This window comes from Fundulus heteroclitus, chromosome 3 (assembly GCF_011125445.2).
Source record: "Fundulus heteroclitus isolate FHET01 chromosome 3, MU-UCD_Fhet_4.1, whole genome shotgun sequence".
In the NCBI taxonomy this organism is placed as follows: domain Eukaryota; kingdom Metazoa; phylum Chordata; class Actinopteri; order Cyprinodontiformes; family Fundulidae; genus Fundulus; species Fundulus heteroclitus.
The window spans coordinates 20,460,490-20,748,847 of NC_046363.1; the positions used below are offsets into that span (position 1 = coordinate 20,460,490).

Below are 288,358 nucleotides of genomic sequence, written 5' to 3' on the forward strand. Positions count from 1 at the left end.
TAGAACTGGGGACAAGTAAAAGTGAAATACAAGAATATTCTACAAAATGGTAGCCTTAATTATAACTTTTTTTAAAAAGCCACTTGTTATGTCAAGAGATCCAAATGTCAGTGTCAATTCCTTAGAGACGGGAAGTAAAGGACACGTGCAAATGGTAATTTAACAAAAAAAATTCTTATCCATAAAAATAAATTCTTCCTTTTCCAAGTCATCCACAGTTTACACGGTTTAAACTGTATTGCTCTGTGTCTAGATAATCCATCCATAGTTTTTCTAATACAATATATGGCTCGACAGGAAAGAAGCCTTTCAAAGTAAACTAAGCTTCACAATAAAATGGCCTGAACAATTTTAGACTGAATATGATAAAAATAAAAAAGCAAACCATCATACAAATAACTTAAATATTCTATTCAGGGCTCTAACACAAACTTTTTCCTCTTTAAAAGCCACTGTTAAATGATGTGTGTTTGTCTGTTTAAACAACCACCAAAAAAAATCTCTCTACAATTACATGTTGCGTTGCGCTAAAGGATCCTGTCTATTGTGCAATACGCGATTAATTTGAAAAAACTCTGCAAATTATTCTTGCACCTTCCGCAACAGGTTGCAGTCGTAGAAATGGACATGCTGCGGACAGACTTCCCTATCTCCTCCGCTTATAAAGCTGCGATCAAATCCTGTTTACATGAAATAAGCCTGCTCTCGAGCAGGCTAAGCTGGCGCACATGGTGCTATGACAGCAGTCCAGATGAGTTTCGAAGAAGAACCAAACGATCCCATCCAACCAAATCGTCAAACAATCAAATCCAGCTACTGAGTTAGCGACGTACGAAAAGGGCCCAGTTATAATTGACCAGCATGTAGTGGTAAATAACTGGAAATGGTACAGAAAATGATAAATGTTTTTCAATGTTTTTATTAGTAAAAATCTAAAAGGTTTCACATACATTTGTATTCTGCCACCCTTGCTCAATATTGTATAGAGGCACCTTTCACTGAACTCACAACTGCAAGTGTTTTGGGGTATGTTTTGACCAGTGTTAAACATCCAGGGACTTACATTTTGGCTTTTTATTTCCTGGCATTCTATCATATTGGAGGCAGAATGTTAGGGAACATCCCTTTTCTAGTCTTGGATACATTTTAACTAGATTTGAGTCTAGTCTTTTCTAACATTTTGATTTAAACCATTCCACTCTCTGGCTGTAGCTGTAAGTTTATGCTTGTTGTGCTAATGGATGGTAAACTTCTGCCCCGGTCTCAAGTCTTTCATATCCTCTAACAGGTTTTCTTGCGGGATTGCCCTGCATTTCACTTCATCCGTTTTCCTATAAGCTCAGGTAAGTTTCACTTTCCCTCCTCTGCATCTCCACAGCATGATGCTGCCACCACCATGCATCATAGCGGGAATTGTGTGTTCTGTGATTCACTACTAAAACTGTGTCCACTGCATCTGGTTGTGACCAAATGCTGATGGGACTATTTATGACTTTTGTTCAATAATGGTTTTCTTCTTGTAACTCTTCCATAATGACAATTAATCTGACCTCTGCAGCTCCTCCAGAGTTACATGATTTTATCTTTGCAAATGTTTTAAAAAAAATGGAACCTTGTATTTCCACTTCACAATCATGCACTACTTTGTGCTGGTCCATCAGATAAAATCCCAAATCAAACGTGGCGATTGTGGCTGTTACGTCACAAAATGTGGAACAATTTAAAGGACTAGATACTTTTGCAAGACACTCCATTTGGTTAGTGACTGTTGCATGTCTCCTTTTAATCGAATTTCATTTCTTAACATTATGTTTTGCTTTTTGTCAAGTTATAGGTATCTATGTATTTTTCTGCCCTACCTCATTGACATTTCCCTTGATCTTCTTGTTTCCTTTAACACCCTTGGTGCTTAAAATACTTGCATCCAATTTTAGACTCAGCTGACTTGGAACATCTGACATGCCCTACTACTCAATGTTGAATTACCTTCTTCAGGGAGTTTTATAATCCCCTCTTTTGTTTTAGGTGACAGCACTCCAGTTGGAGTCATGCTTTGTGTCAATCACCTAGGTGCAACAGCATATTAACATCTCCATTATCACCCACCCTTCATATCTAAGTGATTCAGCTTCTTATTCTAGGTCTCAAAATGTTTCATTATGTAACAAAGCAGTAATGTTAAGCTATTACAAGTAAGAAATCTGTTGCTTTGCTTTTGCTTTTTTTCTTGGTTTTAGTGAAACAGTGAGAGGGCCTGACAATCCAATACATACATGAAGCAGCATTTAGTTTCTTAGCTTCACTTATCTGGAAAAATCTTCCAGAAAACTGTAAAACTGCTGAAAGCCTGAGTTTTTTTTATTAAGATTAAAAACACAATTGTTTAGGATTGCCTTTGACTTTTCTAGTTAAACTGTTTGTAGTCCAACTGTTTTTAAAATCATTAATATTTGCATTAGTTTCCATTTCCATGTTTTTTGTTTCAATTCGTCTACATTTTATTCCAACTTGCTTTTATTCTGTTTTTATTTTCCTATATGATAGTAATCATGTAAAGCATTTTGTGGTGTCCTTGTACTGAAATGTGCTATACAAATAAATTTGCCTTGCCTTGTTGTCCCTAATTTTGTCATATTACCACCACACATTGTAAGGTAAGGATTGAAGGGTTGTATATTTGTATACCTAAAGGAAAATAATTACTGTTTTTGTTTTTTGTTTTTCTGGTAAAAGCCTGAAAGGTTTGGTTTGCATTTGCATTAAGCTATTACGTTACCTCCTTAACAAAACCTCTATTTATTTAGTCATTTAATTTCATTATAAATACAGCTGTTATGAGAAGGCCTTTGAAGTTCATTAGAGAACATTAGTGAACAAACAGAATCATGAATACAAGGGCAGACAGGAGACAGGTGAGTTGTGGAGCTAAGCAAACCTACCAAGACTTGTCCATCCACCTACAATGACAGGCTACCATTAGTTGTGTACTACTCAAAATCCACATATCTTGCCCTAATAAAAATGCATAAGAAGAAATACATTGTTTAAAGGAAGCCATTAAAAGTAAACATTGTTACATGTCGTACAGGGTACACAGCAACATGTCGAAGAAGGCGCTCTGGCCAGATGAGAGGAAAACTAAGCTTTTTTGGGCTTAGATGCAAAACTCTCTTTGTGGCAGAAACTTAACACTGCACATCACCCTGAATACACAATCTCTACAGTGAAATATGGTGGCAGCAGAAGTATGCTGTGTAGATGCTTTTTATCAACAGGGACATGAAATATGGTCAAATGGGAAAATGGATTGAGCTTAATACAAGTCGATGCTTAAAGCAGCACCGAGTAACTTTTGACCCAAGTATTAGCTTAATTTGAGATATATTAATTGATTCTCCCTTGGCTCTGCTTTGTCCTCTCCATCCCCGTTTCAATGGGAGACTGAGTATAATCTAGAGGGGTGAATGTGCCCTTTTCTTTATCAAATAACTTGATTTCTCAATCTGCTGGTCCAAAGTGGTCTGCTATCAGATTCCAAAACACAGAGACTGTTTAATTTAGCAACAGCGGAGTGATGCCAGTGGCCTTCAACAGCGCTCAACTTGAAAATTACAGGTCTGGTGCCCCCTAAAGGCTAAAAGTTACACAGTGCTGTTTTTTTTAAAAAAAAACTGTTAGAGGCTGGAAAAAAAAAACTTGAAACTGGGTAGAACATTTGCCTTCCAGGAGGGAAACAGCCCTAAACATACAGATGGAGCTATTAGGGAATGGTTCAAGCATATTCATGTGTTGTTATTTCCCAGGGAATATCCAGAATTTAAATTTAAAATATAATTTTAAATTGCTCCAATCCTACTGAACACGAGGCATCATAATTAAATAGGCATTCTAATTCTAAATAATAAAAAAATTCACAAAACTATACATTTTTAGATATGGAAAGCTTGTAGAGACATGGCCTTAAAAATTTGGACCTGTTATAGGGGCATTCTATAAAATGTTGGCTCATGGGAATTGAAAGCATGTCACACTTTTAAGATTTTTATTTGAAAAAACGCATTGTTTTTTCAATGTAGACTTGTGCCTTACCTGTTGATCCAAAAACACTTTTTAAAATATACTAAAGATTATGGTTTAGATGTGACTAAATGTGAAAGAATCAAGAGATATATATTGTTTCGTACTGTTGAAGTGCTGTGATTAACAAAGATACATCGTGCTGTTTTCCTCCCATATTTCTTCGGGTCATAATAAAATATCTCTAATGTCTCAGTACTTTGTCATTACATGTCATTATTACACCTAGTTTTAGGATGCTGCATGAGATACCATTTCCAACTATCTTTTTTGTTCGACATGCGCCTTCCAAGACTAGCTTGAAAATTTGCACAGAAATCATCCTCAAAAAGCCTTAAGTCACAATGTGTCACACATGGTAGTGCTTAAAACCAACCCTAAGAGCTCACGGTATGCATACAAAAGTATTAAAACACTTGACTGACAATTCATCCTTCACATAGCTTACAAAAGTCAAAAATTGAGGTTCAAATTTGAACCAAGGCTTTTTTTTTTCCAAAAAGCTTTTGCACTTTACATAGCAGAGCTTGCAAATCCCAGGATGAATAGAAATTTAAAGGTGAAAAGCTGATGCTGCTACAAGATGCAAGGTTAAGTGAGTTTTGACATCAAGGTCCATGAATTTCATAGCCCACACCAAGGAAACAAATGTGTAAAGTCTTTTGTTAAAGCACACAGTTGAGTATATTGTGCTTTTGATTTTAAAGACAGTGAATAAATGAAATAAAAAATCAGTCTGTAAAACCCAGTCTCTAAGCTTATTTTCTCAAAACCCTATCCATCTCCAAAGCTCTTGTGTATCTGTTGGTTCAGCTGCTTACTGATGCACCCGTATGCCCCCCATCTTTGTTGTCAACAAAACTGAAAAATCTTGTTCAGAAATAAAAATAGTGATAGATGCATACAAATTTAATAGAGCTTTCTAGCACAGACTTAAAGGTAAAAGCCTAAATTTTTGTGTTTAAGTCCTAGATAGATAGATAGTGTTGTTGAGGATGGTGATGAGAGGCAGAGTAGGGCAATCTCCACAGTCCAGGTGAACACCAGAGACTTGTTCAAGATAACCAGAAATGTCCATAATTAACTGTTTCCCCCCATTTTCCCAATTTTTTGCCTGACTTACTATAATTGATAGCAGATGTAAAGTCAACAATGTTTAATGCACATTCATTCAACTGGGTTTTTGCAGCTTTTTTAATATATGTTTTGTTCTCAGATAAATGTGTTTTTTATTTGAACTATACAGCATAAATATCCTATTATATGTGAAAAGAAATAGTATCAAGCTTTCACGATATATAAACAAAATGACATATTGACAGTGTTTCTTAATTACAAGGAAATAATAATGTTGACTGTATATTAAGAGAATTGCCCAAGTATTGTGTCTGGATGGTGATTGGATAGCGATTGTGTTTTGGAGCAAGCACACGATGAACAATACAAGAGTTTGTTTGAAGTTATAAAATAATCTTTTTTTATTGACTTTGTTTCCCATTCAGTTTACCAATCATAAGCTCCCCACAAGTTTAACTCAAACTGAAAATAATAAAGAATAAATTTAACAAAATAACATTTTAATGTCTATTACAAAATTGTGCAATATTTGATGTCTTTTTTTGGGAGCATTTTTCTCTTTGTTTTTCTTCATTTATTCAGGAGCCAGGGATCAGCTGAGCAGATGGGCAAGCTTTGTAAAGATAAATAGATGATACACTTATTAAAAAAATATAATATTTTTTTTTCTTCTAAATTTAGCTAGTTTTAAATGTCTTTGTGAATACCGTGACTGGATTGCTAATGACTGCTCAAATAATATGTTTTTGTCAGTCATGTCTTTCTGTATGAAGATAAGAAGAGCATAGTCCTCAGTATATTCAGAGTACTGTCATCATCACTGTGGCAATTATTTATTTTATTCCTAAACATGTTGCTGTTGAGCTTTTCAGATTCCACTCATGCATTTAGTATAACAGACTAATCACAGGCATGATCTGAAGGAAACATTAATGTAGGCATCTCAAGTAAGCAGAAAAGTTTTGTTATTGTGTTGGTAGAACTATGCTTGTGTGCACATGTGTATGCTTCTCTGTGTGTGTGTGTGTGTGTGTGTGTGTGTGTGTGTGTGTGTGTGTGTGTGTGTGTGTGTGTGTGTGTGTGTGTGTGTGTGTGTGTGTGTGTGTGTGTGTGTGCATTTGTGCGTGCGTGTTTTGGTCTGCATAATGGCAACTCAAGCTATTCCCAAAGAAGTTGCATTTAATTAAATTGTGCTGATTCAGACGGAGAAAATAAGGGTGAATTTCACTCTAGAGCTTTGGTTTTAGGGATATGGAGTTTATCCACAGCTGACAATGAGGGATCTTGTGTATTTCAGCACATATTAGCATAGTCTCCTTAAGGTTTTCTCCAGTCACATATATTGATTCAAAAAAATGTCATCACCTACTTGAATGTTGCATCACTTGCACTCTGGTAAGTTTCTGATCAATCTTTACTGCTTTTGCTGCCTCTCCGGGTTTTATGCCAACTGATCCATAAGGGAAAAAAACATGTTTACAGTCCGACTGTTTTTTTTAATCTTTTTTTTTTTGGATCATATGTTCTTAAACCAATATTGCATCAATTTCCTTTTTACCTATTCCCTTTCTTCTATGTGATGATAGCTGCCCGTTGGCTCCCCTCAATCAAAAACAGAATGTTCGAACATCTTCTGACAAAAGCAGAAAACTGTTTTTGTCATCCTGTGTGCTTTGTGATCATCAAAGCATCAATCAAAATGGAAAACATTTGGAAAATTCAAGCATCAAAGATTGGACAACAAGGGAGACCACACACATACTCAATGATATACAGCTCTTTGCAAAAGTATCAATTCCCCTTGATCTTTGTCACACTTACAATTTTCAAATTAAACCAACAACTTCCATCAATTTTCAAGTTCTTTTGTCGTCTCTACCATAGTTGCACATCTAGATAGTATAGCCCCTTTTGCACTATGTAGCACAAATCCGATTTGATGGGGGACTATCTGTGAACATCATTTTTTTGGCACATATTCTTGTTTAGATGTCTGGACTTTGACTAGGTCATTTTAATACATGGATGTGCGTTGGTATAATCCATGCCATTCAACAGAGAACCCCCCAGCCTAGTTTTGGTGGTGTTTTACAACTAGGATGAAATTATTAATTTTGTCTCATCCTACCAGAGCATCGTTTTAAAAATGTTTCATGCGTTTCATGTTTCTGTGGACAACCTTTAATAGGATTTCCCCTAAACAATAGAACCTGAGAACAACTACTTCTTCCATTCAATAATTTACTTCACATTCACCTGCCTGTCCACCCTCTCACCCTGACACTTCACCACATGCTCCTTGCTCGAAACAACAAAGAGATCCTCAATACCAGCAAGCTACTAAAAAGTACCAGCTGTCAATCCACAGAAACTGTCGACCTCTCCCAGGAAACTCCACTTCTCCCACAAAATGTCCAGACAGACCCCAACAAAAAACCCAAAAGTCCAACTTATTCAACTTATGTCTTTTATGAACCTAAACTGTATTCAGTGTCCTGCTCCAAAGTCCATTATTTAACATACATTAAATAGTCTTCCAGGTAATGTTGTTTGAGCCTGTGGAACGTTTACCTCAGCTGGGCATCCTTCAGAATTCAATTCCATTCAGTTTTATTTATATAGCGCCAATTCGCAACACATGTCACCTCAAGGCACTTGACAAAGTCAAATTCAATCAAATCATACAGATAGATTGGTCAAAAAGATTTCTATCTAAAGAAAACCCAGCAGATTGCATCGATTCTTGACAAACAGCATTCACTCCTCATTAAAGAGCGTAGAGCCACAGTGGATAGTCGTCTGTATTGTCAATGGCTTTGCAGCAATCCCTCATACTGATCATGCATGACGCAATAGTGGAGAGGAGCGTACCTGTGCAAATTCTCAGTTATCCAGGTAATCGCAACTGCAAACAGGCTTAAATAGGAGGCAACAAGACTTTCGTTCAGTTCTTTCTGAAGATGTTTCGACACCTATCCAGGAGTCTTTTTCAATGTAGAGTGCATCAAGAGTGAGATGAACCTGTCTCATTCATTCACTCAGAAGCTGGCTTTGTGTCCTCAGAATGATCTGTTCCGCTCTGTCTCCTTTGATGGAGGGCCTGAGGCGTATGCTGTTAGGGACCAGTTTTTGGTGTCTGCATCTCAGACTGAAACTCCACCGAATGAGGATTTTGAAATCAGCAAGCTTTCTGGAAATACGCTCATACTCTTGCACCAACTTGAGGGTATCTTTTCCAAATTGTAATGCAACATCCATCCATCCATTTTCTAACACATTTATCCCTTGTGGGGTTGCGAGGGTTGCTGGTGCCAATCTCCAGCGGTCAAGGGGCGAGAGGCCGGGTACACCCTGGACACGTCGCCAGTGTATCGCAGGGCGAAATTGTAACGCAACATGCCTGTGCAATTTCTCAATTATTCAGGTCATTGCAACAACAAAAAGGAAACGAACGAAAACAAACGAAAGTCTGGTTGTCTTCAATTTAAGCCTCTTTGCATTGGAAAGGGGAAAACTCCCCTTTAAAATGAAAGAAAACCTCCAGCAGAACCAGGCACGGTGTGAACAGTCATCTGTCGACTGAACATTGTATCAACATTTTCCCAGCCTTTTATTTGGTCTTGCTGGGTGTTGGACATACATTTATTTGTGGCCCACTCCAAAAGCCACCACAAAGCTAGAGTTGGAGGGCCCATGTGATATTTACCACAAAAAGTCCCATGGAAGCTGCTCTCTCAATTATTTCTAGGATGATTGGCTTGTAATTTGCCCAATTAATGACGGAAATTGGAAGACACCACTTGCTTCCATCTTGTTGTGCTTCCTGCCATCATAAAAACACATTAATGTGTTGCTGCTCTCCTCTATGCCCAAGCAATGTCACATCCAAAAAGCCTCGCCCATCCCCAGGTGCAGATCCACGCATTTCCTCCTGAGTTAAGACACCTGGTTCCGGCTCAATGTGTTGCAGTCTTTGCTGGTTTCTGATGACATGGAGAGAAAGACTCATATCCTGCAGAAGCTTGTAGCCTGTTGAGCACGCTGAAAAACAAATTTGTCTGTTTCATTTTTATTTGCATTTGCTCCATCCAATCTTTATGCCAGTGGCCTTCATCTGATGTTTGGTAAAAATATGACAAAATCATTTTTTCATAGTCAACTTTCGTAGGACTGGATACATTTTTTTATGTGTTAAGTTCTCCTTCAATGCTTTTTAATGTGATCTTTTTTGGTTATTTAAAATTACTTTTTTAAAATAATTTAGATCACTTCTATCATTCAGTTGATTTTCCTTCTGACACCAGATAAAACAGACTGATATCTGCTAAAAATGTTTTTTTTGTTGTTGTTTTTTTTTTGGAAATATAAGAGTAAGTCCTGAAAACAGTGATATTCATGCTTTGTTAAACGATGCAGAACTGAAGGTGAGCTGGAGCAGGATAAAGCTGGAGGACACGGTCTAGCATTCCCGCTGACTGGAAAAAAGCTATATGAGTTCAGTCCATTTACCATTCCCACGTTAACATGCAGAGAAGAACTGAAAGAGCTTTAAAACTGGTAATATTACTGCTGTTTGGTTTGCTTTACACACAAAACTTTATTATAAACCATTCTATTATAAATATACTTTAATGAAATGCAGTCAGTGAAGTAATCAGAGCACATTACTGGTCAATAATTACGAGGAGGAAAGAGAAATTAGTCGTTTTTTGCTCTGTCCTGGCAGAAGCCGCTCAAACTTATTGACAGCGCTGAGAGGTTTGGAACTATTGAGAGCTACATGTACTACGTGGCCAGGTGTCGGCGAGTTCAAAGTCTATTGTAACTCTCTCTCTCTATACAGCACTGCTCTTACCGCGGCAAGAAAAAGTAAACCGTGTGAAACGCAAGGAGTTCCCAAAAAGTGAAGTGCAGGAACAGAGAATGTATTTTAAACGTGCTTATGTGTTAGAAACAGAGAAATGTCACAGGAAACAGATTTAAGATAAAAATCGAGAGTCTGTAACACCAAACCACAATTCACATCAGTGTTTATATGTGAGGACCATCTCAGGTTTAGAGAAAGGGTGGTTTGACACCGCTACTTTTCAACCCTGCAGTAGAAGCTGTTAAGGTCTGGCGGACAAGGATTCTGCTCAGGGTGCATGGATGGGGTCCTGTAGGCATTGATCACTGATTACCAGAGAAGCCGTTTTTTAGGTTCTCTCTGTAGCTACTCTTAGCTGCCCTGATCTCCTTGGTCAGTTTGTTTCTGCCATGCTTATACAGGGCCTGGTCACCACAGCTGTTAGCCTCTGCCTTGTTCCTACGCAGCTCCCTCAGCAGTGACGTGGACCATTATTCAACCTGTTGTTGTTGCATATGCAAAAGGTATTCACTGCACACACATGATTTCACATATGATGTCACAGTATCAATAAAATTGTTCAGGTCAGCGTCTGAAGCTTCAAAACTATTTCAATCTGTGCAATCAAAGCAGGCCTGTAACATCTGCTTTGGCTGCTTCGTCCCCAACAGACTGTGGCCTCAACAGAACCACAGGCTTGAAGGCTTTGGATTTCTGCCTGATTTCAATGGTTGTGCCACCACTTCTCTGCAAGGTGTTACAGGTAGGGGCGGTCCAGCAGTTGTTGCTCATGCAGACTAATCAGGAGGAGCTTAAATGGAGCAGAGAACCAGTGAAGAGACGTCAGGTTCTTAGCTCTTCTAGTGTCATAATCAGGCCAGCATTGTCAAGCGTTATTTACTTTTGTTATACTTATTCTTACTGGAGTCTTTTTCTCCTTCATCAGGATCCTGGGCTGGCTCAAGATTCAGTCCTTTTGCCCTGGTATGGATCCAAGGGGGTTAATTTCCATGAAATGTTTTGGAACATCATTGGGACATTTATTTATTTATTTTTAAACACTGCTGATTCAAACATCTCCATAATCAATCTGGTCTGTTCCTTAAATTATGTTTTCTTAATCAGTGCTCTCTAACTAACCTTTGAGGTCTTCAATAGCTGGATTTATTCTGAGAATAAATCACATGCAGCCACCTATGTGTAATTACATTTCTTATGCATTTCAAGTTAAAGTTCTGCCTCTGTCTCAAATATTATGGTGCCTTTGGCAAGTAGCTGTCCAGGATTGCTATCAGTGTACATGAATCCATGTCTTTTCCAGTCCCTGGTGAAGAAAAACATCCAAAAGCATGATGCTACCACCATAATTGAATCACTCATTCAAGGTGGGGATGGTTAGTTCAGACCATGAATACTTCTGCATTTCACTGTATATATGTGGGGGCTCCAACTTTCCCAATCTGCAATGTAAAGTGCTGGTCAGCTATCCCGTTGCTGCGTTGGATCTTTCTTCGTTTTGGTTTCTAAAGCTGTTGGCATCTTGCTAGTTTGCCTCTCAGCAGAATTATTACAGTTTTGCATTCATGGGTTTGTGAGAGTATTCTTGGGTTTGACTACTTGTCCTCATGCCTTTGCACTAGTTTTCTGCAGGATTTTGGCTGTAAATGTGATTAGGACAGAACTGCACGCTGGCTTCCCAACTCACTGGCAGAGTATAAATGAGAGCCAAATGAAAAGGAGGGCAGGGACAGAAGTTGGGCAGGATTGAAGACTGAGAAAAAAGATAAAAGGTTTACATAAACACAGAGAACGCCAGTTCTCTGCGTGTATCTGTGTCCACCCTGAGCTTTTTCAGGTGTCACAGTTTATCCCATCCCCTTTCATGCACCTGCCATTTTCAAACGCTTTGCAGTCTCCTCTCCCTTGCTCGATGTGTGTGCGTGTCTGTGTGTCTCCCTGCTGTATTGTCTCTGTTTCCTCTGGCCTTAGTAAATGTCAACGCAAGCTGCTGCTCTTCCCAGACCACGCCGTGTGAGACGGACCAACCTCATCGCCGTGGCAACTCTCTGTTCTGGCTCAAAGAAAGAGGCAAGGGAGGAGAAGAAAGGGACTTTTATTCCTCTGAACACCCACAACTTTCCTCTTTCTCCCTTGCCCTTGTGCATTGCAGCTCAGGCCCAAACCATGTGGTCAATCTCCCAGGCTTCACCATTCTATTGTGAGACGGGAGCAGGGTTAAAGGACGACTGAAATGACTAAGTAGGTCAGGAGCCATTTCTTTTCTTTTTTTTTTATTAGTTTTTGAAATTAAATGTTATAGGAATGATGTAAGATGCCTATGTGTTGACTGATCTTTGATCTTCAAAATGTGATGGACTGCAAAAAAAATATGTTCTTCTAATCTGAAGGGGGAAAAAAAGACATTTCTCAACAAAAGGTAAAGAAAACTTCACCCGAATTATCAGCAAAGCAAAGGAAATGGCACTATTAGATTTCCCAGAGTAACTACTTTGCTTGCAGCCATTGTATTTGGTTTCAATCTATACCGGCAGGAGGCTGTCAGATACCTTTCTTCTCGGGTAATGGCTTTCTTTTCCAAGCTGACTTGTCACCTCTAACAAGAAGTGCACCTTAAGGGATTTCGGTGGTCATAAGTAGTAGTTGTAGTAGCCTGGCCAAAGACTGTCACTCATTTCCCAGAAAAAAATTATATTTTTCTCTTTTATGTGACCGCAGAATTGGTTAAGGCACAAAGTTGAGTTTCTTAAATGACAGCGCTTAGCTATTACCCAACCTGAGGGGGACGTGGGAGGCTGTTGGAGGGAGAAAGATTTGAGCGAGAAATAGGAGGATGGTGGTCAGAAGTGAGGGACCATCTGGTTGTAGGGGAGCGACCATATTTTACACTGGCACAAATCCAGTATTGTGTTTGTGGTGCATCCTGGTCATAACAAATGCAATTTTACCCTTGGGCTCTAAGGATTTTGTGTTTTGTTCCTGAAAATTTCTCTATAAACCTAATAGTATCCCATATTGAAATAATTCTAGTTCTCCCATCAACAAACTAAAATATGCATTGACCTTTATTTCAAATTGTTTATGATTGTGTTTAATCAATTAGTATCTTTCATGTTCCTGCTTTGGAAACAACTGCCTTTCATACAAGGGCAATTTATTTTTCTTCATAGGACCGTTTCAGCCACACTGACTTCACTGCAGGTTATTACATCAAATTTAAGTTGTATCTACTGAGAGGAAACAATGCAGACAGCCCAGTGGCCATAGAAAATCACAAATGTTCTTGGAAACGAGAGATTGGAGAACAATTTACTCCCTTGGCTAAACCTTAATGTGTGGACACTTGCCCTGTTATGGTTTAGAACCCATTCAAGACACTGTATTAAAATAAAAAAGATATGATTGTGTTTGCATAATCTTACAATTTATCTTAGAAGTCGAAAATTTATGGATTTGATATCAGGGAGATATATGAGTCAGGGTTCTTTTTTTCTGCACTATGTAACTTACTTTTTGTAATTCTTAGAGCAAATCTAATTTTCTTAGCTCACTGCATAGTAAAATGAGTCCTACAAACTTCAAAATCTCAACATGTGGAACATCCGGTTACTATTATTCCTTCTATCTGTGTCAACTAATAAGGGTGTGTGATGCCAAACCGTGAATCTCAGCTGTATTGGCGTCTGAATAATAAAGCTGTTCAAGCTGTGGGATGTTACAGAAAGGCCTGTCGACATTTTAATGAACAGGTTATTGTTCAGCTGACAGCCCAATCCATGATGTTCTGTGTGTGAATTTGCATGTAAAATGGGTAACTGTGATCTGATCACTCAGGTGGGATTTTAATGGTCATCCTCTGAGCCACCAAGTAAGGTCATAACAGCACCGTATTGTTCAACTTAAGAATGGGTTACCTGACTTTAAAGCTTATTGGGTGTAGTGATGATGCAAAAGTCTGTCAGAGGGGTTTAAGGCATAAAATACACCAGTACTGCCTTGGTGTGGTGCTCATTTGACGGGCTGCTATTCTCACCTTCAGCGCAGATTGGGCCGGTTGCACCAAAGAGCACCAAGTGAGATAGATCCCTGGACTTCAGAGGACGTTTCAGGATGGAACAAAACTGAGAGCCACTGCTTTGTGGAGCGGTGGATAAATACCCACTATTATAATGAAGAATATAAGGCGTGTTTTCTTTGAGTTGGGCTCTATTTCAGCTCTGCTGGGTTCCACGTAGTGTCTGCAGTGTCGCAGTGCCAATTTCATTTAGGAAAGCTTAGTTGTGTGTGAGCGTGTCTATTAATTTCTTTTCCCTCAAATTCCATTTTTTTTTGTCTCTACTTGGCTTTTATTTTTCTGTGGCTGTGTCAAAAATGAACAATTCAATTACAGAGTATTCAAAAGTGTATTAATTCTCAATAGATTTCTATGAAAATACAACTAAAAATGTTTCAGTATAACAGACCACATGTCGACTTAATAAAGTTGTGCTTAGAAACATACCTGCCTGTTATCTAAAAATTGTTTTGATGCTAAATGCTCGTCCAGGAGGAGTGAATTCTCCTCAATGACTCGATAACAGTCAGCAGTCAGCGACGCAATGCAATTTGCTGCGTGTCCTTAGAAAGATTTTAACCAGTCTGTCTCTATAATTTAATTGTAATGACTTTGAAAAGTGCCTTGAGATAGCATATGTTGGATCCATATGAATAAACTCAATTGAATTGTAATAAACATGTTTCAGATCAATGTGAAGAAATAAAAACAGTTCCAGCTGTAAGCTTAAAATTCTCACTACATTTTATGAGTTCAGCATGCCCTACATTATTAGGACTGTGTCCTATGCTGGCTTACTCAACAATAAACATCAAGATGCTGTTGTTCAAAACATTTAGTTGCCTTGGCTCTTCTTCAGTGCAGCATTCTCTACTCCCATATAGGGTTATCTAGGTTTTGAGAAAGCTGCTATAATTACCTAACAACGCTTCCCTGACATCTTCTCAACTCTGCTTACAATCTTTGCATAGAGACTAGTTTGTTAAAATAGCAGGCTCTGGCTAGTTCGCTTCCTATCTGTATTGAAATGAGACTGGTAATTCTGCTCATTCTGGGGGTTAAACTTCACTCAATGTGGATTCAACTTACAAAAAATGTTTCTCCAGCTTTATAAATTGCCGTTTTACCAATCAGTATTTCATCTGTGCTTTTTTTTTTGCAGGGATCTCTGATACAATCTGCCTGTCTGAATCAATGTGAGGGAGACATGGGTTTCAGTTTAGCGGGTCACGATGGTAAGTTTCAACAACAGTCTTTCAGCCACTGCTTTTGCTTTTTAAAAAAATATATATTTTCAATAAAAAATGCCAATAAAATCACAATTCTATATTTCTGAAAAATACTCAACAATGCCAGGTGCCTCATCATGAATCAGAATGGAATTTCTTGCTGTAAATAATATTTAGGACAGTCTTCATACTTCAGTGTTGGAAATATTCCATCCTGTACGTCTATGTAGGCATCCTTATGTGTTCCCTTATTGAAATGCATTGACTGTGTATGCATACATAAAAATAGGCCTGTCATAGGAGCTGTGAGAAGTGTGTCTAACAGAATTTGGATGTGGAACACCTTTTTTTTATTTCCATAAGTGAGAAAGATAGCATGGAAGAATGCAGGCATTATTGTAAACATGTGATCTGTATGTCTGTGTGAATTGTGTGCATGCCTAATAGTGTTATCTGCTCGACCGGCCGTGCCGGTGTGCTTCTCTGCTCAGGTTGCATATGACCCCAGCTCCGCAGGGAGGTCTACGTCTCTTATGTCCCCTGTTCATTTTTTGCCTCAAATCTGGGTCAAAGGATGAAAGAATCACCCCTACTCGCTATGACTCTAACACACACTGACGCTCGCCCAGCCTGCTCTGAAAAACGGCTTCCTGGAGATTTGAGTAGTAACAAGGTGCCATTGTGAAGGACACTGTCAAGAATTACAACAGCAGCCTCGTTGTCCTAAATCTAGACCTCGCCATCGCTTTTTGTGGAGGACAGCTCTTCACTGCACTGGTTACTCATTCAGCCCTCCCATGTCTGACATCACAACTTGGTTTGTTTCAGTTCATCTCACAGTTACTAAGGGTTCCAACGCTGTCTGGAAATGGCTGGAATTTTGTCTAACTTTATCAGGACTGGGAAAGTATAGAAAAATAAAGCAAAACAAGAAAACATATTTACATTTCCAGACTTTATTTCCTGTCACATTGTGTAAATGTTGTAGTTTTTGTCTATAAATGCATCTGTTTGCCCATTAAGCACATTTACTGATTTATCCTTCCATCCGTTTCCCATAATTCATTGTATACCTTTTCCATCTGTCCATCTTACAGTCTCTTAATTTTGCAGAGTCCATGCCTAAAACACAAAGTTTTGACATGTAAATTGAGCAGTAACCCTGGTTACCTTTGTCCAGAAAAGATGACAGAAACAGATTAGAGCGGAGTATTATCGAGTTGGCAGCACTTTGATTACGAAAGCTCTAAATTATTGTGTTCTGGTCTCTCTTTGTTTCTCCATGTCATTCCTAAACACAAGACCTCCTCATTCGACAGTGATTTTTACTCTCTTCCTCTGTAAGCCCCTCCGATACTGCTGATGCTTTGGACCAGCTTCAGTCCACAAAGGAGGAAGAAGCCATGCCGGGGAATTAGTGCATATCAGAGTGTGGAAGGATTCCTGGATATGTGTGAGAGGGAGTTACTGGTAAAATGCTTGCCAAGAGAACATAGTGAGAATGACAGCTGCCTACATGTCAGTGAGGTCTTTTCTTTTCATTTGCAGAAAAAAAAAAAAAAAGACTGACGAGAGGCATGGAATAGTTCCTGCCCTGGGACAGTCTGCTGTTTCTTTTCTGGAAACTTCAACCCAGAGGGCCCCGGGCTTGGAGCAAGACTCTGCAGATAATATTAAGACCTAACGTCTGCTATAGATAAAGGCTGTAGCCCTCCCACCAGCCATGGGGCAATCGACCATCTGGGACGACCAATTGTAGTGCTTTACATCCATGCAACCTCCTGCTGCACACTGTCCTACTCGAACATGCGCTGGCTCTTTAAATGCTTCACGCTGCTTTTGGAAAAACCCTGTCAGGTTGATGGAGAACTTTCTGTGGCACACCTTCTGTCTCCAGCACCGTTTTTAAATAATTGTTAAAATTAGTGACACTGCAGTCTGCGGAAAACTATTGTCACCTTGTTGCTGTCGTGAGCTGCAAGAGTGTGTGTGTGTGTGTGTGTGTGGGGGGGGGGGGGTCGCTTCTTATTAATAGGAAATAGGGTGTAGCTTATGTGTCACTGTGTGAACAGTCATCAGTGCCTGGCAGGGGGTTGTGATGGCTAAAATGGAGTTTTTCCTCTGTCAGCCGGCATACGGAAGTAAAGGCTACTGTTTGCCCTGGGTAATGCTCCGGTGCATGTGTGCCAGTGGGAACATCCAATTTGTTTCATTACAGCTAAATGTTGTTCAAAATTTTAAACGTCCAAGTTTTATCCACCTCCCCTTCCCTCTATTCTGAAAAAACAACCAGCTCTTCACCACATGTGCAACGGGATTTTCATTTTGTTTACGATGACCCAGATTGTGTAGATATGTAAATATCAAGACAAAGTCTCTCTGTGGTGCACTCAAGCCTGATTATTTAATCAGGGGGAAATTATCAGCTCGTCCCCGAGCAATCCGAAAGAGACCATTCCATCATTCAAATTGAGCATAGTTTGAAATGCTCTTATTTTACACACATAACAGGATTTTTCGCATTTTGCCACATTGCAACCGCAAACTAAATAACGCAATGCACCAATGTGAAGTGGAAGAAATCCTGTTTTTTTTATTTAAAAATAAAAATCTGAAAAATGTTGCCTCCATTTATATTCATCCCCTTTTACTTTGATACCCCTTATTAAAAGCTATGGTTTCCAGCTACATTAAGTACAGGTCATGGACATTAATCATGAACTCCACTAATCTGGGCTTTATGGAAGGAGAGCAAGAAGAAAGTCGACCCTTTCCCTAAAAATGTCCAACAAGCCATTTAGGGATACTGTAAACACAGGTAAAAATTACTCCAGTCATATTAAACTAAAATACACCTTATGGCTGACATGAAAAAGGTTGTGTGTTAAATAGTATAAACACACCATCTTCAAAGTGAAACATGGTGGCAGCAGCAATTGGCTGTGGGAATGTTTTCCTACAGTGGCCTTAGAAAGCTGGGCAGAATTGATGGAAGGATGATTGGCACTAATTACAGAGTAGTACAGCAAAATACTTTAGACTTGGTGGCTCACGTTCAAGCTGGACAACAATGATAAACATACAGCCAGAGCTACAATTTAAGGTTTTGGATCAAAGCATATTGTAGCATACACATCTTCTAGTTAGTAGATGTCCAGCGATCCTTTAGGGCTGATTACCTTGTCAAGACCTTATTTCGTGTTTCTTGGATTTCCCAGTCAGACTCCTACTAACTTTCTAATTTGTGGACCTTACCTAGACTCTGGATTTGCCTGCCGTTTTCTTTTTTCTTTTCTGCAGCCTTTGTTTCAAAGTGGACAAACAGAAAATAGGTTTATGAGAGAGAAGGGGAAGATATGTGACAGAGGTTCGACGAAGCAGGAGTTGATCCCGGGTTGGCCACGTCAAGGAGGGAGGCCTCCGTAAATGAGTCGCGCGCACTACCCCTGTGCCACCACCTTGCTCCTGTCTGCCCTGTTTCTGAACAACCATGTATGACCCAAGCCTGTTCCCTGGACTGTGATCTAGCCATCATGCCTGACACCTCCGCAGTGAGTAGCCAGCTCTCAGTATCACCTGAACCCAGCTTGCTCCTGCAGAGGATTTCTGTCATTATTAAGGAAACTTTAAAATGCAACACCATGTCGAGCTTGAATTTTGTGTCCTCGGTCTGATTCTGCATAACAGATGCTTCGCATCCAATCTGACTGAGCTTGAGCTATTTTGCAAAGAAGAATGGGTAAAAAGTTGTATTTGCAGCAAAAAGTTGTTTTTTAAATTATTAACACATTCAGAATGTCACACTTTTCAGATTTGTACTGGCTTAAACTGCAAACCCCTTTCCTTCTACTTTGCAGTTAGGTACTATTTTGTGGTTTCAATGAAAAATTTTGTATACACCATACACGGTGGTTAAAATGGAATCACTAGTACTGCTATGATCATGTGAGCATCACTTTAACCACCCTATTAAAATGATATTTAACATAACTTCAGTTATTCTTTGTTCCATGTGTAAACAAGGAAACAAATAGTTTACATTAGCATTCAGTACAAGTTTCAGATTCTCCTTGTTAGTAACTCATAACGATTAAGGGTCCATCAGGATGGACATATTGATGGCCCTATAATGCTCAGACACCCACAGAACAGCTTGTGAGTAATCTAGGGAAGTTGATGTGGGCTGAAGGACATCCGTCTATTTAGGTGTTGATCTTCTGTCTTTTCCGGCAGAACCAGAAGGAGTAAGGCAAAAAGCCATCTAGGGAAATTACCCCACATGCAGGCAGCACATTGAGACTTCATTAGCTCATCCACAGCCTGATTGAACAGAGCAGCTTTTCGTGACTGAGAAAACAAAACAAAATCACACAGTTGGTTGAGGAAAAGAGGGTTTGTTTTCATGTGATTCCAATGTTCCCAAAAGGTGGAGTGGAGTATTAATTATATTAACACCTGTGGGTGAGCTAATGTCGTTTTCTTTTTAGTTTTAACACTTCTTTCTTTATTCTCTGTGAGTAATTTAAATGCATTCTGTACCCACATACTAATTATACACTAATCAGGCATAGCAATATAACCACTGTAAAGTATAAAATACTGTTTATATATTAGGCAATTTAATAAGTATTTTGTCCTCACTGTGGCTCTTCTAGACCTGCGGTGGGTAATGCCCATGAAAAGCATGAGCGACCACACCAGTCACAGGGCTCAAGATGACCCTGTTCCACTGATGAAAGTACCAACAATGGAGATATAGGCATCAAAACCTCCTAATAGAAGTATAGTAAGCAAAGCTTTTTTTTTTTTTTTTGGAACAAAGTTGTTTTCACAAACAGAAGATAAGACTAATATGAAATGAGGGAAATGGTAAGGAACCCAAATACAGTAAATAAATAAATATATAAAAATACATCCACCCTAGTGTTTAAGTAAAGACTATTCCATAACTCTGGTCCCACACAAAGCACCAATCTAATGAGATTGGTGCCATAAGAACACCTTGATTGGAAAAGCTCTGGGATCTAAGAAGATTGTTTGGAGTACCAACAATATTGATCAAAGGGCTCAAAGTAGACAGAAGACTTGGCTCAGTGACAATGCTTGATTTTTTTTGAAAATCCTTGGTACAGTTTTAAACAGGAGGAAGGACCATTATGCTTCATAGAATGAATCACCTCCTTCAGAGAGAGGACAAAGAAAATAGCCAATGGGGACAAACTGAGCATGGGATAGTTGTAGCCAGCAATAGAACTATGAAACTTATACTGCAAAAAAGGTTGGTAACATTTTCTTGAAATTAGTTTATTTGTCCTTGATTAGAGCAGGTAAATAAGATTATCTGGCAATGGAATGAGTATTCTTACCCATAAAATAAGATAATTAGATATACTGCACTTGAAATAACAGTGCAGATCAATTGTTCCTATTTTAATTGCAAAAATCTTATTCCATTGACAGATAATCTTATTTACCTGCTCAAATCAAGGACAAATACACTCATTGCAAGAACATTTTGTAGTCTTCTGGATCACATATTCCTTAATGTCATGTGAACGCCTGTGCGCCTTAGCATTGCTTACCGTGGGAACCCATGGCACTTGGATGCACTATGGGAAGCAGCTTGCGGAGGCAGTGTGAGGGCTCGTGCAAGGTTCTGCTGGGATTTATGTGGATTCTAGGCACCTACCTAAACTGTATTCCAGAATATTTATACACTTATGTGGAAATTATATTTCCTGATGGTTGTGGCCTCTTTCAGCCGGACAATGCAGATTGTCACAAAGCAAAAATGGTTAATGAAGTACAGCAATGATGTTATGGCGGTGACGCTGACCTCCAGAATCCCATGATCTCAATCAAATCAATAAAAAGTCAAATCCCAGGAAGCATTTTGCATGATGTAGGAGCTCTTATGCTAACATTTTGGAGCCAGACACCACAGCGCATCTTTGGGGATCTAATGAGATCCATGCCTCTATGTGTTGGGGCTTACTTGGCAGCAAAATGTTTACTGACAGTATTAAGCAGGTGTTGATAAGGTGGTGCCTCATTTGCCATATATGCCTACTTTCAAATTCATTAATAATTTCAGTAATTTTTAAAATAAGTAGTATATAGTGTCTTTAATTGTGATTTTCTCAACATTGTTTGTGTTAAGGTGAGAGAGACGATGAAGTATAAGTCCCTGACAGCAAGTAAACAGGCTCTTCCTCTTTTTTTCGTGTTCCCTTTCTTTCTCTTTTTGCATTTCAGCACACTCAGGGATTGTGATTCTAAGACACTGAAGGACTCAGCACTCCATAGTTTTGCATCCCTGCTAAGCCTTCTGTGTCTAAATTGATAATTGAATTGACTATCGCCATGTAATCAATTAGGGTGTTCATCCTCGGCTCTGAATCAAACAGTTAATTGGCTTGTGCCACAGAGAGGCTGGCGCTGGAAGCACGCTGGTGCAGGAGGGACTGCTGGATCACTACAGATGGGCTTCTGCACCTATTTACAATGTGTGCCTGGCTTTAAGTCTTTGATTGCCTTTCTGGTTCGGAAATTGCTTGGGTGTTGAGAATAGCTCGGGTTGAGATTGGACCGTAGAGACACATTTTGGCTGTTTTAGGCAGCAATAGATATAGCGCGCTCTCGGCTGCTTATCTCCTCTGCTTTGATCGCAATCTTTTAGACAGATGCATGGAGGTTTTGCTTCCATTACTCAGTTTTTATTGTTTTTTTTTTGTTTTTTTTGTTGTTTTTTTTTTTAGCCAAACGAACAGAAAAAGTCATTGCCACAGCACTGCTTTGTTTGAATATATAGAGTAAAGCATTTCAAGTCCAAACAACACAGTAGTATTGATCCACCCCACACCTTATTCCATTTTGTCTTCTAAAACATGCCTTTTCACTCTGTTGACTTCTATTCAAAGCTATCTAAAGGCGCGTGTCAATGGAGAAGCTTGACTTCATTCCGCAGCTCTGGAAGCCCCCTGGGGCCTAAGCATAGGTTGCTAGACCATGACAGACAGGGGGGCTAATAGGCCGGATAGGATTGGATAAAAGAGGAAAGAGGGCTCTTACTAAAAAGGGAGAAAAAGAAAGAAAACAGTTTTAAGAGCAGGACGCTGCCATCTGCTTTTGTGGTAGGGATCATCAAAGCCTGAAGGAGCTCTGTTGGGTCCCTCTTTCAGATGGCCGTCCCACATATGGGCTTCATATTTCACCACGACAGACAGACAGTCAGGCCCATTGGGCCACGGCCGGGGCCACTATTCTCCCTCCCCTCGTGTGGTTTTCCAGCCTTTGAAAAGACCAGCAAGACTACTTTTATTTCTCTGGAGAAACGTGGCTAATAAATGACCATGTTTGACCCAGAGGATTCGGGCCTGCACCCCCACTTTTCTGAGGAAAGGTGCATATGGAGAAGGGGGGCTCTGGTGGTCATGTTACTATAGAGGAAAATGGTAGAGAAATAGGTCAACAAATGGCTCCAACAACATGCTCCCAGGGAGATTAATTATTAAAGTGACTAATACTGCATATGCCTGGGAGCACCAGGGGCTTCAGTTCACATTTATGGCACCAAAACAATAATCATCTCTGTTGCATTTTTTATATCTATCTACTCCTCTTCACTTTTCCCTCTTTTCCTTCTAATTTTTCCCAAACTGCCAAACTGATGTTATTTTGGCCTTGCAGGTTTCTTTCCTTTTCTTCTTCTCTCGCATAATAAACATGGGCCTCGTTATCTAATTAAGCCTTTTCACTCATCCCTGCAATCTCTGTTCCTTTCTTTTACCGCCTTCATCTTTTCACACCGTCTGCTATATCATTTCTGATATCATCATAGCCTCTATCTATAAGGGGGAGACTTGGGAATAAGTGAAAACCTTGATGAGAAATGTGAAGGCCGGACACATATAATATCAGCACTGATGGAAACCAGCCCATCTTGTCTGACTTCATGTCTCTCTCGTCTTTTTGCTAAGATTTCGCATGCCTCAAGGTAGCATATGGCATTCTCTCAGACTGCTGGACTTGTTGGCCTCCCACACAACAGTGTGCATCCATCTCTCCCTCACTCACAGCTCCTTTATGGGCTCTCCAACAGTTATTTTCTCCCTTTCCCCTCATCCCCCGGTGCTGTGCACAGCCCCATCCTTCCACATTCTATTTCACACAGCCACACTTCAGTGGCGCTTGCTGCAGAGACGGCCGAGGTCTGGCAGTTGGTGAGAGGAGGGCGGTCGAGTCTGGAAGGCACAGTCATTAGTTAAATATTAGCCAGACTGTGCTCTATTCCCCCAACATCCACGGGAGGGGTGGAAGAGCAGTATACTTCCAAAACAATGGGCCATAAGGGGATGCTTATGTGCCCTTGTTCTTTATACAGTATGTGTCGGCACACAGAATTCAAATCCTTTAAAACTCCTCTACTTATCATACCTTCCGAGCTTTTCTAACCTTACAAAAAAAAAGTTATTTTGGAAGATTTTTTTTACACAGTGTTACATGTGTTGCGCTTTACAGATGTATCTGATGTGAGTTGCAAATGAGTGCTAGACAGGCACATACGATGTTGGTCTGCAGACGGTCATCATGAACGTTGACTTTTTTATTATTATTTCTCAAGGAGGGAGCGATGGCACAAAACTTCATTAAAATTTCAAAACAATAGTTGGATGTGTAAGCTTTCCTTTGTTGCAGATTATCTCCAATCCACCCTGTCTTAACATTAGCCATGCAGGCTAAATTATGTCCATACAGCCCTGCTAACATTTGCCTAAACTTGCATCGGCAAGGCGCATCTGGGTATACAAGCTTGCACAGCCGTCACCAGGATCCTGGCATAAATCTGGCTAGATATTTGATCACCCTTCTTGTCATGAATGGTACAGTCAAAGCCAACTTTGGGATGTTTTATCCACTCCAAAGCACTTCTGATGTTTGGGAACATTGTCCAGTTGGAGCACCCAACTGTGACAAGTTTCACGCATCTTACCCAAACTGTCCCTTCTGATAAAAGTTTTTATTTGTCAGGCTGTTTAGGAATAACCTATAAACCTAAAAGGCTCAAGTCTTTCATAGACTGGAAATGATGTACCAATGGTGTCACTGTCCTCCAGTTAAACGAGTTTAACAGCAACATGAATGACGAGCAATGACAAAGTGCCTGCTTCAAAATCGACACCTTCACACTTGAACGATAAGCCAAATGCCTTTTTGAGAGAAATTGTATGATCACAGGAGAGAAAGATCGAGCTACTTGGGCACAATGACAAGGCCAATGTGCTGGGGAATCAAAGTTAATGTCAAAGCTAAGAAGATTGTACCAATGTTCAAGCATGGTGGTAGGAGCATAATGCTCAGACTCTGTCTGCTTCATACAAAGTGGATGGAATAATGAAGATTCCTGAAATTCCCTTCAAATCAATAAATGGTTGAAACTTGAACACAATAAAGTGTTCCAGCAAGATGATGATTCCAAACCCCCATTGAACCTGGATGTGGCCTGGATAAAGTATCATTAAGCTTCTACAAAAGCCCTGACTTCAACCTTTGGTGGTGCACAAACTGGGTCTGTGCCAGATTATCAATCAATTTAAATGAGTTGTCTAATATTCAGGCAAGATTATGTTAGGATGTTGATGAGGACTTCAAAAACTTTTTTTTACCCCACTTTTAAAAGAGAAACTTAAACAAAATATTAGTAGAGGAAAATCTGTACATTTAAGTATGATTTTAGAGCTGAAGGTTTTGAAAAAAGCCTCCTGAAAAAAAGAGTGATTCAAATGCAGCAATAAAAGCTAAAATATTATTAAATACATGTCGATGATGGGTGTATGTAAGCTTTTGACTGCTACTGTATGTATCATAATTTCAAATGTCAAATGAAGATAAAGCGAAATCTGATGGTCCTGCATAACTCAGTGTTCCTCATCTCAAAACGTCTGATAAATACACTGAGGCAGATATTGCTTCCTTCGGTTGTTCTTACACGGGTGACAGCATTTTTAAATATAACTTTTCTAACTGTGTTATGGGTTTAAATTGAACCTTCTGATAAAACATGAGCAGCAGCATCATATTCCAAAGGATAGTCTCACTAGAGAGAGTTGAGAAGATAAAGAGGATATTCGTGTATCTTAGTTTTGCCTCCAGATGAAGACAGATCTGGTGGTTATAATGAGAACACTGTGGATACCATATCGGTCAGAGTTTCATATCTTGCTCGGAGTGATGATTTGTACATGTGTTTTCCTCAATCTGTGTGTGTGTGTGTGTGTGTGTGTGTGTGTGTGTGTGTGTGTGTGTGTGTGTGTGTGTGTGTGTGTGTGTGGGAGCCAAGCGTGCAGAGCGCAGGGTTCATGCTGTTTGTGTGGTGGTGGGTGTGTGGAATCCATGCTGTGAAACTCAGAGATCATCTCTTCTCTGCCCGGGAAGCTTCTGGTCAGACACCAGATATCTCGACGCACTCTTTGTTCTTCTTATGTTCTGTGATCGTAACTTTCCGTTAAAGCACTTTTTTTTTCTGGAACATTTATTTGCTATTTTGTGTAATTACACTGTCCATGATCAATGCAAAATCTGCTAAAATAGCCTTCTGTTGTGACATCCGTACGTTTGCAGCCTAGTTCTTTCTCTGTCGGTGGAATCCCCTTCTGAGCGAACTCAGAAGGCACAGGTGTGAGCAATTAGTTGAGTTCAGCGACGTACTCGTATACTCTCACAATTTTTTTTCCCTCCCGAGCCCCAGACAGGGTCCATTGGGCAGGCAACAGTGCAATTAGTTTAATTTGGTCGCCTTGATTCATCTAACATCAGCCCACAATGCATGTTCTCGCTCCCATAAAACACTGCCAAGTACCTCAGTTCAATGCAGCAGTTCAGTGTAACACTGAATCACTCCATAGAGCTCAAACAGAGCCACAAATGTCCTCATATCACATCAGTGTGGTCATTAACTTTGCATGTTTAAATACATCTTAAAGCTAGTTTTTATTTAATTTGATGTTTACTGCATTTGGAAAAAAAAATCCTATTGGGTCATGTTTTGAGTGTGTAATGATGCTCCCCATTCACATTGCATGTTAATTTGGATAAAGAATGGAAAATGTACAGTACAGTACTGGGTGAAACACTAATATAGGATACTTTTGATTCTTTTGTTTTCATGCATAATAATAATAATAATAATAATAATAATAATAATAATAATAATAATAATAATAATAATAATAATTATTATTATTATTATTATTATTATTATTATTATTATTATTATTATTATTATTATTATTATTATTTCCAGACCCCCTTGGGCTAAAAGTTCTATATAAAACTTCTATATAAAATCTAAATTGCTCCAAAATGGTGACAATACCAGTAGCTTTATTGATTGGAAAATACCTTCAACTCCTCTCCTCCACCAGTCCAAGCATGCTAAAAAACAGAACTTTTCAAGATTTCCAAAAGAGTCTTTGACTGGAAAACCCTTTACTCATGCAATTTACTTATTGTGAGTGGGGTATAGGCATTTAATACTGTGGTTGCATAGTACTATGAATTATGCAACTTTTGGTTCTAAATAGTGTTTTAATGCTTTTCTAAAAGATGTTTTCTATGAGTTTATTTATATATCCATTATCCACATCATTTTCTTCTTGTTGTTTCTTGAAAAAGAAACAACTCTGCTGAAACAAATAATAAAAAAACAGCTCCCTGTCACTAATTATCGAAATCTGAACATTCCCTGCCAGTCTAAAGAGTTTCAAAATTAACGATTGTTAGTCCAATGTTTCAGTTTTTTGCTACATTTAACATCCACTTTATTATCAGTAACCTCCACAAATGGTATGGTAACTGGAAAACAGAACACAAAAAATAACAATAAGGTATTATTTTCAATATCAAAATAACTGTTTTATGGCGGAGAGAAAAACACAAATAATGCTGTAAGCTGGTATGTACGTTTGACTTACATTAAGTGCTGTTCTTGTTCGCAAGAAAGGCAATGCATGGAACTTCTCCCACACATTGATTGCACCAACCTAGTTCAAACACAAGTTAAATGAGCAAAATCTGTCGTGGATACATTTGCACAAAACAGATCCAATGAAAATCCAGAGGCCTATTTCACAAAAGCCGAATTTGAAAATCCAGGATAAGCGCTAAAACAAGGCTTGACATATCGTGATCTGCGCATCATGGCTTTATCAGTTTCAATCCCAAACCAGGCTCAAGAAAACGAGGCTATGTCAAGCCAGGTGTGAGTAATCCAGCTAAATGCACATCCCCAGCTGTCTACAAAAGACCATGAGGTTGTCGATCACAGATTTGATGATGCTACAATGGATAGGTTGCGTGTGCCAATCTTCAAACCAAACAAGCAACATCTTTTGGTGGAGCCTTTTGAGGAACAGAAGCACTTCAGACTCAAGAATGGAAGCAATGTTGGTTTTATGAAAGAAAACACATTTGTTTGGAGCTACTTATATCGCAAAAAAGTATTCAACCATTTTCTCTGATCCATCTGATTCTGTTTCTAGAGGGCGCTGTTTCACTGACCCTTCCATAACCCCTGAGGCAGTAGAGCAGCATAGACGGATGAAACTTTTTCAGCAGACAGCCTTTTTAAAACAATGTTCACTTCATATCAGATTTTTATAGTGGCATTAATTATTAATACAAATTTTGTTTGCATTCAATCACTAAGGATTGACTTAAACAAATTAAAATAAGTTAATGTAGGATATCTAATATGCAATGAAATTACCTATTCATGATAAACTATCAAATAACATAATATTCATTCCATTAACAGTTGTTAAGACACTGAGCCTTATGATTTGTATGTTTTTTTTTCTCTTCCTTTTAGGGCTGTGGGATTGCATGTATTGTGCACTTGAGGGGAATTATGTTGTTTTCTGGAGGAGTCAGCAAACAGCGCCCCCTAGAGTGGCAGAATGTTATGGAAAATGGTGTATCACCGGACTGTATTGACTACACCTTTGCTTCTTCATTAGCCATTCTAATTCCCTCAACACATGCAATAGTCTATTAAAGGCCTTGCTGCTCTCTTTATAGTTAAGTTCACTATGGTTTTCTGTCTATCTGAAAATACTTTCTAACAGTCATCCAACATTTATGATATTACAATGGGGAACTTATGACTCCTTCTGAATATAAACTTGTGTATTGATTTTACAAGTAATTCCATTGAAAAAAAAACTATAGTTAGTATTAATGCTATTCAGTGTTAGAGCTTTAAAGTAGGAGTACCAGGAGAAAACCCATGGCTTCACAGGACAACCTCCGCTCAGAAAACACCAAGCAAAAAAAAAGAAAATCAGAAAATCTGAGCAAACAGTTTTAAACAGAAATATCTGTAAAATGGTGAAAAATATCAGAAAATCACAATTAAAAAAAGAAATTTAATGCCATAACTTCACGTTGTAGATTTCATGATTAAACCTGGACTCCTTGAGCCTTAAGGGTAAAGCCACCATTTCTGGCTTGTGGAAACAATTTAGTTTGATTGTTTTAAAAGGTCTGGCCAACTCAACAATGTTTCAAAACCCTAATTTGATGCCATAATAACAATAAAGAATGAATATGTCTTGACTAACTGCTTTGATTTCTACACTTCCTTCCTGGTGCTGATTATCTTCTCGACTAGTTTAGGATGCAAGATGATTTATGAATGGTAAAGGTTGATTAAAATTACAGCGGCACACATTCCGACTTGAGTATGTAGTCCTAATGAGTACATTAGTTGAATTACTTGGAATGTGCCTTTTGGAGTCAACAATTTCCAAGCCCTTCCAGACTTAAGCATCTAGCGATTGTGCCAAAGAGGTGGGGCTGATAAATAGCACCTCATTCAGTGTAATTGAGGTGCAATCCTTTGCCCATATGGCGTGTATTTGCCATGCACACACACGCTCAAGAGCATCTCCACACACACACACACACATGTTCATAACCCTTTAATCAATTAGTTTTTGAATTGCATGGGAATGTCAGCTGGTAGCACTCAGGAACCCCTCCAGTTATTCATGCATTTACACAAGTCGCTCATTCTAAATCTCCACTGCTGCCGCCGACATCAGCAGATGCCTGTGTCTCCTCAGCTTCTCTGTCAAGCTCATGGATTGGGGACAAACTGTGCTGAGCAAGACACTTTAATGATGTTGTACAGTTTAAGCAAGGTTTAGAGCTCGCAAGTTTATATTGTTTGACTAGGAAGCTGATAAAAATGTACCCGTTCCATCTCTTGTGTGGTCCCCTGAAGTGTATGTACTCTCACTTGTCTGAAAGCGGACCCTGATCACCGACCCGGCAAACCCTCCTCCAACCACCGTGGGAGATCAGAAATGCATGGACACGTTCAGCCCATAATGTTCTTACCGTTTGCACTGTTTATGCAGCCTGCACGCTCATTTACATAACCTTGATTATTTTACTTCACAGTGTGTGTTTGTGTGAGGGAAAAAGTGAAAAAGATAGGGAGAGACAGGTTAGGTAGGTAATATAGAGGTTCTTGGCATTTTTAATTTCAGCTCATTATGATGGTTTGTGCTGCCCGGTCTGTTTGTTATTATATGACGAGGTCTGTATGTGTTTATTTTAATAAGGATTATAATGAATGGAGCCATTAAAGTGCCAAATTCAGGAATGTGAAGCTCTGATTGCCCATTCAGGTTTTCCACCTTGTTTTCTTAAAGGGGGGGCTGGCTGTGAGGGGTGCATTGCAGAATGGTGGTGCCTGTTCACACAATAATTAGAAAAATCCAGCCATCCGTGCACTGTTTATTTCTTTACACGGCTGGCGAATGGAAGAGAAACGTTGCAGGTCTGTGTTTGTTTTCCTTTTTGAAAGACTTCACAGTGGTGTGCTTTAACAGTTAACAGCAGCAGAAAGGCACAGATCAAAAGTTATTCCATCCAGAAATTGATTTTGTTTGGGCCATTTTAATCCTTGAGGGATTTCGCAGCCTGTGCTGAGAACCTTTCAAGATAAAATCCAAAAATGTACACAAAGTTTTTTTTTTTTTTTTTTTTTTTCTTTATGGTATTATTTAGAAGGGAAATACCTTTAAAATGAGTTCAGATTCCTCTCATTGTACGCCCGCAGTTTTCATTCACCTCATTCTTCTTTGTCCTCACTAGTTTTCTCACACTTTTGCAATCAAGCAAGAAGTTCTTTTGAAGTTGATTGCCCCGTCTCTCTCATTGCTTCTGACTGCGTTTATTTAAATGAGTGCTTGGTGACCAAGCATACCACTCACTATTGTGCCTGCTGAATTTATACCCCCGCCACAGAGCGTAAACAAAGACTGTTTAATTAGGTGCCTTGCACTTTATTAGTCCTTAACTCATACTTAACACAAATGCACACAATCAAACGCACAAATACACACTCCCGCACACACATACATCACTGTCCCAAATGAATACACGCAGCATTTTCCAAGCTATATTCTATTGAGCTTGAATAAAGAACGTTTAAACTCCGATGACAACCAACTTGAGAGTGTGCATGGACTTCTGTTTATGTGATTATGCACAGAGTTTTTTGAAAGCTGACAAGGCAGAGAAGCTTGTTAGGAAAAAGGTTTTCTTGGCCGGAAATCAGTTGCAGCTTTTTGCTAACCGGATCCTTTTTTTTTTTTTGTCTGGATAACAAAGCAAAAGATAAACATGCAATTTAAAGCTCAAACTTAAACTTTTATAAGCACCTGTGATTTAAAACATATGCAGGCACATACAGCGGGAGAAATAAGCTCCAAATAAGCCAAAATATTTCCGCTAGATGCATGGCTAATAGGGCAATTGATATAAAATTAACAAGTCAAGTTTTGGAGATAGACTAAGCTATCAAAACTATTTTGTCCTTAAATGATCTACAATGAAGAAGTTAGCAATGTATACTGAACACTTCAGAAAAGAAGCTGCAAAAAGCCAGTTAATATCTGTTGGTTCGGTTTAATTTACAGCCTTTAAATAGGTCTCACTTTACACAAGAAGCACCTCGTGATGGGTAACAGCAAAGAGCTCTTTCAACAACTTTGCCCCCCTTATTGATGCAAAACTGATGAAATTAGATACACATCTATTCCTAAACTTCTGCAGTTCCAATGAGCATGGCATCGTAATTTGTAAGTGGAATGAACATTATTTCACAGGAAACTACCCTAAACCAGGTGCTCTTTGCAAAATGTCTGACAAAGGAGTGAATATTCAAATAAGTTTTCCCAAGAGCTACAGACTACTCGTGTAGAGCTTCAGAAAGACCTGGAATAAGCAGAAACTGTTTTTTCATGATAACAACAAATAATGCACTCAACACAGAACGCACACTACGCACGCTCACTCCATAAGACTATAAGACCTCATTGATGAAGAAAAAGCATGTTGAAGGTTGTTTATTGTTTGCTGCAGCTGCTGAGATGAGGCCAATACTGAAGTCTTTGAATGTCATTTCACACACATTTAGAGCGGAAATGGCACTACATTTCACGGAAAAACTACCACCCCGGCTATGAGATCAGGGGATGGGAACATGGTTTGCGGGTGTCCTTCAGCTTATGGTACTGGTAGATTTCATGTGTTAAAAGTCAGGATGAATTGAGAACTGTATAGGGCGATTCTGGACAAAATCCTGAAGGTGCTGACCAAGGAAACACAGCCAATGAAACAGAGAACAAAACTAAAGCTGGTGAATGGTTCTGTCAATTACTGGACTCAAATCCAATGGCCGAGCGATGGAAAGGACTGAAAATCAGAATGCATAGAAGAGACACCTAGATACTTCAAGATTCAAGGACAGTTTATAAAAATTAAGCAAAATCAACCTCAGCAATAGATGTGATTAGTTGCTCCATGCAACAGTTGACATGTTGCATACGTCCCCCACCACCCCCACCACCACAACCACCACCACCCCTCTGTGTGTTGGGATTTCTTTTGTCCTTTTGATAAGTTTGCCTCTCCGGCTCTCTAGGCCACTCACCATGGAGACCTCCTCTCAAGTGGCGCAGAGGGGCACGGGTCAGGGAAGGTCAATTCAAAAGATTGTTTAGGCGAAGCGCGCACACTTCATTAGGCCTTTTGGCTTGGGGTTCATTAAAACCGCAGGAAAGGACATTCCAGGAGTCTCTGTTCACAAAGCAGTCTTGTGACCATCAGGCCAACAACTTTCAAACATCTTGTGTTTAAAAGCAGTGCCCCCCCCCCCTCCCTTCCCTTCTTGTCCTTCCCGATGACCCGCTATTGCACAAACACAAAGAAGTCACAAACGAATGCGCGAGCATAAGCAAAAGTACACGTCAGACACAAATGCACAAGCACACTTTGAATTGCACACACAATTTCTCAGATCTGTGTGTCTGGCTCTGATGCCACTCTGCCCCACACCCTTTGTCACAAGATGGCCTCCATCTGTTGGCCCAGACAACTTTCCCCGGTGGACATTTTTGTGGGTGGCGGGGAGGGCGTGCATGCAGAGGTTGATTTACATGCGCAGGGAACCTGACTTCAAAATGTTGAGGGTGTGTTTAAGTTAAGTAACTACAAAAGAAGTCAAGTACCTACTTTTGTTGGGGATGTGGTGTAATACTTGGGGGTGGGGGGGTGCAATTCTAGTCAAATATCAAGTGCAGACTAACTGCACTGGAGTTTCTTGTATGGGTGGAAGTTAAGTGATGGATATCTTAGAAGACAAATAATGGCAGCCTTATTTCTCCATGTAACATTAGCAGTTGCATTACCAGTAGCATTTCATATATTTATTTCATTATATAACCTTAAGTGGACCGTGTGGTATCATATCAATCCTACCGAGCCACTTGTTTTAAGTAAATCAAAAAAAACTTTGCTCAAATCAAAATGCATACTCTGGCACTTCTGTGGGTGAGATCAGTGCTTTTAGCTGTGCTCTGTATAAGCAGGTATAACTGGATTATCCTTGTGTTTCAGTTGGCAAGCCTTGCTATGCGGGGCTCTATGGCTGGTCAGTTCAAACTGGGAAGATTACAGTTTGCAGAGACGGAGGTTTAGCCTCCTTTCTGGTTCTGATATGCTAATTAAAGTGGATTTTCTGAAAATGGGACGGCTGCAATGGTAAACTCCACCTCAAAAAAGCATTAAGCCCATCTGTTGGCAGAGGTGTGTTGGGCTTGGATGTGTGCTTTTGTGTGTCTGTGGGTTGTTGTTTTTTTTTTTCATGTCTGCTGGCTCTTGTACTTCTGTTATGAGAACCCATTTAGGAATTTTTAAAATGAGGGCACTCTGTATTTCTAAGATGGGTTCTGTGTGGTTTGTGAAAAGTTTCAATAGGCAAATTCAAATATTTATAGTGTTGCACAAAATATGGAGAACATGCGCTTGCGCTGTAATTGTTGAACATCGCAAAACTGATATTCTGAGATGAACTCATATTCTGCTCGGTCATCTCTTATTCTGAGCTTCAGCGTTTCAAACACAAAAACGTGTACCAGGAGATAGGAATGTGAGAAATCAACCACCTGGCCAATTGCAGTATTAGTGTATAAAGCTTGAATGCATGGTACTTAAAAGATAGGCTGTTAGTCTACTAAATATTGCATCCGAGCATTTCTTTTTTATTTTGCAATTGTGAAACTGCATACATCAATGCGGAGACGAAAGGTACGATTTGATGTATTGTGCAGCTCCAACTGCAAAAATAAATTATGTAGTTTCAAGAAGTGGTGACTAAATTCTCCTTTGCTCTACTGTCCTATTTGCTCTAGTTGCCACCAAAAGACCATGGGCAATTTTGGGAGATATTGAAAGCAGAATCACAGAAAAATCGTCTGTTTCATTTTCTATTTACATACTTTTTTGTATTAGACCTACTCAGGCTGACACTGACATTACCATGGCAACTAATGAAAGCAAGAAGTGTATATAATACCCAGTGTGTCGCAAGTTAACAAAAAAAAACAAATTAATTCCTCATGTTAGAGCCTGAATACATTTATGGTCATAGTTCAGGACCTAAACGATCTGAACTGAATTCACATTATCCTCATGAACATCATTCAGCATTTATTCAAAATAAAATAAAGTTTGAAAATACACAGTATGTGTCATTTGCCAATTAACACTTCAGGATCAATGCCATTATGTACAAGTTACAGCCCTGCCTTTGCCAGCTTAGGTGTATTTTGGTCCTGTTTCCTGCTATGGTTGTTAGCAAAATGAGAAAATAATTTGGAGTGCTTTATGGTGAACTAGGAAAGATATATGCTGTTACTTTGGGCATTGTTACCTGCACGATGGTTGCAACTGACAGAATAACTTGTGGTAACATCCAAATGATCATAATCTAACACTCCTGATAGTAAAGGTATAGTACATCAAATTAAAATTGGGTTTATAGCAAAGAGAAAAGGGCTAAAGTCAGGTCTCGCAAAGCGAGGAAAGATACCTTAGAAATACGGGTCACACAGATGCAAAGCACTCACCAACTTCTTCCGTTCAAGAGGAAATGTTGCAGCTCTTTATTCTACATAAAATTGTTAAATATCTGCCACGCAAAATTGCAGTTTCTTTTACCTGCCTTCTAAAGAGTGTCGTTTCATATCACCACAATGAGCTCAGTTCAAGTTTGGCATGTAGCAACTACATAACTAAGTTTAAAGTTAACACTAATTAAATGCAGCACACAGCATTGAGAAAACCGCACCAAGATCACGTCTGAAAAGAGTACAAAATCAAATTATTCCGAGTTTAGCTTGACTTGTTATGTAATAAAATAAAAATAAAAACTTGATACATGGTACACATCAGCTTTGATTAAAAAAGATGCATGCCACTTATTCTAAAGGGTGTGGTCCCATGAATTTTACAATGAAATTAATCATATTGCTTGCATCTATTTCTGAGCACAAACCTCATGTTACAAAAAAAAAAAAAACAAAGGCAGAGGCATGAATTAAAAACAGTAAGTAATTACAATGCGCAATGGAGCTGTTTAGATCTCTCAACAACAACCGCATTGCTGCGTTACAGTGGCTAACATGTGTGAGTCACTTCTAAACATGCTGTCTATTTAATTCATTACGTGTACAGACTTGAGGTCCTGTCTTAAAATCAGCTCTGCCCTCGGCGTTTGGGTTGAGATGACCACTACTCCTTGGAGGCATCCTCACTCACTTATAATCACCAAAGATGTCAGCTGAATTTGTGTCACTGAATGACTCCTTTGAAAACTACCGGACCTCCTTCAGAAAAGGGGGAGAGAGCGAGACAGAGAGAGCGAGCGAGACAGAGAGAGAGAGACAAAAAAAAAAGAAACACTCCTGAGGTAAAAATTGCAAAATTGTCACCTCTGGAGTAAAACTAATGCTGTGAGGAGGAGGTGAGGAGGAACAATACCCCGGCCCGGAGCTCAGTGTTAAAGCTATAGCAGTGAGAATTATTGTTAAGGTTTTGAAGAGGAATGACTGCAGTCTGGGGAGTTTCTTCTGTGTATAAACACATACATATCTGCAAACTGCACGTGCATGCCCACAACACATCTTCATACGAAGAGTATTTGCAAACAGCAAAGGTTAAACAATATTATAATAACTATTAAGGGCGAATTTTCTTGGCTAATAGGTAAAGGCTCACTATCAGCATATTTTTGCTTTTGCCCTAATTTTAGCTCAACCAGATTTAGCTCTGTTTCATCCTCTAATCCGTCTGTTTTGTTAGTGACACTGCTTGGACGGTGTGGCTCAGCCCCGGCTGTCAGAGCCCCTAACATCTCTCACCAGGATGAGGTTATTGCCTTTCGCTCGGAGTGTCTTTATATTGAATTGCTCTCTCATATTGAGTTGGTTTGTCTGTGTTTGAGCATATGTTTGATCGTGTACTTATTGTACACGGATCAAGTGAATTTGACACTCAAGGATGGACTTGACCATTCTCTTTTCTGACCTCAGATTTCATATTGTCCCCTCCCCGCCGCTCCACCACCACCATATCGGTCCATTCCCACAGTGGGTGATAGATATTGCAGCGGAGACGGGGGATGTTAAAGTTTGTGGGCCGTAGACAGACAGCTCGGGATGAATATCTGATGCACAGAGTAAGTGCTGGGAATTGGATGAGCCTGGCCAAGGGAAGCGTCAGCACTTTCCCTCCCATGCATTTTCACTCAGTCGGATTGAGTCTTATTATCTGACCCTGCTGCTCTCTCTGTGACCTAATAATATTGTTTCAGCGATCCTGTCCAGCCTGTGACCTCATTTCTTCACAGAAGAATGTATTAGACTGAAGGGAAAAAGTTTGGTGTTCATCTGGTTTTTGTTAATTTGAATTCTTCCCGGGTAATAACTCAATGGAACTTGAAAACATATCGATTTTAATTGTAAAATTAAACTCGATGTGTTTTAATTGTTGATGACAACAAAATGCATAATCAGCCAGTCTTAACGTGCCAAGAAAAAAACAACTTAAAAACACCAATTACATAATTACAGCAGCCTTAAAGTCATTATAGGCAAAATGTAGAGGAACATGTTGGAAATTGAGGTGCTCTGCATTACAACAAAATGCCAGGCACATTTCTGAGACTCCAACTAATGCCAATGAATGACACATTGCATGAATTGGATTAAAATATGTGGGCATATTTCACCGTTTTAATGAGAAATTGCAGTCATAGCTGGACCTTTCAAAGACTGGGAGGATGACTGGAAGAAACGTTGATTCTACACAGCAGCATATTTAGCTGCTTCATCAAATCCATTCATATGGACCAAGAACAAAACTAAAAGTACAGTTTGATTTGATTATTATCTGCAGTTTTAAATGACTGAGAGCACATTAGCTCTCTACATAGCAACAGTATTTTAAGTGTTAATTTTCAGTTGATGGAGAATTGATTCAGGGTTGTAAAACTTTTTACCAATAGTAAAAAATAAATTGCTATGTTACTGTTATTTTTAAACCTAAAATCATAACTGATCTTTTCTCAATAGCAGTGTTAATCGTGTTTATCTCTGGCGGTCACTTGCAACCCAACAACAACGCGGTAAGGACTTTTCTCTTCCACGAAAAGTTTTCTCTTCTCTTTTGCGTGATGAAATATAAATACAGCATCTGCAGGGCTTTTTCTAGCCCATTTAAATGTTTGATCATTTAAGCGTATTCAGCCTTGATTCTTCATCTGTTAGCAACTCTGTGAATTAATTCATTTATCAAAAGAACAATCCTGTTTCTCTTCTTGGGTGCATTGTGAAGACACCAGCTGGAAGCCAAAATTAGGCTTTCTCTGACTGAAAAAGCAGCCACGAACAGAAGTAGTCATGTTTGGGGATGCCCTAGCCTTACTGGGAAGTCTATGATGATCAAAACAGAGGACAAAAATTATGGTAAAAGAGCAAACCAGTTACAACAAAAATACAGTTCATCACATGCGGTTAGCTCCCAAAGCAAACTGCCTTACTCCAGCTGCTGCAGCAGCCAAAGGTGAATTTATAGAAAGCTCCTGTTGTAAATCTACAGCAATTATTAACAATTCATTACACCTGAGCAGCAGCAACTGAGCATTTATAAGCCATTATATATGATTTACCATGATATTAGCCTGTTCAAACTCGCTTTGCAAGCAAAGATCTGTGTTCAGTGTCACCATCCATGCCTCCTTGATGGCTCACGGCTGACCAGCGGAATCAGTGTTGCGCTATCCGTGAATTAATATGGTTATGTAGGAGCTTGTTAGACAGCTGGGATAAATGAAGGAGATTTGGGAAATAATCCCTTCCCAATCTGGACGCCGCAGCTGGTTGTCTCAAGTCTCTCCATCCCTCCCAGCACATATGCACACATTTGTGCAGACACACATGCCCGGCTCTGAACTGCATGCTGGTGCCAGCAGGAGAAGTGACACATGGATGGGGATTGATGGGAACAGCAAGGAGTGTATCGGTGTGTTTAACTGGGATTTTCGAAAATCGTTCTAAAAGCCCCATTCATATACAAACATGTGCTCCAGTTTCACTTGGTTTGCAGGTCATTTAAGATCGACCGCCGGAGAACCGTGCGATCACGGGGATATGTTGCACATCTTTACTCACTTTTCATCATAAAAGACCTTTTGAAAGAGGTGACTGTTACACTGGAGCAGGGGTTGTTAACACAGTTTGCGTGGTTGGACTGGTGCTTGTAATTATCAGCTCTGGTTTCTGGTAATACATGATCACAGTTTGTTGCTGTCTGTTATATCTATTTTTTTTTTTTTTTTTTACTGGGGCCAGATTGGCTAGGGGGTAAAAAACATGTTGACCTTGTCTACAGATTTAACAAACAGAAGCATCACTGACAGGGCAGCTGTACTGTGGCAGGCAGCAGAAGCTTGAGCTCCAATCAGATCATCAGGTCAGATGGCTGTAGTTAATGCCGAAGCTCAGGGAGAGTGTAATGCCTTTCTCTTTGATGCACAAAGACAGTTTTTGGTGTCCTTTGGTATTAGAGCCCTAGCGAGCTCACCGATGGGTGTTTTCCTTCCAGGGCAGCTGTCAATGCATGAATGCTTAAAGAAGCCTTGGATACTTTGATCTTGTCTAATTTAGAATCTGATCAAACCCGAATTTGATTGGTGTCGATGTAAGATAGATAGATAGATAGATAGATAGATAGATAGATAGATAGATAGATAGATAGATAGATAGATAGATAGATAGATAGATAGATAGATAGATAGATAGATAGATAGATAGATAGATAGATAGATAGATAGATAGATAGATAGATAGATAGATAAAGTGCTTAATAAATAAAGCTTGACTGGTGTTTCACATTGAACAGACTACTAAATATACAGTTGTTGACACTAACAGTCACCAGTAGAAACAATTCAATGTTTTACCATTTTTGAAACAGTAAATGGTCGGAATGGCTTGACCTACTAACTAATGCCTCTAAACATGTTGTGGTTTAGAAGAAAGGTGAAGTTGAAGAGAAATCAAGCCCCAGGAGCACACCTCAGACTCATCTGGATGTTACCCTCCCAATCTTTAGTGTAAGTATTTTTTTTCTAATCAAAAGGAGAAAAAAATACTAATGCTTATAACACAGATATTAATGTCTTGTTTGATGATAATGTAATGTTAATGTTAATGTGTTGTTATTGGTATCCTTGAAGATCTTTTTTTCCCCAGTTGTCCTGTCTGTCAGTGTAGCAATGACAGTCCAACAGATTTTACTTTCACAAGTGGAGCATTACTGCTTTTCCATAGTGCTCCGCTTGAATTATATGTGCAAAAGGATTTATTAGATTATAATTCTGAGACAATTTCATGTTCAATGGACACAACAATGGGAAGGTATGGGAAAATAAGAGAAGAAAAATTTGAGAAAACATGCCAAAAAGGAGAAAAGGTGAAAAAATAGAGAGGAAAAGGAGAGAACAAGATTCTCAGTCTGCTTCTACAACTGGAAAGATAGATATCAGAACAGCTTGTAGATCTTAATTAAACAGTTTGAAAATGTGTGGAAAACCTGCTAATAGTACACCATGGGATGTCGGAAAATTGACAAAAATACTTCTTTCCTGTTGATAGAAGAAAATTGTAAAGTGATTACTCTCTATTCCTTTTGCCCCTTTGTTATAAGCTGCTTAATGCAAACTGTCCAATAATTTAACAGTGAAGCTTTTTTTACGCACTACCCTCTCTGTTTGTACCAATATAATTTGGTCACATCTTCTGCCTCGTGTACCTCTTTTACAAATACAACCCACATCCACGGGAATGTAACGGCACTCAAACACATCAAAGCAACACACAACACGCAGTTTGGCTTCTGCTACACATTTCTGAAGCAATCCCCTGGACATGACCCCATCTTTCCATTTTCCACACGTTGAATTGCTTTTCTATGTGGTGCTTATTGTTTTCTTTTGATTAATCTTCCTCCGTGCTCTCCCTGACGCACTGGTCTGAGTCAGTCGGCTTCCTGTTGGTTTTCAAAACAACCCTTCATGTCAGCCTTCCTTCCGCCCATCTCTCCCTTTCCCCTGCTCCTCCCTCATCTTCAATTCATCACTCTGCAGTCCATTTTACAGTATCTTTCTGCCTCCTTCCTCCATCCGTTTCTCTCGCTCCATTACCTTGCTCGTTCATGTCCCCTTCATCTCCCCCTCTGCCAGTCCAACCCCCTGACATGAATTCTTTTCAACCTCTTACTGTATTTCCCTCCTCTTCGTTCCATCTCTCCTCATGCCATTCATCTTCAGGCCCTCTGTCCACTCCCTTCTTACAACCCTCCACCCACCCCACCCCCCCACCCCACCCCACCCCAACTCTCCAACCTCCCTGTCAGGCCCCTGCTCCCCTCCTCCCGTTACTTCATCTGGCAGTGGAGCTGCTCCAGTCTTGCTGACACCGCTGTTTGCGTGAACTGAGTGCTCAGCTTCATAGCCCCCTTGCCTCACCCCCCCACCACCACCCTCACCACTGCCTCTTTACCTCATCCTCCACCTCCTTCCATCCTTACTTCTTGCTTCCCTCCTACCCAGCACCCCACTCCCCCTTCTTCCCCCAGGCAGGGGAATTAACCTTCCAGCCCTGGGCTGCTGGGCTTTAATGACTGTCTGTGGGGCCTGCTTCCACCACACAACCCAAGCGCTGACATGTGGGCCACACACACACCTACCCGCTCTGCCTATATAAAAGCACAGGCATAAATTTAGCCACTGCATAGACACTGATCGTAATGTGGTCATAATAAGTACACAGTTGTCAAATGAAGACAGTTACAGTGATTTGCAAAAAAATGTGTTGTACTTGATCTTTTTCACATTTTGTCACTTAAATGTATTTTATTTGAATTTCAAATTATTATTATTTTTTTTTGCTGATAAAAATCTAAAACGTCTGATGTGCGCTTGTGGTTCTAATGATTTAACATTCTTTAGAATCACCAATTTCTACAGTTACAGCTGGCCTTCTTTTGGGTATTTCTACCAGCCTTTCACATCAACATATTATTGTATTTTATTTTTCTGAATCTTGGAGGCACTATTGGCTTGTTTTTTTTTTTTTTAAAGTAGGCTGACAGGAAAGGGGTTTGAGAGAGGGGGGAAGACCTGCAGTAAAAGACCTCAGGCTGGAATCAAATCTGGGTCAGCCGCGTTGACGACTAACGCCTCCGTTCATGGGTCATGCTCAGTACCCCTGCACCATCGGACTCCCCGCCCAAATCTACATATTTTTAATCTCTGTAGTCCTGCCTACAAATTCTTACATTCACTTCTAGCCCAATTCACCACATGATATGCATTGATCTAAACCATTCCATTCTACCTGTGGTTGTATGTTTAAGGTCTTTGTCCTGTTGGAAATAAAGCCTCTGCCTCAGTCTTTTGCAGCCTCTAACATTTTTTTTTTCTTCAAGGGGTTGCCCTCCATCCATCAGTCAGCTTCCCTGCCCTACTGAAAACGAGAACACAGATAGCATGATGCTGCCACCAACTATTTTCACAAAGGCAATGCTTGGTTTAGGGATTTGAATGTTGTTTAAACAGTCACATTTCACTTCCATCTGACCTGGGCATCTGACCTCTCCAGTTCGACAAACTGGAGAGGGAAATCCCTTTGTTTTCTTTCAACAAATTTACAACCTTGCCACTCTTCCACAGTGAGCAGATTTGTAGAAGGTGATAAAACATGTTATTTGTTTTCTCGTGAAGAGATTCCCCCACCTGGATCCCCCATGGATCCCTGCAGCTCACCCAGAGTTGTCATGGTTGCTTCTCTGTTTAACGCCCTCTTTCCTCAGCCTGGCAGTTTAGGTTGACAGCCATGCCTTTGTAGGTTTGCAGTATGGCTGTGCAATTAATTATTGAAATAATCCAGTGTCAGTTTTGGCTAAGTATGAACACTAAAATATATGAATAATAAAATAACAATGAATGTCAAAATGTAAATGTATTTCTTTTTGAATGATTTTGCTATACTCATACTTCATTGTTTTACTCTTCTCTAATTCGGTTCTCTGTGCTCCTTGATCTTTGCGATGCTGTTTGTTCACTAATGTAATCTAACAAACCCCTAAGGCCTTCATAGAACAACAAAATTCATAGTGAAATTAATTTACACATAGGTGTAATCTGGTAACTAATTAGGGGATTTTATTTAGAAGTAAAACGAAGTAAAGAGGACTAAAAAAAGGTATATATATCTAATACATACATAACTTTGAGATTTTAATTTGTGAAATAAGGAAAACCATGAACCATTTTCCTTCAGTTTTACACTTATCCTTTACTTGGTGTCAGCATATCAGATACAACCCCAACAAAACACATGGCTGTTTGTTGTAGTTATGCGACATCATATAGAAAAGCTCAAAGTTTTTTTCTTTTACAAGATACTGAATCGTGCAACAAATATTCATGATTTTTGTCAATATTTTAGCAAAGAAATATCTGACATTTTTACTGGACAGCTGACCTACAGTTGAACTACTGATGCCGCGATACATCTGCTTTAGGACCAGACTCATGAAACATTTGGTAGGTATAGTCGAGGCAGTCACAACACAAGTCCAGCGGAGCATCCGATGATCAGCTCAAAGATATGTGCAGGGGGGAAACAAACATGACCTTTTAAGTTGCCTCGCCAGAAGAGCTTTCTGTATGTTCCACTGAGCAAATGGTGGTATACTCCAGACACCATTCAGTTGGAAGTATATAATTGACAAAAGTGTTGGAGGGCCAGTATTTTAGAAAAAGATAAAAAAAAAAATATTTCAAAGTGAATACTTTGACCGGTCTCTGTCTCTAGCTCTGCAGTGGAGCATATCAGCCTTGTAGTGCTCAGTGTAGAAAATACAGTTATGTGGGAAGTCTTGAATCCATTTATAATGTATAAGTGTTACAGACTGGCAGCGGTGAAGACATCCGTGTTACATCAGGAAATTTAAGGCTGTTCTGCTCCTTCCAACCCAGCACACTGTAGTGCTGGAAAATGGGAGCTTCTTTGATTTTCCTTTTACACACAGAGACCCCCTTTTTTTTAAATAATGATTATTTAATATCAATAATGGTCCTCGTTACGCCTTGAAATTAGAGATCAGTTCAAAACGGCAACCACAAAAGACACATTACCTTATTATTTTTTACCAAAAAAAAATTAAACAAAACATTCAAGCATCGTGATGAAAAGAGTTGCTTTCCTGTTGTTTTTGTAAGAATTAATCTTGATTAACTGATTCTCAACAAGTATGACCACCTTCAGAACAAAACTAATTTAGAAAAGCAGATTGTGAAAAATAGTATGCCCTCTGGGTTAGCTTTTGTTCTCTGCCACCTCTATCCATTTCATTCCGTACAGTGCCTTACAAAGGTCTTTATACTTCTTTACTCCAAATTTTGCCAAGGCACAGTCACAACCTTCTGTTTTATTGGGATTTATTTCTGTAGAACAACATAAAGTGACACATACATTTCCAATTCAGCGTCTAAAAATTGTTGGGTGAAAGTAAAATATAGCAAACCCCCGTTATTTTGCATGTTCTATATAAAACCCAGTACAATCAAGTACCATTCAAACTAACCTAATTAGTGAATATAGCACAGTCGAGTCCATCATCTCAAAATAAAAAGAATATGTTCTTACCTGCAAAACCTACAAATATATTTCCATCCACCTAAACCAGCAGATCAGGCTTGAAGGGCATTAATCGGGGAAGTCCATTACTTTGGTAGGATAAACTGTTGACAGGGCAAGTGTTAGTGATACACATCAATAATCTGGAGGTCTTTTTTTCTGGAAGAGTTGCAAAAGAAGGCCATAAGAAGCCCTGTTTGCAGTTTGCCACAAGCCATGCCAGGGGACACAGCAAACATGTGTAAGACAAATGCTCTGTTCAGCTGAGACCAAAATTGAACTTTTTGACCTACATGTAAAATGCTATGTGTGGTGTAAAGCTGACATCACCCTGAATACATTATCCCAACACCGATGGAAAAACATGGGGATGCTGTTCTTCAGTATGGACAGGGAAGCTGATTAGAGTTAATGGGGAGATGGATGGAGCTACATATCTTTGCTTAAAAAAACAACAAAAAAAACATGACAGAGGCTGCGAAAGACATGAGACTAGTATATATATATATATATATATATATATATATATATATATATATATATATATATATATATATATATATATATATATATATATATATATATATATGTGTGTGTGTGTGTGTGTGTGTGTGTGTGTGTGTGCGTGAGAGAGAGAGTTACAAAGGTGCAGTAAAAGCCAAGACCTAAATTCAACTTAGAATCTGTGACAAGACTTACAGTGAAAGATTGATCCTCACAAACACACTATCTTATATGTGACTTAAGGTATTTTGTAAAGAGTGGGCAAAAGTTAAACTTTTTTGAGGTGTGAAGCTGGCGAAAATATAACCAAAGAGACCCTCATCTCTAATTGCAGCAAGAGTTTGTACGACCTATTCGCTCAATGAGGATGAATATGAACACTCACCATACTTTTCGGTTCTAACTTGTAACAACCTTTGACAACATTGTATAATTTTCTACTCAATTCAAATAAAAATACATCAGAATACAAGCTGGTGATTGTATAGTGACAGATATGGATAAGAAATTTCAGAAACGTGAGTGTGTCCACACACACACACACACACACACACACACACACACACACACACACACACACACATGCATTCTTGTTTAAAATACAAAGTGAGGACCGCGCCTTGACTTCCATTGACTTCCATTTATTTTCAAGCCTTCTATGGCCTAATCTCTGACCCTAACGTAAACCTAATTGACACCTTTGTGCTAAACCTAACCTTAAAAGTTCTCACTTTACTAGTAAAATGAACAAAAATGTTTCTTGCTCAGCTGTAAGTAAAAGAACACACACAACCTCTCACCTCCATCTTCAGTTTGTGCAGTATGGCCTCTCTCCCTCTCTTTATCAGTATGCTCCTGTCATAGAGGAAGGAGTGAGTGAAGGGGAGAGTCCCATTGGCATTCTTTAACATCTTGGTTGCTCAGAGAGTTATCTGGAGATCAGGAGGACAAAAAGACACTCCGGAGCCTTGGTGTCACTCAACAGGTACGATATTACTCTTTTTCACTCATGCAAATTCACACAACTATTCAAAGATTCTGTTTTTTTTTAAAGAAAAAGCAACTCCTTCTCTGTGTGTGTCTGCCTCCTGCTTTCACTCTGTGTGTGCTTAAAGTATGCAGATGTGCTTGAGTTGGTAGAGGTTGAAAGGAGGTTTTGCCTTTCTGTCTCAACCTTTTTCTGGGGAGAGCAGGTGTGTCAGAGTGTGAAGACTTTGTATACCACAAAACCTGAAAACTGTAGGCGAAAGCAAACTTTGGGCTCCCTTCAAAATCTGGGAGCTGCCCGGGACTTTGAGAAGCTGATAGGATTTCTCCCTGTCACACTTTTTCTCTCTGTATTGTAGATATTATGTTAATGGCTAGCAAGGAGTGGTGTAACGATCCATGTCGCTTTCAACATGAGATGATGCATGATGTTGGGTTCATAAGAATGACAAGATAAGATTTTTTTAACACATTTTTGGTTTTCATATATGTATATATATATATATATATATATATATATATATATATATATATATATATATATATATATATATAAAAGGTTTAAAAAATCCTGAACTGTGTTTTAGATAATCTAAAATCAGTGTAGAATACTGATACTTTGCAGTTGTTAGACCTTATGCTCGGTGACCTATTTTTCCATTGCTGACTCAGATCTTTATTTAAAACATAAAGTTTTTATTAATATTCACTAAAACAAATTAGCATATACAATGATGCTAACATCAGTATTGTTTAACCCATTTGTAAAGTCCAGCTTTCCACTGCATTTGAAAATTAGTTAATGTCTTCATATTGACATTTCCACAATGTTTAAATAAGGTAAGGCAAATAATTATATCCTTTATCTGATTAAAAGTTTGCTTAGGGGTTTATACACTCACTGGTCCCATTATCATGAACACATGGTCTAATGCTTGTTATGACAAAAACTGAGCTAGCCAATGACCTGACAGCTACTCACTGTCTTTAAACATCAAGATGTGGTGAAGATGACTTACTGAAGTTCAAATTTAGCATCGGACAACGCAATAATTAAATGTTTAAGTGATTTTGAATGTAGCTTGATTGTTGGTGCAATAAAGCCTTGTTAGAGTATTTAAAAAACTAGGGATCTGCTGGAATATTCAAGATCAACCAAAATATCAATTGAGCTGCTGTTATGTGGCCGAAAATACCTTGTTGAAGTCAGACATGATATAATATGGGAATACTTGTTCGAGATAAGAGACAGGCAACAGTTGCTGTAAATATCTACTGTTTACAACTATAGTATGCATAATGCTATCTATTAATTCCCAATGCACTGAAACTTGAAACAGTGCGGCTAAAGCTGCCAAATACTAAGTTTGGTGTCAATTCTGATAGCTAAAAACTGCAAACTGATGCTAAAATGTGCACAGGCTCACCAAAGTTGGATAAATACATATTAGAAAAAAACGTTACCTGGTCCGGTGAGCCTCAATTCCAGATGTCACCTTCAGATTGCAGGATCAGGATTTATCATAAACAACATAATAGCATGGATATTTTTTATATCAGCAGTTCAGGCTGGGGTTGATGGCACAGTTTAGTATACACTGAGCATTGTTAAAACATCATAGCCTGCCTGAGCATTGTGGATGACTATGTAAAATAAGTACACATAACCAATGCATTAACAAGAGAACACGGGCTAACTTCAATATTTATAACTCTCTTACTTCAGAATATATTACACTTTTAAACAAATCTATGTAGTCACAGCAGCAGATGTTTTTTCTCTTCTTCCATGCAGATGCACAACACTGATGTAATTTAAACTTGTTACCTGAGAGGGCAGACATCTGCAAAAATCCTGAAACTTACGCTATGCTCCTTTTATGAAGAAAGGCATTGTGAAGGCACATCAAGGTCAAACTTGGTACTAGCAAGTTGTTCCTAATAAAGTGACCAGTGAATGTAAGTTATATTTTTAAAGGTGGTCTAAATCTTAGGTGGTCATAATGCCAAAAAAGCATCCAAATATTATCTTATTTTTTTCAGAACTATGACAACGGTTTCATAAATGTTGAAATAATAACAACAATAATCTCTATTGCATGTAAACATTTTCCAGTTAGGTTTTGCTTGATATATTGATGTTAAATCGGAGATTATCTGCCTGTCATAATCTTTATTTAAAACAAAATAACAAAAAACAGCCACAGTCTCAGTTGATAATAGTGTTGCTCCGATACCGATACCAGTATCGGACGGGGCCGAGATCCAGCACTAAAATGGTGGTATCAGTATCGGCAAGTACCAACAAAAAGGGCACAGATACCATTTTGATGTTTGTATGTCACTTGAACGCAGTCTTTATCTCCCGACTACTATTATACATGTTATATAAGTTCATGGAAGTTGCACTATTCTGGCATTTGAGAGGCAAAAGTTTATTCAACTATTGTCATCCATTCCAGGTAGACAATAAAACCTTCTACTACCCTAAGTAGTATGCAGTTCTTCATATATACACACACACATCAGTTTCAAACAGATGGTATCGGTATGGTATCGGTATCGGTCGATACTGCACAGCCAGGTATCGGGTATCGGGGCCAAAAAATGGCATTGGCGCAACACTAGTTGGTAAAGTAGCTGTCTAGAATTCGGAACCTTCAATTCAAGCTTCCCTGTCACCTGCTAATCTGAACCCTCGCAAGTCGGATCTGCATATCAGTGTGTAAATTTGGCTATAGTTTAAAGCGCTTTGAGGGTTCAGTCAGACTAGAAAATTGCTCTATGAAATCAGTTCAGTTGCCATTGATTTCAATTAAGATTCCTTAATAAAATCTGATACTCATCTATCTCTTTAGCAAGCCAAGAGGTCCATTCTTACAGTCCTTACAAATCAAATGTATCTATCTATCACTATGCTTTTGTTTTTTTTTCACTGATTTCCTTTTTTTTCTACCTGGCACTCAAACTCCTGCCAAAAAATAGGTGGTAACAGGTTTTTCATAACTAATGTAACTAGGTTTTGTGAGTCAAGCCAACAAAGGTATTAGCTAACGTATCAGCAAAACAGGGTAGCTCAGAAGCTCAACAGAAGCTAGTTCAGCAGCTAATTGTCAACAAGTCTTTAAGATAGAAAATATGTCTGGATCAGTGCTTCTGTTTCTCTTCTTTTGTGCATGTATATACTTCCCTAGTAGGTCGTGATAGCTGCTCACAGAAACCCAGGTTCTGCTGGAGGGTTTTTCCTTACAAAGGAGAGTTTTCTTGTACGCTGTTGCTACATGTGTTATGAAATCTCGTACACCGCTACTAGCAAGATGTCTTACAGAATACAATGTATAAACACATATTGGCGTAAGAAATCTGCATCTTAAAGACAGGCCCTCTAACATTAATTCAGTGTGAAGCTGGCATAGATGGTTCTCACTCTAGCCCTTGTAACGGTTAGCACCAATACGCATACAATGAGATTGGAAAGAGTCTAGATTGGAATTAAAATGTACGATCATGTTTAAATCGAGTGGCCGCACGAAGGCTAAAACTTACATTTTTGCACATTGACTGATTTCTGTTTTGTATTAAATTAGTCCCAGATTGAGTGCATTAAGTCAGATGATAATGTTATGAAAGATGCCATTTAAAAAATCTACCTGTCGGGGTCACACAAAATGGTTGAGAAGCCTCTTACGTCCTTGTGGGGAGAACTGGTCGACATTCTTTTTTTTCTCGTTAGAGCAAATACATTTTCAAATCAAACTCAGCAATTTGCATTTGCAAGAAGCTGGCGAAGAACAAGGTCAAAACAAAAACTGCAGCACTGAGAGCATCTTTGTTAAAATATGTTTTTATTTTTTTATTTAAGGAAATATTAAATAGTAATTTCATCCACCACTTATCTAATCCCTCTTTCTGAATGACAAGTTACAGTTGTTCTATAAATGTTAAACCGTCTGGGACTTCTCATACGAAGTAAATAAACAAGCGCCATTTAATGAACATTCTTGGGACTTGCTGTATTTTTAAAGCAATTAAGGAGGTTGTTTAACTAGGTAATGGGAATGTAGGGAGGTCAGGCAGGCCATGTCTGCTTTCATTAAGAATCCCAATGAAAAGGGTGACTCATGAGGCTAGCAGCAGCCTTTTTTTGCGTTGGACTAACATTTCCCTTCCTCACAGAAAAGATTTGATGTTTAAGCTCTGAATCCCAGAGGAAAGAATTATATTTTTAATTTTTAATTGTATGGCAGAAAACTGGTAAAATCACTTGCTTTTTATTAGGAAAAGAAAAGTAGTACACTGCAAACCTTTTGAGGAAAAAATAGGCAGCAATTGGAATGATAAAGTATTGCCTTTTGTGTTTATCCACATGTGGCAGAGATAAAGAGAGGATGGGCATTTTTAACCTCACAGAGGATTTCTGTTAATTTAAGAAGGATATAATTGGCTTTGTGTGTTCTAAAAGTATACTGGGGGCTGTGAAATGCACAAAATGTTTTGAGAGCAAATAATAATTGAGTGCGAGTTAAGTCTTATCAAAGTCTGTTGGAGTGCAACTAATCGACGGGGGGGAGATGCGTCAAAGAGCAGTTGCCTCCAATTCATTTTGTGTAGTCAGTTGAGAAAATATTTAGTTTTCAATTAAGTTAATCACTATTATTTGTTCCACTATTGCAGCAGATAAATTGAAACGATTACCTGCTGAACTTAAAATCCATAAAGCTTTCCTTCAGGTCAAATAAGTCAGTCTCTACTTGTATGTTTTGATGCTTTGGAAGGGGAGTGCCTTTCATTATTTACAAGAAGAACATATATATATATATATATATATATATATATATATATATAACATACTCTTTCATATGCATGTAACTAGAGAAGAATTTCAAGAAATGTATACCGAAACTGACTAACAATGAAAATGCACCTTTCTCAAGTGACTATGCCATTCAGAGGTTGATTTGATTCTCGTTTAACATTTGTTTTGGTATTTCACTATGGGACACACCCAAAGTGCTTGTCCTCCAGAAGCTCTATAACATTACACTAGTCTTAAATCATAGACAGAAGTGATTATTGCTCCCAGATGAGAGACTTTCACTGCAAAAAGAGAACTAAAAATAAGTAAAATTGTCTTGAAATTAATGTATTTGTCCTTAATATGAGCAGATAAATATCATTTGCCAATGGAATGAGTATTTTTACTCCTAAAATAAGATAATTAGATATCCTGCACTTGAAATAAGATGATGGAGACGAATTGTTCCTATTTTAAGTGCAAAACATCTTATTCCATTGGCAAATAGTCCTATTCACCTGCTCAAATCAAGGACTAATACTTTCATTTCAAGAAAAATGTTCTTATTTTTAGTTCTATTTTTGCAGTGTATTATAAACGCTTGAAGTCACATTGATGACCTTCATTCTTAGGGCGAGTTAACAATGGTGCCACAATGTTGCTACTTTTTGTTGCTGTCGCTCGCCGGACATTATCACCGGCCGTTTGTACCATTGGCAACAGGTCAATACAGCAGTACAATGGTGCTATCTAATGACGCTTTCACATTCAGTTTCTGAGTGGTTGTCACAGCGCGACAATACGCAAAAGTTCAGCTTTTTCAACTCCAACAACTGTCACTTTGCATCCATCACAGGTGTCATGTCACTCTGGCTTTGCTTTAATTGCTAAAATTGCGCGTTTTGCGTTGCTAGAATTGCTTCTGTGGCCTCGCTTAGCGTTGCTTTGCGACTCGTTGCTCCCATGTGGCACCTGTTTATAGGAATATCGTCTAAATCTGTTGCTCGCTTGCTACATTCGTGTTCTATGTGAACGCACCTTACCAACTCTTCTTGGTCCCAGAAGCATCTATCACACAGTTTAGTATAGGAACTATTGAGCTACCTTAACTATTCATAGAGAAAGATAACAACTTGATGACCAAATGCTTCTCAATAGCTACTGTACTTGATTGTTCTGACCTTTCTACCGCTGGTGTGTTACCAAACTATGTAGCTGCACCATTTTGCTTTACAGTTCTTATAAAATTGGGAAGCTTGGTCTTGTACTTAAGGATAAAGTCGTGCCACAGACAAGAACCTGCACGATGGCAACAGCATTGTTGGGGCAGATACACGGTTTCCGCACCACTCTTGCTCACCATGATGCTATTTTTGACGAAATAGCATCTTTCTGCATATGTTAGGACTTCATATAGCCCCCACGAAAGAGAGCTGCACCTGTCAAAACTTTTTTGATGCGCAGGCAGCAGGGTCAAGTTACCTAAGAAGTCAGTATGTCTTGGTTATTAATAATGCTGGGCCACCTGACTGTGATCAGTCTCTATTAAAATAAACTGTCATACATTGTTAAGGGTCTTCCCTTCGTCCATCATTTCGTCAGATATTAAATTACATTCTCGCCACAGCATCCAGGCATCATGAGACAGACCTACCACCTAGTTATCTGGATATAAGGATGTTGGTTGACAGCTAACATTAATTATCAGCAGGAGAAACCAGTGGTGTAGTTGTTTCCTAGGGGTGAACTTTAAGCCATGCTCAGCTAATGGTTCTGCCTCTGTGCACACCACATGCCGCGTATTCTCACCAGCCCACCAGGCCACCCCAGCAGTGCTTGGCCATAAAGCCCACTTTCCACAACAAACTATCTAGCATCACCTATACATCTTTAAAGGCCATCCTTATCTGCATAGAAAATCGAATGCAAAGCCTCAATCATAGCACATGGAGTAAAAATCAGACTTTGTTTTCCTGGATTAAGAGACGCAATTGGGATTGTGTGGTCAGCCGTCTCACATGGATGCCGCACTTGATTGAGTCTTGCTGTGGTAAGCAAGGCATGATTTGGAAGCGTCATCTTTGCAAGCTATTGCAACAACTTGTTTTTTGATGTCTAACTTCCTGACACGTGATGCGGTATGAGTGACAGTATTTAAACAGAATATCATTTGAATATTTCGGTTATGAGGATTTACACACAACTGTGTTTTTTTATTTATTTTCTTATTCATATTTTTAAGCAATGTTTTATGATGCTGTACTTCAGAACACAAAAATATCTACATACAAACGTGTCAAGGTGCTTGTTAACCCTGAGTTTACTTTTGTGCATGGTTAATCTCTTATTTTCTATGGTTCTTCCAGGATTCTTTAAGGTCAGGTGCCAATGTTGAAATGGAGTCTGTGTCAGCTTGGATCCTTTCAGCTTCAACTCTTCCATTTCTGTGTTTCTTTTGGGGTAAGAGAGTCAAATGTCATTGTGGAACTTTCATCTCAATATCTGTGGCCTTTTCAAGTCCCATCTTTGTTTAAAGCCCTACACCCATATCCAAAGAACCTTGAAAAGGATTTTCACTTTAATGTAACTGGATTTTCACTTTAATGTAACTGCTACAGTGGGTTGTTTATTATATGCCTTGTAAATCTGGGTCAAATACATATCAATAATGATTTGTGCACTGCAAATCTGGGTAAATTAAAGTAGTAGTAGTAAGTAGTAAGTAAGTAAGTAGGTAGTAAGTTTATTATATTTTAAGTTGTGTACCGTGATAGACTTTAATTAACAATGTCTAAACAAAATTCTACCTTTAATTTATTGTAAAAAAATATACACATAGATGTTACGCAGTATATTGGAAATGTTAATTGTGAGAGGTATGTTAAAGTTTTATGTAACCACAAACCTTGTTGATATTTGTTTATCTATTATATAGATTACTGTGAGGACTTTCAATCAATTGACATCACAAAACACTGTCAGTACACTGTTTAAATGAGTTTGTAGTGGTGTAACAGATCATTTAGTCTTAGATTTACTGTATATCATAAGGTGGTATGCTGGTAAAGATTCTCAGTCATCCAGGTCATGATCAATCCAAAAAAGGTTAAAAAAATAAAACAACTGGACTTCTATTCTGAAGACGTTTCTTTTCCCATCCAGGAAGCTTTCTCAATTCAAAATGTCTCGAGTAGTGTGGAGTTCCCAGCTTTATAGACCTGCTGGCCTCATTGGAGTTTAGATTCACATGCAAATTCACCTGGAACTGGTCGCCCCAACAATGGAGAGTCATAAGGTTCATTGTTTGCCCGGCTCACAGAGCTTTTATGGATTAATCATGAAGTGGTATTTACTTTGTGTGGCACTGCCTAATTATAGGCAGTTTAGGAGGATGTCCTTCTGGATTAAATTTACAGCAAAAGTATTGATAACCATATGTGGTGAGGCACCATCTACATAAGATTAGGCTATATATAGTACTGCCAGTCAAAACTTTGGACTCACCTTCACATTCAATGGTTTGTCTTCATTTTTATTGCTACAACTGGGGAACTCCTTCAAGACAGCATAGAAGGCCAAGAGTGACCAATTGAGTATTCACAACAAAGGGAGGTATTTAGAAAAAGCTAAAATCTACAAGATGCTTTGAGTTCTTTCACAAGTTTATGCTTGATACATAATTCCACAGAATTTAAGTCATAGTTTTGATGTCTTCATTCTGCAATGTAGAAGGTCATACAAAATAAGGAAAAGCCACTGAATGACAAAGGTGAGTCCAAACTTTTGATTATTGGGTTCAATACATATTATATGCAATATTGTCATGGGCTATCAAAATGTTTTAATTTGCAACGTCCTTTCTAAAACAGACTCCAAATCACTTTGACCAAATTTTGTCAAAAGATAAAAAGGACCTTAGCTACAAAACAATAACTAATCATAAACTCTCTTCATTTAAACTGATTTGCATGGTGTAAAGCTTCAGTGTTTTTTGTAAAGCACTTTTAGATGCATGCTTGTACTTAAGGAACTATATGAATATTTACCTCTTTATGCACTAAAGTCATAAACAACTTTAGGCAACATGAGAGAGGAAAGAGGAAGGTTGTTTGTGACTGTGTGCCAGAAACCACTACCATATCCAGCAAAAGTATCAACATATACATTTATTTTTCTTATGAAGATCTTTATGTATGACATCCTTAAGGGTAAAAGAAGTACAAGGTTTTATCCGAGTTTTCATGCCAAAGAGAGCAAGGACTCAAAGGTAAGAAACACTTAAAGGCTTGTGCAATAAAAAGGGAAGGTTTACTTAGAAAAATAATTATATAAAATATAGAAATCCAACCTGCAGAACAACACCACATGGTATGAGTTAAGGCAAAATAGCCACAAAAGTAAAGCACAGCATGACAAATAATAAGGAACATACAGCTAATCAGCAGAATGATTGAACTACAGTTATACCACAAAATGATTGATAATAAAAGTTGAGCAAAGAGCAGAGTAGGAGATAAATGAGGTAGAATGCAGAAAGTGAAGTAATAATGATGATTACCACACAGATTAAGTAACTTTAAAATGGAACAGACAATAACTGCAGGGGGAATCACAGACAAGCTGAGAGAAAATGAACAAGTTGTGGCTTTAGCAGAACAGTTTTAAAAGAAAACTAATGCCTTTCCTAATACATACAGCTTCCACTGAAGAAAATGCAAAGAACAAAATATTATTTTGACTTCAACTTTACAAATTGCATATGGTTTTGAGACAGGTTGTTTTCACCTATTCTAAGACAAGTCAGGCTGCATTGATAAAACTACAATGCTATTAATAACGAGTATAAACAACGACTACTGGTAATCTTAGAATGCAAAAACAAATTAAAAGCCATAACATTATTTTTGTTTTGTTAGAATGTTATATATACAAAATAATTGTATATTTCCTCTGGACGAGTTCTTCTTTGTTGTAACGTTTCGTCTCTTCTCCAAGAGACTTCTTCAGTCTGTAGAGCTGTAGTCAAACTCAGCTTTATAGGTAATGCCTTTGCAAAGTGGATCAAAACGTGACAATCAAAACTGGTTATTCACATGCAGAAGAGGACCATCAGGCCACCAACCGATCGTTAGTGCTCTGACTAGGGATGGGCACCTTTCATATTTGAATCGATACCGGTACTCAACAGTACCTATTTTCGGTATTTTAGTGTGTTTATGCAATACATTGCCTGAATCCACACCAGGCAAAACACTTTTTTTTTTTTTTTTTACCAAAACAACAGTTATCAGTGGCACACAGGGTGAACAAGGTGAATAAAGAATTAAAGCTGTATGTGAATACAATTCAGGTAATTATTTTAGTACAGTTTCAGAGGGAAAAAAAACTATATTAAAAACATTAGATTCTATTCCACTTTGTAATCCAGGGAGGGATACATTTGCAATGAGGGAACAGATAGACTCTCCTCTCTGCTCTTTGCTCTGACTGCAGGCGGGTTTCAAGACAAGGCAGCACCAGCTGTCTGTCTGAGACAGTGCTAAGAGAAGTGTGAAGAGGCTCACTGCTGCCTCAAGTTAATAACTGCAGAACAATTAGTGCTTCCTCAGATTAGAAGTATTCAAGCCGCTGGCCTTGCACTTTGCCTCACAAATATCGCAGCAAGCGTAATCTGCAACGCATTTTGAAAAGTTGAGTCAAACTTCCGAGCACATTCTATCAGCCATGCTTGCTTTGTTTACTGGACCAGTGGATATTGTCGTCACCACGCTCTTGCGTGTGTGATGCTGTGTTCATGTATGGCATGGAAAATCGCCCACTCTTCCACTCCCTCAGTGTCACAACGATGTGTTTAGGTAATGAAACATGGTATCATTTGATTTTACGTGAATCGTCCCCGGTAGTACCGAAGGGATTCGGTCAGTACCTGTAAAAGTACTGAATTTGGTACCCATCCCTAGTTCTGATGGTCACTTATTTATCCCAGGGGGCTGAGTCATGCTCGCAATAACAGCATTTTAAGAAGAGGAAACTGGACCTGTAGTCCACCACCCCTGTCTATCAATGGCCAGGTAATTTTCACAAAAATGGCTCCCTTTACTCCACCTTCAAACCAATGTTCCTCTTTATCCAGGATGAGAACATTTTCATCCCTAAAAGAGTGACCGCTGGCCTGCAGATGGGTGTAAACCATAGAATCTTGGCCTGTAGATGTTGCTCTTCTGTGCTGGCACATCCTTTCGGGCCGTGGCTGCCTTGCTTCTCTGATGTATGACTGGTCACCGTCCTCCTAGCACACAGCATACTCAAGATCGCCCGATCTGGTCTACTGCTGTAATGCATTTGCTTCAAAGTTTGATGTGTCGTCACTCAGAGAACATTTTCTCCAGTCACCGTGATGAAGCAAGAGGTTACGTGAGTTTTGTTGCCCAACAAGACTTTTTCATCCACACAACTGGTGTTCACTGCTATTTTTCTTTTTTTTTCTGACCCTTTTCTTTAAACCCATGAGATGGTTGTGTGTGAAACTCACAATAGATCAACACTCTCTAAAATACTCAAGCCATGCTTGGTTAGCAAGTTTTTTTTTGTTTTTCTTTGTTTTACCATGTCTGGATGCCTAAATACACACCAGGTGCAGCCGTGTGATTGAATAGTTTGCTGTCATGTCAAAAGCAAATGGACAAGTGAATGTAAATCTACAGTGTAAACAAAATTCAAAATTCATAACCAATTTAGATTGTTCTTCAATCCGCCACAGGTGAAGTTTCGGACTGTGGCATCCTGTTAGGAGTCCTCTGATTGGACAAGAAAGGAGCATTGGTTGGGCTAGGAAATTAACAGGGGAACCACCAAATATCTTTCATACATTATCATGAAGTGCTTCAGATTCACGTGTCAAACCAAAATACCAAACTGTGTTAAAGTTCACTTACCAACAGGGCTTGTCTCTGAGCTGAATAGATGTGAGGTGTAAAGTGGCATAAACTATACAGTGCCTGCTCTGTAAGCGAGGGCAAATTAGCTTGAAAAGTCTAGTTTGAGCATAACAGGTGGAATGTGTGGCAAAAAACCTTATGTAGGTGTAAGAGCATACACTAAAAGCACTTCATTGACTAAAAAAGCTAAATAAAAAGAAACGTGACGTATATCTTAATAAAACAGAGGCTCAACATAATAATGGCGCCTTGACTCTAACATACTGTGTCTCTCACTGACAACATTGACTGATGCCAGCTTAAAACACGTGCTTGTCAAATGGAACTGGACGTTATAACAAAATCAATACTCTGATTAGATTAAAGAATCGTGAAATCATTTTTGGATAAAGCAACGTATTTTACTCAAGAACACGCCAATGAAGTGAGATCACATTGCTCTTGATAAGCTATATATCTGGAGTTCCAGAAAAACAGCCATCCTGGATCTCTGTTGAGTATTCATTTATGTAAACTGTATGGAAAAATGCTTCTGTGTTTGGCTGTTTGTATGCATCTGCTGTAATGGCCAATCCTGCCCTTCATACTTGACGTGAGGTGACTGGTTCAGCCTTGATCTGAAAGCTCTGCCTCTCACTCATGTTGTCAGATGCAACAGAGCATGCACTTCACAAACAACTTGGTCATTGCTTCAATGAAGGTCAAGATTTAAGCAACCTAATGGAATCAGGCAGCCCCTCTCTGCAGGGCATTGTTTAAACGAGAGTCATGCTTTGAAATGAGGTGCTAATTGGAGTAAGTATTTGCACAGGGCTCCTTGAACTGAATTTATTCAGTGTATAATAATGATATAATCCTCGCCCTAGCGATAGCGGTTCTGCATTAAGGTTACCTTTCTGATTCAAGCGCACTGAACCAATGAATATCCCTTCGCAGCCTGGCTGAAGGATGGCTAACCCTACCTATGACAAACAAAGGGGATTAAAGTGATAAGCATTACTCTTCCCAGAAGGAATTAGCTAGCGGGACATCAACGCTGAAGAAAAACCGCAGGTGAAAAAGGTCTCTGATACCTCCTGCTTTTTTTTTTTTTTTTTTACGGCTCCCCATACCCTATCTACGTGACCGAGGGGAGATTTAATTTGTTGTAATTACTTTATTGACTCATTTTCAGAGCTGTATCGCTGCAGTTTACCATCAATAAAACATATGCCAGAATGAATAATGTCTCCAAACACAATAGGGTTGCCTTCTCCTACAAAAGATCACAGGACCGCACCCCTGTGGTGCATGTTTATGTCACGCTCCCTCTACCTCATTTACTTCTTTGATAACACTCCTTGTGCACACCGATTCCCTCGTTCGTTTTTTATCTCTTTGCATTAACTCCCATTACACCCTCTTCCCCTTCCACTCTGGCTCCTTCCCTCCTTCTGCTTTTTATGTCTCCAGGCACGCATGCCCAGCAGGCTTTCAGGACTGAGCCCAGGAACCTCACTGTGCGGATGGGAGCCACAGCTGTGCTGAAGTGTGAGGTCCTGAGGGCCTCAGGGATTGTGCAGTGGGCGAAAGACGGCTTGCTTTTGGGGCCTCAGAGGAGCCTGCCAGGCTTCCCACGCTACAGCATGATCGGAAAGAGAGGTAAACAGGAAAATATGGCTCATGCTCTGCAGGGAATTGATGGGCCAATTTGAAATAATAATAAAAACTGAGGTAAAGTAAACAAAACAACAAAAAAAAAGATCAACAAGTGCTAAAGTTATTTGGTTTCAATACAGAGTCTTGAAGTTGTTTTTTATGCCACACAAATTTATGTATTTTCTTGGGATTTTATGTCATAGACCAACCCCAAGTTATAAGGTAAAATTAAAAGAATACATGGATTTTAAAAAAAGTAACATGTGGCATACATTTGAATTCATGCCCTTTTACTCAGTAATTAATAAATTCATAAAATGTAGAGCTACCTACAGCCATCAAATGCTGTCTAATTAGCAAATAGTGCTCCGTTATTATACAATATCTGATACTTTATGCAACTCAGAAAATCAATCATGAAAAAATGGAAAGTGTAGGGCACAGCTACAACCTACCATGACATGGCTTACATCTAAACTAACAGGCTAAAGGAGAGTATTATTTATTATCAACATAGGAGGAGCTGCATGAACACAGCTCAGGTGGGAGCAGCAGATGAAAGGACTAATATTCAATTCATTTTGTGATTATATAGCATTGATTCACAACAAACGTCATCTTAAGGCACATGAAAAAATTGAATATAGGGTCAATTAAATCTAATGTCACCAGATTTAAAGGGAATTAAATGAATGGGTGTTTGGTGCTTGTTGTAAAACTCTGCAGTCAAGTTCCATTTATTATTCTGATGGACAGAAACATTTTTATTAATGGAAATCTTGGTCAGTGCATCAAGTCGCTAATTTTGCAGCAATCAGTCCTCCCAAACGAGCATGCAGTGACACTTGATGGTTGACTGCGATGTGTCAACAACTTTGCTACAATTCCTTACACTGAGCATGCATGTTGTGAAAGTGGACAGGAGAACTTTCATTAACAGAAACAAACATTAGTTGTGGACCCCACACATTTGCACTTTGTAAAAGAGTGGAGAGAAGCAAGCCATTATGAGAGAAAGCTATAAGAATTTTTGTGTGCAGTTTGGCACAAACCATGGAGGGAACGCAGCGAATATGTGAGAAAAAAAGCTGACCAGGTCAGCTGAGATTAAAACTCTACATTTTTGCTAGTAATTCAGCATGCTCTGTGAGGAGGAAAGCAAACTCTATATTTGTCACCCATAACACACCTTTCCCAGTGTCATGCTGTTAGCAGACTGTACTTGTAATGTCAGAGCTGCAGTGCAACGGTATAGATCAAAGTATATTGATGTGTTTGAATAGCCTAGTCAAAGCACACACCGAAATCCAAATCAGAATGGGTGGCAAGACTTAAAAGTTGATGTTCACAGATGCTCTCCATCAAATCCGACTGAACTTGAGCTGGTTTGCAAAGATGAATGATCAACAGTCTTTTTTTCTCAACATTTTTAAAGCTAGTAGAGGCAAACCTCAACTGGCAGCTGCATATGGTGTGTTTCTTTAGTACTGGCTCAGGGAGACTGAATGCAAATACATAATCTGCTTTTCAGATTTTTATTTGTAAATAAATCCAAAGCCATTTGTCATTTTCCTTTTCACTCCCCCAATGATACACTACATTGTGTCGTTTTATCACTTAAAATTCAGATAAAATGCACTGAAGTCTGCGGTTGTTATGTGACAAACTATCAAAAGGTTCCAGGGGTGTGAATATGTTTGTGAAGCAGAGTAATAGCTTTTTGTTTTTAAATCACGCAACATAGAAAATACCTCAAACCTTAAGCTACAGCTGTGGCCTAGAACAAGGCTAGCATCCGCTAATTTTCAGTTTTAGGTAACAAAATCTCAGTTCATGTCGCATCAAATAACCCACTTTTGACACTTCAGAGTGAAGAAAGTGAGGTTCAAACCGATAAAGCAACACTGTCATAATGAAAAAGTGCTGCTGTAAATGCAGTGGGATGGTATAAACATGTGAGACAACATGTTCCTCTTATCCTGTCATTGGCACATCAAGAAGTGGGAGAAAAAAAATCTACAGAAATGTCCGCTAATCAGTAAATTGTGACGCGGGTGGGGTGGGGGGCTGGGGGGGGGGGGTTGCGGGTGTATGTTGCAGAATATGCACCACAGTCTATAAAAAGTAATAGCCAATTAGAAGGCAATCCTGAGTAGGAGAGGAGCATCTGCTCCTGATCAGCCTGAAACTAGATGAGCCACACTTCACTGTTGCACACTGTCTGAGACAGCCAGTGACACATGTGCTTTCAGTGATCCATACAGTCCATGCACATGAAAGTGGATCAACAACAACCTACAGATAACAAAAAACACATTTACTTCCTTAATTCTTTCAAATACCAACACTTATTTTTTCTATTGATACTTTTCACACAGACTGTTTTATTTAACACTTGTTTGTTAATTTATTTATTATTACGAATGGCTAGAACTTCAGTTTCTCAGACGATTAGAGAAATACAAAAACCGTTAATAAGTATATGATAGGGGAAAAATTCAGCCTGCTGAATGTCGATGTATTCTAGACTGTTTGTGCTCAAATTTTGAACTTCTTTTGCATGAATTTCTGCATCAATGTGGTGTGGCGGGGAACAGATCAGGCTTTAATTCAATAGCGCCAAATCATGAAACATGTCATCTCAAGGCACTTTACAAAGTCAAGTTCAATCATATTATACAGATTGGGTCAGATTATACAGATTGGTCAAAAACTTTAACTCTCCTGAGGTATTTAGGAAGCCCAGGTTGCTTTAATAGTTCTCTTCGGCTTGTCTACTCTGTTGGGTCCGGTGTATCTCATCTTCCTTTAACAATACTTTAATTCATGTTCATGTTAGTTTGCTGGTCAGTTAATCACAGATATACCACATGGCAGTGCAACCAGGCAATACTGGAAGTTCTACTGGAAAATGAAATAGACATCTCCATAAAGCAAATAATATAGGAAAAAAAATCCTAGAATAGCTTTGTAAATGAAAATGTACCAATGGATGAGTTTACAGACTGATAGTCATAGCCAGTTGACCATTGTTTTTGTGGAAGTTTATTTTTGTTAGCTAACAGCAGAACATTTGTCTTACCAGCATTTAGGACTAGCCTCAGACAAAGTAGGTCAGATTGCACAAAGTCAAATGCAGACTGCTGACATCTAAGAACAGCAGTAACACTTTTTGCGTGGCAAAAAAACACATTGTCATCAGCATAAAAATGTATGCAACTATTGGGACCATTTTCACTGACACTGTTTACATGAATTGAAAACAGATTTGGACCTAATATGAGATCCTATGGCACAACTTTTGCCATGTTAAAGTATTCTGACGACAGACCACTGTGATGCACACATTGTCTATAAATTGACAGATAATTAGAAAACCTAGATACAGCATTACCTGATAAACCAATATTTGAAAGCTATGGTATGATCAACAATGTCAAATGCCTTAGACAAGCCAATAAAAAGGACAGCACAGTTTTCTTTGGCATCCAAGGCTTAACAATGTAATTTGCAACTTTTATGATGGCTTTAACTGTGCTGTGCTGTTTCCTGAAACCAGACCGATGACAGGATTTCTGTGTGACGGCTGCACACAGATGTTCTTTGTGCTGATCATTAGCGGAAGAACAAAAACAGCCTTTTACACATCTGGAATGACATAGTTTGCAAAGAAGATTTTAAAAATTAGTGACTGGTTCAGCTATAATATAAGCTGCTAAACATAAAAAGTAAGGAAAAAGGTTACCGGAACAGGCAAATTTATTAGGGTCAATACCCTTCAGTGCCTTAAATCTTCAGTGACAGACACATGGGAATATTAAACAGTTTTTTTCTGTTAAGGGGGTAATTCATAGAGAAAGTGAGAGGGCAGCCATGAGAGACTTGGTCAAATAAGGATTCCAGAATCAATGAAATGTCTGTTTAAACAATTAAGCATCTCTGACTTATATGATACCACAGAAGAATCTATAGTTAGAGTTCTTTATACTTATAACAATGAGAATCCTGTTTTTCTTTCTTTATTGCAGCAGTACACTGGTTTCATAATTGTTCAAAATATGTCAAAGTCAGATTTCCTTGCGGCTATGTAAAGCTGATTTCTCCTGTCCAAGAGATTGCTAATTCACCTGACAAAACAGAGCATGTTTGTCAACAAAATAATTAGAGCTATCAAAAAACTAAGAACATTAAACAGTGCTTGTAGTTATAATGGAATAAATCATGGCGGAAACCCTGTTCACTAAAATGTGTCACAGTTTTACACAACTTTAAAGAACATGTTAAAAATGGGGAACTTTAGTGTGTCTAACTGCACCATTTACACCACGATCACTTAGGTCATTTGCAAACACTGCCATTGTTGAGTATTTATGTGGCATGTTGGTGATGAAAAGATCAAGAAGAGATGAATTGTCTGGATGGGTTTTTTCCCCCAAAATTTTCTAATGCACTCTAATGATATTACTCATTGCATGATGGATCTATATAATTTCTGAGTCTAATTTTTTAAACGTAATACTGAAAATTTTAAACCTTTCAATGGATGTATCTGCTGAGGTACACCTTTATGGTACTAAAATGACTTTTTTATTGTGCTTATTAGTAATAAAAAAAGCAACATCAATAACAGCAGATAGAGAAATGATTGGGACAAAAAAAATAGATCTGAAGGACTAAGATCAGAACCTGCACCCATGGACACATGAACCACAGGCAAATGCGACATGCCAAACACTCATCCACTCAACCATGAATAACACATCCATCAGCACAGGTACAATTCCCAGGAAAGGTAACTGCAGACTGATGTATGCAATCACTTTCCTCTGCCCAGAAAGAGACAAATCATTTAGGATGACACTTGACTGCTCTTGATAGGCCGCCAGCTCTGGCTGATTGTACCATCAGGGCTGTTTATTTATGCTTTAAAAAGCTTGAAATCATGCATTTACAGAGACAAGAGAGGGCAGCGTTGATTTCAACACACACTTAAGATAAACGTAGCACACTTTCCCTTTTTGTTCTTGATGCTGAAGAAGTGATATAAATATGGAATGATAAGGGTCCTTTTCTACTGTAGGATTTCAGGCTGATTGGTGTAACAGCTCTTATTGTATAGACAACACCGGATGAGCCGATGAAACAGCTTGTTCAGGGCACTAGAGCATGAAGTATGTCTTTGTTAATTTATTTTCAATGATTGGCCCACAAGCAGTGATTTAATTATACATGACCTGCTGCAAGTCAATAAGGCGAAATGTAATTATTAATGAGCACAAATAACACCAAGCCTTTCATATTTTCCATAATAATTATAACATAATTACTTAAAAAGATTATTGAATTGATTACTGATTGATTGGTTTATTTATGAAACGTGAAATTCCCCTCCCCTCCGATCTTGTCAGTCTAGGTGGAAGTTTTGTGTAAGCTTTTACGGTTATCTAATGTTGTTTTCCTTTGAGTCTATAATTTCATACAGAGGAAGAAAGGGAAATAGAAAGCAACCAGTTCACAGAAGTCAGATTGTGTCCAGCAGAAGTAAACATCCCTTCTATTTCCTTGAAACTTGTTTAGACCTGGTGAAAAAAAAGGAGTATGGGATGTGTAAAAAAAAAAGGTTTTACAATAGTGAAAAATTGAGAAGTCATTTGAAACTGCATAAAATTCATTGTGGTTTGATTGTAACACCTTACCTACTTTTCTCAGCTGAGTAGGTATGAAATAATCTGTTGTACTGTTGATGAAAATTTAGATTTTAAAATATGATTTGGAGTTTTTACTCTTTATTTCTACTTCCTCTGGGTTAATGCGTTTCTTTAATTGAGTTAGGAAATCATCGCAGCATCAGCTGAGTTGATGTTCTACATGATGTCGATGTTCCACATGTTGGTCCATTTCCTGAAAAAGGGACAATGTACAAGTGAAACATACATTTGATGTGCAGGTGCAGCCTGCAAGATGAATTCTTACTGTAATCCATCTTGTCCCGCCTCAATTGTTTGGGCCCCGAACCAAAAACGGTCCCGTGACTGGCTAAAACCAACCTTTGGTAGGCGGGCACGAGGTGTCGCTTTGTTCAATCAGGTCCAAAAGTTCTGCTGAATGTCCCTCCTTTCCCCGAATGGATCTGATGGGAACAGACCCAGATTGGTAAAGTGCAGAACATAGAGTGCTACATATTATCAGTATGGCTGGCCAGGTTACCAGATTAAAGCATTTAGCTAATTTACATCTAGTCTCTTTGTTTATTCAGGAAGGTCTCATTGAGAAAGTGGATGTCTTCATCAGGGTGTCCCGATTTAAAGCTTTCAAACTTTGAACACTTCAGAATAAATATGAGCTAAAACATAATGCAATTTTCACAAGACCCCATGTAAATTAGATGATGGCATAATTCATTTATTGCAAAAATGATCTTGTATAACAAATGTGTTAACATAAACACCCAAGGACAGGATTTATCTAATAAGAAACACCTTGGTGAGGACCCAAGGATTGCTTTTTTTCCTAGCAATTTGAGTTCTATATGTAAGGAATACATAAATAATATTACTGACTTAATAGAAAATGCTAATTGCACCATGGGTTTAGTTCTGTTGTAGAAATATGATGCAGAAATAGCCTAAAACACACAACAAACTACTAAAACAAGACATTTTCATTAGCTTCATATTTAGAAACGTTGCTAATTTTGTTATTATTTTTGGCCATGGTAGCTTATTAAAATTCATCACGAAGGCCATTAAGAGTCACATATGGCTCCAGAGCCGCAGGTTGCAGACCCCTGATCTATGTAGTTTATGCGAAGTTTTAGATCACAGCTCTTTGAAAGACATCTTCCCAGTCTTTCAGATAGCTTGTGGAACAGCTGTTCAAAGCCAGTTTAGAATACTGTCGCAAAATTATTGATGTCTGAAGAACTTTAGTACAGAGCTGCAGACCTATTTAGTTTTGCCTCCCGCGGATTTCATCTGAAGCTTTTTTTTTTATTCACGTCAGTCCAGATCATGAGCAGAAGTAAGCAAAGAAATAAGCTGACAATATGGCATATTCAAAAAAACCCAAGACAGTCAAACTGTTTTTATAGTGAATCATGAAAAAGGCTTGAGAAAGTGGTTGTGAAAAATGCCTTTTGCTGTCTAGGGTTTGTTGACTTAAAGCCATTATGGCTGTACTTTCAAAACATCAACACACACCTAAAATATCTAGGTAAAGTGTCAGAGTCAAGACGTAACATTAAAAACATCTTTCTCAGTAATGATTGGCAAAGCCTTTCCTTTGATTTATCTCCAAGTTGGTGGAATTGGGAATAAATATATGGAACATATAATAACAGACAGTTTTAAAAGGCTCCCAAGTTTACCAGGAATACTGTGTTTCATGATATGCCTTCATTTTCAGTTTGGCTCCAATGATATGGATATGCATAGGGAGTAATTATTTTCACTGCGGCAATCACGTCCATGTATCTAACCTCAATCCTAAAGCCTCCTATGGTTCTAATCTAGATGAAACAAATACAAAGTAATGTACAAATAGGCACAACACGTCTCTGCCTTCCACCATCTCCTCTGCCATAAATACACACTTGCTGCTGCTTGATTGCACTATTTGTGAATAATTTCAGAAAAGAGGAACGTGATTAATGACTTCAGTGTCTCTCCCTCTCTCTGCACTCAATGATAACTTAGATGTGAAAATTGCTTCTGGTTGGTGTTAATTATCTTGCCAGCTTACTTGACACATGCGTTTTTAGGCCTGAGTGGTTGTCAGACCAAGATACTATTTTCCACATGTTAGTGGGCCGTGAGCCATCAGGAGCTGGAAAACCAACAGTGAGCGTCATCTAATCCCCACAGGTTGTGGCAAAGCATCAAACAAATCAAGCCCCATTGGCATGCCAAACTAGCAGAGGGGAGATACATAGTGAGGGACTCTGTCTGGCAGCAAATAATAGGCAGTTTATTCACTCCGCGTTTTGAATTACAGATTGGTTTTATTTACTGCATTGGAAACTCCTGCTAAAAAAAAAAAAAAAAAAAAACAAGGAAAAAAAAAAAAAGAAAAACAATCCTTCAAGTATACATTACACTGCAACTTGCATCTCATTTGAAATGCCTGGAAAAAGAGACTAGAGCTTCTCAAATAGTTTGATTTTTTTCAGTTAAAAGAAAATTGTCTATTTATAGCTGCATCACATAGTTAGCACTGAATATTGTTAATGAACTTCTTTTATAAGTTGTAAAGAGCTACTCATTTCTTAAGAATGCATATTTTTAGGAATTTGCATGTTAAAACAAATGGCCATTGACATTTATTGGTTTTACTGTGTTATTTGTTTGTGGTATATTGAAGAAGAATTAAAAAGCATTTTATGTGTTACAGAGACTTTCATTAGAAAATATTTAGCATTTGTGTGAGGGGTATATAATTAGATTGTGCATTGACATGTCTGACTCTCAAAGAGGTCAAGATTTGAAGAAATTTCTGTTCCAAAACCTTAGTTTAATGATTTTTAACAGGTTATTTAAGCTGTAAAAAAATATATCCTTCTCCTATCACTGATGGTTCAAGATTTTGCCAGTGAGTTTCTGGTAAATTTTTAAAAGCAGTTATCATCTTACCTTCAGTAAAAAAAAAAAAAAAAAAGATAAAAAGCTCTTAGCAATTGTATGTAATACAAATCTTACTTGTTGGTCCTGAAGGCTCCAGCTAATATCTAATCAGAGAGGCACCAAGACAAAAAAGGACATGTTAGATTGACCCCATCTCAATGTTATTGTGTTTTAATGCTAATGCTAGTTCATGGCCATAATAATTTACAATGGAAATGGATGTAGGAGGCGGTGTGGTCAAGGTAACAATCTTATTGAGAAGGAAGTGAAGAAATCAATACAATAGTGTTAAATCGTTGTAATATTTCTGTTTCCACAGTGCTTTACATCTACATCAGAGGGGTACATAGAATGGAAATGATTAAAATGATTAATTTTCAATATGTTTCACACAGTAGGATCTTTGGTGTTGCACCACCTCCAACATCCATTTCTATAACCGGCAAGTGCAAGCGTGATGATGGCTTAAATGTTCAGAAATTAGCATGTCCAGGAACTGCTGTGATATTTTTGAGATTTGAGATATTTTAAGTCTGCTTCAGTCTCAGTGCCTCTTGGAGTAGCTGTAAAGCTTTTGCCTTCTTATCAAAAAACAAAACAAACAAAAGGGTTTACTACAGTTCTATTTTATGAATTGTTGAATTGTGTTGTAAATGACACAGAAGCTATTTCCTATTTCAAACAGGAAAAGGAGGTGGGAGTTGGTGCACATTTGATGACCTTCCTGACTGAAAGAAGTTCCGTAAATAAAACATATTAAGCATTTCTGCTCAAAGTAACTGTCTTATAAATGTTGTGAACTGCAAAACAGTTATAGCAGTTTAGGTTAATATCCCACACGAAGATGATGACACTCTAAAGTAGCTTTCGCCCCCATGATGTTTTTTAAACTGCAGTTGTTTAAGAAAACAGAAGCCTGCCTTGCTCATAGCCCCTCTTGGACTAACCATTAACTTCAACAAATTTATACAAAATAGGATGAGTTATATAAAGGAAAAAGGCTAGCTGCTTATAATTGTTCAACACATCACTTCAAAGATCCAGAAAAAAAAACCTTTATTCCTGTTCGGAGTTGAATTATCCCTTTGTAAGCACATTGATCATTCCCATTTAATAGCAATTCAAAATGGATGACAACCTTAATGTCTTTATAGTGCTGTTATTTTAGGATAAACACACTGTTTTACACTCCTGTACTGTAGTAAGCATATATATCTCCATCTCTGTCTTTGTTGCAGGACAATATCATCTTAGGATTGAAAATGCACAACTTGAAGATGACGCCTTTTTTGAGTGTCAAGCTGGCCAATCTGAGAGCAGTGATGGAATCGTCTCCGGTCTAGCTTTTCTCACCGTACAAAGTGAGGAAAATAACTTTTTTGGTTGAAAATAAGCATCTGACTGTCTGTCGGTGTCTGGCACAGTAAGCATTTTTGTTCTCCAATAACATGCATGACCTCTTGACCAGTGATCAGCATATAAAGAGCTGTTGAATATTAATTTGTATCGATAAGGATCTTTCATTCTTTTGAGATAAGGCTGTTGCCTTTGAAGCCGAGACTAAATGAATGTGTCATTGGCACGGTAAAACAGAAGAGTTCCCTTTGAGCACATGTACAGATCCATCTTAATACTTGACAATATTATAGAAAAGCTAATATATTTCAGTAACTCAATTCAACGTGAAGCTCATATACTATATTGCTTTATTTCACCTAATAATACATTTACACAGAGTAATATAATCATTTATTTCTGTTAATTCGAATGACAATAGCTTGCAGCTAATGAAAAACCAAATTGTAGTTGCTCAGACAAGTCGAATATTACATAAAACTTTGGAGGTGTTAAGGAAGTTTTAAAGGGAACATACTGCATCATGTCTTTCAGTTCTTCCTTTTCATATTGAAATCATTCAGTTCTGGTCTATATAAAGTGGACCTGCAATGTTTTGGTCTGAATTACTTGCTAATTTACTCTCCACATTCCCTTGTTTTACCCCTGATCTGAGGTGTGTTGGAGAGCAACTTGTTTTGGTGCCGTCTCTTTAAATCTATATATCTTCAGATCCCGCCCCCCTCAAGGTTGCTGAGTGTTCCACTTCACCCCATTTGGCCATTTTTCTAGTGTGCTGGAGGATGGTGTAATGAACAACCAAACATTGTGACTTATTCACTTGTAGCTTCGGCACCCTTCTGCTTGGCCTACACAATTGGTAAGAGAAATAAAAATGGTGGATTCATGAGACTGGTAACCTGGAAGTCCTTGACCCTGTTTAGCAGATCCGCAGCAAACGCTGTTACGTAATAGTTAAAAAAAACGTAACAGAAAACAAGAGAAAACTAAACAAATATGACCCTAATGGAACATAAAGATATCCATGCAGCACCTGGAGAGACTACATTAATTTCTGAATAACTAGAAACTCCAAGTACTCAACAAAATATATTTAAGGGTTAAAAAAACTGAATTTTGCATGATATGTCTATTTAATACCAATGCTTGTCTGCATTGTTGTGTCCGATGACTCTAATCTTCCTCTTGACAATACTCCGTAGATTCACTATTTTAAGTTTAAGTTTAAGTCAGTTAAGTTTGCTGGCCAGACTACGGACTTGATTACACCGTTGATGAGCCGCAGCAGGTCAAATGTGCATGTCTTAGATACTTTAGTGTGTGGAGCCTCTTAAAGCGTTGGATCTTTTCCACACTCTTAAAAGGGCTTTTTGTCACAGTCATCTCAAGACTGCAATATTCCTCTTCCTTTTGGATAATTTCAAACCACATATTTTCCTGCCACTAAACTTTCTATCAACATACTTGGAAAGAGATATCTGTTTTGTGGCTTATCCTCCTTGTAAGAAGGTGTAGGCGGCCATCTGACAATTCAGCAGTTTTCCTCATGATTATGTAGGACATAACATGACGGCAACATTAGACACTGCACTTTTTATTAATATTATGCAATATTGAAGTTTGTGGAAAACTAAATTCCGGGTCTTCATTAACTGCAAGCCATAATGATCAAATTAATGGAGTAAATGCCACTACGTCTGTAATGAATCTACATAATGTATAATTTCACTTTTATAAATAAACCTTTTGGTGTTTTTATGATTTATTGAGATGCACCTGAAAATCATCAGTACAGTGAGAAGTTTTTTTATCTCTTTAAATATTATTTATTTATGGGTCTGGGTGGCCATTAACCAGCAGCTGTAACATATAAGGTAACAGTGCCACTTGACAAGCTAAAAGAGGGATTCATGTCTCTTTTTTTGCACAGAATAAATTATTAAGGTGATTAAAAAGTTCAACTTGGACGTGGAGTGAAACATATGTAATTGTAAAACTACACCGGACCACCTGTTGTCATTCTGTAACGACTCTCTCCCATCGTTCTTGCCTGTGGGAGTGAGCCCATATGTGGTCAGGAAAGGACTCTAAAAGAACCTTTCTTCTCCAGGCGCAGTTCATTTACTTAGACCCACCCCCAACCGCTTCCCATTTTCTCTGTCACTGAATTTCTCCCTCTCTCCTTCGTGCTCAGGCTTTCTCTTTGGTGAATACGGTTGTGGGGGTGGTGATGAAGGTTTGACGGGGGGGTTAAGAGGGTTTTCGCTGTGGCAGTTTCAGCAGTCTCTCTCCTCTGGGAAGAGAGCAGGTTTTTCTGACATCAATGGGCTGCCAGGAGGGATGGTGCAGGATAGCAAGAGCCACAGACTGCAGACGTCTCTTTTAAATGACTGTGCTCCATTCTCCTCTGCAGCAGCTCCGTATCTTGCAGCGGGCCTTACACCTGCAGCCACAGCGGGTTTGACTCCCACATTTATTACCTCTGAGATGCCCACTACATGTGCGTCCACGTACACAAAACCAACATGATTGCCTTTGGCTCAGCCAGAAAGGTCAAAATGCCCAGGAATCATGCTTGTGTAGCATCGGGCCTCATTCTGACACGCTCAGATAATGAGTCTAGTCCGCGCTTGACGGCGGGTGGTTTTGTGTTTTTTGGCTGTTTACATTTCGGGATGGACAGCTACACCTGTTAAAAAGGTTAGAGAACGAAGTGACGACCTTAAAAACTCTTTGAAAAATGTCTGTCCTAAAGGATCATTAGTTCCACTCCAGCTGTTCATGTAATTCAAAATATGCGAGAAATCAGAGGCTTCATAATGAGCTGATGAATGCAATCTTGTGTTAGTGCTGAGCTGGGACTAGAAAGTGTGCATCCTTTTTTTTTTTTTTTTTTTGAAAAGCACCGTCTCTGATGACTTTCCCATAGACTCCTTCATCAAGACGACGATTGCTCCCAAGGCCCCCCCATCCCACCCTGCCAACCAGTCAACCGTGGCCGGATCCCATCAAGCTCTGCATCAAATCAAAACGCTATAAACCCTTTATGAAGACCTGGCTCATGAGAGTGGGGAAGGAATTCACAAAAGAAAAGCCAAACTGAGATTGCCGGTTGTAAAATTGGTATCATGACTGACTAATTCAAGATAAATCACCGCAGGAAATGAATAGCAGGGGGAAGAGAGAAAAATGTCAATAAAGCCCCCCATCCATGGGCTTACAAAGAGATGTTTTCAAGACATATCCATTGGTGTAACATAACTCCTGTGTGTTTTTGCCTTTCTGTGGAGCTTAGATTGGGGATTACTGCTATAGGCAGATCAAGTGGCAGTGAGTAATCCATGACAATAACAACCTCTGCTAAACCCCCCCCCCCCCACCACCTCCTCCTCCCTCTGCTGCTAAAACTTACCCCCGTGCGGAGCCACATATCACATACCTGACACATCCTGTGTCTCGGTTTGTACCATTAGCCTTAGCATTTAATCCTATTAATGAACCACTTTCTCTCTCTCATCACGTTGTGTGCCTGTACAGATGCCTCCTGCAAACGCTCAAAACAGTTTTTTGATGTGTTCTGGTTTTAGACCGAATTACTCACTCGACAGGGACTGACAGAAATATGCACACGTTTGTGTTTGAGTGCGTGCGCGTACGCTTATCATCAGAGCTGCTTGGAGGTGAGAGGACATTTTAGGAACCGGGGCTATGGCGAGGTTTCGCCTTTAGCTAATGAGTTTAGCTCTTGAAGAGTATATAATGAGCCTTCTTTTCTGATTCCCTGTTATGAATAATGGAGCAACTTTTAAATGGGGGCACAAGCAACATGAAGCACAGCGACTTTATTCATCCTTGTTCTTAAAAAGTTCTGACAGCTACCCAAGATATGTTCTCATCAGAGGTTGACGAGTTATGCACTGGTGTGATGGTGCGCATATTAGAGTGCCCGACTGATGTTAAAGCGTCAGTTTCTGCCTTCATAACTACCAGGGGACGTCGTGCTTAATAGCAAAATGGGACACTTAAGAGGCAGCTTTTAATTCTATTTTGAACGTTTAATTAGCATAGACAGCACCCTCCACTTATTGGCATCCCTGGTAAAGATGTGTGAAAAGCCTAAAAATAAATTAATCTTTTACTGCGGCGGCATAATCTCACACAGACAAATGTGAAAAATCCAATCTTTAATTTAAGTACACCCATGCTTATATACACCCAGTGTAGTATACATACATATATATATATATATATATATATATATATATATATATATATATATATATATATATATATATATATATATATATATATATATTCTTAGGATATTCTTAGGATCTTAGCGGTTCCTAAAATTGCACTCTTCTGGACCAAGATGTCTGATGTTTCTCCAGGTATCTGTTGGAGCCACTTCTCCAGAGTAGGGCTTACTGCCCTGAGTGCTCCGATGACCACGGGCACCACTGTTGTCTTCCCCTTTCAGGCTCTTCTTCCCTGAGCCCTTGGTATTTCTCCAGTTTCTCGTGCTCTTTTTTCCTGATGTTTCCATCACTCTGGATGGTCACATCAATCACAACAGCTGTCCTCTGCAGCTTATCAATGATCACAATGTCCAGTGGGTGGCCATTATCATTTTGTCTGTTTGTATCTGGAAGTCCCACAGGATCTTAGCTCTGCCATTCTCCACCACCTTGGGAGGCAACTCCCATTTTGACCTGCAGGTCTACAGCTGGTTTTCTGAACAGATGTTTCTGTACACTATACCAGCCACTTGGTTTTGGTGTTCCGTGTATTCCTTCCCTGCGAGTGTCTTACACCCTGCTGTGAGATGCTGGATGGTTTCTGGGGCCTCTTTGCATATCCTGCACCTGAGATCTTGCCTGGTATGGTAGATCTGAGCCTCTATTGATCTGGTGCTGTCCTGTGCTGCCATGATCTGCCATGATCAGTGCTTCAGTCCTGTCCTTCAGTCCGTCCCTCTCTAGCCTTTGGTAGGATGTGGTAATTCCAGCTTACTAAGCTATCTGTCAGTGGTACATCCAATGCCGGGGTTTTTACTCCCACGATGGTTTCTTCAGTTTCTTCTCCCCAACTTCCATTGTCAGGGACCTTTACTGAGTGCTTCGTACCTTGGAACCATCGTCCTGATATATTCTTGGAGCTTGGATGTTTCGTCTTTAATGGTGGTTCTGATGCTCACTAGGCCTCTGCCTCCTTCTTTGCACTTAGTGTATAGCCTGTGGATACTGGATTTGGGGTGGAACCCACAATGTATGGTGAGTAGCTTTCATGTTTTAACATCAGTGGTCTGGATTTCCTCCTTTGGCCAACTTATTATCCCAGCAGGGTAATAAGTTGATTACTGGCAAGGCATAGCTGTCGATTGGCTGGACCTTGTTCTTGCCATTGAGCTGACTTCTCAGATTTTGCCTTACTCGTTGCAGGTATTTGGCTGTTGCTGCTTTCCGTGTGACCTATTCGTGGTTGCCTGTTCGCTTGCGGTATTCCAAGGTACTTCATACCAAGCTCTCTTCAACATCTGCTATTCAGCCATCTGGGAGTGCAATCGCCTCTGTGTGGATTACCTTCCCTCTCTTTGTCACCATCCGGCCACATTTCTCCAGCCTGAATGACAATCTGATATCTCTGCTGTAGATCCTGGTGGTGTGGATCAGCGAGGCAATGTCTCGGTCACTCTTAACATATAGTTTTATGTCATCCATGTACAAGAGCTGTCTGATTGTGGCCCCATTTCTGAGTCGGCATCCATAGCCAGACCACAGTTGGTTGATTATTTGGCTGAGGGTCTTCAAGCCTATGCAGAACAGCAGAGGGAACAGAGCATCTGGTCCGAGCAATAAATGAATGGTTTTAAACAATTGGAGTTGGGAAAAACAAGGTTGGATGGGGGCCCAACGTTTCACCAAACAGTGACAAGTTGGGAAGGGAAAGACAAGTTTTCGAAAATGAATTTTTAGAAACTGGAGTAAACACTGAGATCCTGGAGTTAGTTTGGTCTCCATAACAGTCATCAGATGTGACATGCATATGAGCAACATATATGCATGGAATATCTAACCTGAAGTTGAACCCTTAGCTTTAACCTTAGCTTTGGCCAGATGACACTTAGGCTGCCGTAACACTGTTTCCTCTCTTGTCATGTATGATGACACATGTGTGTCATGTCTTTAAGCTATGTGTGTCACTTTGACGCACTCATATTCTGAATAATGCACAAGCATTGTGAACAAGTGTGTGAACTTCACAGTGTTCCAGTGCACCAGGACCAAGGATATGACATTTGATCGTGTAACAAAATGTCCCAAAAAATATGTTGCATTCTGTCTGTTAAATGTGTAGTAAATCGTTGGTGGATATTTGTTTTCCTATATGGCAATGTGTCTTCAAGATATAAAATCAACCTATCTCCTATACCCATCTTATTCCCCAGACCTGTATATTATAGGAAACGTGTACAGTAAGCTGAAGAGATAAGAGCATAAGAGAGGACTTAGGACTCTGGATCATCTGGAAAGATTGTAAAAAGACCAAGATGCCTCACTCTTTTGGCTCCAACCTTGTAAACTCTTATAGAAGTTTACATGGTCCACTATTGACAAAATTGGGATATATAGTTATGAAATGTTTCTGATTTTACTCAAATTTATCGTGTGACATTATGTTGCTCTAATAAAAGATGAATTTATTTGAAAGCTTTTCCCACATTTTTCACAGCTGGTACAAATAAGTCATTACAACATATTTACAAGTTGATGAGTTCAAACCATGTGTGAGTGTGGGAGCATGTGGTATATTTTTAGCTTTGCACGCCAATGTCCAAATGGGAGGTGGATGTTCCCAAAAAGAATTTCACCGTTATGTAATACAGTCAAAACAAGTTATGTTTGGTTGAATGAACAAATGACGGGGTGGCTGTGTGAGCATCTGATTTTCGTCCTACACATTTTCTTCAACATATTCCCTCCGAACAGTGAAAGTGCAGGAAGGCAAAAGAGGGGGAAAGGCTGAGAGAACGGATAAGCTAAAAAGGGAGCTCTGTTTATTGACAGAGATCACACACCTGAGACCTACAATCTGTGCATGTGTGTAGGCACGAGTGTGTGTCTTTATTTATAAAAACACACTTGAGCATTGGTGTGTGTGTGTGTGTGTGTGTGTGTGTGTTTTCCCTCCCCAGAGATAAAACTGATGAGTGCAGTGGGTCTGCTGTTAAGAACTCAGATCTCCATTATTTTCTGTCCCATTCAGCACAATCAGCTTTTTAGAGACTGTTTATCTCCTCGGCCAGCCTCATTTGGAGAATCATGTTAGTATCACATGTTAGACACACACTCCGAGCAAAGCGAGATGAACATCTGCATATTTCCCCCACCTGTGTCAGTTTGTTGGGGAGGTGCGCAAATCTGCATGCACTGTAGATTGTTGCTTATCTTTGGGTGTTTTTACGGCAAAGGAGCAAAGAAAGTAATGTGAATGAAGAAGGATAGGTGGGAAGAGCTGCTTATGCATGCTAATGTGCGTTTGCTAATCTGGTTCTTATCTGCCTTATCCATCCATCCGTCTGTATTTGTCTAATAATTCAAATTCTGCAGCTTACTGTTTGTCTTCTGAACGACAGGAGCCGGTCTTTGCATATCTATTTTTGTGTTCATATATGTACCTGGAGGAGAGCGAGAGATAGTGAGTGTAAGTGGATGTTAAAGAATATATAATGCATGTGGACAAAATAAGGAGCCATAGAAGCTAATTGGAAAAACGGTGTTAAAGGTTTCTGTGCTTTGATCTGAATGCATGTATGGAAAATTAAATATTGTTTTACTTTATCTTTCATTTATGTTTGCTTGACTCATTCCACATTTTCTACAAATGCAGCACCCTGCCAAGGTATCAATAGCCCTGGAACCTCTGTGCGTGTCGTCACTTTGAAACCACAAGTTCCCATGTATTATTCTTAGGATTCTATGTGATTAACCAACACAAAGTAGTGAATTGATGTAATGGGAAAGATTTTTTTCAGATTTGTACATATGAAAAACATGTAAAAATCTGAGGACCAAGTTTTTAGTTCAGCTTCATACATCTACAAGCTAATATCTTTGCTCGACCTTCCTTTCAAAATAGTTAGAGCTCTGGCTGATGGGAAGGAGAGCGTCTGTGAACATCGACCGAGAAGAAAATTAACATGTTTTTGCCCTAAAACATTTCATTGTAGCTTTCCCCATACTGTTGAAATACTTTTTCTTGAGTTGGGATGGGGAAGTTGGTCTGGGGTTGATGGGAAGATGCATGAAACTGAATGCAGGGCAATCCTGAAAGAAAACCCGTTCGAGGCTGCAATAGACCTGAGTCTAGGCCAGAGATTCACCTTCCAGAAAGGACAGCATCCCTAAACACATAGAAAGAGCTGTGACAGAAAGGTTAAAATCAAATTAAGAATTCATTTTTTTTTCACTACATGCCTCATGATTGTTCAACGGCACTCTCCTTCCAATTATGACTCTGATTGAGCTATTTTGCTAAGAAAAATGGATAACATTTTCAGTCCCTCTGTTTGCTGAGTTCATAGATACCTGACACTTGCAGCTGCAGTGAAAGATGTTTCTCTAAACTATGAGATTAAAATGTCAAAACATGTAAAGACCAAACTTTTTCGTTTTTTTTTTATTTTGAAAAAAAGAAGCAAAACACCACACACACAAAAAAAGTGTCATTTTTCTTGGCTTCACAGTTATGAATCACTCTGTGTTGGTCCATTGCATCAAATCCCAGTAGAATATATTGAGGTTTTCGGTTTGTGCTTGACAAAACGCGAAAAGGTTCACGGGGCATTGACACTTTCGCAAAGCCTGAATAAGTAGACGTTTTTTTTTTTTTTTTTGTGTGTGTGTGTGTGTATGTGTAACTTTCTCCTGACTGGGCTGATGGGATCACATGGTGTGCCTGAGTGGATGTGATGTATGGCGAGCTGCAAACCCCAGTCCAAGACAGAATACACCTTCCTCCTCCCTTTCTGCAGTTTAGCTGCAGTGGTCAAGAAAGATAGCATTTAGGGGAGGGAGGTGGGCCGGGGCTGCGAGAGAGGGATGATGGAGTGAACAAGAGATACGAGGGACGGGGTAGCGTTTCAGAGAGGGAGGAAGAAATTAGAAACCTGCCTGGCTCATTTGTGAGCATATCATTATTCTTATTTTTAGGATTTGTTGGGCTGCCAGACGCTCCTCGAGCACAACAAGTGATGCGCCCATGTGAATTGTGTTGCTGTGAGTAGATTGAGAGTGCAGCTGCTGTCAATAGATGCATGGCCCAGTCAACTTCTCAGGGAAGAGGAGGAGGAGGGAAGGTGGAGAAAACAAACAAATGCATCTCATTATTGCGGCGTGCGCCTCTGCAGTGCTCTGGGTAACCCATCACAGTCCACGCAGATTCGATTGCTTCTTTTAAATCAGTTTGAAGCTGCAGCCACATCTCATCTGTCTCAATAGCAGACCAGAGCATGTGTGCGACACTGGATACTGCAACAGCTCCTCCTAGTGGTAAAAGACACATTCTAGGTGTCGACAAAACAAAGGAGCTGGATATATATATATATATATATATATATAAAAATTAGGAGTCAGCAGCAACTACACTGGACGTCTAATGCTTACTTTTCACTCTTGACGTATTACTCCCCTCCTATACTTCCCTTCCTATACGTACCAATTCACTGCTTTTGTTGCTCAGCTCAGACAGCCTCTGCACTTGATCTCTGATGAAAGAAAAACAAACCTCACTGTAGCCATGATCTCTAGCTCTACAGGCTCACCCACTCTCTCAAAGTTGGCACAGTAGACGGACATTTTCTGTGCAGTTTGCGCGTGACATAACAGTTTTTTGTTTATTTATTTTTTTTATTTTTTCGGTAGAAGTTGATAGATCTGCAGGATCTCTTTGATAATTTGGCTGGTGGCAGATTTCACAATTCACTGCCAAATGTTTCTTGGTCCCTTGTGGTAAAAGCTATGTTATTGTTGTTATCTTTATTTTTTAATTTTAGTCTGGAATTCCTATTCATGGTCAGATAAAAGAATTGTAATGTAGAACAGCGGAGACATGAAGACTGCTTTGATCAGTACTGAAAGCATATTTGGCGTGCAGGTTATGACAGAGAGAGAGACAAAGACAGAGAGAGAGAGTTGCAAATCATTCACAATTGACAGAAAGATGGCATGTCAATCCGTTCACCCTTACAATTTACCTTGTTGCTTTCGGATTGTTGCATATGTTGCAGTGCCTTGAAAAGCTGTTCATGCCTCTTAAACATTGTTAGGGGCTGCAGAGTGACACAGTTGGTAGAGCAATTGCCTTGCAGCCAAAAGGTTCTGAGTCCAAATCCCAGCCTGGATTCTTTCTGCATGGAGTTTACATGTCCTCCCTCTGCATGCATGGGTCCCCTCAGGTACTATGGCTTCCTCCAACAGTCTCAAAACATGACTTTTTAGGTTAATTGGTCATTTCAAATTGCCCTTAGGTGTGAGTGAGTGCATCGGTGTGTTTCTCTGTGTCGCCCTGTAATGGACTGGTGACCTGTCCAGGGTGTGCCCTGGGTCTCGTCCAATGACTTTTGGAGATAGGTACCAACTGCCCTTTGACCCTGAATGGATAAGCGGGTATAGATGATGGATGGGTGAACTTTTTACATTTTTCTCACAGTATGAACTCAAACCTCGCTGTGTTTTATTAGGAATTGTATGTAATAGACACACCCAAAGTAATTTGAGGTGCAAGGAAAACAATACATGAAATATATGCAGTGATTTTGTGTTTAGCCACATGAGTTGTACTATTTAGGACCAACATGTCTCTAAAAAATCTGGCACATCTACAGACGTAAACGTTTGCCCTTTTGTCTTTGCACAAAATTCTCAAGTTCAGTCGGATGGATAGTATGCCCCATTCTCAAGTCTTCTGAAGCGTGTCACGGTTTTCTTCCAGAAATACCCTGTATTAAGCCCCATTAAATGTGACCATTTTTCCCACAACAGCTGAAGGAATGTTTACCTATAGCATGACGCCACTACCACCAGGTTTTACTGTGGGGATGTTCTGGTCATGATAATTTAGTATTCCATCACACATGGTGTTTTGTTCGTAGACCAGAAATGACAGTTTTGGCCTCAGCTGTCCAGAGTACTTTCTTCCACATGTTTGCATTCTTGCTACATGGCTTTAACTCTAAACGGGACGGCTAACAGCTTTCTTTTAATAATGGCTCCGATATGGCTACTCTTCTATAAAAAGTCAGATTTGTGAAGACAAGCTGTACGTTTAATTGGATGGCCATAGAGCAACACTCTTTTAAGTGTTAGATGATGAACAGTAGACTGTGAGATGTTCTAAATCTTGGATGTGTTTCATATTCTAATCCTGTTTCAAACAACTACGTAGCTTTAAACCTTTAATGCTTTGCATGTATGTTTATTTTATTTAATAAGGGGCAGTGCAAATTAATCAAAATTTGTAAATTAAGCTGTCATGTATATATGGCAGATTTAGCCACAATGATTCATTTTCATCTGCAGTCACAGAACAGCTGTGTTTATATTGAGAACAAATTACACACAGGCGAACTCTACCAATTAAGTGACTCTTTGATTGGTTCCATTGGATTTTCTTTCAGGGCATCAGAGTAAGTTAAATACAAGGGCGCTCCGAACTTTTAACATTTTTACTGGTCAGAAAAATGTGTCATGCATCACTTGCATCCACTTCACACTTATGTACCAATTTGCATTGCTATATCAACCTTGGCATAAATCTGAAAGTCGATTGTTTATATTCGCAGTCCCCCCATCGAAGCCGTATTTCATCATGGACACGCCGACACCCTGGGTGGTGGGGAAAAAGTACAGGGTTGAGTGCGTGGCCCCTGACGCAAAGCCTGAAGCTGATATCAGTCTGTACAAAGGTGAGACCCTTTTCAGCTAATTTCAATATGAGAACTACAGCTTGGAAAAGAAAGTGCTGCTGCCCTTTTGAAATATTCTGTATTTAGTCGTGACCTTCATTTTCAAGCGAGAAAAATGTTGGAGTTCCATCAACTAATTCTGTTTTTTTTTTTTTTTTTAAATATATTTCTGAAATAGCAAACAACACTGTGTGGGAGGATAGCCTGAACATTTGAATGTACAATTTCCTCCTGCCTTCACAATTACTCTTACACTGTACATCACAAGTTGCTAGTCGCTCACTTAAACTGGTTGCCTGCTGCAGTGCGTCGGGCTAAAATTTTGTGAGACTCATTTCTGTTTCTAGTGGGAGCGAGGTCCCTGATTCATATACAACCTAATCTATTTCTAATCCCAAATTTCAACAAATACATATTGAAACAAAGATGGCATAATTGTGGCACACGCTGATAAACTTATTTGCACCTCTCAGTATTCCCTGCTCCAGCGAGAGCGACACTGACACATCCGAATCATGTGAACACGTCTACAGAAAGTACCCTTCTTATTTGTGCATCTCCTCCCCGCTGTGTCTTTTCTAGATGGAGTCGATCTGACAGGTGCGACGTCTTTTACCACGTCTGGCTCAAAGGATAAGCTTCTGAACACGCACGCTGAAGTAACGTATGTGTTCCACCGCCTGCCAGACTCGCTCTCCTCAACCAGCCCGCTCAATCTCCCCCCCCCCCAGCCTGCCTGGGCTCCTTGTTTCCCTTGTTTTCAAAGTGTTGTTATTTTCTCCATCTGTCTTAGCGAATACAATGAATCTCAGCACACACACAAGTCAACTGTTACTTGCCGTCGCACGATTGAATTAGCTCCTGTCAAATGCACGAAATTACATCGCCGCAGCGAGACAGAGCCTGAACCTCGCCGGTTCACCAGGTGCCTATACATTAAACAGGGGCATAGATTGCTTTAATCCTGCGCGTCTCCTCGGTGTCAGAGATAATAACCTCTTGTCATATTCTGAGATAACATTTTTACTGAGGAGCTGTGCTATTGTCTAGCTATCCAGAGTTGGAGCCAAGGTCTTAAGCAGTATTGATGCTCTTTCTTTATAATCACAGTGTGCATGCAGAGCAGCAGGCCTTGTGGGATTTTAACAGCTGTCATGTACTGTAGTTTTATGTAAAAGACATGAACTGAAACCCAAACAAGACAAGAATGGAAGCTGCTGTAAAGCTCTGTCTGCATTAGACAACAGTTTTTTATTTTTTTATTTATTGACAAAGAAACTCACAGCAAGAAGTTCTTTTCTCCTAAACCAAAAAGAAGGAAGAAAAAAAACGAGACCAGCTTGGAAAATCTCATTTGTGACTTAAATATTCCCCTCCTACGAGATTACATTACCATGAAATTTTTTGAACAACGCTGACTTAATGGCTGCATCAACACGCCAAGATGACAAGGTACACATGACTATTAAGCCACAAATGGGAAGGCTGGTTGCTATATACAATAGGTGGCTAATATGTGGACAATGGTCTGGAACCAGGCGCAAACAGCATTTTCTGGAACCTGAAAAGCTTTTAGATTTCAATGGAGCAATTTAGTTTTAACCTGCAAACTTTTACAGCATATGCTTTCAGTCATTTTAGGCTACGCAGCTATTTCCCTCTTTCCATTTTGTTTTGGAGGTAAGCGAAGCGGTAAAGAAACGCTACTTTAGTAATGTTATCCCATGGGTGTGTCTGGAAAATTGCCACGGCTTGCTCTAAAATGACATGAAAAATCTGACTTCTACTCCATAATGGACATGTTGGTTGATTGACGAACTGTAGTTGCAATGTTGCTAACGACCCTTGCTAGACACCATCTCATTTTCTTTTCTGACATTGTTAGCTGTATGATTCGTCAACTGTGGAACAAGTACCATTGGAAATTTTACAAAATTCAGTGGTAGGCTACTCAGATTTAAAGAAATAATTTAATTGTGATGTAGAAACATTGGGGATTTTTGCATGAGTGCCGCCCTGGTTTAGCCCCTCCTTCAGCCACCCACCATCAACCTATCAAAATGTCAGAAACCATCTAAATTCTTAGGGGAGGGTGAAACACAGTGCAGTCTGAAATCAAGCACTTTCAATAGTCTCACTTTTTTCAGCAGCAAGTAGGCAGCACCAACTCTACATTGACTGCACAAGAAGAAAAACAATAGTATCAACAATAGTATTTGATCTGATGCTTTTGCACCATGATTTTACTAATGGCACTTTGCACAATCCTCTGTATGACCCAGGTCAAAAAACTGCCACTATGTAAGGCTGAGAGACATCAATAACCAAAACTCTAAGTGGACGGTAGTGAATGAGGGACAAGTGCTGGTGGCAGATAATGCTGCATTCCATTTAGCTCTGAAGACTTAACTTGGGTCTGACTCTAAATACTAGCAGCAAGGGATCTTTCTGTTAAGTTATTTATTAAATTGCAAACTTTAAGCTTGCAATTTTCATCTTCTAAGTAAAAATGGAGTCCATTGTTACAATGTTGGAAAGGATAATTACATCAAATATATGCTACAACTACTTATAAGGTTTCAATGTGAGGGAATTGTCTTGACTTTGTTCTTTTCTTCTGTTTTTGAGTTCATCAAATAACACAACAAGCTGGAAAAAAGTCACAATGTTTTTCCGGTTTTAAACGGCCAGCAAGTTTTGGAAAATTATTAGTATTAACTGTGATCTTATTTTAGAAAACGTTTGAGATTCACCGGTTCAGAAGATTTACCAGTGCACAGATTACGCCGAGAAAAAAATATATAATATGGCTAAGCACAGCTCTTCCACTCATATGTAATACTTCTGATTTTGATTTATTGTGTCAACATACTGTTTGTGAAGAGAGGTCATAAACAAAAGCAGTCAGAAATAAGAAACAGTCTGGGCTGCTGCTTGGGGAGCAATTTATTGTTTTCATCATTGATTTGTCACTGGTTTGGAAAATTGAAATAGGAAGGTGTTTCCTATCTTGGTTCAACACCTTACAATACTTCAGTTCTAAGCAGGTGTAATAATCCTATGTTTAGAGGCAGAAATGAAATTGGTCTTGTTTTTAATGTGACTGGATAATCAGCTTTCAAATGAACCACATTTGACAAATAAAAAGCAGAACGCTACTTACTTTGTTTGTAACTTGGGCAGAACCCACAGCTTTCTCTTGGTTTGTTCTGCAGCATGTCCACTTGATTATCCTTCATGATTGCAGTGAGCTGTTATTCAGATATTATTAACAGCAAGCAATTCTAGTTTTGGATCCAGGTCAATTTGCCCCTTTGTGAATTTGTCCCTCCATTGAATACCCACAAATTGTTCTAAACAAGTTTCATTTTCTCCATGTGATCAAACCATTTGGTGTTTGTATACCTAATCAGTTCATATCCAAATTGCGGTAATTTATTTATTTATTTATTTTATCAAAGCAGGCGCCAAATGTCCACAAATCGATGCATGGTTGGCAAAAAAATGTCCTGCAGCTGCTTTTTTAATATCACATGAATATAAGCACAAAACGATCAAAACTGCAATAGTACAAACTAGTGAAGGAGTAAAATTGTTAGAATATCTAATTTTAAATAGTGTTGCCCTAAATTTGATTGAGAAAACAAAGGGCAGGAGTTTTGCTCAGTGGTCTTACGTTTGTAAGTAAGTCCTTCTTACTTACAAAAGACCATACAAATTATTTTAAATAATTGGTTGCCAAAAAGGGACAAAATATCCTCAAGATAGGTATGAAAAGATGGTTGTTACAAAATGTCTTATGCCAAATGGTTCCTTTCTATAGAACTTGCATGAAGGAAAGCAAAACTGCAAAAGCATGAACAGCTTTCCTGTTCAGTGTTCTTTATACAATTATCATTGTTTTGTGTGCCTCTTGCTACCATACTTCCACTTAACTTTTCAATTTTATGGTTGAATACAGTCCTTAGTGAGCAACCTGTTTTATTTGCAACAACTCCCTTTTTGGCTTACCGTCCTTGTGGAGGAGTATATCAGTGACTGTCTGTTGGACCACTATAAAATTAGCAGTCCTCCCAATATCGGTTTATAACATAAAATTAAATTTCAGTGTTTAAAATCATTATCATGTGTATTCTCATTTTCTGATCATCCGCAATTTCATTTTTCAGTAGCTGCAAGCCGTAATTATCAAACTTAACAGAAATTAACACTTGAACTCTATTGCACTGTGCGCAAGGAATCTGTATAATATATGAGCTTCACTTTTGGAATTTAATTACTGAAATAAACTAAATTCTGAAAGATTTTTTTTTTTAATATACCTGTATGCATCCATTGTTTATCCATATCAACCAAAAAAGATCTCCGGGCGCCATCATTCTTTTAAACTTGCCGTTCTTTCTGTTTTGTGTTACCTCTCCAAGGGTCACTGCTCTGAAATCTGACAATGGGAGAGAGTTGACGTGTCACGCCAAGAATAAGGCCGTTTCCCAGCCTGTGGTGACCACGGTGACCATGAATGTGTATTGTGAGTGTCTCAGCTTCTTTCCTCAAAGCATACACTCGTGCAGCTACAGGCACACTCAACTACACAGAAGGCCAGGTGCCCTCGGGGAGGCCCGCAGGGCATCCTGTCTTGTGCACTCAGCCTGCGCTTGTGGTCCAAGACGAAACATTCGACATGAAGGCAAAGTAACACCTGTTCAAAAGAAGACAGATACAAATAAAAAAATACTAATTTCCCCTTTTGGATTCAATTAATGATTAACAGGACCACAGTTTTTTGTCCCACTTGTACACTGATGCAATTACATTTTCATTAATTTTGATATATTGTCTGCAAGACTCTTTTTGCCCCAACCAAAATACACCAACCAGTTATTAGACCAGTCCAAATGGATTACATAAGCAAGGCTTCTAGCAATTTATTTTTTTTAACAGCATTATAATAACTGATAGGCTAATGGTAGCCAGGGCCACCTCAGTTATAATAACAAATCCAGCCTTAACTAACCCAGGAACATTTGTGTTCATCAGCGCAAATTAAATTCAGAATGCACAGAGGCAGAAAATGCCTTTTCCTTCATACTGTTTTCACTGAGTGTCTGACAACATAGGATAAAAATTGAAGCTGCTGCGCACAAAGGTTAGTTGGCACACACGCTGGCACTTTCTCTTATTGTTATTTAATGTCCTTTTTGCTTTTGTTTGGCAGAGCAACTGTGAAAGCTTTTGTTTCCTAATGCACGAAGCAGCGTGACATGGCAGCTACTGTTTACCACAGTGGTATTTATATTTTATACCCTGTTGATCAGTTAAAATAACTGAGTGTTACAAATTTTTTCTTCCCTTCATGATGTTTTAGCGGCGCTTCCCAGGTGGAACATCCTCCAGTCCTGCGTCATCTACAAGCTGACTGGATACCCTGAATACCTCTGCCTAATCTCAACCACATCACATTCAAAACGTGTGGTTTTGTTTAAACTAACCTACCCATCCCTCTTTTCCATCGTCGTGTTAAGTAACATGCTCTCTCTGTGGTAAAGTGCTAATGTTGCAGAAATAGGGACCTCCACTGCAGTATTACACAGTGTGCCAACCCATCAAAGCCAGCGCTGTGGCCATTTTCTGCCAGCCAGACTGTCAGCAAGGTGGCAATTCTTCATACTGGTCCAGGGTCTGCAGGGTGCTCCCTGAAACTGATTGCAGCAATAACAAAAGCCCATCCTCTTCTAATTTATTTTACTGCATATATTTTATTCAAGCCTGGCTCTAATTTATTCATATTTCACGTTGCCTTATTACTGTTTGAACATCTGTTATCTTGCTTTATGGACTCAATGTTCCCCTTAATTCTTAATGCTTTCATCAGATCTGGACCTCATACCCACAGTCATGTTGAATGGGACCGATTTATTGGCCCTGTCTCAACAAATAGGGACACTTCGTGTTCATCCTTTCTTTTCACATAGGAAGTAAGGTTTATTTATGTGACACATTTTTCAGGCAAAAAAAACAAAGTGCTGCACCGAATCTTAAAAAAATACAAAGAACAAGCTGTTGAGGTGTGTATTGGTTGCGGATCCAAGTGCATGCAGGAGAGAGGCAGGATTTTGTGAAAAAGGTCTAAAACAAGGCTCCACGGTGTCAGAGATGTTGGCACCGTTGTCTTGCAGCAGTGAGGTCATAGGTTTGAATCCCAGCATTGTGTTTTTCTGCATGGAGTTTCCATGTACTTCTTGTGCATACAAGGGTTCTCTCTGGCTTTCTCTGGCTCTTTCATTCTGTCAGCGGTGACACCATGCAGGGGGGCAGATCATCCGCTACTACCTTATAACATAGAAAGGATTCCTGGATCAATGTGTGCTTCTTTGCTTTTTGTGTCTCTGCTCTGTTTTCTCAAACCCCCAGTCGGTCACAGCATATGGCCGTTCACACTGAGCCTGGTTCTGCTGGAGGTTTTCCTTCCTGTTAAAGGGGAGTTTTCCTCTCCACTGTCGCTTCATGCATGCTCAGTAGGCGGAATTGCTGCAAAGCCATGGACAATGCAGACGACTGTCCACTGTGGTTCTACGCTCGTTCAGGAGTAGTGAATGCTGCTTGTCAAGAATAGGAAACATTTTGACCAATCTGTCTGGATGATATGATTGATTTAGTCTCTGTAAAGTGCCTTGAGATGACATGTGTCAAAATTTAATTGAATTGTGTGTGTTTGTGTTGCCCTGTGACGGACTGTTGACCTGTCCAGGGTACACAACGCCTCTCGCCCTGTGACACTGGGGCTGCCCATTTCGTCCTAAAAAGAGTTAGCTATGCTACTGAAAACCTCAGACCATATGATCCCAGACCAAAAGAGAAAATAAGCTACCTAACCCTTGTTTGATGTCAGCTAACTGTTTTATCAAAGATGCAATAAAGCTAGATATTATCAGCAAAGATGTTTATAAAGATACTATTTTTTATCTTAAAACAACTATACATGAATTTAGTTTTGTCTGGTTGAGAAAAAATGCTTTTTACTCAATATGTTATGGGTTAAAAGACGTAATTTGATAATAACAACAGACTAATCGACTGCACGATTGAGATAGTCCAAGCATTTTTTTTAGTAGGAATAAACAGCAAACTGGAGTCAACCCGGGACGACTTTCTCTGCTGCCCCACTACTGCCAAGCAGCAGCTCCAGCAGCACGTGCATGGCAGGTTATCTAAACAGAATAACATGATATGCATGTAAGTGTTGACTATTCACACAGGAAAATATTATTTACAGACATAGCGATTTATGTCAAAGAGAACAAAGAAAAGTCTCTTGATTTTTTCCTTTGCCTTTTTTCCTCCAGAGGATTGTGCATGAGCTTGAGGCACATGTTTGGTCTTGTGCATGTTGACTGAGAGAAGACCAGGTGGGAGAGAAGGAGGGTTTCTGGGAGAAAAAACTGTTGGGGGTGGGACATTCAGTTCAAACTAAACTAACTCCTCACTCATAGTTGGAATTTGTGCAGCAATCAGGTATAGTTCCTTTAAGTTAAGCTACTGAGGGAGAAAGAATGAAATGGGCAATATCTCAGAACTGAACATTTTGGGAGTTCACATGCCATTGGTACCACATATTTTGCTGTTGATCATGAGATTGTATCTATTTTTGTGTTTTGTTTAACCTTTAGATATTTCTGAGCTATTGTTATTTATTTTTGTCCCTCCCACTTCTTACAGATCCCCCTGATCCTCCATATATTATCGGTTTGGACAGAGATGAGGTTAAAGCTGGGACATTGCTCGTTTTGGAGTGTGTGTCCCATGGTGGAAACCCCCTAGCCAATATCCAATGGACTAAGGTAAGCTTTGAAAAATCATACTGGCTAAATGAGCCGTTTTATTTTACAAACCCTTCCAGCTCCAGCGTTGCAGAATAATTTTGCTTTTGTTCTTTCTGATGAATCGAAAGTCTTCAAACATTTTTGGCACAGTTAAAACCTTCAACTTCTGTGTATTTTTGGGGGGGTATTTTATTTCATAGGACGCCACAAAGTATGGCATAAATGTGAAGTAGAAAAAACATGGATATATGGTTTAGTACTTTTTTAACTAATTAAATCTGCTAATTGTGGATTTGCATTTGTATTCTACTACCATGACTTTATATACTTTGTAGAAACAAATTGCGGCTTCAAGCTTTTGCCCCTTCCTTCCGGAAGGTGAACCTGCACCATGGCCTCAAGTCTTTAATAGCATCTAACTAGTTTTCTTATTGTACGTGTAGGTCCTTAAATCTTCACATCCGCTCTGACCAAGTTCCCTGACCCTTCTGAAAAAAGCATCTCCACAGCATGATGCTGCCACCCCCAGTTTTTCTTCCCTGTGGGGATTTTGTGTTCAGAACGATTTTCAGGGTAAAGTGTCTGCAGCACATAGACCAAAAAGTTCAAATCCATCTCCTTTGACCAGAGCACCTTCTTCCACGTGTTTGCCAAGTCCCTTGGATGTCTGGAAGGCAACCTGCAAACAGCTTTCTATCAACAATCACTTGTCCCTTGCAAATTTTCAATAAAGGCACGTGCACGTGTAAAAGTTTGCCTGTCAACTGATCCTCACACCTAAGTAGTGGGTCTCTGCTGCTCCTCCAGAGTTACCATGGGCCGTTTGGCTTCATTGCTGACTGAAGCTCTCCATTTCAGGCTTATCGTTTTGGGTGGAGTCCTCTGAACAGTTTTGTCTCTGACCTGATTGGCTTTTTTTGATCGCCACAATGTTTTTGTTCACATGTTCTCTAACAAACCTCTTAGCCTTCCCAGGACAACTGTACTTATAATGAGATTAGATTTACACATAGACAGACTCTGTGCATTAATTAGGCAACTTGTGAAAGGAATTGTTAGTGCTGTATTGTATTTATGGGTGTCAGAGTAAAGGGGTTGAGTACAATTCCACGCCACACTACAGTCTTTATGTATAAACTAATTTGAATACCGTGTGTCATTTTCCACCAGCCACATTTTGTTGGTTTTCCACATAAAATATATACTATAGTTTGAGGATTGAATGTGAAAAGATAATGAAAGGTTTAATGCATGACAATCCGTCTGCAAGGTTCTGTATTCAAAGATGCAACCTTTTTTTTCCCCCCACACTTCCATCACCCTTACAGGAAGGTGAAGTCCTCTCAACGACCTGGGGAGAGGAAGTCGTGGGCCAGAAGTCCAGAAATATCCTCACACTAAAGATAACCCCTGCTGACAACCAGGCAGAGCTGAGTTGTGAAAGTGCCAATATTGTCTCCCTGTCTCCTCTGTCCATCACCCGCAAAATAACAGTGTTCTGTAAGTGAAGGCAGAAAGCACACAAAGCCCTTTTCAGGTCTCGCTTGTTATGGATTATGAAAAATTCAAGAAAAAGTCATAAAAATACCCGAGATCCAGCTGAGTAAAAAAGAGCCTAATGTTAATATCATTAATGAAACTAATGCTTATCGTGGCTGAAGCCAATATATTCTGCTGCCTCCAGACTAGTATCACTGCATGGCTCTTTCAGAGCTGTTGCATTAATTCAGTTCAACTGCTTCCCCACACTGTCCTGAGGCACTACAGACTACACTCAAAGCAATAATCATAGTTAACAGATTATACTCTTCTTCTCTGAATATAAAATGTTTACTTCAGCAACAATTAAACAAATATGGAGTTAATTTCTACATGCCCTGCTGCTTTCGGTCTGCTTTAAGCCTCGAACTTTCTTTCCGAAGGAAGCCGCGGCTTATGGAAGAAATTTGTTTCGACAATATTTCGCGCCTGCTGTGTCAGTGTGGGTGAAGTTGCACCGATATGCTTCTCTTTTTTTTTCACCCCCTTACCGATTCCCCAGCAGGCTCTGGTGCCATGCCTTCTAGTCATCCATTGAGGGATGTTGAAAATGAACTGCAGATTGTTTGGCAGCGCTCAAAGCTCTGGCAGGTGCTGCAGGGCACAGAATAAGACTCACAGCTGGAATTCCAATATTAATAAATATGATTTGCAAATGTTTATATATATATATATATATATGTATATATATATATATATATATATATATATATATATATATACAGATATAGATATAGATATATATAGATATCTTTCTATCTCTCTCTCTCTCTCTCTCTCTCTCTCTATATATATATATATATATATATATATATATATATATATATATATATATATATATATATATATATATATGTATATATATATATTTATTTATTTATTTATTTATTTTTATCTATTTTTTGTCGAATGTGGGAGAAGCGCAATTGTGCAAACTGACACCCATGACCCACCTTCTTTCCTGAACCTGTCAACTCAGTCCCCTCACCGCCCCACCCCAGCCTTTGTATTCCCCTGAAGGCTTTATACAGCAGCATCGTATTGCCTGCAGCGATTGTACCCTGTCTCCCCCTCTGGTTAAAACGAAGCAGACTTTAGAAACCACAATGAAAAAAACCCCCAGAGAAAACAAGTTGCCACTCAAAGTGATTTTCACTCTCACCCTTGATACGAGCTCTGTGTCTCACATCCTAAAATAGTCGTGCTGCCACTGTGATCAGAATAGGGAGCTGTTGAATGCGGGGTGATATTTTTACTGACTTCTCTTCGTGTGCTTGCTCGTGGATGTGTGTGCGTTCTCATCAGTCGATCCCGCGGAGCTGACGCTGTCGGGTTCGCCGAAGGCCGTCGAGGGGCAGGAGTTGACTCTGAGCTGCCACGCTTCCTCGAGTAATCCCCCCGTCCACATTCGCTGGTGGCTGGGGTACAAGGAGCTCAACAACACCAGTGTCGCATTTGAAGAGGTGGGGCTGCTATGGCACACAGATACACAAAGAGAGTATGTATCCAACAGAGCAGGTAGACAGGGAGAGTAATGGGATAAAAAGTTGCAGTGGGATTCACGGTCCCTGGCAGGAGCGTACATAGACTCATGAAAGGCATGGATGTCACAGTATTAGGGCATAGTTTTCAATCATTTATTTTTAAAAGGGATTAATTATACACAACATAAATGAGGTGAAAATAAAAAAAAAGCAGGAAATTGATGCACAAGGATTAATTTACTTTCTCAAATGCACAGATACTCGGACAAATACATCTGTAAACACAAAAAAATACATAAGTCCAACACCTTTTGAAAGTTACGCTTTTTGTAACCATCAAGAAGTTCCTGGGTATCATTCTGGCTGCGTAATTGACAAAGCTGTGGTGAAGCTGGTTAAAGGGGTCCCTCGATGGAGGATGGAGTTCCAGCTGGGTAAAGGTGTGACAGGTGAAGGGCACAGAGGTGTGTCCAGCAGGTAAGCTGTTGTAACATCTTAAGGTGATAAGTTGTGTCGGGCTGATGCCAAGCTAAGTAGAGCGGCTGCTCCCCGTACTGTGAGATGTACAATATTCTTTGAGTCGGATCAGAGACATCCACACAGGAGACCACTCGAGAGCGTTTCAAGGAAAACAGCAACTTTTCAAGAACCCTTTTTTGAACATTTGTGGACTAGCCGTAAAAGCCAGGAAAGCAAACAATTAAAAAAAATTTGCCTAATTTGTATGAGCAGTGTGGTCCAGTATTCAGCCAGGCCTCAGCCAGAAGCTTGATCAACATACAGTACCATCAAGGCTACAAAAAGCGAAGCGCTTCTCTGCAACATACCAAAAAAAAATTATAAAATAAATAATCTTTGGGGGGGGTATGTATATTTTTGAGCCTGTCTGGATATATATTGATGTGTATCAGTTAAAATCCACAATAATGCAACCATTTCCACCCAGTTCATGTTTTTAAAAGTCATCGAAGCTATATGTTGTATCTTCATCAGACCTGTTCAAAGGCTTCATGATGAGACCCAAAACTAATATCATATGTATGTCAATGACGAATGAAAGAAAACATCTGACCAAAGCTCTGTCTTAAATGTGTTTTTATGTAAGCAAAAAAACTGTAAAAAAAAAAAAAAGACTGTGTTCCTGTTCCTATTTGGCCTAAAAATGTCTAAAAAGTATGAATGTTAATGGACAAGAAAACACTTCCAGCTTAATCAACCATCTTATTATGGTAGCAAAGGACCCTCGACTGAATGAAAAGAATTCCCAATGTAAAAATTTGACTTCCTGTGAACCCCGTCAGATGAAAGCAAACAGTGCGACCGTGAGCAGTCAGTGAATAGGCCCGCTGCAGATTTCGCAAATGAGTCAGCCGATTCCAGAAAGAGTATTCCGCGGCTCCTCTCCTCTTTTGTGTACGTTAATAAGATCAAAGTGAATAAAAGCTGACACAGAAGATGAGTATTATTAAACAAGCTCTTTATTCATCTGGCGGCAGCGTTTCCATTTGATCTCGCGCGAGGCACTCTGCGGGCTGCATGTGAGCTTTAATGCATGTGAAACAGTGGGAAGTTAATGAAGACTGACGCTCCTGTTCGCCGTCTTTGTTAGTCTTTCTGACTGTGGCTTTTACTGTAATCACCACAATAATGGCTTTAATAACCAGATGTGCTGCATAGGCATGACCACTATCAGGCAGGTGCAAAACGACACTGTATAATGGGGTGCAAAGCAGGGGGGAATCAGATGAATATGCTTATTTATCACAGACCATGCACGACATCGGTCATTACAGCAGCTAATTTGCCATCTGTATTCACAAGACAAACCGTGGAGGTAGGTGGCTCTTTTTTTTTTTTCAGGGTTTTTCCTTTTTTTTTTCCTCTCTTCTTTTCACAACTGAGGACGACAGACCAAGCCTGTCTTGTTTTCTTCACCTTAATTGTTGTTTGCTCCTGGTGCCTGCAGGGAGAGAATGGAGGGATGACGACCACCTCCAACGTGACCCACCGTGTCTCTCGGGAGGAGAACGGACTGAGGCTTACCTGTGAGGCTTTTAACAACGGCACCCAATTCTCCAAAATCCAGGCCGCTACGCTCGCCGTGTATTGTAAGGAGGCATAATTACACTTTACAAGTTCTGTAAAAAACAAAAAAACACACTCGTAACACACTCCTTCAGACTCCGAGAGTTAAAAAGTTTTGCTTTTCGAGGCACTTACTATCCAATTTGTGACTTATACACAGCTGTCAAACATCCTATGGGCATAGATTGGACCTGCGGTAAAAAGAAAAAAAAAAGCACTTTAGATTCATTTCGAAGGTGAGATCACAGCTGTTTTGTAGAAGATGGAAGCCAAGCAACACCTGCTTCTCTGTGAAAACTATAAGAGCAGGAGGTTTACGTTGAATCGCGGTTTAGCCCCGGAGCAACAAAAAAAAAAAAAAGGGAGCGTGGCACAAACAGACAGCTCTGCTAGCATTCATTAGGCCTCTGGGGAGTTTGCCACTTTTAGTGGGGTTTATTCCAAGCAGCACCTATGTGACGGGCAGGAAAACTCTTCAGGTAAATTTGATACTTTGCGTCGAAAGCCGCTGAACAGACATCTGAACGTCCATAGAAAACAACATACATACTTTGAAGTTGTGTGAAAACTTGTGACAACTTGGGTAAAAATGTCCACCCTTTGAGAACAGATCCCCCTCAGAGAGTGTTCATTGATTCGCCGCCTGAGGACGTCCCCCTTCGCTCGGGCACCAGGGTCTTGCTCACTTGCTTCTCGACTGGAGGGAATCCTCCCGCAGAACTCACCTGGTTTAAGGTGCTTACCTCGTATCATTCCTATTGTAGGCTAGGCAGAAATGCACACCCACCTACCTTCCTTTTGTGTTTTAGAATGGAAGCAAAGTTTCCCACGCGCAGCCGCAAACCCTCTCTCAAATGTTCGTAAGTCGGGGGCTCAACCTGCTCCTGACGGCGAGTGACAACCGGGCCGACTACCGCTGTGACGCCACGAACAAGGCAAAGAAAACAATGTCTGCACATGTTAAGCTCTTGGTTCACTGTGAGTAAGAACTGGGCTCTGATGCATGCATGCCGTATGACCTTTATTCCTGTCACAGTCAGCTGAGAAATGTCTATCAATATTAAGCTCAGGAAAAAAAATCCATGTTATGTGCATAGGAATATAGGGATATTTAACAGTAGCTCATCTTGAACTGTTAAGATAGTTGATTCAGTTCAGGGTATTTACACAGCATCAGTCCATAGTGAGTGCTATCTCCAGACAAACAGATTCAACTCACGTTCAATTTTAGGCAGCTTCAATTTCTCTTTAAGAACTGTGTGAGACTATAAAAGAACCGTATTCAAAATGTTTTTTATCTAGCTTCCTGCTGTCATTGGTCATTAATTAAACGTATTAGTAGCAGAGGCAGTCATGTCACATGTGTGAGAGAGCAGCCCAAATAAAGCAGGATATTACTAATTTTGTTTTAAAAACAAAGTCAAAAGGATTTGGAGTTGACATTTTAAATTCATTCATTGAAGGGTGCAACTTAAATGCATTTTCAGTTATTGTCAAAAGCTTACAGATTTCAGGTGGTTCTAGCCGTTATGCTAGCACAACGACTTCTCTGTCAGAATTTCAATCAGGAAAAGTCTGAGGTGTCACCCCAACCATAACCTTCAAAATCCAAAATGGTGTGTGTAAAACATTTTGGAAAGTACTAAATGCATAAGGAAAAAAACACTGGTATCACTTCCTGATGCTAACAGTAGTTAGGCTAGTCACTGTGCATTGCAAATAGGAAATCACTGGTATTTGAATTTGGAAACCCAAGTTCCAAATTACAGAGTTGTCCTCTGACACATGTTTTCTGCTCTGCAAAAACGGAGCTGTCTTGAAATGAGTGTATTTCTCCTTGATTCGAGCAGGTAAATAAGGTGATCTGTGAAAGGAATAAGATTTTTTAGCTAAAATAGGAACAACTGATCTCCATTATCTTATTCCAAGTGCAGGATATCTAATTATCTTATTTTAGGGGTCAGAATATTAATTCCATTCTCAGATACTCTTATTTACCTGCTCAAATCATGGACATATACACTAAACTGTCTTCCAATATTAGTGAATAGCATGGCTATAGAGATGACTCGGGACACCCCAACCCGAGCCAAGGCTCTGTTACTCTGTTTTAAACAAAAAGGAATGATTTTCAAATGGTTGATATATATTGTTCGCTTGATGCTTGTCCAGTTGTAGCAGTGAGCATGAAGATTACAGCCAAGCAAGAAGTGCTTCGGCGAGGACAGGAGATCAACCTGGAGTGCCTTTCTGGGAGCAGCAACCCAAAGTCTGACGTCTCCTGGAAAGTGGGCCGAATGAGGTTTGCTTAGACAAATTAGCTCATAGGGTGTAAAACACCAAAGAAAGACATTGTACTTGACAACATGACACCACATTTTTTGCAAGGTTTTACCAGCTTTGCCTAATTCAAATCATAAAGAATGACAGATGTTTATCTTCTCGGGCGTGTGGAGTTGAATGTTGATTAATTGAAAATTTGAAATGAAAAATTTTTTTTAATTTTGCTGGCTGCTCCCAGGTTGCCGGGAGTTGAGGAGAAGCCCATGAAGTCTCTGTTTGAGGGTGTTTCTGTGCTCAGTAGGCTGTCCCTGAATCTGAGTTCACAGCACAACAACCAGAAGGTGATCTGTCAGGCCTACAGTCCTGTGTTGGAAGAAGCAGCGAAGACATTTTACCACCTGAATGTGCTGTGTAAGAGAAGGTTTCAAAAACTATTTTTTCTCTTTATTTATTTTTATTTTTTTGTCACACACGTGTGTAACCATGCAATAAAATTTGCTTCATCTTTAAACGTCTAATCGCTAACGAATGAAATCTGCATTGCCGGTATATTTTTTTGCTGTATCTATTTTTTTTGTTTTTTTTGTTTTTTGTTTACAGGAAACCTTTGTTATGATCTGTGTGTCTGTTGAGCTGTGCGGCTGTGTGTCCTAATTGTGCATTTGCTTTGCTGCATGGCCATGTTTGCCTTTGATGCCATTTCACAGGCAGCAGTCAGCCTCTGCTTCAAAGCTGGGTGCTGTGTATGAGCATGAAGGAATGTCACTGTGTGTTTGTGTAGATCTGCATTTGGACAACGGTACTGTCAGGCGTCGTTTTATTGCCTGTCCCTCTCCCTCCCACGTTGCCTCACTCCCCCCTTTTGTCGACGTGCTTGAAGTTGGTTAGATCTAGAATTATTGGTGGGAGGTTGACTTTCTACTGGTTTGACTCTCATTAGTGTCGCGTCGTGCTTTCATGCTTTGCACGTTTTGTGGGGTTTTTGTGCTCAGCCTTGTTGGATCTTATCACTCCTGTGGACAGGAGCCTGTATTTATTCCTTTTTTGTATGTAATATTTGTATGAATTCAACCGGATTTGTGTTTCTGTGCCACTTTTTTTTTCTTTTTCCATCAGATCCTCCTGAATTCAGTCCGGAGCAGACCACAGAAGTCCAGGTGGAGGAGGATGACGTGGCAACCATCCCCCTGATGGTCTCAGCTAACCCCGAGGTGTTCTCCTGTATTTGGCTGCACCGCAGGCAGACGCTGGTCAAAGGTGATCCGGAGCCGTGTGATGGCTCTATAAACCAGGTCTTAGTTGAGCTGAGCCAGCAAGTAAGCACTCAGCTCTGCCATTCGGGGTCTGAATAAAACATAGCAGGTTAGCCAGCATGGGACCCTGCCAAATGTGATTCTCATTACAGCCCTAATATATTCAGTCTAAATGAGGATTGCTGAATACAACACAGCGGCTTTAAACCTGTCTTCCTATCCAGGTCGATGTCATCAGAGAGCCCAGCTGCACCCACACCCTTTCTGTTAGCTCTGCTACTTCTATTATATGCAGCCAACCCCATGGAATGACTGTGTTTTTCAAATGAGGAAAAAACATCTCTTACTTTTTTTTTTTGGGTGCTGCGGTACAGAGGGTCTCCCTCACACACACCTACTTTCGGTCTTGGAGTGGGAATCTAGCCAGGCCAATCAATAATGCAGGATTAGATGTCACTTAGAGACTATTGGCCAGAGGACATGCTGTTGATGAGCATGTAATGAATACTTGATTTACTATTGCTTTGTGTGTGTCTGTGTGTGTGTGTGCGTGTGTGTGTGTGTGTGTGTGTGTATCTTAAGGGGAAGATATACGCCACCAGTGGTCAGATGACCACTCTCTGGAGATCAGGAATGTGACGAGGAAAGACGGCGGACTTTACACTATCAAATGTGAAAATGACGAAGGTGTCGACCAAACCACGGTTGAGCTGGATGTTCTTTGTAAGACACTGTTTGTAGAGAACACATAAACAGGTCCTAATACAGTATGTAATATATTCAGTGGCTGTTATAGTATGAATGATTGCAGTTCATCTAAAGCTACAGATTGCAATTCTGCAATCACAAAGGCTGTAATATTTCTGGTTTCATGTCCTAAATAATCTGCTTTCTAATAATATATTTGACAACTTGGTTTAACTGATCTTAAGCTGCTCCCACAATGTTTCCTACAATGAATGTCGCCAGTTTAAAAAAGGCATTTTTGCTGCAGGTTTGTAAATACCGACTGCTTAAAAATGACTTAACCCAAATGCTGAAACGGTCCAAAGGCAGCTCTCGTATGTCAGGTCACTTGACCTTGCTACTCTGAGCCAGACTTCCTAGATACAAAATGACTTACAAATAGACTTACTTACTGGTTATTAGGTTTTTGAATAATTCAGTGCAGTTAATTCATATATGTTGCTTGCTAAATAGTGCAATTGTAAACTTGTCTAAAGCTACAGATTATCAGACAACCAAACTGGCTTTCATGTTCATCCTCAAAAAAAAAACTTCATTAGGCCTCCAACGCAAGGCCATCCACCTCGTCCGCTGCCTCGGGCCCAGCCTCAAGCTGCAGGCCCTCTGCCTCGATAGTAATGATTTAATAATGCTAGCGCTGAAAATGTAGGTCTGTCTCATTCACCAAAGCCCATGGTACACGACTAATGGATTCTGCCATCCTGCACTGACTGGGCTTGACAGTTGTAGATATTCATTATGTATGGAGGATTGTAGTGGCTTTTAAGTGTGGCAGTGGATCCCACTTAACAATGTCGGTCTTTGTTAGGAGACCAACACAAGCGGGTACCACCAACCCAGAGGTCTGTGTCTTGCGAGTGTTTCTCGCCACTGTTCTTCAAGAGGGAACATAGGTTCAGACAAGTTGGCACTAATGGCCTTACTGTTGCATGTACATGGCACCCACGGGAAGCGTAAAAGGCTTATGAGGCTAACAAAGAAGAAAAGTGCGGGTTCTCTGACTGGGAGAAGAGATTGGCTGATGTGTAGACGGATAGAGAGAGCGAAGAAAAAGGAGGGGCAAACTGGTCAGTCTGCCGTAATCTGCATAGGGATGTGCTCTCATTAGAGACTTTCGTGGGTCATATAACCAGCTTTTAATTTGCCATCGTTGCTCCGGCATGGTAAGAAGTTAATAGTGTTGTATCCCAAGGGTTGTGCACACTGTCAAAGCCAAACAAGTGCAAGAGTAATTATCGTAAATCAACATGCCTTTTTTGTAATGCTTGATTTGTCTTAGGCTGACTTTACTTGTGCATTAGCCTCTCCCTCTTTTCCTCACACTCAGATGCTCCCAGCCTCAAACCAGAGAAAGACCCTGTGTTTGTTAACCTGGGGGGAACAGCAGACCTGATATGTGTGGCAGATGCCAACCCCATTATACCTGGCATGTTCTCTTGGAAATGGCTAGTGAGTGCTACAACAAACACACACACACACACACACACACACACACACTGCAGGAGCCGCAACAGTCAAAGGCTAGAATCTATTTCCTCTCTCTGGCTTCCTCTGTGCTATTTTCTCTGTTCTTACCGTTTATCACCGGGCTTTCTAAATGCACAGATGCACCATAATTCACTGGCTTTAACTATCCTTCCACCCGACGTCTCCTTGTTTCACACTCAGCCCAAATCTAGAAAAATAGCTTTCATTACTGTTGCGTGACTAAAGGGCACATTTGTCAATGTGGTGTGGCTTCTCTATCTGCTGATGCTCTCCGTGGTCCAGCCCACCCCCTGGCAGTCGATTGCATGTTCTTTCCCTCTACTTTTATTGACCCTCCTTTTCTTGTGTCTTGGGGCTCTGCAGCCTTCGACGTTATTCTTCTTTGTCCTCTCAGCTTGTTCTGTTGAACGCCCTTCCCATGCACACATCAAGTGATAATGCCTGGCTACCTGTCTTGCCGCGTGAAGCGAGACAGGTATCGCGCCGTCCTCCAGAGGGAGGGGAGCAGGTACTGAGGGATAGGAGCTGTCGCTTGCTTATTTCCCCTCACTCTGTTATCCGCAGGGAGAGGAAGAGGTGGAGATGGGAGAGGAGACCCAGGAAGACGAATCAAGCCTTCTGACCATTTATAATGTGACTCGGGCTCATGCTGGTTTTTACCAGTGTACGGCCAGCAATGGCATAGCTCTCCCTGCCAGTGTGGAAATGCAGCTGGTAGTGCAATGTAAGTCTGCAATTGCTATTTTTGAGCTTAAGAGGTAAACTAAGCCTTTAATGTAGTCTTGTATTTGTTTGTGTGGACTTAAAGAGATATGGTTTCTGGATACTTTTTCCCCAATCTGTTCTTTATTGTGCAGTCACACCGGTACTTCGGAAAGGACCCCAATGGAGCAAGGTTGCCAGTCGAGGGGATGGCACTACCACAGCTGAGTTGGTGTGTCAGGCTGAGGGCATTCCTCGTGTAGAGTTCATTTGGGGGAAGAAAGGGATGCTCATAGATTTGGCCAATCCCAGGTCAGGAAGTGGTTTAATTTCTGGTTCATAGTTCTTTTTGATGCCAAAGTCATGTCACAAAAACAAACGTCAGTGTATTGCATTGTGTTTTTTTTTTTTTCATAAACCATAACCCTGTAACAGGACCCTGTTATTATGAAAAGGACACTTTTTTTTCTCATTCCACCACACTATTCTAAATAGTGTGGTGTGTATTTGTTTAGAGCTCCTCTCACTTTGATACCAGGTAATAAAATCCTCGGCCACCAATTGCTTTCAGAGGTCACATCATTGGGAAATCCCATCCGAATTCCTGTGTGATTCATTCTCAGTATAAATACAGCTCTTCTGTGAAAGCCAAAGACGTTTAATGGGGAGAACTATAGTAAGCATACAGCATCATGAAGCCACAGAAACACGGCAGTCAGACAGCAGGTCAAGTTGTGGAGACGTCCGAATCAGGATTACGTTACAAAAAGAAGTTTTAAACATTGTATAGAATGTTGTTCAATCCATCATACAGAAACAGAATGAAAATGGTACAACTAAAAACAAAGGAGAACAGTACTCAGATATTCAGCCAAGAGGCCCATGGTAACTCTGGAGGAGCTCCATTGATCTATGGCTCAGGTGAAAGGATATTTTGACAAGACAACTACTAGTTGTCCATCCCCCAACCACACACTGTCTTTTGTTTATCAAAGATTGGGTGCAGGTCCAGGAGAGCAACCCAAACATCCCCTCACCCCAGCTTGCAGTTGTGCCTGCCAAAAATCTGGTTTTATTGAAGAATAAAAAGAAGAAAGCCATTTGTTTAAACAGAAACAAGAAGAAGTCCTGTCTGCAGTGGGCAACAAGCCATGAAGTGGACACAGCAAACATGCTCAGGACGTTGAGACCAAATGTTTTGACCTGCATGCAAAACCATATGTGTGACAGAAAACTAGCACTGCACACCATCCTAAACACACCATGGCACTGATTAAACAAGGGAGTGTCCGTGTTACGCTGTGTGGGTGCTTTTTTTCGGCAGTGAGCCCCTGTCCCTGTGGTGCAGAGTATCACCTTCCGGCCGGACAATGATCTTAAACATGGAAAGGTTTCAGGTCAAAGCATAATTATGTGCTAGATTGGCCCAGTCAACTGAGAAGGGCAAGCCAATGTTATTGATTTGACTGTACCTCAGAGAGATAACCATCTGAATAAGTTTAAAATAATCTGTAAAAAAAAATATTACAAACAAAACAAATCCCTTCCTGGATGAGCAAATATTTTGCACTCATCACCCAAAACACCTGTAGCTGTAACTCCAAAGAAAGGTATAATTTTTACATTCGCTCAACATGTCTGCATATACATTTACAAGCCACACTTTAAATATTTTTACTATTTGTTTTTCTTTATTTTACATTCTTCTTTCAACAAGCTTTAGTGTCGGCACAGTGCTTATCCTTTTTCCTACCTGTGCACCATAAATCTTCACGCTGCAGGTACGAGGAGAGGACAGAGAGGGAGGGTTCCATCCACACCAGCACGCTGCGAGTGGTGAATGTGAGCGCCGTTCTGGACTACGCTGTCTTCAGCTGCACCGCTCGCAACTCACTTGGGGAAGACAAGCTAGACATCCAGCTCGTCAGCACAAGTATTGCATCTGCATACATTTCCATTTTAAGTGCAAACGGCCGTGCGTCTCTGGGTGACTGTGATTTTTAGCAGTAGTCTTCCTTGGTGTCCTGCAAAAGGAAGAGAAAGGGGGGGAAAAGTAGCGGTGCCAAATGTTTTGGCATTTCATGAGAGGAAAAAGAAACTAGTTCAAATGCAGTGTTTCTGAATATCTATAAACCAACAGATTTTAACCTATTTATTTTTAAATGTGTAATGATTTTCATTATTACACAGACACTTCCTGCAGTTTAGTTGTTCGGCCAACATAAACCATACTGAGCCTCATTGTTCTTCTAAACACACAGGCGAGGCGAGATGCGATTGACTGGATAAATACCAAGAGACAGATTACTGCAGGAAAGTGTTTATTGGTTCTTGACCATCCTTGGCATCCATGTCTATCCACTGTGCCCTGTATATTTGTAAATTTGCCCCCTGGTGGACAAGAAAAATATACTCACGAATGTTGTTTTTTTTAAATGAATGGCAAATGATTAAAGTCTTTTTTTTTTATTCATTTTTTATTTTTTTATGGCACGCACCGGGTAGGGATTATTCATATCACACACTTGGCAGGAAAGCACAAATGTTTCCGTCTGTTCTTGTTTGGATACAGTTGAATAAAAACTGAATCGATGCCTTCTGGTCCAAATTCTATCCGGCCTTCTCAGCTAGATCAGAATAGTTAGTAGTTAGGATCATCGTCACAATTCCCAAGATGATTCTGTAAACTGCGGAGAGAGTTGTTGTTCACAAGAGCCAGACCTTATTTTATTTTCTTCATATCTACCTTATCATTTAGCCCACAGCACTACTTTGCTTCCTCCACAGATAAGAGGTGCAGCGATAAGCTTTACTCTCCTGGCATACTCAGTGCTTTTCCACCCTTGAGCTATTGAATGTATCTGCACACTACCAGTTTAATCAACCAAGTCCAGCTCTCACCAAATGCCAGCAGCTATCAATACACATTTAATGTTTACTATAAAAACTTTAAAATGCAATCCAATACTGTACTGACCATTTTTTTTTTTTTTGCCCACGTGTTTTTTTCTCCTTCTTCTTGCGGCTATGTTTGAATTATCATAATTAATTTGGCACAGTGATAATACATTTTAAATGCTTCTTTATCACCTTGGAGCTGAGAGACAGCATGAATAGTGATATCTTATTTCAAACGACCTCCTTGCTTTCTCAGAGTTGAGCTGAGAATTATTTCGTTTTTTTTTCTAAACTGGTGTGCAGACTGGAAGCATGCACTAGCATAGCGTTTCCCTCTTATGCTTCTGTTTAAACCGCCTGTCTTCCTTCTTACCTTGACTACTATAAAATGATGTTGATCAATCACATAAAATCCTGATAAAAATACATTCAAGTCTGCATTTGCAGAGAGACTGATGGTGGAAAACTTCACACATGGTATACACACACGCACACATCCTTGTTTAATGTACACAGCCAGGACCGTGCCTTGACTTCCATAGACTTCCATTCATTTTCAAGCATTTCTATGGCCTAACCCTAACCTTTACCAGTTTATACATAAACCTAACCCACACCTAAACCTGATTGATACCTTGGTCCTAAATGTAAACCCATAGCTTTTTTCTGTCTTTACTTTACATCAAAATCCTCCCTTTGGTAGTCTAATGAGCAAAAAAGTGTCTTGCTCAGCTGCAAGTACAAGAACATACAAACGCAGTTAGATGATGATGATGATGATGATGATGATGATGATGATGATGATGATGATGATGATGATGATGATGATGATGATGATGGCATCATCTATCTGCTGCATCATGCTCCGGCTTATCTGCAGAAACATGAACACAACCACGACTCCTGAAGGACAAGCTGGAGGTGGTCAGGGGTGGACCACCACCTGTCACAGTGGATACTAGATTACCTCACTGGTTGACCGCAGTATGAGAGGACACGGGGCTGTGTCTCTGACGGGTTGGTCTGCAGCATGCGAGCACCGCGGGGAACTGTGCTGGTACCGTTTCTGTTCACCATCAACTCTGCAGACTTCTCCATCAGCTCTCCGTCAGCTGGAGAGCTGATAGAGAACCTTCAGAAGTTCTCTGCCATAATCAGTTGCAATCACAGACGAGGAGGAGTCAGAGTACAGTTAAGTGGGATGGGGAGCTCTGTAGACTGGTGCCAGCAGAACCATCTCAGGTTAAATGCAGGGAATACAAAGGAGCTGGTGGTGGACCTCCGCAAGCACAGACACACTTCATTGATACTGGAGCTGATGTTGAGACAGACTCTTATAAGAACCTGGGTGTTTACCTGTACAATACCATGGATACTCTTTATAGGAAGGCTCAGAGCAGATTGTACCTTCCACCTGGAGAGGAAGTTTGCAGTGCAAGGGGCGCTCCTGAAGACCTTCTTTTACTCAGTGGTGGCATTAGCCAGTTTTTATAGTGTGGTTTGTTGGAGCAGCAGCCTAACGGTAGCTGAGAGGAAGCGACTGGATTAGCGACTGGATTAGGAGGGCCAGCTCTGTCCTGGGACGGCCACTGGACCCAGAGCAGGTGGTGGGAGATAGAAGGACTGTAAATAACATCACTGATGGACAACGTCTCCACCCCATGCGTGGAGCTGTTGCAGATCTGGAGAGCTCTTTCAGTGACAGACTGCTGCACAATAGATGCTCAAAGGAACGCTTCAGCTGGTACTTCATCCCAGCTGCTGTTAGACTTTATCATCTTTACTGCTCACAACAGACTCAATAAGTGTTTACAATCATGCTACTGGGTTGCACGGGTTCTGATCTGATTAAGAATCATTCAGATTGTCTTTCAGATGCTAATGTCAATCTACACACCTCTTAGCTTAGCTCAGCTAGTGTTTGTACAATTTTTACAGTTTCACAGTTTTCTTACTTAGCTTTTTACTCATATTAGTCAGTCTAGTGTGTAAGTCTGGCGTATACTGGCTATTTCCCTATTGTGAGATAATAAAGGTATTTCTATTCTATTCTCTTCTATTCTGTGTATATATTTTTAGGTTGATCAAGCTGCGTAGGAATCTTTACTGACTAATCCACAACTCTCTGTTTGCCTTGGGTATATTTATAATGTGGCGAAGACTCCAGCAACGCTTGAAGTACTGGTCAATGACCCTGGATGAAGGTCACAAGGCAAAATGTATTTTTTTTCCCCAGTACTTCAAATGCCGCTTGAGGCTTCACTTCACCAGATCGTTGACCCACTCCATGCACCTTGAGAGTCGTTCATGTCGTGCCAGAAACTTTTGGATCTATAAATATGATGTGACAAAGTCGTATGTTTACCCATTCTACAAAACCGGAAACATTATACAAATAAACACTGGTTTTGTATAACGGATGTGTTGATCTTAGTAACAGAGGAACTCATTTTATCTTGCTAGATCCAGAGTAATAAAAAGTGTAAAACAACTGGAACTGTGAGAAATAAGATTGAGTTCATCTTGCCATTGTACACTACAGGAGGAATGTTAACAGAGTTGAAACTAATCTCCAAAGATCACTTTCAGAAAACCTAAAAATAAAATTCGGTGTAAGATGATGCCTCTGCAATAAACGATGAATTTTAAATCTTTTAACACATCTTTGCCAAGAAGTGTGGATACTACAACCCTGCAACAGTTGCAGAAATAAAGATTCATATATGACTATTATCGCGGTCATCAGCTAAAATCATGCAGGTATTTGACATTTAAGCATCCACTACCCACTGGCATCAGTTGCTACCTGCCATTTGGATGCCTAAACCTTGCAAGAATTACTGTGTTTTCATACACGGCCATGGTCAGAAATAGAAGAGAAATTATATATTTTATTTTCATTCTTCCGCGAAGAAAAACAACAGGCCTGCACTCACATTTGAAATGATCACTTTGTCTATTTCCAACTTCTCTATATAAATCAAAGGGGTAAGATTATGGCGAGCGCAACCCTGTAGGCAGCCGAGTGGCATGTGCTATTTTAGAGTACGTACATGCAATCAGTTTCTCTCATAATAGCACACATTCCCATTTCTTAGCAACCGAAGCCTTGTCAAAGAGTTCACCGCGGTGTGAAAGTGTTTAGCTGTCGCACAAACAACAGGTTAACATTTTAGGCTCATTATCTGTTATTTTCCCCCTCAGATCACCCAGATCCACCTTCATTGTTTCGTCAAGTCGGTGTAACCCATGACTCTGTCACTCTAGAGTGGATCCCTGGCTTTAATGGGGGCTTGCAGCAGAGATTTCGGATAAGGCAAGGACAAACAAACAAAGAGCTGGACATTCTTACTAGAACAAAGAAGCTGTCTTTGATGGAGTTGTTTTTTATTAATTTTTATTTTTTTTGACAGATACATCTGGGACAAAGCCATCAGCTTCATGTATGTCGATGTCCTTCCCCCTGATGAAACAACCTTCACTGTTACGGGTCTGCAGCCGTTGACCACCTACAACTTCTCAGTTAATGCCCTCAATGCTATAGGAGAGAGTGGCTATGCTGACAATGGTGCAGTACTGACCATCACCACTAAGGGTCAGTTTGGAGTTACCCCCCCAGCTTTATCCAGTGAGGACTGATGTCAACACTACATTTAAGATAAATGTGTTTTATGGTATCATTTCTCTATCTTCACAGTGAAGGAGTCTGAGGATCCAGTGGATGACAATGAACAGGGTGAGTTTTTTTTCCACTCAACTTTTTAGAAAGCAAATATTATATTTGACAGGGATTCTAAAAGTTTTGGTAAGTTCAGTTTAAGACTTTTTAATACCTCTTTAAGACGTGAATGATTTAAATTTAGGGCCAACAGGAATTATCAGAAATACTTTCATAACCTTCTTAATAACGTATTAATTCCTTCTTACAGTGTATTATACGCTTTTTAACAGTTATTGACAACAAGTTTTTGCCATTTATTGAAATCCTTGTTTTGAAGCCAAAATATTTATTTATTAACACAATTACTCATCAAGGTTGGAAACATGCAACTATTTTTAATTCCATGTTTTGCCATACTGTATTTTTTTTTATTCACAAAAAACATATCTAGTAATATGCATAAGAATTTAAATAGTTCAATAGAAAAAAATTCTCACTGAAGATGATTCACTTAATTTCACTGAAAATTACCATAAGTTTTACATCATGAAGACAGAAAGAGTGAAAGCAGCAGCGACCAATACAGTCTCTCTGTACATCATTAGCTGGAAAAATTGGAAAACCTACGTTCTTAAGATTATATCAACATCTAATTATTTATTTATCTTTACAAAATTAAACTAAGTTCCTCCATCATCATATTACACACAGTGTAATAATGTTAATAATGTAACAATGTTTTCATGACCGGGGCCAAAATTCAAACCGAAATACAAGTTAAACTGATTGCACAGCCCTAACAGGTAGTAAATAATGAGAAAAGAAACGTTTAATTTAAATAGCTTAAACAAACAATTTGAAGCCAACATGTCAGAGTCAGGGGCAACATTCTTTCACAGGCTTGTGGGGAACGCTGAATCGCCAAGGCTTTGTTCCTTTTAGCAGAGCTTACTAATTCCTGGCAAAGGAGGGTTTGTAATTTTTTTACAGTGTAATAAGATCCGCCTGGAACAAACAAACACAATCAGCACATTTAAACAAACCCTAAAACATATTGATAGAAGAGTCAAGCAATGACTGGACATAGAAACATAACCTCTGGAGTGCCTTCAAGACTTTTCTCATTTTTTTACTGTATAAGTAATTTTAATGATTAAAATATCATTTATTCTCTCAAAAAGTTGTTTTTGCTTATCTCATCTGTATATTAGAAAGTCTGGGAATATCAACAACTGGCAATATTTTTTACTTTGTGCATAATGTAGGTCGAAAATGTCCCACCTTTATCCCTTTGTTTAAAGGCTATATATCATGCTTTTTTAAAAAAAAAAATCTTCCAAAGTCAACTATAGGCATATATATGATGAAATATTGCTTTGGCACTACAGGGTATTTATTTGTTATGATATATTAGTTTTTTTCTGGAGCTATTTTTCCAACCTGGAGGACTTCATTGTGACGCCGCCTCTCCCCGTGTGGGGTTGTCCTAAAGTCTCAACTGTGAGCAGAAATGATCTCACTTCGCCTCATATCACCACTCACTCAAAATCATTAAAATGTCTTCATAAAGGTAAAAAAAAAAAAAAAGTTCCACACTGTTTATGCAGGTTAGTAGATTTACAACGCATTAAAAATATATTCACCTGGTGGAAAGGAATGAAACAAAATCTAACCTCAAAGCCTAACATCATTTACATTAACACAGCCGAAGTTTAAAAATAAATAAATAAAAATCCCCAAAATGATCAAACAGCACAGATGGGTTTAGATGAGTTTTCAGAGTTTGAAGAAACCCAGGTGAGAGAAACAGCTACTTTCCTTTAATTAATCATGTTAAACCAGACACCTTCAGTGGCAGTTACAGGCGCAGTTATTTTTATCACCTGCTAGTTTTTAATTATTAAAAATGCTGCTGAGAGACCAGTCAGGTGTTTTTATCATCACATGTCCTTCACTTTAACTTTAGCTGTTCTGCACGATCTGATACTCCTGTTTTTTGCTCGCATCCAGCTCCGAGTGGCGTGCCGACCCGTTTGACTGTGGCCTTCACAGTGGTGTTCGGAGTCCTGCTGCTGTTGAATTCACTGGGCTGCTTCTTGGGGCGGAAGTGGAAGAACAGGCGTGACAAAACAAGTACCCGTGATTATCTTTTCATCTGCGGATGGGGAAGTGTTCCTAGCTCTCTTGTCTTTGCAATGTTCTGATCCCCCTTTGCAAGACTCTAAAAAGATTACTCTGAGCAATGATGTAATTGTCAGCTCAGCACCACCTCATCTCGCTGTGTCCCTCTTTCTGTTTGTGTGTACTGTCTCCTCTCCTTTTGCTCACCATCTGAGCCTCTACCTCGCTCCGCATTCATCCCTCAAAACTGTCACTTCCATGTTGCATTCATATCTTTTATCTCATTGGCCAGCTTCATGTCCTTCCTCTTCTCTCCCCCGACTTTTGTCTCTTTCCATTTGTTCAACAGCCTAACTATCAAGGCCTCCTTTCTCAATCTTTCAGGTTTTTCTTTCCTTTTACACCTTTACTTGCCCTCTGGTTTCTACATTGAATTTCTTTCACATCTCACTAATCTTTCATTCACTCTTGCTCTCTGGCCTCTTTAGTTTCCTGATAAGATTGAGCGCGTTTGATAGGATACCTCTCCGCTTTAAGTATTTCTTGCTCGTATTTCTGTTCCCTATGCAGAGATAGAAGGGGAAGCTGCGGTGAATGGACAGAAAAGTGAAGAGGATGTGTAAGTCAAGGTTTTGTTCACTGGGAGAAATAAAGATACACACATTTCGTGATCTTTTGTAAATCCATTAGAAAGCAACTGAGGTGGCAAAACAAGCTTAGATAAAAATCCATCTTAACTGGTGTCTTTAACCTTGTATCACACATACAGGATCGCCTAGAGACCACATTATGAAGCCATGCTGAAGCATTTAAACCTGTGAATTCTCCCAGAGTTTATTTTACGTTACACCATATGCTTAAATGTGTGTTTTGCAGAATTTATGTTATAGACCAAAACAACATAGTGCATTATTTTGGGGAAGGAAAACCAGGCATGGTTTTAATTTTTCTTTACAAATAAATAAAAAAAGGTGTGTTGTGCATTTTTAGTACGCTGATAAATAATACCCACTAACACCGACTGCCTTAAGAAGCCACTCAGTCAGTCTATATTTGTTACCTATGAATAATCCCGATTTCAGTATCTCTTCTGTGAAGGCCTCAGACATTTATTAGAGAACTTTGGTGAACCAACACCCCCTTGAAGACCAAAAAGGGCAGCTGAGAAGTTTAGGGATTAAGAGGTTGATAGATTTAATGTGGGATAGAGTTATACACTCACCGGCCACTTTATTAGGTACACCTGTCCAACTGCTCGTTAACACTTAATTTCTAAGCAGCCAATCACATGGCGGCAACTCAGTGCATTTAGGCATGTAGACATGATCAAGAGAATCTCCTGCAGTTCAAACCGCGCATCAGTATGGGGAAGAAAGGTGATTTGAGTGACTTTGAACGTGGCATGATTGTTGGTGCCAGAAGGGCTGGTCTGAGTATTTCAGAAACTGCAAATCTACTGGGATTTTCACGCACAACCATATCTAGGGTTTACAGAGAATGGTCCGAAAAAGATGATGCCAGAGGTCAGATGAGAATGGCCAGACTGGTTCGAGCTGATAGAAGGGCAACAGTGACTAAAATAACCACCCGTTACAACCAAGGTGGGCAGAAGAGCATCTCTGAACGCACAGTACGTCGAACTTTGAGGCAGATGGGCTACAGCAGCAGAAGACCACATCCGGTGCCACTCCTTTCAGCTAAGAACAGGAAACTGAGGCTACAATTTGCACAAGCTCATCGAAATTGGACAATAGAAGATTGGAAAAACGTTGCCTGGTCTGATGAGTCTCGATTTATGCTGCGACAGTCGGATGGTAGGGTCAGAATTTGGCGTCTACAACATGAAAGCATGGATCCATCCTGCCTTGTATCAACGGTTCAGGCTGGTGGTGGTGGTGTCATGGTGTGGGGAATATTTTCTTGGCACTCTTTGGGTCCCTTGGTACCAATTGAGCATCGCTGCAACGCCACAGCCTACCTGAGTATTGTTGCTGACCATGTCCATCCCTTTATGACCACAATGTACCCAACTTCTGATGGCTACTTTCAGCAGGATAATGCGCCATGTCATAAAGCTGGAATCATCTCAGACTGGTTTCTTGAACATGACAATGAGTTCGCTGTACTCAAATGGCCTCCACAGTCACCAGATCTCAATCCAATAGAGCATCTTTGGGATGTGGTGGAACGGGAGATTCGCATCATGGATGTGCAGCCGACAAATCTGCGGCAACTGTGTGATGCCATCATGTCAATGTGGACCAAACTCCCTGAGGAATGCTTCCAGCACCTTGTTGAATCTATGCCACGAAGAATTGAGGCAGTTCTGAAGGCAAAAGGGGGTCCAACCCGTTACTAGCATGGGGTACCTAATAAAGTGGCCGGTGAGTGTACAACATAGGTTTTGAACATCTTATAGAGCAAAGTGTTCATGCATGGTAAGGTGAGTATTGATCAGAGAAGCAACCAAGGAGGTACAGAAATTCACAGTTCAGTTTGGAGCATCTTTTGACAGCTCTGCCATTAGATGTGATCGAAGCGTGGCAAGAAGAACGCCACTTTAGAAAGAAAGCCACAGGAAGTTCCATTTAAAGTTTGCCACAAGCCAGGTAGGGGACATAGCATGCATGTGATAAAAGGGGCTCTGGTCAGATACCCTACATGCAAAATACAATGTGTACCTGTCAGGTTCAAACACCTAAAACATTCATTCAATAACAAAAAGAAGAGAGACAACAGGGTTAAATGTTGCGAGGAGACCAGCAGAGAGATGAATTCCTTTACATCTCTTTCCTGATCTGAAATCCACTCTGCTGCTGCTGTACTTTTTATTATCTCAAAAAGGGAGGGCCTTAGTTTCATTGCAGAGCTTAAGGAAGGGGGAAACATACTTTAGTGTGACCTTTGACATCATAAACAAGCAGTTTCAGGTATACAGAACAACCTTGACAATTGACCATTTAGTGACCAGAAAAGAGAGGATACACACATGGCTGGGTGCAATTCATCACAGATAAGATAGAGCTTTACAAAAACGATCAACATTTATGGTGAGGCTATTGCTTGCACCAGGCCTTACTCTGTAACATTGGAGAGAGATATCAGTCCTCTGAAAAACACTCTGATGTCTGAAAAACCCGAACCTTAAAACCTTTTTAATAGTAAAGAGCAAATACATGATAAATGCAATAAACATAGTAAATAATAATAAAACATGTAGAATAGTAAAAATAAATTCCATCAGTACCCCTGTACACTCTGAATCTGATCCCTACAGTGAACCATGGTGATGGCAGCATCATGCTGTGGGGACACTTTTCATCTGCAGGAACAGATGGTCAAGTTGGTCAGATCACATAAGAATATGGACTGAGCTAAATAAAGGGCTGTCATGGAAGAAAATATGTAAGAGACTTGTGCTCATAGCAGAGGTTCATTATTCAGCAGAAAAAAACCAAGGCAGAGCAAGAATGGATTGGTTTAGATCAAAGCATATATTCACATTTAATAGAATGGGCCAATCAAAGATGTATGGATGGATGTTCATCCTATTGGAAATCTGTGACAAGACTTGCAAGGCGATCCAAAGACCTGAAAGGCGATCCAAAGAATTGGGCAAAACTACTCAGTCTCTGGATGTGCAAAGCTGGAAGAGACTCAAAATCATTTGCAGCCTTAACTCATGCGCCACCGTCAGGGGCCAAGGTAGCTTACTACCATCTGCGTGTGAATGGGTGAATGAATGGGTGAATGATGGAATATAGTGTAAAGCCCTTCAGGGTCGTCAAGACTTGATAGAGCGCTAACAAGTACAGGCCATTTACCATTCAACTGCAACGAAATGGTGTTCTACAAAGTATTGACTCAGTTGCAGTGAGGGAGACCAAAACAAATGCATACCTCACTTTTCAGGTTGCATTTGTCAAACATTTTAAGATCCATGTATCAGTTTTATTACACTTCATCTTTATGCACTACTTTGTGTTGGTCTACCACAGAATTCCAATAAAAACAACATTTGTGGATGTAATGAGACAAAATACCTCTGCAAAGCCCTGTAGTAATCATAAGATGCCCAATGCCTGCAAGAAAAAAAAAAAGTTTCTAACTAAAACTGTGTGGTTGGTATATTTCTTAATGCACACTAGGGACTAATTATCAGCAGTGTTACCACGAATCCCACATGATCTGATTTCTACACGCAGGTCAAGTCAATCAACTGTTAGCAAGTCCAATAAGTATGAGAGCAGAGAAAAAATCAACACCGGAGCCCAGCGCACCCTCCTCATTGACTCTGGATCTGAAACTGAGAGCAACGTCTACGAGAGCTACACAGCGGTAAGAAGGAGAAAGGAGTACGTGGCGCGAAGGAAAAGGGCAACAGATAATATGCAGAGACACCGAGAAACAGATGAGGAGAGGAAAGAGATTAGGCAGAAGGTGAAAAGATCTGGCAGCGGAGGAAGTGCAGGGTTCAGCCATGAAGAGGAAAAGGGATAAATAAACTAATGAAACCTTTCGTTGTGCGCAGGGATGGAACATCGATCAATAGCTCACAATTAGCATTCAAAATACACATTGATCTTGGAGAAATTATCATTTTGTTCTTTAAAAAGGCCAAGAGGGATTTAAACCTTGAAGAAAACAGTTATTGAGGTAAAAGGAAACAGATCAGGCAGTGCTGTCAGAGGAGAATCAATTTGCAAATACACATGGAGGCAAAGCTCACCTCACCTTAATTTGACTTTAAACATATTTACTTTCAGCAAAATCTGGTTTTGCTTGGAAATAGTTTTCTATTTTATGTGTTATCGGTATAATATCTTGGGTTATGCCCAAAGATATTATACCGATGAAGAATGTAGGTCGATATGCCTCTGCAACATTTCATTCCTTAGACATCAATCATTACTTTATATGGTGCCCTTAACATTTGTTGGCAACTCCAGTAAATATGTATACGAAGCGCAATAATAAAATAGGTTTTGTTGTTTTTGTTTTTTTTCCCAACTTTTATTTTTTTCCAGAAATCTTTTCCAGATTAATTCAGAAAGTTCTGAATTAATCTTTTTATAAACTCCTGTCAATTTTACGCATGGAATTATTGCAACTGATGCATTTTTAAACTTGTACTCAAATTTTTACTTTTACTACTTTGACCAAAGGGTTTGGGGTTTTTAACTTAGAATAGATAATATAGTTTCTCTATTTGCTATGCTTACAGAGGACAGGGGTACATGTAAAGCAGATTTATGTTGAAAATGTAAAGGCTTTTTGTTGCCTCCAAATGGGGTACAACTAGTTATTGGGTTGTGGGTGGGGTGGGGTAATGATTTGTCACATATGGATGTTTTGCTTTAGTATGGTATGGTAAATGGAGAAGAAAGCCACTTGCATCCACATAGCCTTGGAAACATTGAAGATAAAGATGGCATGGCAGCCCAGCTAGCTGCTGAAGGAAGTCAGAAAAGTAGCAGTTTAAAACTCATGTGAATAATTTATTCAAAATAGGAAAAGCCTTGCAGGTGTGTTTAAAATGGGTTTTATTAATTTTCTTTCGGGCCGATAGTCATTGTAGTGAGCGTTTTTAAGAGTCTTCATTGATGGTGTAACTGAGGCTGCTTTGCTTTTTCCTATTTCACCATAATAAAAGTTTCCCCTGCAGAGAGTCATGTGCTGTGAGCATGAAAACATTAGAGCAAAAAGAAGCAACGAAATTCAGAATTTTTAGTGTATTGTTGGACTATTTAAAGCAAAATAGTGTAAGGACACGGTTTCAGCTCTTCCTGGAAAATTCACCTTATGCAAATCTGCATTACGTTGTCCTGCCAAAAACTAAAGTAGGCTACGTGCACGCAGGAAGTAGAAACAACTTTTCACCCCCTCTTTGAACTAATGACATGTGGAAATGCTTTGTGAAGGAGGTTGCATAACTCTTATTTGATGCTATGTCTTCTGTTTCTGCAGTTTCAGGAAGACTCCCGTTATTATTATCCTGCCGGTGACTACAAACCCTCCCTTGGTCCACACCCCGAAGAAAGACGTGGCCTTGGTGAGACCCAAACCTTGCCTGAACAAGGCCTCAGTAAAGACTGACAAGCCAGTATGGCCGCAGACAGTGTCGATAGAGGCTGTTTTTTGCAGGCAGTGGATGAAAAATATAATGATCCTTATTTTTGACTCATATCTGTGTTGTGATTGTGTATGGGCTGTTGAAGGTGTCATCCCTGCGAACCTTGAAAGCCATTTCTATGAAGATGTGGGAGATGGAAGAGCGTACCAGGACACATTGGCCTCACCCCTTCCTCCCTACCCTCCATTGTTCTCTGACCACAGACAGACCCAGCAAGCTGAGGACTGGAGGTCACCCACCTACCCTCAGGTCTCTGAGAAAACACATTTGAGACTGTTGACTGATAAATGCATTTAAATCATATGATGTATCTCTAGTGTGGCACTCTACAGTCCTACTTAACATTTTCTTCTCAGTTTTTGGGTCTTTGTCACAGTAGAATATTGTAGATTATCAAATGAATATTGATCTCAGACATAGATAGAAGTTTTCAAATGAAGATTTAATTTTTAAGGAGGAAAAGGCTACCCAAACTACCCTGCTCCTACGGTAATTTTTAGGCAGATGCGTTTAATCCTGCAAGCTACACATAAAACAAATAGTCATTGACATCTAGCAATCTGGAAAGGGGTTTACAAAGCTCTTTCTAAGCCACTGGGACTCAAATGAACCACAGTAAGAACCGTTCTCTACAACTGGAGAACACATGAATCAGTAGAGAACCTTCCTAGAATCCGCCCACCTACCAAAATCATTCAAGAATGTATTGACAACTCATCCAGGGGCTTAGCACGAGATCGTTTTGACATACAGCTAGGTGGATTTGAATGACATTTCTCCATTAACATATTTAATCAGATTATCTCCATCTGGATTTATATCAGGCTAATCATTTTTTCACAGTGCTGTATGCAATTAACTGTAGTCTGGATATAATCTTCTCTTCACAGGGTATCAAGAAAGCAGGGCAGTTGATGGATGATCAGCAAGCAAGGCGGGATTATGATCTACCCTTCGAACTTCGAGGAGAATTAGTCTAGAGGGAGACAATGAGATCGATGGAATAGCCTTATGACTCAACTGTAGGCTTAGAATAAAATGCTGTATAGGAGTATTCACTCCCCTCTTAATTATTTTATTTTTTGGCTTGAGCTTGATTAAATTCACAAGAGCAAAATATCAAATATTTAAGCTATTCACCTTTAAAGTTTTGGAGGTTGTTTTTTTTTTTTTTTTCTTCCTCTCTTTAAAAGAATGAGTTGACCTGATGCCCAGGCTTGAATTACAAACCGACACTGAATAAGAAGGAAAGAAGAATGTTGCAGTGTTTCAAAAAGACAGATTTGAAAGCTTTAGTCCCCTCATTGGAGTCTGGAATGTCAAATTTATAAGATGCTTTTTCCATCAACACAGATGCTAGGAGCATACTGTGAGGTTAGTTTCCACTTATATTCCTCTTTCCATGCCCCCTTTCACCGTTTTCCTCTCTCCCTAAGCCGATTCATGGTCACTACCCTCAGTCCCCCTTCTTCTGCTGGCCCGCAGGTAGACATGAATCAGTCGGTTAGAGACAGAAATGAACTGACATGTGTGCGCTTGGCGCTGGAGCAGAAGCAACAGAGGCTCACGGTGCCACCCAGGCAGACATCATCCTTTTGACCCATCTGACATTAACATTTTCCAGTGTGTATCCAGATGAGAACCTGATGACAGGGCTCTCTCCCTCCTCCCGTAGACTATAAAGACTTTCACATCTGACAGCTGGTCTTATGGAGTCCCTACAATGGGATCATACTGAGCGGTATTTTAGCACAGTTTCGTCTTAAGGAGAGCGAAACCGTATCCGCGGCCAGACTCTATAATCCTGTTTTCTCTCGGACCGGGATTCGGCTCGCAGCATTGGTGGCGGGAAGAAACCGTGCCGGGAATTTGCAGTCCGAGAGAGACTGAGATGAGGAAAAAAGGTTAAGCTAAGCCTTAACTGTGGCTGCTGCAACAAAAAGATCTTCTCTGCTTCATGCCCTTAATAACCGATTATCAAATCAAGGTATTTGATAACCAAAAAGAAAAGGGACGTTATAATAATGATCTTACGCAATATATTGTGATGAGTCTTAGTTCCCATTTCAGACCTGTAGAAAGACACATTAAAAAATCATGTGACTATTTGAATAAAAAAAATCCCTCTCTGATATATATTTGTTTAAACTGGCTCCATAACCTTTAGTAATCTGTTCCGGGGGGGAATTTAATTCTTTAACCAAAGCTGCTCAGACATTCTAACAATCCATCGTGTCTATAGCACCTTGCAAAAATATTCATGAGCTTTGACATTTTTCACACTTTCTCATGACACAGTCTCACACTTTAGTTTATTTTAATGGAATTATATCCAACAAACCAAAGTAGCCCAAAATTGTGAAGTAGAAGGAAAATTATATACAATTTTCTAAATGTTCTACAAATAAATAAAAATGTGGTGAGGTGCATTTCTTTACAGAATCTTGTACTCTGATTCCCCTAAATAAAATTCCAGGTAACCAATGACCTTTAGAAGTCGTGGATTTCGTGAGTTCACCTGTGAGTCTGACTGGAAATGCAATTCCTCTGTGAAGGCTTCAGGGACTTGTTAGAAAACAACAGTGAACACATTAGTCAGAACACTAAGGAACACGGCAGACAGACAGTTGAAGAAAAAAAATTACAGAGAAAATTTATGTAGGGTTAGGTTAGAAAAAAACACAAAGCTTAAAAAAAAATCCCAGAGAGCATTGTTTAACTCATTCGAAAATGTAGTGCGTAGGACACAAGTGGAAATCTACTAAGGCATGGTATTTCTCTTGAACGGACTAAGCATGCAAAGAGAGGATTAATCAGAAAAGCAGCCAAGAGGCACATGATAGCTCTGGAGTGATATCAGAGATCCATTTCTCATAGGATAAGTACTCCAAAAACCTTGCCTTTACTGAAGACATTTTTAAAAGAAAGTCACAGGAAGTCCCAGAAGTCACCAAAAATTGGGTATGTGCTACTTGCTGAAATGACAGAGCACAACCCCTTCCAACAGGTTCCACGGCTCCGCATCTCTTGGCATTTTGTGAGGCCAAATCCGTACCTCCGAGTAGCCCTGCTGTATGCTTGATAGGGAAGCCTGTGTACCATAGATTTTGTCACATATACCCTCTCTTGAGAGCTGGCTGCTACTGATGTGCAGCCCTGATTCCCATTCAAATGGTGGCAGCAAACACAAAGCGGTTAAAGAAAAACACAAGCAGGTAGGCAGCAAAGGAAGAAAACAAATCAGGACACTTAGGCTGCATCCAAAACATGTTTTTTTTGTGAACTTGCTGTAGACAACAAAGGCAAAAATGGCCAAAGGCTTCTTATCTACATGGATGACCAACAAGTCATGTAATATGTGAAAGTGTAAATGGTGCTACTTACAAGGTATGCGCGCTCTTCTCTCCGGCCATTTTTGTTAACTTTTGTGACATAGGTTGCGCTTACAGCTTACGTCACTTTGCGGGGTTTATATGCTAAAGGAGCTATGTGAGGAAGCATACAGGCTCCTTTTCCTAACTTCTTCTCTACTCTCTGCACTATCCGGACAGCACTTATAATCAGAACCGCTGACGCACTTCCGCTTTGGCTAAAGAGTCCTTACCCAACAAACGTTTTTTGGACACATCCCCAGATTGTGGGGCGTTTCACAGAGATAATAATTGGTCTCTCTAGGATGACAAGGCCACAAAAACTGCAACAGTAACCTGGTGAGAAATCCTCGGTTTATAAAGTTTATTTTCAGTTTGTTTTTTCTTCTCTTCTAAGCAATGCAAGATCCAGGCGCTTTGCATTTACAGATATGGATAAGTACGTGGAGAGTTTATATGGTATCAGTCACACCACACCAAAACTCTTGCACTGTGCTCAAGACACCTTGGAAAAATTATTTTCATATTTTTGCAGCTCTTATTGCTACTGTGTTCTTAGAGTGGAGACGTGTTATAATTTTTTAGCTTCAAAGGACTGTCAAGGTGATCAGTGGTTCCCAAGCAAAAACGTTGTGTTATAAACTCAATATGGATCTCATACATGCTGTTTACTTCATTTATCAGTGGCTATGACTGATCAGTATAGGCACACTGGGAACCTTTTAGGCTGTAGATCATTTGGCTGTCGGGGATTTCCTGAAAAATGCTATGACTTTGTCTTTAACACGTGTTACAAACTGTCTCCGTGTCCAATTTTATCTTTTCTATCGAGTATTCATCACAGCGTCCCTGCACATGATGTAGCCCGCGATCATCCATTTTTCTCTTTGAGTGAAAAGTCCTGGAGGGCCTTAAAAAAACACAATGCATTATTTCAAAGGAAATATTTACTTACAGGGTGCAAGATTGTATTTACATTTGTCCAACCTGCAAATTTCCTTAGTGGGGTTTGAATGCCTGGAGAGAAATCACAATATTTTTCACTGAGTCTGGTATTCTCCATCATGAGCTGTCAAGGTGTGTTTTTGTCTCATTACTGAACAAGTGTTTAAGTTGCTGTGTAACTGAGTTCTGTTTTCATACCAAAGCTTGTTCATAATGCTTCGTTTCAGCTCAGGCATGAACAGTAATCTGCTAGAGCTTGACAGCTCAATACTGTATGTCACCTTCTATTTTCCCTCGCTCGTCTCATGGACATTTTGACATGTTGCTTTCAGGGGAATCTCACGGGAGCTCAGAGAGCCTGCGAGAGGGCAAAATTAATAACATTCAATTACCCCATGCCTAAGGTTATTTGTCTGTGTGATTCTGTATGGTTAAATGCTCTTTTTATAACAAATAATCTATGTAACTTTAGCAATTAGTGCAACCTCTTAACGATCCAATAAAGTCATGCTAAAAATATGTAAATTGTGGTCATTGCTTGTATTTATGTATTAATTCAGTTTATTAATTATGATACACCTCTAGTTCAAATAGAGAATGAATCATTACAGCTGTAGTTTTGGAAGGATAAACACAATGTTTCTTTTAGTGCTTCTTCGTGCCTGAATAAAAAGTGCATTCTATTTTGTTGCTGTGAGGACTTCTCTTGTTCACAACACTCTTTAGGTGATGCTATAGTTATTAAGTCAAGTTTAATTCTGAACTCAAGCTAGGCTTTATGAAAAATACTTCCATAGAAGCTATTCTTTTTACATTTTAATTTATGTTTAGACTTGCAGTGATCCTGACAAAGGAAGTCTGCCTTCATATTTGACTTTGTTGTGAGTACCTTAAGGTTTTGGGTCAAAACTGACTAGCTTTCAAAATTGTTTGTGATTTAGGTCACCTGAATGAGCACAAATTACAGTCAGATTCTGTGCTTGTAAGTCAGGATGTGTAAATGTGAATATATTTTTCTACATTGTAAACCAAATTATCAGAGAATTTTATCTTTGCAAATCCATAGATTTGTTAAAAAGATTAATTACACAAGTTACAATTGTTTTACACAAGCGAAAAAATTTGATGAAAAAAAATGTAATGTCTGTTTACAGATGTATGTATTTATTTATTTGGATCCCCATTAGCTGTCAGCAATTTGATAGCTACTCTTCCTGGGGTCCTACAGATATAAAGCAAAACTCTGTATGTAAAACTGTAGAGTGCAAACACAAATCTTTACAGATTTTTCTTCTTCTCAGCTGAGTGGTCAATGTCATGGTAATCAAAACTTAACAATCCAATCAGAAAACAGATGGGTCAACATATATATATATATATATATATATATATATATATATATATATATATATATATATATATATATATATATATATAACTTGTATAAAAAATATGTAGCTTGCGTAAAAAGTTTGAAACTTGAGTAATCACTTTAAAAATACAAATATTTTTTTTCTATTTTTTACACAGATATAAATTATTTTATATAGATGCACAAAGATATATTCTCAGACATTTTGGGTTACCGTGTGTAAAAAATTTATTTACAACTACTACACATTCTGATTTACAAGGGCAAAATATATATGACTTCAATTTGAGTCCATTCACCTGGACAAAAGGTCTAATTCTATCTTGAGAATAGTAACCTCAGAGAATGTAGCACATGTAACCTCAGAGAATGTTTCATCAAAATGTAATACATTCTTTCATATGGGTTTGCAAAGTTTTAGCAAGGCCTGGATGTTTGTTTTTCATTTGACTTCTAAAAAATATGTCACATTATATGTAGAAGTAGAAGGAAAATCGCATTTTTCTTTACGGTTTTAATCACAAAAAAACTGGCATTTTAATGGCAATCTGTAGAATGTTAATAGCCACTGTAAATATTGTACAGAAACATACAGTCGGGCGTGTGCCTTTTTCCCACCAGGTATGAGGACATGAGTGCATTTGACATTACCGATCAATCAGTCAATATTAAAAGTTTTACACAGCATTGGCACAGTGTTTGGTTTTGACATTTAGCAGACCTACACCTACTGTGAGGATATTAATAATTGTTTATACAACCTTTATTCCATTAGTTAAAGCAACATTCTTAACAGCATCAATATTGCATTTTGAATAACATTCAACAGAATAATTAACAGCTTAAATTCTTACCAGATTAAATAACTTGTGGGTCTATTAAAATGCAACTTTTTTTATATCTGTTATGCACTAGTATTGCTTAAGCTCACAACATTTTTGATACAAAATACTTTGCTGCTGCCAGAAGTTGTATCATCCTTTAGCCTCTACATGGAGACGTAAAGTCTTGGCACTCTCCCTCTTCCAATAAAAATGATTGTCATTCAAAAGTTATACCTTAAAAGTCAACAAACACACTTTAACATATATACACAGCCCAGTCATCTCAGTAGGTACATGTGTCTATTGCATGTTAAAATAAGAGAAATAAGCCAATCACATGTCAGCAATGCCTTTGGACATCACTTCTGACAAAGACAACTTGCTAAAGTTCAAACAAAGTGCCAGAATGGGCAAAAGAGGGGGTTTAAATCAACACGGCATGGTCATTGGTGCCGGATGGGCTGCTGATCTAATGAGATTTCCACACCCAGTCATTTTCAGGCTTCGCCAGAGAAAGACAAAAAATTGGCCGAGAAGTAATTGTGTGGATAAAAAACGCCTTGTTAAAGTCAGAGATCTGTGAAGAATGGTCATAAGGTCAAATAGCCACTTGATACAAGGAAGGGCTGGGGAATACACCTATGAAGGCACAACATTTTGAACCTAAAAACAAATAAGGGGGGGGTGGGGAGGAACAACAGACCCTCCTTGTTACCACTCTGGTCAGCTAAGAGCAGCAATCTGAGGCTGGTCTTATGAGCCCCAGTTTCAGCTGTAACTTTAAGACAAGAGGGTCCGAATTTAGCAGAAATACGATGAAAGCATGGATCCATCCTGCAATGTGTCAATGGTTCAGGCAGTTGGCAGTGGTGAAATGGTGTTAGGGGATATTTTCTTGGCACACTTTGGACCTTCATATTGCTGAATGACTGGAGGATCTTTCCTGACCCTATACATCCCTTTAGGTCCATGGTCTACCCACCTTCTGATTGTATTGGCTGGTCTGTAGCAGGAATCGCCCGAGAGGCTCCTGACCCTTCTCCCGTAACTCCAGCTTGTATAGTCAAGGAAAGTTTAGTTGTATAGCACATTTTAGTAACAAACTATTTAAAGTGCTCTACATGAACAGAACAGAAAAAAACAAAACAAAATACACAGAGGAAAGTACATTGCAGTGGAATGATAGCAGCTGGTTAAAATAAGCTGGGCTGAAAACTTAATCTAATGATGTTTCAGTTAATTACAACAGTTTAAATAGAACATTCAATGGCGACTCTAAACAAGGTTTTTAACCTCGATTTAAAGGAACTCAGGGTTTCGGCACTTAAACAGTCTCCTGGTAGCGTGTTATATATATATATATATATATATATATATATATATATATATATATATATATATATATATATATATATATATATGATAGATAGATAGATAGATAGATAGATAGATAGATAGATAGATAGATAGATAGATAGATAGATACCCTGCTCCACCTTTATTGTATTATAACAGAGCACAACCTTTCACTTAAGAAAGTAGTGGCCACTAAAATACAGCCGTCATTGCATTCAGCAACTGACCGATTCCAGTAACATGATGCAGTATTACATAAATATTAAATAAATATGAGAATAGTCTTTAGAGAAAGAAAAAAAAAGAAAAAATAATTAAGCTTAAGACTTGAGGGAGAGCTAAAGGGGAGACCAAACCCAATCTTTATTCACCAACATTGAACAGACAGACAAACAGACACACAGACTGCTCAGCGGGTCACATGAGGTCTCAAAAACAGCTCACAGGGTTCTTGACAGACAGCTTTCTATAACCTACTACAACCTACTATGACAGACCTATGAAACAGGGAAAACAAGGACATATGCACTAATAGACATCTACAAATCACTAAACCATCCAAATACTTTATTTAAGAAATATTACCTAACTGTGGAAAATATCTAAAACAGCAACAACAACATATTTAACCTCTGGATTTAAATGGGTATAAATGCACTGAAGTGTTTACACAACCAATAGGTCAGTACATTTTAAAATACCAATCTTTTACAACTCATTCCAAAAATCCTTTAAAGTACTGTATTACTTATTGTTACCCATTTAATTGTTCTGTCCATGGGACAGGCTTTCATCTGTCCACCCTGCCAGCTGAGAAGAACCCGCCAAAGCCCAACCATAAACAGTAACAATTCTTCCGTTTTGCATTGTGTAATTATTTCATGTTGTGTAATATTCACTGCAAATCAATATTTCTATTGTGTTTCGATACAAGTATTTGAGTCCTTCATTATAGTAGCAATGAGTACACTGTAGTCCACAGTCACCAGATCTGAATAGAATAGAGCACCTATGGGATTCTGTGGAATAAGAGATTTGCATCATGGATGTGGAGCCAGCAACTGTGATATGCTAGTTCAACCAAGAAAGACTCACACAGACAGAAGAGGAAATTAGAAAGATTTATTGACATAAATCAGAAAGTTCATTGGTACTTGGGCCTTGACAGAAGATGTGAAAGCTGCGAATGTCTATGAGCTTGGATGATCATTTTCGGATCAGGGTCAGTGAAGTCTTCGCCCAGGGTCCAGTCAGTGGTGGTAAAGGCCAGAGGAGATAGGGAAGGTGGAGTCCCTGAGTACAAAGGAGGAGATGGGGTGGAGGTGGGTCAAAGCTCAGCCGAAGATCAGGAGAGTCCATGTATGGAGGGTCTAATATGCAAAGCCTTGAAGGACGATTGGTTGAGGTAAGAAGAGGACTTGGAGCAGATTGGCTGGATCGCAGGCGCATAACGAGACAATCAGGGAACAGATTTCCAGTCTGAATTTTTGTCTAGACTCAATTTTGTACGTGTGGGCCAAACTAGATGAGGAAACTTACCGACACCTTTTTGAATCTATGGAAGAAATAATTAAAACAGTTAGCAAGACCAAAGGGGTCCATCTCCATATTATTAGTGTAATTAGTGAAGTTTATGGAGAGTGTAGGTGCTTAGTGGAATATTTCTGAAAGCTGAAGGTTTTCTACTGATGTCTTATAAAGAGTTACAGCTGCCTCATGTGTGGCCACATTATATTCATTTAACTTCCATGTTGTACAATATACAGTAGCTTGACCATGACGAAGTGTGATGACAAAGCAAGCCTATAGGGGCAAGTTATGGTAATACATGTAAAATGTGGTTTGGTAATGCCCTGCTGATGCTGAGAGAGGATGTTTCTAAATCTGACCATGTTGGGATGTCTGCAGAGTGTAGAGTTGCCTAAGATTTGTGTGATCTCAGATTTCACTTCAGCGTTCCTTAAAGGGATACTCCATTAGTTGTAAAAATAGACTTTATTGCGAAATATTTATTTTAGATGTGAAAACAATACAGTAAAAACACTGTAAGATGTTTAATCTACCCAGCAGGTGAAAAAGTGGTGACCTCCATGGGTAAAAAATATAACAAAGTATGTACAATTTTTGAAGTCGTTTTGAGTTTTTACAAAACACAAACAATTGTTTTTAAGTTAAAGTTAATTACAACATATTTAGGGCAACATCTTCAGCTAATCATAGATCCATTTAAAGTTCCAGAAAGTCAGACGTATTTTGAACTTTGACAGCTTTGTTCAACTGCCAATGAGATTGCAAAACTCCCAGTATGCACAGCAAAAATGCATTTTTGTTTTAGAGTGCTTTTTAAAAGACCCTCACAAGACTGTGGGTCAAAAGAAAAATGGATCTAAATGGAACGTGGTGCGGATCGCTAATGGTGTGAATATGAAACGACCTGATCCAATCCAATTACAGATAACATATGTCTCTTTAGACTTAACAGGCCACCGTAGCAGTGAACGAAGTACCTGATCCGTAGGAACGCTGCTGCCAGCACGTTGTGGGACTCTTTCAGCTTGCAGGACGCATTGTCCGACGCCTTTCCAAAATTTTAAATAAAATGTCCCCAAACCCGCATAGCAGCAGCTGCTCCTGACACTCTCAATGATTTCTCAGTTGTAATATCAGCACAAATGTGCAAAACACAGTTGCTGCACCTGCACCCAGGATTTCAATGTTACTTTCCCTCTTTTTCCTCGTCTGTGCTACATCCCACCCTAGTATTTTCTGTTCAAAGGGGACAATGATCGTCACATGTATGGCTTATGGTTACGAGTTATAGTTCATTTGCAAAAGTAAAATGGAAAGGCAAACGACACCAAACCTTTGGTCCAGACCAAACAAGCAGTCCAAAGGGCTTTCCTGGTGAGAATACACCTTTGGTAACTGAAATCATCTCTTAATACTGCATTTTGTCATTTCTCTGGATATCTTTCTGTGATTTCAAATCTATTTGATGATCTAGAACATATAACTATGACCCAAAATCCAAAACAGTAGTAATATGTAAGGGGGCAAATACTTTTTCATTCATACAGGTGGAGAAGTGTCAGAATTTAAGTTGATACTCTTATAAAGACTGGGAGTCTGTAAGATGGCTACACATTTGCCCCCACACTGTGAACAAAGGCTGTGCTTTGCACATGCAAATGAATTGCAGGCTTTGTTTACTGTAACAGCTTAGGTTCGTGACTCTCAGTTGAGTAATGCAGTTGGCTCACAATTACTAACTCTTTTGTTGTGAACCTCTTGTGATAGGAACCCTTTAACCATTTTGTCAGAAAAAAGCAAGCACCTTAGGTGATAATAATGGCTGTAACTTTCAACCCCGGTAATTATGATAAACAAGAAGATATATTTGCAGTATATTATCTTTGACTATATAGTCTTTTTTTCATCTAAATCTTTTTATATAAAGTAAACAGAATTACTTATATGAAAGATAAGTTGAGAGATAAAAAGATGAGAGTAAAAGTGGTGAACTTGCTTCAGAGAGCAGATGGAATAAGAGCGAGTTGAGAGTCAGAGCCTGTCGATGAGGAAGTGGCTGTGGCGAGCAACATGGGTGTGGCCTTTTTCAACCGCTTTTTGCATCAGCCTGTCAGAGGTCACTTTACAGAGGAAAGCACTGTAGGTGATGAGACTTTGGATGCATCCCTGGAAACAAACCCCTGGCAGGATGGACACTAAGGTAAGCATAATAGTCTGAATTATAGACTAAATAGCCAAATGCTCCGGACTGTTTTTCGGGGGAGGCCGAGTGAAAGGAGACTGATGGGGGCTGACAGACGAATGGATGAACAGACAAACCAGAGAGTGGGGAAGAGTGCTAAGATGTGACAAACGGGCAGGCGGGTCAGGCCAGGGGAAGCAAGAGCCGCCTGTACAGCCCAGGGGATACAGGCCTCATCCTGACATATGCTCTAGAGTGAAATGAAGATTGGCACGACCTGCTAATCTGAGCTGTCAAGGCTCATGACGTCCCCGAACGCTCACCTGCCACGCAGTTGCCTGGGTGGGATGCCACCGGGATCAAAAATTGAAATTTCATTTTTTTTTGCTGGGGGGGTAGGATCCATACATGGTGTCTGTCTGGACCGCCACCTGTTAACATCCCTGTTTCTCTTTTACCTGTTTGACAGACATACATAATGGAGAGCTTTTTCTTTTTCTTACCGAGGCAGTATGTTGAGGGGGAGGAAGAAGTCTGCTTACCAACTCAGGGTCTCCATTATGTTAAAAATATTTTTTGACACATCTTCTGATGCCAACTTTTAATTGGTGCCAGCCTTGAAGCGGCGATAAAGTAAATTTTCTCTCATGCCACAAAGTGCAGCACAGATACATGTGGGAGGCTTGTGCACACAATATGTCTCCTCAGTCACTCCTTTTTTTTTTGACAAACAAAAACAAGTTTCTCACAGTTTGACTTTAGAAAGCAGGGATCTGTTTTCTGTCGCATGGCGTGAGGAGTGTGAGTAATGATGTTCAGGGTCTAAAGCAGGAAGGAGAAGTGGCCATGTGGTGCTGAGCTCAACCGTCACAACTTCCCGCTTAGTGAACGTCTACCGCACATTTTGTTCCAGAGTCAACGCAATCATCATCCAAACAGACCTTTTATTGCATGCAGGGCATATTTACATTATACAGGTGCTCTCGCTGTTAACATGACTGACAGCTTGAAATGACCAGAAGGTTAATAAAGAAATGTGGGGGTTTTTTTCTGTTTACATGTGAGCAGATCTTTTGTACCACTCTTTTTCAACAAATAGATCTGGTGTTACCTGCATAAAATCATCAAGCTGGTTTAACAAATATTTCTCATTTCTTGGATTGTTTCCTCCTGCATTTATCTCGGTTTCACCGTCTAAAGCCTTCTTTATTAATCGTTTCCGTTCCTTTCTCTACAAAATGTCTGTTTCTTTCAGATTTACAAGGGCTCCCTGATATGTCTTCTGTTTGTCATTTTGAAAGGTGAGTGCTGGAAAACCCCTTGGTACTGGATTTGCTCATGGTAAATTAAAATGTGAACTGGGTTTGATAGGAGGCAGTCTCACTTGCATGCAAAACGTAGATTTGCATTGTGTTTGCCTTGTGTTGCTATGTCTGCGGTCTCCAAAGACTGAAATAGTCGTTTTATTTAACCTGTGTTTATGCTGGTTCTCTCACTGAGATCCAAGATCTCATTGACAAGAGAGACCTGCTTTGATAAAACAAAGAACACAACAAGACAAATAATTAAAATTTTGATTAATCTGTGAGTGTTATACATTCATAACGGAGGTTTAGCGATACATCCAGCTCAGGAGACGAGACATTACATGATATTGGGTTCACAAGATTGAAATGAGATTCCAGCGATTTGTTTTGGAAACAAACAAAGGGTTAATGAAGAGTACGACCTAAGGACTAGTTCTAATTTTGGATCCTTAGATTGAAACTGAATTCATGTGTAGTTACAGGTCACCGGCAAGATAATTTGGAGTAGATTCACTGCTTCAAAAAGAATTAGTTCTTGTTCATTTAGCAATCTTTCATAATATGAAGTTTACATCATGACATCATGCATCAGTTAGCCTGTTGGTTATGTCATTGCATAGCTCTTCAAACCTGGGCCTTGTGGGTGAATTTACAACAGTTTCATTCATATTAAAGTCTTCCAATGTAATGTTCTCAGAGAAGAAATAATTAATAATAAAAAAAAAACAAAGAAACATCAGACATCTCAGTCCAGAAGAGCGCAATTTTAGGAACAGCTAAGATCCTAAGAAGAACCATTAAGCTCCCTGACCTGTGGTAGAGGACTCGCTTGAGAAATTAAGAGCCACCCACCCTGCTCTGGAGTATGAGGGGTGGGTGAGAGAGCAGTTGTTTTTTTTCTGAGACCACTTTAATTGAAAAGTTTTGATGAAGAATTTGCCATTCGTGTTTTAGTTGCAGCCACAATTCATCATGAAAAAAACAATGTTGGGTTCAAAGTTGCCCAAAAATGTTAACGTCACACCCTTATATCAATACATCCATATACAACACAAATAATAAACTGTGTTTTGTAGAATATTTTATCCGTGTAAAATATTTCAGTCCAGATTTTGCGATTTGGTTTCCCTGTTTGTCTCATTGTTAGGTGACTATGATGCCAAAATGCATTGAAAAGGCACCTTTTTGTGTTTTAACTTGAATAACTAATTGATCAAACTTAAACTTGGCTTTAAAGAACCTCTGTTTACTTTAGAATTATCCAGTTCGTATTTCAAAAGGGTACCAGACAATTACAGATCATTCAATGCAAACCATATTAATTGGGAAAAAAAAAAATTAAATCGTCATTTAATGTCATGACTAAAGGAAGCTTCAAATGCCACTTTAGCATAGTGGCTAATGGTTAGAAAGATGTGGCATTCTTGTTCTTACAAGTCACTGGTATCTCATCCATCACAGCTTTTTTTTTTTTTTTGCTCTGGATCCAAAATTCTGCCACATCAAAAATGTTACAAAAAAAAAATAGCGAAAACTGATACTTGAATGTTTTTGTAACCCTACCCTGCCGGCCAGTCATACAAAAAAGTTGTTTGTTCTTGATTAACTCCAAAAATACAACAGAAAAATACTTCTAGTTCAAAAAAGTCTTATTGGTGGATGAAATTTGTTCAATTTAAAACATATCTTCATGTTACAGTTTCAGAATATTCAGCCTGTATGGATAGGAAATAGGTTAACAAAAAGTTGCCCCACATTGGTCTGTCTGGAAGTTACATAAAGTGCCTACAAAGGCTTGAAGTCTGACAACTTTGGTTAAAATGTGGGACCCATATGGCCCCTAGTTGGGTTGCACATTTGCAACAGATCCTCCTCCTAATGCCCATTTGAGACTAAGTTAAGACAGATAGATTGCTCAACTGGTTGTGCTGGCCTGGGTTGTAATTAGTCAACCTAAATGGGCCTGTAAGAGAAGTCAATCATCAAATTTCCAAGCACTGAATATCACCATCTTTTGTTGTCTCATTATATCCCTAATTGATAAAAAAAATGCACTTGACACATTAAAAGCTAAGTTACATGTTTTCACAATAATGCATATGCAAATAAATATTTGGTTTTAAAAGGTGCTGACAGCTAAACATCAACCTATAAATCAGCATTAACTATCTTTAGTAGCTTAAACATTTTATTACTTATACAAACCACCAGCATCTACAGTCTACCATTTTTTTAAATTATTTTATTATTATTGATATTTATGTTTGGCTGTTTCATTCAAAATGTATGATTTATTACTCCGAGCTGAGACCCTGTGTTTTAGGGGAACACATAATTCAGCGAACCACATCCTAGAAGTTGGTGATAGCGGTGGCAACAATGTCCAGAAAAAGCAAACGACACGTGATGCTTGGTTCCTCTTGAGACCAGAATTACAGCCTGCCCAACTTCCCCCAGAGGCCTAGAGAGGATTGTAAAACTCGTTCCACATTCTGAAGTGTAATCCATCACGTCATGAAACTGATATGTATATTACAAATAATTAAACTGTAAATTGGGATTATATTTAAAAACAAAAAAGGTTATAACATTCATGAGCATGACAATGCTATATGTCTACATTTACACTGTGTAATAGGACTAAAACAGTGGCGACTGAAACTAGAAGCTGAATATTGGGTATTATTACAGTAGAGACAGGGCTTTCGGCTAATCATTATTATATACAAACAATCTATCGGATAAATACAAATTTAAAGACAATATTAGATAACGCATTTATTCCATCCCATTTGCATTACTTCAAAGAATTTGGTAAGAAAATAAATAAATTAGAATGCCTGCCCACAAAGTTGAGATTTAGTGGAACTTTGCTAATTTGAAGGTGCTGAGTGAGTACACAGACAATGGGCTGCTCTGTCCCTCGCTCTCACTCAACAATCTGACTCTGTTGTAGCCAGAGGTTGCCTCCAAGCCCCATTCACTGACAGGACTGCCACTGTGACATGCTCAGTGCATCTGCAGGCCTCCCTCTACTTCATATTCTGAAGTCTGGCCTCTGCCAAGAAATACGTGACAGCATTGTTAGAGAAGCTCATAAACAACACCGTGCTTTGTTCTTTCTGTGAAAGTCAACTGTTTCATCTGACTCTTTTTTCCCCCCCTATGTTTGGTGATTAAAAATGCATTTATTTCTCTCCACAGTGTCGTGGGCTCAGAGTCCCATGCCCGCAGATCAAAAGATGCCTCCCAGTACAGCTATAACTCCCACTGGTAGGACACTTCTTTTTGGCTGTCTCTATTTACAGCAGCCCTCCACAATTTTTTGGCACCCCAAAATAAAGATATACCAAAGTTGTCAAAAAATATTTTCTCATGTGAACTTTTTGACCCCAAGATGGCTCTCTTTCAGTTCTCTAGGCAAGCTTAGAAAGGAGTTATGCTTGTTGCCATATCCTACAACACACGTATGCCTTAGTTTTACTGTCATTTTCTCTTGTCTTTTCAAATTGTAAGGATTCATAATACAGAATACAGGTGTCATTCACCCACCATATTTATACAACCAGGAAAACAGGTCAAAGTTTACTGGGCGAGCGCTCCTAAACCATCTGATGAATCTAAAAGTAAAGATAAAATACTGCACTTAATTTTATTTTATAGGTATTATTTGGGGTGACTTTAGAGTGCCCACTAAAATACCGGAAACTTTTGAACTTTTCCACATTTTGATTAAAGTGATTCACAAGTGCATTAATCATTTACCAACTGAGTCACTAAGTACAGCTGTTGAGAGACAAAACAGCATCCGAGTCACTAGAAGTTCCTCAAATCATGACTGTAAAATACCATACTGCAGCTTTGGACAGACGGCCTTCTCTGTTAAGGGCTCTAAGCTCTGGAACTCATAACCATCTGACATCAAGACTCTTCCAAGCTTAAAAACTGATTAAAGACACACCAAAAGTGTGCTCATTTTTAAAGACTGTGTGTAGGCAAGACTTGTGTATGATGTGCATGTTTCACAATTTGATTATGTTTATATGTTTTAAATTGAAGTAGTGTGCAAATGCAAATTCCATTTTGAATAAAAGCCCAACCAGGGACATAAGTAGGAATTAAGCATTAGCTTTAAACTTTATATGCGTCACTTCAGTGACATGTTTTGTTTTGACGCTGTTTGTTTGCATGTTCCCTGTCAATAACAGACGAATGAATGAATTATTAGAACTGCAAACCGCAATGCATTCTTCTGGGATTCAATTTAACTGACTGACACAAATTAGCATTTCTCTGCGTGGACGGAAAATGACACGCAGTTTGCAATCTTTTTTTTCTGCAAATAAAATCTGAAAAGTGTCCAGTGTGTTTGATACCTCCAAATGAAATCCAGCATTTAAACAAACAGTCGGCTTTAAGGAATCTGTTTCAGCTCACTAACCACCCTTCCTACTGATTGTGCCCAGCATAGGAAGTGGAGTTATTCGACGTTCAGATCAATGTTTATTTCGTTTCAATAAATCTATTCAATCTATTTTTTTTAGTGAAAACTGTTGTGTTTGTTTCACCATACTGAGTTGATTTTTTTCTCTGTTTACCATCAGGGAGAGGAGTTGTCGCAGACACTAAGTCCTCCCGGGGAAATCAAACCACAAACTGGAACATTATCAACAGCACCTCAGTCAGCCCCGCTGTATCAGAAACGAGGGCGTCATCAGGTAGCACGGCGTATGGCATGCCATTAGCATCATAAACACTGCTCAGAACTTCTACCTGACCTGATGTCTGCTTGTTTTTGTATTCCCTTTTAGCTGTCACCGAGGAGGCGACAAAGTTTCAAGCAAACTCTACATCTGCTCCAGGTAACAAACTTCAACCTTTACTGTCTCAACACCTGGTGGAGCCATAGAGTCTTGCCACAAACAGGAAACACTGTGCATATACATGTTTTTTTTCCCCTTAATATGTTTCACAATACTGTCACTGGCTGGAGTGCAACTCACCGGCTAAAGACCGTCAGTACTAAATGCTGCGTTTGAAATGGTAGCTTGGGTCTAATGTGCAGGAATAATGCCCTGATGTTACGAGTGTAAGAAATCAAAACATCTTAAGGAAAGAAAAAAGATGTTTTAATGTATTAAATCAGGCAAGGGCATTATATATATATATTGGACTCTGTGAATATTTAAAAGAAAACCAAGGTTGAAATAAAGCTTTGAAAGTGTCAAATGATCTGATGTTTTTTAACAAACCTTTTTCAATCTACAGTGTCATCGACAAAGAAGACAACGACTACATCCAAACCCCACCCACCTATTGTCTGGGGTAACTAGAATTTCTTCCCACACCATAGTTACCCTTAAATGCCACGGCCGTTGTAATTGTACCACTTGGCTAACTCACACCACCACAATCCTGCCTTCCAAACACAACCCACTTTCTCTCTTGCCTAAAGAATAATGCTCGATTGTACCTTATGCAAAAGGAGATAAGGTATCCGTGGCCTTGTGCTGCGCCGGCTTACTGGAGATAAGATTTTGATACAGCATCGACAGCATGTCACATGACCCAATAGATAAGTCGTGCCATTGCTGACAGTTGCTCCATGTTGATGCTTTGCTTTTTTTGTTCCTGTCAATATGTACTCTGTTCAGCAGTACAACTGAATCCACATCAATACTTTTTCTCTATCCCTTTTTTGTCATATAGATCCAAACTGGGACAAACCTTTCAAATATGGTGAGAAACCTATTTTCATTGTTTTCTTTTGTGAAAGTACTTGGAGTTTGTGTGAGTGGGACTTTGACGTATATGTCACATGTTTAGACTACGAATCTCTGCGATATGCCGGCCTGATCATTGCCAGCATTCTTTTCGTTGTGGGGATTATGATCATTGGCTGTAAGTGTGGAAACCTTTTTTTTTTTCCTGTGTAATAATCTCTATTGACATTCAAGAAACTTTTCTAAATCCTTTCCTTATGTATGACTACAGGTGGCAAGATCTGCCGGCTGCCCAAGTGTCACAAAAGGTCATCGAAGTCAGTATTTTACACCCACAACCTTTACTTAGAGCTAATTGAAACTCATTTGCATCCGGAAAAGTCCTTTTTATGTGTGATGTAGTCGAAACACAGTTGTCAAGCATCAATGTGATCACGGGATAAGATTCTTTGGTTAAAAAAAAAAAAAAACTTTTACAGTTTGTACTCCAAAATGTAAAACATGATCTGTCGATCAAAACAGAAAGAAAACGGCTGTTCATACTGCAGCTAAAATGAATAGCTGGTTATGTTATGTGATATTTGTCAGTATTTTGGTTTAGATTCATAGACTCCAATAGATGATGAAACAAATGAGTCTCAGTGGAGAACCAATGTGTCATCAATGCCTTTTTTTCTGGATGCAAACCTGCTTCTGCTGGTAATGTTTACGCCTGAAGTAATTTGCTACAGTGCCAGGTTGACCATTGCATATTTATTCTCTTTAAGCAGTCCAGCTCTAACTAACTGTGTTCAGACAATCTAGAGATGAAAATTTGAAAACTTAACGTTTTATTTTTAAAGTGGTAAAATGTTGCAAATCACTCTGCTGCAACATTGCTTTTTTTGCATACAATTTGGTTTCGGCAAGGTCACAAAAACCTTGCAATGTTACCATCTTGGAAGAGAAATGAGTACGGCGCTGGCGACACACGAAGAAGTATCGGACCGGAGGAAGAGAGCATTAATAGCAGCTGTGTAGTGAAAGTAGTCTGGTTTAAAGAGAACACAGAAAATAGGTTCACCCACAAACTACACCCGTACCAGATGCAAAAGCACAAACGTGGTCTGACTTATGAGTGCTTAGGCTGCAGAACATTTCAGACATCTACACGGTGGAACAATCAGCTTTTAGCGAAGCACACAATCAGTTTACATCTCGTTAGATAAGAAATGTGGCATGGGCCTACCCAACAAAAAATTGTGAAGTAGATACAGGCAAGATTAGGAATCTCTGTGCTTTGATTTGGCTGTCGGTAGGTTTTGTGGGCCATCAGCTTTTAACCAATTCAAAAATCAACGAGCCTATCACCTGCATTGCAGTGAGCCTGAAGTCAAAAACGTAGCCAGCCTCCCCAACAAAAAACATAATCTACAATAATTTGTAAACGTGTATAAGCATCAACACATACGCCAGGATATTACTTTCAAGCAGTTTAAGTTTTGTAAAAAGATGTTTACATTAAGAAAAATCTTATTGGACCTAGATGTCATCCAACCACTAGAAAGGTCACACAAAAAGCAACCAAACAAAAGACAATAAACTCTTGTTCCTACAGGAAAGTAAGAGAGACTAACCTGTTAGAGAGTGCATTTGCTTTTTTAAACAAACCTTAAACCGTGAGAATGGTGTTATAGAAACCTTTTGCAGTTTTGAGGCACTAAATTTGTTCGAGACCTTGGTGTACTGGCAACTGCTTACCACATACAAAGATTGATAGATTGGGGGAATTATTACAAACCTAATTATTTATATACCGTGTTTATTTATGCCACAAGTCTGCACTCTAGATAACAGCTCACCAGAATGCAGCAGAGAACTCTGTGATGATTTATGCATCAAAAGGGCTCTGATTAAACTGTTTAGAGGCCAAAACGCAATAACTTACCCGCTGCAAATCACATCATTTATTTTCTGCAATGTCGGCAGTTGCTCCAAACAGTGACCCAATTGTTTGTAGGTTGTTGTTTGGTTTTTTTTCCAGTGAGTATTTCTATTTTTTTTTTCAGGTCATACAGTGTGGTCCAACAATAAGCAGACGGGCAAATGGTGGCCGGCCAAGGGAAGTTGCAAGAAATCACGTCAAAACTCCGTTTGTCAGGTGGAAAAAACACTTGACCAACTCTCGGCAACATGTTTGTGCGCGGAGCGACAGGCTTAGCGTGCTGCTTGGTAACTGCTGAGCAAGTTTTGAGTAAACAGAGAAATCTCTTGCCGTTAAGAGGAAAAGCTGGAAATGTTTTTCATGTCTCTTAAACAAACTGAACTGAAAAATGAATTAGTATCACAATAAAAAAAACAAGCCCACTGTAATTTGTATCATAGTGTATCTTGTGGAAGGTGATGTTTATAAAAAAAAAATGTTTGTCACTTAAAAGGTCATGTGGAATAAACACATCTACACACTTGAGAACATCTGCTTTTTCTATTCACTTGTGTGATTTAAAACCGAAGCCGAGTCCCACAACAACCAAATTAAGAGCGTCTAAGCCTCTTAGATACTATATGCTATGCGAGCAAAGCCTTACAACAAACAGCATCCACTGGCACAATATCATTGCATCCATACGGTGTGGAAATTATGCAAACAACAGATTGAGAGACACCGAGCACATTTTATGGTACTTTTAATGTCAAAATAGGGCAAAATCCAGAGTTCAGCATAGCTTTTAATATATATACACTCACACACACACACACAGCAGCTTCCCTGTTTTAATTGCTGGAACAAATAAAAAGGTGTCTGTAGCTGTGCAAATTGATGATGGTATTTTTTTTCTGTTTTGGCAGTTAATACATCAATTACAAGCTCTGGAAATTACATGGATACCCAAATAAATGTATCTGGCATACAACTATATATAAAAAAAGTGCATATAAGAATATAAGCATTTAACATGACATGATGATTTAAATTCTACACTGATATATATTTTACACAAGGCTTACTCCAATCATAGAAGTTCCTCACTAAAGATAACCCTTAAGCCATTTTTATAAAGTTTTTAGTCCTTAGAACAAATGTCACATGTGCAGCAGATATATACAATTTAAATTTAACTAATTATGACCTGTATACTGTTATCAGACTACCTGCCTTTACATTTGCATTAACCAATTACTAACAATAAAAGGCGTTTAAAGCATTGCCATTTTTCCACAGATAAACTGCACTTATAACAGGTTAAATACAATGCTTGACATACATTTTTAAAATGACAGATTTTCTCAAAGTTAAAATGCTACATGTATTGCATTACATTTGGTGAGTAGTGTCGCAATAGGGAGGCTTTCCAAAGGGGGAAATATCATAGATGCATCTTGCAAGTGTGCAGAAACATCTTTTGGGACAGAGATACCCCTGCACGATTGTTAGGAAACAGAATCAAGAACCAAAATCATTTATGTAGTGGACGAAAAAAAAAATGAAATGTTCTGTTTTTTTTCCAGCTCGTTATTTATCAATGAAATGCTTACACATTAAAGGCTACAATTAAAAAATAAAAGGTGTTGACGATGTGTTCAGATATAAATTGTGTTAAAGCCATTAGATTTTTTTGTACCAATTCGCATCATTTTTTTATAAGTTGATACCTGACACTTGATCCATGGACAACTGCTCTTTTCTTAAAGCCAAGCATTGTTTCTCGTCAACAAGATTTAGTGGAAATAAGATTTTGCTTCATGTCATGTGTTTAACTCCATATTTCTAAAAGCCGGGGGGTTACCCCACTTTGCCTGAACCAGTTTCTGAAATTGGTCTTCAGGTTTGATTCTTGCATAGAAAGTTTTCCTGCACATAGTGGTGATTGATGTCATGTGAGTGAAACCAGCACCCTTCCATCAAAAAAAAAAGCGTTGTTTGCAATTCCCCAATCATTCTGCTTCAACTGTTGTATTCCCTCCCCTTCATCAAGTATCCTCCTACCAGTGATGGGGGGCATTGCTCCAACGCTCCACAGGTTTCTGAGAGCAAGTTACAATGCATAAGACTTAGCAGAAGCTTTGCTAAGATGAACAAAAAAATGGGGGGTGGAGGAAACAAAAACTTTCACTGTGGTTGATTATTTTGCAGCGTAGCTGAAAGTTGTGCTCAGCTGGTGCATCCACTCATCTTTATTTTGCTCCTTTGAAAAAAAAAAAAAAAAAAGATGAAGAGCGGGTTTTGCCTTTGCACTGGCGCCGGTTGCTCCCATCGGACCAGGAACAGAGAATGTCAACCAAGTGAATGGGAAAATAAGTGAGCACTCAGCTGGCTTACTGCGGATTAGCACGGTTTGTCTCAGTCAACGACCATTTCATAGACAGGCCCGTTCCACACGCAGGCAAATCAAAGCACAGTTACAGTTTTTCTGCTTAAATGGTCAATCATTTTATGCTTCGGAGAAAAAAAAAGGGAGGTTTTGGCTGCGCTAAATTATTAATTTCAACAAAAAGAAGCTTCAAGCCACAAGCTCTGCTTTTAATTTGGATTCTTCAAACAGAATCCAATTATAAGGTTTGAATGCGTTCCAAAAAAAAATCCCACAGTCTAAATGTGGAACAAAAAGCTGGGATACAGAAGAAGAAGAAGAAAAAAAAAGTGCACAGCAGCGAAAAGAGAAGTCACACTGCACAGGTTAGATAGGTTTATGGGTATGTGAGACGGTGGGCAGTGAGAAGCAGGCTGATGTGCAAATGAGTTCAAATGTCCTGAGTCGGAGAGGAGGGGAAAACACGGCCTGTTCTCCTCGCTCGCTTGGCTTTGTGCTGCAGAGCTGCTGTGCTGCCAGGAACTAGACTGCTTCCTTATGGTTCTGCTCAACGGGTACAGAGTAAATCCTGAAACAAGGATAAAGACAGCAATTAGAATGGAGGTGACACACGGCACACATGGCATACAGACCACTAATGCTTCTGCATAGATAAATATGTCTTTAAAAATAGTTCACTTAGTTTAGTTATTAGAATTAAAAAGTGAACCATTTGCTGATCTTATTAAAAAGAGAGATCTCATCCATTAATATCCTTTATTTAACCAGGAGGAAACCCCAATGAGATTTAGATCTCATGTGCAAGGACAGAAAGTCTCTGCAGCACATGAACAGAAATAAACACAACCTTTTGACATCTAGATTATTTTGTTTTACAGCTAATAAAAGCTGAAATGAGGTTTCACACTGCAAAAATGGATCTAAAAATAAGTAAAATGTTCTTAAAGTTAGGGTATTTATCCTTGATTTGAGTAGGTAAAATGGATTATCTGCCAATGGAATGAGTATTTTGACCCCTAAAATAAGATAACTAGACATCCTGCACTTGAAATAAGATGATGGAGATGAATTGTTCCCATTTTAAGTGCAAAAATCTTATTCTATTGGCAAATAGTCTTATTTACCTGCTCAAATCAAGGACAAATACACTCATTTTAAGAACATTTTACTTATTTCTAGTTCTGTTTTTGCAGTGCACAGTAAATTACAACAACACAGAGTATTTAAAATGTAGATATTTTCTCCAATCATGGGAATGACTGTTGAATTGACAGTTGTCCTGCAGACAGTCACTGACACCTTCCACAAGGAGACAAGGCCCCAAACATTTCTAAATAGGCCGGCTAATCAGTCCGCTGTGAGGAATGAAAAAAATTAGGTATGACAGAAAAAGGTGCATAAGCGTCAGAGATAACCACAGTTTTGAAAAGGAAAGCACAGTCAAGAGTTTGGGGAAGATGGACAAAGCATGGAGTTTGGCTGATTTCAGTGGTTCAAGAGCTACAACAAGCATTCCTTGTGTTAAGCTGTCTGAACCAGAGACAAAGATGGAAACGCCTTAGCTGGGGTTAAGGGGAGAATTAAAAAAAGTAGGACTAAACTGTACTTTGGTTCAAAGTTGTAAATGTGACGTTTCATTTTGGGAATCAAGTTCCCAGATTCTGGAGAGAGAGAATGCGAGAGAGAGAGGACATTTTGGATTTCTTGCCTCTTCACTCTATGTTGCCACAGTCAGCAAAGATTTGGGGTCCATCCGAATACATCCAATTATAACTCCTCGCTCCTGTTCCTTGACCTTTACTGGGGTCAACAGTAAGAACACCATTGTGGAGAGGAAGGGAGCCGATTCGGACAGCCTTTAACACTGACATAATTACGTGAAGGAAACACACATGGATAATGAGAGTCAAATCCTGGCCTACAGCTTTCCGAAAATAAACTACAAAGTGTGCACTCTTTTCTCTGGCCGTTTGTTAATTACCGTGAAGTGGGCTGTGCTTATACCTCATGTCACAGAAAGGACTATAGACTTCCTTATAGCTCCTTAGTGCCGGTAATGGACATCGTTTGGCTCCTATGCTAAATTAGCTCCTTTTCCTACATCCTTCCTTACTAACTGCACTATTCAGACAGCACTTATGGCAACAGCAGACGCACTTCTGCTTTGGCTAAAAAGTCCATACCCAACAGAGGTATTTGAATGGTCCACTGTGTTGTATCAAGTCAGAACCGCCATCTAACCAGGAAGCATGTCAAGCTTCCCTCTGCTGACAAGCTTTTTGAAAATGCCAGTCTAAAAATTGCCAAAAGTACCAATACCAGCCACAGTATCACTGACTGACTAGTCTTTTCCAAATCTGAACAGATCTGGAGAAGACCAGTCAGCACACTTAACTGCACTTGGTGCTGGATCACAGACTACAGGATTGTCAGATCAACCAAAGCCAACAGAAGGCATCGAATGCTTGTGGAAGCTCGGATTAGGGTGACATTTTGATGTTGGAAGAGACATACCAGCAGGTGGCAGTAAGAAAATAAAACCTATGAGCTATAGTCTAGACCAAGGGTCACCAACATGGTGCTCGTGGCCACCAAGTAGCCCCCGAGAACCATATGTGGCGCCCACGAGTCTGTTCCAAAAGAAAAAAAGGCCCAATCCACCAGGGAGCTGCATCTAAAACTTTATTTTATACCATTACTCTTCTTGTTTAATCACACTTGCATTTATATAGATTTAAAAATGACAATATCTATAACAAAGCAAGAAAGATTTATATATTTTCCACAAGGTTAAGGTGAACTCTGACTCTTCTAGTTCAAAGATTAGCACGGGTAGTCCTTCGTATGACCCCTGGTCACCAACCTTGAAGATGAGACACCAGGCCCAACAACGCAGATGAGCCGAAAGCTCATAAAAGCAACCTGGGCTTTTTCAACGCCTCAGTAGAGCCACAGGCTGATCGAGTCCACGACTGCACTGCATTACTGCACTGATGCAGTAATTCATGCATAAGAAGTCCTGACAAAGCATGGTCCAATGGAAGACTGCCTGCACTTTCCACAATACCCGCAAATGTTTTGGACTGGGCAGATGTTTCTGTATCGAAAACATTTCCAAATTTGTGTAACGACAACGTTTGTTGAACAAGCTGAAGTTCGGGTATTCAACGGCTGTCATCAAAATTAACAGAAATAAACACCAGAAATGGCATACAATCAGTTGCTTTTTGAATAACTTATTACATTTTCTAGGGCATCATTCATTGAGCTGCTACGTTGGACATTAAGGACATTAAGGAAGAAAGAAAGAAAGAAAGAAAGAAAGAAAGAAAGAAAGAAAGAAAGAAAGAAAGAAAGAAAGAAAGAAAGAAAGAAAGAAAGAAAGAATGAAAGAAAGAACGCTGCATGGCTGCCTCATGCTCTGACAGGTGCACGGTCGCCGAGAGACCTCAAAAACACCGCTCATCCCCCAGGTGGGTTTTCATAAACCCGGCTGAAAACTGTTGATCCAACAAGCCAGAGGTTGCTGCGTGATTAAGCCTCTTTTCAACGGAGCAATCATTCAGCACCAAACGCTGCTTGGGCTGGCCAGAGCTCTGCGAGGCAGCGACTTATCCTACACAGGAATTTAACCCTAGCATGCATATCGACTTGGATGTCATTACCGTAATAGCCGCTCTCCTGCAGTTTAAACTCCAGAACCCCCCCACCCCGTGACGAGAGCTATGCAATTTATGTCACTTAATGAACAAAAGAAACTGATTAGTCTGCAAATATTCTCCAAATTGAAAACTGCATTTGAGCCGAGGCCAAAAAAACGCTAAGAGCAAAACTTTGCATAACCGGTTTAGGTTGTTTGCGCTCACAGATGCTCCCTGATTGTTGTCAGGACGCCAAGACCATGTTGACGGGCTTGGTTTATTTCTCCAGTACAGTTGTCTCCTTGTGACTCAGTGTGTGAGGTAAGGTTCGGGACAGGTTGGGTCCTGTCACGCTGGGTCATACCTTCCCGGTGGCACTGACTGCGAGCCATTGTTTGACAAGATAGGCGGGGAGCCTTCAGTAGCGACTCTGGAGGGCACGAGCGGCAACGCTAATTGTCGTACAAGTCCGGACAGGCGAACTTAGGTGGAACGGCCGATGGCACCTTCACACGTCATTGTTCTCTGGCTTTGGATGTTGACAAATCAAGACCGAGTACAAGCAGCAGCAGGACAGTTACCCAGCAGACTGGTTCTGTCACTCTGTCGCTCGGGATGAACTTCACGCTAAGTTCATCCCGAGCGACAGAGAGAAAACAGATTATTTGTAAGACGCGGACGCAGGAATCCTTGAATCGTCTTACCAGTAAAATTAAACGACTTAAACAGAAAGGGAGAAGAAGGGGAAAACAGTGTAATTTGACCTTACCCTTGCTGTTGTTTGAGCTTCCGTCGTTTCATCAACATTATGGCTGCAAGTACAAAAAAAAGAAAAAAAAAGAAGGAAAGAAAAGTTCACAGCTCCGTGAGAGAAAAGTTCACATTTGCTTAGGTGGTAACAGCTTTACAAGGCACACGGGGAGCACAGTGATTGCAGGCAAGCACATCTGTCAAGCTGTAGGAACGTGAAGTTCGCTTTTTCACTCTTAACAAAAATACAGGACACTTACCAACTACTGCGATGACGGAAAGAGCCACCAGTACAACCACAGCTATGATGATCGGAATAGGAACTAAAACAAAAAAAAAGAAGGAAAAAAGGACAGATGATACATAACATGTTTGAAAGTCGGAACAATGAGTCGGTTCATTTCAAGACAGCTGGGGACATTGTGTGATGCTGATGGAAGTAGATCACAATCTTTGCAAATCTCAACCTTTAATTTTATTCACAAAGGAAAATGCTGCGGTAAGCATGTCAAATGGTTAAACCAAACAATGGTACAATGTCTTAATGAAAAGAACATCCTTAATTTGACCTAAATGCGCCTCCACAAAGCTTCGTAGTAGGGGTCGTGATCTGGGGAGCTTATATTTTTTGTGTGCCACAGTAGGAGCCGTACTATAATTTCAGATTAAGCTTTACATAGGCAAGTTGCTTTGGGGAGAAAAAAAAAACATGACATTTAGAAGAGCACAAAAAGCTAAAAACAGTTGATGCTCCTTTGGATTTTTTTTAAACAACCTAATAGTCTGTAAGCTAATATTTGCCCGAGTGTCGGTATGCCAAAAATCCTCCAATTTAATGTGTTACAACATGTTTAGTCCCCTGAAAAAAAAACATTACATTTGAAAACCTATCCTATTTGTCCTGAATATGTGATTCTGGCATCGTTTGAAGGCCAGCAGTGACAGACAGACATTCAAGTTTCAGGTGAGAGCCATGTTTACCACTCTGAAGCATCTCTGTTAATAACAGCCCCCAGTCATCTGGGAACTAAAGGGAAACGGGTTTCTGGAGCTTTGGAGCGGCTCTCTCTCTCTTACCCCGTACTTTCAACGCTTTTTCTTGCCCCTGTACCAACCTTGAAATTTAAATTCAAATAAAAACCAATTTCATATCAAATAGGGTAATTAAGATTCAGAATTTTTTTATTATTTTTTGTATAAATTCCATTGTGGCTAAAATATGCATTTATGAGACTGGCAAATCATTCAGTTTAGCTTTTTATTCATATCATATACAAACTCCCAACTTGCTTGTGTCTAACCCTGAAGGTGTGACTAAACCATCACTTTGAGAATGAACATAAACTTACTTGGAGATTCTTGTGTGCTTTCGTCATTGTGGGAGCTTCCTATTGCCGTTTCTAAGGGGTACAAAGCAAAAGGGCATGTGATGTTATTTGGCAACTTTTAAATAGGTCTTTTATAAAAAAATAACACCCTATAGTTTCCTTGTTTGTCAGTCATATATATATATAGAGTTTCAGCTTATGCATTTTTATCCTGCAAATAGAGAAAAGGATTGAGGGTGTAATCATTTGCAGAAATGCTCCCCTTTAAGCAGCAGGCAGCCCCGATCTAAGGGTCTCTAATTCTATCAAATGCCCATCAAAGCCTGGATGAGGAGTGACAGAGAGACGTGTGTAGAGAATGAGAATGCCAATGTTGATTAGGTGACCGACAGGGCAGCAGAGATATCAGAGTGCTCATTGGCCTTTCAGCAGGATCCACAGGGCCTCTCAGGAGAGCTAATTGATTCCATTCAGGGCTTAATGGTTAGAGGGGGGTAAACGCCAACAGAGGCCACAGACCCTCTGCCCATCTCACTGGACTGGAACACCCTATACACAATGCTGACTTACTGACAGTAATTAGAGGCCATAACCTTCACATACTCTCCACCGGGCAGCTGCCATTACAGAGATTGTGGTCAGAGGAAACAGAACAATTCAAGAATCAAACCTTGTTCCGTGAGCAAACGACCACGCTTGTCCGCAATAATATCCTCATCATCTGACTCTGTGAAAATAAGAAAAAAGAAAATGCAACTGTAAGCTGTAAACAAGCGCAGTACAGGTTTAAACAAAGCGCTGAACCTGGGAGTAAATAACAGAAGTCTAAATGAGGAAGGAATCCCATTAAAAGCCAGGCTGGAGCCGTCAACAAGGCTCGCACAGAATTATGCGCCTCCCGTTCCTCACTTGGTTTAAACTAGAAAGGAACGTGGAGATGGATGAGGATGTAAAGCCCTGGAAAATTACACTGTTGTTAGCAAGCAGGCTGCATTGTGAGCCTACCTCGTCACTCCTGCTCATTTTGTTAGGATAAAAAATTGTAAAAAAAACTGTCCTGTAGGCAAAACAAGAACAAAATACTGACCAACATCAGCTCAGGGAAGTTGTCTGGGACTTAAAATATAAAACAATAACTATTGTGTAATTTCAGTAGAATGTAATACAACAAAATATCAGTTTGCCATCTTCAATTCAGGCCACCGTTATTTTAGTCTATGAAACAATTTAAACTGAAAAGTCATGCTTAGCTTTTTCATTTTAAGTTCTGGGAGCAAACTGAACCCACTTTAATAAATGCTGACTTTCTAAAGATGATATATTATGTGTTACATGTACAGTGCACTGCAAGACTATTCACACCTTTTGTCCTATTGCAACTGCAAACTTCAGTATAGTCTATTGAGAGTTAATGTATTAAACCAACTTGAACGCATAACACTGTGGTTTGATTTTTAGTCTGTACCCTTAGCTTTGTTGCGTTCAAGTAAAATCCAGTGTGATCAAATGCCTTTATATGTAGCACATACTTTGAAGAAAAAAATTAGTTCAATAAAAACAATATATCAGGTGATTTGTGATCATTACTCATAAAATTGTTTTAAGTCACCTAATTAGCACAAAAAAAAATCCACCAATGTGTAGGTTGGCCTCAATATAAACGCTGCTGTTCAGTAAAGGCCTCAAAGGTTTATTAAAGACCTAACATTGCAGAGATCAAGCTGTGGAAAACTTGAATGCAGTTCAAAAGAGGGAATGAATAGTTTTGCACTGCACTTAGCAGTTTTTTTTGTTTTGTTTTTTAGTAGAAGTGCTGTGTTTAGGCCCTCTTGTTGCAGCATATCCAACAAATGGTCTCCATGGTATCCATTTCCCTTTACTCTCATCTTTTTGGGCCTAAAATGTCCCTGTGCAGTTACGTGGAGCTTTTTCCACCTCAAAAGTGACACATTAGATGATCAGATTTGAAATGAGCCCTTTAAGGAGGAGACTTAGTATATAAATGTGATGGAAGGAATTATACATCTTTCATCTACTCATACTGAGATGCGTATGAGCTAACTTAATCCAGCAATTACACAAAATGATAAGTAAGCTTTGAATAAGGGGCGACTATTAGCAATGATGACACATAATGAATGCTTGTGTACAAGGAAAACCCCATGCTCAATTCTTTTCAAAACACTTCAATGATGGAGTCGTATTTGGTGCATTTTCATATGGGTGTGATCTGAGGTGAGTGCTCAATCTTAAAAAAATGCAAAGAAAAACAGAAATTTTAATCTCTAAATTGATCTAGTCTAAGCAACGGTTGCTATTTACTCTAACCTTAAAAGATATGGACTGGTTCCTTTTCTTTTTTTTTATCACTTTTTGTTTCTACTTTAAGTGTTTCAACAACTGGTGATGTGCAATACGTACCGTCAGCTGATCCTTCAAAGTCCTCTGCAAGAACTGCAACAGACAAGAGGGATAAGAGTTGTAAATCCACTGAACGTGTAAACATTTAATGTTTATTATAATGCAATGGTGTTTATGGTCCTGGAAATAATTCCCAAAAAGCTAAGAATTGTTATTTATTTTTATTTATTGGGACTGTATGCGGATAGAACAGCACACAATGGCGCAAATTGTGAAATGGAAGAATTATGCATAGGTTTCAAAGGTTTGTTGTCGTTGCTTTACAAATCTGAAAAGCGACTCTTGCACTTGTATCCATCTTCTACCCGTGTAAATACTTTGTAGAACCACCTTCCACTGCAAATACAGCTGCAGGTCTTTTGAGGCCTTGACCAGCTTTGAACTGCTACTTTTTGTGCATTTTCTTTGCAAAGAATAAATAAATCACAAGTCAGACTAGATGGCACGCATTTATAATGTTAGTCTTGCCGCAGATCGTCTGTCAGGTTCTGTTAGACTTTGACCGGGCCATCTTAATGCATGAATATGGTCCAATCTAAACCAGTCCATTGTAGCTCCAGTTGCACGTTCAGGGTCATTGAACAGCGACAAGTTGAAACCTCCCCCCTGGTATCAAGTCTATGGTGCCTCCAAATGTTTAGATTTTTCCCCCTCCCCATGTTTAGGATAAAATGCAGCCTTAGTTTATGCAGATCAAAAAGCTACACTCTGGTCCTTTCTGGCCAGAGTACCTTCTTCCACATTTTTTGCCTTGTCCCATACATGACTTCTTGCAATCTAAAAATGGGTCTTCATATGGCTTTCTTCACACCACTCCTCCAAATAGGCCAGATTTGTGGATTGCACAACTAGTAGCTGACCAGTCAACAGATTCTACCCACAGAGCTGTGGATCTTTACGGCTCCTTCAGAGTTACCGTGACCCGCTGGGCTGGTTTTCCGATTAACGCTCCCTTTATCTGGAACATCAGCTCAGGCGGATAGCCATGTCTCGGTACATAACCAAGGTAGGTGGAGAGAAATAGGGTGCCTTGCTTTTTATTTATGTGTGTGTGATAGTAAAGGGGACTGAATACAAATACAAGCCACACTGCAGGTTTTCATTTCTAAAAAGATGAAAGGTTTCCTTTAAAAATCAACATTAACTTTTAACTTTGATTTGCCAACTAAAATCACAATAAATGACATTTAAATTTGTAGTTTTAACGTGACAAAGGGTACAACCTTTTGTTGTTGCAATGTATTGCATAACATTAGGTACATTAGGTAATTCTGGACTTGTTTTCCCCGCACGTTGACAGGTTATTTGCTTTTTCACCCTTATGTGCTCCGCAAAAGAAAATTAAGCCTAGGGCTTGTTGCCAATTTCGTGTTTCTTTCAATGTTGTTCTAACGTCGTTCGGGTGAACAAGTTCTGTCTCTGTAAGCTTTCTTTTTAGGCGATTGCGAAATCCAGCAGCGGGTGCATGCGGTAATCTTGTTGCACACAACACAAGGCAGCGAATACATGTAGGAAGTTGAAAATAGTCTGGCACATGGATGCCTGGGCCCCGATTAGATGTTTATCACCTGAAAGCGTATCAGAGATGAGAACATACCGGTGGCAGCTGGCAGGAGTAGCAGCACACACAGAAACAGCAATCGCATCATCTTCAAATGCTGCAGGGAGGAACACAGAAAAAGAAAAATAGACACCCAAGTTAAAAATATCTGCTATTAATATGCAGTCTCTGATGCGAGCGAAATCTTGGGGTTCTTGTGAAGAGATGAGAGGTTTTAGAAAGCAGAGGGTTTTATTGGGGCCCCGCTGGTGCTCCTGCGTTTCGAGCATTGCAGTGTTGCGTGTTAGCAGAATACGACACATTCAGAGCAAACCAGCCCCTGTGCTGCTTTAACTGGTTTAAAAACTGAACATGCTAATCTAGATTGTAATCTGAGCTGTACGAGGGTTATGGCCAGACAGACAAATTTATTTCCCACTATGATCAGCAGAAAAAGAAAATAAAAAAAAAAAAAGCTTCTGTGTCAATTAGCCGGCAGCAAGTGCCTGCACAACATTTTCCCCTGGTATGCAAAGCGAGGGTGCCATACGTGTTCTATAAAGTTTCCAAGAACATCTAGAAGACTGACTGAATAAGCAATTTTTTGTTGTTGCTGTTGTTGCATCCCGCTCGCTATGAAAAAGCAGTTTTACAAAAGAATATGAGCGAGTTCTGAAATCACCTTGAATCTGTCTATAACTTAAAATGTATTTCAGAATCCCTATTAATGGACTGTTATTGCATATGCGTGTGTGTGTGTGTGTGTGTGTGTGTGTGTTGTTTTTCATATCAAAAACGATTCTCATAGCTTCCTCATGGCAACCTGCCCGAAAACAAACCATTCCTTGCTTCCCTATTAAGAGCACATAGATGCGAAACACAGATGTTCCGGGCCCGCCGAACAAAAGCCCCAGCTGTTTCAAACACAATATAGATGTTGATATTTTTAAAATGGGAAAATCATGAGAATGACCTCTCCTCCAGTTTAGGTCCTGAATGAAGCTTCCTTGCTCTGATCTAGCCGCTGAGACCGACTGGCTGTCAGGAACCAAACTCTATCGCCTCATGCCGTGCGGTACGGTAAACAAAGGAGTGAACTCTCCCGTTGAGTTTTGTGCCACATGTTAAAACTACAGGCGCCTCATCGTTGTTCGTCATTAACATTGTGCCTCTGTTTCCGCAGCTGTTAATCACCAAGAGGAAACGACCGAAGAGAGAGACAAGAGCAAACCCCAAGGCACCAACTAACACCACTACGCAGGGGGGAAGTGACACTGTGCCAGGACAAAGAAATTACGTAAAGCTGTTATGGTTTTGATTTTTGGAGTTTCCGTCCATGATCTAATTACTGCAGACACTGAAATACACATCCAGTATGGTCATGCATCACCTCGGTGTCTAAGGTGGGATTTACAGAATAAAGATGAGGACTCGTCGGGATGGACTCATTGGTGAAATCTTAGCGGTTTCCTAGTCATTCTCTCCCCACGTCGCATTTTCCTGACATACCACAGAAAGTGCTGTAGTGTCTAAAGATTTCTCTAGCAGTGTTATGAAGTCCCCCCCCCCCCCCCATCCCCACTCCTGTCGCTGCACACTGCCATTCACCTGGTGTTAAAAAAAAACAGACTGGCAACACTTTTTCTTGTCATTGTAGGAGTGGGGCCAATTTATAAGAAGGGCAAATTCAGCTATTTGCTCATTTGTTTGCAACCAGACATATTTCCAGTCATGGGTCATACACCGAGGAGTACCACTGACTACCCGAAACAGGATAGTTCACGGTCCTAAAGAGAGATTTCATAAAAATGTTACAATAGACATCTTACTGTCAGTACGTGGATGTCATATCAGACAGAATTTGTAGAAAATTCAAAGAGTGGTGAAAGAGGCCAACAGCTGGTCAGACAAAACCCCTTTTGGTTTGAGTTTTGCGGCTCTTACAGTCACTGGAGTCATTCACACCCATTTCTTCTTAGGCAAGCAAATTCCCATGTCACTATAATATATATGAAATCGATCTACCTCATCAGTTCTATGCTGCTCTATACTGTCATTTGTGAACCAAATATTCTGGTCTCAGTTATTTGGAAATGACGCCAGCAGGCATCCATCTTTCTGCTAATGGAGCTCTCACAGGTGACTTTTTAATACATCTCGTTTTTGCAATGCTGTTTGAAAAGTGCAGTTAATAAGATAAAAGCAGCATTTCTCTAAAAAGCAGCTGGCTGCAGGCCACACTATCCGAGCAGACAGCCTCACTAACCAGCAAATATCGACCTGTTTTACTTCCAGTTGCTCTATAACAAGCAGAATAATCTTTTTATTTATTTTTTTTTTAAAAAGATGTTATGCTCAGAAAGCATTTGAAAACTCTGAAAAAAGCATCAGGTGTTTGCTCTTAATTTTTGTGTACTCCAAAAAAAAAACATACACTCTTTTTGATACACGCAGCTAAACAAATCGGCATCGTCTTACCTGCAAGATATAATTTTAGCAGCAGAAGAAACTTGTTTTCCTGTTTTACATAAACACGTATTAGTTTTAGCGATCAGGTTTATGCTTGGACGTTTGTATGAATGTCCTGAGAGTACTGCATTTGCAGTGCAGATCATCACCCCTTCACGATTGCATACTGGTCATGTCTGTCGTCCAGAAAACAGGGCTGCACAGAAATGGGTACAAACCAGTTGTCTAGATTATCTACCTACTAAAAATAGGCGCACAGTATGGAGAACTGTTTTGCTTGCTTGTATTGGGAGGAAGATGTTAATCACATAGCCGTGGCTGATTGGAGAGGGAGTGCTTTATGTAGGCTGCTCAGGCCTCTTGAATAGCTGGAGTAAATCTCCAAACGCAACCAACCCAAGAAGCTGCAAATAAAAGCCCCTTCTGTATCCAATTTGCTTTTCAGAGTCGCTTTGGGTGAAATAATAAGCTGATCCAATTTGCAAATATTTATCAACCCAGTCCACTGCCTCCACATCCAAATGGCTCCTGACGCCTGTATTATTCTTCAAATTGGGTAATATATTCTTGTACGTTCGAATTTGATCTTTCGTACCAAAACCCAATTTGCGACATATAATAACAGCCAGCGCGCTCATAAAGCAGACATGCCAGCTGCCTTCTGGCTGGAGGGTCATAAACAGTAAATGAAGAAATCAACAAATCATGAAACTGTAGCGCGTCCCTGCAAGACAGGAATACACGGAGTTCAGGCTGTCCATTAACAGGCGACTAATACGGATTCCCACGCCAGTCTGCTGAGGTTAGACAGGAATCACCTAAGCAAACCTCAGAAGGGTTCATTTTGAACAAAAAGCACGCCAATCTAATCTATTTAAAAGTTCACCCAGCGGTCAACAATAGGTCACTTCAGCAGCCTATTTCCCTTATCTGTTTGCATAGAAAACAAGCACCTGGTTACAGACACCACTGATAGCAATCACAAACGTCTGAACAGATCAGTATTACAGTGGTTGAGAGGGTTCACAGGAAAACAAAATGTGAGTTGTTAAAAAAAAAAGATAAAAGGAGAGCGAGATGAGAGAAGAGGATCAGTGTGAATACGTGTCGAAGCTAAAAGTCAGATTCAAAAAGAAGGAGCATCAGCAATCAGGAGTGCACTTAGAAGGCATCCCAAGTCATTTGTTATTCATTGGCGACGTTTTTTTTTTTTTTTTTTTTTTTTTTTTTTAGAAGTTGATGCTACTGGAGGAAAGAAATGTTTGCTTAATTCTGCAAACTGTAACAGCTGCTGTTTATCAAAGCGAGCTTAATGCAAATGCATTCCTCCTATAACAGACTCCACCAGAGCAATTGCAACGGCAAACAAAGTGACAAGAAAACTAATATTGGAAATCTTAAAGCAATTTGCAAACTCACCGTACTTCAGTCAGTGCTGAGCATTACAACAAACGGTCCGACCAGCTGAGGAGCTACTGGGCTTGTGGGCCAGTATTTTGTGCCGGGTGGGGGGGGGGTCAGGGCAAGCAGCAGAGAAATAATTAAGAGGATATGAATGTGTGTGTAACAAAGAGAGAGCTACGCCTTTAAAACATTTCCTGTAACAACCCCCCACCCACCCCAACCCCCCCTTCCCGCTCCCTTTGAATAGGTGTACAAAATATAGAAAGCCAATAAATGAATATAGTTCTACATTTCTGCTAAATGCGAACATTGCCAACCTCAACTGTGACCAAAAAAAAATAATAAACCACAAGAAGAACATACGGGACTCCAGTCACGTACAGCTTTTCCTTTTTTTTATCTGATCAGGACAAATCTGTTCTTTATTTTTGTTAACACTATCAACTAACTGGTCCCAGTCAGTCCAAGAATCTGTTAAAAATTTATCTCAGGAACGACCCACATCAAAGATACAAAAGTTGTTTTTTTTGTTTTTTTTTGCCAACACAAGACCCAATACCTCTGCTTCTGCTCCCTCCCTCTTTGCTAAACTCTGGCGAGAGTAGAGAAGATAAACAAGACATATGCGCACAGAGGTGTCAGTGAGCACATTAGATGTCATGGCAATTACAGACACATACAGGAAGTGTGAAAAGCGGTGTGAAAGGTAGGTGGAAAAAATAATCATTTATCATAAGAAATAAGTCGATTTTAGCTGTCGCTTTACACACACCTGATAAACACAGAAATGTGTGAAAAGTACTCAAAGGGAAAATTACCAACAGAACCAAACACAAAAGAGTAGATTTACTGTATCAACGTGTGATTCAAAATAACCTACCCTTTAAAGTACAAGACAAATCTGGAGGCAAAAAAGGTAATAATAATAAAATAAAAAAGGCGTGTTAGAGTGAACCCTTTCTATTACAGTTGTTTCCCCATCTGAGCCCTGTGAAGCAACGCTCTCACTCACCGCTGCTCGCCTGTAGCTCTGATGACTCACACCCAAGTCCTAGAACAGGATATGCTCACTTGCTGCTGAGTGGGCCAAGTCAGGCAAAAAAAAAAAAAAAGAAGAAACTTGTCGCACCTACAATAGGGACTTTACAGCCAACTCATCTAGAGCAGAAGATGTCCCCTCGGTCGTTCTCTGTGGAAAATACCTCTGCTTTTATTACGTCTATCAAGCTTGCTGACTGATTTCAGGCAAGTTTCTTGCAAACAGGGCAGTGGTTGCTTTAAAAAGGAAATTTAGAAATCTAAATTGATGTCACCAACAGTAGTTCCTTTTATATATATATATATATATATATATATATATATATATATATATATATATATATATATATATATATATATATATATATATATACACACAGTATATATATATATATATATATATATATATATATATATATATATATATATACACACAGTATATATATATATATATATATACACACAGTATATATATATATATATATATATATATATATATATATATATATATATATAAATATCGCACTGCTTCCTGATTCTGATTCTGATGACTTGACGGCACAATATTGCTCTCAGGGATGATTGACAGGCTCGTTGCACAGGTGTGCAAACAGGCCATTCGCTGCCAACTTTCCCCTCCTCGCCTTTTCTTGTTCAGCCTTTATCTTCAAGTGTTGTCAACAGTGTGCAAATGATCTTTACCAACAACCTATATATATATATATATATATATATATATATATATATATATATATATATATATATATATATATATATATATATATATATGCATGCATGTGTGTGCTCTGTGACAGCTGGCTTGTGCGAGATAACCTATTAAAAGTTAATACCGCTGCTCCAGCTGTGCTCTGCTAAGGAGGCTTTTCTTTGCAGGTGCAGCGCTATAATTACCCCAAGATCCAAAGGTCACTTTCTGCACAAACACCCAGGCAATGGATAAGCTGGGCAAGTTTTTTTGCAGCATGTTTTGCAGTTTTGGCTTGCATTCCCCCTGCACCGCTGTCCACACAGAGGTGTGTTGTTTTACCAAAGATTAAGCGGAATGCGGACCTGTCTTACAGGACCGTGAGCGCTGCTGAAGCCAGCGCCGATACATGATTAGTCTTATTCTGAGAAAAAAAAAAAAAGTTTAACTTTTCCTCATTGGACTCTGGACATATGGAACAATAACCTTCTGGTGACTTCGTAAAATAATATAAAAAGCTTAACACTGTAGGTAAACCCTTATCTTAAGAATCTTGGCTGTGTTTACTTACATTCAAATGAGCTGCTGTTGTTCAGAGTTGCTTCAATACGCTGCTGGTATGTTGCTTCTTCTCTCAGAGCTCCTCGCAATCATAAGAACAGCCAGTGTGTAAGCTCCCTTTAGCTCAGGTGTACTCGCTTTAAGGAAACCTTTCATGATTGGCTGCTGAACTTTTGAAATCTGACACCACCCCTCCACCCTTATATGTCTTACAAGTTAACTCTGTAACTCTGTGCTTACACTGTAACTCTGAGAAGCTGGTTGTGGCAAACAGACGTACAATATTTGTGTTAGTGAGAGCGTGTCGTTTGCATTTAGAAAGTGATCCGCGGCAGTCAGAGCAGCTCATCTTGTTTTTGGTGGTGTTGTTTGAACATATACACGGTTCCTGCAGTTTCGACTGGAACTATTTCTGACTGCTCTATTGAATCAAACGAATCATGTGCAGGCCTGTGTGTCCAACTGTTTTTGTTTGTTAATTTAATGAGAAAACACTTTTTTTTAGTCTCTTGAGTTATCCCCATAATGACGTCTTCTTAAAAGCCCCCTCGAAAGAAGCCCCTTAAGATAGACTCAGATCTCAGAGGATTTAGAACAAGTACCACCAGTTTTTCTAGTACGACCTTGCTGACAGACATTTCAAAACAGTACAACGGGGTTTGGGCTGTTTCAAGCAGTTTGCATTGTGTCGTTGAAGGGATCCACGATTAGTTGTGACAATGGTCTTCATTTGAGAAGTATCCATTTTAGATGTAAAAACAATGCAGTAAAAATAATGTAAGCTGTTTAGTTTTGATAAATTTAAATAAAATGTTGTTACATGGACGTCCCCATGTTGTTTACGCTGCAGTGCATTCTGGGTAATTGATGTATACTAGGTTGAAGCGCTAGCTCCGTTCAGCCAAAACAGCAATGAGCTCCATTAAACCTTTTCAGTTTGAACCAGAACATGTTGGAATTGATGACAAAGTACTACTACTACTAATAATAAGGTTAATATTATTATCATCATTAATATTATTATTATTATTAACAACAATAATAATAATAACAACGATGAATGACACATACCGCTCATAAGACAATGTGATCCAACAAATAGTGCTCTGCGTCCGGTGTCAGGTCCAATAACACTTAGGATCTGATCGGTCTGGTCTTCTGTCCGTTAACACCTGTTTCGGATCTGGTCTTCGGTCCGGTGTTGGGCCCATGATTTCCCATTCGGTACCGACGACAGTGGCAGTAGCTTCATTATTTAAAAGGGCTTCCGGAGTTGCCTGTCTCTGATGTTTCTCCCAGTGTCTTTCTGTCGCAAGGCGGTGGTGTTTAAGTACTTTATGGATAAAAACTGTTGCCATGGTAGTTGGTTTTAGCTTGCGAGGGTAATGTCATCAACCCAGCAGGCATTGAAAACATGATGACCTCCATGGATGAAAAATATAACAAAGACTGTACAATTTTGAAAGTAATTTTGAGTTTTTACGTATCACAAACAGCAATTTTTAAGTTAATAGGAATATTACAACATGTTTGGGTCAGCGTGTTCAACTAGTCATGGGTCCCTTTAAGACAATAGCGAAAAAGGATAAAAACATTATTTTCCATTGGCAATTGTTGATTCATTGAAGGGTGCAACTTAAATGCGTTTTCATTTATTGTCAAAAGCTTACAGATTTCAGGTGGTTCTAGCCATTATGCTAGCACAACGACTTCTCTGTCAGAATTTCAATCAGGAAAAGTCTGAGGTGTGTGTAAAACATTTTGGAAAGTACCAAATGCACAAGGAAAGAAACACTAGTATCACTTCCTGATGCTAACAGTAGTTAGGCTAGTCACTGTGCATTGCAAATAGGAAATCACTGGTATTTGAATTTGAAAATCCAAGTTCCGAGATACAGAGTTGTCCTCTGACACATGTTTTCTGCTCTGCAAAAACGGAGCTGTCTTGAAATGAATGTATTTCTCCTTGATTCGAGCAGGTAAATAAGGTGATCTGTCAATGGAACAAGATTTTTTTAGCTTAAAATAGGAACAACTGATCTCCGTTATCTTATTCCAAGTGCAGGATATCTAATTATCTTATTTTAGGGGTCAAAATATTCATTCCATTCTCAGATACTCTTATTTACCTGCTCAAATCATGGACATATACACTCATTTCAAGACAATTTTGTTTATTTTTAATTCTATTTTTGCAGTGTGTTGATTTAGCCACATTTAAATTAAATTATGATTTTATTAATTAACAGGGAAAAAGCTACCCAAGCAAAACCTCCCCCTACATGAAAAAGTAATTTCTCACCCAGCCTAATAAAGGGTTGCGTTACCCTTGGGGCAAAAACGGCCATCTAGTTTTTCACATCAGTGTGTTGGGATTGTTTCCCACTCTTCTAAGCTGTATTGTTCTGATTCAGCCACACTGGAGGCTTTTTGAGCATCACCCCCATGTTTAAGATCATATCACAGCATCCCAGTTTGATTAAAGTCTGGACTTTAACTTGGCTTTGAAACCCTTCATTTAGTTTTTTGGAGCCATTCAGAGATGAACTGTGCTGTGGATTGTTGTTTTGCTGCATGACCTAAGTATGCTCATGAGCTGGGTGTGGGCCATCTGCCATGACCCGCTGGGATGGTCATGGCAGATGGCCGTTCACACTGAGCCTGGTTCTGAGAGTTTTCCTCTCCACTGTCGCTACATGCATGCTCAGTATCAGGGATTGCCGCACAGTCAACGACACAATGCAAGCGACTGTCCACTGAGGCTATGCGCTCTTTCAGGAGGACTGAATTCTGCAAGTCAATGACTCAATTTCCTGAGATAGAAAACTGTTGACCAATCTGTATGATTGTACTGAATTGACTCTGTAAAGTGCCCTGAGATGGCATCTGTTGTAAATTGGTGTTATATAAACTGATTTGATTTGAACTGATTTTGATTTGAACATTCTTCAGGATGTTCCGCTCAATGTCTTTTTAGTCGACTAAATCTTTTTCCAGAGAAACCAAAACCTGAGGCAGGAGAGAGGCCTAACTGATTAAAAAATAAACCAAAACAAAACCCAGAATATGACAAGACCAATATGTTTTAACAAACTTACATTCTTGTGATGCTGATGCGTATCATCTCTACATCACTGTAAATGTGTTTGTATTTGTGATGCTCAAACCCTGTTTGCAAAGTATTCTTTGGCTCACAGATACGTCTATTGTGGTTAGCTTGGCCTTTCTCAGATATTCAGCTTTACAATCTTGGTGTCTGACTGTGTCTGCCTAACTATCTGAAGTTTGAAGAAAATGTCACCACGTGTTTTCTCTAAAACTTCTTGTAACTCTACAAAACCTATACATTTTTGTCCAGAAAAACCTTTATTCTCTGTTTTTTTTTTTTATATATATATAACTGGCCATTACAAACATGCGATAACATCCAGCAGCTTATTAGGCAACAGAGACGGAATCTTATTTTAAATTTCCCCTAAATTAGATTTTCACTGTTTGGCTGAATTGTTAAGTGACTCATAAAACTGAGAAGACATTTTTAATCTTCTTTCTTTTTAACTTCACCTTCAAAAGTTCCCAATCAAAGAGTCTGGACTGCAGAAGACGGCTCTACTCTTTAAAAAAAAAAAAAAAAAAAATGTCAAGCCAATCACATGAAAACGGTTGACTGTACCTAATTTAAAGCTTTTCAAGCCTTTAAATGTCTCTGTTCTGTCACAGATTAATTTGGTCGCAGCAAATTTGAACAGTCTCCACTGTTTTCTTAGCGCATACAGGGACTTGACTTAAAGATACATTTTCCGAGTCTACCACATAGAATGAAATGATAAAAAGTAATTTGACACTTTCTGACAACATGCACCAGTTGTTAACCTACCTTAATCTATATTAGTTTATGAAAATAATTACTACAATAATCAGTCTAACATCCTATAAAAATCCTAACTGACGGATACATTCTTGTCACTCATAGTGAGAGACCTTTGTCGCATATTTTAAAAAGCTGTGATATATTCCCCCAAATAACACATGATTAAATTTCTGTAGTTATATTGTGAATTAGAGATTAGACATATTATTAATCAGAGTGGTCAGCTGTTGGTTCTGTTTTAGTTTATTGGATCTGGTGATTGAGGGGGTGCCTCCCACCAATAAAACGCTCTGAGAGCTCAAACAATTAGCACATTTAAGGTGTGAAGGATAAACAAGACAAAGCCTCAAACAAATGTATGTAGCAAAGATTAAGGTGAAAACAACAATCGCATCCAACTTTCATGAAGTTCGTCACACCATGGCTCTGGCTTGGCTGGGCAAAAATTCTTGGGGGTGTGGTGGAAAAGTGGATTTCTTTTATCTGTACCACATTCTTTAGACCAGGGGTCACCAACATGGCGCCCGCGGACACGAAGTAGCCCCCGAGGACCACATGTGGCGCTCACGAGCCTGTTCTAAAAAAAGTACAATCCACCAGTGAGCTGCATCTAAAACATTATTTTACACCGTTAACCTTCTTGTTTAATTACACTTGCATTTACATAGATTTAAAAATGAGAATATCTATAACAAAGCTTGGAAAATCTGATTATTTTACATAAAGTTAAGGTTAACTCTGACTCTTCTAGTTCAAAAGTCAGTCCTTGTAGCCCTTCGTATGACACAACACCAATGAAGACAAAAGATATACATTACATAAAATGTAACATCAAGCAATGTTACAGTAGCTATTCGTAGCATTTTTATTCGTGGATAAAAATGTGCAAAATAAAAGCATTTATTTAAGATATACTTTGACACATACTGACACACTCTTTGAGAATAACAGTTTGGGACCATAAAAACATTTCTGTTTCAAAGATTCAGAACATCATCATGATCATTCAAGGACATATCTGAGGTGTTCTATGCACGCTGCAATAGTTTAACCTTGAATCAGAGAGACTTTAGCAGTTTCTTGTAAGCTACTTTCATGGTTTTGCTGTAAAGCATGAGGCTGTTTTTTTTCCATCCCTGGCTTGTGATTGGCAGTTTGGGTGAAGTGGATGGGAATCTGTCCATTAAATAAAAAAAGAAAGCAAGAAAAAAAAAAGTTTGCTCAGGTTGCCAATCCATCACCAGGCCAGAATGTAAACCACAGTTAAAATGACACAACATCCATCTACCTGAGCAGGATTTGGATTTTTTTTTCAAGCAGAGTGCCTTTGTAAGAAACTGAAACTCAAGAAGAAACACATGTGAGATTTGGTCGACCTACACTATATCGCAAAAGGCCGACCCATTCCAAAGTGTTTCAACAAAAGTGTTTCAACCACTGTCAGATGTAATGGTGCAAGGCACGTAGCGGCTAGACTCTGGAACAGCGGGGAGAACTGTTCTCTCGTGGGACAAATCATGCTCTTCTGTGTGATAATCCACTGGATGTGTCAGGGATTTGTAGTTACTAGGAGAGCCTTACTTGTCTGACTGACTTTTGCTAAGTGCAAAGTTTGGTCAAGCGTAAAGGATTGATGCTTTTGGTTGTTTTTCAGGGGTTGAGTTTGACCATTTAGTTCCAGTCAAATATGTTTTAAATACTGAAGCTCATAAAGACATTTTGAGCAGTTAAATGTTCCTGAATCTGTACAGGGTTGACCCCTCCACATCCAACGTGACTGCAGTCCAAAATTTCTTTAAGATGTGAAAGAGTGATTTTGGTGTGGAGGAGCTTGGCTGGTCTGCACAGAGGTCTGAATTCAACCTGATAGAGCGTATTTGATATCAATTAAGGCGGAGGTCCAAGCGTTCTTGTCCAACATCAGACTGATCTCAGAGATGGTTGCTTTGAATAAATGTTCAGAACCTCTGAAACTTGTGGACAGCCTTCTCACAGTAGGCGATGCTGTTGCAGCTGCAAAGGTTGGACCAACAACCATTCTTGCACACATTCACATCTAAGGAGAATTTAGAGAGGCCAATTAACCTAACAGTCGTGTTTTTGGACCGTGGGAGGAAGCCCGAGTACCCGTAGAGAACAGGGAGAACATGCAGAAAGACCCAGGGCAAGGGTAGGACTCGAACCCAGCGCGGCAACAGCGCTACCCACTATAGACCAGTTCATTGTTATTGTTTTGATCCGGGTTTGGCAAAAGACGAACACAATGGCGGACGCAAACAGAGAAACTGACGAGTTCTCCGAGTATTTTTCTTCTTTAGATAACGTATCACAAGATCGTTTTAAGAGTAAGTTGATGGTTGATGGTATCAGATTGCCAGATCCACACAGCAAAAGCCTGAAGGGACGGAGCGAGTCTGTGAAATGCTGGCCAAGGGTTTCGTACCGCAACATACAGCTGCTTTATAAACACGCAGGCCATTACGGACAAGAGAGCACGAAAGCCCCTGAAACCACTGGACGGCTACAATTATTTTATATCGGAAAAAAGCCTCCAGCAACGCCCGCGACGCCATGAGGGATGAAGCGGGTCAGAAAATGGATGGATGGATGGATGGATGGATGGATGGATGGATGGATGGATGGATGTTCAGACATCTTTGTAACAGCAGAAAGCGGCGTCGGACACAGGCCGCGTCTCAGCAGAGGAAGACCCGCCCGGTAGGAAAAAAAAAAACATTGTTCACTAAGGATTATTTTGGTGTTTTTGTCTTGTTAAAATGGGTGGGGGTGTCGGCGACATTGCAGCGCAAACACAGAAGTACTAGCGCCCGTGAACGGGGGCGTAATGGAGCAGCAGCAGGCTGCTGCTGTAGCAGCTGCTTCTCCGGCCTGTGTATCGATCGCTACCTCCCCTCCACCGCTATTTAAGTAGAACAATGACTAGAGCAGAATTAAGTTGTATTTACCGTAGATGAAGTGTAGACTGCAAATTCTGTCGTGGTATGATGGCTCCCCCAGTCCATTGGGATTATCTGCCTGCGCTCTTTTCATTGAAATTATCTATTTCTTTCTTCGTCCTTCCTCCTTCGGTAAACGACAGAAACGTACATCCAACGATTTGGAATGCCTCTGTGTGCAACCGGGAGCAAAAATAAACTAACTAAAAGTACGCTCAAAATCACCCGTTTTGTCATGTAGTAGAAGAGAGCAGCTCTGTTTTTTGCCAACCACCGTGCCCGGATGTAGCGCTGACGTCACGCGTGACGTCACGCGTGAACTACCCTATTCCACTGTGCAGCCCAATGTCTATATCTTGAGTCTATATTTAATAGAGACCCCTAACCCTTGACTTTATTGTTAACTCAAGTATCCAGATGGGACAGTGCACAGTTAGGTCTATGGAAAATGAAAAGACTTTTGACTGGAAGTTCATGAGCCATGGGTGTCTGTGTTTTGATTTTTGTTGCTCCATGGATCATGCCTTCTTTCGTTAATTATCCTTCAATGCTGGTTTAGTTTCACCGTATGGATTTAGTTAGTAGATTATGTTACTTATTTCTATATAATTTTGGGATAAATAGCTGTTGAATCTTTTTCCCGTGTGCCCTCCCTTTCTGCTCCGTCTATTATGTTCCCTCTCCCTCAGACCTCTACCTTCAATGCTCTCTATCTCCCACAATTATCATCATCACACGAACCCATTTATTTCAGTTCCTAAACTAAAGTCACCTCATCATGTTGCCTCCAAGCGCCTCAGAAATCCTGAAAATGTGTCCTTCAAGCCACAAAAATATTTTCACTGACTGATTCTCCCTTAAGCTCTAGGGAGTTTTATAAATTTCCCAGTAAATAGCTTTCACTCTTTCACATATGCTTCCTTGCCGAGTCAGGAGAGAGTTTTACTGTATTGAGAGCAGCGTCATTGTCGCACTTAAATTCTGCTGTGAAAACGTCTCAAATGCTAAATCTTCTCTGGTATTTTCATGGGGTACTACTATGGTCTTTATAAACAAACTTCCCAGTCAATATATGTACGTGTGCACTATTCAGATGAGCACTAAGAAGGTCTTGACTCACAAAGGGTCTTCAAAAAGTCCCGCTTGAGTCGAATAATTGCAGTCTTCACTGACAAACCTACCGTGGCATCCTGTGTAGATCTTAGCTAGGTATTAAGAAAATCTGCTCCATTTGCACAACACCTGAAGGACCCAGATGGGTACCACTTTTCTGACAAAATTGTTCTGTGTTAAACTATAAAGGCAATTAACTAGGGGCAATTATGCAACATGGAGGCATTCCTCTCAGGCGCACATGATTTAACCCGTCGTCCATCCATATGGGCTCCATGTGTACATACTTCCTTGTATGATCCACGAGAAACTGCCAGCTCCTTTGTGTATGAGGAAGTGTGAACAATAGTGAAGAAGTGGAGGGAATCCAATGTTTTCATATCTTTACTCGCAGCGTACACACAGATGTAGATTTTCTAGTATAATTGTTTGGAAGACTTCTCTTCCTTTTAGCCTTCTGAATAATGATCCCTTGTGCTCAAGTCACAGATATGACAGCTCCTTTTCATGTCGAAATGCAAAGAAGGCTGGATTTGCCTTTCTTTATTTTCCAACAGTGCTGGTGCATGAGAGCCAAGCTCTGTGTGGCTGCATTTGCATTGGTGTTCACCATGAAATTCATGAGAGCTTCTGTTCTAATGAGCACTGTCAGCTGTACTGTGTGAGTGGGACACAACAGGGTGCAATTGTACCCACTCCAGGTGTCCAAATGGAACAAAAATGTGCCAAACAAAATGGCTAGAGGGCATTCCAGTGCATTACAATGAAGTTTGGTTGACATTTCTAAAGATATGGTCGACTTTCTTGCAGCAACGCTACCAGAAGCTGCTGCGGAGCTCGCTGCGGATTGACTTTTACCTAAATTATTACATATTTAAATGAATGGATCTCTGAGTTATTTCTGCCTAGCTTCTTTTCCGCCTTTTGACATGTGACCCACACTGTTACGGAAAAAGGGCTTGCTGTCATTTATATTCATCCTAATTTGACAGAAATTCAAATTTTCTGTCTCCAACAGGAAGAAATTGTGCATCTTGTGGCAGATTTACCTGCTGTCTCAACCGATAACAAACAATTTTAAATGGTATCATTCAAGCAAAGTTTTTCAATGTCAAGAGACCACAGCAAATTTAAAAAAAAAACTTTTTAAAGGGGTCATGACAACAAATTTCATTTGTCTAAGGATTTTGGGGGTATAATATGATCTGTTGTGCACTGATTAGGCTGTGTGAATGTCTAGAGCGGGTACCAAAGGACCTGCCCAGCTTTGCTTCTTTGCTAAAAAAAGTCAAATCAGAGAACAGTTTATCTTTCTACATAATTCATATTCCCCAAACAGTCTCCCCCTCCCCTCCTTCCCCCAGCTGATACACCGGCCAGCTAATTTACTGGTGGGAGTCGCGATAGCATGTCTGGCTGCTCCACTTGAAAGTAGGATGGCTACTAAAAAGGGATCAAACTGGATGGAAGTTTGGTGCATTTTTATTCAGTCCCTTTTATCGTTATATCCCTTAATACATTGCATTCATACATTCCCGTGCAACCAAGAGCCTTCAGTAGTCACCTAATTAGTTAAATACAGGGTTAGGTTATGAAACAATATCCCAAGCATCTCATGTAGTACAGTTCAGGTTACTCTGAAAACAAGAGGATGGCATGGCAGCAAGCTTACCAAAACATGTTTGTCCCCAAACCTGACCAGCATTATCACTTGGTAACTCTCGAAGGAGTTGCAAAAGATCCACAACTCATGTAGGAGAGTGTATTGACATGACACTAACTTTAAACTTAAACACGCTTTCTCTAAGAGTGGCAAGAAGAAAGCTACTGTTAATGAAAGGTCTAAAAAGAAAATCCTATCCAAATAGTTTTCTACTAACCTGGTGCAGAACACAGGAAACATGAAAGAGCAGCTCTGATCGGCTAAAATTAAACTTTTTTTTCCCTAAATGTAAAACAGGATTTGTGGTTAAAAAAAAAAAAAAAAAGCTCTGCACATTGTTCTGAATACACCATCCTCTTGGTGAAACACGGCAGTCTCAGAGCCGCCTCTCATCAACTGTGGGGAAGCTACAAACATACAGCCAAGGGAATATTTTAGATCAAAACACATTCATGTGCTTCAAATGTCCAAGTTAGAGTCCAGGCTCAGATATAATGAAGAATGTTGGGCAAGTGATGAACATCTCTGTCCACAGGGGCTCTCTGTCCAATCTTACTGAGTTCAACTTTGTAAAGTAGCCATCAGAAGTTGGGTACATTGTGGTCATAAAGGGATGGACATGGTCAGCAACAATACTCAGGTAGGCTGTGGCGTTGCAACGATGCTCAATTGGTACCAAGGGGCCCAAAGAGTGCCTAGAAAATATTCCCCACACCATGACACCACCACCACCAACCTGAACTGTTGATACAAGGCAGGATGGATCCATGCTTTCATGTTGTAGACGCCAAATTCTGACCCTACCATCCGACTGTCGCAGCAGAAATCGAGACTCATCAGATCAGGCAACGTTTTTCCAATCTTCTATTGTCCAATTTCGATGAGCTTGTGCAAATTGTAGCCTCAGTTTCCTGTTCTTCGCTGAAAGGAGTGGCACCCGATGTGGTCTTCTGCTGCTGTAGCCCATCTGCCTCAAAGTTCGACGTACTGTGCGTTCAGAGATGCTCTTCTGCCCACCTTGGTTGTAACGGGTGGTTATTTGAGTCACTGTTGCCCTTCTATCAGCTCGAACCAGTCTGGCCATTCTCCTCTGACCTCTGGCATCAACAAGGCATTTCCGCCCACAGAACTGCCGCTCACTGGATGTTTTTTCTTTTTCGGACCATTCTCTGTAAACCCTAGAGATGGTTGTGCGTGAAAATCCCAGTAGATTAGCAGTTTCTGAAATACTCAGACCAGCCCTTCTGGCACCAACAATCATGCCACGTTCAAAGTCACTCAAATCACCTTTCTTCCCCATACTGATGCGCGGTTTGAACTGCAGGAGATTCTCTTGACCATGTCAACATGCCTAAATGCACTGAGTTGCCGCCATGTGATTGGCTGCTTAGAAATTAAGTGTTAACGAGCAGTTGGACAGGTGTACCTAATAAAGTGGCCGGTGAGTGTGTGTATATATATATATATATATAGTATATATATACAGTATATATATATATACATACATTTATTTATTTATTTATATGTAAGGTTTTTCTTTGTGTGACACCATATCTAAAGAATGTTCAGGTGCACTCTAGGCCCAATTATTAACACAGCTGGAGCCAAAGCTGAGCAAAACAAGTGACTAATTTCACAAACTGCCAATAAGATGACAAAACAAACACATGCCTCACCTTTACCTGTGACAAATGATTAATCAGTAAGTCCTCTGGCTTTGTGTAATCCTGAGTTGCTTGTTTGCACTGTGTATTAGCGAAACGGTTGCGTAACACACACGCACTGACTCTACTGGCTATAGACTGGGGCGATACGGCACACCGAGGGATGCTGTGAGCAACAGAGCAGTTCTACAGAGCTGTCAGTGCGCTGTGAGCCTCCCTCTTACCCGGAGGATCATGGCTGCACCCTTAACGACACCTGAGGCTGTCAAAGGAAAAGTACGTACAGCAGGTTCTGCTGGATCAGGCAACAAATAAACGATAGCTGTTGCTGGATAAATGGCCTTAATTTATGTCAGCTTGCATTATGCTTGCAGTCGTTATACAAGTTGTAAAGTGTTTTGTTTTTTTCCCTTCTGACATGAAATTATTTTGCATGGCACTTTTGAATATTTGAAATCTGCCTGTTTTCCAGAGGGTTCATAGTGTTGTTTTTTTTAGCTCAACCAATTTTGCATCAATTTCGGATTGTACTTTTTTATTGAAAGTGTAATGAAGATGTCACAAGACAGTAAAAGTATATGTATATTTCAACCAGTCTAATGTTTTTAGGGCATTTTATCTCTTCTGGGACCACAAACTGTTTGCATATAACTCACAAGCCAACTGCTGCTGCCTGCAGGTATCTCCTCTACATGCAATCTCATTTATCTCTTATTATTTAATGACTTTTTTTTTCATCTCACCCAGTCAGTTACAAGAATTATGAGATTCTTGTATCCAAAGCCACTTTTATTAAACCCAGTGTTGGTAATACAGAAGTCCCTTTCCACACTTTCATAGTGTTTTCTTACACGGAATATCTTAACAACATTTTGAAGAATGACACCAGCAAGAATATTACATTCAGTTCGAGATTAGGACATTTCAAACTGTGGCATGGACAGGAGGGTTTAACAAAAGCAACTCTCTCACGCATATTCAAGGGAAAATAGTTAAGGAGAATATTACAATTGATAGAAATGTAAATGTACAGCATTTATATTCTAGCACTTTTCTTTTTGTCATGTTGACCACTCCAAGTGCTTTAGATCAATTCACCCAATCATACTCACTAACATGCATGCATTTATACACTGATTCTTAGACGGTAGGCAACTCGGTCTTAAGTGCCCATTCCTGACAAATGACAAATGAGACAAGGGGAAACTGAATTCGACAACCTTCTGATTGCAAGATGGCTACTCTAACCCCTGAGCCACAGTTGCCCCAATGTTTCATTAAAGTTCCCCTAGCAGACATAGTTCAGGCCAGATTATACAACACACCACTTAAAGTTGCAGTAGATAACTTTTGTATAAATGTATTTTTTTACATATTTGTTAAAACTGTCACTATGTCCTGACAGTAACATATGAGAAAATAAATAAAGCTCCTCTGGCTCCCCTGAGTGGTCCTATTGCCATTTGCAGAAACACACCACTCCCGGTCAGAAATAACCAATCAGAGCCAGGAGGAATATCTGGCTCTTATTGATTAGCAGTGTCAATCGCTCTTGCATGTGCGCTGCTCACACCCCTCTTCCGCACGGCCCTACTGTCATTCAAGATTGCCGGTGGGCTGCAACTGTGCAGAGAGAAACAACCTGCTTTACAGGAAAGAAATTCTTGAGTGGTAGCTGCTCAGAAAACTACGTAAACATTAAAGCAACATGACAGCTGGAGGAGGTGGGGAGGGCTGCAGCACAGCAGAGAGCAAGGAGGAGGGACCTGTAAGGTATGTTTGTTCAAATTATCAAGCTAAGTCCACAGTTTTCTGAAAAGTCCCTTCTGCAGCTTTAAATAGTGACAAACAAAAAAAACATAAACCACACACGTGTATGTATTGTCTTATTTCCTCCCCCATCAACACAGGGTCAAAATCCTGCATATAGGTTCAAATAAATACATCCCTCCCCCTTCCTCTGCCAATGTTTGGGTAAATTTATTTCAATGTCAAATTGCTCAGAAACTATGTACTCTTGGTTGCCATCAGCAGGCTTTCTGTTTCATTGTTGGATATTTAACCAACTTTTATTGAAAGTGAGTGTCGTAACTACCTCTATAATTTTGATCCTTTGTGGATTAGAGGTAGTCTCCAGTAAATTGAAACTTGAGTTTTATGCTTTTATGCTGTATTCATTAACCCCAGAAAAAGAAAAAAAATTCAAATGCATCATAAAAACACAGGTTTTAATGCCGATGAGGAGTGCATGTAAACATGTGATTGGACTCTGTGGGGTTAATTTGTAAAGCGGGCAGGGGAGTTGAAACAGCAACAGGCACAGCGTCATTTAAAATGGCAGGTAAACCGAATGTTTCGCTCAATGTTTCACTCAAAGGCAATATGATGAAGCCCTCATAAAAAAAAAAAGGTGGGAATGTCTTCCAGAACTGCATAACAATGGTGCCATTTAGAGAATGCAATTCAAAACACAGAGCTGGAATCAGAGAGATAGGAAGAGTAGCAAAGCACAGAGTCTCAGGCAAGTTTATTGGTTCTTTATCAGTGACATAAAACATGGAGTAATTTCACAATCCGAACCGTAAAAGTCTGAAGACAGTAGCCTGGCTGTTGTGCTAAATAGTTGATTGGGTTGTTTGGAGTGTGAAAAAGCCACAACACACAAACACTGAGAGATGATCACCGTCATCGCCACTGCAAGGAAATGCAATTTCTGCCTGGCTATGGCTTCGCTGGGTATATGTATTTTGACAAACAAACAGCGACGTCTATTTGGCTTCAATATCATTTTTAGTGTAGTTTTATTATATGAAGGGGGAAAAAAGCCAAACAGGAATAACTGGCAACCATTTTTGCTTTAAAACATTCAAAATGCATCTGAGTTCTGATGTCAGACACACAAAAAGTCCTGACAAATTCACAATTTTTTTGGAAATAAAATACTGTATACAAATCGTACTTGTGCTCAAAGGGAAATAGTTTTGCTTCTGACTCCACACTTGATGTTTGTTATGTTGCGTACCAACGTCTGAAAAGCAAATTGATCATGTCTACTCACATTTCATCTCAGTGTGCATTACAAAAGCATCATCGACTGATCTCTCTCCATGAGTAAAGTTCCTAATAAAAGTATTAACATCCTGAATCTTTTCACATTTTGTCCCAATCCTGTCCTAAAACCTCTGCATTTCATATGGATTGTTTGTGATTGACCAACACAGTGTAGTGCATGAAACATTTAATGATGAAAAATCAGAAAAGTGTTGTAATGATTTGCATTTTGTCCCCTTAACTCCGGCACCCTTAAATTAAAAACAAGCACAACCAAGAGGTCTCCTTTCTGGCAAATAGAGTCACTTTGTGTATAATTTAATCTTGGTACGATTATGTCTGGTCTTTGAAGGCTCACGAGGTTTGTAAAAAAAACATTAGTGAACAAACAGCATCATGAAGATCAAGGAAGACAGCCGGCAGGGACTGAATAGGGGATAAGTCCACAGCGGAGTTAGGTTACAAAAGAAATAAAAAAAATACGCCAAGCTTTAAATTACAACCTTGCCAAGTCACGGCCATCTTCCTAAACTGACAGGAAATAAGATGTAGACACGAACACTTTTCAGAAAAGCAGTCAAGGGACTAGTGGTAACTCTAGAGGAGATGCAACCATGTTCAGCTCAGGCGAGAGGATCTGCGGACAGGACGGCTTACTTTACAAATATGGGCTTTATGAAAGACTGTCAAAAAGACAGAGATAAGTCAAAACGTGGTGAAAACAGAAAACATGCGGAATATGGTGCTGAGGTCAGGTGAGACCAAACCTAATACTTTTGTCACACATGTAAAACACAACGTGTGATGGAAGGTTCGACTGTATAGCACCATGAGCCCATCATTCCCACAGCAAAGCCATGCAACACCATGCTTTTCTTCAGCGGGGTCAGAGTTAATGGAAAGAAGGGCAATCCTGGAGGAGAACTTGTTAGAGGCTGCAAAAGCCTTGAGACTGGGAATGAGGCTCCTCCAGACCCATGGAGCGACTTAGGTCATGTGTTGAGAGGGGTCCAAACAAGGTCCAGGGCCTAAATCTAAATTCTGGACTTGAAAGCTGATGCCTAACCTGACACCGCTTGAGCTATGCTGCAGAGCATAACAGGCAAATATTTCGGGCCCTAGGTGTGCCAAACGGGCAGTAACATAACCCCAAAAAGGAAGTGAAAGACGGGCCAAATATAAATGCATGACCACAATTTTCTGATTTATATTTCACTTCACTTTTACAGTCAGGAAACACGTTGAGTCGGTCCATCACATAAAAAAAAAAAAAAAACAGTGAAAAGAATAGAATTTTGTCACAGCAGAGCGATATAATGTGAAAAAGCTGAATCGATATGAACACTTTGCAATGGAAGTCGCTAAAAAAACAACTTCTACCAGCGCCAGGAAGTTGGTAGCGGCACTCGGGTATCCACCAAACTCAGTATGTGTGACCTGAGCTCCGGTAAAGACACTTAGTGCCCTTTGTGCTTGCTGTTGGAGGTTCATGTTACTGCCTAGCGAAAAGCCAGTATCGACTGGAGAAGGTGGAGGAACAGCACCGTCTGCTGTAAGGGAGATTGTGTCACAATGGAAGTCATGTTTTTTTCTTGAGACGTGAAAAGCCTCTTGAAACTCACCACAACCTATTAAGTAAATATGTTTTGTTAGTATGTTGTACCACATGACAGTCTTTCTAAATAGACAGCTTTAAATTATTTATCAACTGGCTTTTTGTCCACACTGTGGGTTCTAACTCTATATGAGCCACATTTAGACATTAGCACACATGTTCGTGCACCACTTCTTAAGATATATGGTCTCAGAGAGGCTGTGGAGTACTCTTTATTTAACATACACTCTCTAACTCACCATATCTGTGAAGTGCTTCAGCCTTTCGCCTGAGGACACTTCAACATGCAGAGAAGCCGGTGCTGAACCCTGTGACCTTCTGATTAGGAGGCAAATTCTCCTCTGCCTGAGCCCCAGCTGGCCCGCAAAGTTATTTCTAAAACGCTGCTTTTCAAACACCCCAGGCAGACGTCTTCAGACTTTGTCAAGTGTTTTACATTTTGTTTCATCTCAACACTTCAGACATCCATCCCACCCACAGGACTTTTTGCAGTTTTACACAGGGGTTTCTTCCTTGTCCTTTCAGCCTGACCAGCTTTCCTGTTACTGTTGGAGAAAAAAAAAAAAAAAAACATCCCCTCAGCATAATGCTACCACCACTATGTTTCACAGTGTGGATTGTGTGTTCAAGGAGGTGTGCTGTGTTTGTTTTCTACCACACACAATGTTTTGCACACTTCAATTTGGACCAAAACACACGTGTTCTCTGCACCCTATAGGCTTTTGTAAATTACAAACAGGGTTTTTCTGAACAATGGCTTTCTTTTTGCTCCTTCTGTGTTAAAGATTGTTTTGTGAGGTGCACAACTAACAGTTGTCCTTGCAACAAGTATTCCTGCCTAAGCTGTGGTTACCCTACACCTGTTGGTTGGTTCTCTGAATAATGCTAGTCTTGCCCAGCCTGTCAATTTAGGCGGTGCGGCCAAGTGTTTCTAAGTGTGCATTTGTGCCAAACATGCTTTTTGGATGATGACTTGAACAAAGCTATGAGGGGGTTTTTTTTGTTTTGTTTTTTTTTATCTAGATTTTTTGTTTCATAAACTAACGCTACTTCAGATATCACCAGAATTTTATTCCTGACCTATGTGTTTTTTGCTATTTAACCTGTAAGGGCATCACAGCACAACTGGATCTATATTGAGATAAAACATTTTACCAAATTTACCAATTGAGATACTTCTAAAGTCAATTAGATGTCCAGGTTTTCATGTTTTAAGTATCTTGGGCTCTGGAACAGACAACTATTACAAACGCAGCTGTGACAAAAAGAGTTTATTGTGGAATATGTTTAAAGATGATCTTCTGATTTCAGGTGTGGGTTCCAGGACGACGGCAGAAGAAGAGGTAAGTGACGGTTATGGAGATGACGAAAAGAGCTAGTTTCAAGGAAAGTAGGATCTTACTGGTGCCGAGAGGATCAGCGTTCCAGGAGAAGGTAAGTCAATCCACAGAACTGAGTTTGGCAGGAGAGTGGTGCATGGCAGCGCTCTGCTGTTTGCCTTTTTTTCCTCCCAGGTTGGTGATGTGGCGTAGCGGAACATTGCAGGGTGGACAGGCAGGGGAGTGAAGCGAGGGCGGCGATACAGTTCCTGATACTTTCTAACAGGAGGGCTCCCAGAGGGACAGAGCAGAGGGGAAGGTAGGATCCTAGCATCCAGATGCTAGGAACAAGGAAGCAGACCACTGGAGCCCAGGATTAAGACATCAAAGGAACGATCCAGCTTCTGTCAGAAGAGACAAGGGAGGTTAGCGTCAGCGCTTCAAGGGGCAAAGAACACAGCCAGAGGAGAGCTTGATTAGCACTGTGAACTATGGAGAACCATTGTGCTGCGAGAAAATACAGTTAAAGCAAAGTTGTCTGCATAACAAACAGCTCCATACCACAATGCTTACGAGGAAGGCAGAAAAAAACAGGAACACAACACATCTAGATCATAGATTTAAAAACAAATACACGTTGTTGAGTGGGAGCTAGTGGAACAGGCTGTCTGGTTGTCCAGCACCCAGACTAAAAAGTGACTCTGTTCAGACTGAGCAGATCATTACAATACAACAACATGCACTGTGTTCTGTGTGTTTGACACAGTCTTATATTCATGTGTATCTGAGTAAAAATGGGCTGAAAACAAAAATGCTTACCAGGTTTTCCTTTTTACACAAACTGTAATCCACGAGTCAATTTGCTTAAACTTCACATTATGTGTTAATTTGGGTTAGCCTAACAAACAAAATCCTAATAAAATACTCATAAACCCTGATTAACCAATAGGTCCTAATCAAATACATATAAGTTTGTGTTTGTAATGTGAGAAAATTTGTGGGGAAAAATTAAGGGGTGTGAATATTAGAGCAAGTTAATCAAACATACTCAAAATCATTTTGATAAAAAAAGCATTTTCCTCATTTCTGTTGTTTATAACAGCAAAAAGAATAGAATAAGTCTTAAAGGACCTAAAAGTACACCGTCCAATTTTGTGTGACAGCTGAACTTTGGGGTTGCCTGCTTCTTTCTGTCGATGCTCCCTTTGATGCTTTCAAAACTGTGTCCAAGAAAATCCATTGGTCATAAAGGCACACAAACCTCTTTATCAGCACTCATGGTGGATGTTTGTGACACAGTATAAAATTAAGCCATTAGGTGGAAAGAATGGCCCGAAGAGTGGAGAGACAGAATTGTGTCAAGGCAAAAACACGGAGAAAGATAAAAAAAAAAATAAAATAAAACTGTTCTTCAGCTTTTAAACAGTCAGCTTAACTGAGAAATTGTGTGTTTTGGTCAAACAGATGAAAAGAAAAGACTACCATCCCCTAACAATTATGAAGACTACCTTAATCTTGGCAGTGTATGATTACCATGATCAGGAATAAATTTCATCAGTCTCTCATCTATTAAAAGCCAATCAGAAGAATTGAAACCGAATGATATGTGCGGCTGGTCCCTAGCAGAGTCAAGAGCAGTTTATATATATATATATATATATATATATATATATATATATATATATATATATATATATATATATATATATATATATATATATCCATTTTGAGCAGCTTCACCCTGTAACGTTGATCATTGTCTCTCTCTCCTATCATCTGTTTCCTGCCCACTGAATGGCCATTGTGGGTCTTGTGGCACGGCCTGCTCTGCCACCTGTGAGGCTGCATTCATTTCAAGTCACCCCCCAAACCCTGCAGCTTGTGGGAAGATGTGCCTTTGCAACCCCAGGGTTCATCCTGGACGGTGGCACCTGTGTCCCTTTGTCATTGTGTGACTTCACACGCGATGTCAAATATTGGCACAGCAAACATCCATCTGGGCTTATGAAGGATGCACTGTTGGTGACCCAAACACCCACCGGACACACTGTTATTTGATTTCTTGTGGCTCTGAGAAATATAGCTGTCTACTAATCCCACAGCAGGTATGTATGCATGGATGTTTTCCATCTATATCACTATCTGCCACATTAATTTGTATCCCTGTTTATGGATGTATAAAAAGACAAAGTAAAGTGCACACTACAAAAATGCTTTGATTACATTAACTTAAGATTTCTAAGGGTTGCTGTTAACCCACCTAATGTGGTGCCTGCCTTTTTCTAAGATGTTTGTCCTCCATTGAATAAATATAAGCATGGTAAAGTGGGCGATTATGCCACTACATACATTATGTTACTTTTTACACAAATGGGGCCAACATCTGTGGTGTTCAATAGTTTGTTTTATTGACAAAACTCAGACAAGAGCTAATACTCTATATTACAAAATGAAACAAAAGCCTAAAAACTAAAATTATTAGAAGAAAATTACCTTCATCATTACTTATCACCATCATCGCAACTAAGTGAAAAGCAAAAAAAAAAGTTTTTATGAAAGACTATCATGACCTGTTGCCATATCAGTTGCTATTTTGCCGTTTTATGCTTTGTTTTTGTTCAATTTGTTAGTATATAAAGCCTTTCGTGCTTATTTTTAATAATAGGGGAAGTACGACACTGCGCATGCACAGTAAATATTTATGCATACATGTTTTTACAAAAATGGAAGACATGGTTGGGTTTGTGCAAAGATGTATGGTGTCGATCAGGGCACTCTGACCGTGAAGTGCTCATCAGACTGAAAGCCTGGAGCCAGGCGGCTGTTTTTTTTTTTTTTTTTATTTATGCCGTTCTGTAGCGCCAACCTGAAGGTAAAAGTCTAAACAGTTTGTATGCAGGAGGTGTGTGGTCTGCAGATATGTTAGCTGCCCTTTTCCTGATCCTAGACCTCTGCAGGTCCTGGAAGGAGAGAAGGTCAGCCTTGATGGTCCTCTTTGTAGTTTGTTCCAGTTTGGACCTGTCCTGTTTTGTGCATGAGCCAAACCACACTGTGCTGGATGTGCCCCAAAAAGACTTAATAATGGCAGTGTAGGAGATGGCCACCCCAATCAGCGCTTCCTGTCTGTAGAAAAGCTGCACACCAGGGCACATCTTGCAATGCCCGCCCTCAGAAGTCCAGAGGAACCCCTCAGCAACAGTAAAGTACGAAAACACGTAATCAGTAAGAAAAAGTATTCAGTAAAGTCTAACATATAAATCTAACTAAATGTTACAAATAGAAGGCTTTTCTTTCAACAGCGTAAAAAATATGCCATATGCAAATAAAAGCTTGTGTCATGATTGTGAATGTGGACAAAAAGAACTGATATTGCGTAATTTGCTGATATATGAGCGGGAAGTTACCGACATTTACTGCGTGGCTGCGGGTGTGGCCATTACACCCATCAATTATTTGCATTTGACAGAACTCCCCCTGTCTGACTCAGTCAATTAAATATCACATAATTTAAAAAAGTACACCCTCTGCTAATGCCAGGTGCTGTTTGGTGCTCCTAAGAGGGAGAAGGAAATGTCACTTTAGCTCACCTGTAAAGCTTTCAGTGACTTGCACTCTTTCTCATTCTGACAGTAGCTTTGAATGCAACCTCTGAAACAGTTGTGATACTATGCAGGGGCCTCTCCAGAAAATATACTAATTTAACTCACGGTCTGTGTGCAAACCTGAGCTCTGCACCTCCTGTTGACCTCAAACCATTAAGCACAGAGAGGTCTCACAGTCAAGAGCATTTTTCACTGCTTTGAAGAAGTTGAAAGACTGTGAAAGGAGTGTCTTCTGAAGACGATATGCATTTGAGCGCCCGGTCTCCATCTCTGACCCTGGGGCTTGCTGATTCTCTCTTCTTTTTTTTGGACTGGGTAGGGGAGGAGGGGGGGGGGGAGGGGGGGTAATGGACCATTCAGACACTGTCATGGAAAGGTGGACCTCTCAAGCTTTTACACGAGCTGTGCCAGTGACCTGAATCTTTGCGGTGGTCTCCGGCGTGCGCTCCCTCGCCCCCGTGGCAGACTACCCAGCTGTCTGCTTACTCTAGCAAAGCCCCACGTTCTGCTTGGAGGAGTCCGGGATTCTGCTGAGAGCATTAATGTGCTCCCCTGTTCCGCTGTGCAGGTGAATTAAATTAATATCCCCTACAATTGTAGCTGTGCTATTTGGAGTTAAGCATCATTGCCCACCAAATGAAATATGAAGCGACTGCAGATGCCTTTGCAGGCTGATAACGTTTCATCATAGCGAGATTTGTTGAAACTGATTACAGAAATGAGGAAATGGAGGGGAGGGGTGTGTGCATACAAATCAGACATTTATCTCTAGGTATTTAATGTGATGCTTGTTTTTTGTGTGTTAGGGAAGGACTGAAAACTGTAGCCTATGACAAATGGTGGGCTGGGACTCAGTATTGATGTTGTGACCTTTCAGGTGCAATAGGGCCACTAGATGGTACTAATGCATCACTGGTCAACCCTAACCTTTACTAAGTTTTACTGCCTTTCTGTCCCAGGTCACTGATGTATTTCTGCAAAGCTGGGTGTCGCTTCAGCAACAGAGCTGCCTCCGTTCCCCACTGTTTCAGCTTAGCCCTGAAATAACAGCAGAAATACCTCAGAACATTTTGTGCATGGGTTTTAAAAATTATATCTGCTTTCACCAGGGGTAGCACGTGAAAAGAAAACTATCTACATCCCAACAAAGCTGTCCATGTTGTTCCGAAGGAAGACATCGCATTTCACAATGTTTTCTGAGGAGGGTGTTCAAGGATGCTGCTCTGAATCCAAGCCATCAAACTGCTCCGTAGATGAAGCTCAACATACTGAGTTTGATTGAAGGGCTTCTGGTTTTCATAGTTCTTGTAACTACAACCCTACACGCAATTGCTCTCACAGGAAACTGGATATATATATTGTTTTGACAGCAGCACCCCAGATTCAAAGCCCGCAATTTAGCTTTACATCAATGAAATGCATTCATTCATTCTTCTTCTTCTTTTTTTCTTTTTTTTTTTGCCTTTTTAAAAAATTCTAGCAACTCGTGCAATGGCTTCAGAAACCTTCAACACAATTTATATATCGCCTTCAGCATAAGAGCTTTACTGTATATTTTGCGTGTGAATTATTCTCCCAGGTAAATTGAGTTGTGTGAAGCTGCCATTCTGCTAAAATAACTTCACTGTGCGTCAGAAAAAAAGTGGATGGATAACCATCCAGGGCCTTCAGTCAAAAGAATTTATTTCAAACCAAAGGGAAAATAAAATCACACTCTGAGGAAGATCCACAGATATTTCTTCAGAGGCTGACTTTGCTCTGAAATAGGCTTTTGCTGTGAGAAAGCCTCACTGTGTTATCCAGGTAACCTCTAACATGCACATGTCTGGATGTGGTGCACGCGGAGCATCAAGGTGAGCAACAACTGTTCTGTGTGGAGTGGAAATGATCAGTTGCAGTTAAAGGGAATTTTAAATTTGCAATGTTTTAATCAGGATTCTTAGATATATTTCTGGCAAAAATGGCATATTTTTTACCATATGCATTTTTTGAGTTTTTAATTAATTTCAGCCTAGTTTTAATGCAGTACACCCCTTTGAATTTGTGGTAGATGTTTCTAGAGTAACGTGGCTTTTAATATGAAACCTAAGGATGGATGGATGGATGGATGGATGGATGGATGGATGGATGGATGGATGGATGGATGGATGGATGGAACGTTTAGCGAATGTGATTGGTGTTAATGTCTAGGAATTAATTTTTTTCACTCTTCTTTTTCCATACTTCAGAAGATTAAAAAAAATACTTAAATCAAATGTAACACTTTTCTGTACTTTAGAGAGCATGTAGGAAATGTGTTTAATAGAGATGCTTGTCATTTTTTTATTATTCACCATTTTATCTTTTTAGTAAATGCATTCCAATGATTATTTTATGAATCGTATTCTTTTTAGAGGGAACCTTTGCAATACCAGGTTATTAACTTCACCTATGGGCCTCATAACTTTGAGTAACGTTCACATCTCCGCAGTACAAATGTGACTCTTCACATGGACACATGTCGTAATTATGAGTAGCATTTAAATGTTTCATTGTTCTTTTATCTTTTTTTTTTTTATTAAACCAGGCTGGATGGTTCACTCATATCTGTAAAATACATTTGAATCTTCTACCATACCTGGAACATTTTCTGGACATCTTAAACCTCTTCCTGCAGCTCTCCATGGTCCCTGCCTGCCTGAAATCCTCAATCATTGGGCTTGTGTCCCCCTAAAAACCTCCATTATCTGTCTGATTACTGTTCAGCAGCTCTGACCCCTGACATCATGAAGTGTTTTGAGAGAATCTTCCTGAGGAACACCAAGGTCACCATCCCTGCTAGTCTGGACAGCCTTCGGTTCGCCTTAAGCCGGGCATACACTGTACGAGTTTTTCAGTCGTGGTACTTATATACATCTCAAACTGTGCAACGGAACCGCGGGGTTTAAAAGTTCACCGCTCACGATCTGTGTTCTCACACTGTACGGCGCGACGCTCGGACGCGACCGGAGTTCTCACACTGTATGTCGTGCCCCGGTGGGTGACGGGGACCCAGACCAGGGGGTCGAGCCCGGGCGAGGCCCACGGGAGGCCCCGGGCGTCGGGGGGAACGGAGGGGAGAGAGAAAGACGAGACGCCCCGGCGGCCGCGCGGCATGGCAGACCGCCCAGCCCGCAACAGCCCCCCCGCCGCGAGCGGAGGCGTACGCAAACAGACGGCCAGCGCGTCGTGCGGACCGGAACGCTCGCCCTCCCCCCGCGAGCCGACGTCCTGTCCCGACGCCCCCTCGTAGCTCTGCTTGAACAGCAGGATGCGCTCACGAAAACCTCACTATGGCCGACCGAATTTCAAACATGTTTGATTTTCAGCCGACCGTCCGATTCCTGATCGGGAGGTAGTCGTGAGAAGCCAGTCGCCCCTCCTCCCCCCCTGTACGATCAAGCTGAAATTCGGCCCGATTCAAAAAATGCTCGCACGACTGAAGAATCAGTCCGAAAAGGGCAAAAACTCGTACAGTGTAAGCCCGGCTTTACAGGGAGAATTGTTCTATGGAGGATGCTATCTCGTTAGCACTTCACACGGCTCTAACTCATCTGCATCAACACCTTTGTTAGGATGCTATTTGTGGACTTCAGTTTAGCCTTTAACACTGTGCTTCAAGACATGCTCACCACCAACAGACCCCTGGTGGTGAGGATAGGGAAACTCACATCTTCCCCACTGATCCTCAACACTGGCATGCCACATGGTCGTGTCCTCAGCCCTGCTCTCTTCACCCTCTTCACACACGACTGCTCTGCTATCCCCCCTACAAACATGGTGGTGAAGTTTGCAGACAACACCACTGTGGTGGGTCTCATACCCAACAATGATGAGGCCCACTACAGAGAGGAGGTCCACAATCTGACAGTGTGGTACTCCAGGAATAACCTCATCCTTAACACCAGCAAGACAGAGGAGGTCATAGTGGACTACAGCAGGTCCATGAAGACTGCACACCCTCCTCAGCATGTGTGGGTAGGTGATTGAGGATGTGGACGGCATGAAGTTCCTTGGCATTCACCGTTTGTCCAACTTCCATCAGGTAAACTATTCAGGAACATTAAAGCTAAAATTATTTGACTTAAAAACACCTCCTTTCCCAAAGCTGTGAAGGCTATCGCCCCTGATGAGAATCAAATAAACCACCACCCCAGTTCAGAGTCTGGTACATGTTACAAACACATGACTGGCTCCACAGGTTCTTGTTACAATGAGATTTATTACACTGTCTCTGACAGTAATGTCTATGTACACACTTTCAGTTTCTCAGTGAGTGTCTGTTTGGACTTCCATGCAAATTGCAGTTATTTAACTTGAAGATTCAAAAATAGCTAATGTCTATGTCATGATTTGTTGTGATGAACCCGGACACAACCACACACACAGAGCTCGTTTGAGAGTTTTATTGAAGGTTCGATGGATAGTGGAGGATGAGAACCAGAGTCTTTTACCATGATGAAGCAGGAGGGAGGTGAAGGCAGGAGCAGGCGGACCGGAGGAAGCTGGAGGACCGTGGGAGATCCTAGGGGTGGAACCCAAGGCAAGCAGGGGAGCATCGGGACAGGACCCGAGCAGGTCCAAGGAGCTTCGAGGAGAGGCACGGGAAGGGAGTCATCAGTGTGGGAGGACGAGGTTTGGGTGAAGACGAACCGGCAGGGAAGAGACCGAAGAGAGCCTTTATAGTGGAGCTTGCAGGTGGATTAAGTCCAGGGATGATGAGAGACTGACAGGTGTGGGTGATTAAGGTGAGTGGAATCAGAGCTGCACAGGAGGAGGAAGAAGCCAGGAAATACTTCAGGCAAAACTGCACCCTGACAGTCTATTTGCCTTCATTCAAAACGTAAAATGAAAGTAAATAATAATTTGCCTTATTTACTTTTTAGCTTATCAGGGAGTGTCTGGTACATTCATGCAATTTCATGGTGAGTTGGCTCCGATGGCGGGGGAGGAAGCCGGTCCGACCGGGCAGGCCCAAACGTACTGTGAGGGTTTGCTGGGAACGTCTGGCGGAGTCCCCTGTGAGGCGGAGCTTTAACTCCCGCCTCCGGGAGAACTTTAAACACGTCCCGAGGGAGGCGGGGGACATTGAGTCTGAATGGACCATGTTCCACGCCTCTATTGCTGAGGCGGCTAGTCGGAGCTGTGGCCGCAAGGTTGTCGGTGCATGTCGTGGCGGCAACCCTCGAACCCGCTGGTGGACACCAGCGGTGAGGGAAGCCGTCAAGCTGAAGAAGGAGTCCTACCGGGCTTTTTTTGGCCTGTGGGACTCCGGAAGCAGCTGATGTGTACCGGCAGTCGAAGCGGCAGGCGGCTCGGCTGGTCGCCGAGGCAAAAACTCGGGCGTGGGAAGAGTTCGGAGAGGCCATGGAGAAAGACTTCCGTACGGCTTCGAAGCGATTCTGGTCCACCATCCGGCGTCTCAGGAGGGGGAAGCAGTGCAGTACCAACACTGTTTACAGTGGGGGTGGTGTGCTGCTGACCTTGACTCGGGACGTCGTGCGTCGGTGGGCGGAATACTTCGAAGACCTCCTTAATCCCACCAACACGTCTTCCATTGAGGAAGCAGAGCCTGAGGACTCTGGGTCGGGTTCTCCCATCTCTGGTGCTGAGGTTGCCGAGGTTGTTAAAAAGCTCCTCGGTGGCAAGGCTCCGGGGGTGGATGAGATTCGCCCTGAGTACCTTAAGGCTCTGGATGTTGTGGGGCTGTGTTGGTTAACGCGGCTCTGCAACATTGCGTGGACATCGGGGGCAGTTCCCCTGGATTGGCAGACTGGGGTGGTGGTCCCCCTATTTAAAAAGGGGGACCGGAGGGTGTGTTCCAACTACAGAGGAATCACACTCTTAAGCCTCCCTGGTAAGGTCTATTCAGGGGTTCTGGAAAGGAGGGTCCGTCGGATAGTCGAATCTCAGATTCAGGAAGAGCAGTGTGGTTTTCGTCCTGGCCGTGGAACACTGGACCAGCTCTACACCCTCAGCAGGATTCTTGAGGGGGCATGGGAGTTTGCCCAACCAGTCTACATGTGCTTTGTGGATCTGGAGAAGGCATTCGACCGTGTCCCCCGGGGGATCCTGTGGGGGGTACTCCGGGAGTATGGAGTACCGGACCCTTTAATAAGGGCTGTCAGGTCTCTGTACGACCGGTGTCAGAGTCTGGTCCGCATTGCCGGCAGTAAGTCGGACTCGTTTCCGGTGAGAGTTGGACTCCGCCAAGGCTGCCCTTTGTCACCGATTCTGTTCATAACTTTTATGGACAGAATTTCTAGGCGCAGCCAAGGTGTTGAGGGGATCCGCTTTGGTGGCCTTAGGATTGCGTCTCTGCTATTCGCGGATGACGTGGTCCTATTGGCTTCATCAGGGCGTGATCTACAGCTCTCACTGGAGCGGTTCGCAGCCGAGTGCGAAGCGGCCGGGATGAGGATCAGTGCCTCCAAATCCGAGACCATGGTCTTGAACCGGAAAAGGGTAGAGTGCCTTCTCCGGGTTGGGGAGGATGTCCTGCCCCTAGTGGAGGAGTTCAAGTATCTTGGGGTCTTGTTCACGAATGAGGGGAAGATGGAGCGGGAGATCGACAGGCGGATTGGTGCAGCGTCTGCTGTGAAGCGGGCGCTGTACCGATCCGTTGTGGTGAAGAGAGAGCTGAGCCAAAAGGCGAAGCTCTCGATTTACCGGTCGATCTACGTTCCTACCCTCATCTATGGTCACGAGCTTTGGGTCGTGACCGAAAGAACGAGATCCCGGATACAAGCGGCTGAAATGAGTTTTCTCCGTAGTGTGTCTGGGCTCTCCCTTAGAGATAGGGTGAGGAGCTCAGTCATCCGGGGAGGACTCAGAGTAGAGCCGCTGCTCCTCCACGTCGAGAGGAGCCAGTTGAGGTGGCTCGGGCATCTGGTCAGGATGCCTCCTGGACGCCTCCCTGGAGAGGTGTTCCGGGCACGTCCCACCGGGAGGAGACCCAGGGGAAGACCCAGGACACGCTGGAGGGACTATGTCTCCCGGCTGGCCTGGGAACGCCTTGGGATTCCTCCTGAGGAGCTGGCCCAAGTGGCTGGGGAGAGGGACGTCTGGGCCTCCCTACTGAAGCTGCTACCCCCGCGACCCGACCCCGGATAAGCGGAAGACAACGGACGGACGGACGGATTCAAAAATAGCTAATGTCTATGTCATGATTTGTTGTGATGAACCCGGACACAACCACACACACAGAGCTCGTTTGAGAGTTTTATTGAAGGTTCGATGGATAGTGGAGGATGAGAACCAGAGTCTTTTACCATGATGAAGCAGGAGGGAGGTGAAGGCAGGAGCAGGCGGACCGGAGGAAGCTGGAGGACCGTGGGAGATCCTAGGGGTGGAACCCAAGGCAAGCAGGGGAGCATCGGGACAGGACCCGAGCAGGTCCAAGGAGCTTCGAGGAGAGGCACGGGAAGGGAGTCATCAGTGTGGGAGGACGAGGTTTGGGTGAAGACGAACCGGCAGGGAAGAGACCGAAGAGAGCCTTTATAGTGGAGCTTGCAGGTGGATTAAGTCCAGGGATGATGAGAGACTGACAGGTGTGGGTGATTAAGGTGAGTGGAATCAGAGCTGCACAGGAGGAGGAAGAAGCCAGGAAATACTTCAGGCAAAACTGCACCCTGACAGTCTATTTGCCTTCATTCAAAACGTAAAATGAAAGTAAATAATAATTTGCCTTATTTACTTTTTAGCTTATCAGGGAGTGTCTGGTACATTCATGCAATTTCATGGTATTTTACTTTGCTTTGTAAACTGACTGCTGTCTTTTTTTCTTACTTGAACATTAAATTGTATCAGATGCTAAGAACTATTTGTACACTTTCTAGCTTCTCAGAAAGTGTTGTTCGGTACATTCAACTTGAACATTTTATTTTTATCTGAATATGTCTTATGATCTATTAACAATTGCACAGTATTTTCCCTATTTTGCTAAGAGTTTCTATTCTGATGAACAGCTTGACTTTAAATTTAGATTTTTCTTTGTATATTGTGTTTTTGCATTTTTCAGAGTCTCCTCTAGGAATGCTCATTCTTCATTTTTCCATGTATGTCTTTATTGTCTCTGTGTTATATATGAATTCTGAGCAGGTGTCTCCCCAAAATTTCACCATGGTTAAATAATGACACTAAGCACTCTTGATCGTTGATTCTTAGAAATAACTTGTACTGTAGAAGAAAACAGGAGCAAATTGGGAAAACATAAACAACAACAGAAAGTATAATGCAAACTTTACATTGTTATAAACACCCAAATCTATAATGTGAGGCAACGATAAAAGATCTCAACATAGTGATTTTAATAATATCTACTTAACCATTTAAATTACTGAAAACATAAAGGTGATGCTCAGATGTCTTATGTTTAATCAAAAACATAACGTAGACCTTTCATTATTACCAAAGGATAAAATCATAGAACCTATAGAAAAATTGACTTTGTGCCAACAGGAAGACCAACTTTTGGATGAACGATTCAGGCAGTCTATTCATTAGCAGAAATGATTTACCAGTGACCCTTTAGCAAATAGGAAACAGCAGAGTGTAGTACAAAAGGTGTATTTGTTAATTTGGAGGCATTTATGGTAATTTTATGCAAGGTAGCAATCATAAAAGCTCTTGAAAACATTTTTACAAATTCAACAATAATGACGAGGAAAAAATAAAACATACAAAACTCATCAAAAAAAAAAAAGGGACAGGACTAAGAACACTGTGTTTGAATGGGGGGGGTGAATTTTTTTTGCTGCTCTCTCTCATTCCAGACGCATTCACACAATGGGAAACATTTAAATCAAGAAAGTTTTGCAGAAGGTTTTGATTATTGCAAAGTCAGCAAATATATATATATATATATATATATATATATATATATATATATATATATATATATATATATATATATATATATATATATATATATATATATATATATATATATATATATATATATATATATATATATATATATATATATATATATATATATATATATATATATATATTTGTATAATAGAAAATGTTTATTTGTAAGGTATTAAACTATCTTCTATAAAAAAAATTATACATTTAAAGCATTTATATTATAATTTTCCTAACTTTTTGGCTTCAGTTGTGTTGAACTTTGTAGTTCCTGATTTTTAAATCCATTTCCATATCTAAAGTCAACACATATAAAGAAAAGTGTGCAAGAAAAAAAGCAAATTCAATCGATTAATACAGACAGAGTCCAAGTCTATCACATGCATTCTAATTGATCCTAGTTATCAAACAATGCAGTTTAGTTTATTATTTAAGGTTGTTAAAAGGTTTCCTGTCTAAGAAAATCCAGCAGATTGCAACGAGTCGTTGGCTTGCACCATTTACTCCTTCTGGAATGAAGCGACAGTTGATTGTTGTTTGCATTGTGTCATTGACTTTGCAACAATCCCTCATACCAAGCATGCCAGTGGAAAGGAATACTCCCCTTTAACAAGAAGAAAACTCCAGCAGAACCAGGCTCAGTAGGAACAGCCATCTGCTACGTCCAAATGGTGGTTAGAGAAGACTGAGCATATACACAAAAAGAACACAGAAGCACACATGATCCAGGCATACTTTCTGTGTGAGAGAAAAGTAAAATGCAGTTGTTCCATTAGTGGCTTCATTAAGGAAAGAAACAGCTCAGCAGAAAAACTCTAAACCAGTTTTTAAGTCTAGAGGATGTAACAGAAACCATTCGCCTATTCATAGGAAAGGCTCAACCAGTAGCTATGTCTAGGAGAGAGAGACAGTGTGAAACACCGAAAGACAGAGCCATGTGTATCTAATATGGCAATCTGACCACTGAACAGCTGAAAGTCTGCAGACATATTGTTTCAGAGCAGTAGCTTGGAGATCTAATATACAGTCACACTACCCAAAGATTTAACAGTACCATGGCTAACCCTGTCTTCCTGTAATTCACAGAGGCGATGAATGACTATTTGCGACACATCTTTTTCTTCTGTCTCTGTACCCAGGCACAAGAACAGAATATTCTCTTTGATGTTTTTCTAAAATTGTTAATAACCACAGCCAAATCAAATAATCCACAAATGAACAAAAGTAAGGTCAACTAAGCCAACCGCTTCTTAATGAAGAACACAAAGAACAATGAATAAACCCTGGGAACTTGTTGAAACTTACAAATCATAACTATAATATAATATGATGTATGTTTTCTAATGACACTATTGTACTAGATTTTCTTTAATCACTGATAACTGTCCTCATTTGGCCATCGAAACTAAATATTAGCAAGGATTTCTTTTGTAAAATGACATAATTTTGATCCTCTTGTTATCTCCCTGCAAACTATTGCTTCATCTAAGCGATACAAATGGTCAAAATGCTGGGAAAATTCAAATAGGAGAACTGAATTTTATTTCTGGTTAATCAGATTGAATTTAATTGATGGTGGATGTGAACCCAAAACTGAACCAGAAGATGATTCAATAATGTATCAATTTAAGGCTGTGCCCATTTATACCCCCAGGTGTTTGCACCTCATGAGGCAAGAAGATTTTTTGGTAAGTGAGGAGATTTCTGCTCTTTTCTCTTTCACCTTTACTTTGACCAGTATTATGCAATTTCCCTGTATATTAAGTGAATGAAACCATTCACTCCATCTTGTTTCAGTGTTCCAAACAAGGGGCCGACAAGTCGTCTCATAGAAAAGCTGCCAAATGCAGACTGACAGGAGTGGAAGGAAATAAAATTGCCTAATATTTAAATAAAAGTTTTGTTGTTGTCTTTTTTGTTTGTTTTGTTTTTGTTTCCCTTTATGCAGGCACAGGTAATCATGCAATAGAAAGTAAAATAAAAAGTAAAAAAAAAAAAAAAAAAAAACTGTTAAGCTTTTCTGCACTATACCCAGAGCAGAATAAGAAAAATGCTGATTTAATAGATTAGTAAGATATAGCAGCTTTAAAGAATGCACTGTTGTGATTATAATGTAGATACATTATGAATCTAAAAAAAAAGGAACTCTGAACCCACAATTTTTTTTTAAATGTGACTACAAATGGACAACCAAAACGTTGATCTCCTTTATACATACAAATAAAATCTGAAAGTACTTAAACATCAGTTTTGATTTCCACCTAAATTATTAAATTAAATTGCCTCTAAAATGGGAAAAAAAATCTGTCTCTGCATAAAAATTATATATTTCACCTTCTTTGCTGTCAACAAAATAAAAACAATGGTAACATCTACTTGTAATATCCCATTGGGATGGCAATTTAGCAACAAAGGCTTTTGAACACTCATCAGAGACAAACTTTATCATCAGGCGAGACAGACAGATGACAATGTTGTTTAGTAACAAGCTTGGTTTAGTCAGACAGAAGATTAAAAGGCTTTTTGTTTAGCAGTTTTTATTCCATCAAACCAGAACAGATTTGTCTTTTACATTTCTAAGCTAATTAAAATCATGACAAGACGCTGGCTGATTCGTCCCTCACAATCCCTATTTTGACAGGCAGCCACCTTAACTTGTGGCCAAAGCAGTCAGTTCAAATAAAAATAGCTTTGCTGTGTCCCAGATGTTTGTTCTACCCGTTCCTCCGGGGTTGTGCTGAATCTGACTTTGATGGATTGCTGGCTGCTCTGTTTGACAGTGCCTGTTGCCTCCATCTCCTTCTTCTGTCTATATACCCAGGTCACTTTCAGCAGTGTTCTACAAATGGCATCTCAATATCTGTCACTAACCTAGAAGGAGCATAAGCATCACGGAATATGTAATTTGGATGCACTTTGATGCCTCTGGCTTACAGTAGCTTCCAAAAGTTTTCGTAACTCTTGAGCTTATTTGTCAAGTTACAACTTCAGTGTATTTGATTGAAATGCCATGTGATACACCGATGCTAAGTAGTGCATAACTGTTAAAGGGAAAGAAAAAGATGGATTATTTTTAAATTGTTTATTTTTTGTTTTTTTAAACAATCTGAAAATTGCCATATGCATTTGTATTCACCCCTCCTGAGTATCTACTTTGCTGTGATCACAGCTGGGAAACGTCTCTGCCGGCTTTGCCCGTCTCGAGACTGCAATTTCTGGCGGTAAAGTAATAGTAGTAGTATGAGAACGTCAATTTTCAAGTCTTGTTGTAGATTATTGTATGATTAAATTTTGCTCTGGATATTTACTGAACAATATACAAATAATGAGACACAAAATCACTTAGATTTTTTCATTGCAGCTCTGCCTCTGTGTTTACTGCCTCCTTGCTCGAAGGTGAAAATTCACCACAGTCTCTAGTCTCTTACAGAGGTTTCATTCAAGGATCGCCCTGTGTTCATCCCCATGCATCTTCCCATCAGCTCCAACCAGCTTCCCTGCGCCGACTGAAGAATAGCTGCCCCACCCGCACCATGATGCTGCCACCGTATATGTATTTATGGATGAACTCTCTTCATAAGGAGTCATGTTTTTCCCAGCGATATTTTAGGGATCAATGTCCACTTCAACCCTTACAGTCGGTTACACGTGTTGCTTATTTTATCTCCTTAAAACTCTGTTTCTCACAACAAACAGTAAATCTCTGCAAACATGCTAATGGTTGCACGGGTCCTGATCTGATCATGAATCATTTACACTGAGTGTGTCTCAGTTCAGGGGCTGCATCCTTCGAAGGCCGCATTTGTAGACTGATTACACAGCAGCACTATGATATGCTTACAACGTTGTCTGTATGTTACTTTTTTGTGCTGAGGGTTTTTCCTGCATCCTCATACTGTCCCCTGTTAAGAGACTCAACCATCCCATGTATTCTTTTCTATATTCTGAAAAAGACAGCAAGGCCTCATTGACCTGTCTACCCATGTTTATCTTTCGCTTGAATTGTTGTACTGAAATGTAATTTCCCCCACGGGGGACAATATAGCCATTCAATTGAGTTTAGGACTGCCCCCTCTCCTGGGGCATCTCATGTCTCCACTAAGTATGGAGCCTATCTCCCCAGTCTGGCTCCACTCCATTGGCTGGCGCCTTGACCCGCTGGTGTGTTGGTGGTCCTCGGTGTCCAGGGCTGGGTGTGTGATGCTCACTCCTGGCGGCTGCTTCATGGGGCCTTGGCTTCATGGGACTGTCAGGGCCCTGCTGGGGGGCGGGGTGCCCCTGGACCTCAGGTCTCTGGACCCATGGTTAGATCTGGTCTGGCATAGCTGTCTGCAGGTAGAGCCTGCAAGCTTGTCACTGCAGCTCCCGAGGGCTTATGCACTGGAGAGCAGGGGGTTCCTGGTGGGTTTCTTTGGGCTCTCCTCTGCTCTTCCCTAGGATGGGGGTGGCAGCTATCCCTGTGTTGGTCCTTCTTGGGGGCCCTCTCGGACATCTGGGGCTCTGGTCTCTGGTCTGCCTCGGCGTTGTGGGAGGCGAGTCTTTGGCTCCTCACATCCACTTTAGAGCAATTTTCTTATGGATAAACCTTACATATACAAGCACACTCTCTCAAACACCAGGTGCAGGTGCTTGGATCAAGGTGCTTAAAGATTCACTTCTCTAAAAATAAACCCTATCATTAGCTTTGGCTATCACTGTATACATCTTTTATGAAATAGCACTAGATATTTTTCAGTGATGTTATCAATACGTTGGTTGTTTGTACCTGTGATTATATTTTGGTTGGTTTTGCTGTTCTTTTTACAACACTCTCTGCAGCTGTAGAAACAGACTCTCAGGATGTTATTTCGTTCACTCTTTTCCTCGACTATTTTTGTCACCTTTTCTCCCATTTAGCATTTTGCCTCTTCCTTTTCTCTTCCTTTCTTTCTCTTTTACCTTTCCGTTTCTGTGTCCATTGAACTTGAAATAATCCAAAAGAAATATCTAACAAAGTTTTTTTTTTGTTTTTTTTTTTTTTGCATATGTATCAAGTGGAGCACTATGGCAAAAGCAGTAGTGCTCCACTTGTGAAAGTAAATCTGTTGGGCTTTCTTTGGCATTAAGCAGCAATTTGAAATGCTACACTGCCAGACAGGACACATTAAAACATAAATAAATAAATAAATAAACCTGCAAGCTCAGACATGTCTGCTGCCAATATCATTAGACTCACAGATGCTAATGTTATTTGCATAAGCTTTAGCTACTCTGGTGTGCTGCTTGTTCAATCATTCATATTGCACATTTTCCCTGACATCGTTGTATAAATCGGTTGCTGTATTTCATGTTTGAATATTGCATTTTTATCTGAATATACTGTATTATCAATAGTTGTGCAATGCTTAATGTCTTTTTTTATTTTCACATTTGCCTCTCTGATAAGTTATCTTTCTGTTGTTTTAGAACTAACTTTAGATTAGTTTCTTTTTCATTACTAATGTAGTGAATAGATGTGTTTCTTATATCTTATCTTAAATTATCTAATAGCACCCATGATGAAATCTCTATGCACTCCTGAAAGCTTGTTCACCCATTGCAATGTCATGTTGGTTGCAACCACATCATTATCTGGAGTTTTACTCAGCCTTTGTTTGGTCAGTTGGGCATGACTGCATTTACCTAACTACTTTCAGTGACTGGAAATTTAATTTGGCATGATGCTCAAACAACTTAAAACACGACTCAGATATGTCAGTATTTTAAAACATTTTTGGTTGAAAATGTATAGAACTTCTGAAACTTTTCTTGCCAAGCTTTAGATGGAAAATAAAATATTTAACTTTCTTTATTTAATCGTCAGAGTGATAACCACCAAACCTAAGTAAGAGCAAACTTTTCCCCCATCTGCTAGTGTTTACTGTACCAGAGGTGTGTGATGCCACACTTTCTGGTCTCTGTGGGTATATCAGTGAGGACAGATATGATGACTGGAAGCTTTTTAGTGCTCAGGCGCAGTTGGATATAGCTGAGCCCTTGACATCGCAGATCTCTGCATTTTGTCTCCACATGACAGCAGAGTCTGATATAGCCATAGCACATAAAGTAGAGGGAAGCAACAATAAAAAAAAATCACCACTACTGAATTATTTTCATCATAGTTACAATGTACCTCTAAAGAATTTGTTAAGCTGTTTTGCATGGAGCTTCCATTGCAACTCTGGACATGCATTTCTTGGGAGGGCTTGTGTGCATTTAATAGTGATTATGTGTGTGCATAATCTGGTTTATGTAATTTGACAAATAAAAGCATACTCCCGATAGGAAATACAGCCCAAATCCTCGCGAGCGCAGGTATCTGCACTCACAGGCTTGGCTATAATATTCAAAAGCAAGCAGAGAGCGAGTTATTTTCTAGATGAGTGAGGAACACCAGATTAAAGTTCACTCACGGAGATGGTGGTGCAGCCATTTGACTCAGCTGATAGGTGGACATCCACAGCCCAAGGCACCAGTTGTCTGCACAGTCAGAAGATAGCAGATTGGCTTCTGACACCCCACCTTCCCCCCGTCGTTATCTTTCACCATGATGTCCCTCGGTGAGGACAGTGTGCAGGGGTTCAACTGGATTTCTAATGGATGTTGTGATGGGAACTTTATATGGGTTGTCAAACTGTTTCAAACTTCCTTGAAAATTACCGGTTTCCATATGGTAGGCCTAATTCTATTATTTATTTATTTATTTATCTACCAGATATACAGTAAGTGCCTTGCAGGATTACCGTAACCCCTTGGACTTTTTCTCATTTTGTCACATTACAACCACACACCTCAATGCAGTTTTATTGGGATACATTGTGACACAGCAAGACAAAGTAATGTATATTTGTGAAGTAGAAGGAAAATTATATATGTTATGTGTCCTATTATTATTATTATTATTATTATTATTATTATTATTATTAATATTATCATCAACATCATCAGATTGGATGGCCACTTTTTCAGTCTTGCCACAGATTCTCAGTTGGATTTAGGTCATGAATATGTTTTGCTCTAAACCACACCATTGGAGCTCTGGCTGTATGTTTAGTGTTCCCTCTGAAAGGTGCACATGTAACGTGATCTGAAGACTTTTCCAGTTTTCCATCCATCCATTTTCCAACACGCTTATCCCTATTGGGGTCGCGAGGGGTGCTGGTGCCTATCTCCCGCTGTCAATGGGCGAGAGGTGGGGTACATCCTGGACAGGTCGCCAGTCAATCGCAGCTTTTGCAGTTTTCTTCCAGTATAACTCTGTATTTAGCACTAGCTGTGCAGGTCTTCCACAGTTACCGTTGGTCTCGAGGCGGCTTCTTTGATTCACGCTCTTCAAGACTGGTCTGTTATTTTAGGTGGATGGTCTTTGCATTTGCAACACGTTTTACCTAGCTTTGTAATGTCTCCAATCCATTGTTCCTTGCAGTTTCTCACATGACAGGGTGATCAGAGTTGTTTCAAGTGATGTAAAACAGGAAAAGAGAAATAATGGTGCACCTTGGGAGAAAGGCTGTGACAGAGGTGAGGACTGTTGCCGTCTTGGAGAAATCCAAGCTTCCTCTGTTAAGATAATTGTGTGATCTGTGAGGAAATCTCAATTGCCTTAATTAGCTCTGTTCAAGTCAATCAAACATTTTTTTTTTCTACAGCTAAGCAGTAATGTAGAACTATTTATCCAGAGTTCCACTAATTACTGTTTCGACGATGAGGAATTATTAATGGGTTCATGAGAACTTTTCACAATGGCATGTCTGCTCAGATAAATATCGCACAGTAGCTGTTTGAATACGTTGACTCAAATATTTCAGGTATTAAAGCAAGCTCATCTCTAACAAAAACAGTGACGAGGACACACCTTTAGCCAAATCCAGCCAAACAGTAGAACTGCACCAAGCAGGAGAGCTGCCCTTCCCTGGACTGCGTTAACACCAATTAAATATTTGAGATTTTAATCTTTATTTTAAAAACACTCTAATGCAAACCTTTGAGAGCTAAGTCATATTTACTTTCTCCCTTTTGCAAATTGTTGTTGCACCCTCCTTGACAAGCTGTTAGTCCATGCGTGGCACACAAAGCCAACACAGAATCCTGCCCTATTCGTCCAGCTACCGCCATCCAACAGAGATGTTGGTTTAATCCTTGATGCATCGCTTTTCTGGGATTATCCACTCCTTTTGTAAGCTTGACACGGGACACGTTGGACATGCATAAAGTGACTTAAAGCACACAGTGTGAACACGATCAGGTGGTGTAATTTGTGCATCTAAAAAGCAAGCAATACGGTGTACCTGTCTTTGATTAAGTAAGCTAATAATGTCAAATACTCAGTTATACTATTAAGTGTGAGAAATCGATTTTAGTAAAAGTAAAGGAACACATTTCATCACAGTATGTCAGGCTAGTACAGTGTTTGACACTTTCCAAATCTAATAGAAATATCCTTTGTAATTTTTAGGCAATGGCATATTCTTTCTTTTCTTTTGATCATTTTTCTCTTGTTCCCAACATAATTTGTATTATAAACCAAATATATATGGTTAGCTGGCGAAGAAAAAAAAACACTTAGAGCCGGGTTTTTTTGGGGTCGCCCTTTCAGACTAATTTTCAGACTAACTTTGCACTACTGAGGCCCCTGAGCTGCTAGATCCAAACTGTGGTGGTACACCTTACCAGAACTTAACAGTTGATTTAAAGAAGCCGCTGTTTTTAACCCTGCGAATGCTGACATATTTCCTCTGTTTTTGCATCGTTGTCCCACTTTAATGCTTCCAATGTGAACATCAGACAAAGATTACTTGAGCAAATCCAAATGGAAGCAGTTTTTTAAAGTTATCCAACCCAACCCTGCTCTATGTGTAACAGTAATTACTCCCTAGACCTAGTGACTGTTTGTTTCACCTTTGGCAGAAACAGCTGCCATGAACTGTTTGGGATAACCGGCACTGAGTCTTTAACAGCACTGTGGAGGAACTTTGTATTTTAGTCAGTCGCATTGGAGGACAATTTAAGGTCATTTTGCGGCATCTAAAAGAGATTCAAGTCCAAACTTTGACTAGACCTCTTCAAAACCTTCATTCCTTTTTCTTTGGATCCATTCAGATGTAAACTTGCTGATGCACTCTGGAGTCTTTTTTTGCTGCATAACCAGAGTTAGCTGGAGCTCAAGGTCTCAAACTGCCAGTGGGACTTTCTTCTTTCAGGTTTTCTGCTAGAGAACAGAATTTACGGTTCTGTCAATTAGAGCAAGACCTGAAGCAGCGAAGCAGACCATGAAACTACCACCACCGGGTTTGACTGTACGTCTGATGTTCTCTTGTCTGAAATATTGTGTAAATATTTCAGAGAAGAATATTTCTCTAGAAGCTCAAACTTTTGCACCTTTCTATCTTAGCAACAATATAGCCAATATTCTGGATGACGCAAATAAACATGAATGTAAGAAAAAAAAAATGGGTTTATTCTAAGTGGAAAATATTTCATTTACAAATGTCAATTTGTTAAACAAATTGAGTAAAAGTAAAATGTAGTGAAGTGGTGCTACTTTAACTTGAGAACAATCTTTGGCTGGTTATCAGGTCAACTTTTTTTCTGAATGTTGTGAATATTCTGTAGCAGAATAGTTTGCAATCATTTCCAAGTTCAATGCAACTAAAATTCTTTGGAACGTTCCCCCCAATTGTCCACATATTGTTTTTAATGCCACTGGGTTGAATAGAAAAAAGATAACCTCTTTTTAAAGAACACAAAAGTTAGAAGGACGATTCCCATGTAACGTCTAAAATAACAGACACGATGTACCTATCACGAGTTGCGTTACACCCTGAACAGAAATGATTCTTAGCCAGACATGTAGTTTGTATTATAGCCCACACCTATGTCAACATACAGCAGGACCTAAATGTAATTGCCAAGTTTTGTGTTTGCTTAAGAGGAAGGATATTGTTGGAGGTATAGTTTTTTTTCTTATTGGTTCATGTGTTTTCTTTGTGTCTTTTTTTCTGTCCACCAGTAGATAAAAGGATGGAGCAGCAAAAAAAAAGGTGCTCGCACAATCTCTGAACAGGTAAGCACTTTACAGGTCAATACTGTTGCTGCATTTGTGCAACTTAAATATCTGTGTATATGTATATATATATATATATATATATATATATATATATATATATATATATATATATATATATATATATATATATATATTTATTTGCAAACTAAAGCCAGCTGTTCTCTTTTTCAGCCATGGGAAGCCTTTTGCTGTTTTGTGTTGTGGGAGCTTTATTGAGTTGTAAGTACGACTTGTTTTACTGTTTTCTATTAAACCTGTAATTCATTTGTCCGGCTGAAATGAGAGCACAATTCAGCACTCAGCTCTTATAGCAGAAGTGTTTTTATCATCTATTCTACTGTAAAACTATTGTACCCGCGCATGTTGTGCAGTTTGCTTATTGAGGGCTGCTTTGAAGCAATCAAGTTACTGTTTCTCCTTCGAAATCTCTTACATATCTTCTTCATAAAAGGCCATTGTTCATTGCTTCTGAAACTTTGAAACACAGCTCTTTTCGGCAACTGTCTCCATGGTGTCACTTCGCTGTTCTATTTGAGAAACTTTGTACTATTTGCTTTTTTTTTTTAAGTTATTGCCTCTCTGCGAATCCTTTAATCACTGTGGCACCAATAGTCTCATTAATTTCCCAAAGCTTTTATCACACATTTTCAACACACAAAAGATGTGTGAAACCCAGCTGCGTCTCGCTCTTGTTTTTTTTTTAAGCAACTTGAATAAGCTTTGATGTAAAGTGTTTTTTTTTTTGTTTTTTTTCATCCCTCATCCTTCAGGTCCATCTCGTGCTGGCTGGGCAGGAACGGAGTTTGCCCTCTCGTTTATGGAGAATTATGCTCCAAACTATGACAGCCCTCGTTTTCAGCTATACATCACAGCCCTACAAGCCAATACCAAAGTGACCGTGCAAGTTCCCTCCCTGAAGTTCAAAGAGGAGAAAACTCTTAAAGCTGGGGAAAGGGTCACTGTCAGTCTCCCAACCGGTGTTGAGATGTACGACTGCGAAAGGTCCGACAAAACTGTCCGGGTTGACGCCTCGGCTGCTGTGTCTGTATCCTCCCTCAGCTACAAGCTGTACACAGCTGACACCTCTGTGATATATCCCACTACTGAGTGGGGGACAGAGTACTACGTCCTCACTCCTCCCAGAAACTCCTTTCGCTCCAACAAAGAGTTTGCAGTAACAAACGGAAAAGAGAAAAACAAGGTGGAGATATACCTTAAAGCAGCAGTCAAATTTCAGGGTCGTAACTTTAGACGAGGCGATAAACTGGCGATAGATCTCGAGCCGTACGAGAGCGTTCAGCTTCAGAGCAAGCGCGACCTATCCGGAAGCAGGGTTTCCTCCCAGCATCCTGTTGCTGTTTTCTCGGGACACACTTGCACTGCCTATCTATCTAAATGCAACCATGTTTACGAGCAGCTTCTGCCAGTGAGCAGTTGGGGAACCAGCTTCGTCTTATCGGCTCTGAGCTTCCAGGAGAAATTTGACTATGTTTTTATCCAGGCCTCCCAAGCCACCCGAGTCACCATTAATGATGGTAAACGTAAAAATGACTTTAAGCTTTCCAGCGGCCAAGAGAAGACTATCAAATTTGCCAAACGTGAAACCCTCTTTATTGAGTCCGACCACGGCATCCAGGTCCTGCTGCTTTTTAACGGCGTCAGATACAATTGGTTCCATCTGTACGATCCGTTTTTGATGACAGTCATGCCCACAGATCGCTTCTGCTCCTCCTATTCCCTAGAAGCTCTTGAAAATTTTGACAACAAAGCCCTGATTGTCGCAAAAACCAGTGATACAGCCACACTCCGTTTGGACGACGGAAATCTACCACAAGACGTGCAATGGAACAAGGTTGCTGGAACAGATTTCTCTTGGGCTGAGATGTCCTACAAACAAAGCCCTGGCAATAATGTCCACACTCTGTCCAGCTCTGGCTCCAGCTTTGGCCTCTACAGCATTGGAGTCAGCAACATGAATGGTTATGGTTCTGTAGGACAGTGTTTGAAGGAAAGTCAGAATTCACGTAAGACACACGGCATAAAGCTGATCAGAAGTCCGCATGACTCCAATATTTCAAATAAATAATCATAATTTTTTCTTTGTTTTTGTTTGTTTTTCTTCTGAAAAAGGCTCCTTGTCCTGCAGTAGCATCACTTGTAGTCCCAATGAGGTGTGTGAAATGAGTGGTGGCTTTCCCTCCTGCGTGGCCAAACCAGTCAAACCACAGGTCGGTACCTGCTGGGCCATGGGAGACCCTCACTACCGTACTTTTGATGGGCGCCGCTTTGACTTCATGGGCACGTGCACGTATGTCATCTCTAAAAACTGCGGAAAAGACAGTAACCTTCCAGACTTTGAGGTCCTTGCCCAGAATGAGAACAGAGGGAGCCACAGAGTCTCGTACGTTGGCCAGGTCATGGTTAAGGTCTATGATATCACCATTACTGTAGTTCGGTCTGAGAGAGGCCGTGTGAGGGTAAGGGTTTCTTAATCTTTTTAGAATCTTAATTGTGGTACAGTCGCCATATAGTTTTTTTTTTTATTAAAGTAATGTGTGTATTTTCTTTTTTCAAATTGTGCAGATTGACAACAGTTTGTGGTCCTTGCCCATTTTCTTGAACAACGGCAAACTGAAAATATTCCAATGTGGCCGCTCTGCAGTTATAGAGTCGGACTTTGGCCTTGTGGTCCGTTATGACTGGGATCACAATCTTGTGGTCACGCTGGCCAGCGGTTTTGCTGGTAAAACCTGCGGACTCTGTGGTAATTTTAACGGCAGCCCTGCTGATGATTTCGCCACGCCCTCCGGCTCCCAAGCAAGTGGCGTTGTGGACTTTGGGAGCAGCTGGAAGGTGCCCGGGTTGGGGGCTGATCCCAAGTGCAGAGATGACTGTGCAGGTGGTTGTGACAGCTGCAATAGCAATTTGATGAAGAAGTATGAGCATGACTCGTTTTGTGGGCTTATCGCAAAACAAAATGGTCCGTTTAGCAAGTGTCATCCAGTCATTGACCCACAAGATTACCTGGAGAATTGTAAATATGATTTATGCATGGGAGGTGGTCTTCGGGAATTCCTTTGCAAAGCTCTTGAGGCCTACACTGAAGCCTGTCAAGATGCTGGAATCCAGGTTCAAGATTGGAGGAAGATGTCAAAATGCCGTGAGTACCTTTAGCAAAGTAAAATACTGCATTCATTTTAATGTAGACAATCCTTGTTTAAACACAAACTTGTGAGGATATTTTTTTTTAAAACTCAGATCGACACTTAGGGCATGTGCAAAGTTTAAGAAAATGCTACAATTACTCTTTTGAGCATATCAATGTGTAGTCTGCTATTGTTTTTGTCTGGCCTGTTGTAATGAATGTCTTATGTTTATTTTATTTTAAATTGAATGTTAACATCAACCTGTACTGGGACTAGAGATGGAAATTAGCCAATGCCTACAATTTGGCATATTTATATATGATATGTTTGTTCATTAATATGTACTGTCCCTTTTTAAATAAATAAATACATAAAAATAAATATATAAATTTAAAAAATCATCTGCCACCGTTTATCCTACAGTTTTTTTTTCCATACAGGTGCCAAATGTCCAGCCAACAGTCACTATGAACTCTGCGGAAACGCCTGTCCAGCCACTTGTTCTGACCCAACCGCCCCCTCTACGTGCAAACGCCCCTGTGTGGAGACCTGCACCTGCGATAAGGGCTTCGTTCTGAGTGGAGACAAGTGTGTGCCCGAAGCCAAGTGTGGCTGCAACTACGAGGGTCGCTACGTTCCCGCTGGGGAAGCATTCTGGGCTGACCAGAGCTGCAAGCGAAGGTGTAAATGTGTTCCCGGGAGCAGGCGCGTAGTGTGTCAGGATACGGGCTGTGGGGCGGGGCAGCAATGCAAAGTGGTGAACGGCATAAGAAAATGCCAAGCAGTGTCTTACAGTACCTGCCATGCCACTGGTGATCCCCATTACATGACCTTTGATAAGAAGAGGTTTGATTTTCAGGGCACGTGCGTGTACCAGCTTGCTGCACTGTGCTCCAGCGATCCAGAGTTGGTCCCCTTTGAAGTGCTGGTGCAGAATGATCAACGGGGCAGCAGGGCGGTTTCATACACTAAGTTAGTACAGATCAAGGTGTATTCTACCAGCATTGTCATAACAAAGACACACAGTGGCTTGATTATGGTAAGTTACCCACACAATTTGTATCTAGATTTGGGATTCTTGTTAGATTTTTTTTTTTTTTTTACATTTCACAAAATTACAACTCAGCTATCTTTCCTTTAGGTAAATGACGAACTAGTCAACCTTCCCATTGACATCAACGACGGGCAGATATCTGTGTATAAAAGTGGCTGGTATGCTGTTCTCACCACTGATTTTGGCCTGAAGGTCACTTTTGACTGGAGAAGCGCTGCATTTGTTACACTGCCGAGCAGCTACATGGGAGCCGTGTGTGGCCTTTGTGGCAACTACAACGGCAAACCCCAAGATGATCTGACCCCGAAGGATGGCAGCAAACCCGTCAATCCAGCAGACTTTGGTTCGAGCTGGCGAGTGGCCGAAATCCCAGGCTGTGTGGAAGGCTGCAAAGGGGTGTGTCCCAACTGTGATTTCAATGAAAAGGTTCAGTATGAGAAGAAAGAGTTTTGCGGAATAATCGGAGACCCTAAAGGGCCGTTCCGTGAGTGTCATGCCAAGGTGGATCCAGCGAACTACTTGGAAGACTGTGTTTACGACGTGTGCCTGTATAAAGGCAGAAAGGACGTGCTGTGTCAGGCTATTACATCATACACATCGGCCTGCCAAGGAGTGGGGGCCCAGGTGTACAGCTGGAGGACCAGTCAGTTCTGTGGTAAGAAATACATCCACATTAGAAACAGACTGAATACAGTTGCATACTGTCCTGCGTATCATTATTTTTTTGGAATGATGCTGGCAAATGAGAAATAATTATTGCAATATGTCCTCTGTGTGCAGCTGTGAAATGTCCCATCAACAGCCACTTTGAGATCTGTGCAACCGCCTGTCCTGCGACTTGCGGCAGTCTCGCTCCTCCTCAAGGCTGCGAGGATTTCTGCGAAGAGGGCTGCACGTGTGATGAAGGCTACATCCTCAGCGGGAATCTCTGCGTCCCTTTCTCTCAGTGCGGCTGCGTCCACAACAACCGCTACTACAGAATAGGCGAAGTGTTTTACCCAAGTGGGTACTGTCAGGAGAAGTGCAAGTGCGCACAGGATGGAGAGGTAAGGCATAACAAAGCGAACTTCCTGTGCCTTGCAAAAAGACATTCATTCCCCAGCAGCCGTTATGACAACCACAAACGTCGTTGTGTTTTACGTAGATTTTATGTGACAGACAAACACAGAGTAGTAGTGCATTGTTATGAAGCAGAAAGTAAGGGATATACGATATAAGTCTTTAGAGATTGAAAAAGACCCAGCATTTTGAGGTATTTATCTACCCGCTTCATGTCTCTAGAAGCTCCTGCTTTTGCACCTTTTTTTGTTGCATTATAGCACAAACTCTCTCAGACTGGATGGGGAGCATCTGTGAACATTTACTTTCAATGCTTGCCATAAATGGATGCTAACCGGGATGAAGCATCATTGTTGTCTTTAGCAACCTATAGCATCAGCTTTCCAGCAACTCTCACTGGCTTTTCTATCCCTGCTGAAGAAAAGTAAACCCACAGCGTTATGCTGTCACCGCCGTGACTGATAATTATATAAAGTATTCAAGGGATGTGCATTGTTAGTTTTCCAACTAACAGTATTTTTGGATGAATGCAAAAAAAAAAAAGTGTCATTTTAGTCTCGTCTGACAAGATCGCTTTCTTCCACATGACTGTCGTGTCCTCTATACGGCTTATAGAAAACTGCAAAGAACACTCCTTGTGGTTCTCTTTCATCAATTGCTTTCCTCTTGACAGTCTTCCATAAAGGAGAGATTTGTGTACACAACTAATTTGAGTACACAACTGATAAATACGCTCACCTGAGCTCTCAGCACAGCCTCTCCAGATTTACCATGGGCCTCTTGGCTGCTTCTCTCTCGGCAGATGGCCGCTCATACTGAGCAAGGTTCTGCTGCAGGTTCTGTTCCCTTCTCTCAGCGTTATTGCTCAGGATGAGCGGTTGCTGCAAGGTCAACGACTTAATGCTCTAGGCTCGTGTTTACTGGGGAGACACCTTTTTATAAATTGCTTTTATAAACCAAAGATGACCGCATTATATTGTCTGTAATTGAATCTGAATGTCTCTATATGAGTGAATTGATTTGTTTGCATATTGCTCTATATGAGTTGGATCTGTTTTTGTTTTGTTTTTGTCTTTTAGTAACGCGATGAGGATGAGGATTGTGGTGAATGGGTGCAATATAAATAAAATGAATTTTTAATGCGGTTTGTTCACTAATGTTCTCTAACAAACCTCTGAGGCCTTCACTGAACAACTGGATTCATACTGACCTAATTGGAATGTGTTTAATAATTGGGTGACTTCTAAAAGCAATTGGTTTCATCCAAATTTTATCTAGGCCTCTCAGAGTAAATTGAGATGAACACAACAGCACATTGCACTTTTTATTTTATTATGTTAATTTTTGAGGGGGAAAACATTGAAGACCGTTCATAAATTGCCTTCCTGCTACTTTGTGTCGGTCTGTCACATAAAATCTCAGTTAAATAAATCCATTGAAGGCTCTAATGTAATAAAATGTCAAAAATATTCAAGGGGTGTGAATTTTTTTTTTCCCAGGTCGAGTGTGTAAAGTTCACTTGTGGCCCTAATGAGAAGTGTAAGCTAGAGAACGGAGTCCAAAAATGTCACCCAGTCGGTAAGGGTGTTTGCCGAGCGTCCGGTGATCCCCACTACCTCTCGTTCGATGGCCGGAAATTTGATTTCCAAGGCACCTGCACATATACTCTCTCCAAGAGCTGTGGTGTGGAGGGAACCCACCTGGAGGCCTTTTCAGTTCAGGTGGAGAACGTGCAGTGGGACCGAATGAGAGGAAGGAAAAAGGTTTCTGTCTCCAGGCTGGTTGCAGTGGAGGTCTATGGCTTCACTCTTATAATGAGAACCAAACTGTTTGGAGTCATGGTGAGTGGTGGTGAATTTCTCCTTTGAACAACGACTAAATCTGTCGTCACACTATAACGTTTGGTTATATAAACCTTTTTGTTTCAGGTAAACGGAGAGTTTAACCACCTTCCAGTCAGTCTTAATGATGGAGCGGTTAAGGTTTATCAGGAGGGCCAAAAATATGTCGTAGCAACTGATTTTGAGCTGGTGGTCACCTACGACCTGGTCTACCACGTGACGGTCACGGTACCCGGCAACTACCGCGGGAAGGTCTGTGGGCTGTGCGGCAACTTCAACGGGGACAAAAACGATGACTTCCAAATGTCCAGCCGTCAAGTCACCAATAACGTCAACGACTTTGGAAAATCGTGGAAGGTCACCATTCCCAATGTGGTGTGTGAAAATGGCTGTGAGGGGGATAACTGCCCGAAGTGTGATGCGGCTCAAAGAGCTGTATTTTCAAAGCCCACTTATTGTGGTATCATGGCAGCACCCAAAGGACCATTTGCAGCCTGTCACAGTAAAATTGACCCACAGCTTTACTTTGATGACTGTGTGTTTGATTTGTGTGCCTCCAACGGAGAAGGAAATGTGCTTTGTGACAGCGTAGCAGCCTATGCTTATAACTGCCACTTGGCAGGGGTCGATGTCAAAAATTGGAGGACCCCATCTTTCTGCCGTAGGTTTTCTTACTGTTGTATTATTGCTGCCTGTGTAATTTTTTTTTTTTTTTGAAATGCTTCTCATGTTTTCTGGTGTTCTACTTTAGCCATGAAATGTTTCTCAAACAGCCACTATGAGGTGTGTGCTGATACCTGCTCTGCTTCCTGTCCCGGCCTCACGGAAATTGTTGAGTGCCCCGCTGGCTGTACAGAAGGCTGTGAATGTGACACTGGCTTCCTCTTCAACGGACAGACATGCGTCGCAGAAGCTGAGTGCGGCTGCTACGAGAAAGGAAAAACATACAAGGTACAGCTCAGCATCTTTTTCAGTAAACATGCATAACACTACATTGATAAGAATCAGCCTATACATGGGATTTCTTTGCTTCACACACATTGGAACTTTGGATCTTAATTATTTCCATTAAGGTTTAATTTTGTTTGTTTTAAATATTCTAAAACTTAAACCTGTTCCTTTCCTTTTTCATCCATCAGCCTGGTGAAATCTTCTATGAAGAGGACTGCAGCACACAGTGCACCTGCAATCCGGCAACAGGCCTTGTCTGCAAACAGTTTTCATGTCCAAAAGACACAAAGTGCATGGTCAAGAACGGTATCAGGGCATGCCACAACACAGGCAAGATGCAAACACTATAGATATATGTTTGTATTTACAGTACATTGAAAATATATTCATACCTCTGGAATATTTTACATTTTGTCATATTACAGCAACACTTTTGTGTGTGTATAACTGAGACAATATGTGACAGACAGAGTTGTTAAGTGAAAGAAAAATTATGGTTTTAAAAAGGTCAGGCACTCCGCAAATTTGGCATTCATGTCAAGAGCAGCAAGATGCCGGCCATCGTTAATGGAAAGCCAAGCAGCTTAGTCAGAAGTTAAGCCCCTTGGTTTGTGGCAAACATGTGGAAGATGGTGCTCTGGTCAGACGGAACCAAAAGCGAACTTTCTGGTATACATTTTAATTGATTTGGACAACTAAGACTGTACATCATCCTAAACACACCATGGTGAAACGAGAGGATGGTAGCGTTGTGCTGTGGGGATGCTTTTCTTCTGCAGCTACAGGAATGCTGGTCAGAGTTAATGGAGATATGGATATATGGATGAAGCTAGAGTTGGCCGATAAAATGATACCTATATATTGTTTTTAAATCCTCCATAGAAACATGAGAAAGGGCCGACATAGACTTTCAATATACAGATAAGATGAATACCAATGATAATAAAAGTTGCACCGCGCTGGGCCAATCAGCGAAGTTAAGTTGATGCAGACAACACAGTAGCAGCCAGCCACATTTGTGCAGCTGTAGCCTCTTACTTCAGGTCACTGGTAGGACATCAGTGAAAAACAGAGAAAAAAATGAGTGCCCCGAAAGAAGATAAGATAAAAGACGCAGCAAATAATATTGTTGACAAAAAGGGCTCAAAAAGGTATTTAGGCTATTTAAAGTCAGACAAATAATAAAGTAAAGTGCCTTGGCACGCGTGTTCCGACCAGGTCGAGCATTACCACTAATCTGATATACCACCTGAACCAGCACCACACACACAAACACACACACACACAGCTCCACCCTGAAAATACAGTGGCAACCACCGACCATTGAGTCAGGTACTCTAGCATCATGCCGTACAATAAAAATAAAAATAAAAAACAAACAGCACAGAAACATCACAAATGTAGCAATTTATGCCCTATTACAATAAACTATGTAAATGACCTACACAAATGACAGATTTTGAGAATTTATATTTCAAAGCCTGTGTATTTTATTTAACATCATCAACAAATGAATATGACCATTTTAGTTCTGTTGTCTTGTGACGCTCAACTTTTGAAAATAAATCTTTAAATAAAAAAATAAGCTTCTGATAGCTTCATACATTACCAAATAGTATCAAGGAACATTATATATATATATATATATATATATATATATATATATATATATATATATATATATATATATATATATATATATATATATCACTGTTTTTGTACTGACTGGAAAATACAATTGTGATAGGATTAATTTCCATGTGGCCAAACCCTAGATGGAGCTCAGTGCAAATTAGTCATGAAAGACAACCTGTTGGAGACCACAAAAAGACCTTAGGGTGGGGCAGAGACACAAAGGAAGGTTTTAGGACAAAGCATTAAACAAGTGTTAAAATTGTCTAATAAAAGGCCAGACTTAAGTCCAGTGGAGAATATTTGGCAGACCTGAAAACTGATGAGCACAGACACCCTTTATCTAATCTGGCTGAGCCTGAGTCATTATGTAAAGAAGAATAAGTTAAAATGTTTCTAGATGTGCAAAGATGGTAGAGACATATCCCAAAAACCTCACAGCTGCAATTTTAGCGTTGTATGCAATTCCCCTTAGGGGGTCAACATACAAATGCATGCCATGCGTTAGACTTGTATCCGTAAATGTGTTTAAAAACATTTACAACTTTTTTCCTTCCAGTTTAGAATTATTTGCTACTTTGTGTTAATATTGTAAAACCCAATGAAATATTGGGAAAGTTTGCAATTGTAATGTGACAAAAATGTGAAAAGGTTTATGGGTGTGAATACTTTTAAAGGCCGCTGGAACTCACTCCTGATTGTCTCTCACAGATCCCTGCAAAGATGCCAATTGTCGTGTCCAAGAGACATGCCGTGTGGAGAAGGGGGAGGCTGTGTGCGTCCCCAAGTTCACCGGCACCTGCTGGGCCTGGGGTGACCCCCACTACCACACTTTTGATGGGTACAACTTTGACTTCCAGGGAACCTGCAAGTATGTTATCTCCAAGACCTGTGGAACCCTAGACGGTCTTGTTCCGTTCTCCGTAACTGAGAGGAACGACAACCGCGGCAACACTGCAGTTTCGTATGTCAGGGAGGTTGACGTGGTTGTGTATGGGTACACCATTACAATCCAAAAGAACCAAGTTGGTCAAGTCACGGTAAGATTTTAGCCTCCTGATAGTTTCATACGCTATATTTCCCTTCTGGTGGTACGATGAGTATTGTCCTGATGTTTGCTTTTCAGGTGGATGGGGAGCTGTTGAACCTTCCTGTTCAGTTGGGTGATGGCGAAGTCTCTGTGTTTCAAAGAGGACGCAGCGCTGAGCTCAAAACTGATTTTGGCCTGATCGTCACCTATGACTGGAACTGGCACCTTGTCATCAAGCTTCCCAGCAGCTACTACGGCAGTGTCTGCGGACTGTGTGGCAACTTTAATGGCAACAGTGGGGACGAGCTCCAGAATCCCTCTGGCCAAGCTGTCTCCTCAGTGATCGAGTGGGGCAAGAGTTGGCAAACGCCTGATCAAGACAAGGACTATCCTTGCTGGGATACATGCGAGAAAAACTGCCCTACCTGTGACGATAATGACAAGAAACTCTACCAGAGCCAGGCCCACTGTGGGGCCCTCACAGCGAAGACGAATAATGTGTTCCAAAAATGTAACACGAAATTAGACCCTCAGGCCTTCATGAACAGCTGTGTGTATGACATGTGTTTGAATAAAGGAGACAAAAAGATGCTGTGCCAGGCGCTGGACTCCTACAATCAACAGTGTCGCGAGGACGGAGTAATAATCAAGAACTGGAGAACGACATTTGGCTGTCGTAAGTCTGAAATGTTCCTCTGCTCAAGATTGCAGTTAAATATTTACATTCTCCTCATTCGTCCCTCTCTCTCTCTTTGGTACATCTTATTTACATCCAGCCTTGAACTGTCAACGCAACAGCCACTACGAAGACTGCGCCAGCCCCTGCCAGCCGTCCTGCCCGTTCCCTGAGGAAAAGCAGGCGTGCGACGGAGCGTGCGTGGAGGCCTGCGTGTGCGACCGGGGTTACGTCCTCAGCGCCGGCGTCTGCGTGCCTGCCAAAACATGCGGATGCTCATATCAGGGCCGCTATTACAAGCCGGGCCAGCAGTTCTGGGCCGACGAGAGTTGCGGTCGCCTGTGTGAGTGCGACACCACCCTGGGCATGGTGACGTGCCGCGAGGCCTCCTGCTCCGCCAACGAGAAGTGCACCGTAGTCGACGGAGAGCGCACCTGCAGGCCCGTCAGCTACGCCAGTTGCACGGCCTCGGGTGACCCGCACTACCGCACCTTTGACGGCCGCAAGTACGACTTCCAGGGGACTTGCGAGTACCTGCTGGCCGGACTGTGCTCCCAGCAGGCCGGTCTGGTACCCTTCAACGTGTCGGTGCAGAATGACAACCGGGGAAGCAGGGCCGTGTCCTACACCAAGACTGTCGAGATTTCCATTTATGGTGCCACGCTCGTCATCAGCAGAGAGTACCCCTACAAGGTCTTGGTGAGTATTGATGTAGAGGTATGAATAATGAAGCATGTGGATGTTGTATTAATCGCATTAGGAATAATCTGCTTTTCTGCACATTTGTGGAGGGATGAAAATTAGGACACAGCTCGCAGTCCTATCACTGAGAATAAAAAAAAAAGAAATGAGTGGATGATAATTTCCTTTGTATCTGTGCTAATTTCCCCCATCCCTCGTGCTCTGCTGTATATATATTTAATCACATATTAAAAATTAAATGCAGACAGTCTTAATTAAACTAAGATTTAACTGCACATTAGAATGGATCAGCGAGGTACGCAGAATTATTAAATGTGTAATCTCCTAAAAATACCCTCCCTCCGTTCTCTGCTCTTCAGCTGAATGGGCAGCTTGGTTCGCTGCCTCTGGATTACAATAATGAGCTGGCTGTGTTTCGAAGTGGCCGCAGCGCTGTGGTGGAGACGGCGGCCGGCATCACCTTTAGCTTCGACTGGAGGAGCACAGTGACCATCTCCCTGCCCAGCACCTACCAGGGCGCGGTTTGCGGTCTGTGTGGCAACTACAACCAAAAGGCCCAGGATGACCTGGCCATGCCTAACGGCCAGACGGCCCCTGATGGGACCCGGCTGGGGGAGAGCTGGCAGGTGGGCCTTGCACCTGGCTGCTCCTCTGTCTGCCAGGGGCCGTGGTGCCAGGCCTGCTCAGACTCGCAGAGGAAAGTCTATGAAGCTACCAAATACTGCGGCATCATTGCTGACAAGGCAGGGCCGTTCAGAGACTGTCACAGCCATGTGGATCCCGCTCCTTACATGGAGGACTGTGTTTATGATGTTTGTCAGTACCGCGGGCATCAGGGCTCAGTTTGCGACGCCGTGGAGGTGTACGTGTCCGAATGTCAGAGCCGGGGAATCGCAGTCCACTCCTGGAGAACAAATGCATTCTGCCGTGAGTTTTATGTTGGATGTTTTTTCTCTCATTGTTTATTTTTATTTGCTTTTATTAAAGGGTAACTTTGTTATTTTTTTACAGTTTCTTTCCACTTGTGTACAGGCTCGTAGCCATACTCTTCCATTTTCCCATCAATTTCCATAACTGATATTGAAAGATATGCGAAATAGCCTAAGACCACAAAAGCCAGAACAAGGCAGCTAAGAACACAGCAGAAAGTTTTAGAGGAGGGACGACGCTGCTTCTGAAATGCCAGAAAATAACAAAACGTTCCCCCAATACAAAAGTAATGATCGTAACATTATCATCATTATCATTTATTTACTTACAATGTGCTTTACAACCCAAAAGGCGACCAAAGTGAATAACAAATAAATTGCGAGATAAAAATAACAAGATAATTAAAAGCAATGAGCAATAAAAAGCAAGTTTGACTATATAAGCAATAAAAATCAGCAATAAAAGGCATAGAAGAAACAAGGACTGCCCGTACAGCCATGGTCTCTGAAATTTAAAGCCACTGTGTGATTGTTAAAGTTTCATTCGGTCTCCACATGATCTAAACGTATACCACAGTCCTGCCACTCAAACTCTATCAGTCAATCCACAGTTGTAGTTTTCTCCCCTGCCGCATGTTTTTTGGCCCTAAAAGAACCTCTTTAAGCCTAGTCTACACTTGTGATGAATAAAAGGGAGGTTAAACGCTGATATTTGATCAAACAGCAGCTGGCAAGGTGGCAAAATTGTCAATATCAACTGCATTAAAGTAAAAAAAAAAAAAAAAAAAGTCATGGACATGGCTAAAGCAGTGCTCAGCTAAAGAAAGTTATTCTCAGACGCTACTGTTTTCTCACATTCGAAATATAAGGGAAACAGAGAGAGGACAAAGCAAGACAGTTGTGAATTAACCCAGAAAAAAAATGTTTTCAAAGATTTTGTGATGTGCAGCACAGAAAGCTGGAGTGTGTGCAAAATCTCTCGGGTTGTTTTTTTTTTTTGTTTGTTTGTTTTGCTTACAAAATCTTAGGTCAAGACCTTTTCATTTTGATCAGGCACTAAAAGAAAAGTTGCAGCTACAGCTAAGTAGGTAAACATGCAAGAGGATCTTTTGGAGTGAATCTTTAATGATTTAATTCGATATGTAGAGATCAGATAACATTTTCTTAGTACCTTACTTTTTTTTAGTGGGCATGACACAAAAGGCACTTTTTTATTCTAGAAAGTGTGCTTTAAAATGACTTATCTTTAAAAGAAAATGATGGAAAAACCAACTGTGTTTTATTTATGTTTAAAACTTTCAAGAATGTCTAAAGTATGATGATAAATGCACTCTAAGCATTATCCTCAGCATGCATGTCATCTTCGTTCTGTTTTTATTCTGTCCTGCAGCAATGAAGTGCCCTGCTAACAGCCATTACACCCTGTGTGCCACGGGTTGCCCAGCCACCTGTGCTAGCTTAACCTCCTTCGCCACCTGCCACAGGCGCTGTGCAGAGGCCTGCGAGTGCGACCAAGGCTACCTGTTAAGCGGGGAGGCCTGCGTGCCTGTGAGAGAGTGCGGATGCTCCTATGACGGCCATTACTACAAGAAAGGCGAGGCGTTCTACCCTGAGGACAAGTGCATGGAGAAATGCACCTGTGGCGAGAACGGGGCTGTCACATGCAAAAAGGAGAAATGTCGTCCAGGAGAAGCGTGCAAGCTCGTAAACGGAGTGAAAGGATGCCATCCCGAGGGTGAAGCCAAGTGTGTGGCTTCCGGTGACCCTCATTACACTTCCTTTGATGGTCAGAGGTTCGATTTCCAGGGTACCTGCGTCTATGTGCTGGCCAAGGTGTGCGATGATGACAAAGGTCAGCTCACACCATTTACTGTCACTCAGGGCAACGAGAAGTACGGAAATGGAAAAGTGGCTGTCACCAAGTCAGTTGCAGTGACAGTCTATGATTATGTGATATACATTCAGCAGCGTCTGCCATGGAAAGTCATTGTAAGTCTGACAGTTTTATCCAGCACATTTGTTAGCCTCTGCCAACACACTTCTGAAAAAGGAAATAGCTATTCATATATATATATATATATATATATATATATACTATATATATATATGTATAATAATATATATATATTACATATATATATATATATATTATATATATTTTTTTTTTTTTTTTTTTTTTTTTATTTATTTATTTGTTTATTTATTTATAAATGTATATATATTTTAAAAAGGCACTTATTGTGGTTTTTGGCTTGCATTAATTGAGATTCTCAGATGTTGTTTTTGGTCAACTCCAGATATCCAGTCTAGAGGATGCATTAGATTTATTTTGTTTTGTCAGTGGAAATTGAAAATATATAAATTTTGCTTTAAGCTCCAGCTATACTACTTCTAAACTTCTAAATAGAAAAATTGCATCTGCACTATCTGTGGGATTTCAATGAAATTGCTGTAATGGGTGCTGGTGCCAAAAATGTCAATATCAACTACATTAAAGTTTAAAAAAAGAAAGTCATGGACATGGCTAAAGCAGTGCTCAGCTAAAGAAAACAATGGTTATTCTCAGACGCTACTGTCAGAACAAAGCGAGACAGTTGTGAATTAAGCCAGAAAAAAATGTTTTCAAAGAATTTGTGTGGTGCGGCACAGACAGCTGAAGTGTCTTTAAAACATTTAGTTCTGTTGTTTTTTTTTGTTTTTTTTTTACTTACACAAAACAAATTTTTGCATGTGTAAAGAAGGTGCAAACATAGCAGAAAGTCACTTTAAAATATATATATATATATATATATATATATATATATATATATATATATATATATATATATATATATATATATATATATATATATATATTAATATATATATAGTGGACAGGGCCCTAATCTTTTCAACAAAGTCTTGTCAGTGATCACAATGTTTTCCCTGACTTGTGTCGCAGGTGAACGACGAACTTCTCAACCTCCCTCTCTCACTGGGTGAAGGCCTTCTGACGGTCACCCAGGAAGGTCGCAACATAGTGGTCCGGACAGCGTTCGGCCTGAAAGTCCTCTACGACACTGTGTACTATGTTGAGGTGATCGTTCCGTCGACATACCAGGGTAGGATGTGCGGTCTCTGCGGCAACTACAACAACAAACGTGGCGACGATTTTGAACTCCCCGGCGGGAGAAGAACAAACAACGTCGATGACTTTGGGGAGGCGTGGGTGGTGGACCTTCCCGGGCACGTGTGTGGCGGCTGTGGAGGCCAGTGCCCAGCGTGTGAGCCGGCCAAGGCGGCTCTGTACGAAAAACCAGACTCCTGCGGCATCATCGCCGTGCCCAACGGGCCTTTCAGAGCCTGCCACGGTAAAATCGATCCAGCAGCATATGTGTCTAATTGCGTGTTCGACGTTTGTGCCACCGACGGCAACAAGGACACGCTGTGCGACAGCATACAGGCATACGCGCTGGCTTGCCAGGGTGCAGGAGTTGAAATCCAGCCGTGGAGGAGCAACCTGTTCTGCCGTAGGTCGCACCCATGCAGCGCTTTGCCTGCCCGTCATCTGCGGGGGATCTTTAAATTCATAAACAAATTTTCTTTCATTGCAGCTGCTTCCTGCCCTCCGCACAGTCACTATGAGGTGTGCGCTGACACCTGCAAGGGGACGTGCGCCAACTTCCTTCAGCAAGTGACTTGCTCTGAAAGGTGTTTTGAAGGATGCCAGTGTGACGCGGGCTTTGTATCTGACGGCATTCAGTGCGTTCCGCTTGACAACTGTGGCTGTGTGCACGACGGCAAATACTTGACGGTAAACTTTGCGAGAGATTTTGTCGTTCTAATTACCTGCGGAACCCTGTGGGAAAAGAAATAAAACTAAAAAAGGACTGATATATTGTCATTTTTGTGCCAACACCCAACAAATGAACAAAGAGATTGCCCTCCCTGTGTTTCAGGTGGGTCAAGCCGTCGTGGACAAAGACTGCAGCTCGAAGTGCGAGTGCCGGGCCTCTGGGCTGGTGACGTGTGAAAAGCTATCCTGTGCCGGCGGGCAGGTCTGTGACCTGAGAGACGGCGTCAGAGGTTGTCACGTCTTGCAGGGCCACTGCAGCGTTAGTCCAGCGGGCAAGCTGAGCTCCTTCGACGGCATGTCTGGCACAGCGGGAGCACCCGGGGCTTTTGAGCTGGCGTCTCTCTGCGACGAGACCAGCGAGCGGTGGTTCCGTGTGGTTGTGGATGTGAGGGTCTGCAGAAAGAGGGCGCCTCTCGCTGTTGCCACTCTGTACGTGTTCTTCAAGGACGCCACTGTGGCAGTAAACGGTGACCATGTGACCTGGGTGAGGGTTTTGAAACGTAGACAATTTTGGCTTTTTTTGTGTGTTTTTTTTTCCCCAAAAAGTGATTGGACCATTTCCTCTTATTTCCATTTCGTCGTGTCCTCCAGGTAAATGGCAGGAAGGTGTCCCTGCCCAGCAAAGTGACAGATGAGCTATCAATCCAAATCTCAAAGAGGAGTGTGGTTATCGAGAGGAGCTCAGCTGTGCAGGTCGTCTACTCCATTTCACAGGAGGTCACCATCACTGTCGATGGTAACCTGTCCGGTAAAACCTGCGGAGCCTGTGGCAACTACAACAACGACTCCAAAGATGACATGAAAACAGCAGACGGGAAACTCATAAGTGATTTCTCGGCTGTGATTGGCTCTTGGAGCGCTGAGGACTTCTCTAGATGGTGAGCATTTTTGAAGGTCACGTAACAACTCCAGTCCTCCAATCTTGTTGTACAAATAAATATCCGGAATGTGCGGATTTTTATTCAGGAAACTTTTACCTTAACATACCCCTAAATAAAATCCAGAAGAGATTAAATTCTAAGGGAGGGAAATATTGCCTTTATCAAAAGTAGCCATGTTGAAATAAAGTGTCCAGTTTGCCACAAGCCACGTGAGAAGCACAGCAAACAGGTGGCAGAAGATGGTCAGATGAGACCAAAGTTAAACCTTCTGGGCTATAAGTAGAACAGTACGTACAACGGAAAACTCACACAGCAACACACCCAGAACTGGCAATCCCCATGATGACCCACAGGGGCGGCAGCATCATGCTGCGGGGATGCTTTATTCTGCATGAACAAAGGTGGGAAGACAGATGGAGATAAATCCTGGGCAAACGTGAAACAAAACCTGTTAGGTGCAGCTAAAATCTTAGATTAGGTTAGTCCTTTGTTGTCATTGTCAAATGAACAACGATATTAAAAGTGCCACCAGTCAGTGCTAATGAAAAAAATTAATATCTATAACATTTACACACAACATAAGAAATAAAACAAATAGCAGTGTACACAAGCACATTACACAGACTTTGCATTATAGCAATGAATGAATCTAAACATCCAACCAGAGCAACGACTGGATGTTTTTGATCACAGCATATTCATGTGTTAGAATGGTCCTTTCAAAGCCGCAACCTAAATCAGATTGAGACAATTTTTTTTTTCAAAGAAGAATGTCCGAAAATTTTAATCTGCATGTGCAAACCTTGTAAAGACGTTCTCCAAAAGACTTATAGCCACAACTGCCGTGACAATTGTTTCTTCAAAGTATTAACAAGGGGGTGGTTCCAAACACATGCAGACATTTGTATTTCAACTTCATAATTATGTGTTGCCTTCTGCTAACCCATCAATAAGATCTCCTAATAACTTTGTGGTTTTGAGGGGATAAATTTAAGAGAAAACGTAGAAGAAGGGAATACTTTTGCAAGGCACTACATGTTAGGTGTTTACATCACAGCACCTCTCACACTGACTTTCATGTTTTGAGCAAAATAACGTCGCGCACGCATTTATTGTCTTTTACCTCTTCAGTTAAGGCGTAAGATGCAATATTTTTGCCCCTACTATCCAAACTTTCAACCTGATCTGACCAGATCGGTGAGAGACGGGACGGTGCTACAACCACTCAACCGCTTACTCTCTTAACAGCACCAACTAAACAAGGACTCCACGGAGCCCCATTTAAAGGAATGAGAGTGTGGTTTTTAATTGCATTTGGCTCAATTTAATTAAGAAATGCGAGAGAATCCCCTATGGTAATTACTGATTAAAAAGCAGGTGAGGCTGACAGGCACGGCCATCAAAAGCTACCAAGCTTGCAATCCAATCTCTGCTCGTCATCCAAGGACACTTAAGACTCATCTGGGAGCAATATTAATTTGAGAACTTGTCTTTAGTTTGGTGTCCTAGCCTCAGACCTTTGGAGTCCCCACCCCCCCTTCCTCCTCTATAGGGTTTTGTTTTTCATTCCATCACCTTGAGAAACACAAGAAAATAGCCCTGAGTAGTGCTTGCTCTTACATCTATGTACTCAGAAGGACTGCTTTTAGTCTATGCTGTGCTTGAGTGGAAATAATTTCCCACAAATGCTACATTGACAGCAATTTCCCTTTCCTCCGCAGCGGCCTGTAGAGGAGCCGCTTCTGCGCTGACAGAGGCCGCTGGCACGCAGGTAAATTATGAACCAATTTCCTGTGGAAAATGTGAATGAACGAAACAAGTTGGACGGCGTGACATATAGCTGTGCATGTGTTTTTTGCTTTGTTATACAGGAAGAAGAGAGGTTTCTTTGTTTGCAGCCCTGATTGCCATACTTCACCGCTTCCTCTTGATTGTCATTGTAGTTTTTGCTGTTTCCTGGCCATTCGGTCCTCTCTATTGTTCACTTTGCAGGTCTGGAAGCAAATGGCTGAGTCTTGTCCAACATCTCCATCTAGTGGAGGACAAAACTGCGGCAGCATGCCCTGATTTGGTTTACTTTTCAATCTTTTGATAATTGTGTCCTCCTGTCTGATCACTGAATAAATCTATACCTGATGACAATTTGTGCTCGTTATTTATAATTCAAAAGTGGCTTCATAGATAGATAGATAGATAGATAGATAGATAGATAGATAGATAGATAGATAGATAGATAGATAGATAGATAGATAGATAGATAGATACATACATACATACATACATACATACATACATACATACATACATACATACATACATACATAGATAGATAGATAGGCATGTGTTAAAATTAATTTTGAATTAGGACATTAAGCCATAACAGTAGGGGTTCTGTGAACATTTTCACGGTGTGTCACGTTACGACCACGGTGGACTTAATCTGATAGACCAACACAAATAGGTGAAAAGTTGTGAACTGGAGAGAAAATGATACCGAGGTTTAAATGTTTTCCAAAAAAAAAAAAAAAACTCTGAAAAGTGTGGCCTGCCTTTGTGGTCACCTCACTTACTCTTGCATTCCTAACATAGCATGGTGCAACCAAATAGCTTTAGAAACCAACTGATTAGCATAAAGAGTTCCTATAGCATCATTTTGTCTCAGTATACATCCAGCTGTTCTGGGAAATACTCAGAAGTTTGTTAGGGAGCATTGGGAAATGTCATCATGAGGATCAAGGAACACAACAGAGATAAAGCGGAGAAGTCCAAAGTAGGGTAACCATGTAAAAAGTATCCCAAGCTTTGAACATCCTACCTCAATTCCTTATCTGGAGATGGGAGGAGTGTGGTATGACTGTTAAGCTACCAACACATGTTCGGTCTGCAGTTTTACTGTTCACACATGTTGAGTCATTTTAGAGGAGCTACAGAGATCTACAACTCATGTGGGAGAATATGTTGAGAGGACAAGTATTAGTCGCACATTTTACAAATCTGGGAGCATTTTAAGAATGTCATTGTTGAGAAGAAACCATAAAAAGTCCGGCTTGCAGTTTGCAGCGAGCCATGTAAGTGCTGCACACAGTACACATGTAGAAATAGGTGCTAAGATAAGACCAGTAATTAACCGTTTTTTGCATACAAGCAAAATGCTGCTTGTGAACCATCACCCTGAACAGACCTTTCACCTGGTGACAGCAACATTGTTCAGTTGGGATGCGTTTTTCTTTTTTAATAGAGATGCTGATCAGAGTTGCTGTGAATATAGATAGAATTAGATGAAGGGCAATACTGGAAGAAAACCTGTTGGAGGCTGCAAAAGACTCAAGACCGGGGCAATGGTTCAACTTCCATCAGGACAAGAAACCTTAAACACACAGCCAGAGGTTTTGATCATGAATTAGAACTGCCCAATGTCCAGACCTAAAGCCAACTGAAGAGCTATGACAAGGCTTTAAAATTGATGCCCACAGAAGCTCTCCATCCACTATTTTGCACAGAAGAATGAGCAGAAGTGTTGGTGCACTTCTAGTAGCGACATCCTCCAAAAGACAGGCTCCTGTATTTGCAGGCACGGACAGAGGGATGCAGAACAGAAGACATGACACGCTCATTTTTATTTATTTTTATATGTATAATTTTCACACTTCAAATGTTTGCACAACTGCATTGGTCTGTTACATAAAGTCCCATCTACGTGTATCAATGTTAGCGATATGACAAAATGCTGAAAAAGAAAAAAAAAACAATCCAAGAGGTATGAATACTTTGCAAAGCGCTGTATTGTGTCCTTGGCCTCAGCTGCAGCGGGCACATCAGGAGAGAGAAAATCCATCACCACCTGATGATAAAACACAAGGTCCTTGTTGTGGAAGGGCATCTGGGAACCAAAACAAAACTCTAGAATGTCCTGCTGACCAACCATAATGAGGCAGCCGCTTCCAGTTGGGTTCAGTTTTGTTTTCGCTCACTTGCAAAGGAATCTGTCAGGTTTTTGTTTTTTTTCCCTGCACCATGTTTGCAGAAGGAGCAACCTTATGAGGACTGTTTTCATACTGCCTCCGTGACAGACTGCTATGGCCCTGAAAGTGCTTCACTGTTTATGCTTTGGCTTCACTGTACCGTGCGTCTCCCCCCCTACCACCCCACCCCACCCCACCCCTGTGTCAGTAAATTACTCCCCAGCACAACAAGCTCTGTGTTCAACCCTGCTTAAGTTCTCTTAAATGTGCCTATGGGGAGAAGATAGAACGATCACAGCTCATTATGACCTTATATGTTAGAATCACTGCAGGCAACAGATTTCTTTTATTATTTATTCTCCCCCCATATGGAAATAAACATGTAACAGAGGAGCCCGGTTGCAAGTAGCTGTGGCTGGCGTTGTTTAAAGGTGCAAGGCAGGGCAGCTCGGGGTAATTTTTGGGAGTAACTTCAGCGGCACCCCGCCCCCCCCCCCCCCCCTCTGCTTCATTCCTGAGACAAAAACTAAAACGGAGCAGAGCTTGACTTAAGTTGTACAGCAGAGCCCGGACCTTACAGGTCTAGAATGCAACCAGGGCCGTTTATTTCAAGTAGGTTATTTTCCTGTATGTATTAGTCCCTTTTTTTGTTGTTGTTGCATATTTGAGCTTGGCCCAAGTCAACAACTACGTGGGAAACTTTCTTGTGACGTTTGACTCACTGCGGATCTCAAGCGGCTGATGCACGGTAAGTGGGTTTCATAGTGCAGATTTGAACTGGGTGTTATTCATTTTTGACGTGCTTTGTACCAATGGATGCTGCCAGAAGTAAGAACTTTAAATGAACACATAGGAGGGGGGAAAAACTTAACGCTCTTTTTCTTTAGAGCTTAAGTCTCATTTACGGAGTTTTCCAGGTGGTTTTGAGTTGTCCCCCAACTAGTAAACGCCTCCTCTGCGTAAACAAACCACCGTAAGACTTATGGTTCCATCTCTGATTCAAATGCCCTCTCGTTTCACACATCTGCTCGTGATTTCCGGTGTCTTTGCATGTTTAAAACTGCTATCTGTTCCCACTTTCTTTTTTTTTTCTTTTTTTTTTTTTTTTTTTGCTTGCAGCGCGTCGCTGTCAGACGCAGTAGCCTAATACCTCGGCTTTAATGGAGTTGGCTGACACGCTTCCAATCCCTACTGAGGAAATTTCCTCTCACGCAACTTATCGCGGTAATTAGCGCAAATAGCGACGCCAGCCCGAAAAAAGGGGGGACCACTGGTCATGGCTGTCTGATGCTGATGATCAGGAAGGAAAGGGGTCTAGATTTATGCGATGCCTTCAGTTCCAAGGTTGTTGCTGTTGTTTTTTTTTCTTCTGAATTAAAGAGCCATTGGATGAGGGAAACATGTTTGGAAAAGCTTATCCTAAATGTGTGTTGCAAGGAGGCATGTTTGCGTCTAAAAGAGAAATAAAAGAAACGACATCAGGACCAGGTGGTTTGGTTTGTAAGACCACTACTGCACTAAAACTCCAGGGAAATGTGAAAGAGTTTGATGCAAAACAAGAAAAAGTAAAATAAATAAATAAATAACCCCAATATTCAACAAACGACCACTGATCTGATTGTTTTTTTGTTTTTGTTTTTTTTTTGTGGTTAGAGCAACTGTCCCTAAACAGACTAATAGTGAAAGATTTAGGCTAGACATTATCTCATTAAGCCAGTGTTTTACACAGAGCTGGAAAATAGGTTTCTCTAGCATTTTCTATCAGTTTCTGAAAACATAAAGAGAATACATTCATTGGTATTGGTTTATTTTGCTAATGGTGCTTTCGCTACATTCGAGTGACCTAATCTCTGGTTGCAAATAAGACAGCGAGATTTGTTTTGAGGATAACTGCACTTAGCAAAACAAGCTGATAACAATATATTTTTCTCCTTTTCATGCACGAAAGAATCATGTTTACATAGAGATATTTCACGGCACTCTGTGTACCACTGCTTGCATGCAGCCAAACTGGATCCTGAACTCAGAGCTTCTCCGCAAGTTCAGACTTTTCCATTCAGAATTCCGACTTTGCGGGGGAGGTTCAACGAGGAACGCAAACAATCCAACTCTGGAGTGCAAAGAGAATGCACCTTTAGCACGGCAACTATCGGCTGCCTGTATTCTGACTTGCCACAAGAATGTGTGGCATTATTCTATGGATCCAAACTCTGTGCAAGACGAACTGAATGCCGTCTAACTTCATTTCAGTTTAAAAGAACAATGTCACCGACCATTGCTTAAAGAAGTGCAGCTCCAAAGATTCCCCCAAAACAATTGTAGGTCATGTGTCTTCTGCACTATTTAGCCTTATCTTGACCGGACAGTCCAGTTCTCAGAGTATTTACCAATCACTTTCTTGACAACAGCTTTAGACTTGATAATAGAGACACAACTAGTTGCGACACACAGGGGCGACACAATGGGGGGGGTCGACATGGGTCCCAAAACTCCTGACAGCAACCCTGGCGACACACATCATTGTTTGATCTATGTTGGAGTTCTGGGTTCTCAAACTAAAGTGTAGGTGATTAATTATTAACCTTTGAATTCAGAAAATGCATCTGAGACATGAAATTAACCATTTTCTATTTACACCTGAGGAAACGGATGGAACAGTGTAATCGCTGTGCTTTGGTTTAAGCTAAAAACAATTAGCAATGTTAGTTAATAGCGGTATGCCTCTTTGCTTGTTGTGCATTCAAACACGAAAGGAACATCTTTTCTTATAGATATTGTACAGTATTATGCGACAGGTAAGATGCAAAGCATCAGATGTGCAAATAATGTGCTATCATTATATTTTAAACACATAGCATCCAAATTGGGTGGGGGGGGGGGTGTAGGGTTAGGGCCAGATCCAGCTGGAGTGAGATAAAGGGGTCTATGGTTAAAGCTGTTTAAGGAAGTTATGGGACTGGGAATAGTCTAAATATGCGTAATGCGTTCAAGTTTGGATGATCATTGTTTAACTCAGACCACAACATGATTACTCATGTAGTAGCAAAGCAAAACCTACCCCTACTGTTATGGCTTAATGCCAAAATGCTCAAACTGTGCTATGAGTGCGCCACTAGTGGTTTTACTTGGGTTTCTTTTACTAGTGCCACTACTGTAGAAAAATGGGGTATCAAGCATTTCTAAGGCAAGTATAAAGATAAATACCCTGCTGTGTCGAACTGATAAGAATAAGTCAAAAGCTGAGCATCATTTTGAGAGCTCCCATTAGAATCTGCAGCAGTGAACCAATAGTGAGTGCTAGTGGCTTCTTCTTTACATCTGAAGATGGTTCATGGACCTGGGAATGACACCAAAACCCAATTTAAAAATGTTCTTGTTGCAAATCAGAATACCAATGACGTGTTCCGTTGCAGCAGCCATGTTGGATTTTTAAGATTTGGCATGGTGAGAAACTTCTTCTTCTTCCTCACTAGCAATTTCAACTTTAGATAACTTTAAAGTCCAAAACCGTGATATTTTAATTTCTCCTATTTGTTGTCTGTGTGAAAAAGCCAAAGCACGCAATCCCTTACGTACGTTGGTATTTAAAGCCCTTGGTATTCACTGAGGTGATAATTGTTTTAAGAGGTTTGAGAACTGATTTGTTAAAGGAAGCCATCTGAACCAAAGTCGTCTTCTTCTTTTTTTCTTCTTCTTTTTTTACCTGCTAAATGACCGTGTAAATTGCAGTTTATTATAAGCCACTTAAGTTCGCTTAAAATGCTGCTTTATGTGCTTCTTTACTGTCTCCCCATTATTTGCCTTTATATAACTCAGAGGGCTAACAAACAAGATTATTGGATTGCCTCTTGTTGGAATAGCTCGCTCTGTATTTGTTTGATTAAACCTGATTGGCAGGCCTTTGTACTTAATCCCGTTCCTTGAGCTCGAAGCATTCATTTTTCCCTGCGACTCCGGCACCATGTTCACACCCCCGCACCGGTTGAGCACGAATCCCCAGCAGTGCTCGGGGGGGGGGGCTAAGGAGGCAGCCGCTTTGATCTGAGCGCTGCAAAAAAAAAACGTTTAATTTCATGGCTCAGATTTTCTTTAACCGCATAGCTAAGTTATAGCTACCTGTGTTGCATTTGTGTTGCCACGTCTCGAGACTGTACTGGCATAATCGCTCCGAGAAGCGGGGAAAAATCGCACTTGGCGTGATCTCCAAAAAAAAAAAAAAAGGAGGGCCTTCTGCAGCTCCTGTGTGTCCAATTGCGAGAGCTTGTCTGGTTCCCTGTAATCTTAAGGGTGTAAGAGAATCCCAGAGGAATGTTCTAGATAATATATAGATTGAGAAACAGCCCCAGGAGGCTCCCCCCACCCACCACCACCACCACCACCGCCGCCACCACTCTTGTTGATGACCCAGCAGAATCCACTGACCAAACACCGAGTGCAACTTTACACCTCCCTTTTTCGTTGCACCTCTCTGCTGCCAAGAAGATGTTCTGAGATGCAGAGCTAAAAATAAACGCTCCTCTCCTACTCAGAGCCTGCAAAACAAATTATGAAGGCAAAGATCCCACTATGTTGTGTCTACAAAGATGGAGCATTATCGCCCTGCCAGGATTCGAGTCATCGGATGGATCCGTGTTACACCTGAAACCCTGTTTGCTTTAGTCTTCGTCAGTATATGGTTGTTCTGTTGCACGGTATCGTACCTCAGTATGGTTCAGCCCCGAGACTGTCAACAAGATCCAGTGAAACTCTGCCAGGGGACGTCACAGCGGCTTTTAGAGGGGCTCACACCCCTTGAACTTATTCAGATTTAGTCCCATTATTGAATGTATATTGTTGGGATGGTATGCAATAGGCCAGCACAGAGCGGCGCAAAACTGTAAAGAAGAAAAAGATACATGGAAGCATACTTTCCTGCGGTTACAGCCTCCATTCGCAAATGGATACTCAGTCAGAATTGACAGAGAGCATGTGCGTCAACTTTCAAGTCTGGACTTTGACTTGGCCACTTTACCACACGAATGGGTTTTGATTAAAATCATCCAAGTGCAGCTCTGTGTGCATGTTTGGAGTCAGGCTCCTGTTGGAAGGTGAGGCCTCTAACCAACAGGACTCGCCTGTGTTTTACAGCATCTTCCTCCATCAGCACGATGCCACCACCGTCATGTTTCACGCTAGGCCGGAGTGACGTGGAGCGTTTTAAGTTTAAGGTCATGCATACTGTTCTGCTTGATGGTCAGAAAAATCAAATTTGGTCTCATCTGACCAGAGCCCCCTTATTCCACATGTTCCCCCGTGTCTCCTATTTGGCTCGTAGCAAGCGGTGCTTCTTATGGGCTTCTTTGAAAATTGGCTTCCCTCTTGCTGCCTTTTCCCAAAGGCCAGATTAGTATCACACATTTCTCATCCAGTTTTCAGCAACAGTATCACAACTACATAAATCCCTGCATACGATGCAGCCCTTTGCAGTCGTGCCCTACCAGACAATGGACTGAACCGCGTCTCATTAGATGTTTAGTGTCTGAGATGTTGTTGTATGGCCTGCCCCGGCGTTTATACGCATCCTTATCCCTGACCTGTCCGCAGTGTTTTCCCTGGTCTTCTTGAGGCTCTTTTGATCCCTAATGTTCTCTTAGACACCACTGAGACCAACACTGAACTGCTGAATGTATGCTGTGATAATATTACACAAAGGTGGACTTTACTTACTAATTGGGAGACTTCTGAAGGAAATTTGATTTGGACATCATTATAAAAGGGGGCTGATAAAAAGGTTTGAAAGCTATGTAGCCTTTTCCTTCTACTTTGCATCATGCGCTCCTTTATGTTTGTATGACATTTTAATAAAGCACATGTGACGTTTGTTATTGTAAAAAAAAAAAAAAAAATGCAGACTCAAGGTCTACGCAGAATGTTGCCTCTGCTGAGAAGCCCATTTATGAGCAGCATCTTATCACTTGGTGTTCTTGGGAACATCAGCTAACCCCATCTAAGATAAACTTCATGTGACTCCTTAATCCGGACGTGTTCCTCATTTGTTTTTTGTTTTTCTTCTTCTTCTTCTTCTTCTTTTTTTAATTAAAACAGGCACAATGGATCTTGTATTGGTGGTGGCATTCAGCTCTTGGCTGGCTCCTGCACTTGGTGAGTATCATTTTTCATTAATAGTTTGGCAGCCGCAGCCTTCTGGCGGGTTCTTTAGTACGTTGCTGTAGTTGTGTTTTAAGTCCTTGACGTGTGTGTATGACAGGGTCAGCATTTGGCAGGGAGGTGTTCGGTAAGTTTCCTGCCCGGGAGTGGTCCCTCCCCGAAGCTGCATGGCCTTTACTCCCTTTATGTTGTTTTGTCGGCCGGCTAAATAATTCTCCAGCCTGCTTTTCAGGGTTTTTTTTTTTCTTTTTTTTTATAATTTATCTGGAGATTTTTGTTTTATGCCTGCGGTTTTGGCTGCCAGAAAAGGTTTTTGTTTCTACGGTTTGAATAATCAGTCATTCAGAGTTAACCCACATACGCCCAGGGTTTGATGTTAAGCAGATTTGCCTACACTGATTTTGTGTTTTTTTTTGTTTTTTTTTTTCTTGACTTAGTCTCGTGTCTGTCTGCGGGTCGCTTTTTAAAGCTAGTCGAAGGGCAAAACATGTTTTTGCCTCCATAGAGAAAAAGACCAAAGGTTTCCATTTATTTTGTCTATGAATGAGGTCAGGGGTAATGTCAGGAGGACTCTACCGCTCACTCTCCAGTGAACATGTTGTAGGGGTCTGTCAACGCAGTCTAGTCAGCTATTTAATTATCCGTGCACATAACTAATAATCCCGCATGACTTTGATTTAATGTGCCTAACAGCGTCTCAGGATTTTTTTTTTTTTTTTGTAATAACAGCTTTAAATGAACTGATGATGTGAAACGTCAGCTGGTCTTAACATTCAGGTGACCCTTGTCTAAACGATAGCGCTCAAACAATGCCTGCTTTGTGTCTGAAACAAACCAAAGTCGGTTGCTAAGTGACCCTGCATGCTTTCCGTTATGCAACTGACCTGAAAGTGGAAATTACGATTTACCTAGTAAAGCTTGTGGTTTTCACCGAGATTTCGTAGATTTTGCTGCAGCCAAATCTTGTTTTTCATGAAGAGGCTGACATAAAAAAAAAAACACACACACACACACACACAGACCAGCTCAAACAACCGGGCAATAAAACAAAATATAGCTGGAAGTAAACTAACATGATCACAATTTTACGAATGTCACTCCGCGTCGATACGCCCTCTGTTGGATAACTGTTTAAAGAGTTGATTCTTTTGCAATCATTTTTATCTGCGACGTTAAACAGTAAGTATGTACACTGCCACGCAGAAGTATTCACACTCCTACTGTCAAATTTGATCATGTTGCAACTTTTATGTGGTGGACCGACACAATCTGAACTGTGTGGCAGGCATTTGTGTTTGGCCTCACTCAGACTGGTTGAAGAGGAATTGCGAACTTTTCAAGTCAGACAACAGATTCTCAGTAAGATTTGGGCCTGAACTTTGACCCTGCGCGTCTAACACGTGAACACATTTTAACTAAACCGTTCCCTCAAGTCTTTTGCCTGCTCCAGCTTGTTTTCACCCAGCTCTGCCCTTTAAATTAGTTCCTACCGGCTTCCTTTCTGCTTTCACCAGCTTCCCTTGTCCTGCTAAAGAAAAGCAGGAGCAGGAGCAGCATCTCACCAGACCACCTTCTTCCACGTGTTTGCTGCATCCTTTACATGATTTGTGGCAAACGAGACTTCCGATGGCCTTCTTTGACCAATCGCCTTCTACTTGGCCGCACTTTTACGAAGGCTGTATTAATGTCGTGCAATTTTCAGCAATCGTATCTTACATATTTTCCTGACACTGTCCAGCCCTCTTCCCTAATGACCATATTTATGGAACAGATGCATCCACAGTCGCCACATTCGCATATCCTCTCTCCCGAGCTGTGGATTCCTGCAGCTCCTCCAGAGTGACCATTCTCCTCTTTGCTGCTTCATTATTCTCTGACTGACTCATTGGATAGATTTTGAAGGCTGTTGCACCTGATTTTGTTTAGGGGGTATCTCAATAAAAGGAGTGAATAGAAATTCACACTTTTCGTTTAGTCTGTATTAGAAACCATATTATTCTCCGCTTCATTCACAATTACGCACTAAACTAAGTTGGTCTGTCACAGGAAATCCTAATAAAACAATTAGTTTGTTAAAAAAAAAGAAAAAAGTTGGCAAGGAACGGTAAATGGACTGAATTTATTTAGCACTTTCCTAGTCATAAAGACCATTTTAAGTGCTTTACACTAGAGCAACATTCACCCAATCGCACACCCTAACATTCACACATTGATTCACCAATAAGGAAGTCGGTAGGCAACTTGGGGTTAAGTGCCTTGCCCAGGGGCACATTGACATGTGACAAGAAGAAGTAATCGTCCAATTGCAGGACAACTACCCACTGACATCTGATTTCATGGCTCAGATTTTTCTGTAACCATGCAGCTGAGTTTCAAGCTAAGTCTGGAGACTGTACTAGCGTGAATGAACACTTTTGTCAGGCACTGGACTATAGAAATAGCTTTCCTGTTGTAACACTTATTCAGCCATACGATCATGTGATCCTCTTGACACGGTCCTTGTGATTCCCTACATTTAAATCACCCACCGCTGCATAACGAAGCATTTCACAATTTCCTTTATTCGATTCGTCAGATAATGAGTTTAGGTATTGTTTTAAAGGAGAGTAAAAACATACTTTTTCACTTGAGTAGGATTTTGTTTTTCCCGATATGTGAGACTTGAATGCTCCCTCTGCGCCGGGCTAAGCACGGTCAGCTATTGTCACTTTTGCTGACAGGCGCTTAAACCACCAGCTGAAATCTTCTTTTCTCTTTTACAGCCTCAGCAGCAGAAGATGACAAAGGTGAGGACAGTTTAAGCCGAAGCGAAGCATATTAAACTCTATAACAATATAATGGTATTTAAATCGCATGTATGAGCGACTGATGTCCTGAAACAACTGCAAATCTGTCATCTGCTGAGCAGAACCTTATGTGTGTCACTGGTTACATCTGCCTCTCATTCATTACCTCTCTGTCTGTCTTTTTTTTTTTTCTTCTCTTCCAGACTTTGACAGCGCTTTTCATTATGGTGAGTACTGAGCGCACTAAGGTGCTCCTTTTAACGGTCGACCCCTCTGCTCGGGAAACATCTGGAAAGCTGAGATGAGTGAGCATTTTGGTCTCGCTTTTTCAGAGGAGATGGAAAACTTTCACCTCTGGGTGAGAGCTTCTGCAGAGGAGCCAAAAGAAACAGTTGACATCCTGTCTGCTGATTTGATTATTTCAGCAGCGAAGTGTTTAGATTGCACAAATGGAAGTGTAATGTTAGTGCTCTCAAAGTAAAGATATGGCATTTCACCCTATGCATGTCTTAGGGACATCACAAATCAGTAATTTATTTCTCTATATATATATATATATATATATATATATATATATATATATATATATATATATATATATAGATAGATAGATAGATAGATAGATAGATAGATAGATAGATAGATAGATAGAGTACTTTTTGTTTGCCATTAACCATAAAGCTGTGACCAAACTAAAGACAAGGTAAAATTCACATGCATTTACATTTTAGTTTAAACCTAACCAAACAGTGTACAGGATTATTTCAACAAGCCTTTTAGTTTATATTATTTGAAAACAATGTGTCTATGTAGCCCCTTTAGCCTGAGCAGGAGGCACACCCTGCCTTATTTGGCTCTTTTTTTTATTTATTTAATTTTTTTCTGATGATTTTAAGTTGATTTTCAGAGGTGATAAAAATCTTTTTTTTTTTCCACAACTGACTAAGTGTTCACATAAAGCAACAAATATTTCTGGTTTATGTGCACATTCCTGTTTAATATCCACAACTCCTCTTTTGGGATATGAGAAAAATCTGTAGGTGCTGGCATGGTGGTGCTTTAACTTTCAGTTCTATGAATATAACATTTTATTTCTATGCAATAAAAAAATCTACACTGTAATATTTTCCTTAAAGTTGTTTATGTTTTGTTTGTTTTTTGCCTTAAGAAATTGTATCAGTCTGGGTTAAGAACTGCTGGAAAAATATTGGCTGTGAGTAACATAAGTTTAGGCTAAAAGTTGGGATAATATGTTGTTTCACAAACATAAAAAAATGTTTGCTTCATCATAAACCAATAACCGATGTTGGATAAAATAGTAAAAGCTTGATCTAATGTGAGATTTTAAACATACCTGTACTTTCTTAAAACTAGACGTGGAATGCTCGGTGAAATTTTTTTTTTTTATTGGATGCAGTGATTTGTTTTTTAAAAGCAAACCTTTGCTCTCTATATCTCATAAGCTCCTTATACATGAGTAAGTGCAGATAATGATTTCTGTTAACCGTTGCTGAGCTTGAAGGAATTTCAGTCCGGTCATCTACTTTAACTCTTTGATGTTTTGGGCTAAAATCAAACTGTCTCTTTGCACAACATTTCTACAGAACTGCGGTCAGAACCAGGACTTGGTCGCTCATTTTGTTACTATTTACCTGAGTAATAAGTATCTTTAGAACTGGCTTGTCTTGTTAGAAATATATAGTTTATATAGATCCAGCAAAATAGGCCTGTTTCATGACTACCAGAAGTGTTTTATTAATATATGCTGTCCTTTGATCAAGTAAAGCACTTCTTACTCAGTGCATTTGCACTCTGTTCATCACACCAGAATCCTTTGTGAAGAGTCTATAAACATTTATATATTATTATTCATTGTCAGAAAGGTGTTAATTGGAACATTTATAGCCCTGGACAGCCATGAGATATGTGCAACATGTTTCCTACAGGGGCTAAATTTAAACTGAGGGCAAATTTGAAAAGTTTTTCTGGGATGGAGGATAACTAAATCCACAAACCAAGTTCTAGAGGTAAAGTCTGAAGCCCTTCATTCATGTATGAAATATATACATTTGTTTCCTTTGGTCCATGTCTCTCAGAGGAACAGGAAGACTTTCAGCAGTTTGAGTTTCAATATGCTGCATTGCTTTTAATCCAAATAAATATGTAAGGGTTAATGCAGTGTATCATTTAGTTGTGCTAATCTCCTTTTATTTGCTATTTTTTTATCATATACTTGAGTTTTTGCAAAAATGCAACATGATTTGCAGTTGCTGCTGACCATCTGAACATCTTTCTCTCTCTCATCTCTTTGATCTTTTAAGAGCATCAAATCTGTTCCCATGAATTTCTAATCCCATCTGTTGGAGATCCAAACCCAGCTGTTAAAGTGTCCCAAGATAAATGCAAAAGATATTTATGTAGTGTTTTTTTAGCTTTTTCCCTCTGTTCCGCTGTGACAGAGGACCGATGAGACTTGCTTTTAAAGGTCACAAACCACACATGTTGGAAACCACTGAGTGGATGAAACATCCATTTATATTCTTTCTTTTCTTGCACTTCGATTATTTTCTGAGTTAAGAAAAATGTTATGGTTGTTTTCTTGACTATTGTAACCTAATGTCAAGTATTAGCGGCATTATAAAATGTTTGGATTTTTCAGAGGGGAAACAAAGGAAAGGAACCCCATAGAAATAACTGAAACAGAAATTATAATGATTGCCTTTTTTAGTTTTTTTCTATTTGTTACAGCTCAATTTTTTTAAAGGGGGCCTATCATGTAAACTCACTTTTGCACATTTTTGTACTTCCATTTGATTCTTCACCGCTTATGTATGTATGTATGTATATATATATATATATATATATATATATATATATATATATATATATATATATGTATATATGTATATATGTGTGTGTATGTGTTATGAATACACACACACACACACACACATATATATATATTATTGGTGCAGCGTCTGCTGTGAAGCGGGCGCTGTACCGATCCGTTGTGGTGAAGAGAGAGCTGAGCCAAAAGGCGAAGCTCTCGATTTACCGGTCGATCTACGTTCCTACCCTCATCTATGGTCACGAGCTTTGGGTCGTGACCGAAAGAACGAGATCCCGGATACAAGCGGCTGAAATGAGTTTTCTCCGTAGTGTGTCTGGGCTCTCCCTTAGAGATAGGGTGAGGAGCTCAGTCATCCGGGGAGGACTCAGAGTAGAGCCGCTGCTCCTCCACGTCGAGAGGAGCCAGTTGAGGTGGCTCGGGCATCTGGTCAGGATGCCTCCTGGACGCCTCCCTGGAGAGGTGTTCCGGGCACGTCCCACCGGGAGGAGACCCAGGGGAAGACCCAGGACACGCTGGAGGGACTATGTCTCCCGGCTGGCCTGGGAACGCCTTGGGATTCCTCCTGAGGAGCTGGCCCAAGTGGCTGGGGAGAGGGACGTCTGGGCCTCCCTACTGAAGCTGCTACCCCCGCGACCCGACCCCGGATAAGCGGAAGACGACGGACGGACGGATATATATATATATATTGTGTGTGTATGTGTTATGAATATAAGGATCAATTTATATAAGGATCAATTTGGTAAATACAAAACATTGTGGTCTTCATTATTTCAGAAAAACCGTGTCACATGTGAACCTTTAGGAACAGACTTTTTGGGGGAGTATTAAAGAGGTAAAATTAATAATATGAGGGAAAAAAAGTCCTAGGTCAATAAAGTAAAATAAACAAACAAACACAAAAGTGATAATGTTATGATAAAAACATCATATTATGAGAATTAAGGGGGAACATTTCCAGAATAGTCACAGTTTGCAGAATTATTTCACTCCTGGAGTAATAGGGCCAAGTTAGATTATTTTAAATATTTTTATTCTTTAGGAGAATAAATTCAGGTGAATGAAGCTAAAGGGATACGAAAATAAACTTGCAATATTACAAACAAAATACTACGAATACAAAGTATATTCAGAGATTAAAGTCCCTCCGATACTGTTTAAGTGACTGAGTAACTGCAGATTTGCCACATTTAAGATGGCGGACGCTCTGACGCATCGCAGCATAGGCAGAACCCGCCCAACGACGCGTCTACTCTTATATTATGTCTATGGTTTTACCAATGTATCAACTGTACAATCGTTTTCCGGCATTAACACGCAGGGATTCCACCACTGTATTATAGGCTTCCCTGCAACCACTCTCCTGACCCAAATAATAAGCTGCTGCTGGAAGTGTTAAAGTCTGCTAACATGTAAAGTACAGCTAGAAGAAACCATCGGACCCCCTTTATAGACATACTAATATACACAAAAGCGTTGCCTTTCCCAGGCAGACAGAAAAGGAAAACAAAACGTTGACCGATGCTACATGCTAAGCTAACAATATGAGATGGACGTTTGAAAGCAACATAAAACGATCAGTAAATCTCCTGCATGTGTAACAGTGAAGCAGTAAACCTACCGGAGATAAGCTAACACTAGCTGTTATTAGCTTGAGGGACACAGACAGCCCAATGACCAGGTCCTGTTGGTCTGAGCCCGCCCTTGGAGCTGCGCAAGACTGCGCCACGCAACACTCTGTTCTGCCGCAATAACACCCCCCAAACAATGCCAGGCTTAACCAGTTTTCTTGGAGAAACCCTGACATGATTTGTCATTTAATGCAAGCTAATGCTAACAATAGACTACTGATAGCCCTGGGTCCATTTAGAAACGTACCATTCAGAAACCGCTTGTTGCGTCCTCGCCAGTTGTGCAGGAACTTCCACTTCTTCTGCTTCTGGGTCTGACTCATGGTCAAACATGTATGCTTGAACCATTGTCCATCTGTTTGGAGCCATTTTCATGTGTACACAGTGTGAGTGTAAACATTGAGTTGGAGGGTGTGGCCAGCTATAGCTTATTTGCATAAAAGTGACAGAGTCCTAAAACAGCTCATTGTCAAAGAAGCACATAGTTGGCTGAACTGGGGAGGTGAAATCTCATCATCTGAGAATGATTTTGTGCAGAAAATATAGTGAGCTTGTTTTGTGCAGCCCATAGACCTATACTAACTTGTTTTTAAAGGAAGCATGATAGGCCACCTTTAACCTGCTGGACATAGAGAGTGAGAGTAAATGGTATCCTCCCAAACCTAAAACACAAATCTACTGGGTCACCTCAGGGTTGTGTGCTGTCACCGTGTGTCAAAGCAGACATGACAAAGTATTTGTTGAAGTATGTTGAGGATTCGGTTGCTCTCCGGCTGCTTCGGAAGAACGAAAGCAGCCATGGCCCAGTGGTCGATGACCTAATTCCTTGGTGTGAGAAGTTTTACCTTCAGTTTAAAAAAATCAAAGATATGTTCATTGATTTTTGGTGGAAGCTGTGCATGCACAAAGTCATTTTGATCAAAGGTCAGATCATTGAACGTCTGCAATCCCTCTAAATATCTGGCGACTAGTATTGATGAAAAATTGTGAAGCTGTGTGTAAAAAGGCTAATCGGCGTCTGTCGAGTTTGACGTAACTCTCGTACTTTCATATCGACCGAACCCTAATGGCCAAGTTTTTTCATGCTTTCATTGAATCGCTTTTGTCTCCTTCATTGGTGTCCTCATTCAGCCACACATCCTTAAAGGAGAGAAGTGCCTTAAATCAAATAGTTAAATGGTCAGCTGGACTGACTGGTGAGCCACGGCGGTTTCTTCTATCCCTGTAAACCAGGCAGGTACAAGCGGATAGCATTTCCATTTTAAATATGACTCCCATCCTCCACACAGCGAGTTTCAGCTTCTTCTCTTTGGACGGAGATTCTTAGTCATAAAATGCACGACACAACATTAGAAAAAGAGCTCCCTGTTCCTGCAGCTGTTACTGAGTTGAGTAGGATGCGGAGGACACTTTACAGATTTAATGGCCTATATGGAATGAGCATTTTTTATTTTGTGTTAATTTTTAAAATATATTTAATCTTATAATGATATAACTTGGCTTGAGTTAAAATAATTGTACATTTAGATGTCTCCTTCTGGAATGTCCTAATTGGTAGAGTACTTTTATTTTCAAATATCTCTCTTTTTTTGGAGGGGTCTGCTGTGTGTTAGTTTTTATTGTGTGTGTGGTGCGTAAAACGAACATATTTTTTTCTCACCTCACTGTAAAGCATTTCTTCCTTTGGGTATTAATTAAGCAATCCTAATCTGAGCAGATCTGAAGTCGGCAGCTGGCATGACTTTGTGGTGTCCCACCAAAACCTTTATGAGTCAGAACATTATCTCTGCAGTGCTCTTCTTTAAATTAAAATGCAATTCAGAAGCCTCAGCAAATGCCTCAACATGGTTCTTTATTTTCTGTCCTTTTAGGATAAAATCTCCAGTATGTCTCCTTTCAGCTTTGCAAACATTTCCCTAACTTCTCTTTTGCTGTTCTTGCTTTTGTTGTTGTTTGTTTCAGATTATGAATCTCTGAGAATCGGTGGCCTGGTTTTTGCTGTCGCTCTGTTCCTGCTGGGCATTTTCCTCATCGTCAGTAAGTGTTGAAGGTCGCAGATGTAAAACGGGTTCAGAGACTCGCACAGGCTTCTTGGAAAGCGGCGGCGCGCTCGCGGCGTTTTGGCCGTCACAGCTCGTCCTTTTCCTTCACTCGTGGCGTCCTCGCAAGATTCCTGCTCCCACCTGCCAGCTCATCCTGCTGCCTCTCTGCCAGTTAGAGACGTGAAACCACGACTAGGCGATAAATAATTTAGCGAGACTCAACCTCGACCTGCAGCGCTTCCTTTGTGTGTTTACAGGGACTCGAGTTAGTGAAAACCGGGTTATTAGCACCTTTTTGAAGGCAGGAGGAAAATTTACCATTTACTCACAGATGCTTAGGAAACATCAAATAATCATGATTTTTGGGATGAATCAGCTTGTAAACGTTAATCAAAACCACCACGTATTTCTGTTATTGATCTCTTTTTTTTTTTTTTTTGCAGTTAATATGAAATTCAAAGAGATTTAAGTAGAAAGACAAGTCGAAGTTAACAGCTACATGAAAGAAATAATACCATTTAATGTTTATGCCTTTTGATCAGTAAACATGCTACTAATACTATTCCGGACTTTAAAAATCTGTTTGAAATTCATCTGTCAGGGCATTTAAGCTTTATTTATTCTCTACATAATATCCTGTTGAACTGATGAAAGTCTGTTTGATCTCACTTTGATTTAAGGAGCGTTTTAGAACGTGTGTCATCAAATGCTACACGGGCTAAGGGGCAAGTGTAAGAGGGGAAACATAAAGTGAATATAAACATACATAAATCTGGAAAGAATATTTGGTATCTAAACACTTTTGTTTAGAAGTTGTAATAGATTGTAGTTGTTTGCTAAACTGAGTTTATCGAATAAGCATTTAAATATTTCTTGTTTCCATTTTGCTTGTACCAGTGGCAGATCTTGCACTAATTGCCGCCCTGAGCCTGTTCCCCTATATGCTCCTTTTTATAATTCATCCTTTTTTTACACATTCTGGTAAAATCTCAACTCATAGGATTAGACTTGACCAACATTTCTAGAGGGAAAATTACCGTGAACGGTTTTGAGGCAAATGAAAATATATGCAGCAGGCGTTATGAGAACCCGCTAAGGGTAATCTGGGCTGCCGTGTTTATTTTGGTTCAGCTGTGGGCTTGGCAGCTCTTGCTTTCGTCACAGTGGTACGTTCAGCCTTAAAGTTGAGTCTGTGATTTTTCCAGAATTGTAAGTAAGTCTGTTTTTTGAATAACTGCACATGCGCTTCCACTTCTCAGGGGGATCGCCTGAAAAAAATCAAACCAAAGCTCTGACCAATTCCTGCCATTTGGACCAAATGACAGGATTGGTCACATGTCTTACAGTCCAGCAGCTCTCACATACCCTAACCCTAATTTTCAACCTCGTTTTTCTCCAACACGATCCAGAGAAACTCATCCATGCATTTATCTTTAGTTGCATTGATTACTGCAACGGTGTCTTCACAAATCTATCCAAAACAGTCAATTAGACAACTGCTGCAGATCCAGAATGCTGCTGATCGCGTTCTCACCAAAACCAGGAAGACGGAGCAAATCAAACTAGTTCTAAAGTCTTTACACTGGCTCCCTGTAGCTCAGAGAATAGACTTTAAAATGCTTCTGTTAGTTTATAAATCACTGGATGGCTTAGCACCAAAACACGTTAAGGATTTGTTGTTTTTTGATCAACCTTCTCGACCACTCAGATCTTCTGGTTCTACTCTGCATACCCAGAACCAGACATAGAGAAGCAGCATTCAGCTTCTATGCTCCACAAATCTGGAACAAACTTCCAGAAAACAGCCGAAACACTAAGTTCCTTTAAATCAAGACTGAAAACCCACCTGTTTAGCATTGCTTTTGACCCAAAATAACACGACCATTGACCTACATATTCAATGTGTATTGATGTTTTCACTTGATTTTATATGCGCACACATACATGTTACAATGTAACAGTCTCATATGTATAGAAATATTTTATTCTGTGCTTAATCTCCTACCCATACTTTTTAATAGGTCGAAAGTGTACCTGTTCAAACAGTGACAAGTCAAGGTGAGTTACACAGAATGAAACCAAGACATGTTTTTGTATTCTTATCAGACAACTTTAAATGTGCAAATATACCATGTATCTTTGTATATTTATATAATGTATGTATGTGTGTGATTTCTTTAGGTCCCGGGGTCCCCAAGTTGAATCACCTGTCCAGCGAGGTATGTTAGCTTTCTTTTACATTTGTATATAACAAACTATTCAACTGTAATTTGTGGCAATAAATAAATAAATAAATACTTGATTTTTTTTTCTCTCTCTCCAGCTTAACAGAGCCTCTTTAAAAGCTGGTAAGTGTGAATCCTCAGTAAATCCACTGATTTAAATGAGAAATTAATTTCTTTCCGTTGTCGCTGCAGTTTGCCGGCTTCCCCCCACTAGATGGCGGCAAACACCACGAAGACAGCAGAGAGCAATCCTTGCAGGAGGGACAGCGTTGAGCTTTTTTAAAAATGACATAATCCAGCTATTTTTTTCTCTCTCTCTTTCTTTTTTCCTCCTTTTTTATGGTTTTATCATCAGAAACTGTCACTAGATAATGTTTCATGTTTATACATTAGCCATGGTGTGATTCTCATTTGTATTTCTCTGATTTCCAAACAGATGCTAGATAATAAAGCAAATGTTTAAATTAAATTGTATTTTTTTTTCTGATTTTTATTTCACGCTAAATATTTAAGTTTATACCAGTGTAGTTGTAGAACTGTGTGTGTGTGTGTGGCCATCTGTTAGACTGCGCTCATGTTTCTGCTGACACTGCACACAGTTCAGTTACACATGCAGTAGTAGCTACCAGCAGTGAAGGAGGACCCACTGCATTATGCAGCGTTCATGAACACCCTCTTTAAGACCTGTTATTGCGCCCTTCTTTGTTTCTTGTGCTGTTAAATCGCAGGTTTTATGCTGTGGTAAAGCCGGCAGTGCATGTGCGAGGAAATGGTGCATAAGGGTGTTGTATTCCCTCTGCACCTCAGCAGAGAACATGGAAACCGCTGCAGTTTCAGCATGCCAACCCGTGTCTCTGCACATAAATGGCCATAATCAAAATGAAAGGATTAGAATTTTCTTAAAACAAAATGTGCAATTTATTCTGGTATTTTTTTCCATGAAATAAAAATGCTCACAGAAGTATATGATTACATATAATGCAAGACTTTACGATCTACAGTAGTTTTTTAGGATTGTCTCTTTGTTATATCTCTTTTTTTTTCTACTTTGGGCTGGCCCAGCATCACCATCCCTCACCATCCCATTTAGTATGCTGCCTCTAAGGTTTATCACTATTGGGATTGCCCCCCGATTGCACCAGTCGCTGCGAATAAAGATGCATGCAGTGACTCGCTTTAACCGCCAGAGGGAGCCCCGCTGAGCTTGTACAATGCAGGCACACTAAGCTGTTCTGCCTGCTGCACTGCCCAGTTTCTCCATCCATTCCCAGGCTGTGAGTGCAACCCAGCAACTTGCAAAATTTCCAAGAGGAGACAAAGCTCTTCAGCATCTTTGCAGCGCAGCCATGGCCACCTCGGGTTTGTTCCTTTTTACTTATGTCTGTAACATTTTAGTTCTCAAAGTTATTTTTGGATCAAAATGAGGAAAATGTAATTTTGGTTGGTTTGATCCCCATATTTATATTTGGAGTCTTGTTCAGCTAATGTAAGCTTTTTATAGTGCTGGTGCTTGGATCGGTGTCACAATAAAGGAAATTCTGGAGAAAACTACCGGGCTGGGAAGGCCAGTTTTGTAGCACTTCTGTAAAACAGGGCAGTTTTGTGGCTGAGCGAAAGCTGTGGTGATGAATATAATTTGCCAACTCAAACATTTGGGACAGAGAGTTCAGCTAAGCTGCATTATTGACATCCAGTCAACTAAACCCCAATGCGATGGAGTCTCCAGCCTCCAACACATTTGGATTCCTGCTGCAAAGTAAAAGGAAAAAAAGTGGACATTTTAGATTGCGGTGGAAAAGACAACTTGTTTCTGTTCAAGCTCTCACCCCCTCCTTTCCCACCTTCTTTCCGTGCTGCTGCTGCTGCTGCCTTGCAACCCTTTTTTTTTCTGCTGAGTGAAGATGCCGCATTGAGTGCCTTTCTGTGCAGGGCGAGAGAAGGAAAAAAAAAAAATCTCCTGAAGTGTGTTGAAGCCAAGCCTGCAGGCGTGGGGCGCAGAAGAGAGGACCCCACTCAGTCTCAGCACAGCTTTTAAAATGCTCCCCCTGAAATGAGCTTTTCTTGCTTTGTAAATGATGAGAATCTTTCTCTTACAGAATCAGTGTTTCCAGACCAAAGTGACTTTCATTATGGTAAGATCTCAACCAAGTCCAGCTCCTTACTAACACCACAAACGTTATTTATTCTCTACGGGTTTTACATGATAGACCTGCACAGAGTAAGGTAGAGAATCCACTGCAATGAGTATAAATAAAGCGGTTCAGTAAATCCCATAAAGGTTTGTCAGAGAACATAAGTGAACAAAAGGCATCGCGAAGACCCAGGAACACAGCAGACTGGTAAGGAATGCAGTCGTTTGAAAGATTAAAGTTGTTTTCTTTTGAAACAATATAATAGGTTTTTATATAATCTCAATGGAAAGAGTGTAGAAACTTCACAAGACACGGCCGACCAGCAAAACTGCAGGCAAGGGGAGCATCAATACAGCACAGGACAGACCTAGAAGAAGGTGATGTGGTCAGATGAGAACAAAACTGGATGCTTTTGGCCAACAGGTGGAAAGGCTGAGAGCACGTCACCCCCATGCCAAAACATGGTGGTGGCAGCGTCATGCTTGGGGGAGGGTTAATAAAAATGTAATATTTAACAAAATGTAATCAATGAAGTAAAAAAAATGGAAAATCCTGGCATGCATAGATATTCAGTCCCCATTTAATCTGAAAATCATAAATAAAATCAATCAAAAGCAGTTGTCTTCTGTAGAGACCCAATGAGGTAGGGATGCAACTATGAAGAGATCCAAAGCAGGGTTAGGTTGTGCAACAACTTTACGTGCTTTAATTGTGGTGGCGGCAGCATCACGCTTTGTGGATACTTTAACTCAGCAGGGAGAGGGAAGTTGGTCAGAGTTGATGGGTAAATGTTTGGAGATAAAGTAAAGGGCAAAACTAGAAGAAAGCTTTGGAGGATTTGACAACTGGGTAGAGGTTTGTCTTCCAGCAGGCCGATGAACAAAAACATACAGCCAGAGCAACACTAGAATGGTTTAGATTAAAGCATATTCATGGGTAAGAGTGGTCCAGTCAAAGTCCAGACCAAAATGTGAAGCTATGCACAACTGAGAATCTCCTGCATGCCTTGAAATCAGATTTCTGTAGAGGCTCTCCTCTACAATCTTACTGAAGTTTAGCTATTTCGCAAAGAAGATTGGACAGATATGTCAGTGCCTAGATATGCAAAACGGTGCAAATCCTACCAAGAGAAACGTTGCATTTCCATCAAAAGTTGGCTGGTGACATCCAGATTTTATTTAGGAGTATCAAAGTGCAAATGCAATGACACTCCTTTCAGATTTTTAGCAGTAAAAGTAGTTCAAAACTGTGTATTCTTTTCATTATGCTTTCAAAATATGCACACATTTAAATTGGTCCATAATATAAATCCACATAAAATATATTAGTTTAAGTATTTAAGTTTGTGGTTCCTATAAATAACATGGGAAAGTTAGAGGGGTATACCAAACATGTACAATTTTATTTATTTATTTATTTTAGGAAGAAAAACACACCCTTGGTATAGCGGTTTAATTTTAAATTATTTTATGTACAAATTTAAATTGGTTTGTAATATAAATCCAAATAAAATATATTAGTTTAAGTGTTTAAGCTAATATTTCATGCACAAATTAAAATTGGTCCATAATATAAATCCACATAAAATATGTTAGTTTAAGTATTTAAGTTTGTGGTTGTTCTATAAATAACATGGGAAAGTTAGAGGGGTATACTTTTACACCCCTTGGAGGCGCTGTACAGCAGAGTTTTTGCAGAGTTTTTGCAATATGGTTTGGCTTACTCACCTGTCGTTTTGTCCCCCGTAGATTATGAGACGCTGCGGACTACAGGAGTCATCCTTGCTGTCGTCATGTTTGTCTCCGGCATTTTAATAGCCCTGAGTAAGTTTAGACTTTTTTTCCCCCCACAATGTCAATAATACTGATACTTTAGTAAATATATATAAGATCCATACTTCTGTAACTTATCTATCATTCCTCAACCAGGCAAAAAATTCACAAAATGTGTAAAATCCTCATCCAAGTAAGAACTGAGTTAGATTTAGCGAATGGTCTGCCCGTGCATGTCGTTTGAATGAAACTGTATTGGCTACATAATAACTGCGGTAAAAAATGAATAAATTGTTCTATGAAATACTTTTTGTTATTTTAAAAACTGAATGTAGTTGTGCTATTCTGCCGTTTTCCTCCCTGCCCCCTTGGATGCCACTCCTCTATGAAATCCTGCACTTGAATTGAAAACGTGACCTCTTGATTTTTGGCAGGTTAATTCAACACACAACGAGTTCATGAACAGCCTTGAGTGCTAAACCGCATATTTTAAATGCTTTCTTGTACTTTCCAACTCAGCGCCTGGTCTGTAAGGCTTTTTTTAAACATATTTATTCTAAAATGATACTCCTTGTGTGTTGGTAGTGATTGCGGAAAGATCTACTCTCAGCTGATCGCATGTTGCTTGAATGGCAAAACAGGACAAAAGACAAGAGCTGCTGTGTGAGAAGCGCAAGAACTTGGCACATTGGTCTACTCTCATGGTGCTTAAAAGTTTGAAAACTTTTAAGGTTTCTGCATTAATGAGCCTGAAATATCATCAGATTTCAAAACATGTACATGAAAAATATGTTGTTTTTTTTAAAAAAAAAACACCCTTGGTGTATCTAAAAGGCAAATATAATCTCCCACTGAAAGTGTTTGAACTGTCCTGAATTTCTTTTGAGAAAATGTATTAACTTGGAAAAAAACTCCATTATTATAGTATACATTTATACATATAATAATTAAATTAAACATTTAAATTGAGACATCTTCGCAAAATCCCAACAATTGGCATCCCTAAGAGTTCATACAATGTAATAAACATAACTCATGACTCTATTTGATTTTATAGATTATTTGAATGTCGAAGGTGATGTGTATTATATGTCTTTTTTCACTTATCGGAAAAACATTATCCAGTGTTTTAATTACAGTAACTGAGATAATATTTCTGCGTTCCATTCGGACGGTCGGAATTTCCAACCTGCAAGTCGGAAATGTCCAATGGAATGGTCCCTAAAGTCGGAATTTCGAGTTGGAAAGTCGGTACAATAGGACCATACCTGACTTCAGCGTTCACGGTTGGCTGCCACTCGCAGCAGCATTGAGTAAAACTTCGATCTTTGACTGTCTTCAGCAGTTCTCGATTATTTAACATTCAGTTTCAGTGTGCGTAAGATGTTTCAGCACTGTTTATATGCGCAAAACATGGCGTAGATTCAACAACAGTAGCCATAGTGGCTAAACGAGGAATGAAGAGTCGCTGCCTAATGTCGTTCATCGTTTCAGGTTCAGTTTAACAGCTGGGCTTGTAAAAAAGACAAAGGTTTTCTAATAAGAAATGCATTCCGAGGCTCATTCGTAAGTTTAAAGAGGGCTTATGTGCGAGCGTCCATGATTTTTTTCCTATTGTACGACAAGAGGGAAACTGGAAGAAATGGCAGAGATGATGTAATCTGCGATTTGTTAGTTTCGAGTTCCGAGGCAAACAGAACGCAGCACAAGCAATAGAGGGTGATCTGAAGGTAAAATTAGCTCATCTGGATGAAAAATGGTTTCAGATCTGTTTTATAAAGATTTGGGACTTCACAAAACCACATTCAGACAGCGCAAGTGTTGAAGAGATTTAGGACTGTAGTTTACTCTGAGATCACTGCGCGTGATAGAAGTGATTACAGTTAAACAGGACTCGGTTTGATGAAACGAGAAGGGGCTTTTTCTAAGGAAGAAAATATTAAGCTTCAGCACAAAAATTCCAGCTGTGAAACATGGTTGAAAAAAGTCGCTTAGTTTGGCATGTTTCACTTCACCGGGGCTGTTTCCCCTCATTGATTAAACAATTGGTTCTGAGTTAAACCATTGGACAACTGGACATGAGTCTGTTGGGTAAAAAACAAGAATTACCGTAATGTTTTTGGAAAGTCAGGGACCTCAGTCCAACAGCAGTATTTAAGAAAGATTAAAAAAAAAAATTGTACAAATAATGTCAGGAAATCCGACCACATCCCGATTTTACTCTTTTGTGCTTTTAGGGAAATATTCTCCTGATCAGAAGACAGTGAAAACATTCAGGTTAAGCTTTTACTGAACAAGAACAAGGCTAACTTTTGTATTTCTTTTAATACAAATTGGGGGGCGGTTGATCTCATGCTCATGCCACTCACATCTGGATTAGTCATGTTACTAGATAAATGTGCCAGTATTCTTCTTTTAATGTCATTGATTCGAATCAGACTGAGTCTATTTTTAGTAACGGAGTGAAAGTTCGATGCTTAAAGCCACATTTTAAAATAAAAAACATATCCTTTCAGTGTTCGCAAATTTTTAAGCACCTCAAAACGGAACGCTGTGGCTTCAACAAGATGTGCACTATGACAAATCAAAGGTTAGGTTGTTGCCACAGTTTTCACTCTGTTTGACTATGTTTGACTATGTTGTACTGTGATTCAACCCTTTTTTTCATGCATGAATTACGATGACCTCACTCGGGATTCTTTTCCCACCCTCAGTCATCTTTAGGCATGAACAAAAACATGTGAATTATTTCTTAGAAATGTGCTGTTTTCAGACTGAAGGAGACAACACTGTGTGCAGACTTTAAAAATGTGAAATGGGAGGTAGCAAGGTTTATCCTGGGGGGGGAGAGAGAGAGAGAGAGAGAGAGAAACATTATATATCAATCAATAGATGTGTATCAATGATAGGAAAAAAGGGTAAAAAAATATTACAGTCATTACATCATCCCAACCAATCGCAAACACAGACCCAGGAACCAAGCTCCGCCCCCTTCAAAAACTTCAATGAGCACACGTTCTTTTCTTTTTTTTACACTTGCAGTTTTGGTAAAAAGTTGGTTGAATAGAGGGTTGAGTTTGAATTCAGTGTTTGTGTGTGCTGTATCTAAAAATAGGTCGCTAAGCAACAGCATAAAATGGTCAGGGCTGCACTTCAAATCTGTATTTTGAATTTGTTGATAATTATCGATATTGATCAATACAATTTCTATTTTATCAGTATAGGTTTTTTTTCTATACCGTCCAGCACTAAGAGAGAGGACAGACAACCATTCACACACACACCTAATAGCAAATTGAAGCGAACGATTAACCTAAAAGTCATGTTTTTGGGTCTCTGGGAGGAAAGCAGAGTACCCGAAGAAGAATATACAGTCATGTAAAAATATTGTCGTTACACCAACATACCAACAAGCTCTATTTAATCGCTTTCTTTTTGTTCACCGTAATGAAAAGAAAAACAGCTTCAGACCACCATAAACATATCTAAAAAAAAACAACACAAAGATATTTTGCATTGCTCTACTTAAAAAGAAAAATATGTTTCTCGCTTATTAATTGGAACATTGCTTACTGGTGTAGACGTGGCAGATTTTACAGAGCGCTAATTTACATCTGTAACCCTTGGCGGGTTGATGTTAAAACAAACACTAAAACCTCTATAATAAAAAACATAAACACTGAAGTCCAGCCACAAAGTACAGGTTTTCTGTCAAATATTGCTCATGAAGAGTTAAACTCATAAAGAAGAGCAATGGCCGAAGCTGAGGATAGTTAAACCTAATTACAGCAGTCTGTTCATACAACTAAGGAGCACAAAAACAAGGATGGAAACCGGTTCTCTCTGATCAACCAGATATGTCATATTTTGCTTTATTTCATCCTTGGGTTCTCTTGGAGGACAGATCGTCATCTTCTTCAGCCTCTCTTCTTCATAGGCCCCCGTCAACATCATCATCCACATTCGATCTTTAGATATCAGCTATGCCTGCCTCTACACTTAATCCTAGAACTGTTAACCCCAATAGATCTCTATTTTAAATTATTTTCATTCAACTAAGAAGATTTTTTTTTTTTTTGATAAACATTAAGAAGACTTCAATTTTGGAGGCGAAAAACTGTTTCATCTGTTCTCATTAAAAAAATTTCAAGTGGGAAATTATTTATATTCTCAATGATCGATAGAAAAATCTTAATGAGACACATACTTCAAGTAAAGCTAAATGCTTTACTTCACAAAATAAAAGAACACCAACTGTAACTTACAAAGTTAATCTTTAAAATGATATTGCTGTGCTACGCAAAATAAAACTGTAAGTTATAGGGTTTCATACCCAGAAAACGTCTTTACTTCAAAAAAGTCACTTCTGTCAAGGTAGCATTTCCTTCCAACGTGAAATCAGTACTTTAATGAAATAGTTTAACAAATATATTAACGCTCAGTAATTAATGGCTGTTGTCAACACACTGTTTATATTTTTTTTAACTGTAAGGGTGTTATACTTTGGTTTAGCGAGCTATTTCCTGCTCAGTTGACATTGTTGTCTGGCATTTCTACCATGCCGCTTCGAAGCTATACTGATTGGCCAATAGGTGGCAGCGTTTGGTGTCTAAACAAGTCACTTGAATGCACAACAAACCATCACCATACACCCCCCCCCCCCCCCCCCCCCCCCCCCGCCCCCCAACTCCCACCCCCTAAATATGAGAATTTTAGTTTTCCTTTTTCTTTTTGAACCTCTAGTCTGCTGTAGTGACCTCTCGGCATGAAAAGGGTAAATAAACAGAAATCATATATGGTGTATAATCATGTGTTTTATTTCCATATTTGCCTCTGAAAACAGCTCCAGCTCATCTGGTACCCAGATTCCAAAGACAGAAGGTGAGTCATTTACGCTCAGCCGGACTGTTTACAGCCACTTTGTGTTTAAAAGCAACAGTAAAAGCTCTCTCACTGTCAATCTGTCTGATTTTTTTTTTATCTCTCTCTCTCTGTCTGTTGCAGTTCCTCCTCCTCCAGCTGTATAGAAAATGCAGCCAATGCCTGAAAAGGAAGTGTGGCGTCACAGGAGCCCTGCGGGCAAATACAAACATATGGGCTGTTTCCTTGCAAGGTCTTTTTGGCAAATATAGTATACCTCTGCCAGCGGGATGGTTAATAAACTGGGTCATCCAGCACGTCTTCTCCCGATCCCTATACTTCCCATTCAATTTGGTAAACATCCTCTGATTGAAACGACCCCATCCACGAGAGTCCGCTTTAAACAAAACCAACGAAGCAAACATGTTTTGTCTTGAATATGTTTTATTTCTGTTGAACAATTAAAATCGGCAGCATGATCACAAATCATACATTTGTCCAGTTTGCATCACTGTAACTGCTTGCACGCGTTGGTCAAAAGTGACGAAAGGTTTTCTGACATTTCTTTTTTTTTTTCTGTTCACCCTTCCACGATCGTTTCAGAGAGAAGACAGAGAAAATAGCTTAACAACACAATAAATAGAAACACTAAGCATAACTATCATAATCATTCTGTAATGCCTCAGATGTTAAACCTGATTTTCATTAAAAAGAAAACTATATATATATATATATATATATATATATATATATATATATATATATATATATATATATATATATATATGTATAAGCAAGGGGGAAAAAGTCAGATTTAGGCAGTGAAAAATTTAAAATAGAATTTGTAATTCTGCTTAATACCAAAATAAGCATTGGCTGCTTTTGAATGAAGATTGTGTAATTGCTTATAGTACTTTATTTGCCTACTGTCTTACAGTAATCTTAGTCAGGAGTTGCTTGGAATGAAGTTAATCATGTGGGGAGACTGATCTTTTTCTTTGTGCTTTTAAGAAATGTCAAAGATGACACACAAGTGACAGACTGAATGACCGTCATCTCATTTGCGATTAGGTGTCAGTATCATCATCATATCGGTACAGGTAGGGCGGTAAAAAAGAAAAATAAATACTCTTTCACTGCAAGCACAGATTACTGCCTGACAAATCTCTTATGGTGGGATGGTGTGTTTTCCACCCTTCTCATATCTGCCACACCAAATGTAAATGGGACTGTTCAGAGTCTGCCCTCAGCCATCAAAACAATCTGATGGAAACAGTGTTATTGTACTTTTACTCGTGACTCATGGGTAAAATGTACAGTGAATCAGACAGTTTGTCACGCCGATGACTCGCCTGTCTGCCTGAGAAAATAGAAGTAACATTCGTTGTCAGGATTTCTTAAGTTTTACACAGTAAAGTTCCTTTTTCCACAAAGAAAAAAAAATTGCACGCAGCGTCACACACATATGTATGATGTATACAAAAAAACAAACCCTTAAATAGGCTTTTTATTTTTTTTCCTTTGAAAAAAACAAATGTTCTGAACAGAAGAAGACACGTGCTTGTCGATCTCAAAACCACTGCTCAGAGTATCATTATGATACCTTTATAAGTGAGGGATTTTTAACAAGAGTCAGTAGGAGTTTCAGGGACATGGTCCCAGAGATTTTACTCACGATTTCACAGAAATCAACTTTGACTTGGGAGACGAACCTATCAAGGAAATCATTACCACTCCATGCTTCAGAGAGGCATCTCTGCTTTTTTGCCATATAATGTTGTTTACAAAATGAAAAAAACAAGCCTTTTTCATTTTGTAGATTTTGTAAAAATGTTTTGCCAAGAACCGGTTTAATTGATTCCATTGCCCTAAAAGATCAATTTTACCATATTGCTTTATGGGCAATAAATAGTAAGCATAATTTATCAAACAAGAATATCTAATGTAGTCAAATCTTTTTTTTTTTCAATTAACTTGTAGGTCAGACTCCCAAAAAACACAGAAAAGTCTTTCTCCTTCTCAACAGAGGAGTCACCTTAAAGACTCTTCATCCCACCAAATCGGGATTACAAGTGGTCTAAATTATTTCTGGTCCTGCCAGAACGGGAACTGCTTCGTCTCTTCAACATGAACTTGAGCTGTGGGGGGAAGAAAAAAGGAAAACTCAGTGAGATTGGATTACCTCAGAAAAAAGCAGCAATGTTTGAAGGGAAAGTTTAGGATTTTTCGAAATTATGTTCTGCCTAAATGATTAAAAAAAAACGGTTATTTTACCTACAGTTAATAACACTCCTGGGGTATTTATTTAATATAAATGCAGATTAGATTGCCCCAAGGTTTAAGATAACGGATAGTCCGATAGGGGCCAAGACCAAAGCAGATGTCTGCCATCTCAAAGCAGATCCAGCCTCAAAAATGTCACAAAACTTAAGATGAATGCTGTTTTATGAACCTTTTACCTGTCGTCACGTTTGCATTGGGTTGTTATTTACACTGAATGCCTAGTTTAAACGTCAGGCTCTGTAAAAGCTCACAGAATAGTGTCGACTGCTAGATTTCTTTTGTTGTTGTTGATGTTGTGGAGCAACTTTACAATAAAGGTTCCTTTATTTATGACCAATAATTATTAAAATCAGGTTTTCTCAAGCGATAACCATTAATACGCTGTTCTAGTGCATTAGGTAAGGGGAAGAGATTGCGCAAGCAAAACTCTGACAAACTGTGAGCCATGATTTTATCATATTTTTCCAATATTCACCTTTTTGTTATGTAGAGTTTATAAAATTAACCCTTTCTGAATAAGTTACTACACTGTAGGATTAATAATCAGTTGAAAACTTCAAATGAGCATATATATATATATATATATATATATATATATATATATATATATATATATATATATATGTGTATGTGTGTATATATATATATATATATATATATATATATATATGTGTGTGTGTGTGTGTGCGTGTATATAGTTTGCCATTGTAGAATAGCAAAGCTGCTAAGTTATTGTCTTAAGGAAACAATCACGCGTCTGACTGAATCATTTACATTAACACATTTTCAAAAGCAGCATTATTGTAAAGTGGGAAATATTTTCCATGTTTATGACAAAAAAGCCCCCTTTGCATTTTGTTTGGATGGATTTTCTAATACAGTCAACTGTTTTGGTAAGAATTGTATACAGATTTTCCTGTTTTGAAATCCTAATATAGTGTTAGGTATTAATCCCGTCTGCCAATTTTACATGTTTACAAATTGTCATTGTCTTTGTGATGCTGTAACTCATTTAGAAATTACTAATATAGAAACTAGATGAAACAAAAAGAAACAGCAACATAAGAAAGTACTGTTAGATGATGGCTAACTATCTAATAGGACACCCAGGACTTTTGCTCTCTGTATTGCAACTGGAAAAGTCAGCTCGCTAAGGAGCTCCATCTACAATATGGCTGCCACATATAAAACGTAAAGAAATGCTAATTAGTACTTCTGGCAGGACAAGCTTTACATCTTCCATTCTCAGTGGCTGTTTCACACAGGAAGATCTTTTGGTTGTCAGCTGTCATGGTGTCCAGTAAACATATTTACTAGTATTTACTAGTTACAGTAAATACAATATTTGCTAGTTCTAACAATAGAAAATGATTGACCGCATACCCGTTCTCCTTGCGGGCCGCTCTGCAGCAGGTGAGCTGGCTGGTCGTTCTCCAGGTTGCGGATGCTGGGATCGGCCCCTCGGTCCAGCAGCAGCTGCAGGATCTTCTCCTGGTTCGGGTTGCCGTGGAGTCCCGCCGCCATGTGTAAAGCCGTGTGACCGTGAGCCTGTCACAAGAGGCGTTCATAAGGCATGACTCAGGCAATTCAGTGAATGCAATTTTCACAAGCGACACACTGTGAACTCGTGCACAGAGTCATTCCGAGAATACAGTTCTGACTTTCAGGTCAGTGTGGGACTCACTTTCATATTAACAAAGTCTTTCATGTTTTGCAGGCAAATCCCCAGCAAGTAGTCCACCAGTTTAATGTTCCCCTCCTTCACAGCCAAGTGCAGCACTGTCTTGTTACTTTTGATTTCCTGTAATTTGGATAATGGGAAGTGAGGGAGAGAAAATATGAAACCACCAGCCCTACAACGCAATTTGAGAGTCAAAGTAGACAGAAAGAAAAAAACAAAAACAAACAGAAACCCAAAAGAGAGCGTATAGGGGGAGGATGACGTCATGTTGGTTTGATGAAAACACAGCACTTCCCCGTGCATGTTCTCTAACAGTTCATAGTTTGACATATTTAATGTGTCTATAGCTGCTGAGCAATCGCACCTGGCTGAGAAGGGATGCCCCTGCAATGAGCAGCATCTGGACACACGAGAGCTTCTCATCAGCTTTGGCCTGAAGACCGACGTCCGCCGGCGCGGCTGCAGACGCTTTCATGGTGACACTGTGAGAAATGGCTGCACAGTGTAGGGGAGTCATGCCTAAGTCCGAGAAGAAAAACGTATATAAGGCAAGGCAAGTTTATTTATGTAGCACTTTTCAGTAACAAGACGATTCAATTGTCTTCACTTCGTACTTTTCAAAATACAAAGTGAAGACATCAGTTGATCATTGGGTTAACAAGAGTGATATTTGCAAATTTTCATAAAAAAAAACAAAAACAAAAAAAAAACGGTGTAAATCACCTTCAAAATTGCGGGCTTCCAGGTTGACATTAGGTCTGCCTGACAGAATCGCCTGTCGAAAAAAAGAAATCACAGATGAGCAATGCTCAAAAACTTAATTTTGAGTATGTTTTTTTGGGGGTTCATTAAAAAAAAAAATTAATCCAACACTGGTGTTCCTTTACCTGCAGAACGGCTGGGAATCCATAGTGAGCAGCCAAGTGAAGGGCAGTTTGACCTTTAAAGTCACAGGCGTTTATGTCTGCCCCTAATGACAGAAGATCCTGCACAATCTCTGGCTGGTTGGCAGTCACCGCCACCAGTAGAGCAGTCTGCATAAACACATTTAGCATCCAATTATACTCCTTAAACAAAGCCAAAATAAGTTGTTTATGTTGAGTGTTTTAGAGTTTAAGTCATACCTTTCCTTTGTGTTCCTTGGCATCAAGCCCCCCTACTTCCCTGAGCCTCTCTGCAGCAGCAATGGCATACTCCCTGAGTCCTTTGGCTGTGTAGATGTGCAGGATGCTGTGCAACAAAAGGAATTACTTGAGTAACTGCATTCATACCCACAGCTATTCCATTTGATCACTTATCTGTGTTGAACATGTTTGTTCAATCTTATCTGACACTGATCACTTAGCACAAGTGGATGACTCATTTAGGTTTTGTTTTTTTTTCGAATTACTGTAAAAACTACTACGTTGCAAATGTGGTTCTTAATTTCATCTCACAATTTAGAACAAAACTCCACTGTAGCAAATAAATAGTTCACAATCAGCTGTAATCCTGATAGAAGGGGTAGAGCATCCTCCATGCTACCTACATACTTTATTTATGGATGTGGAAATATGCTTTAAGATAAACTTAGCTTTCATTTCGGTAGCAATATTTTAAACTGAAACTATTCAGACAAGTCCAGGTTTTAATTTCATAATGGTGAACAATTTCTGTGTTGATCTGTCTATACGTTTTGGGTCTTTAAGCTGGTAAAAGAGCCAATGAAAACCCATTTAATGCTGTTAAGCAAAGGCTATCAGTTCGGAATCCAAAACATCCTGGTATTTCAAATAGTTGATTATATGCAATTGAACAGGGTTCCCCAAGAAACATACATATCCTCCACCATGTTTAACAATAGGTTTGAGGTTCTTTTGCATAAAAGTTTCCTTTGTTTCACACCAAACCAAGCTGAAGTGTTTACTGATGAAAAGGTGATTGTGGAGGACGCACTACACGCTTCTTTTGAACTATCTCAAATATGCAGTAACGCCTGGGTGTAGAAAGCATGTGAAGAATCACGGACGAGCCCCCAAATAGTGTCATAGCATAAAATTAGCTATGAAAAATGAAAACCTTAGCTTGGCTGGTTTTCAGGGATTGATTTTTAGGATGGACGATGGTAAATAGCAAAACAGGATAACGTCTGACTGCTAAGGCCAGCCAGGCTGACGTGTAACCTGTACATATCCAGCTCTTTTTTTTTCTCTCAACTTATGTCTGAAATTCTGTGTTTTGCTATCAATCTCTGAGCCAACTCCTCACTTTTGAAAGGACAGATGCTCGTTCGTTGGTCAAGAGGGACAACGTTTTAGTTAATTGCACATTCTTTGTTTAAAGTAGATCAAAATATCCATTGTAAAGACCTCTTAATAGAGATATTAATAAAGTGTAGAAAGAGAAGCATGAAATATAAAAATGGTCTTATGCACATTTCGTTAGAACCACCACTGTGTTGTCTCTGGTTTTTGTAACTCTTTCTATTTTCCATATAATTTCCTGTACAAAACATATAACTCATGAGGGCAAGGAAAGAATATTTAGCGTCTCTGATAATTCACAAAATTTGGTTAGGGGAATATTTCCTCAAGATGTTGCCATTCTAACATTTTTATTTTATTTATTTTTTGTTTGCTTGTTAAACTATTTAACCCTGACATGTGAATATTTCGGGCCAAGAAAATGTGTGTGTGTGTTTGTGTGTGTGTGTGTGTGTGTGTGTGGGGGGGGGGGGGGGGCTAGTACAAATTTGCTAGGCCGAATATAACCCCTTTGTAACAGAATTGCATACAAGAAGGCATCTATAAGCACTCACGTGTCACCGTCTTCATCTTGACAAGTGGCTCTGCTGTAGTCCATCCTACGAAGCAGACTCCTTGCCTCATCCAGCTTTAAGGAATCCATCGGAGAGCAATAAATATGCTGTGTGTTCTGACTCGGACCTAAGTGGGGCCAGCTTGACGCCATACTTTGTTCTGTAACCGCCACAGAGCAGTCCTGCTGGAAAAAGCTCAAATGTTAGCCACTACTACCTTCAAGTAGTTTAATAAAATTAGAAATACCACAATAAGAACATTTCTCTTACATATGATGGAGATATTGAGCTCTCAAATATTGAAACCTGCTGCTGCGTGCTGTATTCCTGTTGCACTGGGAGGTAAGGTGAATCGTAACTGGGTCCTGGAGCATTGCTGTAGTAACTGTGCGTAGATTCAAGGCCTGAGGCCCATGGCTGAAAGCTCACTGGCATGTCTGGGTAGCTTATTGCTCCACCTAGAAAGGAAACACAAGTCAACATGTCATTACAACTTTTATTGTGCACTTCATACAATTCCTAAATGAGGGAAAGGCTCAGCCAGAGCGCCATTCACACAAGAACCCCCACTGCATGCATCAAAGCTAAAAAAGTGCTAACAGCTTTCAGGTTTTAGTTTATCAAAAAAAATAAAATCTTAACTCGCTATATGTTATGTACCTTTCAACTGAGTAACACAGATTTTTTTTGCAGGAAAAACATTAAAAAGTGTACAAACCCTCAAACTAATGCTTTTGTTAAATTATTGTTTGATTCAGTTTCAGCTTTCTGTCTCGTTGAGATCCTGCTTGACGTCAATTCTAGTGAATCTAAACCGGAAATTAAATTCAGTTGACCGAGTAGGATTTTCCTGACAATCTGCATTATTTAACTAAAGTGATTTGAAGAGAACATCCAAAGTATTAAAAAGAATCTCTATTAAAAAACGCATCAGTCATGATAAGTTAACAAAAAACAACAACAAAACAGTCATAAGGAAGCTGCCAAGAGGATGACAGCAACAATGAAGCATTTCCAACAAGTGCTGGCAGTGTGCTGCATGTAACACCTATCTCCTGTATTCTTCATATATCTTGACTAAGCAGTAGGGTTGCAAGACAGAAGCCTTTTTATGACAAATAAAAGCATCAAGGCAAGGATAAAATATCCCAAATCCTTCTGGGAGGATGCCTGACCCCGGGGTTCCACTGAATGTTGAAGTGGTGCGGTTGCACCATGCTTTCTGCCAGGCATGCTATTCCGCTGGGAGTGTTGGTACAGTGGACTCGGATCACACAAGGTTTGCGTCATCACGTGATGGTAGTCTACTTGTAGGCTCAAGTGAGATCCTCTGGTGGCTTGCTGCTGGAGCCTCAGGTAATGATGTATTGATGTTTCAGAGTAAAATGTGATCCAAAGTCTGCACATGTAGTCTTTTACTTGTAAACCTGACCGGATCCACTTAACTTTTCATCAACTGATTTCCAGCCTGAACCATCCGCTGTGCTCCAGACTGACTTGTAGACGCTGCGGTGAGCAGCAAAAATAGACCCGCTGCATATTTTAGAGAAGCTGCAAGCGCCGGCACATCTGGGACGCCTGAGAAATGCCCCCTCAATTCAGCGGGTGGAACCAATCTGACTGACTAGAGGCAAGCCAGATTGGTGCTTCCACATTCAGTGGAACCCCCGGGGTTACGCTCTGATACACACTGAGTCAGACTTTTTGGCCAAATTTCTGAAGTCAGGTTTGCAACATAACAACACTGAGCATAACCAGAAGGGCGCCATGTCCACAGTGAAGCATAGTGGTGGCACCATCATACTGTGGGGTTACATTTCTTCAGATGGAGAAGGAGATTAAGTAAAGCTGAAATCATTAACGGTGAGTTTTGACCCAAAAACCTTCAAGTTTTTGGCAGAAAGTTATGTGAAAGTTATATGAAGAAGAGTGGTTGGGTTTTTCAACCTCGCTATGGGTAAAGCATGTATCCAAATCAGCAAAACTTCGGTATACCTTTAAGGTCTTCTAAAGACAGTTGTAAACAAGAGTTGCAATTCGGAGAACTTTGGCGAGGTAAAGTGGGCAAACACTTCCAGGTCAAGAGCTGATGTGCATATAAAGTCCAACCGAAGAAGATCGTATGCTGTTATTGTGTAGTAGTATTACTTTAAAGGTGTCCAGAATTATGGCGCCCGGTTGTTGCAGCATTTACGTTTTTCTCCTATAACAGATTTCTTTTATTTTTCTTTTGAATTCCACAGAATATGTTTCCTTTATGAGAAAGGTTTCAATATCTTTATCATGTTTTATTTGCCAATCACTAATAAAGTATGTCCATTTGGTGATGTTACCTGTAAGCGTAAATGATTCTGATGAAGACAGCTCCTGGTAGACGCAGCAGAAATCAAAAAGGAAAAATGATTAGACGACCGATAGAAATGTGGTGAGACTTTGCGTCCATCGGTGTGCTAGCTTACTGCAACGGTAGTCGGAGGAATTGGACTTGTACTGGCAGCAGAGCAGGGGGGAAGCACAGCTGACGTCTCCCGTCTTCTCTTCTGCTCCAGAAGTTTCTTTACTGTGGGCTGGGTGCAATATGCCTTCTCTTTTGGTGCTGGAAAAGAAAAAAAAAAAACAGAAAGAATTAGATTTTCATGATCTGATTCAGGGCGTTCTCAACCACGTTACCGACTGATCACTATACCAGGGGGGAAACCACACTGGCAAAAATTAAATGTCCAATGCCGAAATGTGGGATGAGTCAGTAATTTCAAAAAAACTTATGATGTTTACAGAGTAGTTCTATTCACGTGTTCTCATCAGAAAATTACTCTTCCCTCTATGCAAATTTCTTTCTGCCAGAATGCAACCACGCACAGAGACGACTACTGTACTGAGAGCTAACAGCAGATTCTGAAATGTAACTTTTGGGGTTACTGTCCAGGATCTGTTTCGCAGTCGGTGAAGGGAATGTGGCTTTCCTGTCCTTTGACTCTTTCAGCTGCTGCCATCAGGCAAACTGCTTCACGGCTTGAAAAGGAAGAGTCGTTCTGCATTAAACTGTTGGTGACCTGAACTGACCTTCCCCGAAGCTCATCATTTGTTTTACCTTGTTGCTGTGTCCACATTTTAGACACTATAGGACACTGAAGCTATATAGTCCTCAAATCCTTAATCAACATGATGAAGATTAAAAAAAATCTCTAAAGGATTTCTTGAGCTTTTGTAATTTCCTCGTTTTAACACCAGATTAAACACTGCGGTTTCCCACTGTTGCCTTTAAAAGGTCAGCTCCACGGCTTTATCTACTATGTCAGCTACTGGTATTCTTTGTATTCTTTAAACATCAGACGAATCAGTCTCAACCGTAATGTCTGCTTAGATTTAAGAGTTTTATGCAGGTTTCTTGTGAAAAGTGAACAATTTTATGTTTTTTGTCCATTTTTGCAATTTAAACGAAAGGATTTTCGCTTCACTTCAGCTTTTACAGCTAATTGACTGACTGCGCTTTAGCAGGAAAAGTAACTCTATTTTTGTAGTTTGTGTTCTTGTTAGTTTGGTTTCATCTTTGCCCATTTGTCATAAATCTTTGTTGTTTTGTTCACAAATCCAAAAAAAAAAGCTTCTTTTTTTCAGATGACACCACACACTTTCCAGAAGCAAAGTGAAAAGCAAGTTCTAGACACAAGAGTTTTAAATAGGTCTTGTTCCGTCTCTACTTTTCCATGGAGGTGATCACCAATGTAACCAAATCTGGAACCATAGATTCTAAAAGTGTAGAAAATGTAGGGGTCTACCTACTAATACTCCCTTGGAAATTAATATTTAGATAAAGGAAATGACTACCAAAAAAAGAAAAATGTGGGTCTTTTCATTTACTTGAGTTTATTGCTTTCATCTTTAGGCAGGACTTAATAAAAACTTGATCTGCTTACTATTTATTAAAAAAAAAAAAAAAAAAAGACAAATCTCGAAGGCTGGGCCTACTTTTTGAAAGAACTGTAAGTAACGTGATCTCACAATTTGGAGATTTTGTTTGTTTTTTGGTTAATCCACCGCTAATTGCTTGAGCTTTAAACTCTGAAATGTATATGAAACGTCCAGACAAAAATATGATTTTCAGGTATTTTGTTTGCTCAGAAAGTCAAACATCTGAAGTTGAAATCTTTTCAACAAACATGAGACCGTTAACATCTAGTGCAATTGGTTTGAGGATAAAATCCAATAGAATATACAGTAGTACTTGCACTATAGACTGTTTGGCTTTCTGTCGAAAACTCATGGATGAATGCAGTTTAGTAATTATCAGCACTTAAAACAATAAATACATCCACTAATGGAGACAAACAGGGAACTTCAGAGATTGTCTTCTTACTGTAATTATAAAGAGCAAAAATAGTCAAAAACATAGATAAAGTCTTATTTTATTTTTCATTATTAAACTTAATCCTCTTAGTTTTATTTTAATAGATGTTACATATATCTTTCTTTTTTACTTTAAACACTGTTGATACTCTCTGTGCTTCTGAGCTCTTTTTTGGGGGGTGGGGGGGGGGGATTTTTTTTGTCTCCTTTTTCCCACACCTAAACACCTAAACACCTATTCTTCTTCCTTTTCTTTTCTATTTTGATGCTCACGCTTTCCCCTTCCGATGCTCATTTCCACCCGACAGGTAAAGGAAAAGCGTGAAAACAGAAAAAGAAAACAACACCGCAAAGTAGAAATCTGCTGTTTCCAGCCGACAACAAGCCAACCGCACAGGTTCGTTTCCTCAAAAGCTTCCCCCCCCCAAACACACGTGAAAGATAAAACGAAGGCCCTATTTCCACCCCGTCTGTGGAACCCAAAGTACAAAGCCTAGACTGTCGCGGAGCCTCCTCCATTAGGAACAAAAAAAAAAAACACACACACACACACAGAGATTCATCAGAAAACCTACAGCACTGGATTTGACAGCTCTCTTTTTCTGTGACACCTTCCTGTCCCGCTCCGTTACACAAACCGCATCTTCCTGCCTTTGGTGTGTCAGAGGCGCGTCACACTTTACAAACACATGTTGCTCGCCCTGTGTTTTCTGTTGTGCCTACATGTCTGAGACGCACACGCGTTTACGTCCAGCCCGCGTGTGTGTGTGTGTCACCGAAGACCAACACATAGAAACGTCATGCTAAGGGGGGTTTATTTTGGTTTCGCGTTGCCTTGCCTCGTCTCATCTCCAAAAAAAACATGTGTTTTTTGTTTTTTTGTTTTTTTTACTGCTGCTCCAATATCTAGTCCAGGGCAAACCAAGATTCCCCCCCCCCCCCGTCTGTGCCGTTCTCCGTAAACCGACACCTGTTAAAGGTCACTTTGATCAGAAATGACATCAGTCAGAACAGATCAATCCCGCAGAGTTTCATTTTCAGGTTCAGGAGGTGTTACTACAAGTTACTTAATGCTGACTCATTTGATCTTTAAAGGCAAAAATGCAACCTTTGGCCTTTTCACTGACGATACGATGCAGGTACAAAACAACCACGAGCGCATGCATTAAAAGGAGTTTCCCCCCCCCAGATGTAGAAGTGGCTGAACGCCTCACGCCGAGAGAAACAGGAAACAAGGGTAGGGCTTTTAATAGATGGCCCAGACTAAATACTCTGAAGTCGACTTCTCCGCAGGCCACACTCAGTTTGTGCTAAATTCAAATCGGGCCGTGTGGAAACCCCTGGACATTGAGTCATGTGCGTAGGAGGGCTGGGGATTCCGACGACCTTTCTCTTTTGGCTCGATCCCGAGAGACAAGAAAGAGGCCATGCATCACCAGTTTCCTCATTTTGTGGCTTTTTTTTTTTTTTTTTTTTTTTACTCTGGGTCGAAGCACACGCAACAAAATACATGTAAAGCGATCGCCCATGCAAGAAGTGGAAGAAGAAAAAAAAAAAAAAGGAAGAAAAAGAAAACAGACGGACAAAGAAGCTTAGGCAAAGCGGACGGCTGCTGTCACGTCACACGATTTGCTTCTTTGGCGTTGATCAAAAGAGGAAGCGAGAACATGCGAGCAGGGGTGGAGGTGCATCAGGGGTTCCCCAAAAATCAGGGCCTGGACTCTTGGATTCACCCAAATAGTGATGTCATGTGAAATAACACCTTGGATGACATTTCTGTCTGTTAGTAGAGCTGTTTCTGTTGAGGTAAATGAGACTAAGAACAAGAATAAGAGACATTTTTTAATTTTTGGAACAATATCTCGTTATATTAGGCATCCAAAATTACAAGGTTAACAGGCCCACAGACTATACCTCTAATAAATGATAACATGATGAGACGTCTGATTCAGGACAAGTCTGAAAACCCCACTTCATTTTGATTTCTACGATGACAGGACGTCTGCCTCAAGAGTTGGTTATCAAGTGCAAACAACCTAAACCAGACACTACAGAGCCGATAACAGCTGACACAAACCCGGATTCAAACTCAGGAGTCATACTCACACTTATCAAAGTGCATGTCAGAAACCGTTGTGCTCCGTGTCCCCCCGTATGTCGGTCCGTTCACGCGGTCAGCAGCCTCTTCAGAAACGGGGGCTCCTACACAGATGTGTTCAGGTGAGCCGAGGAAGCCAGTCTGCTTTGTTGACTTGGAGCCGCTGCCGCTTGTAGGCGCCGCGTGGCCCCGCCCCCTGGGAAACCCAGCTCGCCTCCGCGTCGTCGCCCAAGCGAGGAGAGGAGAAACGCTACGTCGCGCCGCTTACAGAGAAGCCCAAGAGCGGACGGGAATCACGCTGTCAATACAGGAAGAACGCGATATTAACAACTAACAACAATAAGTTACATCAATATATATATATATATATATATATATATATATATATATATATATATATATATATATATATATATATTGTCGAAGAATAAGAGACATTTTTTTAATAGTTATATACCAAGATATATATATATATATTTTTATTTTTTTTTTTTTTAAAGATTAGTTAATAGTTTTTTATCTAAAAAAAGTGTCTGCCATAATGCTATGATATACTTGCCTGTTTTAAATGTGTTGGGGGTGGTAGGGTTGTACAGGAAGTGTGTGTAACCATAATGTGAAACTGTAATTATGTCATAAGTCTAATGAATGGCGTACACGCCAGCTGCTGACATCCAGCTTTCGTGATTGATATTTTTACATCGCTGTGGCTGAGGTTTCGTCCGCTCTTCTCTGCAAAACTGCTTTAAGTAAGCCAGGCGGGGTTTTCTTGTGGCCTGCTTTACTTGAGGTAAGACTACAGCATCTCAATATAATCAAAGACTTTCACTGAGCCATTCCTGAATCTTCTTTCTTTGTAGGTTTTTATGTTGTTTTTGATTCTACCCAATCAGACGTGGGCCTGCCGGTGTGTTGTAGGTCATTTCTGCTGCTGTGTTACCCCAGTATCTGTGTGCTTAAGGCGACAGACTGGTGGCCGGATGTTCACCCCTTCAGGGTTTTTCTGCTAGAGAGCAGAATCCATTGATTCATCGTCTGTAACAAGTGATTCAAGCAACGAAGCAGTGAGGCAGCCCCAGATCATCACACCGGTGTTGGTTTTACACCAGATGTGATGAGATTCACGCCAAAAAAATTTCCACTTTTGTCTCATCGCTTGACAGAATATTTTCTGAGAAACACCTCTCCTGGTGGTTTAGCCCTTTGACAGATATGAGCTAATATCTTATGTGAGGAAGAAGGATTTAACTGACATAGGAAATCTTACTTTGGAAGAATAAAAAAAAAAGAATCATTTCCTATATGTATCATGAACCTAATAGAGGAAAAGTCTTTGTGAAATCAAATACTTAACAAAATATTCTACTTTAAGCAAAATTCAGAAATGAAATGACTGAAAAGGTTAAAAGTATTGCTGTATTTTTTTTTCCATCAAACTAGTCATCAGCTCACATTCAATGACACAAAGCTAATTTGCCATTTTCACCTGAAAATGTCACCACCTATAGGTGTTAAGGCATGTGGTTGCCCGTTCAACGAACTGCAGATAAAGAGCAAAAGGCTTTATTTAAAAGGTTTTGGAGTTTAAAAGTTTAAGTTCCTGGCCCACTTATGTTTCTTACGAGCATGCAAATCACAACAGATTAGTAGTTAGGTACACATCGTCTTGAAGGGATTGTAAAGGTCAGCTCATGAAAACAGTTTTCTCCATACCAATATTTCCATCTGTCCTTTCAGTAAAGTTAGTCATAGACATGGTATCATTTCTAGAAACGTCTTCTTCCAAGCAAATAGACCCAAAATGTAACTGAAACCAAGCTAGACCTGCATGTGACAAAGTGATGCGTACGCTGAAAAAACACCCAGCATAAAGAGGACATGGAGCATGTGCCTAACGCTCGCTGTTGTTAACACTACGTCAGTTGTTCGTGTTTGTGAGATCGTTGTTTCCAGTTGATTGCATCTTGGCTATCCACACATCAAGCCAACAGTAACAACAATAATCCCCAGTGATATGGTCTTAAAAACTCTGTTTGGAACATTAAAATACCAATATTGGTCACAAGAATTCAGTCAAAAGAGAAAATATCTATTTTAGGGCACTGATAATCTCAGGGGCCACAGGCTGCTGCCCCACAAGCCTTTGCGTGGCGATGCTTAGAAAATAAATGATCAAACGTAAAAGATTTGATTTCACCTAAAAAGTCCCTAAAGGGAGACTTTAGGGCAGATAAGATTTAAACATTTTCACTCAAAAGTGATCGTGTGTGGAGATAGGTTTTCTGTCAATAGGGTATCGGGGACGTGCACGTCGTATCACGATCTATTGGACAAAAAAAAACAAAAAAAAAAAAAAAGCCTTTAGCATCTTCAGCATAAATTTAATTGTGTTTTACTGAACTTGGGATTTCTTTCAGATTCCCTTTGATGCTGAGCAGACGAAGGAAATTCTGCGTCACTTCAAAGAAAACGACATTAGAACTTCATGCTGCTCTTGTCTTTCAACCAGATGACTAACATGTACCTGTGTAGACATACTCCACAGACACGCAAAACATAGATTGGAACGAAAATAAAGACACGACAAATAAAAAAAGGAAGTAAAAAAAAAAGCAGAACTCATTGACAAAATAAAGAGTGATTGACATGACTTGTTACACAAGGATCTAAATCATACTAAATGCTAGACGTGGTCTAATTCACTTCATTTCAAAGGGTTTTCCTGGGAACTTATATATTACGCTCTGTAGTGTTCAAGCAGCGTGTATGGAGTGATTGGTGGCGCTTTGTGGTTTCTAAATCAAGGTTTTGTATTGTCTTGTTACTGCAGCAAATGTTTTACCACCAACCAAAAGGGAGTTTTCTTTAAGTACAGCCTATGTTACTGCTTATCAGGTCAGCTCTCTACAGCAAATATTATTATCACTAGTAGTAGTAGTATTAATAATATATATCTTTCATTTGTTTTTGTTTTTATTTCTTTATCATTAAAGCAGAGATAAAAGTAATCTAAATTAATATTGACAATACTGACATTTGAGGTCATTTGGCAGCATAAGACGCCGTCAGTTTTAGGTGACAAACTTGAAAAAGCAAAAAATAGATCAGAGGAGAAACTCCACTGAGAGTTTTCTGAGTTTTCTGTTCAGCCCGTGGGCTGTGCAACAGCTCCCTCTGCTGGCCAGAACGCCCACTCCATGGAGCTGCACTTATTATGACTTACCATGAGCTGACTTGGGTTGATAAATATAAACTTAAGTTAAATCTGATTTGAGTTGATAAATCTAAGCTTGTTAAAATGTGCAAAACTGGGTTGAACTTGAAAGAACTACATACTCTTTCATCTCTGCTCCATTTTATCTCAGTACCTTTTATTTCACCTCCTTCATTTAACATTTGAGCTTAAAAAAGATGCATAAATAAATAAGGACAGCGGACTGTCTAAAATATGGATATCTGAGAAACAAAATCAGGGATCTTAGTCAAGAAGAAATGCACGAATAGCCTACAGTGTGGAAGCAGAAGATTCACAGTGGAGATGTTTCTGCATATATCAGAAAAAAATAGATGTTACAGAAATTTCAGGGATCTTCACTTTTAAAGAAGCCAACCTTATCTTCTACTTTTTTTCAGTCCACATCAACTACAAGTATTTAAATCAGGGCAGTGATGGTAAAAAGAAAGTGCGCCCCCTGTCTGTTTTGAGGTTTTGATACACAAAATAGGCTAAAGATAAATTACCTTGTCTTTCCTAGGTTCTAAAATGATTTAAATCTTTCCTGATGTGTACAAAACCACAGCTACATGGATGAAGCTAAACTGTAAATACTTGTAAACAACAAAATAAACTCCCAAAAATATATGTAAAACCCCACAACTTGAATGGAGGAGGAGTATTTTTGTTTTAAACTGGATGGTGGATAAGAATACGAAAACAAATATAGGTGAGCATATTAAAAACAAAGACACTTTCATTCATTCAGGTGGACGAGTTCTAGTGCCTTCTTGGTGCCCTGTTAACAAGGGGTGGCAGGACACATCACAGGATTAATAAAGAGATTGTGACTTTACTTCCTTTAATGCAGCTGGAGCTGAGTTTAAAAAAAGGCTTAACAAGCTTTAGAAATAATTCAAGGAACTGCATTGTCTGGAGGCAGCTCATGCTGGAGCTACAGTTCTGCATTTGAAAAGAGATGGATGGGGTACTGTTAAAAAACGTACTTGTTGAAGAGCAAAATGTTTAAAAATTGTTTCAGAGAAAACCGGGAAAGTGTAGAATGTGTCTTACTTTACAGCACACAATACTGTTAAATTAGAAGAATTTGGCACATTTCCTATCAGTGCAAGTGGCTCCAGCTTCAAGAGCTGTAATTTAAGCATTTAGTGGTACAAGGCACGGAGGTGTACTCTGATGAGCTGCACAACTGCCTTGCAGCAAGACGTTTTTGGGTTTGAACCCTGGCCTGAGGTCTTTCTGGAGTTGGTATGCTCTCCCTTTGCATGCGTGGGTTCTCTCAGGGTACTCCGGCTTCCTCCCACAGTCCAAAACCATGACTGTTAGGTGCTATTTGGGGCCCTCTGCTGGCCACATATGACACCATTTTGACAATAAATAGGAAGGAACCTCAAATTAAATTCTAATCAGTCTTACATAAAGCTGGACTTGGGTTGACAGAGAAGAGTTGGTAAATTTGATTAGATTTTGCAATAATAGACATTGTTTAGACACATCAAATCCATTTACAGTCGGAGAAAGGACATGACAAAAACACACAAAAGGATCATTCATCTATCCTCTACACCTGCTTATCAATTCATGGTAGCAGGAGTGGGTCTGGTTCCTATTTCCAGCAGTCATTGAGGTATACCCTGCTGTGCAGACCCCATACAATCACATTCAATACATCTGAATATCATTGAGAAGGTGATTTATTTCAGTCTCTCAATTCACTAAGTAAAGCACATCATATAGATTAATTACATGCACACTATGTTTTGAAGGCTTTATTTTTTGTCAATTAGGAAGATTTCCCGCTTAAAGGGGTTGAAAACATGACATTTAAGGTTAGAATATTACTTCAGACCAATAAAAGAAAAAAATGAATACAGACATCTGTACATACATAAATTTGATACATAAAAAGTGTATTTAAAACCTAACCTTGCCTGCAAGATGAATTCTCGCAAACACATGAGACTCCATCTTGTATCGCTCCAGCGTCAACTGTTTGTGTCTGAGCCAAAAAAAAATGGTTTGGGCCAATCACGTTGCAGTATTGTGGTTTAAGGCGGGACATACCGGTGCAAGAGCCCACAGCCGGACCAACATTAACATGGCAGCGCAGGAGGATGCACGCGCAGCTGCTGCTATCACATCTGTATCCGCAATTTCATGTTTGAAAGAACAACAGCAAGAAGTGCCTTGACTAGCTTAACTCCTTGTTGTTTCTTATGACGCCTGCTGCTTACGTTTTAATGTGATACCGTTATTGGCTAAAACCAGCCTTTGATAGGTGGGCACTAGGTGTCACTTTGCCCAATCAGCTCAGAGAGATCTGCTGAATATCCTCCCTTTCCCCAAACGGATTTGATAGGTGCAGACCCAGATGGATAGTGTGCAGAACGGACAGCGCTACACATTATCACCTTAGTTTGCAAGTTTAGTCTGCACCAGCTAATGGTGGAACGTAGACTGTTGCTAAAATAACACTGGTTGAACTCTCTGGGTAAATAATATGGATGAAAACTCACTGTTAACACTCCAATATCCAGGCTGCAGGGATGAAACTTCACAGTCACATGTCCTGGATGGCACCATCTGTTGTTCGCCAGCGCCGCCAATCTACCACATTTGCTCTTGCTGCTCTTCTTTAAATCTCTGCACACGATCAATCTGGTCCTGCTCCCATCAAATCCATTTGCAAATAACAAATTTGCAAATGCTCTGCTTTCCTACTTTTTGGATGTGAGGCCTTAAAATCACAAATGTATATTACTGTAATAAACAAACCTTTTTTTTTTACAATTGGTATTGCATTTACATAATGAAACTCAGATGCTGATCTTATGTAACACAATGTTAGACAGATGGTTATGATCACGGCCAAATCTTATGCGCCTCTTACACTGAAGCATCAGACTAAAATAAAACAAATGGTGTAAAATATCCGAACATACAAACAGGTTTGCTGTGAACAAAATAGGTTAGTTACCAAAGTGATGACATCGAAATGTTAACGGTTAATCATTAGATTGAAGCAAAGTGATGACCTTTTTAATCTACCGCACATTTTGTCACCCTCCCACATTTTGTCGCCCAGCCATAGCGGATGTGCCGTTGGCGTTAGTGCAGCTTACGGTAAAGTTGAACCTACAGCCACTGACAGCGATTATGAAGTTGTTTGTGTGTTCTTAAATGTTGCTTGAGCGTAATACTTGTGAACAAAACGGCAAGTAAAGGAAGCAAACTGCATCATTCTTGTTGTACACCAAAAACACACAAAGAGTGTTTCAACCCACAGGAGGAAGTAGGGTGAATCCCCACCCCACCCCCAGCCCCCCAACAAAACCAGTCTCACATCATCTTTTGGATGACAAAAAGCGCATGAGACCGACTAGAGCGGCAGGTATGTTGAGCTCGTCTCTCGCACCGTCTTTCTCTTCTTCGTTTCTTATTTCTTGAACTTTTTTTTATACCAAAACCTTTCAAAGCTCTGTAGATGCTGCTTTAGATCCAAAATACTCATCTATTTAATGCAGCTCTTAATAAAAAATCTGCTATTTTTTTTTTTTTAGTTTCAGTAACGTGATCCATTTTGAGAGGAAATGTTGGAGATAACATGTAAAAGTTTGTTTTGTCTTTTTATTTATTTTTTTATTTTGTCTTCTTTCAAATGCTAACACAGACGCTTCCGACTCGGTTGTTTGTTCAGTGGAAAATACCAACCTAAGGTTTCTCACACCGTTTAGGAGGTTTATCTATAATCCTGCCATCAGATACGATGAAACTGGAGGACACGACTTGTTTACTGGAAGAATTTCTGTCTCTTAGGACTGTCTCTTGATGTTTTGCTTCGCAGAGTTAGCAGAACTGAACTGACTTCCGAAGCAATGGCCAACAACTTTACGGCTCTGCTGTGTCTTCTGTGCTGTAAGCGTCATTTCACACTTCTTCCATTCTGCCCTTTGCACAATAACTCTTCACACTTAGGTGGTCTGACACCGGAAGATGTAACCACAAACCCTCAGTTAGATGGAAATGTTGCAGAAACGCTGCATTATTAGCAGTGACAGGTTTCAGCTCTGGTGTGTCCTTGTTTGTTTCTTTCCTTTCCTTTAGGCCTGACTGTGACTCTGGCAGGTATGTGCATCACACAGACGATGAACACCACCCTGAGATCTGAAATCCACCTTTTGTGTTCTCAGAATCAGGAAAAAGAAAAACAAACAAACAAACAAACAGCTAGGCTTCTGCAGAACCACACAAAAGAAAAAAATACCTGAAGGATCATTTTTTCCATTCGAGTTTCTTGTCGTCTCAGTCATCTAGCAACCCACTTCTTTCCTTCTCTCCTTTTCTGTTTGTCTCCGGTCGCCAGACAGTAATGTGTCTTGCTACAGAATTGAGCCGGGGACGATAGCGGCCATAATCTTTGCAGATTTGTTGCTGACTCTCATCATCGTGGTCGTAACCTACCGATGTGCCAGTTTCCAGCGTAAGAAACTGGATAATGGTAAGGCACTTACGAGATGAGTTAAATATTATTACGTTGTCCATGCCGTATTTTTATTTTAAGAGGTGTTTCTCTTTTCTTTCATCTCTTCACAGCTGACAAGGTTTACATGAACGTTCGGGCCAACCTCAAGAACCCAAATTAAAAAAGGTTTTATCAATCATTAGCAGAGAGCGGTTGCACTCTGCTTTTCAATGCAGCTATATTTATCGCACCCTCCATAATTATTGATACTACAGTTCCAGACACCAGTTGTTGTCGTCGTTTTCATTGCAGCTCGCATCGAAGACATGGACAAGTTCTGGCAAGCGGCTATTTTCTTGGAGTTATTTCCTGACTCATGAATATTAATACATATTCGGCCATTTTAAATTTTTCTCGTCTTTCCCATGTCGAATAGAAGTAGAGAGAAATTTTATTCAGTGTCACATCATGTCTGTACCTAAAGAAAACAGCCAATTAAAATGTTGTGATACTCTGTCTATGTATATATATATTTTTATATAGATATATATATATATATATATATATATATATATATATATATATATATATATATATATATATATAGATAGATAGATAGATAGATAGATAGATAGATAGATAGATAGATAGATATATATATGCATTACTCAGTTTGGAGGATGAAGGATGCTCTGAGTATACAGTTAGTTTGGTGAACCATTGGCTCCAGAGGAATCAGAAGTGCTCTGTCCAAAAAGTGTGTTGTGTTACTCCCTATAGGGTGCCATGGTCAAAACACTTTAAGGACTATGACTATGAATACAGAACATTGTATATATTTTGATTAAAAGCCAAGAGCAACACAATGTTGAAGATAGATATGGTGCCAACAATTCATGCTGACTTTTACAAGACAGAAGACATAGGGCCTGGGCTCTAAGCATGAACATCAACAGCTGCAACGATTCCTACAATATATATATATATATATATATATATATATATATATATATATATATATATATATATATATATATATATATATATATATATATATATATATATATATATATATATATATATATATGTATATGTGTGTGTGTGTGTACTCAAATCAAAGCCTGAATTTCTTTTTTTTTTTTCAAAGTGAGATTACGTTGTGGCAATAATATATAATTAACTTCTGAGATGTAAGTTAATTTTTTTTTTTTACCATGGAAGCTAACAATCATTGACACACATTTTGTAAAATACATTTTCATCTTAAAAATAATAACATTTGCTGAGTTCTGAATTTTGAATGCATTTTAATGACTTATAAAATTGGTTTTAGTTAGACAAATTTTCTGGACACCATACACTCCAGAAAATGCTGCAAGGGGCTCAGTCGCATTTAGACCTGAAGGATATTTGTCAAATTTGGGATTCTTTTATTATTATTATTATTGTTTTTTGTTTTTCCAAAAGATTTTTAAATAAAAAGTGGACTTTACTGTTTACATGTAACTGTAAACATTGAAAATAAAGTAACGAACAGCGCCCCCTGCAGAAAGGTTTTGGCATATATTAGATTAGACAAAGCCCACTGAAAATGAATAATGAGATTTTAAAAAGACTGTTTTTAGCCTTTCTGTGTCAAACTATTAATTTGCTATTGTACAGATTATCTGATGTCAGATTTTAACTGCCATCTTAATAAATCTCTCAAACCTCTTTCTGGTAATGTTGTCATGTATTACATTTTAACAAATTAGTGGAAAGTATATCTTTTATGATCACTGTGGAACATTTGTTTCAAGGGCACAAAATTAGTTTTTGTGGAACAAATAAAGAAACTCACATCAAACTATGTATTTGTTTTATTTTGGCTCCTAAACACATCAGTTTAGTCCTGAACCATTTTACTGATCACCTTAAAGTTTTTTTTAACAAAATATCTTTTCTGCAATGACATTAAAATAATTTTATGTTTGGTTTGATAGTTTCTTGTTTATCTCTGTACAGTTTCACTAATTTGTAAAGCTCTTACCTTTCTATTTTATTCTTATCTACTCCATCGTTGTGGTGTACTGTGACCTTTTGAGCATAGCAACTTGTTCTGGAGACCAGATCAGATTTGACCATATAGGTCTTCCTGCTTTGTTGATCAAATCTTGCAGTGAAACTGCTTCTTGAGTCAAACCCAGAAAACATGCTGACCGAGATCAGTCTTATATACTGGTAATATTTGGCTGATCCATCACAGTTGCCTAATGTTATACATAATAAAATAAACTGATTCTGGCCTTATCTATCAGCTTTTGAGCTCTTTTGAGTTTATACAGACACCTTCTATCTCTCTTGAGCGTGACCGTAAAAATGATGTGAGCTTTTAATAACAGGCTGTCAAATCAGCCTTATCTTAGATATTTGTTGGACTTCTGAGACTTTTGGAAATAATGTTTTTGGACATGTAATTATATTTATTACAGAAATATAGAGCTCAATTGCCTTGATAGAGACCTACATGTGAAAACATAAACTGATATGTAAAATATAAAGTGTTCTGAGAAGAACAGGGTTCCCATTTGACAGACTGTCACAACCAAAGAGTAAGGGAATCTTATGCATTGCACAGATTGAATACACATAGTGTAATATTCCAAGCCTTTATTTCTTGTGATTATGTGCCGCTGTTTGTCCGTCTGACTTTGTTTTATGTTTGTGTTTTCATCATCTCCCTGTTGTTTAGGTGTTGCTTTATTTCTTGTATTCTGTCCCGTGTTCATTTTAGCCTGTCCTCTGTGATCTCTGTTTGTCCTCCACTTGGTAAAGCACTAATCAGGGAAACAGCCAAGAGGCCTGTAGTAAGTCTGGAGGGGCTGCAGAGATGCACAGGTGAGGTGGGACCTGTGCCACAAATCTGGCCACCCCTATGGTGAAACATGTGGGGCTGCATTATGCTGGGATGATGCTTTTCTTCAGCAGCGACAGCACGCAAAAGAAGTAGGTAACTTATTATTTGTAAACAGGAAATAAAACTGAAAGCCTTTACTTTTCATTCCCCTTCACAATTATGTACTACTTTGTGTTGCTTGCGTGTCTATGAATAATTTGGGAAGGCACTGTATTTGATATTTTCTACAAATACTGCTTTATTTTATGGATCATTTAAAAAAAAAAAGTGTTTCCCCCACCAAAAGTTTACTTTCCTTTTGCTGACAGGACAGCGCCGTTTCAGATAAAAGGGCCTTCAGCAAAGGCACCTGTGACTGCGGCCAGCCGCCTGCGCTAAACCACACAGCATCAGGAAACTCCATTTGAAGATACGATTACTTGTATTTCAGCTAAATCTGCCGGTGTGATAAAAGTGACCCGACGCTGCTGCCGGTTGCTGCTTCTTTTGCCTGGATCCCTGTGTTTAAACTACAACATGCTGTCGATCACGGCCTGACTCCTGGAGCTGAAACTGAAACTTTGTGTTCTCGTAAAGGCCAGTTCTACCGACATTACATGTAATGGGAAAGAGACAAAACAAGAAAACCAACTTCCTCTTCTGTCAGTGGACTCCCCCCCATGCGTGCTCCTCCTTCTTTAACAGACTCTCGGTTTGCTGAAAAATCATCCACCCTGGTAACATTACAGCCCGTGGAGACTGGAACCCGCCTGACTGTCACACCTCCAGCATCTCATTTTATGTGCGCCACAGCAGCAGCCTTTTAACAAATAAGACAACCGCTGGTCTTTGGACTGAGCCGAGAAGATGCCCGACGCGCTCTGTGTTGTGGGCTCCATGTTTGGTGAGTCATTTATATCCATACTACCTGACAGTAAAGGTGTGTATATATATATATATATATATATATATATATATATATGCAGACTTTGAATAGTTCTACTCCCTTTATGTGTTGCAGGCTCAGAGGAAGGACAGCAAGGTAAATCTCTTCAGCCATTTGCTTCAGATATGTGCAGTGTTATGATGCTTTGCTCTGTTTAAAATCCCCTTTTTTCATGTCGCCCAGCAGAATGTGGCCCCTGCTACATGATAAACATGGGCGCTGTGGTCGGCATCTTCGCCTCAGACATTATCTTGACCGTCTTCCTCATCATCTCTGTGTTCTACTTAGCAAGTCGCCAAGGGAGAAGAAGGGAGCGAGAGTCTCACGATGGTCAGCTTGTGCATTTCTGGGGTGTTTTTTTTTGGGGGGGGGGGGGTGGTGGTTAGCTTTTTTTTTTTTTTTTTTACATTATGTTTGTTTACCTGATCCATTGAGAGGGCATTAATCCTTTTCTTTCCTGTATATAGGTAGAAGAAATCTATCTTTATCTGCTTCAAAGAAAATGACGCCAGAAGTCACAGAATCTCCATACCAGGTAAAATATTAAGCCTTGACATTAGAATATATTTATTTAATATTTTTGTGTGACTATAAAATATATAATGACAATCAAAGTAATTGTCACTATTGTAATGGATTGCATATGCATGTGATTTGACACGCGTTTCCTTTTGTATGTAGTTATTTAAATATTGAAAAATGTGTTTAATTGCAATGCATAGTTGCTTAATTCTTTTATTTGTTTTTTCTTTACTTTCAAGGAACTACATGGAGTGCAGTCAGATATCTACAATGAGCTTCAACACTTTAGGAAATGACAGAATGTGGAAAACAGTAAAAAAAAATCCCAACTTCCTGTATGTAACTAACTTTAAAATGTTTAAACAAACTGTGTTACAACAACTAATCCTTTGTATACATGTTGCTTTGGAACCTGTAATTTAGCAGAATCTTTATGACAATCATTGAGGAGTACCTCAGGGTTTTTTCTTGTGCATGTTTTACATTGTGCTCAATGGGAATGTGGAGCGGTGATATTCGTTGTATTTTGCATTTGTAAATAGTTTTTCATGTTTAATAGTAAATAAAATCCAACTTTACAATAAATGCGGTTTAGCTCATTACAGTTCATTTTATTAACCTCGGTTACATTTTTCGTTCATCAGCTTTCATTACAAGCAACCAATTCTTGCTTTACACCCAACCAAAAGATTCAACTAAAACCTTTATTTTTCTTTTATATCTTCACATGATAAAAAATATAAAAACTGGAAGCACAGATTCTATTTAGAGGTAGTAAAAAAAAAAAGAAAGAAAAATCCCCAGTATTTGTTGGAAACGTCCTGTTTTCCTCTGGTGAGTCAACACGTGGTGGCTCCTGACTCATTAGAAGGAAGCGGCTCTGAGAAATATAGGAAAAATTGGTGTATACAATCATAGCAGATGAATTGAATGCACACACACACAGACGATGCTGGAAGTTGTCCGTTGTTAAAGAAACGTGACAAGATTCATGTACTTGGGATTGAAATGCAGAAGAAACAAACCTTCATGCAGACTTGACTGGAGCAGATGAACCGCTGGGATCTGTGAGGGTAAAAATAAGCAAAATCACATTTTCTGGAGGGCTGCACGCATCAATGATCAGTTGCTGAATTCCTCACTTGAGGAAAGAGAAACAAGCTCTTACCAAAAGGGTACGTTTCAGAGCTGATGTATTCTCTGCTTTCTGTGGGAATATTCAGTTTTTAAAATATCTTTGACCGTTCACAGCTTTTATTTCTGCTGAAAGCCTCTGGCCGCGTCGCCTATAATACGATCACTGGTCTTACCTTTACTGTTGTGCACCACAGCCGGTTTTCCATTGTTGCCCTCCGAGCTTTGCCAAGATGTCTCCCTGCTTTCATCAGGGTCCGCATCATCAGCCTTTGTTCTAAGACGTGTGCTCTGACTGGCTCTGCCAGACCTCGCCATCTCTTCCTCTTCGCTATCTGGATCAGTCGGTCCTCTGCCTCCCTGAAGCTCGCCTTGACCTTGGATTTGCTCCTGGCTCTTGCTGGTCCTGTCCAGCGGCTGCATGTTGTCTGTGTCCACTCGCGTTCTTCTCCTCGATGGCGCCTGTCCTTTTGCTCCAGGTTTGGGAGCAATACGGCCATCGCTGTTGAGTTCTTCAGATGTTTCTGTGAGGAATTAAACTTCACGTGACTTCTGAATCGACATATAAAGTCCTCTGCAAAGGTAGTCATACTCTTTAGACTTTTGATATTTTGCCACGTCACAGCTACAAATTTCATCAGGTTTTATGGAGGGGTGGGGTGGGGGGGGTATTGGAGATTCTAACACAAACTGCTGTATAACTGCGAATGGAAAGGCATCCGTTTCAATTCTCTTCACGAATAGCAGTCTGAATCATGGGGCTTGCATTTGTATTCAGCTGCCTCTTACCCTATACCTCTAAGTAAAATTTGGTGCAAACAATCACAGCTTATATGAAAATGGAGCCCACTGGTTTCTGATTTAATTTTAAGGATCAATCCAGCTGTTCCCGTCGGAGTTCTGTTGGATATCCGTTGTAGACAAACATCATCATGAAGACAGAGAAACACAGCAGACCACAGAGGTGATGAGGAAGAAGGCCAAGACGACGTCAGAGGCAACGATGCCAACCGCAGTCATGGATGAAACCAGAAAGATGTTAAAACAACATCCTGAGCTTTGAACAGCTCACTGAGCACTGGTCAATCCATCATCCAGAAAGGGAAAGAGTATGTCACAACTACAAATCTACCACAACATGGCTGTCCTTCTACGTTCATAGGCCAGACAAGGAGTGCATTGATCAGAAGCAGCCAAGAGGCTCATAGTGACACTACAGAGACCCACATCCTAAGTAGAAATGCATTATTCACTCGCAGGTGTGGCAATGAGTTTCTTCAGAAGAGGTCCGAAAGCTGGTCACAGAAGATGGTAGGATGGATGGAGCTAAATACAGGGAAATCCTGCTGGAAATCCTGTTAGAGGCAGCAGGACAAAACCCCTACATGTACAACCAGAGCTACAAAGAAATTGTTCAAAGCTTATAGTGGGTCAGAATGGCTCGGCCAGTGTCCGAACCTAAATGCAAAGTAGAATCCAATGATTACAGATGCTCTCCATCTAATCTTACTAATCTTAAAATGTGTTGCGAAGCAGAATGGACAATATCATCTGTCTCGGAAAATGGAAAAGGTGTCAGAAACACACCACAAGTGAATTTCAGACGTAATTGTTGTGGTAAAAGTTTGTTCTACAAAGCATTGACCCCGGAGGCTTGAATACAAATACACAGACCACTTTTCAGATGTGTATTTGTAAAAAACAAACAACAAATGTAAATCATATATCTTTTCCATTCTAATATACTATATCAGGCCAAATAAGAAGCCTGATAAAAAAAAAAAATTGATGTTTGTGGTTGTAATGTGACAGACTTGTAAGAAAAGCAGAAGGATATGAATACTTTAGCAGGGCACGGTAACTCTGGTGACTTGGTGATTTACAACCGAGGTTCAAACCCTACCTTTGCTTTCACTTCCACTTTGGTCAGGGCCTGAAATATTAAGAACAAATGTACTTACTTGATTTGTGTGAAAATAAATATGATTTCTAAATATACAGTCTGTATGACTCATATATGTAATGTACCTGGATAGCCAGGCGTGACAAAACTCTCCGCTGATTCCATCTCAGACAAATCTGTAAGTTAAATATTTGGCTGCTGTTTTAATTGCAATTTGTTTTTAATCTGATTGTTTAACATATTTATTCTTTGCTAACATATAAAAAAAAAAAAAAACGCATACCATCGGAATCCTGGTCTCCTGGTCTATCAGATGGGTTTCTCTTTGCTGTAAACGTGAGAAAGATGTAAAGACAAAATCTCACGTGTTTGCTTCAGTATCCAGTAAACATTAAAGTAAAAACTATAAACAGATCGTGTGCAGGTTTCTCTTCCCAGTTGTTATCCTGTTTTAACGTTTTGAGAGGGAACCGAAAAAGATCCGGAGACCTGACTATATTTTGCCAAAACTGGCATGTACTGACCGGTGACTTTGGCAGGCGTGGCTCTGTCAGTGGTTGCTCCAAGTGCCTCTGTAAGAACATAAAAACCCACGCTCACTTCAATCATCACAACAAACATCAGGCGATGGTGGAAGGAATAAAAGTGATTACGAATCTCACCGTTTAAAAAGATCAACACATGACGCCTTTGAGCTTGAAGAAAAAACAGGGATTAGATGCGTATCCCCTCCACCCGATTTAACATTTTTCTTTTACTACAAATTGAGGTTTTCATAAAAACAAAGGACATAAAAATTAGGTTTATGTTGTTTACCTCTTGTTTGGCCTTGTACTGCCGTGACTGCAAATGGCAGCACCAGCAGGAGACAAAACATGAAGCTGAAATAAAGAAAACGTTGCTTTGATTTCATTTCCATCCCGCTAAGAATTAAAAGACTAAAAGAAAAATAACTTACCGCTTCATTTTCCCTTTGGTTCCCCACCTCTGTCCTCCGTTCGGCGGTAAGAGCTCATGAGGGCTGGCTTTTTATGCACTCCCACATCAAGGCTCTACTAGAGATAATTACAGATTGCAGCCAGATGGATCAGTTTGAGTCTTATAGTCAAAGACTCCATCTGTGTGTGTCGAACACTGTGCCGCTTCTGTGCAGAAAAGCGACAGACACTGGTAGGTTTACAAGGGCCCATTCATTCTCTTTCAACACGAAAACATCATTTCTTGACATGCAGACTGACAGAAGAGGGGGGTCTTGCCCTCTAATTTGTGTTGATTACAGGAGGCCGGTTACTTCAGAGAATGACCTCTGACCTTTACTTTGACCAAAGTCACCACTGAATCAATGCATCAGACCAAAGTTGTACTTTTTTTTCCCCATTAATGTCCACTGATCAAATGCGGCTCTGTTTTTAACCGACAAAGGCCCTAAAGGGGGATAAGTTTAAAAAAGTGCCTTCCTGTGAGACAGGTTACACTAAATATGGTCAACTGAAGTGTACCTTAACATTTTGAAGAAAATAGCAAAAAGACAATTTATGTCAAATATTAACATCTAATATTTGTGTTTAGTGAAAATAAACACTTATTTTTAATTTGACAATAGCCAAACATTTTAAGAGAGCTAAAACAGTACGTGAACCACGGACAGATGGAGACTGGCACAAACCTCCTTCCGGCACTACAACAATAAAGCGGGTATAGAAGGTGAATGTAAATAATTATGTTCATCCCAAGTGTATCAACATACCTTATTCAATTAAAACCTTTCTTCATTAGCCTCACACGACACAAGAGAAAAGCCCACGTGCATTCTGCTTGTGCAAAAAAGGGACAATGCCCCCATCCGTCTGACGGAGCACCAGTTCAGAGCTACTTTGCTCTACACAGAGCCGTTGCACACTTAGCTAATACTAAGACCTGTTTAAGGATGCTGTTAGCAAGCTTTGGGTCTGCCTTTGATACAGTACAACCCCACTGACCGGTTCAAAAACCGAGCAACCTGTGTTCAGCAGCTCACATACATCTGCATCCCCGTCCTGAACACAGATGCACCACAGTGCTGTTTTCTCAGCTCAGTTTTTGGCTCCTGCTTCACATGAAAGACAGCATATTTGTTACAATTTGCATCTGAATGCACAAACACAGATGTTGCATCTGACACCAGGCATGGGGACTGTTGCAACAGTGCTTGGGGATGCTTGCAATGGGTTAAAACACAATGAATTTTACTGTTAATAAATTATTATTATTATTATTATTATTATTATTATTATTATTATTATTATTATTGTTATTGTATTATTATTTATAAAAAAATATTATATTATTCCAGCAGTGTTATCAACTTTGATGTGATAGCTATCGTAGATTTGCCTGGATGAGTAGGCCTTTGATATAGAATACAGTAGATTTTCAGTGACACGGGAAGAATGGAACAATTTGTGAGCCTATTAACTTCTCATTTTGTCAATTGTTAGGTTCGTGCATTCATCAAGCAAAACTGATCTTTGAAAAGAAAAAAAAAAAAACTTGGCTTCCAAAACTGTTGTGGAAAATCACAACTATTGGAAATGCAATTATATATTTAACCAGAACACTTCTATTCAAGAAACGTTTTAATCCATCAGACTCCTGTGACCCTCTTCCTCACCCTGGGTATACTGAAAAGACAGAGACAAAGATATGTTTATTATGTTCAGACCATTCATTGTATCCTCCTCAGCGCATAAACACGCGGTTGTTATTGGCAAGCAAGACTGTTGTAAAAACTAGTAGCAAAATGTTCCTGTTTTCTAGTTCCTGACAGCTGAGGAGCAGCATTTTTTGTGCAAGCTACCATTAATGGCCACATGTTGCTCACGCCTTCATAAAAGGATACCACTAGCTACAGTGTCAAATGTAGCGCTTAGAACTGAAAACATAAGAAAAGAAACGGTTCCTGAATCAGAAGCTATTACATGGTCATTCGAAACCATCTATAGAGAGCTGTTGCAGTGCTGTGATACTTTTGTAAAACTGAACTGAAACTTTTCATAAATACAGTTGTCAGAAATGAGGGACGTCTTAAAAAGACGGGCAGGAACTGGCTAAAAGTTATTATATTATTAGCTCAAAAAAACTGTTTTACAATATTGGCAAGTTGTTGCATTATTGGAATTTTGTGTTTAAATTTGCCAAAATTATTATAACATCGACAATGTAGTCATTTTTCCTGCAGTCCTGCTATCTCCCACCACCTGCACTGGGTCCAGTGGCCATCCCAGGACAGAGCTGGCCCTCCTAATTACCTTATCCAGTCGCTTCCTCTGAGCTACAGATAAGCTGCTGCTCCAACAAACAACACTATAGAAGATGGCTGACGCCCCCACAGAGTAAAAAAAAAAAAGTCTCCAGGAGCGCCCCTTGCACACCAAAAGACATCAGCGTGCTGAAGTCCACCATCAGCTCCTTTGTTTTCTGTGCATTTGGTATGAGATGGTTCTGCTGGCGCTGTCTGTACTCTGACTCGTCCTCGTCTGAGATGAGACTGATTTGGCAGAGTCATCAGAGAACTTCTGAAGGTGACAACCTGGTAAGCCGATGGAGAAGTCTGCAGTGTAGAGCGTGAACAGAAACGGTGCCAGCACAGTTCCCTGCGGTGCACCTGTACTGCAGACCAGCCTGTCAGAGACACAGCCTCGTGTCTTAAGACGCTGCAGATGACCAGTGAGGTAATCCAGTATACAATGCGACCGGTGGTGGTCCACTTCTGACCGCTCCATCTTGTCCTTCAGGAGTTGTGGTTCAATGGTGTTGAAAGTGCTGGAGTAATCAAAGAACATCATCCTCACGCTGTTCCCAGGGTTCTACAGGTAAGCTAGAAGTGCAGCAGGTAGACGGTGGCAACATCCACCCCAATGCCAGGCTGGTGGGCAAACTGCAGTGGATCCAGTGAAGACCTCACCAGGGGGCGAATATGGATGAGGATCGGCCTTTCCAGCAGGGGCGGATTTAGGAAATTTGGGGCCCTAAGCAAAGAAAGACATGGGGCCCTCTGAATTGTGAAGACAACACATAACAGACCCATTATGCAGATACAGAAATTTTAATAGAATAGACATACATTATTTTTTCTACCTTTTGTCCCTCTCTTATCCCTTTTCTTGTTGTTTTCCTCTATGTTTTCTTTTGTCCCTTTTTCTAGTAGACAAACCATGATCTGCTTATCTGTTCTCCAGTTTTTATTTGAATGAAATAATAGCTGGAAGTAAATCTGCGCCCGTCTCCATTTCATGGCAAGATCCTGTTCTTCACCTGGAGCGGTCCTCTCAGTACTATTGAGTGGCGTGCACGATCAGACAGCTGATTGGTCAGAGCTGGGTCATCTTCAGGAAGTACATTGTGCTGACTGCTTACCAGCAGAATGGATGATGCTGGACTCTCTCAGTCTGGGGGAACTACATCATTATCAAAGCCTGGCTGGATAATCGGGGGGCCCCAGGAACTTGGGGGCCCTTGACAACTGCCTAGTTTCGCCTAATGGTAAATCCGCCCCTGCTTTCCAGTATCTTCATCAGGGGAGATCTTAGTGCCACCGACCTGTAGCGGTTGAGGTATTTGGGGTGTGCGGTCTTGGGCACTGATACAAAGCAGGAGGACTTCCACAGCGGTGGTTCTCTTCCCTGCTTCCGGCTGATGTTGAAGATGTGTCCCATGATGCCACATAGCTCATCAGCGCACCACCTCATCCTGGAGCTGATAATATCTGGACCCGTAGCCTTCCTCACTTTGGCCTTTTGCAGAAAGTTCCTCACTTGGAACATTGACAGGGACCGGGGGAAGCAGGAATGGGGGAGTCATCTGTGGAGTCATTTGAAGCAGATGGGGTGGATGATAGCTGAGAACCAAAATATGTGCAGTTCTGGGCAGAAGAAGACACAGTCGTCCAGGATGAGAGTGCTTGCTGCATGTTAGACTGAGTAGGAGGGGATACAGTAGAAGAGATGAAAGCAAAGCTATCCACGTTGCAGAATGGCCCAGTCCAGTCCAGTCTATCCAATCCAGTCAGCATAGCAAAACTTGATAACTGTTGTTCACATACACTATTTGTTCACATACCCCATTTAGCCCTGCAATAGACTGGCGACCTGTCCAGGGTGTACCCTGTCTCTCGCCCACTGACAGCTGGAGATAGGCACCAGCACCCCTTGCGACCCCACAAGGGATAGACGTGTTAGAAAACGGATGAATGGATGGATACAAAATTTAATCTGACTGCGTCTTCAGATTTTTTTGTTAAAACGTTTGTGTCCAACCTTGCATCTGTCGCAGATTATGCCAAAAAAACAATACAATAATGTCTGTTATTATAAAGGAGATATGTGGAAAATGTCAAGGGGTGTGTGAACACTTTAGCAAGGCACATAATGTGTGTTTCCCACGTTTTCCACAGACAGTGCAGTGTATTTAAAAGCTGCAGTGAAATGAATGTCATAGTCACATTCCCCAGGTGTAATCTTAAAATGTGTAGAGAGGATGTCGCGTTGGTGAAACATGCGGCTGGATTTAGGTTTTATAACGCTTGTGTGTTTCACTTGATACAACACGTCCCACACTAAGTCCACTCCCAGACACGTGTAGATCAAAGTCTGTCTTTCAACCAGACATTCTTGGTGGTGGTGGCAGAAGAAGCGAACAATCTTTCCGCGGAAGAAAAAAAAAATCAGAAAAGAGTGAGCGCCCCCTGCTGGAAATACCTTTCGCATTAAGCTCCTGAGCTCGAGCATCGCCATATTGACGTCCCAACAACGCTGAGAGGTAATCGTATTATTTAATCGCAAATCCTTGTTGTTTTGTAACCCGCGTTGGTTTTACCGGACGGGTCGAAAAGCCCGGGACGGGTAACTTTCCCGTGGGAGCCGCTGCGTTTCTCGAGCACGGCGTTCGGGGGCTGTTTTGTCAAGGCGTTGTCAGCCAGTTGCCTCGCCAGAAAGCAGTCTATTCACTCCCTTAGCCTGCTAGCTTAGCACTTTTTTTTTTTTTAGCTTGTGAAAAATGTGTCCATTTTTCGAAGCTCCCTATGAAGCCCAACATAAATGATGACCCGAGGGTCGTTTAGTTGGATATCTGAAAAGTGAACGCGGATTTAATCACGATGCTACGCTGCAATGTGGCCGAGAACTGCCTGTGACTTTCCAACCGGCTTTTCACTCTGCTGTTGACGAGCTAACGCTAGCTAAGGTTAGCATCGCTGCGAGCTTCCCGGTTCCACCGCTAGCTTGTAGCCGCGCTAGCTAGCATCCCAGCCAGGGCCGCAGGCCGCACGGGGTTTTGTGACTGCCTTTCGTCTCTCTCGTCAGATTATCGAGCCGACTGGCCGCTTTTGAATGAACGCCCGTGACTTTCTGGGCGGATTAATTGGCGTATTTGTTTATTTTATTTCGATTTTTTTTTTCTGCGACAGCATCTTCTCAGAGACAGCCCCGTTTAGCTTTAGCTTCATCCGCTGGCGTGCGCTGGCTCACACACTTTGCTCATGTTTGCCTAATTGACCCGATTGATTTTAATCAGCCTACTTTCTACCCCCTTTTCCAACAGGAGGTAGTCGTTGTAGCCCCCAGTGATGACTGTACTGAGCCCAGTGCCTCCCGATTAGACTGGTTGGATGCCCCCATTTAACATCCAGGTTTCTCCATTTCATACGCCATCATATGCAAACAGCCTATGCACCAACTGCTTAGCTCCTCAGGATTTTTTTATTTTATTTTATTTTTTTTATTTGTGATTGTTTTGTTTTAGATTGTTCAGTTTTGTTGGTTATTGTACAGGTGTATGCTTTTTTTTGTGATTCTATATCAGTTGAAAGCTTATCTGAAGATTTAAACCACAGTTCAAGTTAAAAAGCTTAACCATTGCACAGTATTGTAATTAACTTTAATGGCAGATTTTTTTTTCTCTCTCCCCCATGTCTGTTTAGCTTTCCTACAACAAAGGCATCTCAGCAATCCTTGCTCCCTTTCTGTGTCACCATTAATCCTGGAGGAAGCCTCCCGGGTATCGTACACATTTTCTTTAAGCACGGTTTCTGATTCAAACATATCAAATTAGTTACCGCCACGTGGAATGTGTTCTTTTGTGTGGTTATGACCGACACGTGCTCTTGTTGTTCTTGATGGAGGTAATTTGGTGTGTTTTGCATGCCCTCTTTGTCTTTCTGTAGGACGTTTAGAAAAGATCCCGTACAGAATATGTCTGGCCCTGTTCCAAGCCGCTCTCGAGTTTACCCTGATGTAAACACACAGAGACCTCGAGAATACTGGGACTATGAGTCCCACGTTGTTGAATGGGGGTAAGGAAGCTAAAAACTGTTACGGTTTTTATTGTATATGTGTGTGCTTTAGCAATGTTGCAATGATAAAAATCTGTATGGATCAACGTAACGGATTACCGGAAAAGGTACAAAAAGACCTGTCAAATAATGCCTGTCTTTTTATACACAACATAAAATATAGCCTATTTCAGTTCCACGTGCAATTTTAAGGTTGTGTCCAATTTTTAGAACGTTTAGTGATTAATGCCATTTATGTCCCTATTTTTTATTTTATTTTATTTTAAAAAGTCAGAAATCATTAGGTTGTTCAAAGGACATAAATATATTCGTAGTAATCATTTTGTTGGATGTTTGTAAAGGATGAGAACGGTCCTAATGCAATGTCTCTTCTTTCCTCCATATTGAGCATCTGATGTTAAATTGTGAAGAGGGTGGGGCTTTAAACTCCAGCGAAAATGTTAAAGAAATTGCACGTTGCATCTCTCCACATTTCCGAGCTTTTACGGTAAAATCTAAAAATTGTCAGAAATGAGCACAAACTCTCCTTTAGCCAAGGCCTGGATTCCTGTTTGGACTAAACAGATCTCAGCAGGATGCAATTAAAGCCAAACCGTTTGAAGTTGAGATCATAAATTAGCCAATTTTACATTTTAGGTACCTTTAAATTTAGATGTAGAATTAAGAGACTTAACTTCAAATGCCGGGTGTACTTAAATCAACTAAACTAACTGTCAATTGATATTTTTCCTTTTATGTCTTAAAGTCTTTTGGGTGAGAAATTAAAATATATAGAGCTAGTGCACAACACACTCAAACGATTTAGTTTTTTTCTCCACCAATCAGCACCAGTACCAGGTCTGGTTGTTTGGAGCCAATTCTAAACTTGTTCTGTAAATCTACCAGTTTGGTTTTCAGCCAGCCAACTTAAAGCCACAAAATTAGGTCACTACAAACTTCTCATTTAGTGAACAATTAATTCTCTTATCCTTTTTAATCTGTATTTTTGCAGGGAGACGGTATAAAAATGCATTATTTATGTCAGTACGGCTGTGAGCAGACGTCCTAAACAGTTTTATACAACAAGGGGTCAGTGAGTGTTTTCCAGTCCCTATTAACTCGTCTCTGAGCAGCATCAGCTGTGGTGCTAAAGCTTTAAACTCTGCACCTATGCAAAGAAGAAGGAGTCCAGTTTCAGGAACCGGACAACTTTTTTTTTTGTTTTTTTTAAGGCGATATGTTCCCTGTAATAAATATAAAGAGTAACAATGTTTTCCGTTGTCTTTATTAGGGTAAAACCAATACGTTGGAGGCAACTCAACTTACATTTAGGGGGGGAAAAAACAGTGCATAGTTTAAAAGCGTCACTTGCCTGTTCAGCAAAACAGTAGATATGATAAAGAAGTGTTTATATCCTTCATAAAAGCATCCACCTTGGATTATTTTACATTTAGTATTATTTGCAGTGCGCCTTATCTGTGAACGTCCGTTTTCCTATCGTTCCTGCTCCTGATACACCGAGGGACAAAGAGAGGATTATTCTGTTCTGAAATGGATCTTTTTTTACAGCGTAACCATGGACCGGGTCCACGCAGAACACCTTTTACAGCGTAAACACGGATCTAGTCCAGGCCATCGTATGTGACAGCAGCCCGGTTCAGCTTCTGTGTTTGGTTTTAGTTTTAATCACATCTTCTCTTGTGATCAACTAGAGCCTGCGGGGCTGGTTCCCACTGCTTCTGACTTGTCAGGTTTCTTATGGGTCCGCCATTTAAGATTTACTGGTTTTATTATTAGCCGCTAATACCGTTGCAGCTAAACAGGAGTAACGGAGGAGGGCACGCTGCTCTCTGGGAACCCGGGCTGACGTATCACTGTAATCAGGCTGTAAGTTGCCCGTATTTAAACGGATACCTTGGCTTATTCCTGCTGGTATGTCTACTCCCTCATTGTTGTAGATACAGGAGCATCACTGACCATTTGAGGTTGCTTTCAAACACCAGCGTCGGTTGCAGCGTCAGCGTCTCTGATGCTAACAGAGCTAGCATCAGAGCGTTTCCTGTTCAGTTGTCTCATAGGCTAAGGACCCCATGACAAAAAGAGGGTTGTTTATTTTGTCATTCCTGTGAGGCGGTTTAAGACTCCAACTCTGTGATGGCTGGTATCAGAATTAACGAGCAGAAACGGTGATCTGGCGTCGTCCCGGCATCAACACGACTTTTCGTTAATTATTGTCATTGCGACGTACGTTCCAGTGAAATGTGGGAGCTGTGGGCTGCCACTGGGTGGCGTTAGTAGAGCGTTCTGGGGCCAAGGGTCTCACTCAGGGACCCAGATTTCGGGGCAGGGAACTTGCCCCTCGGTCCAGGACGCAGGCGCCCCGCTCTGACCGCTAGGCCAAACACCCCCCCCCCCCCCAAAAAAAAATGAATTGATGCTGAAGCTTCACGTCCCCTCTGCTCCTGAACTGTTTTCAGCGTGATTAGTTCCAACTTCTTTTGTTTCTTTTTTTTTTCAGGAATCAAGACGACTATCAGCTCGTCAGAAAACTAGGAAGAGGCAAATACAGTGAAGTATTCGAAGCCATAAACATCACAAACAATGAAAAGGTGGTGGTTAAAATACTGAAGGTACGGCGATGACGCGGCGTCTGTGGCTGTAGTGGCTCCTGATCTGACCCCCCCCCCCAGTTGAGTCACCGGGCTCCTTCTTGTCTTTCAGCCTGTCAAGAAAAAGAAAATCAAGAGAGAAATAAAGATCCTGGAGAATCTGAGGGGTGGCCCAAATATCATCTCACTCTTAGATATTGTGAAGGATCCCGTGGTAGGTCGGGGCTCCGTGTTGCCTAAAATGTTCAGGTATTTAGCATTTTTTTTTTTGATTAACTTCCACCTTTTGTTTCTCCTGTTTAGTCACGAACCCCGGCTCTGGTCTTTGAACATGTGAACAACACAGATTTCAAGGTAAGATTTTTTTTTCTTTTGTATTTTGCTTCATTTTCTGCAAATACTGAAAATCTTTGTTTTTTTTTTTTTTTTCCCCCCCCAGCAATTGTATCAAACTCTGTCAGACTTTGACATACGGTTCTACATGTATGAAATCTTAAAGGTAAGTAATTGCCTTAGATTTATTCCTTTTATGATAGTTTACAAATGTACAGTAAATTGGTTTAAGTTAAATATGATAAATGTTGTTTTTTTTCCCCTATTGAAGGCTCTGGATTACTGCCACTCTATGGGTATTATGCATAGGGATGTTAAACCCCATAATGTAATGATCGACCACGAACACAGAAAGGTAATTCAGCCGGATTTATATTTCAATCCCGTCTCGTCTTCCTCACCGTCTGCGGCTCACTGTCCTTATTAAAATGTCCCGGACGTCTGTCCACAGCTCCGTCTGATCGACTGGGGCTTGGCAGAGTTTTACCACCCGAACCAAGAATACAACGTGAGAGTGGCGTCCAGGTACTTCAAAGGCCCTGAACTGCTGGTAGATTACCAGGTGAGTTTCGGACGAGCACAGATCTAGATTCAGAATGTCGGTAAAGCAGGCGGAGCTTCTCACTCCTTCGCGGTTATTTCCAGATGTATGACTACAGCTTGGACATGTGGAGCCTGGGTTGCATGCTTGCCAGCATGATCTTCAGGAAGGAGCCGTTCTTTCACGGTCACGACAACTACGACCAGGTATGGGCCACCTGCGCAGCGAAATGTCTCATAACGAGGGATTCGGTTGTAGCCTTGGCAAAGGCCGGAAAATGGTACCGAGGTTTTAAAAATCTAGTTAAAAAAAAATCAGCCATGTTATTCCAATTTAGTCGATAAAATGAGATTATATGGAGCAACGTTGCCCCTCCCCTACTGGTTGCTGAACCCTGCTGGTCAACTAGCTGACAGAAAAAGCTGCTTAAAGTTTTCTTTAGCTTTTAAAAAAAGACCGATTTAGATGTTATACTACATTAGAGGGAGGAGAGGATTGTTCTATGGATTCCTTTAAGCGCCAAAATTAAAATGACATGTAAATGTTTATTGTGACTGCAAAATTATTCACCTGGAAATAAAACGGGATTGTATGAGAGATTGCGGCAATTCGTTGACAGAAGATGCCTGCAACTTAGATTGAAGCAAACGACAAATAGGACCTTTTGCTGCAGTGACGGCTGCACGTTGCTGTGGATACGTCTGAGTTTGCCACATCTTGCCGCTGGGATTTTTTTCACCGTTCAGCTCCTTCATGCTGGATGGCTTTCGGTTGTGAACAGCGATTTTTCAAGTCTAACCACAGATTCTGAATTGGATTCAGGTCTGGACTTTGACTAGGCCAATCCAACTCATTTAAGTGTTTCCCTTTAAACCACTCTAGTGTTGCTTGAGCAACCTGCTTCAGGTCATCGACACTCTGGGAGCTGGACCTCTGTCCCAGTCTCAACTCCTTGCCAGACTGACAGGTTCTGCTCCAGAATACTCTCGTGTTTAGCACCATCCATCTTTCCCTCGACTCGGACCAGTTTCTCAGTCTCAGCTGCTAGACAGCGTCCCCCCAGCATGATGCTGCCACCACCGTGTTTACCTGTGGGGACGGTGTTCTTGGGCTGATGGGATGTGTTGGGTTTCCACCAGACATAGTTTTCCTTGGTGGCTGAAAAGTTACATTTTAGTCTCATCTGAGCAGAGCTCCTTGCTCCATACATTTGGGGAGTTGCTCACATGTCTTTTGACAAACTCAAAACACTCCTCTTTTAACACTTAAGTAGAGGCTTTTTTCTGGCCACTCGTCCATAAAAACCTGTTGTGGTCCTATGGACAGGTCCTCCAGTCTCTGCTGAGGATCTCTTACCTTTGGTCTCTGAGCAATGCCCTCCTGAACCAGTCTGTGGGTTCTGGTGGGCGGCCCTTTCTCGGCAGGTTTGTTGTGCTACCATGTGCTTTCCATGTGAAGATGATGAATTTGCTCGGGGGCAAATTTCACGATGGATATTTTTTTCACAACTCCTCCCTGACTTGTACTTCTCAACAACTTTGGCTGCATCTGAAAACATCTTTTTGGCAAGGACTCTTCACCCAAAGCAGATGTGCGTCAGCGGTCGCCATGATAAGTGCTGTCTGAGTAGAGCAGGGAATAAGGAAGGAGGTAGGAAAAGGAGCCTGTATGCTTCCTCTCTCCGCTCCTTTAGCATAGGAATCCTCGCAACCTCCCTTACTGGCACCATTGTGCTATAAAGAATCCCACAATCCTATTTGTGACATGAAGTACAGTGTTTTTTGGACCATAAGCTGCAACGGATTATAAGGTACACCAAATATTCTTCCCAAATAAACGTAACTTTTATATTGAATTAACTTACTAGGTTTATTGTTGCTAGGGCGCACTCGCTAGGTCGAGGGCTGCTTTTCACAAATGCACTTCTAGTTTAGACATTACAGTCAGGCAGTATTGTAGACAGCTCAGGAGGCCGATCAGGTTGTGACACAGTGTACCGTAATTCTCAGAATAGCCACTGAGCGGAGCGCATTTTAACAGATTTTTGAGCTCATTGATCCACATAAAATCGATCAGTAAGCACAAGTACAGTAATCATATATAAGGCTCATAAATTTTTGAGAAAATCTAAGGATTTCAAGTGCGCCTAATAGTCCGAAAATACGGTATAAGCACAGTCCACCTCATGGAAATTAACGAAAATGTCCCGAAAGGAGAGAGCGTGCATTTTGCAGCTCATTCTTGGAAGGCCTTTGGCCCAAATCTGAGTTCTTACTGTTGACCTCATGAAAGGTCAGGAAACAGGAGCTAGGAGCAATAATTAGAACATTTCAGATGGAGCCTTTGTCCCCGACTTGTTTGCTTGTTGGTCTTCATGGTGTGATGCCTCTTGTTTAGTGGTCAGGGCTGCGTATAGTTTCAAATTTCAAGAATCAATTCGATTCCGATTCTCAAGATTTCAAGATCTGATCTCAAATTGGATTGCTGGTATTAAAAACACATTTTTAGCTGTTACCTGAACTGTGTAGTTATGCAACATATTAATACTAGTATTACATTAACATTTAACATCAAATTAATAAAGTAATGGTAGTCAATGGCGTCAAAAGTGCGATGCAAAGACTCGTTGGCGCCGAGAAGTTTGTAATGCGACACCGCGTACGAACCCGAGGTCGTAAAAACTGAGCTCTGCAAATAGCTGTCAGCGCGGACACACGTCCCCGCAAGTAATGCTGGCTCACACATTTAAGTTCACAGTGGATTTATTTTTTTTTTTTTAGCGATCTTTGGTTATATGAATCGATCTTTAGGAATCGATTCGTAATTGGAAAATAATTTGTTTTAAACAGCCCTATTAGTGGTGCTGTTGCCTCCGGGTCCTTTCAGAAAATGCGTGTTTATACTGACCGACCACTGCCAAGGGAGTGAATACTTTTGCAAGGCTCTGAACTATTATAGCTGCAGCAATCAGTGTTTTATAATGTTCTATCAGGTAGAGGAATAATATTATTATTTTTTTAAATAAAGTTGTTTCATGTTAAAAATCTCTGTCAATACAGTGATTAGATGAAACTGGTAGTTTTACTCAAGGTTATCATATAATATAAATCTTATACTGGTCCATGCTTAATGTTGTAGCCAAACAAGTTTAGTGTTTTAGCCTTTTTCTCCCCCCACATGACAAATTACACAACTTTTTTATTTTTTGTTTTTTTTTGCCTTAAAAGAGACACACCCCAATCTGGCCTTGCAACCCTTTCAGGCCTTTTGTTAAATCTAAGATAAGATTTCTCAGAAGTGATTAATGGCTTTTTCAGTAAAAAAAAAAAAAAAAAGTCCAGTAATCTTAAAGGTATGGTGGACGATTTTCCAGAAATGTAGATACGAAACGGCCAACTCCCTTTGCGCAAGCGTAAGACCATCTTACCTGCTCTACTGCTCCTCAGGAGGAGAATCTCCACTTTGGTCTTATTTCTTTCTCCTGAGGCCTTCCTCTTCTTTTAATAAACTTGTAAGACAGTTTGCTTCTTGTGACTAGTCCTGTCACGATAACAAATTTTGCTGGACGATGATTTTTTCTAAAACGTATTGCGATAAATCATATTATCATTTGGAGACCTTTTTCAACTAATATGATAATAGCATAATAACGCAAGTATATCCTCTCGACCTACCGACAACTTAACCAACTTAATCACAGTCGTGTTTGGCGCTGACACCAAATAAATTTAATAAAACCTCCCGATCAGCTAACCTAACACGCTAGCTGTTGCTAGCTTAGCGCAAAGAGCTGTTATTAGCTCCTCCCGCGAGCCACCAGACCACTACCGCCAGGATTCCCCCATTTTTCTGTGGGAAACCCTGTCAAGATTCAACCCCTCCTACGCTGAGGAAATGCAGCGTACCGTTTTCAAAGTATACAGTGAGAGCTGCTACAATGAAGAACTGAAACCAGAGACGCATAAATACGTTCACGACCAGCAGACTTACAAAGGGGCGTGAACGCACATTGGCGTTAGCTGGGCGCATCAGAATAATTGGCATGTGGTACAACCAGTAGATAAGATGATCCCCTCCCCAAGTTGAAGCCGAAAAAAGATCGTCCACTATACCTTTTTTAAAAACATATGTGCATCATACGAAAATCCAATTTTGCTAATAAATACAGTGTACAAGGAACTAAAAACATGTCACAATATGATAAAAACATTCCTGCTACATAGTGTTATTTAATATCCCTTTGCACATGTTTTAACTGAATTGAATTCTGTGTCCCACTGTAGATAATTTTTCCTCCGTACTAATGTTATGAATTTATTCCTAAACCATAAAAGTATTGCGTCCACAAGAGGGTGGTCATAAAACTCTGGTGTTTTCTCATATGTTGTCGCCACCTGTTCAGTTTGTGCAAGAGATTTTTGTCTTTCTCGTCGTAACGCTTAACCCTGCCAAAGGTTTTAGTCCTAAACTTGGATTCAGAATGATGCACTGCAAAAAGGGAACTGAAAGTAAGTGAAATTTTCTTGAAATCAGTGTATTTTTCCTTGATTAGAGCAGGTAAATAAGACTATTTGCCAATGGAATAAGATTTTAGCACTTAAAATAGGAACAATTCATCTCCATCATCTTATTTCAAGTGCAGGATGTCTAATTATCTTATTTTAGGGGTAAAAATACTCATTCCATTGGCAAATAGTCTTATCTAGCTCCTCAAATCAAGGAAATATATAGTAATTCCAAGAAATTTTTACTTACTTTTAGTTCCCTTTTTGCAGTGGATTAACACGACTCGAAAGAGTTCCCGCCTTTTTGCGATGAGCGAGCATTTTTGATTTCTGGAGCAGAGGCGATGTCGCGTCAGGCGTGGGATAGAAGTCGCTGTAAAACAGTTTTGCCGTTTTTAAGTCAGACAAAACTGAGAGTTGACGTTTTGAAAGGGTCGGCTTTTAGCGCAGTAGCCGTTAGTTACTGTAAACCGCACTCTCTGGGTATTGCCTAGAGATCGTAGACCCTTATGTTCGCTTTGAGATTTCCAAGAAGCTGCCAACATTTCCAAACGCAGCTTGTTCCTCAGCAAATGGAAGTGGAAAGCTCCAAGGGATGAAAACAAGAGCGACTTTGCTCCTGTTATCTGCTGATCAATTTAACGCTTTGCCAATTATACACACACAAAAAAAAAAAAACATCCCCTCAGCAAGTACGAACTGAAATTAAAAGCCATAAACCGCAGAAGTATTAAGTGTTGACATGACCGGCACGTGCCAAAGTTTCCTTCTTTGTTGTGTCGGCCTCAGTGGATGAGAGGAGATGCGATCTTTGAGTTTAGGGAAGCTCCCGTTGAGCCAGTTTGGCTGAAGATGAACCAGTCCCAGTCAACAGTCACTTTTCTGGCTCCATCTTTTAGTAAAGTTTTAGTTATTTGACTCCACTTTACAAGCCAGAATGTTAGATGTAGGCAAGGCAGGTTTATTTATAAAACACGTTTCAGTAACAAGACGACTCAAAGTGCTGCTTTCCTTCCAACTTTCTATACTTTTCAGGTATTTTTTTACAGAAATAAGCTTGAAACGTGGGTGTATTTAATTAGTTTTGAGAAACCGCTTTGGCGCCTTGTTCACCTGGTTTCCAACCGTTGCACTAATTAATTTTCCGGTTTTTGAAAGAGGATATTTAATTTGCTGCGCACGAGTTCAGCTTTTCTAACGGACAAATGTCTGGACTTGCAGCTTGTGCGGATTGCGAAAGTGCTCGGCACAGAGGACCTGTACGACTACATCGACAAGTACAACATCGAATTGGATCCACGGTTCAACGACATTCTGGGGAGGTGAGTCACCGCGGCCCGTTGGCTTCTCAACGCTTTTCGCAGATTGTTTTTGGGCCACAGCTTGATGGGCTAATCGGTCTTCTTTTCCTCTCGTTTTTTTTTTTTTTTTTTTTTTCCTGTAGACATTCCCGCAAAAGATGGGAGAGGTTTGTGCACAGCGAGAACCAACACCTAGTCAGCACAGAGGCTCTGGACTTCTTGGATAAACTGCTGCGCTACGACCATCAAGCTCGCCTCACAGCCAGAGAGGCCATGGATCATCCCTACTTCTGTACGTTTGTGCCTTTTTGTGTTTTCTGTTCTCCAAACCTTGTGCAACTCTGAGTTTCTATGCAGTCTGGATACAGAATAGAATAGTTGGGAATTTAATTCAAGGCTTTTCAGGTCTGTGTTAATAAAGCCGTGACAAAGTATTTCTACTTCCAGCCTATGTTACCTCTCCCATTTGGTTCCTTTTACTTGTGTTTTCCTCCCTTCCCTGTCCTTTCTTTTCATTCCTTCATTCTGTGTTCTTTCCTTCCTTTACTCCTTGGATCCTTCTTTTATTCTGTGCTTCATTTAGTTCTTCCTTCCTTGTTAAACTCTTTTCTTCCTTAACCCCTTGAGTTCTTCTCTGTAACCTACCCCTCCTTGCCCTCCTCACCTGCTTTCTTTCTTGAATTCTTCTCTCCTTCCTCGCGTCCTTCCTTTCATGCTCTACATCTTTATATTTGCATCCTTCCCGTCCGCCTGCAGGTCTGACATGAAGCCAGCCCTGTGTAAAAATGTCCGCCGCACATTTATGCCGATTTGTGTTTTTAAAACGGATTAGATAGACGGATAGCCTGAGAAGTTGTTAGGAATGCCACGGCATTTGTTAGTGAAGGTGTGGGAATATTCCAGCAAATATGATTGAAACAATAAACACAAACACTGTAATGAGAGAGAGAGAGAGAGATCAGTCACATGAAATACACTTTTAATATCTGAATAGCTAAAACCTTAAAACTTCTTAGTAGTAAAGAGTAGATATGCGATAAATGCAATGAACATTGTAAATACCATAAAATATGTTGAAAATTGTAAAATACAATTCTATCACTGGCTAATCCGTCCGGTTTATCACGTCCCCAGATCCCATCGTCAAAGATCAGGGAAGGGGGGCCACTCCTGGGGGCATGGCTGCCAGCTCCACTCCAGTCAGCTCCTCGAGTATGATGGCCGGTGAGTCGCCCAACACTCGACGACTCGAGAAACGCGTTCGGCAGAGACTCGACGCAGCCGCTTTTCCAAACCTTAATACTGTGCGTACGTGTTTAAAAACCCAGCCTTCCGAATAACTTCTGGATTTCCTTCCTTTCAGGCATCACCTCCATGTCCTCCTCACAGCCGCTGGCTAACATTGCTGGATCGCCCGTCATCTCCGCCCCCAACACCCTGGCCACACAAGTCCCTGCAGCCACCGGGGCCCAGCCCTGAAACCACTTCCTCACCTGTGTTAAACGTGTGCTCATGGCCATGCCCCCTGCCTAGCTCTCTCTGTAAGCCAGGGCCATGGAACCCCCCCCCCCCCCACCCCCCCTTACTTTTTATGTTGACAATAACAAAGAAGATTTAAATTGCTTTTCATGTTCAGTTCTATTTTGACACCTGGACTTGACAGAACCGCATCATTGCGCCTGTCGGGTTGGCTAGACATTAATTTGGGTGTGTTACTTGACAATGCCATTGTCTAGAAATTCTAATAAGATGTAGACATAAAGAGAATGGATAATAAAATTTATTTTGTATGTTCCAAATATACAGTCTTGCTTGA

General features: G+C 40.2%; 10 protein-coding genes and 3 long non-coding RNA genes across 20 annotated transcripts in view; 8 read left to right on the plus strand and 5 right to left on the minus strand.

Annotated features, from left to right (window-relative positions):
• Positions 1-12,172: 12,172 nt before the first annotated feature.
• nphs1 (NPHS1 adhesion molecule, nephrin) lies at positions 12,173-117,122 on the plus strand. The gene is made up of 33 exons (XM_036132350.1): positions 12,173-12,263; positions 15,235-15,307; positions 39,249-39,329; positions 45,273-45,409; positions 52,573-52,666; positions 58,597-58,785; positions 68,639-68,761; positions 80,599-80,721; positions 81,304-81,385; positions 85,146-85,249; positions 88,438-88,559; positions 89,870-90,041; positions 91,386-91,543; positions 93,531-93,672; positions 94,260-94,384; positions 94,459-94,627; positions 95,822-95,951; positions 96,171-96,343; positions 97,049-97,189; positions 97,768-97,908; positions 99,260-99,381; positions 99,985-100,144; positions 100,278-100,434; positions 101,904-102,055; positions 106,225-106,336; positions 106,434-106,615; positions 106,718-106,756; positions 108,692-108,814; positions 109,373-109,421; positions 113,008-113,140; positions 114,770-114,854; positions 115,021-115,184; positions 115,826-117,122. Exons 5-33 carry the CDS (start codon positions 52,603-52,605, stop codon positions 115,913-115,915), a joined length of 3,726 nt encoding a protein of 1,241 aa, XP_035988243.1. The 5' UTR covers positions 12,173-12,263; positions 15,235-15,307; positions 39,249-39,329; positions 45,273-45,409; positions 52,573-52,602; the 3' UTR covers positions 115,916-117,122.
• On the minus strand, positions 93,271-93,931 carry LOC118560815. Its single transcript, XR_004929602.1, has 3 exons — positions 93,785-93,931; positions 93,608-93,702; positions 93,271-93,524 (listed from the first exon to the last, which is right to left on the minus strand). It is a non-coding gene; the product is annotated as an uncharacterized LOC118560815 (long non-coding RNA).
• Positions 117,123-126,413: 9,291 nt separating the features above from the next.
• On the plus strand, positions 126,414-135,994 carry fxyd5 (FXYD domain containing ion transport regulator 5). The gene is made up of 10 exons (XM_036132353.1): positions 126,414-126,533; positions 127,771-127,816; positions 131,027-131,095; positions 132,427-132,540; positions 132,634-132,684; positions 133,091-133,147; positions 133,532-133,561; positions 133,649-133,723; positions 133,817-133,862; positions 135,594-135,994. The coding sequence occupies exons 1-10, from the start codon at positions 126,480-126,482 to the stop codon at positions 135,616-135,618; spliced, it is 567 nt and encodes a 188-aa protein (XP_035988246.1). The 5' UTR covers positions 126,414-126,479; the 3' UTR covers positions 135,619-135,994.
• A 200-nt stretch (positions 135,995-136,194) lies between these two features.
• On the minus strand, positions 136,195-153,830 carry si:dkey-262k9.2. Of its 4 annotated transcripts, none has more exons than XM_021316439.2 (8): positions 153,706-153,830; positions 147,575-147,635; positions 145,978-146,010; positions 144,227-144,283; positions 143,578-143,628; positions 142,489-142,551; positions 142,248-142,290; positions 136,195-138,405 (listed from the first exon to the last, which is right to left on the minus strand). In XM_021316439.2, the coding sequence occupies exons 2-8, from the start codon at positions 147,624-147,626 to the stop codon at positions 138,360-138,362; spliced, it is 345 nt and encodes a 114-aa protein (XP_021172114.2). In that variant the 5' UTR covers positions 147,627-147,635; positions 153,706-153,830; the 3' UTR covers positions 136,195-138,359. The 4 variants fall into 4 exon arrangements, with proteins under 4 accessions (XP_021172114.2, XP_021172116.2, XP_021172115.2 ...); XM_021316441.2 differs by lacking the exon at positions 153,706-153,830 and adding an exon at positions 152,271-152,403; XM_021316440.2 differs by lacking the exon at positions 153,706-153,830 and adding an exon at positions 151,406-151,466.
• Positions 153,831-193,487: 39,657 nt separating this feature from the next.
• On the plus strand, positions 193,488-213,401 carry LOC105926346 (IgGFc-binding protein). Its single transcript, XM_021316486.2, has 23 exons — positions 193,488-193,520; positions 193,695-193,742; positions 194,294-195,547; positions 195,654-196,000; positions 196,107-196,683; positions 197,110-197,708; positions 197,811-198,378; positions 198,504-198,769; positions 200,282-200,623; positions 200,711-201,284; positions 201,375-201,574; positions 201,763-201,904; positions 203,918-204,246; positions 204,333-204,912; positions 205,013-205,611; positions 205,974-206,541; positions 207,934-208,532; positions 209,485-210,052; positions 210,137-210,336; positions 210,482-210,862; positions 210,970-211,256; positions 212,981-213,030; positions 213,131-213,401. The coding sequence occupies exons 2-22, from the start codon at positions 193,697-193,699 to the stop codon at positions 212,988-212,990; spliced, it is 9,036 nt and encodes a 3,011-aa protein (XP_021172161.2). The 5' UTR covers positions 193,488-193,520; positions 193,695-193,696; the 3' UTR covers positions 212,991-213,030; positions 213,131-213,401.
• Positions 213,402-215,721: 2,320 nt separating this feature from the next.
• fxyd7 (FXYD domain containing ion transport regulator 7) lies at positions 215,722-233,369 on the plus strand. Of its 2 annotated transcripts, XM_012862710.3 has the most exons (10): positions 215,723-215,969; positions 221,306-221,362; positions 221,469-221,495; positions 224,131-224,154; positions 224,358-224,381; positions 230,596-230,670; positions 232,697-232,733; positions 232,857-232,894; positions 232,999-233,023; positions 233,093-233,369. In XM_012862710.3, exons 1-9 carry the CDS (start codon positions 215,963-215,965, stop codon positions 233,001-233,003), a joined length of 294 nt encoding a protein of 97 aa, XP_012718164.1. In that variant the 5' UTR covers positions 215,723-215,962; the 3' UTR covers positions 233,004-233,023; positions 233,093-233,369. The 2 variants fall into 2 exon arrangements, with proteins under 2 accessions (XP_012718165.1, XP_012718164.1); XM_012862711.3 differs by lacking the exon at positions 221,469-221,495 and having other exon boundaries at positions 215,722-215,969.
• An 8,115-nt stretch (positions 233,370-241,484) lies between these two features.
• On the plus strand, positions 241,485-242,153 carry LOC118560870. Its single transcript, XR_004929655.1, has 2 exons — positions 241,485-241,685; positions 241,809-242,153. It is a non-coding gene; the product is annotated as an uncharacterized LOC118560870 (long non-coding RNA).
• A 1,057-nt stretch (positions 242,154-243,210) lies between these two features.
• On the minus strand, positions 243,211-255,028 carry LOC105926318 (NF-kappa-B inhibitor delta). 2 transcript variants are annotated; one of them, XM_012862574.3, is made up of 12 exons: positions 254,879-255,028; positions 250,885-251,021; positions 250,759-250,792; positions 248,696-248,883; positions 248,426-248,607; positions 246,753-246,858; positions 246,516-246,662; positions 246,352-246,403; positions 245,993-246,147; positions 245,632-245,748; positions 245,331-245,495; positions 243,211-243,802 (listed from the first exon to the last, which is right to left on the minus strand). In XM_012862574.3, exons 1-12 carry the CDS (start codon positions 254,892-254,894, stop codon positions 243,731-243,733), a joined length of 1,371 nt encoding a protein of 456 aa, XP_012718028.2. In that variant the 5' UTR covers positions 254,895-255,028; the 3' UTR covers positions 243,211-243,730. The 2 variants fall into 2 exon arrangements, with proteins under 2 accessions (XP_012718028.2, XP_035988275.1); XM_036132382.1 differs by lacking the exons at positions 250,759-250,792; positions 250,885-251,021; positions 254,879-255,028 and having other exon boundaries at positions 248,426-248,610; positions 248,696-249,901.
• A 6,379-nt stretch (positions 255,029-261,407) lies between these two features.
• hcst (hematopoietic cell signal transducer) lies at positions 261,408-263,141 on the plus strand. Of its 2 annotated transcripts, none has more exons than XM_036128192.1 (5): positions 261,408-261,496; positions 261,950-262,020; positions 262,210-262,230; positions 262,469-262,603; positions 262,699-263,141. In XM_036128192.1, the coding sequence occupies exons 2-5, from the start codon at positions 261,981-261,983 to the stop codon at positions 262,746-262,748; spliced, it is 246 nt and encodes an 81-aa protein (XP_035984085.1). In that variant the 5' UTR covers positions 261,408-261,496; positions 261,950-261,980; the 3' UTR covers positions 262,749-263,141. The 2 variants fall into 2 exon arrangements, with proteins under 2 accessions (XP_035984085.1, XP_035984090.1); XM_036128197.1 differs by lacking the exon at positions 261,408-261,496 and adding an exon at positions 261,505-261,711.
• A 3,168-nt stretch (positions 263,142-266,309) lies between these two features.
• LOC105926283 (transmembrane immune signaling adaptor TYROBP) lies at positions 266,310-267,222 on the plus strand. Its single transcript, XM_036127664.1, has 5 exons — positions 266,310-266,346; positions 266,434-266,484; positions 266,575-266,718; positions 266,856-266,923; positions 267,150-267,222. Exons 1-5 carry the CDS (start codon positions 266,310-266,312, stop codon positions 267,204-267,206), a joined length of 357 nt encoding a protein of 118 aa, XP_035983557.1. The 3' UTR covers positions 267,207-267,222.
• Positions 267,223-267,495: 273 nt separating this feature from the next.
• On the minus strand, positions 267,496-270,273 carry LOC105926285. Its single transcript, XM_021316463.2, has 7 exons — positions 270,231-270,273; positions 270,073-270,123; positions 269,948-269,977; positions 268,221-268,568; positions 268,079-268,117; positions 267,936-267,975; positions 267,496-267,790 (listed from the first exon to the last, which is right to left on the minus strand). The coding sequence occupies exons 2-6, from the start codon at positions 270,110-270,112 to the stop codon at positions 267,938-267,940; spliced, it is 495 nt and encodes a 164-aa protein (XP_021172138.2). The 5' UTR covers positions 270,113-270,123; positions 270,231-270,273; the 3' UTR covers positions 267,496-267,790; positions 267,936-267,937.
• A 336-nt stretch (positions 270,274-270,609) lies between these two features.
• Positions 270,610-271,016, minus strand: LOC118560878. Its single transcript, XR_004929664.1, has 3 exons — positions 270,906-271,016; positions 270,764-270,828; positions 270,610-270,642 (listed from the first exon to the last, which is right to left on the minus strand). It is a non-coding gene; the product is annotated as an uncharacterized LOC118560878 (long non-coding RNA).
• A 4,588-nt stretch (positions 271,017-275,604) lies between these two features.
• The window catches only part of LOC105926368 (casein kinase II subunit alpha), a 13,233-nt gene continuing 479 nt past the window's right edge, over positions 275,605-288,358 (plus strand). The window contains exons 1-15 of one of the 2 annotated variants that reach the window (XM_012862668.3): positions 275,605-275,743; positions 276,524-276,611; positions 276,903-276,979; positions 277,146-277,274; positions 279,772-279,883; positions 279,975-280,076; positions 280,166-280,216; positions 280,302-280,361; positions 280,467-280,550; positions 280,647-280,757; positions 280,841-280,942; positions 286,463-286,563; positions 286,686-286,834; positions 287,677-287,766; positions 287,906-288,358. The exon at positions 287,906-288,358 is cut by the window's right edge and continues 479 nt beyond it. In XM_012862668.3, the coding sequence (XP_012718122.1) occupies positions 277,174-277,274; positions 279,772-279,883; positions 279,975-280,076; positions 280,166-280,216; positions 280,302-280,361; positions 280,467-280,550; positions 280,647-280,757; positions 280,841-280,942; positions 286,463-286,563; positions 286,686-286,834; positions 287,677-287,766; positions 287,906-288,021 (1,179 nt within the window). In that variant the 5' untranslated portion in view covers positions 275,605-275,743; positions 276,524-276,611; positions 276,903-276,979; positions 277,146-277,173 and the 3' untranslated portion in view covers positions 288,022-288,358. The remainder of the gene's footprint in view (positions 275,744-276,523; positions 276,612-276,902; positions 276,980-277,145; positions 277,275-279,771; positions 279,884-279,974; positions 280,077-280,165; positions 280,217-280,301; positions 280,362-280,466; positions 280,551-280,646; positions 280,758-280,840; positions 280,943-286,462; positions 286,564-286,685; positions 286,835-287,676; positions 287,767-287,905) is intronic. The other variant, XM_036132413.1, reaches the window with a different exon arrangement.

Coding starts and splice junctions, on each gene's coding strand:
- nphs1 (XM_036132350.1), top strand. CDS start 52,603: ATGGAGTCTGTGTCAGCTTGGATCCTTTCAGCTTCAACTCTTCCATTT. Junction 100,145..100,277: donor AATGCAGCTGGTAGTGCAAT/GTAAGTCTGCAA, acceptor TTTATTGTGCAG/TCACACCGGTACTTCGGAAA. Junction 106,616..106,717: donor ACTGACCATCACCACTAAGG/GTCAGTTTGGAG, acceptor CTATCTTCACAG/TGAAGGAGTCTGAGGATCCA.
- fxyd5 (XM_036132353.1), top strand. CDS start 126,480: ATGAGACTTTGGATGCATCCCTGGAAACAAACCCCTGGCAGGATGGAC. Junction 127,817..131,026: donor TCTGTTTGTCATTTTGAAAG/GTGAGTGCTGGA, acceptor TTCTCTCCACAG/TGTCGTGGGCTCAGAGTCCC. Junction 133,148..133,531: donor CCACCCACCTATTGTCTGGG/GTAACTAGAATT, acceptor TTTGTCATATAG/ATCCAAACTGGGACAAACCT.
- si:dkey-262k9.2 (XM_021316439.2), bottom strand. CDS start 147,626: ATGATGCGATTGCTGTTTCTGTGTGTGCTGCTACTCCTGCCAGCTGCC. Junction 144,284..145,977: donor CTTTGAAGGATCAGCTGACG/GTACGTATTGCA, acceptor TTATTTTCACAG/AGTCAGATGATGAGGATATT. Junction 138,406..142,247: donor AAGCTCAAACAACAGCAAGG/GTAAGGTCAAAT, acceptor TCCTTGTTTCAG/GATTTACTCTGTACCCGTTG.
- LOC105926346 (XM_021316486.2), top strand. CDS start 193,697: ATGGGAAGCCTTTTGCTGTTTTGTGTTGTGGGAGCTTTATTGAGTT. Junction 198,770..200,281: donor AGTGCGCACAGGATGGAGAG/GTAAGGCATAAC, acceptor TTTTTTTCCCAG/GTCGAGTGTGTAAAGTTCAC. Junction 210,863..210,969: donor ACGGTGACCATGTGACCTGG/GTGAGGGTTTTG, acceptor CGTGTCCTCCAG/GTAAATGGCAGGAAGGTGTC.
- fxyd7 (XM_012862710.3), top strand. Junction 230,671..232,696: donor GGGCATTTTCCTCATCGTCA/GTAAGTGTTGAA, acceptor ACTTTTTAATAG/GTCGAAAGTGTACCTGTTCA. Junction 232,734..232,856: donor TCAAACAGTGACAAGTCAAG/GTGAGTTACACA, acceptor TGATTTCTTTAG/GTCCCGGGGTCCCCAAGTTG.
- LOC105926318 (XM_012862574.3), bottom strand. Junction 248,884..250,758: donor AGAATCATTTACGCTTACAG/GTAACATCACCA, acceptor TTTCCTTTCTAG/GTGGAGCAATAAGCTACCCA. Junction 246,663..246,752: donor CCAAGGAACACAAAGGAAAG/GTATGACTTAAA, acceptor GTGTTTATGCAG/ACTGCTCTACTGGTGGCGGT.
- hcst (XM_036128192.1), top strand. CDS start 261,981: ATGGCCAACAACTTTACGGCTCTGCTGTGTCTTCTGTGCT. Junction 262,021..262,209: donor TCTGCTGTGTCTTCTGTGCT/GTAAGCGTCATT, acceptor CCTTTCCTTTAG/GCCTGACTGTGACTCTGGCA. Junction 262,231..262,468: donor CCTGACTGTGACTCTGGCAG/GTATGTGCATCA, acceptor TCCGGTCGCCAG/ACAGTAATGTGTCTTGCTAC.
- LOC105926283 (XM_036127664.1), top strand. CDS start 266,310: ATGCCCGACGCGCTCTGTGTTGTGGGCTCCATGTTTG. Junction 266,347..266,433: donor TGTTGTGGGCTCCATGTTTG/GTGAGTCATTTA, acceptor TATGCAGACTTT/GAATAGTTCTACTCCCTTTA. Junction 266,719..266,855: donor GGAGCGAGAGTCTCACGATG/GTCAGCTTGTGC, acceptor TCCTGTATATAG/GTAGAAGAAATCTATCTTTA.
- LOC105926285 (XM_021316463.2), bottom strand. CDS start 270,112: ATGGAATCAGCGGAGAGTTTTGTCACGCCTGGCTATCCAG. Junction 268,569..269,947: donor AAGTGGAAGTGAAAGCAAAG/GTAGGGTTTGAA, acceptor AATTCCTCACAG/AAACATCTGAAGAACTCAAC. Junction 267,976..268,078: donor CTCTGAAACGTACCCTTTTG/GTAAGAGCTTGT, acceptor TTACCCTCACAG/ATCCCAGCGGTTCATCTGCT.